A 211,407-nucleotide genomic window follows, 5' to 3' on the forward strand; every position below is an offset into this window, starting at 1 on the left:
AATTTTTCACTTCAGAGTTCTTGCTTATTTTGCGGCACTGTTTCCCATTTGCATCTGAGAACACCAGGGATGTCTGGAAGATATCTTGGGTGTCTTTAGCTAGGTAAACAGCGAGACAGGCTGCAGTTACTCGCAGGTAGTCTGATGTCAGGGAGTTCTGTGTCACTGGTCTTCGACCAGTGCAGGAATAAAATCCAAGGTGGCATCATACCATTTCAGGCAATACAGATCTGTTATGACAGAAGACAAAGTTTGACATTTGGAAATCTCAACCACGCTCATTCCACAATATGTTTCCTAGTGCTGATCTTCCCACATCCTCTGATTTTTCCAGTCTCTCACTAACACTGGGAATAAGAGCATCTGGAAGGCTGTAGTACCCAGCCCATTCCAGTACCGAGCACACTTGGGCATTTAGTATCATAATCTACACGTTAATCTTCAACAACCAAGGTCTTCATTTGTTTTCTCAGTTTTATCCTTGCTGACTCCTAGTTCTGTGTTCTTTGCCATCCCAAGCAATCTCCTTCCTGTATTCTTTCTGGCTCTCATCTCCCCATTTCCTTCCCATCCTCCAGCTTTCCCCCCCCCCCCCATCTGCCTGCTGTAGTAGTAGGCAATGGGGAAGAAGCAAGAACTCCTTTGGCTCAGAGCTCAGGCCAGTACTGAGAACACACCACTGCTGCTGTTACGCTCTGCAGGAGCAAGCCAGGAACTCAGCTTTCATTTTAAGCACTGCCAGTTCTGGGGTTGAGCACGTTTGTTCCTTCTTCAGGGAATTTGGTGTCAGCCCAGAATGCAGCTCAGCATCTATGAACAGCGGTCTCATGTTCACTTTGCAGTGGCCACAGCAGGAGATTCTGAGAATTGGCAAGGCATTTCTGCTAAAAGCTTTCCAACTTATAGAAGTCAGGCCAATATAGATAGCAAGAATGGAAAATTTCAATTCAATAAAGCAGCAGCAGTAGTCATCTGCAAACAGTGACACTTATGTACGAGCAATGCCGCTCACCCCTCTAGCATTACAGAGGGGACAATTTCACTGCCACTTCAGAATGATTTTATGGAAAGAATGGATCTGTTCATTGATCATTTCCCTGCTGTTGTGCACCCAAGGATGCTGCCTGCTGAAAGACCTGTGGCAAGCCAAGGAAGTACCAAAAAGTTCTGATAAAGGAAGAGTGTGTGTGCCCAGCTTCTACTCCTCCCTGGTACAGGGGCGCAGCAGAGTTGTGTCCCAGCTTTTCAAGAGTAGAAAAAGGAAAAATAAAAAAATAGTAATCTCTCAGGTATTGCTGAATTCCTCCCTGGAGCAAAACTTTTATTATCTTCAGTGGAGGCGAGCTTTCACTTTGGACTTCACATACAGATGCAAAACTGCACCTGTGCTCTAGTTATGGCCAGCCCCAGCTCCTTCCAAGAAAGGTGCAAAAATCTGCAACAGCCAGTGCTGGGATGAATGGTCCTAAGGAATTTCCTTAAGTTGTTACTCGATGTTGGTGCTTACTCAGTGCACCAAGCATGAGGATTAATTATAGTCCTCCCAAAAATCATCCAATGGAAACTGAATTTGGGCACTCCCTATAGAGACAGTTGCACAGATTTAATGAAGAATTCACCATCCCTCACCATTTTTGTTCAAGGCTTTCATCGTGCTTAGCTTTACCTGGGTGAGCCACACCTGCTGCTGGTTCTGCTGTGCAATTCAGTGCATTCTTAGTTTCTTTTCATGTCTCTCCTGCTGCCTCCTTTAACAGATGCTAATCTGAAGGGCCAGACTTCTGCACTGGATTTCTGATCCCTCTTGGCACAGGAAGGACCGACTGTAGGATACTGCTGTGTCTCCGAGACCTGAGAGAGACTGGGAATCTCTTTATCCAGTATCACCACATCCTACTGCACTGCAGCAGCTGTCCTTTTGTTTCTTTGTGTGATGGTCGATTTAGACTTGCTGGAAAATGCAGCAAGCAAAAGGAATATGAGATGTATTTTATTAATCAGAAAATTTCATGTATATCAATGAATCAGATCCCATTTCTTACTTGATGTTGTTCAAAGTACCCAGCCATTTGCAAGCACTGCTCCAATTTAGTGCATTTGCTCTGTACAGCTACAGATGATCTTCAGTATCTCAGTCTGAGCAAACAAGATGTGGAAGATGATTAGGATTAGTCTTCTCTGTGCAGCTGCACCAGCCACCATCAAATTTTAGAAAGGCAGAAGTTCTGTAAAGCTAGCAGCCTGCATGACAGGCAGTGTTTAGCCCCTGGGTCTAAGGCATGAGTGCATGTTAATTACATATAATGCTATCTGGTTCTAGTTGTTCAAATATCACTTTGTAAATAGTATGTCACAGGCACCTTGAGACTCGAGAGGTTGCTACCATGTATTTTTTCTTGCCATTTGTGGTACTAAAGAAAATTTCTATTCTGGTTTTTAAATTTTATTATGTAAAAGATGCTTTTTTCCACATTAATGTTCTAATTCCCTTTATTATACAGCTACATAAAAGAGAGTCCTGAATCAGGTTAGCTTCCAGCATGAAATTAAGGCTTGCTGTTTACTTTCAAAGCAATTCATGTGGGGGGCAGCTGGGACTGACTGAATCTTATCTTCTCCACTCAGCTTGTTCTCAATGCGTCATGTATTTTTCAAGGTTCACTGCTGATGCTCCTTATGGCTTAATTTTAAACCATATTTTTCAACATCACTGTTCTTAGCACCTACAAGGCATATCTTGCAATACACAGGACAATATAAAAAGGATTCTTTACCCACACACAAGTGTGCATGTATCAAGGACTTGATAAAATCTGGATGAGCAGCAGCCAGAATTACTTGAAATAAAATCCTAACAGAAGTCTTGATGGGACACTCAAACCTGGTTAATCCAAAACACTTTGCAAACTATTTTTATTCAAATTAAAAAGACTCAGGTAAACAAAGTGATGGTACATACATGTTATAAACCTGGTTAGCAGCTTAACCTTCAGGAGTACAAGATCTAATGAAAAGCCAAGCATGGATTAACCAGGTCCGAAAACATATGCTGAAAAAGAAAAAAAAGTCACCAACATCAACATTTTGAATTTTTACACAAACAGTAAATTTTCTCATGGAAGGGAAGGACTGAGTAAGAGGAAAAAATAATGATTAGTCATCTCTAAGTGGTTTATGAAAATACTGGTCCTAGATTAATCTGTTTTCCACTCTCACAGAAGCCAACCATTTCTCATACATACTTTTATTTTAATATGAAAGTTTTGTTTACGCCAGTACAATGAATGGCAGTGGAAAACAAATGAGGGGTTCAAACACCCACAAAGAGAGAGAAAGAGAAAGACAGACAGACATGTCTTTTTTTTTTTTAACCAGAGTCAGAAAACAGCTTCTTTTGCTGGTTTTGAATTCTAGACTGTAGCCATTATATCCTAAATTTTACTGCAATTGACTGAAATGCCTCCAATATAGAGAGACATGATTTTGAAATAAATAAACAAAGCTTAAAATAATTGATTAGGGCCAGCCCAGTGGCTTAGCGGTAGTGCTCTGCACTGCCTTGCGGAAGGACCCAGGTTTTGTTTGCACTTCCAATCTCTGGCTCCTGGGCCGGAAAGAGCAGTGAAAGTAAGGCTTCAGCTGCCTAGGCAGGAGAGAGCCAGTGCTGCAAGGCTGCTCATCACTGACCTTCAGATAAATTAAACATTTGAGTTATACAGGCTCCAAAGGGAGTCCCATCCAGTCCTCAAAAGAAAATAAATAAAACAATAACTTAACTAAAATTCATCCCAGGTTCTTTGGTGTAATTTTTGTTAATGCTGAGAAGCAGGAGAATCTGGTGGTGTATTAGTACAATCCATGATAGTTCCAAATACCCCAAAACTACGATTTGCTGTCTGATTCGCTTCAACATCCCATTTTTGTGGCTAAAACATGCAAAGCCTATGGTAATTCAAACACAATTTAAGATGATACTGTATATATGGGGACGGTCTAAGACTATTCAGTTTCTACTTTATTAAATAAACTTCGTCATTTACAAAGGCCAGTAAAGAATTTCTGTACCACAGGTGTGCTACTTGCAGAGTTCAAAACTAATTTCCCTATATGCTGATCAGCTTCATTTTCTTCAGATCCATTGCACATCTGACCTAAACTGTCCTTAAGTGCCTGTTTGTAATTACATGGGTTTCTGTTCAATGACTGGAGGATTGCAATAGGTGAGGGAGAGGAATTAGCCAGTAAAATTAAATAACAGTTCATACTTGTATGTGTCACTTTCCTCATCAGTATTAATTTCTTCAGCAAAACAGAACCTAAGATATCCAGTATTTGGAGAAAAATATTTAACCTTCTGCCAAATGTGCTCAAATAAAATTGTTCTATTAGAATAAAAATGTTCTATGTACTAGTAGACTTTAAAACATTTCCACATGATGAACATCTCTAGCAGTAAGATGGAAGTGTATCAGTACGTCAACTCTTTTGGACTGAGTTGCAGTGACCGCATTCCTGCCAACAATTTTTTCAAATTAATATAGCTTTCCCAGTTACTTAATGCAAACTAAAAGTATTAATTCTTTTTCTAAAATTCAATACATGAAAGCATTTACCTTTAAACAAATAACTACAGTCCAAAGTGTTGGTTAGTTACAAGGACAGGTAAGTCTTTCGCAGAAGGCAGTCACAACCCTGAAATTTGGCAAGAAGAGTCTATACCTACCTTACTTAGCTAAAAAAAACAAACACCACCACCCCCCCCAAACCCTCTGAAGGCTACAGTGAAAGTACTCTATTTCTCCAGGGTGCTAGGTATGCTAAACTCACACACACCGTACAGCAGTATTTTACTTCAAAGTTAATTTGTCAAATTTCTCTCAAATTTTGCATTGCAAAACTTTCATTAAGGTGAATCAATACACTTCAAGAAAGCATACAAAAATGTCTTACAATCATTAACAGAATATGTGTGAATTTAAAAACATCACGTTACTTCGCTAACAAAACAACTCAAACTTCCCTTCTGCTCTAACTTACCTTCCAAGACCTGAACCGGTTTGAAGTTCTAAACACCTTTCCCACATGCAGACCGAATTGCTTAGGGAGGAAGCTTCCCCTTCCCACTGCACAGTGTTAGGGATATCACAGAACCCCCAAAGCAGGTCTTAGTAGATGGAATATTTCACCTTCTAAGGGCACACCAGCATATGTATTCTATTACTGTTTCAGATCACAATGGCTTTGGCTACACAATTAAATAACTGGGCAGGATTGGATAATGTGAGCAGTCAAGAAACCCTTGTCCCGTCCACACTAGCACTTCCATAATGGCTGTGGCCCAGTCAGCTGCCTCAGTATTGACTTGAAATGTCATTTTTCCCTAGCATCAATGCACACCTTCCCTTTAGCTTCTTTAAAGAGATCCTCCCTGTTCACATCCAAGCAAGATTTCTGCTGGAAGTGGCTAGCACACACAAGCACATGTACACACATTCTTCTAAGATGTAAACTATGACTAATTTCACATTCCACTGTATCATTACGTAAATACTTTTTCTTTTTTCTTCTTTTATATAAAAACAATGGCATCAGATTCTCAGCAATAAAATATAAGAAAGATGAATCCTTGACTACACTTAACCAATTATGAAATCGCCTTCCAAACAAACATATGCAAAAATCTGTGTATTTGATAAAGTCAACTTAATATAACAAAAAGTGAAATATGCTTATTAAAAGTGTCCTTATATAAAAATGGTCTTGCAATGTACAGTAAAATGCAATACAAATTATTGTTGGTTATCTCTCCCCACCCAGTAACTAAAACAGCTATTGTTCCACAAAACTCCTTGTACACCAGTATCAAAGAAAGAAGCAGTTATGCAACTAAACATTTTCTATGTTGTACGCCTGACGGATATTAAGGGTGTCTCGTAGCATCAAGTCTCGCAGACGCCATAACGCATCAGCCATTGTGGTATGAGCCCCTTTACTTTTCAACCAGTGTGAAGGGAGTCGGCTCTCTTGTTCTTTTGATAAGTGGACATCTCGTCTTCGTGCTGGAAGGCCAAGAAATAGTCCAATTATCTACTGGCTTTGATATTCACAACATTTTTTCTAGAAAAAGGCAAACATAATTCTACAGTATAACTTTTACCCCTAGTATTTAAGCCCTAGTATTTAAGATTTGTACAACATTGATTGAGTTAGCCTGGTGACAACATATATATTCCCAGTCTGTTGATTTGTTTTTAACAGTTACTTGCATGTGTGCATTTTATTAAGTAAACAGCAGATTTAAATATTTTCTGCTTTTATAGAAAATGCTAATGGTTACAAAGAAGTGCTTTCTGTCTGGAAACACCCCACTCAGCATCAAAAGCCTTACCTGCAAGGGTCTGGTCCCACTTGCTAATACTATTTGATTCAGCACTAAGCCCCTCAATATATTTCAGATAGGCTTCAGAATGAAGAAGCCTCTGTGTCTTTGGTGGAGGGGAGACGAACATGGGAGTTGTGGGCTGCTGCATAACTGGCTGACTTGCTGGGCTCTGGCCGGGATACGGAGGAGGTGCCTGCTGTCCCGGCGGGCCAAGGATTCCTATCTGAAATGACACAACGATGGAGAGCTCACATGTGGGGGAACTGGAACTGCAGGGAAGCCGCTCCACATCTGTGCATCAGGTCATCCCCATACAGTGGAGCTTCAAAACAGGTTATGAGCAAAGGCAGAAGGGAATTTCCCTGGAAGCCACCCACTTCAGCCAGGGCTATATGTTGGGGCCACCAAGATGCACAGAGGGAAGAAATGCAAACAAAACATATTCATATTTAACAGACAACACTGCTCATATTTCTAATCTATGTAAACATATTCTGATTACTATCACCATTTCTCCTCTCTCCTGTTACCCTCAATTACTCCTTTTGCTTCCTTTTTATTTCATGTTTTCTCTAATTTGATCTAAACCATGTGGTCTGTGAAGTGCAGGGTTTATCTCTAAAACATCTAATCCAAACTGACCCTGATCCTTGGACAACTGGGATACTTCCACAGAATAAATGGTAGTCACTGTCAGGCAAAAATGGCAGGCACACAAATAAATCACAGTCACAAAGAAGAATTCCCACAATTGTGATTAAGTAGCAGTACTGACAACTCTCAGCACAGATATCCTGTGGTCTGGAAGAATTCAACATCATGACATATACACTTCACTATGTTCTCATTCAAATTCTGGTTTTCTTTACACCCTCTAGCCAAAATCACATTTTGCTTTGATGCAAAAATTCAGTCAATAAAATTGGAAATGTGCTGAACATTTCATCTGTAATAACCACTGAAAACTGAAAAGGAACATCTGATCATCACTGTTATCCAAACTCACAAACTCTGAGCTGCTGATGAATATCTGCTTTGTCAGTTTGTGAAATATGGGAGCAAACAAAATAGTTTTTACCCACTCATCAATGGCTGAGAAAGTGGACAGCATCCTCTCTGCATCACCAAAGCATGCAAAACCTAAATCATCAGCAGTTTAACAATGCATTGAAATGACTTGTCTTAGTTTAGTAGAAAGAAAACAAAACAAAGCACTATCTTGCTTACACTGACAAGTTATCCCACTGGACAAAACCTAATTAGCTGAATAACAATTCAACCAACAAATACAGACATACAGTCTGAGTGTAACATGTTAACTGGTTCTAAATACATCAATGTACATTTGGTTTATATTCTCCTTGGGAAAGGCTCTCAGGATCCCTACCTATCTTAACTGAGATGTTGTTCAAATGCTAATTCAGAGCTTTAGAGCCTCAAAAATCATGCAAAAATGACTCACCTGCTGTCCAAAAGGACTTGCTCCAGGTGCTGGAGTGCCTACCATGGGGGACACGTTTTGGCCTATTACACCTATATTTCAAAATATGAAATAATTAGTCCTATTTCAGAGCAGTGACAAATACCTCTTTGATCTTCTATAGCAAACACTTATACTTTGACATCGTTGCCCACAGTTATTTTAAGCAGATGTAAGACATTCCAATATTCCCCTCTCCCCCAATAAAAAAAACCACTTTAGAAATTCCTGAATGAAGAAAAAAAAAGCCAACATGACAACGACTGAACATTAATATGTGGCTTGTTGGATTAATTCAATTAAAGAAATGCAAAGTGAATAATTTTTGGTTTTCAGATTTTTTTCACGTTACTTAGTGACTGCCTGACTAAATCTTTTCATTTATAATATACACCTTTGGCTTGACAGGATCTTCTTGGAATCCCTTAAGAAAGGAAACGCTGATTTGCTTTAGCAACATTTAACATTTCCTTGTGTTCAGTTTTATGAAATATATTCACAGCAGGAGGAAATCCAAACCACTGCACAAACGCTGTTAGATCTCACTAATATAATATGCAACATGCAGGTTAAGCTTGAATAGTCTTATATATAAGACCAACGAACATTTGAAACAAATTACAAAAAAAATAAAACCTACTAGTTTTTCTCAAACATAGAGGCTTTTCCCTATTGCACAGGGTGCAGCAGATAACACCCATGTCAGTCTTACATACAAAAATTTACAAATTTATAGGAACTGCATAATTCTCATTTATCTTACATAAAGATTTTTTTTTGGGGGGGAAGTTATGCCTGCTGCTGCTTTCCTTTCTGTTTATGCCACCTCTCACATTCATTCATTGCAAAAGCTGCAAACTAACTATGCTCTTCCTGAGGGCTTCATCTGCCTGCAGATTTCTGTATCGGTGATCATGTGCCACTCCATCTTGCACACTAGAGCATATTTCAAGTGCATTTTCCATTTGATGAGAGCCCCCATTTTAAATGCATCTGTACTAACAGCAAGTCAGGAGTTGGGACAAACATTGATAATATAAGTTCTGAAATATGGCATGGATTTATTTTATTTTTTTTTGGTACAAAGCAAGGAGGTCTGGAGGAGGGCACCCTCACCTTTCCAGCACAGAGCATGGCTTCACCCTTAGCCCACCCAGCCCAATTTAGTACCACTTCAGGTGTGGTCCTCCATTCCCAGGTATTATTTTTTCCCTAATCCATATCCTCTCAGTTTTAAACACCATACACACAGCCCACTTCTCCAGCGGGAAGAACTCTTCAAAGAAATGCATCGTCCTGGATTCATCTCCCAAACATTTGTATGTTGCTGATGTGTGCTAAATGTCACTGCCTTGGTGAATCGGAGGCAGGCTCAGACACAGCTGTGTTCCTACTCCCCCTACATGACATTATGGTCAATCTTACACACCAGCGAAGCTGCACACCTAATACAAATGGATTTTTTTAAAAAAGCAAGCAAGCAAACAAACAAAAAAAACCACAAAACAGTTTACATACAGATAAAAGTCTTAACAGAATTTCTGATAAACACAGTTGCAAGTGGGGTAGGGGGAGGCAAATGAGACCACTTTTGTCCACACCTTTTTTAACTGCTGAACATATGGGAAACACATCTTTTAAATAGGCACATGAGTTATCAGAGGTAAAAACTGAAAGAATCAGCAGAAGACAGGATTAGAAGGCAGATGAACATTCCTCCCCATAATAGGGACACGTTAATGGCTTTAACACTGGGAAAAAAGTTTGTTTCATTCAGCCTCACTGTTCATCAAAAGCGTGGCCAAAACACAGCGAATGTGTAGTTAGATATGGTCTCAAAAATCAATTCAAAATTTGGCTGCAATAGTATACTGAGTTCACCTTATCCCCAAATGTTTCCAGTTACTGTTCTATCTATAAGGTTTAATCTCAACACTGTTCTGTAAATAGATGTGTTGGTGCCCCAGTGGCCAAGGGGTCTTACGTGACCAGGTTCATTGAAGTGCAGTCTGACTACCGATAAACATTAACATACTGAAAAAGAGTTTGGTGAGGGACAAGAGCAATAAATTTCATTTATAAGCCCGCTTTAAATAAGAAAAGGAGTGGAAGGATGCTGTTGAAATGATGTGAGGATACGAATAGGCAGACTTCAGCTTTTCAGACCTCTGATTAACTCAAGCAGAATTGTCAAGGTTTTTGGCTGGAGCAAAAATTGTGCCAGATCAGCGTCACATTTCCCCAGTAACCCTCCCCTGCTGGTTTACTGGACATGCTGTTGTGTCAACATTTTGCATCTACCTCATATATTCAGCAGTGCATTGTGGGTGCTGCAGCTAAACAAATCTGCAATGTTCAGAAACAAAAGCTATGACTAAAACAAGCTGCAAGTAATTTCTGTGACAACTGGTTAAACGGTAAGTACATGAAAATGAAATAAGGAGCGAATGAGGATGACATTCTTACCGGGTGGTGGGATGCCTGGGATGCCTGGCATACCTGGCGGAAGTTGGTGGGGCGGGGGCACCCCTGGGTGAAGTGGCTGCATGCTGCCCATGCTAACAATGCCATCAACTGGGCCCTGCAAAGGTGGCAGCACCGGTGGATAGCCACTTATCATGCCTTGAAGGACACAACAAATTTCAAACATGCATCAATAACATGCAATATGATCTACACAGTAAGACATGCACTACCCACAGGAAAAAAAAAAAAGCACCTTTAGTACAGCAAGATGATACTACAATTAGTATCTTGCAAAAATGATACAAATGAAAAATAAAAAAATTATAAACATGAAACACTATACTTCTGATGAATTAGTATCTAGTGTATTTGTATGTTTCTCATAGGGCTAAAATGCTGAATATTCACATACGTTAACACAAGAAATAAATTCAGCCATAATTAAATGTTACTAAGGCAAGCAATTTTAATACAGCTTAAAGCTCTGCCATCTGCATACAGATTACAAACACAACACTACCTACACACACAGCCCTGCTTTGTGGGCTACCTCGGAGAACAAACTCAACTGGAACAAAAATAAAAACCTATATACTTTTCTGCAGTGCATATGCAAAATTAACACACAAAAGCCCTACAACATTTGCATAGTTAAAACCAACGGCAGTAACTGGGGTGACCTTTATTAAAACATCTCCAGTATAAACTATGGAAGTAACTAAAATTTTTAACGTGACAGCACTGGATGTGCTGGGCTGCAGTGGCTTACACTCACAGCACTAGACTGAAGTAAAAGGTCTTAGAAGGAGTACCTGCAGGCCCTCACAGAATTTCACTGACTGTTTTCAAGGTGTCTCTACAGGAAAATCAATGATATGACAAGGATGGTATCGTGCTGCTGCTTATCATTTTAATTTTCTGCATGTGAGGGAAGAAAATTTCGAGCTTATTTTAGTTTCAGCTCAGTTTCATGCTATCCGTGAGGTGAACATAGACAACAGAACTGCACTGTGTTTATTAGGTCCTGCAACATAACTTGCTGACAACTTGCTTGTACCTCATCTGTTTTCTAGGCTTTTTAAATTAAATGGATGCGTTGTCAGGTAACCAAGGAAAGGTATTGGAAAGACAATGAAAAGATGACAGAGGAGAGAAGCAGGTCTAGAGAGATAAGTTCGGAAATGGAAAAAATCGCTGGGGTTTCTATACTCTGTTCCAAGAAATCACCTTCTGAGTCTTTGCCACACTCCCAGTAACTCATAAAAGAAACTTTCAGACAGGGGTTTCTGGAATAAGACTGGCCAAAAACTCACACCAGCTCTGAGTGAAAAAAAAGCTGTCATGAACTCAGTATTGAAACAGACCCAGAAGCTCCAAAATACAACCTAAATTTCTCACTTCCTCAGGAAGAGTTACAAAGGTCAGAAACCTGAAATTCCAAAAGCTTTACATGGAGCAAACAAAGAGACAATAAAGAACTGATCTCCCTCCACAGGACACCTATATTGACACTTATTAAATAGATCTTAGGTACCTATTTCAAGTATCTGGAAGCTCATCTGTGCCTCTTTATTAACATAGTGAAATCTATATTTGTTATGGAAAAAGCAGAAGAAGAAAAACAACAAAAGCACCCCTAGGATGAAATCTAGAAATCCCTAGGCTTTCACTGTAGCTACTGCCTGGTACTTCCAGTACACTCCAAGCTGCAATCACATACATTTATATACACCTCAAAGCTTTAAAACAAACAAAACAAAATAAAACAAAAACCTCCAATGAAACAAGCCCATCTTTATCAATCACGAAAGCTCATTTCTACATTTCCAAATAAAATAATCAAAAACTGGCTGGCTGAATAAAGTTGTCATCAAATCTCCATGAGAAATCAGTTCTTATAGCTCATCACAAGGTTATAATAGCAGCCACTTTCATCCTCCATGTACGAGTTACCACTTTGATTTTAAGCTAGTAAACATGGGCAAACTATTTCCAGCTCCCACAGCTGTGATTTGTGATGCCATTCAAATTCCTTGTTCTCCCATTTTTTACTATAAAAACGCAAGACTAAATAAACTTTCGTAATGCCTGAATTTACAGGAAACTAGAGCGCTGCACACTAAGAGAAACGCATCTGAGAACGTATCCAGATTTCTTGGACCTGTGGGCCATGAAGAAGTTCTCTGAACTAGATAAAAGCAATCAAGTGATGGAGGAGAATGTGAAAGAGGTCTCAACAGAATAAGATACTTCTAAAAGTAAGACTTGCAGAAACTAAAAGATGAAAGAGACTGTTTTTCACATTGGCCAAAAAAATAGAAGGAGTTAAAAAGGTCCACTTGATCATCCACTTTAAGAAAGTATTTCACAATGACAAAGTGAAGAGACTTGAATGTCTAACCGCTGGAATAAGATGATGGTCTTAAATACAGGTTTGCTTTTAAGCAGGCTGCCACAGAAGTAAGTTAGCATGTGTAGTTAGCATGTTTTTTTGAAAAGTTTTAAGAAAGTGTTAGTAATAAGTATTACTGCCCATCAACAACTACCTCCAAAAAACTGGAAGAATGACTCAGTGCCAAAAACCCAAGAACCAAACCAAGAAAACACAACGACAAGAGGATGATGCTTCTACGTGGTCTAGACTGAAGTAGGTTACTCACAAAGATCAGCACTGGAGAACTCCCTCTTGTTTTTTCTTAATATATGCACAGATACATGTATACACACACACAAACACACACCAACTGCAAACACTTCAGAGGAAAATTACCAAGAACAAGTGAGGGGAAAAAAAAAAGAAAAATGCAACTCAGCGTAAACGAATGCTTTGTAATCTGGAGACCATGAACCAAATAAGGAACATGCCTTCAGTTTAAACATCCATGCAGCCTGTTTACTGAAAAGGCATTTAGAGACCATGATGAAAACCGCTTCAGGCTGTCAGCTCTAAATATGGCCACAGGCTGTGATACAGGAAAGAAAATGTCAAAAGAATAAATGGAATGCCTTAAGTTAAAAAAAACAAAACACCAAAACTAAAAAAAAAACCAACAAAACAAAAGAAAGAAACAAAAACCCAACACATCCCAAACCAAAAATCCTCCAAATACTCATTTTTACCTATTTGGCACTATTTTGACCTCGACTGAAGTAATGCAGCTATTTTAATTCAATATGGGGGAAGGAAAACAACCTATCAGGTCATACCTAATTTATTTTCTCATCAATGTATGGCTGAATCCCATACAAGAACCTCCAGTGGACTACATTGTCTTCAGATCTGATCCTGAAAATACTAACTCTGCACATACTCCTTATGAACTCAAGTCATATTACAACTGGTAACAAGCACAACACCAAGCAACAGGGACCTTGGGAAAGAGTTCTCCAAGCTCAGTCTGTTCTGAAATTCACCTGATAAAACTGGCAATGCTGGCATTTTGTATTTCTTCCTGCAATGGCTCAACATCCTAGTCTGCTCTGCTTACCAGTGTCTAACCAGCAATTCTGTAAAGCTTTTGCTTGGATTTAAAACTGGTTTGGATTCTGTTTGCCTCTCACCTTCCTGACAATTAGAAAAAGACGTAGTTTGCCTCCTACTTTACTACTTCCACTGACCCTGCATGCACTAGATGAGTATTTAGCTTACTCCCCTCCTGCCGTAGCAGGGCTAAACAGGGACTCCGCAAAGCAGAGTGAATAAACACGACTGCACAGAAACAGAACAGGACTACTGCACAAGGACGACCCTTTTCCCTGCATTTTCAACAGGCTACTCACTACTGGAGCAAGTAACGTGGGACTACCAGGCTACTGCTGCGGTTATGTATGCTCATTATGAGGAAAGACTGAAGAGGTTGAACTTTTTCTTCCGTAAGAACAAAGTGACCCAAGAGAGTGTTCAGAGTTATGAAGGGGGTTGATATAGTGGATGAGGAAAAAATGGTCATAGCTCCTACATTTTACCTGCAACGGGTGTCAACTGCTGATTGAGCATTCCCATTGGTGTTGGTGGCGGCACCACCCCCATAAGAGCCCCGACAGGAGTGCCTGCCCGGGGGGAGGAATTCTGCTGCTGTGCTGCTCGCTCTCTCTCCTGCTGCTCAGCAACTTTAGCTGCCCGCTCTGTAAAAGTATTTTAGATTTTCAGTTCTGTTTTGTAACCCAGAATTTCAAAATATTATCTGTTCATTAAAAAGGACTAGTCAAACACTGGCATAGTTTAGTCAAATATAAAGTAGAACAGATGAATCTTTTTATACAGCATATGATTTGATTTCATGTGGCTGCACCTGAGACTTTTAGAGAACCTTTAATAAAAAATATTCAACAAAGTTTTATCTCTTTCTAAAAAAATAAATAATAAAATAAAAATTTAAAAAGTCAAAGAACAAATTTGATAATAACACCAGTGTTACCAACATGAAGCAGCAGTCCAGCACTAGGCTTGGTCCGCACTAGGAAAACATAGCAAAACATTCCCTCTTTTGACACCACTGGCTCAGCTAAACCAGTTGCAGCAAAGGCCAGCAGCTCTCACGCAGATCCGCTACCAGCTGTGGGAATTTTAAGCCCGCAGCTGCTGCTACCATACATGTCCTAAAGTAAGATGCAAATAGCAATGCCAGCCGGTCGCCCATTCTTGGGCTCCCCATATATTTCACTACTGATGCAGCTGAAAAGTGATGGCAAAGTTGGGAAGCATTTGCAAAGTTTCCCTAGTGTAGATAGGTCCTTAGTGTTTGGAACATAACAAGCAGCAGTTTGATGAACCAAAAATATTTTTCTCTGCCTCTTTCTGTCATTTTCCCCATTTGGTCCCCTTTGAGCTATTATTTCCTTTTTTTTTTTTCCCCCTGAAGATGTCTAACTCACATTGTGCTGCTCACTGGAGGTCATGTGTGTCCTTTGTATGGTGAATCTGGTCATTATCTCAATCAAGTTTCTCACTGTGACTGCAAGAACAGAAGATCTACTGCAGGGGAATCTGACCAGAGGACAATTTTGTATTAAGGGAAGGGCAAAGGGTCACTGGAAGAAGAAATAAAAAAAACCAAAAACCAAGCAAACAAAGAAGGAGATATACTGAATGCCCACTCAAGGTGCTTCTGGGGCAAGCTGCTAGTCTGTTTACTCTGAAGATTGTATCTGACTGATGCAATGAGGAACAATGAAGAATAAATGAATGCAGCATACATCTCCAGCAAATTTTAATAACAGTGAATGCAGGGCTAGAAGTTCTCTTGCAGTTGGTGGAAGATGAAAACTGCCACTAAAACAGCAATCAAGGTCCTCTGCAAACAAAGGCTAGTTCATCAAGGTAGTTCATCAAGGAGATTAAGTTATGCATCCTGCCAATGTTAATTGTTTTCTATGGTATATAACTTCAACTGTCTATCACAAAATTGACTCCTGTAGAACCTGTTTGTGCAGCTTCTAGCACTAATTCCATACACTGAAAGACCAGCTTCGTTTCCAAAGGCATTTCCTTCCTTCTCTTCACTTCTGTCATTTCAGGTAGCAATGACGACGCACAGAATCTCCTAAATTTACTACAGACAACTCATATGTGAATGAGCACAAAATACACAAGACATTTAAAGGTAGATCCTGAAGTACAAAAATGAGATAATCCTCTTCAGAGCAGAGCAAGTATCTGGGGAAAAGATGAAGCAGCTGTTCTGACTCTCACCTACTTTTGGCCAGCTAAAAAAAAAAAAAAAGGTCAGACAAAAGTAAAAGTTCTCAAGACACACTGATGAATGAGAAATTACTTTGAAGAACCTGACATAGGACAGTACTTGAGTTTTACTTAGTCTCTATCCGCGCCGTGACTGCCATGGAACTAACAGATGAAACAATGCTGCCAAATGGAACTGTAGCAGGTGCCTGAGAAGTTCAGCCTTGAGCATTCACCTTAATACTCAACGCTAAACAATCATTCAGGCCAGGACTTGAGATCAAACAACACTTCCAAACACATCTCAAGAGACAGGACATAGACCTTCTGCTTTGAACAGAGCTCTTCCTTAAAACAGGCCTTTACCTCAATCCCATGCATTATTTTAGTTTAGTTTAGTCTAGTTTAGTTTATTTTGTGGAGTTTTCGCAGTGCAGTTAGCCATGCAGGCATTTCCAACACAGCCTGTTCGTTGCTCAACTTTTGCTAAAAAACCACAACTATTACCCTGCACATATACCAAATGAAATTTTCAGTGGGTCAAAATGGATCTGAAATGCAAACTACTTTTTACCAGAACGCGGAAAGGCACTTTTTCGCTGAGGTGTCAAACCATGCCTGTTCCCTGCTCTTTGGTGCACATCCACACTACAGAGCATGTGAATTTTGACTCGTCACAGTGGAAGGAGAGGAGTTTGTCTCCTTTCACATATGGTAAGCAAACACAGTTTGGATGCTTTGTAACCCCATCCCAACCCCTCAAAAACAAATAAAAGTAAGTCTAGTTCTGGGCAGACACCAAGCCAGAGAAACTGCAGCCCAAAACACAAAAGCTTTGGAAAATTTTAAGTGAGAAAGAAGATTGAAATGGAAGCACTTAGGCAATCATTAACACAGTGATCAGAGACTGTTGCTACCAGTACGTTACAGCTATGTCTTCCTGCAGAAGTGCAGGACATCAAGCTGCTCTAAGCTAGGAAGCGATGACATGCTAGCCATTCTACTGCTTAAGAATTAGAGGCTGTAAGGAGGAACCTGTCAATAAAAAGACACATGTGCACCTAGAAGGGTGTAAAGGAAAACTAAAACAGGAAAAAAGTAAGGCCCTAGTACTTTAACAAGAAGAGCATTACTATTTCCCTTAACAGCATTTGCAAAGAAAACTTGCACTTAGCTGAGTGGTGCTGTATTGCTCTACAAAACTGCAAGGAGGTACTACTGCAAATTTGGAAAGGACTGAGGCAGCTGAGGGTGGAAAGTGATAGCATGCAAACTTCTAGCTTGAAGATAAAATCTGCCTTTAAGTTATGAGTATGCAGAAAACCTACCAAATCTCATTTTTAAAAAAGCAAAATTATAACTTAATTGGGCAATAATTTTCCAGGGTGTTGAAACTTTCTTATCCAAAATAGCATTTTCCACCAATAAAATTGCAACAGTTGCTTAAAAAAATGGGTTTTATATTGGAAGTGTAGCCACGTTATCAACTAGAGTAGTAACTATGGATGTTAAGCCAATGTGTTTGGCTTGGGCAAGGGCCTGCAGTTAAGGATCAACTGTATTTTATTTTAATCAAATAAAAGTTGAAATACAATGGCCAATATCAGTAGGAAAGAAAGAGAGAAAGAGAGAAAGGTCTAAATCACATGCCTATGAAATACTCGTAGGCTTACTTCAGGATATGAAATATCTCAACAAAATCAGTTACAACAGATGATTAATACTGAGACTGAACAATAGGACATGTTTACAGTATCATAACAGATTCTGTATCCTTGATTTTATTCTACCAAAGCTTTTTAGGACTTTAAATACTGTTAATCAAAGAACTTTTTCCCGTTCCACTATAAGCCTTCTTACCTGCTGCTACAGCTCTGAAGAGCTTCTTGTCAGAAATTCCCCCCAGCCCTCCTTTAAGGCAACTTTCACAAACCATTTTTTCCAACTGACTTTCAGCCCAGGGACTTCATGCCCCTTTACTTCTAATTTGTCCCCATCTTCTTGGTCTTTGTTTATTTGGTTATTTGTGGCAAAGACAATTTAAATTATCAGCTGTGTACTACATAACAAACATGCTCTTTGCTCCTCTTCAGTCATCTCTCAATATGAACTTCTCTTTAAGGTATGTCCAGAACACAAACAAAAATATCTTCTTTCATTAAACCCGTCATCTGAATAACAGTGATGAACGTGTTGGGAAAGAAAAAAAGCAGGAAAGTGTTTAACATCTTAGTCTTTATTTACCTTCATATTCTGCTTTCTTTGTTGCTTCCAAGTTTCTCCATTCAGTTCCTACAAGCCTGCTGAGCTCTCCAAAGGAGTAGTCTGGGTGCTGAGCTTTAATCACAGCTCTCATCTCGCTGCTAAATAAGATGTACCCACTCATGTTGATCTTCCTTTTTGATCCCTCCTTCTTGGTGCTGCCCTTAACAGACTTCGGAGTGGACTGTGAGAAAAGTGTACAAGTGACCACAAGTGTACAAAAGAGAAGCTTCTCGACATACAAAATTCAAAGCTGTAAGAAATAGTATTTTACAATATTCCTGCATTTCTCTTGAACGTATTTGCACAAGAGCCATCCAACCTTACAACCCGTGAAGAGAGACTGTATCTACTGATGGATGGCAAGAGCATACACGCACACTTATGAGAAGTACACAGGCACAAAACATTTTTTTCAACCCAACCCTTCCAGACATATTACCACCTTTATAACTGAGGCTTCAACAAAATTCTCAGTAAGACAACACAGAATGCTTACTATTAGCTAAAATCATTCCAAACTGAATGAGAGGACTAAGAAAGGCTGAGTAGCAAAAATAGCAAATAAGTGACTATTTGGAAGGCCAGAAGAGAATAAAAGTAATTACATCACAGATTTCATTCACTATGCTGTTCAGAAGTATTGCCAAGATAAGTTGAGTAAAACTTTTTATTTGCCATTGCACATTTTCGTGAAATGCTTCCCCATTTCCTCCTGGGCCTTTGCAACCCCTAACCTCCCTGGCTCCATTTTCCACTTCTGTCATCCCTAAACGCTCCCTATTTTGCCTGCCAAGCTTTCCTTTCTCTCTAGTGTTCACCTCCCATTACATAAGTAGCCATTTCTCCCTGAAAAACCCAAAGCCCAGTTTTGCTGATCACTCTTTTCCTGCACAACAGGTTCACGTCATATTCTGTATGTTGATGGGTAACAAAAATTCTGCTCCTTTGCTTTTCCCACCATGGATGCTCCTGTTAAGAGTTCCTTGATGTTTCCAGCCATCAAAAAATTAACCTATTCTGACAACCACTGAGATACAACAGCTGGAACCCCCTTTTTGAAGGCTTCTTCCACATATATTTGTAACAGGAGACCATAATTCACCTATACTCTGATCAATAAGGCCCACTAATGTATCATCATACCAAAACCCTCCAAAGGCCCTTCACATATCCTGAACATTACAGATTTCTCACATCTTGAAAAGTGTAATTGTTTCCAAATACCTGGCAGGGAAAAAAAGGAAAGAAAAATATATGCAACTGTTATTCCTATCCTGAAATTCTGGCCACATTACTAACTCCTTCTACTTGAGTCCCATAGGTCAACACTCTTCTCTCAGCTAAAAGCAAAGCTCCAGAGATACCAAGATGCTTAAAAAGTCTTGCTCATCAATTTAAGCCATGCACTGGATAAACTGTGGCATACTTCACTGTATTGTCAAATGGCAATCCACCCTTAATGTTTTCATTATGAACCTAAAGACCACACTTGTCTTTTTGGGAGGAAGTCTTCTAGGTTTGTCTCTAAGATGCAGGAAGTGAAGAAAACTCCACACAAGGTCTGGGATGACACACAGGACATGTACAACTCATCCTGGCTTCTTGGGCAGGTCCACTATGGCAGATGGAGAGTTCTCAACTCAGAAACAGGAAAATATTATGATATATTTGGCCTCTTGCACATCTGCCTTAGATAGCTGCAAGTTGAACAGCTGGTTTTGCCTTTATAGTGCTTGCAACAGTTTCAATAACAATAATCTAATGTAAAAGCCTACGCATCAGTTTAGAAGGGCAAATGACTTTGAGAAACTGTAAGAATTCTGAATTCAGTTCTTCTATTCTCCATTTTTTTACATCTCCAATACAACCATTTTCAAATGAACAGAATCTTTCCCATTTGAATCAGATAACTGCATATTCAGTTTTATATGTGTTAAGAGAAGAAACAAACCAGGACCCCCTTTTATGCCTTTTTCAGCCATACTGCTAAAGCAAAATATGAAGTTGCACTTCTTTTTCTTTTTTAGGTTCGACTTGATTCACAGCAAACTGCAGCAGGAGAGCATCATCCACCTATTTGTCAAGACCCACAACAACACATATTCATGTGTCTTGACTCCTTTAATCCCTTGGTTTAGTAAGAGCTTCTTTGTTATCAGAAGAAAAAAAGTTTAAAAGTTCTGAGGTTTAATAGTTGTTAAATAAAATTCCATACGTTTAGCAGAACATGAAGCAAACACATGCCTTTTACCTAGGAGCTCTGTTTTAAAAGACACTTTTCACTAGGGACATAATAGAACACACCGTCTGAAAAGAAAGTTTATTTCTGTGCTATATGTTAGTTATCTCTCCACCAGAGTGAAATTGTGTTCTGAATGGCAACTCAGACACAACATGCCTCTTCTTTCCAAATCAGCAGTGTGAGGCACCTGCGAGGGCACTTGTGTATCATCATTCACTTTCTTAGCATGCATTGCTGTTGATCCTTTTCAGTTTTCCCAATTTATTTGGGTTTTTTTGTTTTATTTTGGGGTTTGGTTTGTTTCGTTTTTGGGTTTGGAGATTTTGGTGGTAGCGGGTTTTTTTGGGTGTTGTTTTTGTTTTTTACTTCAAGTTCTAGACTTCAGAGTTCACATCTGTCTAACGGTATATACACACATGTTGGATATATCCCTTGAGCCTGACTTCTCACCAGTTACCCTGAAAATTCTGCAAGACTCTCAACCTGGCTTTTAAAATAGATACTACACATTAGCATTTAAAACCTCAAGATAATCTAAGCTATCTATGCAGCTATGTAGAAAGACAGAAAACACAGGAGATCAAAAGACAGCGAATGCTGCAGAAGTTAGTTTAGTTTGAGGACATTTTCAATGTTCAATGACCCCTATTTAAACTGCTTTCAGCAGCTGCCATGCTTAACAATGGTAATATTTTGATTTATAAGAAGTTACCTTCCCCTTCCTAAAGCGTTACATTAGTTGGTTAATGCTGGTAGCATGCTTTCTATTTGTAATACCCTGCAAGAGTTCTCATGCTACTTATGATATTCATCACATTAAAACAACAGCAGTGAGACAACCTTGAAGAGGAAAATGCATTTGGTGGTCTGCCCACATGGCAAAAGTCACAACCAAACCAAGCTAAAGCTTTCAATTTCATCAACTCTATCATGACATCCAAAGATAGTTATTTCTATCCAGGGGTTGTATCCCTCACTCAACTACCAATGAGGTTGTCACTTCAAAATCAATGTAATGCAGCAGAAACCTAGATTGATGGTTACAAAAATGTCTGAAACCCCCTCCTGTTCCCAGCAGGTCGTTCCCATTGCCTCTTTAATGCTGACATTAGCTTGAATGCAGCAATGCGATGAGAAAGATAAGGGATTTCATCCAGTTGCAAACAAACATTTTTTGGTTAGGCTAATTTCCAGTTAAAGCAGTTCCTCACCCTGCTTCAATACTCAGTTACGTAACTACCAGGGCTTCTGTAAGAAACACTGCAAGAGAGGGAAGGGGATCAAAAGCACCCCATTTGGGCAGCAGCAATGACCTATGCCACACCACACACAATTCCTCTTATACTTCCTATCCATTTATCAGCAAATTAATACTAAAGCTTCTAGGACATCCGGGTCTCCTAACTTTTTTAACAAATTCTTACTTCCAAGTAAGAATGGTACCTTAATAGTGAGGAAGTGATTTTTATTTTCCCCCTTTTGAGGACAATCCCCAGCATTTTCTAAAAATGTAGCAAAGCCGTAAGACCCCAAATGCTAGCTTTTTTAAAATTTAAGGAAAAGGTTAAAAATGGGTGTTCGGTAAATTGAGAATTACAAATAAACCCTTACACCCCAACTTTATAGTCAATATAAGGATCTGGTATTTCTGGAAAAGTGTCATAGAAAACCTACTAATCAGAAATACCCTTAACATATCATACAAAAATGTACCGTAGATTTTCCTCAACTGATTTCCTTTAAAAATATTTTAATGGATTTAAATATTATCACCTGGATATCATACTGGATATGCCAGAACTGTTCCATGTAATTTATTCCATAGATTCATAAACTGAAGTATAAACCTCTTCTGTGTATATGATACAATGTTACCGTTTCTTTGTTTATTTGGGTTAGGGAAAGAATGCAGAATATAAGTTTAAAGATTTCTCAAGAAAGATCCTTACCTGTGGTGGAGTATAAGGCATTATATCCAATTCACTAGCTAGTGGGGTCTGAAGCTGAGGCATAGAAGGTGTTTCAGTCATGTCACCTTCCTCTTCTCCCATCTCTTCCATGTCTTCATCACCACCTTCCAACTCAGCAAATTTTGCTTCTAGCTGCTGAATCTTCTTTTCCAGTAGTGGAGATGGTTCCTTCTGAGGAACTATGGGTTTTCTAAAAGGTAGAGGAGGAAAACAAAAAGCAGATGACAAATACACTCACACTTCACAGGAAATAGCATCTATTTTTGAAGAGAAAACCAACTTTTCTTCTTTTATCACTGAACAACATGGAAACAACGGTGACACAGGATGTGCCTGTGCTTTCTTTAAGAACGCTGAGCAGAAATCATTTGGTGTCTATGGACAGTGTTTCATTTCAGTCGCTTGTTTGATGGAGTTTTTAAATTTTATTTTTTTATTTTTCATAAGTTAGAAGGGGATTTCAATGCAGCAAATACTTCATTTCTGCAATAGAAGGCAGTTAACACCACATCTTCCTTAGATTTTACACTTGTACTTAAGTTGGAACTTAATATTTTTATCAATACCGATGTTTGCCAAGTGGAAAGCTATTTGTTACCCATAATGAAGACTTAAGTATTTTAATGACATGTAAGAGAGTTTACCAATCTGATAATGTAATGACTTTTACTAAAGTCAGGAGAAGAAAAGGAAAACATCTACTGGCATTAAGACCATGAAAAGACTGATGCTACCTGGACTTCTTTCCAAAAATGTGATTAGTTAAAATTCATCTTCTCCTACAACTATGACTTTGTATATACATACTGGGTTTGGCTGGGATGGAGTTAGTTTTCTGCATAGTAGCCTGTACAGTGCTGTGTTTCAGATTTGTGACCACAGGAGTATTGATAACTCCATGCTGTAGTTATTGCCGAACAGTGCTGGCACATCATCAAGGCTTTTCCCCCCCCCACCCACTCTGCCCCCCAGCAAGTAGGCCAGGGTGGGCAAGAAGCTGGAGGGGAGACAACCAGGACAGCTAACCCAAACTGACCAAAGGGATATTCCATACCATATGATATTGTGCTCAGTAATAAAAGCTGGGGGAAAAGAGGAAGAAGAGAGGATGTTCAGAGTCATGGCACTTGTCTTTCCAAGTAACCATTACGTGTGCTGAGGCCCTCCTTTCCAGGAAATGGCTAAACATCTGCCTGCTAATGAAAAGTAGTGAATTAATTCCTTATTTTGCTTTGTTTGCATGTGCAGCTTTGCTTCACTTATTAAACTATCTTTATCTTGACCCAGGAGTTTTTCTTCCTTTTGCCCTTCTGATTCTCTCCCCCATCCCACTGTGGAGGAGTGACAGACTAGCTAGTCGGGGACTTAGCTGCCAGCCAGGTTCAGTCCACCAAAATACAAAAGAGTGCTCAGGCAACCCCAACATTCCCATCGCATTTTTACCTAAAATAGTATATTTCATCATCTACCACTTTTGCAGAGAGTGAAAACCTCTTCAGCCCTTTAAATTTCTTCATCTGTTTGTCGCTTTCATTGTAGCGGCTCTCACAAAGAAAAACATCGTTTTCAGAGATTTCTGTTGGTCTGCAGGACAGGAAGTCTTTGAATGACAGAACTGCACACTTTCCTGCAGAAATGAAAGAGCTAGGTAAAAAGGCAGCCACGTTTGCAGACATTTTACAAAAAGTGTAGAAACTCAAGTTTTTGCCAGTCTTCGAACTCTGGAAGATTCCCAGTATTTGGCGCAACTATAAAAATACACCAATCATACCCCTGTTAAATAATACCACTCGAGAGAAACCTACACAAACTTAATGCAGCTTCGGGTTTTTTTAAAGAACAAGAAAACCTGCAAAATAACAAAAATAAATACCTGCAAAATAACAAAACCCTGCGATCACTAGTCTGTTAACTATATGCAGCACAGCATCATAAACACAAAACACAGTATATAGTCATCACCTTATGCAACAAACCAAATCTCAGCTCACTTCTGGACTGACTTTCCACGTTAAACATACTGGAATAATTACATTAATAAGCAAGAATAATGGAGTTTTATGTTCTCTGTCTGCAGACACTTTGATATCATACATGTAATTCCCTTATTGTAAGAAAGCTTCCCTGTTGTGAAAATTCTCACGACAGGTCCCAAAGACAGGAATGCATATTAGAAATGGACTCTGTAATCTCTCTTCCCCCACTCAAAAAACATACTTGTAATCAAGCCTACGCATACCTATGAATAGTTTTAGATTGTATTGGAAAAAGAAAGAAAATGTCCATTGGATTTAAAGTTGTTAATAATTACCCAAAATGCAAGTCATTGGACAGGTCTCCTCCAAGTTACTCAAAAACACTTCCTTCTTGTAGAACATTTTAGTTGGTTCATGTTCAGTTTCTTCAGGATGTATAAAGATTGGACCAAAGAAATATGCAGCTCCATCTCGGACCCACATCTTTTCAATTCTGGAAAGAAAACCAAACCACTAACATAAATGAAATACCATCCCTCCTAAATGAGACAGCTGGACACACTAGGTTGTTCAGGAAGACTGTCAGCAAAAACACAAGTACAAATGAACAGCCTATTCCAACTGTACTACTTTTTTATTAGGTGACTAAACTTCTACCTCAATCTATTAAGAGCTTGTAACATTTACCTTACTTCAGAAGATTGTTCTCCCATCCTCTTTTATACTTTTTGCAACAAGCCCATCTTTTGTCCAAGTTATTTTTATGGACACAAACTGCAGATTAAGACATTGCACCTACCTTCCCACCCGAGGTCGCACTAACCCATGTGATTTTATGAAGACACAGTCCCCAACCTTAAGCCACATATCATTGTAGCAGAGCTGTTCAAAGTAATGGCAACCAGGTTCTCCATTGGACATTTCTACCGGAACATCTTCTTTGTCCTGCAGAAGAATATGCATTTAGAAACTTGTGGAAGAAGGAAAACCAAAGACATAATTAAAAAGATGCCAGGTACAAGTAAAAGACTTCACTCTATGTTGCCAATAATAGGTAAACACTAAACAGAGCTGTACATGCGAGAGTGAGGTGCCTTGAAATTTGTAAATGGAATAGCAAAGCCAAAGATACCCTCCATGAATGTCACAAGCTTTCCTATTTCACAAAGGTGTAAATTGGCCAGAAAAGTAATTTACATGTCCCTTTTTGTTCTACTGCTTCTAAGTTAAGTCGCCAAGCCAAGGTTTGTTAGCTTATTTTGATGGTTTGTTTTAAAGCACAATAACATGCTTAAGAGGCAAGAATTAAGGTTATGGCTAAATTAACCTACTTAGAAATTCAATTATTCAACTCTCGTATACAATAATATGAACACTCCATGTATTGCCTGCAAATTCACACCATTTGCCCTTTTTAATTTCTTACTTTTTAGTCAAAACTTACATTGTGCCTCATTTGACCTTTTAGTCTAGGACTTCAGAAAGCCAATGGAAACAGACTATCTCCCCAAGGTGTGGAAGGAAAATATCCCACAAGTTTGCATTCTCTCAGTAGAAATAATTCCTTCTTTTGTCATGATGTAAATAAATACAATAATATATACTAAATGTCCAATTAAAGCTGACAAGGAGTGTGCTGGGTATTCTGTTCTAAGGTTCCGTTAGAGAACAAAATGTAATGTGGATTTATTTTATGACTTTAAGTTTATTTTTTATGTCTAAATTTATTTTAGATAATTAGAAAAAGCGCACGAGAGAAAAAGAGGGAAAAAACCAACAAACAACCCAAAACACAAACCCTTCATATGATCAAAAGCATTTGTAGAATCCAGCAAATATATAGTTTTAGTCTATTTATATTTTGTTTTTATTTACAAATGTATAACACTTTATAACATAAACATTATATTTATTTATATTATATTGTGTCTGGATGCTGTGAGACGAAAGTCTTGAAGGCTCACATTTTGTCATTCTTTATCTGTCAAATATTATCGATGTTCCACTTGTTATCTTGCATACCTTTTCAAGATGAAGGATACTTTCTTCCACCTTACTGTCCTCCAATGTTTCAGCATGTTTCTCCTCATCTACTTTGTCTGTATTAGCAAACACAGAAGCAACACGGACCACAGGCAGGGGTACATCTCGTGGGACAAATCTTACAGAGCTTACAGGCATAGTCCACAGTTTAATCTTTTTAAAAGATTTTGTCTTTGCAGAATAACGTGATTCACAGACATAGACATCCTCATCTCTGAAGTTTTCAGGACACAATTTAAAATATTCCTGCAGATTGAAGAAAAAAAAGTTGAAATATTTCAGCAACACACACACGCATGACAGACACACAGTGAACTCCCTCTCATATTTCCTGGCTTTTTCTACATTTCTATCAGAAACACTTTCAGACTAACGAAGCCTTTCTGCTGAGTTCTTTTCTTCCAGTTTGACATCCCAGTTACGTTAAAAATTAAGAGCAAACAACAAGGAATCTCACCCTTAGAGAAGAAGGTAAATTCAGTAAGGTTATCATGTGAGAAAAGTTAGGTTTTGTTCATGTCACCAAAACAGTACATTAACAAGTACCAAGATCTGCAGCCCAAAACCACCTTTACAAGATTTCTGAGCTTTGACTTGGAAAGAGGACATGACCACCAAGTTGGGGGGGGCCGAAGAAAGTAAGCTGCTATGTGACTGTGATACCCATTCATGTACTCAGCAGCAGTACCACTTTTTTCTATACAAACACACTGCCTTTTAAAAACTGGCTGAGATAGATATGTTGCAAGCAACCAAAAAATCCTCAGCACAAGGATGATGTGGAATCAATCTTGAGACAGAGGTGAAAGACTCATGCTCTTACCAAGCTATTAAAGTCTTCCTCTCTACCAAACCTAAATCTACATGCTTTTATGGGAACCTTTAAGAAGTTACCTGCAATTTCTCTACCACATGCTATGAAAAATCAGTTAGCTAATTATCTAATAGGCATATGATTCTACAAGCCAACCAGCACCGAGAAACACCAACACCTGGAACTACATACCTCATGAAGCAAATTAAGAGTACAAACAATACACAGGAGCAAGTCCTATTTTATTAAAGTATTAGTAGGATGTCCCTAATAGAATACCTACACCTCTTCAAGAACACAGCATAAAACATATTATTTGCTTAGCAAATTAGTCTGAACAGTCTCTCACCTTAACAAACATGACCACGCATTTGCCTAAAATTTTGCTAACAGGAACTTTATTGTAATAGTCACTTTTAAAAACTTCTTTCTCCAAGAATTTTCGTGTTGCAAGATGAAACGTTTCATTTGGTCGATAAAACCAACAGCCATAGAGCCATTTCTCTCCTAAAAAAAAAAAAGGCAAACCAAAAGACACATCAAAAAAGAGGGAAAAAGAAAGCGAAAATTATGTGAAATGGTATATTCTCTAGAGCATGAGCAAGAAAAAACAACTATAGATGGACTGATTGATTAACCAAACAGCCATGTAGTCATTTATACTGAGAAGTAAACTGTTTTAAAACAGGACAAGATTCCTTAACTTTTTCAGGTAATGGAAAGCAGGTGGCTTAAAAAGCCTGCAAACTGTTTCTTCCCAGGTAAAACCTGACTCAGCAAAATAAAGGAGGAATCAGTTCTGTTGAGTTAGATGACTTCAGGAAACAGTCTGCAACTTAGTTATAAATTTTGACTTTCAGGCCTTCAAATGGCTTCAAAGTCGGTACAACAACTACCTGATCATTTGAAGAACCTTGGATAACTGGTTTCAAGTTTTTAAAGAACTATTTCTTCCATGTTACACTGTGACAAATTCAAATTGTTAACAATGATTTATAAATAAGTTAGAAATATGTATATTTTTCTAAATGAAAGAAAACCTGCAATCTATAGACTGAACCAGAATAAAAAGTGCTATTCACTTTCTCCATCACAGACAAATGAACATAAGAAACACCCAGCTGGCCAAACGTCTATCTACCCAAATACACTGCATCCAACTGAGTGAGCAGGACAGGCTATTAGGAGAACACATCTGATCTTAGCCACTCCCTGTAACTCATTCCACTCCTCCTACAGTCACTGCATTAGGGGTGTTAGAGAGCTATTCTCTTTATCTGACTATTTTTTACTGGTTATTCCCTTTATTATTTGGTTTAGACCTGTTGTTGTACATGGACTTGTCCACCCATTTTTGAACCCGCTGATATAAACTGCTTCCACAAGCTCCTGGGGAAGCCAGGAGGCCCACTACCCACTGTATTGAAAAGCCAAGCACTATCATGTGTTTTAATCTGATTTATTAGTGTCAATGAGTGCCCTCTAACTCTAGTACTGCTGGATTTGTTGAATAGTATTTCTGCATTCACCTTATCTACCTACTTCATGATTTTGCAAACCTTAATTTTATCCTGCCTTATATTTCTCCTCTCCAAATTTAAGAGTCACGACCTTTTTAATCTGTCCTTGTAACACACCCACTCCATCCCTTTAAAAAAAAAAAAAAAAAAAAGCGACAAAATGGCTAACTCCGCTATACCCCACTGTAGTTCTGTGATTGTAGATTCCAGGGTTGCTGAGAGGTCACCATGCTTATCACATACTCTTGTCGTATCTCTAGCCTTCCTTACACTTCAGAGAAGTACCTGCTGCAAACAGAAGGCATCCCTGATGAGAAAATCATTAAATAGTACTTGTTATGGCCTAAGAAATGGAAGATTCAGTTCAATTCTGCAATTTAACAAAGTCAAGTTCTGAAGCCGAGCTGTTCTGTGGAATATTTGCAGTTAAATGTGCCCAACTTTGGTTCAGATTCCTCAGCACAGAAAACCCCCATGTGTTCCTCCATACCTAAATTACAAGAAGCCCATCCCACTTCGAAAAGCTTATTTTCTGGGATGCTTAAATTTGAGGGTAGGTAGAAACGAAAAACAAAAAAGCACGTGCTGATCCAATAACTTTGTACTTGTGATATCCTTTGGAATAAAGCAAATTAGAAACAAGAAAAATACTCACCAGTCCACACATACTTCTGCAAATAAAATAACATCTACACAGGAAAAGCTCAAACTGAAAGTTTTAAATAGTAATAAGAAGTTTCACCATATTGTTTTCCTATAGCAAAGACATCCTTACCAGCTGAATCTTCCCACAGCCTCTCAATACAGACTATGTGAGGTTGCAAGTTGGCTTCAGCAGGCTCCACATACACATAATCTCCTACATGGTACATGCTGTTCTTGAAGCTGCAATCCTGGCTGTAGGTCCGATGCAAGCTTGACAGTCCAGCTGATCCAGAAGAATCTTCACTCTTTTCAGCTTCTTATTTCAAGAAGGGAAAAACAGATGTTACCAATGCTACCTTTTAGAGCTACCAAGATGACCAGGGGACTGAAGCATCTCCCTTATGAGGAAAGGCTGAGAAACTTGTGTTTGTCCAGCCTGGAGAAGAGACAACTGAAGGGGGATTTCATCAATACTTATAAATATCTGAAGGGTGGGTGTCAGGACAATGGGACTGGACTCTTTTCAGTGGTGCCCAATGACAGGACAAGGGACAATGGGCACAAGGTGGAACACAGAAAGCTCCACCTCAATATGAGAAAAAACTTTTTCACTGTGCGGGTGACAGAGCAGTGGAACAGGCTGCCCAGGGATGTTGTGGAGTCTCCTTCCCTGGAGACATTCAAAACCTGCCTGGATGCATTCCTGTGCTCCTGCCCTAGGCGTGCCTGCTCAAGCAGGGGGGGTTGGACAAGATGATCTCTAGGAGTCCCTTCCAACCCTCACCATTCTGTCATTCTGTAATGCCACATTTCCACGTTAGCCAAGATTGCTGATATGAATGCCCTCACCCTTAGCTGAGTGCAAAGTGCCATGTTATACCTGATGCACCCCTCTGTCACTGACTTCCACTGTGAAGCAAGGGTTTAAGCATGTTTTGTGCTGCTAGCCTTTCTGCTACTGGTGCTGCTGAAGGTTGGGTTACCCTTCTTTGGCTGAATTTTATTGAGCTCTCCCAGTTAGTGAAGAGGAACTCAATGACAGCACTGAGCTTAGAAGCCTTCAGAAAGGCATATTTTGCTTTCTTTGGGATTTTCAGGTCTCAAAGGAAGATGGGAAAAGGGCATCACAGCGGTTGTCCCCTTATAACACTGAGTCTGGTTGGAGTAATCAGACTTTACTGCTGCTGACATTAGTGCTATGTGGGAAGATGAACCATGTTAGACAATTCGAGGACTATTTGCTAACAGCTCTGCTCTCATCTGTGGAAAGGAACAATTAGAAAGCTTTATTCATTCCCCTAGACCTGCTCCACGATGACATGTAACAGCCAGGAACCATGAAACACAAAGGACATTCACAGTAGGTTTCTTGACCCTACAAAATAATGCAGGCCCATTTCTTCACACTCACAGTAGCCAAGTAAGAAACACAAAAGGCTTACTTAAATACTATTTCTTTAGCAGTGTTAAAAGCTACATCAGCACGTCAAGAAACCAGTATTTGTCAAAGAAGAAACAACAGTAAATTGGAAGTCATTATTGGCAGCAAGCTATAGTAAAAAACTATTGTTTTCTTTGATAATCTCCTTGAAATAAGACTACTGGTACTCCAATGTGTTCTGATTAAAGAGTTTACATAAGGTTAGTTTCTACCTACATCTCTTTCTTAGAGCCATCTGGCATGGTTGATAAGGATCAAAATAAAATAAATCTCTCATAGCTTTAAAATGCAAGACTCTTGGTGGACAACCAGACTATTAAGGTCCTTTCAATAGGCGAAGTTTCAGCAACAGCAGAGCACGTGTTATATGCATAGGTAGGTTAAAGGCATAGGTTTTTCAATTAATACATTTAAAATTAATGAAAAGAAAGTAGCTACCTCTCTTCTCCTCCTCTCTTTTGAGCTTATCCTCCTCTATTTCTTTGGGCAGCTTTTCCTTCTTTTCCTTTTCTACATCATTGTGAAGATGCTTAGTGGTATAGCTGAGAGCAGGTGACAGAAGAATCTCTCCATTCTTACAAAGTTCATCTCGAATTTTAATAAAGAACTGCTGAAGTTCAACTGCATCCTCGTAGATCTCTGAATCAGTCCTGTACAAAAATACATACAACAGGGCAGAAACATAGTTTGTGCAGAGTCAAACAGAATACTAAACACATACCCAATCAATCACCACATTTAGTGATAAAACTAAAGCTTCGCTCTACCAATAGATTTCTGTGCCTGCCCATAACAAGCAGCAGACAACACTGGCAAGTCATGCTCCTCACATGATAAGACAAATACCACCTGAAAAATATAGCTTTGCTCACCTGTTCATTCTCCTTGCCCTCTCCAGTACCTCAAACATATTCTCCTGGAACAAGTCCAATCTTCTATAGCGATTATTTTCAACATTTTTGCGGATAATATCAAAAGTCAGAGGAGGTTTATTTGGGAAGCTGGGATCAACAGCAGGAATCTCAGCTAAGGAGTCGCTGTAGCATCTGCCCTCATCATCCTGGTGGCTCATCACAGATACAAAAAGGTTATGGATGAGTTCCTGAATTAGCAAAGTGACATTGGGCACATGAGAATCCTCATCTCCTTCTATTTCTCTCCGAGTTTCAAGCAAAACTTTATGCAGGACCAGAGCATCTTTATAAATCAAAGATTCAGGCTCGTTATATGTGCAAGCATTATTGAACATCATTACAAAGTCCTCTACCATGGAATCAATATCCTGGTATTTATTTGCCATCATATGACTTCTGATCTTTTCCATGTCAACAGGCTTTTTAATGGTGACATAATAGTCAGGAAGTTCAGACCGAGATGGCAGCCTCAAGAAGATGGCGCTCAGACGCCTGCCTCGTTTATCCGTGTAATTCTTAACTGCTTCATACACCTCGTTCAATTTCTGTTGCATTGGAGTCATGTATTTAGATTTTTTAGGAGAAATGCCACTTTTTCTACCTAAGCAGAGAAAAAGGAAACAATTTACAAAACAGAGCTTGCATGCTTCTTTGCCCATCTCCTTTCCATTGGAGAATTGCTTATTGAAGAAACACCCCACATTATAGGCAGAAGACTTGTGAGTCTTTCCAAGTTGCAGCTTCCTTTATTTTTCATAATTGCATGAGTATTTTTTTAAGATGTTATTTTTGGCAAACACAGGATCACATGTTTCTACGTGATCCACCTGGTGAAGGTCTCCTCAGATTGAAGCATGGAAAATATCTTTTCCTACCTAATGTTATTAATAACTCCTCTAAATTAAATTTTATCTTACTAGCTCTACATGAATTTCTCTCTACAGTCATTAAAAATCCAGTCACCACAGGGGTTTTGCTACTACTAAAATGAAGTATTCTAAACATTATCAGATTCCTTATGACAGGTTTATGCCAATTTAAAGAGGATTATTACAGGTAAAATGTAAAATAAGGCCTCTCATGGGATTATCAGATTATCTTTTTTGATTAATTCAGAACCTGCACTGTACTGCACAGTCGCTGTCTGTGAAGTCTCTACCACCTGTACCTTACCCAAGAGCTGCACAAGAAGGCTGTGTGCAGTTATTTTCTTTAAGCTTTTCTGTGCAATTTTAACCTTCTCTGTTTGCTAAGTCTGAACACATACTAAGGGGACATAAGATTTGAGTAGTAGCAAATCTAGTTCTTAAGGGCAACAGGTCTAGGAACAGATATTGTTGGAAATTTCGCTTCTTTGTTTTTCAAGGCTTTCAATAATTTTCCAAATAAAGCTCGCATTTCTTTTATCATTCTGTGGAAACCCCAGACATTTGACCAGGGAAATTAAGAGCTTTACTCAGTTTGAGAAGCACCTTACTTGTGAGCAATCCCAGTAGCATACATTAAGTATGCTAATGAAGTGTTACTGAGCACATAATGAAGTATCTAACATTTGGATAACACCACATGACTAAACCAACCTTTTGTAAGTCTTCCCTCTTCATTCTAAATTAGTTTTCTTAGAAAATGCTATATGCAACAATTAAATTCTATTACATGCACATATAAACACACCATTGCTTTCATGATTTTGAAAATATAATTCAACTTTGCATGTCAGTGTAAATTTGCAGATCATGTCTTCAATCCTAAAAGGAAGATCTGTTAGTTTGTATTGTTGCGTTTTCGTAAGTGTTGAAATGAGACATAGGAAGGCACAAGGTTGCCTTACTTAGCTTTAGTTTAGGGGATGCAACATCATCATCTTCAGCTAGAGGTCCAAGTTCTTTCCTTTTTTCTTTAAGGATCTTTTCCAGCATATGGGCATCATTATATACCTATTATCAGTAAAATAACCAAAAAACAATAAAACAAGGTTTACCATGTTTAGACTAGTTTAGAACTAGCCCCTTAGAAACATGTAAATGTTAGTTTGAAAAAGATGAATGCAAAACCAAGTACTTGTTTGAAAAGAAGGACTTATTTCTCAGATGTACACCTTTAACAGATTTATACAGATAAGCAGAACTGATGAACACCATCTAGATCAGGAAGACATAAATCTTAAATAAATTATCCAATTAAGCTGCATTTCTATTCCAAAGACGACAAAACACAAGGTGCAGTTGTCTTATCAAACTCCTCATCAAATCATTCTTCTGAGCAATGAAATCTCTCTTGAACTATTGTGATTCCATCAAGGTACACAGGTACACAGAGCTAGAACAGTCCTCCTGGGTCTTCAAATCCAACCCTGGTGAAAGCAACCTCATCATGAAGTCCTGTACAGTAGCTGATCAAGTTCCTCATTAGAAATAGCTGGAGGTTTCTTACCACCACGCTGTTCCACAACATGCTTGCTGCCTGAGAAACAACACAATATAGAAACACCCTACAATGTACTTTTAAGTGAAAAGCATATTCCCTTCAGACTCCTTTTGCTAGACTAAACAAGTCAGGTCTTCTAGTCTGATCACCCACACTCTCCCACTTCCATGAAACAAAGCCGGTTTCTTTCCACCTAAGACATCCCTCCTCAGAAGTTCTGAGCTCCAAATCACATGCTGATGACCGTTCACTGTGCAAATACCTTCACATGATTAACTGACAATGAATAATGACAATTTAATAACCAGCTTTTTTTTTTTTTTTAAACATACTAGGGAACATTCACCTGACATTCTTTGTAGTGGAGGATCAAGTTTAGCTAACAGGAAATAAGTCTAACCTTCACAACGGAGTATGTTGCATTTCATATTTACAAAACTATAGACGAAGACAGAATTTAAAACACAGTAGAAAGAGTCACATTTCTATTTTAGTTCAATAAACAATTATCATAAATAATATGAATAATAGGCAAAGCTAAACCATCCTAACATAACTTACATGTCTGCAAAGAAACAGAGAGGTTAAGTGTGACTGGAGAATCAAAACACTACCTGGGAGCCTTCCTCATTATAATGCCTTGCATTGCGGAACATGAGCTTCATGTCTTCAATCATGGCTTCTTCCCCTGTGTACTTATCATTGCGGATGTTGTGTTCTATCATTTTCAAGTCCATTGGCTCCAAGATAATTTTATAGTAGTCTGGATAGTCTTTTTTGGATGGCTTAACCATAAACAGATCACAGAGCCGCCTGCCTGTGCCTGGTTCTCGAGCTTCTAGAACTGCATTATATAAGATCTTCATTCTTTGCTTTCGTATATTCTTTTTACTGTTAGGTTAAGGAGAAAAACAAAAAGGAAAAGAATAAATGTCAGGGGCTCTTGGCCCCACTTCCAACACTAACATAAAAATTAGATTCGTCTCTACCATGAGAAAATAACCACAAACACCTAAACACACACACAAGAAGTTCAACATTAAGACACTGTACTAGAAATGCAGGTCCATTTGCTAATAATTGACAGCATCATAACCAGCAGTCTGCTAAATAAACAGGAAACCAACTTTGAGATATGATTTTTCTTTCATTCACCTTGAGTTTAAGTGTTCTATAGAATAAAACAAACAACTAGTTTTCAGAAGTGCAAAGGTCAAAAGGAGCTCTAAGCACTTTCCAGCTGCAGAGAAAACAGATCAGTCAGGACCAGACATCTGAATCCAGAACCTCAATACCTAGTGCAAACAGGGAAAAACCCCTCAGCCAGTATCTTCATTATTACATCTGCTGAATACAGAACATCAAAGACTTGAGCTATTTTATCTCAGAATAATTCTGTGTCTTCTTCAGTACCAGACACAAGACGACTAAGGACATCAGGAATGCAGCAAAAAAAAAAAAAAGGGTCTGCAGCATCTATCAAGCGCAGTCAAATGAAGTTACAAGTTAATAAAGCTCACCAAAACTGCAAACCCGGCTAGAAAATGGCCATATACATGCTGCGTACATGCTACCACCACAAACTTTAGTGTCATCCTATGTGTAACTATTATGGTTGTCTCAAAAAATCTCACAGCACAACCAAGACACAGCTTATCAGGAAAACAGTTATGCCTGGCTCCTTGTACATACACTACATGATTTATAAGCAAATCAGGTAAGGGAGAGGAAACCTGATGTTAATAATGTATAATCTCAGCTCCAATACCATGGCACTCCTAGAAATGCACATTCCACAAAGCACTTTTAAACCAGCTTCCATTTGCAGTTTCTTTAAAACTTATTCAGGTAGTTATAACTCTGACTACATTATCTGTAAAGACAACTACCACCTTCATTTGCAGAACGGGCAAAACATCACTGTTCATCAACTTGCTTGAAACCGAACTGCATCACAGATTTTCCATCATCTGGATCTTTTCCTCCTATATTTAAAACATATCTAATCCAGCACAGCCTCATGCTTTGGATACCTCTTGCTCCTTGGTGAGGTCAGCAAAACAGCATAATGAAAATTAATTTCATAACATGTGAGAAAATTCAAGTTGTATCTTCTATAAGTTAAAAACTTTTTTCTGCATTGTCTTCACTGCTGGATTATCTTCACTGCTGGAAACTTGTTAGTTAGCGGTTCACACTAGCAGATGAGCTATGCCAGAAGAGAGGCATGCTTCCAAATTCCACATTTTAACATTTAGTTCAATATAAGTAGGTAAAGCAAAACCAAAGCAGAAATAAATAGTAAAAGGCCTGCCAGTAGCCAAGATTCAGGTCATGCATCTGATACATAAACAGGGACATTCAAATAACCTTCTTCTGTGTCACTATTATTTTCCTAATGGGAATGAATTTGCCTGGATTATTAGTTTCCTTTTTCTGCAACATTTTGGAATTCCTCTCCATGCTTCACTTCTGCTACCAGCAGCATTTACAATCTTTTACTTCCTATCATTCAGCAAGTGAAATTGACAAGTATTGAACTGATAATGTCAAAAGTATTTTCAGGTTCTCTTCAGGCATGAAAAAAATAAAATAATTTTGATTTCCCTTACCTATGGACACAACTTATTCCGTCTACTGTTCTTAGATGACAAGGCCTGACAGATTTTTTTCTTATAAGCATTTCAGTACTCTCTTGCACAAAGTGATCAAAAGCAATATAGGGTTAAAAGAACACTGATGACAGTTTGACTTGCTTCATTAGGTTAGTAGTTCTCTTTGAATCTGAAGATTGCAAAACTAGCAATTTTTGCAAGTTGTTCCTTCCTGATCTTCATTTGGTACTGTGGTCTGTCTTACCGTTACCCCTACTTTTCTTCTTAGTAACCCTAGACTGTACCACCTCCTAAATCCCTGTTAACATTTTCTCTCTGCAGGTTTTTTAATGAGTGTACATTGTTGCACTTATATGTTACTCTTAAGTGAATCTTTGCTGATGCTTTATTTCATTCCCTTTCTCCCTCCACAACTGCTCTCACTTTGACAAAACAAAGAACTAAAAATACAGGAAGCTGAAGGTCATAAGCAACACCAAAAAAGATGCAGAATTACAGTTTTACACTGGCAGTTGCTACTATTGGAATGATACTATGAAAAGTTGGAATTTATTTCAAATTATACCATGAGGCAGACTAGAGAAACTATCATTTGCTGGAGTGAAATACATCACTAATATTAATTACACAACAGCTATCACTGTTAAAGAATACTTTCCATAAACTAGCATTATTGCTCACTAAAAGAGTATATTTTTAAAAACACTTTTTGTTTACATTACAGTATCCAGAATAATCAACCTATTATACGCAGTTTATCTATTTGTCAAATACCCTCTTTGGCCCAGCCACTGATGGGCAAGTAACAAGAGAGTGTAAATTCAGAAGCGAGAGAGAAGCAGTCCTCTAATGAAGAAAACTCGTCAAGCAGAGTTCAGGTCATGGAAAGAAATGAAAATATTTATGCCAGGAGACTTCATCAAGTAAGAATATTTGTAGAGTAATACTATAAACTTTCAAAAAATTAATTCAACTATAGCATTACCTTTAATTATATTCCGAAATTGCTACCCAACTTAAATAGTCATATATCAGAAGTAATAGAAAAGAAGCAACCATTGCTAACAACCTGTGAAGACAGTCCACACACCAGGCTAAAAAAAAAAACGAAAATAAAAATAAAAACCCTGAAATTCACTGACAAAATTACCTAATTCAGGGTAACTATAGTGTCCATGCCACTTACTGAACTGATGTTGACAACAGCCAACTAATAGGCAGAAAAGGAAAATAAATTCAGCAAATAGTTTTGAATTAATTAGAACCAACACTTAATGAGGTTAAGTTTCAGAACTACAAATCCTTACACAAATGCTAAAAACCATGGCTTAATATTGTCTTTAAAAAATAAAAGGTGTAGTAATGTCATGGTCTGCAGGAACTAGACGTACATACCTTTTCCTCTTTGAACTTCCAGTATCAGATGTAGCAGAAGAAATCATACTGTCCCCATCCTCGATGTCATCTCTCCTTGCAAGCTCCTTCTTCTTTGCCTGAGAAAAGAAGAAATCCCTGAAGCCAAACTCACTGCCGGACATTTCCAGAACAATATTAAACATCAGAACAGATCAGATGCACAAAGAAAAATGCAACTACCGGTTTTGAGAGTAAACCACCATCAAAATATTCCCAGTGATTTATTCATCACAAGTTGGCTGAGACAAAATATCAGTATAATTCTTTTCAACTGTCAAAAAAATTTTTCAGGAATCAATTTGAAAACAATGCCATTTTAGACTGCAGCACTTAACTGGAACTCTTCATGAAATCTGAAGTGCTTTAGCATCTTCCAGTTACCTGCAAACCCTAAAAAAAACCCCACATCAATCTTCTCACAATCTAATTGGGTTAAGAATCATAGTAAGGAATAAAAGTGACGAAAAGAAATCACAAAAGGCAGCAGGTGTGCTGAAGAAAAATCACCCTATGATGCTCTTCGTTCCCATACTTCTCTCTAAGCAAGAGAATATTACTGCAAATACAGGTCTAGTTAAAGATTATTTCCCTAATGAATGCTTTTCTGAAATAAATTAACATGTGAAGTTATATCCTTTTGATTGTTCTACTCCACATACCTGCATAACCTGCTGCATTTTCAGTACTCTCTTATAGATGGCAGAATTGGGAACATTGTAGCGCTTGGCGTTTTCAAACATCAAGTTCAGATCAGCCTCCAACTGATCTAAAGTTTCATATTCATGGTTCTTCAGCTTGGTTCTGCAAAAGAGTGGAATATCCAATTGGTATTTCTCAAGTTTACATTGCAAAACAGTTCTTCAACATCTTCATTATCACAATAGGTCAATATCCAAAGAGCTCTAATTACAGGAATGTGTTTTCTTTTTCTGATGCTGCAGTAGCATCTTGCAGTTGTAACTATTAGGCAAGCATACCTCCTTTTAAAGAATTATTTCAGTAATTCTGAAAGCTGCCCCCTTGAAAGTTGTGCAGAATTAAGTTCTGTTCTCATACTTTGACGAGATGTGGCACAGATGAGGCAGAGGCACAACCTGCTGAGACTATGCCAGTATGCCTCAGGGGCAACCTGTAGGCCCTTGTTATGATGTCAACACAACGGGTTATCTCTGCACAGCCACAAATGCTGTGTTCCCTACACAACATCAGTTCTACTCACCCTCAGTAAGAAACAAAACTGCCCAACACCTCTCATACTAATTCTCTCCATTTTTTGCCTTCTCTTAATGCCACCTGGTTGCTGATTGGTACCACCCATGCAAGTGTACTTCATGTAACAACAGTTAGAATAGGACTAACGACAAAAAAAAAGTAGTTTTTCATATGCTAAACAGATGAATCAGTGCACTTGGCTTGCCAATAACTTAATGCATTTTCTCCTTGCACAAGTGGTGAAAGTTTTAGCCAACTTTTTTAAAGCTTCCAACACCTCATTAAACACAACAGAAAACAGTAATCTACAAGAACAAAAAAAGCTCAAACCCTATCACAACTGCAAAAGACAAGACATTCTCCTTCACACCTCCTTCCTGACCCGCTTGCCTGTCACATCCACTGGTTACACACCACATTTAACCTGCTCACCACCTTTAAACCTAGTCTGGTATCTACAGCATCCAGCTGAATGTGAACCTGCCTAATGGAGCACGAGCACTACCACAAAATAAATATAAATCTTTCAGTCCCAAACCTTACCCATCAATGCTATCTTGTAGCTGAACCAGCAAACAAAGAGTAACAACGTTCAACTTGTGTTAAACGGGACTCTTCACTGGTCAGCCAAGGATGAGGAAGTCATGGTTGGATTAAACATGGCACAGAGCTTGCAGCTGCTATAAAAACTACTGAGAAGTGCACATGTGTCTATAAAGCTGTTGAGATGAAAATACATTTTACAGGAAACATCCAACTAACTACATGTTGCCAGGATGGCAGCTGCATGTGCCTTACTGAAATGTAGCATATTTCTTCTTCATTTCTTCCAGATCTGAAGAACTAGCATGTCCTTAATGACTACGAGAAAAGTAAAAAACAATTTTGGAAAAATACCCTGAAGGTAAGATGTGGAGAAAAGTACTTGTTGCCATTTTCATTTAAAATGAACCATTTTATGTTCATGTACCTTTAAGACGTTAAGACATCAGTATCTTGCCAACCTTTCTGCATTATTTTTTAGATTGTTGGAATAGAAAGGCTTAAAAACCCTGCATTAAAAAAAACCTCATATTTACCAGAACCATCAAAAGCGAGTTTCAATTTTTTTCAAAACAATTATTTGAGAACATTCTAATTTGTCACAGCACATAGGGTAATTAATTAGGTGTGTGTAAACAAGCAGTAATTTCCTTGTTTACTGATGTTATTACAAATGTTTATAAAATAGATTTGAACTTTCAACGGATTAATGAAAACAAAAATGTCTAAAGGCAATTCTGCATCTCAGAAAAAGTATCCAAATCAGCTGAACTACTTAAGATAAGAGCATTAAAAAAAAAATAAATTCAAAAAGCAAGTCCTGTGTAGAAATCAATTACGGAGCAGCATTGGAGAGAAACGCTGACCAACAGACTTTTTTCTCCCCTTGGATGCAGATGGCATCAGCATAATTTGTTTCCAAGTGACAATTCATACTGACAAATTTGCAGAAGTAGGCTGTAAGGATCTAAAAGTGAAGACTAGGACAACTGCCTTAGATCTGAATATTAAATTCTTAAATCACTGCTTTTTACTGATAAACACAACTGCTCAAGGACAAAGAATCCTGCTTCACAAATCATAACCACCAAGCTGGGATAAAGTCCTCTCAAGATCTATTCTGCAGTAAGCAAGTGTGCATGCAACATTCCTGCTTTTCAACTCTTGGCTCAAATTTTGCTTAAATATTAGTAGCATGTAGTTTATAAACACTCTTGGGCAACTGTGGCATGTTTGCTTTCTTTCAGAGAACTAAAACAAGCTTGGAGAGACTAAACAGCAGAAAGAAAAAACACTGTGAAAGTTTCTAGCCTTCCAATTAATTCAATAAGAGTCACAGAATTGCAAGCTCATATTTTGATCACTCCTGCACGAGGTCTGGGTTCAGCATTCTGAAATAACGCAAAGGGCTATATCTAAATTGAAGCATCACTTCTTCAGTTCAAATTGCTTTTCCCTACTATCACTTTGTACTACTCCTCTTTATTTGGAGTTGTTCTATACCCAACTTAAAACTGCATTAATGTCAGCATATGGGGAAGCAAGAAGAGAAAAGCAATGCCCTGAAAGAATCACTGGCAGTCTAGGATTACACTGACTAGAAAACTCAACATCAATGACCATCCTCCTGAGACAGTAAAGCCAATAGACTACTCTATATGCTTATCACATATAAGTTCAGAATCTATGAAGTAACACTGTCAGCACGATACTATAAACTAAATTTACTTATTAGAAACATATCTTGTTCCTGCTCTATCAAATTCTGTATGGGTAGGCGCCAGTTTTATGAAACTGAGAAAAGGGGGAATTTGTCATATCCTCTGAAGCAGAACAAGTTCAAAGAAAGCTGTAGGCAGAACAAGCAAGGAGGTAGTGTTTCCTAGGGAATATATCCTGCATGCAACTATTCTCTTTTTACAAAAAGAGAATTCTAAATTGGTCCTGTACAATTTCATGATATGGTAAAAGAAACTGGTGACTCTTCGTACCAGCAGATGCCAAGCCACCTGACAGAAACAAATCCAGGATTTGCTTTACCTCTCCTCCCAGAAACAGGGAGGTAGGTCATGCAGACCCCAGAACACCATGATCACATGCTGCATCTAAACATATACCGCTTATTCTGCATAGCCCTGGTATCCTGCACTAGCTTAATTTGTGTGCATTTAGGCAGTGACCTACACACATTACAATGCACAAGTCTAATCCTGACACACCAAAAAGCAGAAAAAACATATGAGGTTGCCTTAAATATATCATTCTATGTGCACTGATCCTCTGCTCTCTCGTGACCCTGTAGAAACAAAATCTTTAAGCTGATGGAGAAGGTGAGGACCCCAGTAGCTCGCAAGTGAAAAAAAGCAGCTTGATTATACCTTCCTCCTTTAAATCTTAACCTAGAGCCAGAAAACAAAATGGAACCATTGCCTTCAAAAAGGAAGGATGAGCTGTCATCCAAACTATCTTATCAGGAAATAGAATCTTGCTTCTATCAGTATTTGTTTATCCACAACCAAATAAGCAAGGTGCAGCCCATGTGATTTTAAGCAAACAACCTACATTTACAGTTGAATTCATGGAAGGCCTGACAACAGAAGTAAAAATCAAGACTTAACCCATATGGTTTGGAAAGATAGACAACTTCCAACCACACATATGAAGAATGAAAAATGCGCAGGCATAAAAGTAATCCTGGTCTACCTCTTCAATGCACTTATTGCCAGCAAATGATAGGATGATTAATTAAGAAGGTTATTCATAAAAGTACTTTGAACAGAATTAATTATACTCAAACTCAGCAGAACTCAAGTGTCATGCCTTTTCCGGATTTACGGTATGAAATGCAGTTTCACAATAAATTAAAAAAAAAAATCTCACCAGTCTTGGAAGGAAAGAATTTTAAACATCAATTTATTTTGCAGAGTAAGGCTAAAACTAACCAAATCCATGGCTCTATTCAACATCAAGTCACTGCCAACATACTACAAACTAAACTTTATACACCAGAAACCAAGAGAAATTTCTATGAAATGATTGATGGTGATACAGTTGTACCTGAAAGCAGGAGTAAAACTTGGGAAGAATAATCTTTTAAACCCAATGACCTTTGCAAAACGAGGAAGAAACAGTTTAAAAGGTGGGTTACAGTTTCATAAGGCCACTAAGCCCAAAACAACACTGGCATGACATTTAATTTGGTCAAAATCAGAATAGCAATTAAAAAAAAAAAACAACATACAGCAGACACTCAACTCCCTAAAAAGTCTACTGGAAACTCATCAACCCTTCCAGGCACAACGTCTGAGGCAACTGAAGAGCAGTGAGATACTCTCTCCACAGAATCAAAAGATCTGTCTTATTAGCGCCACACTATGCCTAAAAAACTCCAAGGGAAAAAAATTATCCAAACACATGGCTAAATGCAGTTATCATGTAACTTCTTTTCTCCTGTTCTGAAATTGTGAAGTCCAGAGGCTAGTCCAGCCTCTTTGGGGAAAAATAAACCAATGTAACAAAGAATGCATGCAATAAAGGCGTTTGATAAATTGAGGAATGAAACAACCTTTTTATGAAGTATGTCTAGAACCTTGTTTGCTTGAACCTGTGATTTTATAAAGGCCATACATACAATATGCACTGAAAATACTTGCTAAGGTAGGAAAACTGGTTATACCTACAGAAGATTAAAACTGTACAACATTCAACAAATATTAAACTATATTAAGTGAAAAAAGGAATGAAAGAACTGCTAAGTCTCAGATAAAGTGAAGATTTACAAGGTGTTCTAAATATTACAGACACATAATTTTCTCTGCAGATAATATTTTCCCAGTTGGCTCATTCATAAATTAAGCAAACTGTAACAGTGACATACTATTTTTCCAAAGTCGATGTAATAATAAAATGTTACTGTAAAATTTTTTAATTAAGAACTTAATTTGTATTGGGCTTAAGATAATATTAAGAAAAAAATTCTCTATAAACTACTCAGGCTTTAAACTGGACAGCAGTCTCCATTATTTCAAGATAAGTTCCACTCCGTATTACTAGAAGCGGTTAAGTTATAAGGCAAAATATGTTTGACTAGATCATATTTACTGTAAGTTCAACTCAAATAATTAATAATTAATCCAAAGGCAACAGGAGCCACCACAAATTTCACAGTTTCAAGGGAACCTCAACACACCCCAGTGCAGTGACGTGTAACCTTTAGATTCCCATGTCGCAGACAATTGTTCAACAGGATGCATGTTCATAAGAAAAATGTATTTCAAAACCTCAAATAGTAGATATCACACAAAACCAACCGTGTTTTACACTAGATCCACACACTTTTTAAAATCTCAACTACAATCCCAGACACTAAGGCACTAATCTAAGACACTAAGGCATGCCAAAGAAGATACCAATTTCAGTGCCTGCACACCTACATTGGCCTCACATGTGCATTAGGAGAGAACATCTGCCAGGGGATTCCCTGACCCACTTGCCTGAGGGATTACACTTACTAGCGCTGTAAAATTTAGTAAGGAACACAATTCTTGTAAGCATGCCAGGATCTAGCACTTACCATACCTTACTAAGTACCAGGTAACTGAATGCATTCTGCTGCATTATTTCCCAACTATTCCTCCAGTCATTTATAATTACAGAATGACTTTTTACCAGCAATGTTATATTTGCAGAATAACCTCCATTTTTTGTGGCACTTTCACCACACCTCAAACTCACAGCCTTTACAGCATCATGCCTTTCTTTTCAACTAGGCTATTCTTGTTCTACAGCTCTGAATTTTGTCCTGTTTGAGGCACGGGGCGGGTGTCTCATCAGTGGGTGTATGAACACCTGGTGGGAGGGAGTGAAGAGGGAGCCAGACTCATCTCAGCTGTGCCTAATGACATGGCAAGAGGTAATGGGAACAAATTGAAATTTCATCTGAACAGAAGCAAAAAAAAGAAATTATTATTTTTTTTACTGTGAGGGTCATCAGACACTGGCACTAGTTGCCCAGGGAGGCTGTGGAGGCTCTGTCTGTGGAGATATTCAAAAGCCAACTGGATATAGTCCTGGGCAACCAGCTCTGGGTGACCCTGCTTGAGCCAGGGGTTGGACTGGATGTTCTCCCTTCCAACCTCAGCTATCCTATGTTCTGTAAAGAGCAAGTCAGGAGGAAACTAGCAGAAAACCAAACCCATCAGCAGGATTACCTCCCACATCCAGGAACAGCTCAGGATCAGCACTCAGCTCAAATGACTTAGGTTCATAATATTCATAAACTGATTGAGAGGCTGGGATAGGTATAAAGTACATCTCATTAAAACAAAACATAACCATACTCTCCCTCTAGAAATCATATATTATTTTGTAAGAATTTTCCTGCATTTAACATACACAAATTCCTGAAATATATGACTAGCTCTAAAATTTGCAATGCCCACACATTTCACAGTTCACTCTGCCAGATAGACTTGGTAGCCAGGTGCCAAAGCAAAACACATGAGACAGGAATGCCGGGCTTTACCCAACACCTTCAACTTTCCACTAGGACAATTAACTCTTCTGTCCCCATTTGTGAACAGAAGATATTCTCTTTGTAGGTAAATCTCAAAAAAAAAAAAAGAAAAAAAAAAAAAGAAACCCAAACCAAAACACCCACAAAAAACCCTGAAACCCACGTTCACAAAAAAAACCCCCACAAAACAAAAACACCATACCAACAAACCCCCCACAATAAAAAGCAGACCTCTACCTCAAATGAGTGGCAGTTTTGAATACCTAAAGACACATTTGTAGTACCAGTAAAACCAGGCTAGCTTCATTTTTTCTTAAAGCAGAACAATGAAGTGCACATATGCATGACTTCAAGGCTTTTTCGGTGTAGTAAGAAGTTGAGATTATGTGGTAATTTAAAGAACAGTTGAATTTCACAATTTGCTAAACGAAGCTGGACTATTGTAATACTGTACTTGTGAGCTACAAATATTATTTCTAAAAAGACTGTCCCTTTTTATTTTCTAAGCTCTCAAGCACTAAGTAAATTCTTTTTCTACAGCTCTTCATACATTTGTGTGCAATTTCTGCACTGCTTACATAGCCAGATGCAACCTGCCTACACTGTAAGGAAAGCAGAAACACAGCTGCTTCTCTGTGGCAAATTATTTGTCCTATGACTGATATCAAGTATCTTTTCAATTGAAAGTCTTTCCCAATTAAATTTGTTTATACTTAATTTGTCTGAATATACCAAAGAGTATTGGCTCAAAATGCTCCCTGACAACTACCAATGATTTTTCTCAATTTCACTTTTTTTTTTTCTCCTATCAAGTACATTTTGTGCTTTGTTCAAGACAAGACACTTTCTTTGCCAAGCCAACAGCTGTACTAAGACATAAGAAAAAAAATGCCTCAAAGCCACTGACAGATACATAACCAGTGTGGCAGCTCCATACTTGTTCCCCAGCACATACAAAACACCCTCTGACAGGCGTTTTTCTACCAAAAAAAAAAAAAAAAAAAAAAAAAAAAGAGCGCTTTGTTACCTTCTGATTTAACAAAGGCACTGCTTATTTAATAATGAAACCAAGTCTAGAAGATCATATTATGGTATAACTAAAATTTACAGACCTATGGACCTATGTATTAGAGTGGATTACAAAACACATGAACAGTGTTAGGGTCCAGTCCTCACTCACTAATGCTGGAGGACGAGCATCCTGCTGGCAGGGACTGGAGCCCCAGGTGCCACCGGGCAGGAGGCCAGGGCCACTTGAGGCTGGTCAGTCCCATTAAGGTATATTAATGCACTCAGGACTCTAACATATATCCATCATATGAGCTTAGCTTGCACTGCTAAAGAAAGATTTTGCTCGCTTCTTTTTTCTCAGGTTTTTAATGCAATTACTGCACTCTGGCAGTTGATGAAACTTTCATGGCTCACAGATGATTTATAAATGGTGTACTGCTTTGGTACTTCAGTCCAGACTAGCTACATCATGAATGGAAATAATTATTCTCCACAGTTATACCATGACCTAGACTAAAGGAATGTAATTGCAACAACTTTCTACAATCCACATTGCTGAAGACTATTAATTTAAAAAACATGGCAGTAAGGGTTAACCAAACCATCAGGGTCAAAGAAAGAGAATAATGGGGGGTTCTGCAGAAGCCATCATCTCTGCTGCCCACCTAGCCTTCAGAATTATTGATATGGCAACATTTCAGGCACATTACAAATGAAACTCCATGGAAAACAAACCCAACAGCAGCCATCTATAAGAGATAATCAAAAGACTGATGCAGACTGACTTGAAACAAGAAGGGATCAAATATAAAGGAAAGATGGTACTGCACTGCATTAGGTATTGACAACTTGATCACAAGATAGGATTTCTGGAAAGAAAAAAAACCCTGGAATAGTTTCCCACTAGATGTAGTTTGCATTCTGTTTTCTTACCTGATCTGCTGCAGTGAAATAGGTGCCTTAATTTGCTGATAATAATCAGGATACTTTTTCTTGGAGGGCAAGTGGAAAAAGGGTTCAGATATTAGCTGGCCCTGATTATTTCGGCAACTTCTAACTGTGTCATAAAGCTGATAAAGAGGATTAGAAGTGTCCATAAAGGAAGTAATGCTCTCTGCTTCAGATTCTCCTTCTTCATAACGAGCAGCAGCTGCACAGAGAGAAAGGAAAAATGGAAAACTCATCAGGACAACTCAGAGTGGGTTTTTTGGTTGACTTTTCAAATGGAAAAAACCAGAAGAAAAGGTAGTCCCTCAAATGGTGGGTGTTCAGCCACACTCTGGCAGTCAGATTCATGCCTCAGAAAAGGACATCACAACTATATCTTGTAAGCCTCAAGGTGACCAAAAAAAGGTACTTTATCTAGGCATTGCAATTTCTCTTATCAGATGAGACTTCAGTTCTGTCACTGGTAATACACCCTTACCACTTACAAGTGCTGAGAAGTGTTCATATATGAGACTACATGACAGGACTATTCAACCACACACTACCTATAAAGCAGTTATGTCCTTATTTACCCAGACTATTAACACGAGTACCTGTGCCAAAGACATTTGGATATTGAACTACTGCCGTTCTGCTATCTGACAAGAGCTCACTACAAGAATACAAATTGACAAACCATGTCTGGAACTTTCAAAGGTGCCTAGCCAGTTAAGGAAAATGGCCAAATTAAAAAATAATTTTTGCATATATATATAGATCAAAAAGGTGACTTCAAAACTTCTATAATCCTTTAGACCATATTAATCACAGCTCAATTAAAAAAATCATGAAGTTTAGCAGAAAACACTGACACTACAGCCTGAAGGTTCACCTCTAATATATGCAGCAAAATGAAAGAGAAATATTTTAGAATTATTATGTAATTAGCATAAACACCTCATAATGAAGTATTTAAAATTTTGTAGCAAACTTTTCTAGTTATCTATATAAAGCTTGTATTATGCCTCATGAGCTAAAGAGATCCTATGAAGAACTAACATTTACTGCAGAAAAAATTAGGTGAAACATTACATGAGCAACAGAAACATAAATGGAATTAAAGCATGCTGGTAGTGGAAATACAGGATGGGAAGCAATAAGTGTGTTACTGATAAATGTGGAAGGGTTGGCCAAACGGTGTAATTTACACCTCGCAGACAGGCATAACACAAAATCTGTGTGATTTTGCACATACTAGAGCTAAATTATTCACCCTTTCCCCCCCTCTTATGAGTTACAGTTTGAAGGAAAGCTTGGCAAATGAGACACTGGGTAATTCAGTTGTACAAAAGACAGTTCTCTAACACTCATGCCAAGTTTCCAGCTGGCATTTTCATTATTGCTCAGTGGAGGCTGGCAACGTTTCAAGCTTTCTACCCGAGTTCAGTAAAGGCATATTGAAATGATGACAAAGGCAGGGGACGGTCTGACTGCATAACAACACAGTACTATCATTTTTTTCTCTGCAGTCTGACATTGCTGATCTATGTAAGTGTATGACGTATGAGATCTGCCAGACAAGTTAGATGTAAGCTGAAGCACAAGCAGGTGCCAGTAGATGCACACACACATTATGAAGACACAATTCTCCAAAGTCACTCAAAATTATCCTAATTACATATCTGTAAGCCAATCAGCATCACTTAATGGCCTAGAATCCACTACACAGCAGCCTTCAAAACAGGAGTTAGAATATCTCAGTCAGAAACAAAAGATTGGATGCACCACTATGTTTTCCTGTACCTAACATATCAAACTGAACATGGAGATAAATGCTAACAGCTAAGAGAATGCTATCAGGTAAATTAAGTCTCCAAAATAGACTATGCAGCAGAAGACTGTCTTTGGTTTTGTTTACTCAAACAGATCAGTTCTGAGTGCTCCATCAAAAAGCAAGAAACAATAGAAAAAGCAGAACAACTTGTTTTCATGAAAGAGAAAAGAATAAGAAACTAGTCAAGTATATTACTGTGTTCTGACACGTGGCAGCCAGCAACAAAGTGGTTCAATACCCTAAATAAGAAATGTACTCCCTTTGTATTGAAAGTAGAACACACGGCATCCCCTAAAAATAAAATCTAAGTAGTTTAAACAGGCACTAAGAGGAAAGTGTTTATGTAATATTACAATACAGCTATAAACATTTGCATTATGATGTGTAGGTTCATTGAAAGTGATGTGTCAAACATTATATATTCTTACATATTCAGAAAGTGATACTGTTCTCCTAATATGAAACCCATTACCTTAAGAACTGAAGAAGAATGTATTATTCAGATCAGAAGACAGAAAAATCTGTATTTTGCTATGGAGCAAATAATCTAATGCAAGACTGCAGATTCTTTAACATGCGGAAGCACCAGGTTCCCTATCCCCACCAAGCACAGGCTGGCAGTGGAGAGTAACAGTCAGTCATTTCCCTTTCATGCAGCTGTTACCACAACAACAGTTAGCAGATGGGGGGGGGAACAAACCACCAAATGCAGTAAACCATAACCACAAAATATATGCCATTCAACAGTCCCAAACAAAATGTATTTCCTGCTGTTCATTCCATATCATAGTGACTGTTTCCTTCATTAGAAGGAAAGGGCAGCTTCATAATGGAGTGATGTTAAATTGACTTCACTGCAAAAGGAGGAAGCCATTTAATGTCCAACTGGAACTGAGCTTCATTTTCAGATATAAAGGCATGTATCATATACATATAGTCGTATTCAATGATGAGGCAGAAAAAGAGCAGAGAAAGAGGAGAGTATCTGAATATATACAAAAGAAAACTAGTCTTTACTCAGTAAGTGGTTACCAGGTGTGAAAATAATGCCTGAAAAATATAGTGAAGAGATGCATCATTTCACATCAATACTGAAATAATGTAAACAAAAAATTAAAACAACTGTATATGTACAAAAAAAGCGTGGAAACCTGCTCTGAGATGAATGCAAGGAAGTTACTGAGAATGTAACTATCAAGACAGGCTAAGTTAGAAGACAACCTATAACAATTTATGACCAATACTGAAACATCTGATATAAGCCTATATGCCATCATATATGCATTATAACATAATGTTAAAGCATGCTTATTATGAAACTAAGGATGCTGCACAGAGGCATGCCTTTTTATGTGCTTTTGTTTTAACATAAAACTTCATGCAAGATTTCATGACTGCTAGGTTAGACAAGATATTTCTAAATTAAGTTCTAATATTTATCTATCCTTATACCTCATATAAATTACCTTCACCTTAAAAAAAGTCAAATCTGACAGGTACTTAGAAGACCCAATGGCACAAGAGAGCAAGAGAGAAGAAGCCAGTGTGAGATTTCTCTCAAACAATTGCAGCATTGTAAATCTCTTCTTCTGCAAGGAGCACCCAATGTCTTCTCCAGCGTCTCCTCTTGTGTTTCATATCAGAAGGACTAAAAACAAGCAACAGTTTCCTAAAGCTTGGATTAGTACACCTGGAAACACACACATGCTTGCATGTTGTGAATTTAGTAAGTTTGGCCTACCCTATCTTACCAGCTGTATATTTAGAGGAAACAGGGATTGGATTTTACAGAATTACATGCTGAGCTTGGAAACACTGCAATATATTTTTGTAATAAAGATACTTGAATGTATCGGGAGCTCTACAGTTTTGCTTATTTAAAACATTTATTAAATAAACCGAGACACTGCATTTCAGTTCCTACCAGCCAAAGCTGCATCCTCATCACTTTCTGATCCATACTGCAATGCCATAGTTATTGCTGATAAACGATCCCCTTGGGCTGACCTTTTGTTACTATAAAAAAGAAAAAAATATACAAAATTAAAATGAGAAAAAATCATGCTAACCATTAACAGCCACCCAGCATGTGTAAGTAACCAAGTGAAGTTCATGACTGTTGCCTACGCTATCAGGAATACAGACATGACTATGCAGAAAAGACTAGAGCCCTTAACGAGAGAAACTGATAGTGACCCATGAGTCTGCCTCTATTTTAAGAGGCAGTCCATCAAACCAAAAAACCAGACACACAATCCGAAAGCTAGAGCTCAAGCTGTCTTCTGTCCTATTTTGAATACTTGAACATTTGAATTATTGAGAGAGAAGGGGAATGATAACAAGTCCCTCCCGATTAATAACTTTGTCATTTGATCCTGTTTTATAGGGATTTGTCTACATGGAGGAATTCAGCATGCTGTAAGCTCTATATGCTATCTTCCCTCATTCCCTCATCCCCACTTTAGGCATTTTAGCACACAAAGCACCTGTATGTGAAGCAGCTTCCTCTACTTTCTAGGTGGAATAAATCAGCATCCATGCTGGCTATGGTCTCACAAAAGACTCTTTCCGCATCCCTCTCTTCCTCCCTTTTGTTCCAAACTTGGGGCACAGCATTTCACACCTACACTGTAGGCTATGCCTGACAATCTGCTTTTTTTACTAGGTCAGCTCTTTAGGCACCTCCAGCAACAGGCTCAACCTTGCCCTGTAGCAGCGAACTGAAGACTGGGAAAATGGAGATTGGTTGTTTAAAATGACACCAACTCTGTACAAATGCTCAATACCCTAAAGCTACTGTGTTAAACCATGGTTTCAGAGTATACAATGCAGGGAATTAGTCAGGAGTAGTACTGATTCAAAACAGTAACCCACAGACTGTAGACATGAGACTTCTGCTAGGTACCAAAAAATCTCAACTGATGCCTGAAAGAACAAACCAGAAAGCCTCCAGTAATCCAGTCTACTCAGCAAGTTTGCTATAAATGCATCCCAAATGCAATACTTTCTTTTTACAGGCTTCACTGGTTTCCATCGTCCATCTCTTAATTGTTTAGTCCTCTTATTATTTTAGTTTCCAAATATAATTTTTCTAGGTTTACAACACATTTCCATGTTATTTTTCACCTGTTTTGTAATGAAGCTTAACATATTGCTCTTCAGAACATTTCTAAGGAAATAATTGCATACACAATGTTTCATGACAGGTGTTTTGAAATCTTAAATATAAAATCAAACATGAAAGAGTAATTATGGTGAACTAACTTATTTAATAATATTTAATAGATATTTGACTGAAATATATTTGAATCTGAAATATTGAAGAGCACTCTCAACTAAAAAAATAAAACAACAACAAATAAAACCAAACCCCAAAATTTTAAATTTTAGTATTTCCGTATGATGACGACCCAGTTTTTCCTCCAAGTCCACAATTTACTTACCGATAATATTTGTTAGATGAATTTCTCTCATCACCAACACTGCCTTTACCCTGTGAGGAAGGACCTGTCAGCTTGGAAGCAGTCAAATTTGATGGAGTCCTTAAGGCAGAAGGGACAAGCCAAGGAAAGGGTAAAAAAAGAGGCCCACCTTAGACCCAAGAAAGGATGCAGCAAGGATAAAGCTTTTTACAGAATTACTTTGACAGAGCAGCCAAAAGGTTCAGAGACAGATATAAAATGTTTTAAAGCTAAAAGTAAAGTTAAAACTAAGATACATTTAGTGCCCCAGCATTAATATCGATTTTGTTTATAAAGTCAGAGGAAGGTAACATTTAGATTGAGGATTAATAGCTATGCACACAGCTCAGCCTACAATAGCAGTGGAAGCAGCCAACAAAATGTTCCTTAGCATCCAGATAAAGCTAATCATACAGATCCAATTATATTTTATCAATACGTAACAAAAATCACCGTCAAGTTGCTTGACAGTGCATATTTTCAAGCAACTTTGTCACTTTATTTAAGGGAGGACAGTTAAATGCACCAACAAAGAGCAATTTAGTATGACAAAAGATACAATGAACTCTGAGAAAGAAAAGCATGATTTCTTACACAGAGACAAACAAACATGCCTGTAGAACTTAAGTTAGTAGTTTTATGATGAATTTGAGCCTGATCCATCAGTGACAAAGAAAAACAGATGTAAATTCAGATGAAAAATATAGTAAATTAAATTAACTTATGGCAGTATTTTACCAGAATCATCAATAGGTAAAGGAGATCCCCCTTTGAGAAAATTAAGCAGTTAGGAATTTAAATAAAAAGTAATGATTCTGTGATGCAGATTTAGCAGAAAGAAACAAAAAAAGGAATAACAGTTTGATAAAAAAAGCAACCAGTGAAATGCAGAACAGCAGGTGAAAGGCTTGGTTTTCATGCTACTTTTCTCTCACCCCAAATTTTTTTGCTTTCAGCCCAATATAATTGTAGCCTGCTTCAGGCATTAGAAATATTTTTCCTTTTTGCCAAGTTAGGGAAACAAAGAAGGGAGTTACCAATTATTCTGACATTCCACATACTTCAGGATTTGCAGGTCTATTGAGAACATCTAGAATAAGGTAGCTGAGAAGTGGAAATGGGTTGGCAGTGCAAGAGAGGAATTCAGCTAACAAATATCAGTGTGATTTATCTGTCATCCCTTCTTATGCAAACAGCTTTATTTTGAAGAGAAACAGTTAAGCCTCAAAATTAAACATGACACACACTTGTGACATCCTGAGGTTCACCAATGGCCAATGCAGTGACAAAAATAAAATCACTACTGAAATAGAAAACCTCTATGCCTATATGTAATTCTAGTTATTGGAAAGCAAACATATATGTACATTCAGTGCCTGTAGAATCAAGGTCTTCTGGCACTATACATACTTTTAAGAGGGAAAATTATTTAAAATGTGTGTCAGGAATTACTCCCTAAGAATATTTCTGCTTTTATATTTTTATATGCTCCAACAACGATTCACCCAAACATGGGAAGCTTGCTAATGCTGAACAAATGAACCAGAAAAACCACTACATACATTGAATGTCTCCTATCACCAAATAGTGAAAATCAACCAGGTAACTTCCATTTCTTTCACACATAATAATTCTAGACAGTACTTTTAACACTGACACCATCTACATATTTTTCAGACAACAAAAAAATTTAAACTGCCTTTCAGTAAAGTAAGGGAGTGCTAGTGTTCTCAGTTGTACCATCCAAACCTTTGCAGGAAAGGCCAGCAGTTATCTTCCAGCATCAAATACCAGTAAACAGCTCAAATACATAAAGAGAGCCGACACCTTGTAAAGAGTTTGCTAACTCCTTGGATGACTTGCAAGACATTGCTCTCTTTTCTTTTTTTTTTTTTTTAGGTAAATTACATGGCTCATACTGGCAAATACTATCTAAACCTACTTTTAAGTGTTACTCATAAGTAAAAAGTTTATATGAGAATAAAATTAATTGCATTTCAGGTAAGAAAATCTAAAATGACTGCATCACTTCTCTGTACAACATGGATTTTCACAGGAAGAAAACACTGTTTCCTAAATAAAAGCATTCTGTGAAACACACAGAGCTATCAACAGCATTTTATACCTGTCCACTCCAGACCAAATCTGTTTGATAAGTCCAGATTTTCAGTGTCCTGAGCCTCTTTTCATAGCTAGAAATATGTTTTCAAACAAGAATTTATATAATGTGGACTTCCCACTAAGTATCTATTTTCTGATGTCTTCTTGTTCCTGTGTTTCTGCTCCTACCTAATTAGCTGTAAACTCCTGTTTCAGCTCCAAAAAAAGTTCAAGAATATCCAGCATTTTTGTAAAGCAAAGCACAAAGCAGCACCTTGCTCTTCAGTATTCCTTTTCTTTCTTAACTTGAAAACATGTATGGTAGAAGTTCTCCATAGTCTAAGTTATAAACTACCCACTGACACTATTTTTCACAATCAAGAATAACAAATATTTCACCACAGAAGTATTTCAATAAGAAGTTTCCTTCCAAAAACTATTGTACAGTTCATAGCTTCTAGAACAACAATAAAGCAAGTTTTCAAGCAATTATTTCCCATTATATTCTCCACAGCAAAGTTAAGGGAATGTCTATAGAGATTTTTATTACAAAAAGAACTCAATTTGCAGTACCTGATTCGGAGACTTGACTTGGCCAACTCACTGTGTTCAATTTCAGCCTTTTTCATATTAAATATTTTTTTAATCGCATTTGCATCCTGTCAATTAAAAGAATTTTTTTGTTTAATGTTGAAAATTAAGAATGTGGTATGTCAGGTCTATCTATCTAAAAATCTAAAAAAAATTTTAAAGAGAGGAGTTTTTACACTCAGATATAACATAATTCTGCATCAGAAATGAAGCATAAAACCAAGTCTGCCAGAAATACACCCACAGTGGCCGGTAACAACTGAATAGCTGAGTAGCTTTGAGCTCATTTTTTCTCATATTCTTTAAAAAAAAAATAAAATTTCCACAATTCGCAAACATACACGAATACCACTTCAAACTAGACAGGCAAATGAGTTTCTGTGCCTTTGCAATCAGAGTTACCACCATTACTGAGCTTTACAACACTTGCTCTATCTCATTCTACACCCACGGACTCGACACTCAGAGTAACAGTTCGTGAAACAGAGATTACAAGTTTTGAGTGAGGTTACAAGTGTGAGCAACGTCAGTAGGAACTGAACCGACAATCCAATCAGAAGTGCAACTGGCGAAGTCCAAGAACCACTTAATAATGTTTTACATATATGAGGTCTCACATTACAAAGCCCTTAAAAATCAGGCACACAAAGGAATAATTTACCACAGAAATTCTCTTACTTCCAGAGTACATGGAATCAGCAATGCGATAATTTGTACACAAAATGCTGGTGAACTAAGTATGAAAAATATAGGAGGTGCAAAAATATGTCACAAAAATATGGCTAAAAGGAAGAGGATCTTCAAAAACTATGCAAAGAAGGCATAACTTCAGTTTTCAGGCTGATGATGAAAACCATAAACAGTTCCTGCAATCTGGAAAGAGATAACAACTGAGTACTACCACTATCTCTTGAACCTGTAGTTTCAGACATTTCAACTTCAGTCACAGCTACAGGGACCCTCCATTCCTCCGAAGAAGTCCTATAACTCATATCACAATGTAAAATTTAATTGTAATGTTGGTTTTTTTTTTGTCTTGAGGTATATGACTGTTTCCATACATCCCAGTTATACTAAAAGCAATATAAAAAAGGAAAAGCCACTAATAGCTATTTTTTAAAAAAATGCAAACAGAGTCTTCAGGGCTGTATGTTGAAGATTCATTTAAGGATCAATCAGCACAGAAAGTAGTAAAGAGAATCTGAATTCGAATCGCACTATGAACAACTGAAACTAACCTTGAATACTTGTGATCCAGGCTCATTGTAGGTTTTGGCATTCTTTGCCAGAAGATCGATATCCTTGGCCATTGCATGAATGCTTTTATAAGTTCCATTCTATACAACAAAAACCAGAACTGGTTAAAGTGGCCACCTTCAGACAGCATGAGAACTAAGTAAATAGTGAAAAGCAAAGGGAATTCATATAGAATAAAAGAACATTTATAGAAAAACAAGAACATGTTTATAAAGAGAACAGGCAAGTATCTGGAGAAAAGTCATCGAAAAAGTAACAAAAGTGCTAAGTCTTTATAGTGCTTACAAATGCTAAGTAAAAGATTGAAAAAATACTTATTACATTAGATTATTTTAATGTTGCAGGGTTCTGACAAAACATTATTTTACCTTTATTCTCTAGTTCAATTAGTCTATGTGCTATCCCTCACTATTACACAAAATGCTGGAATTACAGAACAATATTTCAAATTACTGGAGAAGTAGGATGAAAAATGCATCAGTACAAAACATCTGTGTACAGCACTAGAACAAAAGTAGGTGATGATAATGCATGACCAAGCTTCAATACCTCAATGTTTTACATTAGCAGTACTTGCCAAGGAACAAATTCAAACCATTAAACATCAAGGAACCCAGGATATTCAAGGCTCAATGCCATCACTCTACAGTTTACAATGCTTGATCTTCAAATCAGCTAGTTCTGCAGCATTAACCCAGGACAGAACATTAAATCAGCACAGCATTCAGATTTTTAAGTAGCAGGGGAAAAACACATTGCCTTTCCTACCACCATAAACTTCAGCTCCTAACAATTTTAGAATGCTGACTGTTAAACAAGTCTATACTATGGCACATTAATATGTTCATACTGTACCTGTATCCTTTGGGCAATAGTTTTAAGATCTATGGGCTCCTTTATTATTGCATAATAATCTGGATATTGCTGGAAAACAAAAAATAATTTACATATTACTATGAACAGTCAGAAAGCTATTGTTCTAATAGTTCATAGAATGAGCTATTAGATGAATTGCGGAAAAAACAGTGCAAGCGTCATAAATGTAACACTAGGATTCAGTTTGGGTGAGGCAAATCATAAGGCAGATACAAGGAATTATAATTCATCAATAAACTGCCATAAAGGAACAGTTCTGCCTGAAAGCCAAATACGTGGTCTTCAGAGTATTTATTTTGCTGGTTAAAATTGTTACACCACACCCTGAAACAGAACAGTGAAATCAGATGTATTTAAAAAGGTTAAAAACTCTGCACCAAAAACCCCCAATTAACTAAACTGGCAGAACAGGGCACGCCCCAATCTGCAATGAAGGGCTGGGAACAAGTGGGTAGGAGCAAAGGGAAGGAAGCTCTAAAAACAGCTGGAGTTTGCCACTGAGGAGACAGTAACAAAAGAACTGCATCCCAGGTGTGCCCATCATAGTGTATAACATCAGTTATATAAATTCCAGGTTTCCAACTTAGAACACAACCAATATTATTAAAATACTCACCACTTTAGAAGGAAGTTTCTGAAACAGTTCACTTATGAGACGTCCTGATGGGTTTGTGGCAACAGCTACAGCTTCAAGAAGCTGTTCAAGAATTTCCTTCAGGTAACCTGGAGATGACTAATATAAAAAATGAAATCAGAAGAAGTTTTAACAGCAGCCACAGTGGAGTGCTTCAAGTTGCACTCAAATATACAAATTTACTTTTCAAGGACAGAAAAAAATCACCTTTAAAACATGGATGCAACTTTTGAAAACAACATTGTTTATGCATTTAGGTAAAGCACATGAGAAAACTCTAATTTCACATTTACACTGCAGACTGTCAGACATATATTACATATTGTGAGAACAGACTTGGTTGTCAACGTTAATGAAAACATGCATCCCAACATCACAAAAACCAGACGAGACCAAGCTTCCTGTCATTGTATCTGGCTTCTCGAACACTCCAGGAACAGCTGCACTAACTGAATGGAACACATGTTGGAAAATAATGTCACTAGACATGAAGCTTGCTCACATCAAACTTCAATGTTGGCATGATATCAAGCACACATCATATTAGTTTCAACTAAACCAGAGACATGTTTTATCCATATAAGAAAATCTCATAACTCTTTTTGGCTAGGCGAAAGTAAAACACACATGCAATGCTGTGAAATTAATAACTAAGAAGAGAAATACCTTTTGGGGCATAATTTAACTATGAAAAGACTTAATGCTTTTTCACATACGGAGGCCAATCTCCCTCTCAGAGTCAGCTGACATACACAGCCATGGCTTCCTCCAGCTGCAGCTGTCATGCTCACACTTACTAATTCAGAATTTGCGCCTTGATTGTCATGTCCTTCCTCATCTTCGTCTTCCTCTTCAGCGTCACCTTTTTGAACAAATTCATTTTTTGTGCGCAAATACAACTCCCATAATTTGCAGGCAGCTTTATATTCAGGTGAATCAGGCTGCAAAAACAAATCAAACATTCTACTCAAAGTTCCGATCGTTCTTATCTGAAGGTAATTTAGAAATTATTAGTCAAAAAGGTATTAAATGCATTAAATAAGTAATAGAAACACTGGAAAATTCCTGCTTCAGTTGTTCTTACACAGAGATGTTAAGAATAACAATAAGCACTAGAAAACATTACCTCTGTCACTCCAAAGCATCTAAGTCTTTCAGAAAACGTAGCAATTAGATTATTTGGGTTAAGGCTTGGACAAGCCTCTTAAATGAATCTGGAGAAATCATTAGGTTTTCTTGCAGCATAAAACTACTGGTATTTAAAATAGACTAAATATCAATATGCCAGAAATGTGACTTAAGCCAATACTGCTGCCATTGTGCAGCACTTGAAAATTAATTTCTATGGGAGAAGAGTGCCAGTAAATGTGCCAATATCTTTGAAAGCACTGCAATGATTTACACTCTTCCATAACTCAGTATTAACTGTAAAATTCTAAAGAACTTGACACCACGCTACTACCTGGGTACACGTGTAGGTATAGCTTTTGGAAGAGCTAGAAGCATTAGTCAGCAAATTAAGTTTTGTAAATACTGAGCTGGTAGTGGCAGACAAGCATGTGCCTATTAATATTACTACTTAAGAACATTACCCAGAAAAAAGACTGCTTTTCCACTCTGCCATATTTTTCTTTCCCTTTCCTCTGTCATTTAACCTCTATTTCAGGTATGTCACCTTATTACTGCTGATTACGCTCTTCTTCACTCCCTCAACCTCTGACAGCTTGTAACGCAAATGAGAAACCAACATGAGAACTGTTCTTAAGCTTACCTTATTAGGCTTCAGTATGCTCAAGACATTAGACCAGGTGTTAATCACAAGAAACAGATTTAGAGAGTACTCTGTTCCACTAGTCCGTTTCCTTCTATGCTAATGCAAGATGCTCAGAAGTGCCAGACTTGAACCAAAATACTAAAAAAACCCAAAAGATTTCCATCCTAATCTAGCATTGCCAATAAAACACCTGCTGCAATGAAGACCTTGACAATGAATCGGCCATCCCTGTTTTATATGCATCATTGGAATTGCTGTGGGTAAGTTAAAAGATGAAAAAAGAAGAGGTTATGCTTGTGTGCCATACCTTCAACTCACAACTCCATATTTCTCTGGAAATGTCAACATTCCTTCATCCTAGAATGATAGCTACCTATTTCTATTCTACATGCAAGATTTTTACGATATCAGCATAATTTTGAGTCCACTATTATGTCGGCAAAGGCAGCAACATTTTACAAAACTCTAATCATTCTTTCCTGCCATCAAGGCCTCCTCCCTCATTTAGAAACCATGAACTAGCCAACATCAACGGGCAAGTGCCTTGCAAAACTTCAGGAGTACATAATAAATTTGGATATCTTTATACATTTTCTACTGTAACTAGAATGTGCAAATGCATTAATCCATAAATCTGATTGTAGCTTTTTGAAAAACACACACAAATGTAAACAGAACAAACATTACTTTTCTTAATGTCACCTGGTTAAACTGGTTAGGTTATTCAGAAAGCAGTCATTTGGATCAACTCCAAAGATATATGAAAGGTAACATTAACAGTTATCATCTCAGTCACTACATACAGTTACACTGCTTAATGAAAGGCTATGTTAAATACATAAAAAAGTTTAATCCAACTTTTTTCCATAATCCATACAGCAACTGTTACAAAACCATGTTGTGGTTCATACCCAGTCAGCAACTATATACCACACAGCTGCTCGCTAACTCCCCCCACCCCTGTGGGATGGGGAAGAGAATCGGAAGGACCAAAGTAAGAAAAACTCACGGGTTGAGATACTCACCACCCAACGACCGACACTGTTGGCCTCCCAGCCACGATTGCCTCCCCCCCGGCCAACTCCCCCCAGTTAACATACTGGGCATGACATCACATGATATGGAATATCCCTTTGGCCAGTTTGAATCTGCTGTCTTAGCTGTGCCCCCTCCCCTCCCAGCTTCTTGTGCACCCAGAAGAGCATGGGAAGCTAGAAATGTCCTTGAGTAGTACAAGCACTACCCAGCAACAACCAAAACATCGGTGTGTTATCAGCATTGTTTTCATACTAAGTCCAAAGCACAGCACTATGCCAGCTGCAGTGAAGAAAATTAACTCTATCCCAGCTAAAACCATGACAAACCATTAACATCTGAAATAAAACATGTACCCAGCTTGAGGAAATGAACGTGGGGGTTGCACCCTTGATGAAATACATCATCACATACACTCACAATCTATCATCACTGATCATGATAAGCAACGTGCCCTTTTTCATATTCTTAAGTGGCCAGTGGAAGAAAAAGATTCAACAGTCCTACTAAATGTTTCCTGTTATTTATAAACTCTTCCTTTTGGGAAGAAAATACTTTTTTTCTCTATTTCAAACAGTCACACAGCGTGTGTTATAAAATGGGAAGGCTTTGATAATATTTTTCTTAGTCTACATCTCTATTCTTTCTTTCTGTCTCATTTGGAAAACTACATGAAGACCATGCCCACATTATTTTATAGTTTTCCACAGAAAATTTGCTGTAGTAGGACATTTTACAAAGAGACGGTCAACATTATGGAAATATATCCAAATAACTGCAATGTGTGCTGTTCTCTTATGAACAATAAAGGCTAAAATGAAAAGGTTTTTTTGCCAAACGAAGGAAGAACTTGAACATATCTATACTGCTTTTAAAATGAATTTGAGCCCTTCTATGTATTTTCCTCACCTTATAGTAAGCCTTCGCGTTGTTAAAGAGAAGCTGAAAATCAGCAGTCAGCACATTCACATCATCATATTCTTCCATCTTTAGCTTTTGTTGGATTTTCATTAAATCAATTGGCTGAGAAACCACTTCATAATAATCTGGCTGATTTCTGTTGCAACGACAAAAACAGGCATTAACATTCCAAGCAGTAAAACCAAAACCACAGCACTAACGTTTGTACGTGTCTATGACTAAATAAACCAAAGAAAGTTCCAAAACATTTTTGTCACAGGTAAAAGATCTGGACAGTGGTCTATTTGTAGTCTTACTTTATTACACGTTCTGTTACCATCCTCAATTTCTGAGTCTAAGATAAAATTCAGTCTCTTACTTTACCTACTGCATTTTCAAGGGTCACTTCTATTAATCTTGCCAAGATGTGCCCTTAGTATTACGTTCCACCACTTACGTGGAATATTTTATAGTCAAAGACATAGCTGTTTTAGGCAGGTGTCACAAGAAACATTTTAAATTAATCTGTGTATCCTTTTTTGACTGAAAAAGGGCACCAATGCTGGCATGTCTCATTGAATAATTACATCAAATACTTGGATAAAACACTGGTGGGAAACTATGACAAATTTAGCTTAAATTTTTCACAACTATTAATGCTGAAGTACTCCTCAATATCCACTTACTCCTTCATTAAATCTCAGGTTCAAGGCTTAACCAGAACCATGATCTTACCTTCGCTTCGGAGCCCTAATGAAAAGCTCACAAAGGAGCCTGCCCTGTTCATCTTTGTAATCTCTGATGGTGTTGTAAAGTTCATGGCATACAGCAATCTAAAATGCAAGAACAATAAAGTAAAGGAAAAGGAGAAAATTTTAAGGAAGTAACAAATCAAAGCCTGCTTACAATGGGAAAGACAAGCTGTCAGTCCACAACATGCTCTAAAGCAGAGGTGTGAAGAAATTGATGGATCTCATACATTAGAACAATACCTGACAAATATGCCAGGTACTGCAGAATTTTAATTAATTTTTCTGCACATAGGTAGCTTTCTTTCCTTGCTAATTCCAAGTGAAACACCCAAAATGTAAATTAATTCAGTACAATTTTCTCCAAGTTACAGACATCTAAAACAACAACAGGGATTCTTCTGCCCTGCAATTAATTAAAATTAGGCTATTAACTCAAAGGTATAACAGAGGCATTGTACACTTCAGCAATCACTGCCTGTGCCATTCCCCACTTATGTGTGTCTGCATTTGCTATTCAGACACAGCTCTCAACTTCTGCATGTTATGATGTCAGGTCCTTCTCCAACATCCTTCCATCTGCTAAGATCATCAGAAAAAAAAGAAAAGCAGCAAAAGGAAAATGGGAAAAAGAAAGATGAAACTGGGGACACAAGAACAAGCCAAAGCTGAATGAGATCCTAAACAAAGCTTAGCCAAGGCAGCAACAGATTCAGGGCCAGTGTATATGTACTACATACGATCATCCATTTTACAATCCAGCAATTCCCAGACAGGGATACGGTATCCCCAAGAAAAAAAAACTTGTGCAAAATAAGAAGGTACTAACAGGATCTACAGTTGGGAGATTGGAAAGTCTCCTCCTCTTTCTGCTTGGGCCTGGTATATTCGTAGAATGGTGGCTGTCATCAAAGTCTCCTCCACTGACACTGCTGGAAGGCGAGGTAGCTCTTCGCCTCTTGGAACCCATGGAATCCAACTTCTTCTATAATAAAGAGACATGTTCTTAAACTCATGGCATTGCATCCAAACTCTCTGGTAAGAGCTAACTAAGAAGCTAACAATGCATTAAGGTGAGCTACACACATTTGTTATACACTACAGTTCAGTTAAGCCATATATCTAAACACCAGCTTTTTGAAAATCAGCAGGAGAAAAGGGAAATCAAAGTGGTCCTACAGTTTTATAGTCACTGATGACAGCAGCGTCAGAAAGCCTAGGGCTCACAGTGACGAAGATTAATTTAGCAGCTCTTACATTCTCAAACGATGTACATTTTGATACCTCATCTGATGCATGATAACTAAGCAAGAAAGGGAAGAACTGTACAGAGACAAGTGCTAAGTTCTGGTATAAAAGCATGTCGTTCTATGCCAAACCCAAAAAAAACCCAAAACCAACCCCCCAAACAAACAAAAAGCAAAACCACAAACAGAATAAATTATGAACTAAAATTCAAACAGCTACTGAATACCTTGTCTTAGATTCAAGCCAAAAAAAGGTCTGGACCGTTGTGTGACCTACCACTCCCATTTTATGTGTAGGATGAATGGCTCGATCATCAAGTAGTAGAAAAAGCCACCTCCTTTTTTGACCATAGTTTTCAATTTTTCAAGACAGTGACAAATGAATAACCACCATGCAACAACTACGGTGATTTACAGAACAAGTTGTTGGCTCTTTCCCAACTTCTAGTGACAGCATCATAAAAATATCTTTATTTGTAGCTGTCTCAAAGGCTGAAGACTGAATAGATCCACCTGTCCCAGCCTATACCTGTTTTCCAACCAAATTAAGGAATTTCTTCTAGGAAGCACTCAGTTGATTTACAAGGTATGGCAGCACAGCATCACTGCGGTAGTGCATTTATGTTAGAGGCAGAATTAATTTCAACCACACAAATGAGATTAATAAGGCAGGAATAATTAGCAGTTAGGATAAAGAAAAGCAAAAGCCTAAGGCAGAGAAACGGAGAGAATGGTGCACATACAATCAATAATTTACCAGATTTACCAGAGTACAACCAGCACCTCGAAAAGCCAGTCTCCTCATAGTGTCTGATGGCCAAGTACAGATACTGGGAGAAGGTAACACTCTAAGAGTAGCAAATCAGCAATGGTGTTAGTACAGTCAAAACTGGAAGACAAGAAAAAGGAAAGAAGGGGGGAAGAATTGAGAGTAGATATAGATAGATTATTAAATATTAATAATACAGATAATTAAAGAATAAAATCAAAGAATAAATTGAATAATCACAGCGACAGAAAAAAGCAGGAAACAGAAGGTAACTTTTTTTAGCCCAGCAGAAACTCTACAAAGTAATTTTTTACATAGAATGCTAGACATTTCTGTCATTTTTACAGGAAAACCACATTTCTCTAATGTTACAGATTTCACAGCTACTTGCAAGAGAATGATTCATCAAGCAGAGCAGAGAGTAAACATAAGCAATATCTGACCTGAGAGTAAAAAACAGAAAGCAGTAAAACTTGCAGAATGTGACGTAATACAGTGCTTGTATCAACAAGAAAATAATTTTTAAGGTCAATGAACATTTAGTGGACTCTCTAGTGATGATGCACCGCCACCAGTCTTCAGAGTGGATTTTTATCCTCATAAGTAAGCAACATTAAGGATCCAGCCAACAGGTTCACTAAAGATACACCTGTTCCAATTTCTAAGCTGTCTCCCATCTTGGGTTTTGGGTTTGTTTTTTTTTGTTGGTTTTGGTGGTGGTGGTGGTTTTTTGGTTTGTTTGTTTTGTTTTTCTCTCTCTCCAGAAATTCCACGCGAAATGTACAGAACCATTTTATGGCAAAACAATTGCTTCTATTTAGTTCATAAAACTACTGTCTTCAATAAAATCCCAGAGATTGTTTACCTGTTCTGTATTCTGGACATTTTCATAACACACATACAGAGATTCTTTGTGCTTTATTAGCAGGCAATTCATCTCAGGAACGGACAACCAGCCTGTTGCTTTTGGCACTGCCTCCAACTTTTATCTGAGAGCTACAGTGTCAAATGGCTAACACCAAGCGCGTGCTGATGGGGAGGCTGCTAGAAAACAAATTCTTGGTTGTGAAGGAAAAGGCATGAGGGACTACTGGAATGAATCATGCTGGTTCACCCAAGTACTCAAAAGTACATTAGTCCAATCCTATCCTGAAATAAAGATTTGGGGAACCCCCAACCAGCAGCTGCCTGCAAACAGCATATAGGCTTCTCCACATCTGTTATCTGAGGCACGTGCGCTGCGGCTCTCAGCCATATGCAGACACTACTGGACATTTGTATGATCAAGACACCTAGCCATTCTGTACACAGCCTCCAAAAACATTTTTCTCCTTTAATAACTGAGGAAGGTGCAAAACACATACCACAGCCTGAAAAACACTGTGAGTACTCAGTGAGAGAACTGCTTACATAGAACTCCTACCAAATTTAAGGCTCCAAAATGCAAGCTTCCTTCTAGACCTCCATGCTCATAAACACAGATAATCCTACTATGCACAGAAATGTATTCTCTTTCATTCAAGAACACATCTCCTAGCCTTTCTTCTGCAACGTAGCTTCTAGCTCACAAGACTCTCAATAGTTGCACCAGGAATCTCCAATGCTACACACAAGCCACCTCCTGAGCAACAGAAGCTTGGGCGTCTTCTTAACAATTGCTCACATTAGTTATGTGACATTTTAATGGGCATAGACATCTCTATAAGAAACACTTTAACCATTACCAATACACAGGTATACTATACAATATATACACAATGGGTGGAAGATTGACTCTCCTGAAAGCTGTACTACTGATCACCACAAGTATTACCCCGTCTAACCTCACTAAATGAGCAGTTTTTATGTGCATTTGAGATAACACACTTAAACTAAGGAGGTTCTGGCACAGGATTATCTTCTGCCTCCAAGTAAAGGTAAAAGCTGATAGATACCATGGAAAGTATTTTATCAAGATCTCCCACGTTTCAACACAAATACTCAATAAATCATGGTAAATTTAGCAAATGGAACAAGGGAGGGAAACGCAGCCGGAATTTCCCCCCATTACCGACCACGCTGAAACCAGCTGCAGCGTAGGAAAAGAGGGGCGGCAGCGACCAGACACTAGAAAAGGACAAAGTTGGTGAAGAAGCGAGGGGCACAGCACATCGACCGTTTTATCCACGCTGGGACAAGAAACAAAGAGACAAAACCCGTAACTCCCCGCGCCCGGCTCGCACCCTGCCCGGTTCGTGAGGCGCTGGTGTTGGCCGGAGGTTTGGAGAAGACAAAGACAGACACCTTTCCGGGCCCCATCCCGTGCCCTCACGGCCTGACACAACGATGTCCCCTCCCGGCCCCGCTGCCTCCAACAGCGAGCTGGACACGCTCCGCTCCGGAGGCCCCGGGAGCCCTAGGCCTCCCGCCCACCGCACGGCCGCTGTCACCGCTGCGGGCTCGGCCCGGTGACGGGCGACACGGCGGGGTGAGCCAAGGGGGGACTCCAGGGCCGGCAGGGTTGGGACGCCGACACCGAGGGGGCCGCGGCAGGGCCAGGGCCGCTGCCGCCAGCAGAGACGGAGACGGAGGAGGTGACAGGAGAAGGCGGCGGGGCGCGGCGCCCCCGGGCCCGCCGCGGGGCCCGCCGCGGCGGAACTGCTGCGCGGCCGGGCGGCGCTGCCTCCCCGCGGCGGCCACACAAAGGGAAGCAGCGGCCTCCTGGCTTCAGCCCGCCGCTGTCCCGCCCGCGCGACCCCGCGCTGCTCACCCAGCCAGCTCCGCTCCGCCTCCGACAGCCGCGGCCGCACTCGCCCTCCACCGCCCGCCCCGCCACCGCTGCCGCTGCGCCGGTGCCGCCGCCGCTCCGTACCGCCGAGCCCGCCGCTGCCGCAAAGCCCGCCCGGCCGCCAAACGCGCCGAGCCCGCGCGACACCTCCGGCGAGGAAGGGCCGCTTCGCTTTACGGCGGCGCCCGCCGGCGGGAGGAGGGATCGCGGCCTTCCACGTGGGGCGGCAGTCGAGCGCAGCCCGGTGGCGCCATGAAGCGGCCTAGTGAGAGCCGGGCCGGGGCGGCGGGAGCGGGGCACCGGCAGCCGCGGGTGGGGCTGGGCCTCGGGCAGTATCGCTGACGAGCGCTGTGAGGCGAGGGGATGGCGGTGGCGGGCGGTGGAGCGGGAGAATGGCGGCGGCGCGGGGCGGGGGAATCGGACACCCGGGCTTGAGGGAGCGGCGGGGGCGAGCGGCGGCGGGAGCTTGGTCGCTTCCCCGTGAGCGAGGGTTTGTCCCGGGGAGCCGGGACTGGCGGGCCCGGTGCCCCGGGGCTGACGGGCCCGGTGCTTTGCAGAGCTGAAGAAAGCCAGCAAGAGGCTGACCTGCCACAAGCGCTACAAGATCCAGAAGAAGGTGAGTCCCGGCGGGCTGCCCCTGCCCCGCGGAGCGGGGGGAAGAGCTGGGCGAAGGGCCACATGCGGAAAGGAACGTAGGCTTTTTACATCATTACATTTCGCATGATTTTGGGCCTCTAAGTCCAAGTGTAGCTTTACGATGAGACATTATGCAATCGAAACACTTCAATCTAAAGTCAGAAACGTACCATTTTTTACTCTATCTGTAAATAGGAGGGATATAGCCTTTTTTTTTCCTTAGACTGAGAAAATATTCTTGCTTCTGTCTTCAGATCAGAGAACACCACCGAAAAGTCAGGAAGGAGGCCAAAAAACGTGGACGCAAAAAGCCCAAGAAAGATCCTGGTGTTCCCAGTGCTGCACCATTTAGGGAAGAGCTTCTACGGGAAGCAGAGCAAAGAAAGCAGAGGGTAAAATTGTGGTAAAGAGGACAAGAATTAAGACCGTTCCTATCTTCTCAGAAGCTTTGTGTGTGTATGTGCACGTGTGCGTGCCCAGAGGTGCAATCATGGTAGATTGCAAATGGTCCTAGTAGACACATACTTTGGAAAAATAATATATTTACTTCCAGCATTATACAGAGTGTAACAATTTGCCTTTTTATTTTTAACCTTCATTTCATCACTGTGTGTATAAGCATGCTGGAAGGGTCATTTCTAATGTAATCAGAATTGCCTGTGATGCTAAGATACACAGATGTCCCATCAGAATGCTAAAAATTAAGTCTTGTCATTATGTGATTGCAGAGAAAGCACGATCTGCTATCTGCAGTGTGGAGTAATGTGGCAGCACCCTTATCAGTTGTAATGTTGCTGCACAGCTGTTATTTTGGGGTCTAGCTAATGGATGTATTGCCTCTGGTTTTGAGGCAACTGAAGGCAACAGTATTCTTTTCAGGGTAGGATGCAAAAAAAGTTCCCAGTGTCACTTGGACAGACATGACTTCTAAATAAGCTGTCTCAGGAAGTTTGGTCAGAAATAAATAAATGGGGAAAAAGAACAGTCTTCTTACCACTTTCAAATGTGTTTTATCTGGCATGGGTTTTTGTTTACAATCAGCTTGAAGAACTAAAACAAAAGCAGAAGCTGAACAGACAGAAAGAACATGAAAAGAATAGGAAGCTTGAAGCTAAAAAGAATGAAGCCAAAATCAGGGAAAAAGCAGAGGGAAAGGTAGGTGTCTGGTATGATTTTGATTCTTTGAAGCTTATAGAAGGAATAAAAGTCGTCCTGAAACTACATCTTCTTAAGCAGTACGTTCCATGTTACATTTTCATGCTATATATGCACACAAGTATAATACAGTAATTCTCAGTTAAATCATTCCCTTTCATTTTTATTTGCATTCAGGAATCCTCTGGCAAATCTAAAGCAAACACTAGCAAACTGCTGGATAAAAATTCAAAGAAATCATTTTGCAGGGAGCTCAAGAAGGTGAGACGTTTCAACTATTTTTATATAATTTGATGAGAGTCAGCAATGAGACCACTAGTTATTTCCTCGAGCAGCTGCTAGAGAGTATAAAGATTGTTTGTGATAAACTTCAACGGTGAAGTAAGGGATTTTATGACAGAAAATGCAAGGGTTTCAGTCTTGTCTGGTGTGAGCTACTGAGACATCCAGCACTTTGAGGCATTAGACTTCTTGGGCCAATGTCAGTACATACTGAGTGACCAGAGAGCTCTTGTAGTAAGGAGTACGAGTATCTAAGGATTTCTTGCCTTTGGAGGAAAAAGATGAAAATTGCTTCAGCTTTCTGGTTTGTAGTTCAGAAGAAAGGAGCTCAAACAAGAACAGTCTTATGAAACCTCACCAATCATTCTGTGAAATTCAACATTAACTGTTGTAACCACAGCTATTCCAGAGTTGCCATCTGTGAAATGGTCTGTCGTATCTGATCTAAGAATCTTTTTCTAACCTAGGTGATTGAAGCCTCAGATGTGGTTCTAGAGGTTTTAGATGCAAGAGATCCAATGGGTTGCCGGTGTCCTCAACTGGAGCAAGCTGTAACTTGCTCTGGAGGAGACAAAAAGCTGCTTTTGGTTCTGAATAAAATTGGTAAGAAGCACAAGTTTTCTTAAAGTGTTAGTTGGTCACTCTGGGGTTCTGTGGTAGGTGAGCTATGAAGATGATTTTATAGGAATCTGAGATTCCATTGAAGACATAAGATCCAACTCTGAGCTCACTCCCCTACTGAAGGGTAACATTTCCTCCACCTTTTAGCCTAGTGTGCTGAGAAAACACCACTGACAGGTAAATGCACATTAGCCCCTTTCTTTTGCAGTAACCTGTGAGGACTTTGGCCAGTTTCAGCCAATTCTGACAGAAGTTAAAGATCTTAAAATTTTTAACATCTTTCTGAATGTAGGTGAGTAGGCAAAGGTCTCGATGCTGGTCCTCACTGAGGCAGTGGCTGAGTTAAAGATTAGCAAATGAATGCAACAGTAGTATTTGAAATTCGGCTTTGGGAAGTATTTTCTGTCTTCCGTTGCTGTATGGACAAATCCACACAAAAGCAGGTGAAACCAGCTAAAAAGGCTGGAGATCACGGGGAAGAAAAGGAAATACCAAGAGCGACAACAAGAGCAAAGGGAATCCCTCTGCAGTGATGATGGGATAATCCTTCACAGAATATCACTCTCTGTACCATACAAAGTCTCCTAGTGAGACCCCAGTGTTAAAAATGTGATGTAGGGGCCAAAAATGTAATTGTGGTATGTTCTACTTGAGGCAGAAAATAAAGACTAAAACTTGCAACACTGGGTGCCTTTGGGAAACATACCGAGTACTTTTACTAGAGTTTTCAGCCAAGCATTATTTGTCATAAACATACTAAATAAACAAAATACAGCCTGGTTTCTGATTCTACATAGTGATATTTAAGATTCATAGGAGTCAAAGGTCTGTGCTCTTTTTTCCAGATCTAGTGCCAAAGGAGAACTTAGAGAAATGGTTGAATTTTTTGAAGAAGGAGTTTCCAACGGTTGCTTTTAAATCAGCAACACTGATGAAGGACAGGACTATGGTAAGAGCACTGCAGGCTGTCTCATGACTAAGTTGTATGCATTTGCAATCATAATGCATTGAAACATGTTGAAAAACAGGAACTCTTTAAAATTCCTTTTCTCCTTGTCTGATTATACTGCTGTGGTTGATGGATTTGCACTTTGACTAAGCTTTGTGGTACTGTGGGGGAATCCTTGCTGTTAGAGTACATATTGTTATTTGTACCCAGGACGCTGGACTAGAATAAAAGGAAGTCATCTTTTTTTTTTTTTTTTACTGTAAGAAAGACAGTCGGGGAGGAGGATGAGGAACTTTTTATCTCTCTGTAGGATGGTTGCACCAGTTACATCTGAATTGTTTTGTAGGTAAAGTGCTGCAGGCTATACTACTGCATTCATCCTGATTGTGCTCATCAATAAAGGTAGCACCTAACATCTTTGTGAAGAGTATAAAGGGGTTAGCTCCCTATGTCCTAGTCTCAACTCTTTGCAGCTGCTTGTCTGAGTCGTACATGTATCAATACCTTAATGCTTCACACATCTTAACCCTGATAATGGCATAGTGAAATAGACCCTCCTGCAGAATGGTGCAGAAACTGCAACACAGAGAGCAGGCTTTTAAAATCTTCAAAAAAATTGAAGCCTCTTGAGTGAATTTGCAGATTTAAGGATTCAACTATCCGAATGTACATGGGGGTTTTTTTTTTGGTCACACAACAAATCTGCAACACAGCCTGAACTGAAATCACAAACCCTACAAGTCAGTTCACATTCCCTTTTCTCTTAGTTGATGGCTACCTTTTTTACTGTCACTTAACTGATCAGGCAATTTCTTATTAAACTAATTCCTTCTGTTTAGAAGAACAGAGTAACATCCTCTAGTAGAGGATAGGAGTTGGAAACGTTACCGTAGATGATAAAATCTAAGAATACATATTAATCTTCCTAAATAGCTACTGACCTTGGGGGGTTTTTTGCCTTTGAATGCTGTAGCAGGAGCAGTTCACAAAAAGACGGGCTCGTGTTGATTTTTCAAGAACCACTGAATGTTTTGGAAGCAAATGCCTTTTGAAACTTCTTCAGGAGCATGGCAGGACTCAGAACAAAGCCATTCAGGTTGGGGTAGTAGGTAAGCATTTGAAGAGACAGGAGGAGTTTCCTTCTCCCATAAAGCTTTGGTATCCTGTATTGCAAATTGGGTAAAACAACTAACGCAAGACTTTCTTTTAGGCTTTCTAGTAATTTTTCTTACTTTCACATAAGACTCACTATTTTAGTACTTCAGTTGACAGCAATCTATGTTGCACTTACACACATGTAGTCTCTGTGATCTGTGGAAGACACATGGTGCAAGGCCGTAGCTGATTCATCAGCTCAGGAAAATGAGCAGGTTACATACCATGCAGCTTGCACTACCTTCCTCCTGTCTGATAAGATTAGTGGTGTTACATTCAGTGATGTCTTTCACATCCCTTGTATTATCAGTGTGAGAAATGAGGATACAGACTTTGTCTTACTTGTGTAGTGAAGACTTCAGATCCAACTCTGATCTCACACTGAAGATGTACCACAGAAGAAACAGTGCTACATAGGTGCTGAATTTTTTATTTAACTTACAAGGATTTATGTGGTTTTCTTCAGGTTTCCCTAATGTGGGAAAGAGCAGCATAATCAACAGTCTTAAAGGAGTTCGTGCTTGCAATGTTGGCCTAGCAAGAGGTGTTACCAAGTAAGCTGAGTCTGATAAAAGCTGTTCGTTTCCTTGTTTGTTGTTGTGTTCTGATTACCTTGAGTTTGTTGTTTGAGTACAATTTCCGTCCCTTAACAGCAAAGTGTGCCCCTGTGTGCAGTTCTAAATGCACATTTCAGTTTGTCAGGATGAAAGATACTGATCTGTGTGACACAAGCTGTCATGAGGAATACAGCGTAAAAACTTGCCCTTTTTGTACATTTAGATTTCTGTCCAGTGCAAAGCATATGATGAGAAAGCATGGAAACTGACTCTCTATGGAGTACACTCAGTCCAACACTGAGCTTTGTGTCTTGCATCCCTCACCATTACCAGTCCTTTGCTAGTTGATTTATCAACTTACAGTGGATTTCTCTCTGAATAGGTCCATGCAAATTGTGCACATCGATAAACAGACAAAGATGTTAGACAGTCCAAGCATAATTGCAGATCCTTCCAACAGTGCTGTGGCTCTGGCCTTGAGAAATATCATAGACACAGAAGAATCAGGCTCAGCAGGTGTGCTTGAGGGAGCAGATGCCATTCTAAATCACTGCAGTAAACAGCAGGTGAGCTCCATCTTTTTCCAAATCTCTCACTGGATTTGATTTCTCTGTAGGTTTCTTAAGCCATTAATCAAAGTTCATTTCACTTCAGCTAGTTCTGGTAGTTGCACTGCTTTCCCCCAACCACGTATAGCAACTCTGAGTTGACATAATGAGTGGCAAACTTTGGCTATTGTACCCAACACTAAGTGTGATCTTTCATCCTTATAAATGGAAGGCAGGAACAGCATACCAGGATCCTGACAGCCAGAGCCTGTTCTCCGAATAACTTTTCTGGTTTTTAAGAAAACCTGCGTCTAAGATATCTAATCTGATATCTCAGATCTCATCACAGTATCAGAGTGAAAAATGATGATATTCTGACTGCTTCCTATTATTACAGTGAAGACCTCAGATCCAACTCTGATTTCACTCTAGTTTCAAGTAGATTAACCTAAGCCTAATTCCCATTCAGTTCTATGATAATTTTCAAACCAGTGTGCTGTCTCTATATACCCACTAATATGGGTGAATGGCAGATCAGTTTGTTGATGAAGTAGGCATTTTGCTGTGTCATACTTACTTCCACATGCAAGAGAAAAACAGTTCTTCACATACTTGTTTGTCCTCATTATAACTTAATTTTATTTGGTTTTTTTATTCCTAAAACTAAGAGAAAAGTGGGTATCTCTTTCTGAATGCAGCTTTTTCTTTTGCACTAGGTAATGATGCACTATAGTATCCCAGATTTCAGGACCACTGAGGAGTTTTTAACTTTACTTGCTCAGAAAAGGGGTATGCTGAAAAAGGGAGGTGTTCCTGACGTAGAGAATATAGCCAAATTACTACTTTGTGACTGGACAGGGTACGTACGCTATGAATTTTGCCTTATGCTGCTCACCTTTTCCACATCGTTAATCCAACACAGCAGAAGCTCTGAGTCCTAATAAGTACTTAGAAAGGAGGGGCTGCTTCTTACCTTTTTCTTTTTTTCTTTCTCACATTGTACTTTGGTAAAGATTGCTGAACTGGCTAACAGATTTAGAGAATGCCATCCATGGGTAATTTTCTGAAGTAGTGAAGGATACATAGAGTCAAAGCATGTTGCAGATTACTCCATAGCCAATTTGCTGACTTCTGCTATAACTCCGTTAGGGGAATTTGCTTTCCATTCAAATACTGAGTCCATGTAGTCCTCTTCCACAGACAGGAAAGGATATGGCAAACTTATAGTGGTTCCTATATTCTAAGAGTGGGAGCAAATGTAACTTGGTAATCGAGTGTGACTATTTCCCTTGCTCAAGTGGTGCAGCTGGTTTTACAGCTCATGATTTTACAGGCAGATGACTTGTGGTGACAAAGCATGCTACTTCTTTTTCCTCTCTGGAGTGGGCTATCCACTTAATACTCTTATTGACAACTTCAGAGTCAAATTTAAATAGCTATGTTACTGCTGTTAAACAAACAATAATAAATGAGTAGTTAGGTGGAGGAGTTTGAGAGGCTTGTGCACTGGGTTTTATGTTTAACTACAGTGATTGAACTATGTTATCTTTGGTTGTCTTTTAATGCTGATATTTTATTTTCCCAGAGCTAAAATAAGATACCACTCACAACCTCCAGAATCTCACAGACCACCACCGTATCTTACAGAAGACAAAATAACTGAAATGCAAGTGTGCTTTAATTTAAAGAACCTAGAAGAAGAAAACAACAAGACTGTTCAAGGTAGGACTCTTACTGTAATGCACTGCTACCATTAAGAGTGGTAAGTAGTAGTTTTAATGGGAGATTTTGAATGGAAGTCCCCTGGGGCTTATATGACAGCTTTGCCAAAAATGCAATGAATATGAACCTTTTAAAAAAATGGATCCTGATGCAACAGAACAGTGCATTTGTGTGCTGTCTTAATGCAAATTACCCCTGCTAGTTCTTAAATTCTGCTCATCTGACCTGACCTAACCCTTCTAAATAGGAAATAGGGGAGAAGAATGGCAAAGAGCACATAAACACTAGCTAATTAAGCCAATAAAATAGATTTTACTCAGTACAATCTATGCTCCAATCCAAGTCCTTCATCTCCTAGCAGTCTTCTGTCGATGCCTCAGGGAAAGCTAGTCTCAGAGAATTGTCCGATGTTCTACCTGTTTATGTGGGAGTGCGGGTCTTTTCTAGCCCTGACCTAAAATGGCTGTCCTCTCAGGGGGTAGGAATTACCTCTGATACTGTCTAACAGTGACCTAACAGACACTTCCTATGTTTTTCTCAGCTTTAAAATACCCCAGTCCAGCAAGCAGCATCCTTTTCCAGTCAGCTGGTATGACAGATGGGACAATAGAGGAAAATAAAGTGATAGAGGTAGCATCAGAGTGGGAAAACTTGGAAACAAGCAAGGAGGGGAAGGAAGAGGAGGAGGATTTCACGGAAAGTGATGATGACCAAGACGATGTAGAAGAAGAAATGGATATCAAAGAGGTAAATAATGGTTTCATTAGGCTGCTTCTACCTGTTTAGATCCTGACATAAAGTACCCAGTCAGCATCCTGCTGTAAACTGAGAATGTGTAGGCACTCTAGAGCCACCAGGAGTAATCAAAAAGTCCTTCTCTTGGAGGTAAGGGTTGGGGTTTTTGCTCAATTAAGGAAACAGAATTGTTAAGTCAGTTTTAAGGCAGTGTGTTCCTGACCAACTATGCAAGGGGACATCCACACTATTATCAGTCTCTGTTAGATTTCATTTGCACAGGGGACTTCATTAGTGATGTCTGAATAAGCACATATGTCTGACCTCTCTGACCTGCAGGAAAGCGAAGTTCAGGTCATCAGGAAAGCAAAGCTTTTAAAACGACAAACAAATCCTACAAATTCAGAAAAGCAGATAGCAGGTCCGTATGTATTAACAACCCTGTCTTGAAGGACAGTCTCTAATACTGTAGCACTTGCATTGGTTTCACTTAACATGGTTTTCTATTCTCAGAAAGCAAACATTCCAATTCACTGTCATTCAGCTTGGATAAGACAGCAGATGAAGATGATGCCTACGATTTTAATACAGACTATGTGTAATGAATTTTGTGTCAAGACGCAATTGGGAGACTCCTACTACTAGCTTTCAGACAGTCATGAAGACTTGTGTTGCAGCAGAAGTTGGAGGAATGCTGCATACCAGAGCTGCTGCAAAAATTCAGTTATCGCTATGTCAAATAATGTGTGTAATACTGTATCTCCCTTGATTGTTCCAGATTTTATACAAGTCTTGGAAACTGTATTCAGCTTTAAATCCTAAACTTGATTTCCTGTATTAAAAAAAAAAAAAGAAGCCTAAATTTAAAAATTCCCAATAGACAGAGTTAGTCTGTCCACTTTGCAATAACAACGTAAGTAATGATAACAATATGTTTCAAAAGGGTAAACCCTCTGTCTTTTTCTTTGAAAAACAATGGTAAATGTTTAATTCTAGTGATGTTCAAGCAATAAAAGTTTCAGGGTAAGTTTTCATCCTTCCTTCATAAAATCTGAGTGAGGTCAGTAAGTTCTCAGTATACTTATGCAAAACTTGAACTTCCGTATGTAAAGGCTTGCTAGAAAATGCTACTTATTTCAGCTAGACATAAGGTATTTTATCTAAGCACTGCTTTAGATATTCAGAAGTTTCACTGGAAAAGGTAACAGATTATGATATTAAGTAATCTGCCTTCACTGGAGAACAAGCTGCTTGTTCTTACTGTGCTCTTGAACAAAAGACACATTTCCTGTTGCCACCTCTTATACTTGGCAACAACTGGTTAACTGTAAAGCAAAACATTGCCCTGTGCAATAAGGACATGTTCATGCCCTCAGCCAATAGCAGAACTGTTGAAAAGAAACAACAGATAATAAACCACAGAGATCAGCATCCATGACAGAAACTGTAGGCAGTGACTGCAATGAGTCAAGCAGTTGGAAGTCCTTTTAGATTATGAAGCAGTACTAAAACCATATTCATACACATGTATCTTAGGCCATGCAACATGGAGCCTGCTCCTGCATTAACACAAAGCCTTCAGTCTAAAATAGTAAGGACTGTTCACAATCAGTATTACTGAATAAAAGTGACGACTTGAGCTCAATCTTGTATTAAATAAGATAGCTGGCACAATAGCTGCTGGGATAGATCAGCTAAGAATAACCACTACTCATGCTTCACACTACAACTATATAAAAAAAAAACCTATAGAAAAGGCAATGGGCGGCTGGCTGCAGACAGGTACAGGAATCTTGCCTGATGAGTTTAAAGGGCCAGACTGGGAAAGGTGCAGTGGGAAAAATATAGTAGAGCCATGCTCGCTTGAGAGAACTCTGAGGAGCTTAACAACAAAACTAGTCTGCATTTCACAGAGCCTGATCCCCAAAATACACATTTTCCACAATTTTAGAATGAGAGTGCTTTTACAGAGATGAGATAAATTGACTTTAGTTTCAATCACTTGCTACTGTATTTAGACAAAAAGGAAACACTTCCTAGATCAAGGCTAGAATCCTATTGACATTTAACATGTTGACTCAAACCTCAGGTAAAATTAGCTTTTATTTTTGAACAAAGTTTTTTCCACCACTTTACAAAACATGTTTTAGTGTTCACTGGCAGTTAAAACCACTTTGCATAGTGAAATAATTGAAAAAATTCATCTTCAAAAAAAAGATTCAGTTTTGCAGAATTCTGCAAGAAACACATACAGAAATGGTTGGTAGATTTGGTAGATGCACAAAAGGGTTGATGAAACTATTTCACAGGATAAGAAAAAGAAAACCCAAGAAGCTCTTAATTACAGTACACTGCTGTGCAAGATTTGCATGGTGCAAGCACCAGCTGAAGCTGTATCTTGTTCTCAGAAACTGTTTCTTTCTGTAGCTGACAAAATGATCCTCCTCTGTAAGACCTGTAGTAAGCAGCGGAAAGCGCAACAGACAGAAATGAGCTAAGAGAAGTGCTAGTTTGTGGAGATCCTCCCTTGCTTTCTATGGTGCTGCTGGAACAGCATCTTCTGTCACAGAAGTGAAGTGAGTCTCCGTTGGACCTGTGCCTTTCAAAACTGCACTTGCCTTCTGGAGCACAGGATGAAGCACGTATTCAAGGACTGCTCTGTAATATAAGTTGGCTAAGAAAAAGTTCTGCTTGACTCCAGAAGTTTCCTGAGAAAATGCCATCAGTTATTAAAATTGAGTTTGCTACTTTGCTTCATAGGCTTCTGGATGTCTGCGGATCAGGCTGAACTTTCCTGTAGGGTCAGGGACGTACCACTTCTCCCAGACTTCAGCATATGAAGCTGTTCTTCCCCATGGTTTGAAATGTCCGTTCCAGTGGAGCAGCTTGGCAGCTTTCACAAACTGAGGAGAGTACCTTTTCCCAGCACTAGACCCTTTTATTGAAAAAGAAGCATTAGTACCTGAAATAAAGGCAGCAGAAACACCAACATGCAATATTTTAACTTTAAAACAAAGGATTTTAACAAAGGAAACCTTGCCATTTCTGGAGAAAGGAGGTGAAATCAGGGCAAAGTGAAAAACAAAATCAGGTATGACTGAATGCCCCTTTGATCTGTCTCAGTATCTATTTTAGTGTACTGCCTTAACTTCCAAGTCATTAAAACCCCCTTAATACTGAGATGTATTCAGCAGCCTATGTATCATTCATTGGAAACAAACCTAAAAAAGCTCTCCCAGCGTTGGGGTTTTACCAGTAGCAGAACAGATACGAATGTCTGTTCCTCTCAACAATCTCAGAGGAAACACCTAGGACCACTTCAGATACAATATATACGTGGAAAAAGAAAAGGAAAATGAGAAGTAATTTGAGATAAGTCAATTCAATAACTATCACCCTAGCAGTTCAAAGAAGAACATGAAGTATCAGGCCTACAAGCCCCAACGTGGTATTGCAAAGCAGTGTCCCTTAAAGAATAAGGTATAAAATGGGAAGAAAAGATCCATTTGCTGCATCATCAACTAGGTGTACAGCCACAGTCCCGGAAAAACACACTGGGGGAGCAGTGTCACAAATGTTTCATGCATACCGAGATGCCGGACATTCCACATGGGATCAATACTGGAATGCTGCTTGTAAAATACAATTAGCAGTGGAGGTGTTGTGATGCTGCCAGCCAGAGTCCTACTGTAAATTTCCTCTCTGGAAGAGAAGATAAATATAAGTTGGAAAAGGATGTTTGGGTGGCCCTAAATCAGTTGATTTTTCATTTGCAGCAGCATGACAGGAATCCACAGATACATACATAGTCCTTCATTTAACAGTTAAATGCTATGACCATAACCCAGTCCCTGACTGGCTGTCGCCCCCAGCTTGGGGGTACTTACACTACATTAAGTGCCATCCACTTCTCCAATTGCTTAGTGATGTTCTGCAATTTCCATTCTGTCAAATTGGCAACAAAAACTCCTGGATTGAAAGAGCAGGTGTTGGCTTTCATGGCAAGCTTTCGGATGGCTTCTTTTTTGTAATCTAGAAAACCAATGTAATTATACTGGGGGGGAAAAAAAAAAGAGTAGAAATTAGCTTAAAATATGGTCAAATAACTATTTAAAGAAAAATATTGCACAGCTCCCAACAGACAAGCATAATGACTTGAAGTTTTTAAAGAAAATATCCCTTCCTTTAGCACAAGGGAAAGAAAGCTTGAGAGGTCTAACATTTTAAAAACATGATTACATAAACTACATATTTTAAGGAATGCTGCATGTTCTTAATAATAGCATATTATTCATACAGTACCACTCCCAGAAAAAGTACTTTTTATCTCCCTCTGATGTTCCCCACTGGGAATTGCTCTCATTGTAAAGCACAACAAAAATTCAAAGTGTGCCTAAACAGAAACTGCAAGGTGTCATTTTTAACACAAACATCAGAGCAAACTGATTTGGGTAGGGACAATCACACCTTTAGGTTCACCGCATTTGAAAGCCAACCTGCAAGAACATTAAAATCCAGTGCCTGTTTTCAAAGCCTGGGATCTATAGTATTGTTACCACTGATCAGAACAAAATTAACCTGATTGCCTGCTCCACGGACAGCAACTTTGTTAGTGGTTGAGTCACAATCATCTGAAAATGCAGCTGCATGTCCAGGTTTCAATGGAGTGTTGTAAAGTTCAAGAATATCATCTGAGAAATGGAAGTAAGCACAGTTAAAAGCAATCCTGATTAAGTGCTGAGTGACTTTTTGTTCAGTCCATTGCTACAGCACATAAAGCCACACAGTGTAATCCAACTCATTCATATTTACAAAGTTTTTACATCTTTCCTTGAAGTTTTTTGTTACTGTAAGAGATGGCACACTGACTCAGCATAAGGCCAGTGGCAAAAGGCTAAGAAGAGGTCCCATACCTTGCACTATTATATCATCATCCACATAGATGGCCTTCTCTGCATGAGGTACCAAACTGGGCAAGTAGAATCTTGCAAAGGTTAACTGTGAAAACAAGAAAGCAAGAGAAGTGAAGAATTAAATGAAAAATTGTCCAAATAAATGTGAAATTGACTGATACTCCTGGTACTTTTCTATGGCACTAATGTCTAAGACAACCTCTATTAAGGAAGTAAAATAGGCAGCAATATCCTAGAAGTTATTTCAGATAAACATGTTCCATCAATTCCTGATTTCCCAAGAATTTGTGCATTGATAAACTAACTTTTAAACTAGTCTATATTAGAATTTCTTATTTTTCCACATACATCTGTCATATCTCTGAGGTATTGGCATGTGTGACATGCAAGCTGCTGTTCTTCATTGTAGCTAGCAGCAAAAAATTATACTAGGCATGCGTATGTAGATATTCAAATCCATCTCTCACTACCTGGAAATTTATTCTTACTGAAATTTAGGAATTTGATTATAAAAGATTGCTTCTATGCTAATAGATTTGGGTGTGATCTCTAGTTGTGGGTCAAAAGCCAGTATCAAAATATATTATTACTAATAATTGCAAAAAGTAATCAACATCATCCTCACTGGTTTTAAGGTGTCTGCCTTTTGAGGATCCACTTGTACTTTCCCTTCTAAGACACGAGGGTCAAAATCCAAAATTCGGTATCTCAGATTTTTCAGAGCAGTGTTACTTAGCCACAGCCTGCAATCAGGAGAAAGCCACAGATTTTGTTAAATGAGGCAAAATCAAATGAAAAGCAAGAGATCCAACTGACAGTGACATAGATCTTGATCTGGCCACTCGCTTCCCTATCCAGCAAACATACATACAGAATGTAATCCATGTCTAATGTTGGCGGTGTCCTGTATGACTGCAGGGGCATGCCCACTATCAGCATTCTGCACAGTGGTGACACATGAAAGGTATGAGGTTGCTTCTTATTTTATTAGAAGTATATGGTCCTGTTATCACAAGTCCTTCACAAAAAAATATCAGTGTGAACAGATGTGGGTAAAAATAAAAGGATCAAAGGACAATCTAGAAAAATGGACAAACTTCACAGCCAGCATTTGAATTGCTTAGATGAAAAGTAGGAAGTAACTTTTACAACCCCTCCACCAACAAACTCCAGCCCCACTGGTTGGGTATAACCCTACTGAAAAGATGGCTCTTTACCATTAAGACATTAATTAAACATTACCGGAAGGAATTACATTAACGACATTAAACATTGCCAGAAGGAATGACTGTAGGACTCCCCACAGCAGCCTTTTCAAAAAGCTGCAATAAGCAGCAGCAGATAGGACTGCAAACAATTTAGAGGAGTGCAGTTCCAGGGAAAGCCAGCTCTTCCTCTTCTCAGAGATACCTAAGTTTTACAGTATTGTGGGAATCTAATGAAAAGATCATTACCTCAAGTGATCCACAGTATCATTCAAAGTAACAATATGGAAAACCACGTTGGATCTCGTGTGACGGTAAATACTGTTCATGGCTGCAACTGCACCCCCAAGCCTCTCATCTGATGCTGCAATGACCACAGAAATCTCCTTGTCAGTTCTTTCATCTGCCAGCCTCTGGGGAACTGCAGGTATGAAATCTATAGGCTGAAGTCCTAATGGATTTGAATCTGTGGAGTACAAATGGCATCATATACTTGTTTTATGCAGATGAAACACAGAGGTTATTACTATCCTAAAATTCCCAACACCTTCAATTACTTCTACTATGCAAGCAGTTGGATGTCTCATCTGAGGTGTGCGTTACAGTGTGCCAGTATCAAACACTTATAATATAGCTCCAGCTCTTGAGAATCTGAGATGTTAATGAACAGGAAAACACCACACCTACAGACAAACTACACACATTTAACCATACATATTCACACACAGCAAAACAGGGTACTAAAATGAGGCTTAAACTACAGTAGGCCACGCTTACCTTTGGTCCCCTATGCCACATCTATAATCTCAGTCACTTCCCCCTCTCATTTAGCCCAACCACCTTCTAGTCTTCTCCACATCACCCTTCCCCTCTTTTTCTATTCATACTTTCTTTTCCTCTTAGACAGGTACCAATGAAAAAAACAGAAATTCTAAATTAAGTCACTGTTGCAAATGTTTTTCCCGCTGAAGATCAAGGCATTAAGTACAGCCCATGTTTATGCCAGGGAACACAGATCACACTACATCATTTAAGCTGAAACCACAAGAATTTATACTCATATGGTGCAGATAGGAAAATGGGAGATCAGCATTGAAATTTATTACTAGTCCACATCACCTGTAAAAGCCGGCAAATTGTCCACTACCTGCACTTTTTATAACAACACTGGTATGTTTCAGACAATCCAGACTGTTACACACTAGATAATTTTAGGTAATTTGAGGAACATAGCAAACAGGGACTCGGCAGTTTGTAGGCAATGTTCCGCTGTTCACAAAGCTGGGCTTCTGCTTCAGTTTGCCTTTTTCTGATGACAGAGCTCAACAGCTTTAACTTCAACTGATTGCTGGTTAAGGCCTGTCAGACCAACTGCTTGTTGGGAAGCACCTGCACAGCTGCTAGTCAGGAGCAACAGCTCCCAGGAGTGGCAAACTGGGACTTGGCAGTTAATGGGGACACAAAGAGGCTCTGTGGGACCATGTACAGTTCTTAAAAATGAACTCCCAAAAATGAAAAGACTTTGCTAAGTAAACTGAATCATATCTTAATGACTTTTAAAGCCAGAAGAAACCCTTACTCTATCTTGCCTGGCTTTCTGACCAAGAAAAGTCAGAGTACAGCAAGAACAGACAAGCCCACCAAGCTGAAGTTTCTTGGGTATGAGAATAGGAAAAGATCAACTCATAAGATAGTACAAAAATTATATCTTATGCAAATGATTTATCATTGTCATACACATTATTTCAGCAACGTGGTGGCTTCTGTCTGGCCAGAGGATGTGCTTTCCCACCAATCTTAAAAAAAACAAACAAACCAACAAGCAAACAAAAAAACAACCCAACATACCTGACAATTCCCGTTTCAAGAAGTCACTGAGGCCTAGGAAGTTATGATGAAGAACTAGTAAAAATACGACAACAGCCACTATAAGGATGGAAATGTTCACTGAAAAATTAAAAGAAAAAAGTTGATCAATATAACCAGAGAGAAACTGGGAAACTCAGAGAAGTACAAAAGACAGTTTTAAAAAATTAGACACACACATATAGGCATACCTTTCCTTAATGTCATTTTTCTCTTGGTATTTTATTTATTAGCATAAGCTTCCTGCAAACCTGCAAAAGAAAAAATACAGCAGTCACTTCCTACTTCCAGTGCATGCCTACACAACGCATCGCACAGCACCACCAGGAGTGGTGGTACAATGACATATCTAAAGAAGAACTCAGAGATGAAAAGGGAGACATAGAGATCTTCCCACTTAGCTCACTGACAGAAAAAAAAAAAAGCCAAACCCAAACTCCTTCTGCCAATCAAAAGTGATCTGGAAAGAACATGGAAGATTATGTATGGTTTTGATTTTTACTGTTGAACCAATATTTATCTACCTGAACTGGAAGCATCCCAGCAATAAGGCAAATTATTATATATTTCTTTCCATACTTAGCTAACTGCAAGACTTTGGCAGGACACAGCATTTGTAAGATTTTAACAAACAGCACTCCAAAACCATGAAATTCTCTACATAAAATATAACAGAATATCAGCTGAAGTGTCAACACACAAAAAAGATCACAGAAGCATAAACGAAGGTATTGCCGTCGTGTTATTGAAGGGGACGAAAACACACACTCAAAGCAATGACGCAATTCTGGCACGCATTTCAAACACACATATTCATTATTTAACGGTACCAGTGACCATGAGATCAGAACAAGAACGACACATCCTGGAGCATGAAGTAGCTCTCAAGTAACACACAGAAGCACTCGCACCCTAACAACATGCAAAATTCAAGAAACAGAGACAGTTCTATGTTAAAACACTTGCGAAATTTCCAAACTGAGGTACCACAAACTGTGTTGTGACTTTTACACGTGTCAGACATAACCATCTTCTTTCTCCCGTGAGGAAGACACGTTTAAAAGTACAACAAACAAATGCCACGTGCCATGTCTACAGCACTCTGAGGTCGGTCAGGGCACGTAGCCTTAGTTTACAGGAGTACAACGCAACGTCTCTTTAAAATGAAGCATGCTGCAACGCTCCTCGCGCCCTGCGGCAGCGACGCTGCGGGTGCACGCGCATACGTACAACTGCCCCGTAGTTGTATATACACGACAACGACACGTATAAAAGACACCACAACAGCCCGTGCTAAAAGCATTTACAGGTTGGCTTTTTCAGAAATTATTGTCAGTGCAAACACGAAGCCACGCTACAACACCCCGAAGCCCACGCACCGCTGCACCGCCGCAGCTGCGGTTTCTCCGGCGGCACCGTTTGCACACCGTTAGCTAGGCATACGGCTGCTCCCCGCTCCGTTTCACCTCGTCCTCCGCGGCCCAGCACGGTAGTCCCTCGCGCCGCCGCCTCGGCGGGCCTGCCACCCAGCTCCTCCCCCGCGGAGAGCACGGCCCAGAGGGCTCGCGGGAGCCCCGCTCCGAGGCCAGCTGGGCCCAGCCCAGCTCTCCCCAACCAAGACCCCCCCCCGCCCCGCCCACCGGCCACCGCCGCCGCCAACTGCCACCGCGGCAGCGCACCGCCCCGAAAGGCTGCAGGTGGCCACCGCGGTGCCTGATGGCCGCGAGGAGCGAAGGCCGCGCCGCGCCTGCCCTGCTACATTAGCGGGGCTGCGGGAGCTACCAAGGACTTGGCGAGTAGAGCTTGAGCCTCAGGCGGGAAGGTCCGCCCGCAGACTGTCAAATCAGCGTCGATTCCAGGCAGGCGGCGCCGCCGGAGCCTCGCACCTGCTGGCTGAAGGCCACTCAGTCGGGGGTCCTGAGGCTGGAAGCCGCCGTTGCCGTGGAGACAGCGTCTGACCGGCCCGTTACCGATGGCGGCGCAGGGCGAGGAGGGGGCGGGGGCGCCCGAGGGCCAGGCCGAGGCCCGGAGCGGACGCGGTGGCAGCGGCGATGTCGGGGCGGACGCGGCGGCTGAGGTAGCAGGCTGCTACCTCGGGCCGACGGAGGACGGGGCGGAGCGAAAGGGGCGTGTTTCCGGCCAGCTCAGCAGCCGCCTTCCGGTGCTGCGAAGGCGCGGTGGGCGGCGGGTCCCGCTGAGCCGGGCCCCCTCCCCTTCCCGGGGCGGCGAGGACAAGGAGGACGAGCAGGACGAGGACGAGGAACACGAGCGGGACAAGGACTGCGAGGCGCCGCGTGCCGCCGCCATGCTGAACATCTTCCGCTCCATCCCCACGGAGATGGTAGGGCAGCCGCCCCGGCCCTCCTCCACTTGCCGCTGCCGGCGGCATGGCTGCGTGCGGGCTGGGGCGTTCCCTCTCCTCCTGCCCGTGAGGAGCCGCTCCTGGGGCTGCGCTCCGTGTACTTTCGGTTTTCTAGTCTGAAAAGCGAGCTTTAGTGTGCTGGAAAATGAAGGTAACGCACTGCTGTGCCGCAGAAACCTCTCTATGCCTTTCCGCCTGTGCTATATACAGCCAGAAGGCAAAGCGTTTTAATCGAGAGCCACGTTTTCTAAAGCCATGTAAACACAGGTGCTGTACGTGTCGTATCCTCTGAAGTCTGTACTCTCGTTTGAGATGTTACGGCTTTTACACAGTGAGATTAAGCTAACTATAATGGTATTGTGAACTTGCATTACCTATCCTGAACAGGCAGCGCTTGCTTTTATTTTCAGATGATGTGGTCAAGGCTGTAGGAGAGGTGTTAAGTGAATTAAGAGGTTAATTATTTCACAGTTGAAATCCAGACACTGTAAGAAAATTAACTCCAGTCTGGTTTTAAAGTTGAACAAAAAAGCTGAGAACCTGTGGACCGGCTGACTCTAGGCACTAAGCTGGAAAAGTTTAACTGGTAGGTTTGTGTTTTGGGTAACTGACAAATATCTTTCCACAGGACTACAAGGGCCAAAAATTAGCAGAACAGATTTTTCAAGGAATCATTCTTGTCTCTGCTGTAAGTATACTAGAACTATGGGTGATAACATACAGGACTTTATTTTGTTTTCTGATCTTAAAAACAAGGGCTTTTTTCCTGATTGTTTGGCTTAACTGGGTCACCAAAAGCTTTACACAAAATCAGAGGGGCTGTCATGGGTTAAGACTTTTCTTCTTTCAAACTTTACTTTAATTATTGGCCTACGGTTTTGAAGACAAGGTTAGAAAGATGTAAGAGCTGTGCTTTCCAAAAACTGTATTTTTCTACTTATCTTCTCCCCCTTGCCCCCAACTTAATCATGGCATGAGAAATGTTTTTCTTTGTTTGAAGTTTGACTTTTTATGTTAAATTTTTTTTGCAGATAATTGGTTTTGTCTATGGATACATCACTGAACAGTTTGGGTGGACTGTCTACATAGTTATGGCTGGCTTTGCTTTATCATGTTTGGTAAGAATATTTTCTCTCCAAACCAGAAAATACATGCATATTTAACCTGAAATAATAAATAAATTAAGGGGCTGTCAGCACAGACAAATGTTTGCTGTGTAATTCAGATGGTAAATACATTGTTCGATCTGTAGAAGGTGCTTTACAAGCCAGTAAGTGCTTTTTCTTAAATGCTAGTAAGATTTTTAGAGAACACTGTGATTTAATACTGCTACATAACATTGAATTAGTTTTTTGTTTCAATTCAATGTTACTTTTAAGTCAAGCTGCTAGCATTGTTAACAGAAAGGACAGTAAGGCTTTCTGTGGAATAGTAGCTTGTCACACAAATTTTGCAGCTGGCCCATGCCGACTGAGGGGAGAGGCTAAGACGCCAATTACAGAATTACAAGAGTAATTCCTTATTCACACACAGGAGGTGTTCCATTCCAACTGGGGCACAGGGAGTGTGTTTTTACACATGTTCTTATACCTTTCATGTGTTCAGATACAACATAAGTAGTGACTAGTCAAATCAACACACACATAGTACTGTTTTGAAGAAGTGCTTTAATTTTGTGGCATCATCATCCATCTGCTTCCTCCTTGATTTACTTGTCCCCGGAATTGGTCTTGCTACGGTTACTATCTATGACGCCAGGTAATGGGAGGGTGGGTTTCACAGATGTGTTAGTGGGGCTGGGATGCTGGCGGTACCTTGGTAGCCCAGGGGTATCCTTTCTTTCTTCAGGGTGGTGGCTGTTGTCGTCCTTGCAACGCGCTGGGGTCCTTAAGCCATGCTTGCTTAAGCATGACTATGCAGTACACAATGTAGACTATATATATCTTTATAGTATGGAATTGCATGAACTTTCTTGAGACTAATTGGTACAATAGTTAGGGAATGAGCTTTTCCTAACAAGCTGTACAAAACACTTACCTAGCACCTTGATTTACATTTTCTGACTCCGTTCCTTTCCTCCAAGCTAACACTCCCTCCGTGGCCTATGTACCGCCGCAACCCTCTGAAGTGGCTACCAGTCCAAGAGTCAGGAACAGAAGAAAAGAAGCCAGCAGACAGAAAGCCAAAGAGACATGCTAAAAGCTAAAAATGTAGTTTTTCATGCTGTAACTTTGTTAAATTTTGTTAAATGCAGTTCCACTGGGAGATACTTCTTGGCTTAGTGTTTTGGTTTTTTTTCTTACTACTTTGTATACTGCCATGAGTACACCAAGATCTGCAGAGAGCCTGAAGGCTCTCAATTTTGGCTGGAGTTTCAGTGAAGTCACTGGGAAGACAGGTGTTAGGGGGATTAACATCTGAAGCTCACATTTCACTCAAGTATTTTTGTAAAAAGGAACATATCAAATCAAGTCTAGTTAAGCTGTTGCCATAGCCTAAAAGATATACAGCTGGACTCTTACACAAGGTTAGAAATACTTTAGTAGAAGAAGCTCTCAGTAGTGTCAGGTTGTAACAAGTACTGTAGAACAGTACATACCCCACAGTTCTGAAAAACACTAAGAATGGGAGAGTGTAGAGTGCCATTTTTGTTTAAAAAAAAAAAAAAAAAATCTGCCTGGCTAGAGAAAGTAACATCTTGACTCTGTGTAATAGAACAGCTCTTGAAACCTGAGCACCTAGTATGTGAGAGACAGCAGGATCCATGGGTGTTGCACTTGTTTTTTTACTACTGACTGTCATGTTAGTCTCTTTCATAGGTACTAGAGGTTACAATATTTAAGCTAGAGTCAGGGAAAGAGACAACTTGTGCATTTAAAAGTTTATTTTACAAATTCAATTTCCTTTTGACTGCCTTATCCTTTAAAAAGAACACATGCTATTTCTGTAGTGATGATAAATGACAATGCCTGGGCACATGCAGCAACACAATCTAGATGCAAAGCAAGGGAAAAGCTAAGACACCTATTTCTCTAAGTGACCTCAGCTTTGGGCACTTTCATTCCTAAAAGCAATTAGTATTTGTGAGGCAAAGGGATTTCTTCAGCTGGGGCCATGGTAAGCACAGCTGTGTTCCTTTCAAACATTTTCAGACTTATTTTATCCAGTTACCAAATACTTTCCACCACCTTGTGATTGCCTTAGCAATAAGATACAAAAGCAAAGGCTCTACTTAAAAGCAGGACAGCCACCCTTTTTAGCACTTTAACTTGGCAATTTACAGAACCTGGAGGGCTTTTGGTACTACAAAAACTAGTAATTGTTTCTGCCTGCTACATTTAACAACTGTTTGATGTAGTAGCTTATAAGCTATCACACCATAGCCTTGCAATAGATTTTGTTAACCATACTTAGGAAAAGGTTTTTGGTATGGTCATATAGTATCACAAATTCAAATCAAAACTTTTATTTTTTGACATTCCTTTGTATATGAAACTTGGTATCCATCCCTCTTTGCATCTATAAAAGCAAATTTTTAAAGTTACATTAAGAGAATAAAAATTAAACAGCTTCTCTTCTGAGAAAGCAATAGCCTGGTTCACATTTTAACATGAAAAAATATTACTACAAACCATAATATTTTTTCATGTTCACCTCCTTATTCCAGCAGAGGAGGTCAACAGATAAACATGCTTTGTAAGCTGGTCCAATCTATCAAATGAGCTATAAAACAGTCCGTTTTCTCTAAGGAAGAAGTTCTGCTCAGAACTTCACATTGTCTTCAAGAAATTTCAGATGGCGTGCCTTCGCGCTGTAACTTGCATACTTGTCTCCCATGTGCTCCCGCAACTGCAGCTATTTAGAACACACAGAAAACCCCCACAAAATTTACTGACATTGGAAAGAGCAAGAACTACCAAAATATCAAAACCACCCCTACCCCCCTGAAAAAAAAAAACCCAAAGCACTCAGCTGAAAGCAGTACATGAAATCTGACACCAGAGATGGGAGGGAAGAAAAATGGAAGTCTCTTGTCTGAAGGCAAGAGTGTTTGTTCCAAATCCTACTTGACAATTTAAATCAGATCTTCACAGGTTATACTTACCCCTGCAGTATTTTGTTTGTAACCAAGTTTTGAATCAAATGACCTGGAGGTATTGCTCACTTGCCTCTATTAGGAATAGACATTAAACTGTTTCTCACTTTGGACATAAGGGGCATTAGGCAAAGCAACCTGAAGGCAAAAAATTACAGTTCAAAAGAATTTACTGGAGAAATACCAGAACAAAATTATTCACATCCCTTGTATCTTCCACAAATTCTGCCACCATGGTACAATTCTCCAGCTTTCTAAAGCTCCTACGCTTTCTGAAGAATTTGTGGTTGAACATAGTCCACATTCAGAATCAAACTTTTTAAGATTCAAAATGACAATATGGTTAGGCCCTCACCTGCCAATGACTACACAAACACTTTTTGGAATCAAGGTTTGCACTACTATGTCAATATCTAAGAAGTGGGGAAGGAAGAAAGTAAAGACCCTGCTCATTTATTTATCTAGGTTTCTAAAGAAACAATTTTAATATGAAAAACATTCACCTCTCTCTTCACTTCATCGTCTTCTTCCATGATGCTGTACGCCTTCTCAAGAAGTTTCACTCCCAATCCTTGCACCAGATCAGATCTCAGGATTTCAACCATTCTCCTAATCTTGTCAGGAACTGATAATATATCTATTAAAAAAATTAAAATAGATCAATGCAGTAATAATCACTTTCAGTACAGTCAATTTTCATACTCTGTGCAGAATAATACGGGATGACATTGTAAGCGTTACCACAGAACTCCAGCTGGCCGTTTGCATGAAATAACCATTTATCTGAACTGGCTAGCTAGAGCAATCAACAAACATGGTGAATCAGAAGCACTCAGATGCTAACTCTTAAGATACTGGACTGTACGAAGTCAATGCAGACACAGTTTGCACAATTAGGTCCCTGTCACTTCATTTCAGATGGTTCCTGGATACTATATTACAAATATTATTTGAATGAAAAGTATATTCTCTAATATTACACCATGACCCAAATATTTTAATAATTTAAATCACAGCAAATGTAAAAAAAAGTTTAATCACCGTAACACACTAATGGCATCATTTCTGCCGTCTGCCTGTTTGTCTCAACAGCCTTTGAATCTTTTGCGCCTCAGCTGAAGCTGCCAACAGGAGACAGCCATTTTATAAGGGGAGGCCTCCTTTAGGAACTGAACTGAGAACACTAGCTTGCTCTTTTAATCACTGAAATCACCAACACTCCTTTCATAGGATGGATCACCTTCTGAAAATATCTGATCTAATTAAAATGTCTCCGCTTAGAAATGCCCTAGCCTTGTCATCCCAAATGGCAGTAAGTAAATAGCTGGAGGATCTCACTATACAACACTTAAGAGTAAAAAAAAAAAACCACCTGAAATTTGTGCCTTCAACATTCTGTCATACCTGTTTAGAGACAAACTCTTCAATGTATTTTACTTTAGCTATGCAGAATCAACTCACGAGAGTAAAATCCAGTGTCCTCCAATTGCTTTGACTATCACCAGACTAGTTACAAGTAAAATCCTTATCATTTAAAACAACAGGCACCAGAAGGTCTGAGACTTCAGAAGCACACCCTCAGCTTTTTCACTTGTTCTTGTGGCATAGTAAGTGCAGTCATAGCAAATACAATCTTTTCTTGGTTTTTGGAATACATATACACACTTAAGGTCTAAACCAGACTTTATATATGAAGAGTGATTTGAGTCTTGCACCTGTATCCATAGGAAAATTAACCTTGCCCGAATTCTGCAGTGAGGATGAACTTCTATACTCATAGAAGCCTCCACTGTGTTTAACGCTTTGTGTAAAATGTCAGCTTTATCCATAACTCACAAAGCTTTGCAGCCTTACAAATCATATTTCAAAATACTCGGTGCCAACTGTTCATTTTGGAAGCTTCTAAGTATAAGTCACATAGGGAAAAAACATATTGTAGACCAGCTTTCTCTCGTCATTAATAATTACACACATCAATCACATGTTCCCTTTATTGGCAAGTAAACCACAACTAGAGCAGTTTTGCCCACAAAATTATTTAGAAAGATGTTTACTTCTGTAAGCATTGTTGAGACTTGAGAAGAAGTAAGAGTGAATTGTCTTCTGTTGCCCACTAGCAGGTTTTCTTTGGTTATTAACAGTTGACAACCATTCATTTAAAGCAACAACAGAGCAACAGACCTGAAGAAATCTCTTCAAATTTTAATTCCTCTGATTCATCAGGTGATTTTCCATGCAAAATCAAAGTGTCTCGATATTTTCTATGAAGTTTAAACTCTGGGGCTGGAGTCAAGGTTACAGGGTATTCAGAGTTCTCCTTAGAGTCCATTTTCAGCGTCCATGTCATTACCTGCACCAAGTCATTCATTTCATTCATATTGCTTTTTCTAGTAGAGGAGAAATAAGATGTAATTCAGTCACCATTCATAATGCAACTTCCACCTTGCATTCAGAGGACTTTCACAAGTTTAGTGAGGTCCTATTAAATATTCCATGTTAAATTACTTCTTGTGGTACAGTTTTATCGATAGCAACATTATCAGTATTTAATCTAACAGAGGCTCAGAGCCCATTCACCTAGCAACAGTTCAGTCCTACTGGCTACTGCTACATGTGTAGCTAAACGTGTGGTAATGCAACAAATTATTTTCTTTAAAGCTACTTACACTGACAAAATCATAAATAAACTCAGCCTCATTCACAGTACAAAGGAAGCATATTGGCACCTTTGAACTCATGCTTTTAATTCATCCTGACAGTACATGTCCTTTGTCGCTGGAAGACCAGTTTGCTGGGAAGCTACAGCTAACAAAAGACAGAGGTACACAATCACATGTCCCACAAAGTTCAGCATGGAAAATTTATAGTCACAGAGGGACAAAATTTAAATGGAGTTTGTTTTCTTTATGCATCACATACTTCAATCACTCACTACATAGAGATAAAGTATAAAAGCAATTCTTGCCATTTTTTTTTTCATTCCAAGTCAAGGTCCAATATAGCAGTGAAAACTCTTGAACAGTATTAAATACTCACTTCTCCTTGGAATCACCATCAGACTTATCTGTAGAGCTTGTGGAAGAGCTTAACTCATCATCAGACAGGCAATGGGTTACTCTAGTTCTCTAAGTGAAGAGGAAGTAAATGACAAAAATTCTAATAGTCAGAAGTAATTTATCAATACAGCATGAACTACTCCTCTTACATAGAAAAACTCTTTCAACATGCATATTTTTACAGACTCAGCTTGATAATATGTAAAAGGTATAACCTTTGGTTTTAAATATAAGCTGGTACACAGGACATACTTTATTAAATGCTTATTTGACTAGCATTACACCTCAGTTGTGCAGTTTTAACCACTATAAACACTTTACCAAGTGCCTCTATTAAAAACAATGAAATCACGTATGTTTATAATATAGTTGGCTAAGAACTGACAAAGTCATTACCCTTAGCCCATTTATTGGTCTCTAATACACATTTAAAACTAATATTTAAATACAACCATGTGTGTCTGTACAGTCTTGTGTTCAGTGCATAGCACAATGCACAAAAACATCACTAGCATGTGCACATAAAACTGGTGTGCACTAACCTTATGTAATCACAGTTAGTGAACACAGATGAAGCCTTTGCATTTAGATACCAGTTATAAGCACACACACAAGTCGGTAAAATATGCCAAACACCATCCATGCAAGTGCTGGGCTGAGGAAAATAGAGGCTACACTTTGAAATTTCAGAACAAAATTTCTTTACAGTTACTATTCTGCATTTACTGGTATTAATAATGTTCCCCTGATGTTTGCAGAAGATTTTGTCCAATATATGTTTAAGATCTTAAAAAAGACTTCCTGATTAGACAAGGAAGAGAATGTTAACAGAAACTATTCACTTTTTATCTACCAATTGTTCCTTATTACCAGCATATAAATGTATGCACTTAATGTGACTGCAGATTAAAAAAAAAGGTTCAAACACCACTACCAAAGCAAAATTAGATGCACCAGGCTAACAGTAGCGTGTTGTTAGAGAGCCCATAGTAATCAGCAAGAGATTCTTAGTCTTCATCTCTGACAAGTGGAGTGAAAATGTATAGTAAGCCTGGAATTTTAAACGGACCTAGTCAAACAAAAAGGTGGATTAGACATCTGTACTCTACCCCAGGACTTAGAAAGCAACATATTCCCTGCTCAAGCCGGGGGGCTGGACAAGATGACCTCCAGAGGTCCCTTCCAACCCCTACCATTCTGTGATTCTGTAATATAAGAGAACTGTGCACTCTTATTGACCGAGAGTTTCCTCCAGATGCAGAGGGTTTTTTAAAATGTCATTTTCTTCCCAAATTGTGCTTGCATTTAAGTATTTCAAAAGTAGATGACCCCAGTTTACCTGAGAAATACTGGGATCTGATGAGGACTGACCAACTTTAACATGATTTTCCATATGTGATTTCGCACTATTTGACATTCGTCTTGCTTGAATCACTGCAAGAGTAACATTTTCACAATATTTACAACTTAGCTGCACGTATTTTGAATTAGTTTCATGCTCATGCAAGAAAAAGTCTATCACCTGGCAGAAGATAGGCAGGTAGGTATTCTGCTAAGAGAAAACACTGAAGCTTCTATCTGAAAGATGTATACTCTGCGCTTCGTGTACATTTCAAAGACAAGTTGTCACCACTAAACACAATTGAACATAACTGAATAAGAAGCAGAAAAATACAGACATGTTAACAGAAATTTTTATTTAACACAGAACTAGACCCTTAGTGCATCTTTCTGAAGATGTTAGCGAAGAGCAGACAGCAAGTTATAATTTCTTTACAAAGTAATTATCAGCCTACTTCTACACAGAATGTTAACATGCAATCATAAAAATTACCAGAGGGAAACATCTCCTCCTGAGACTGTTTCAGCCTCCTTCGCTCTCTTGCTGACAAGGGCCGCTCCTTCAAAATAAGTTAATTTGATATTAATTAGCAATAATCATGGTGGCTTTTGTCATCTAATCACCTACAAAGCAAAAAAACTTTTCAATGGGCATGGAAGAGCGACCTATTACAATAGACCTTCTGATCATCTAAAAAATGCTTAGTTATTTACTACAAAACCATCTTGGTCAATGACACTAATATACACTCTAGAAAAGGAGCTTCTGACCTCCCTGGTTCAGCAACACAATTTCTCATCCCACACTGACCAGGTGCTTGACAGGACATCCAATAGGTAGGAAGCCTCTGTATATTTCTTTACTCACTGTGCATACATTCAGAGAACAAACTGCTTAGAAAGAATGAGACACCAAAATAAGCTCATGCAGTATTCAGCACTGACCTTTGAAACATCAACTTGACTGGTTTTGGTGCTATTTACAGATTCAGAGACTTCAGCAGCATGCTGCTCTGCACACCTCTGTGTTGTCTTTGTGTTCACATCCAAAGGAAAAGGTAAAGGCTGAGAAGCAGCTGCTCTGGCCTTGAAAGAGAAGGGAGCAAGAATTTTTATCTTTTTTATTAAAAGTTAAAGTACTCTGCAATTCAGAAGACATTCTTGCATGATAAAGCTGGATGCCAGAGGTTTTGGATCCTTCTGTAACCTCCTCATATCTCCCAACTTCATCCCTCCCTCTCCACATGTCTGCTTGCCTCCACTTCCTTTCTCCTCATCTCTACATCCTGTCCCCCTCCTCCCAGACTATTTTTCAGTCAATCCTTTCACAACAATTGTCCCCACCCTCAAAGAGCAAAATAGGGTATTATACTAAAAACAAGTAATGAGTGGCGTTCCTCAGGGGTCGGTATTGGGACCAGAGCTCCTTAACATCTTTGTAGGCAACATGTACAGTGGGATTGAGTGCACCCTCAGCAAGTCTGCCGATGACACCAAGCTGTGAGGAGTGGTCAACATGCTGGAGGGATGGATGCCATCCAGGGGGGACCTTGACTGGCTTGAGAGGTGGGCCCATGTGAACCTCATGAGGTTCAACAAGGCCAAGTGCAAGGTCCTGCACATGGGTCAGGGCAATCCCAAGCACAAATACAGGCTGGGTGGAAAATGGATTGAGAGCAGCCCCGAGGAGAAGGACTTGGCAACGCTGGTTGATGAGAAGCTCAACATGACCCAGCAATATGTGCTTGCAGGCCAGTAAGCCAACCGTGTCCTGGGCTGCATCAAAAGAAGCATGGCCAGCAGGTCGAGGGAGGTGATTCTCTCCCTTGACTCTGCTCTCATGACACCCCACCTGCAGTACTGTGTACAGCTCTGAGGCTCCCAATGTAAGAAGGACATGGAGCTGTTGGAGCGAGTCCAGAGGAGGGCTGCCAAGATAATCAGAGGGTTGGAGCAACTCTCCTATGAAGACTGCGGCAGTTGGGGTTGTTCAGCCTGGAGAAGAGAAGGCTCCAGGGAGACATTATAGCAGCCTTCCAGTACCTGAAGGGGGCCTGCAAGAAAGCTGGAGAGGGACTTTTTCAAGGGCATGTAGTGATAGGACAAGGAGTAATGGCTTTAAACTGAAAGAGGGTAGGTTTAGATTAGATATAAGGAAGAAATTCTTCACTGTGAGGGTGGTGAGGCACTGGAACAGGTTGCCCAGGGAAGCAGTGGATGCCCCATCCCTGGAAGTGTCAAGGCCAGGTTGGATGGGGCTTTGAGCAACCTGGTCTAGTGGAAGGTGTCCCTGCCCATGGCAGGGGGTTGGAACTAGACGATCATTAAGGTCCCTTGCAATTCAAACCATTCTATGATTCTGTGATATGATTCTATAAACCAATCACCCTCTTCTCCATTCTTGTATAGCCGGTGCCTTTCCCCAAAGAAATCTCTCTGCTCAGTGTAGAAGGATTGACAGGAGCCCTACCTTACGTGCATGTGTAAAGGCCAAGCTTTTCTTCTTAGAGTTTGCACTCATATGCTCAGGGCAGCCATTACATATGTCTGTTCTAAAATACCAGTAAATCTACTACCCACTACAAGTGGCCTTATGCGCAACAGCCAGGAAAAGTACTGCTATGTATTTTGCAGTCACAGACAGTGAGAAGTCCTGATGGGAACTGCTAGGAAAGACTGTAGCACAGCAAAGGCAAAGCCCACAGTTCACTGTGTTTCCTTGCGCTCATATGGCACACCCACCCACTTGTGAGGGTTACTGAGATTTTCAGAGATTTACGCAGGCTGCTTCTAAAGGACTTCTTGAGTGTTCTCCATTTTCTTACCAACGAAGTTATATAGTTACACATGAAAGAAGAACAGCATAAAAACACCCCACCATAGGTCACATTTTTAAAGAGTAAAAAATGCAGGAGTCTTAAAGGAAAGAGGAGATTTATTCTTTAAGTATCTGCACCTTTTCTGAACAGACTTCAGCTAGTTCTCTTTTCTTCTGCCGTCGCTGCCGTGAGAGAGAAGGCTCACTGACAGAACTATGAGGGTGCAAGTGGGAGGTAATTTTTTCCTGTGCATCTCCTGAAGCTCCATGACAGACATCATCCTAATAAGTAAAAGGTTTTTTTTAAATGTATACATGCCATTTCCAGATTTACATATACACACTTCTTAAAAAAAATCAACACAGGCCACATTGCTATTTGGACTGCATCCACCTTGACATATCACAGTTACAACCACAATACACTCTTCCTTGACAGACAGTTAGAAAAAATACCTGCTGTACCAGTGTTTTTAAGTTACTAAACCTTCAAAGGACACTTACTTGAATTACAACAGGAACAAACGGTGCTAGCACCTTTTCAGTAGTATCCAAGCTCTACAATAAATAATGATTTATCATTAGAAAAGTATCTATGAAAATCTCATTGTAGACCAAAATGCAATGTAAAGACAATCACCAGCTATTACTTCTCCATCCAAATCAGGACCAACTTGAGATTAGCCAAGCCTATTTAGAATATAGAACAAAGAAGTCACAAAACTATTCTTACCATCTCTTTTCTCAGCTGGAAAATAAAATTATTGTTCCCTGTAAAAACAGAATTTCCATCCTCTAGGTGCAAGCCTAAAACTACTTCACCATGTCGCCTTTTCAAATCTGAAACCAAGGCTCCTAACTACTTAAGCATCTCAGTAATTGCATCAGCAGCATCCTCCTTTGACAGAAGAACATGTGCAGCGGCTCTGTAAACTTTACGAGCTAGCCATTAGGTAAATCAATTTCAGAGGCTATTTCAAGTAAGCATAAATGCATTACCAGGTCAGTTTGCTTTTGCTGTTTTGATACAGGTGGCAGGAGTTTCAAAGCGTCACCATCTTCTTCCATAGCATCAACTGAAGACTGCTTAGACTCAACATTTTTAGCTTTAAGAGCCTGCTTTGCTCTTTGCTGTAGTCCATTGTCCTTCATTGGTGGGCTACTGGATGTTATTTTAGAATTCCCTGGAACATTTAAATTCTTTGCTTTATTATTCTCTGGAATATGCTCGCTGCCACACTTCTCACTTCCATACTTCATCCTTCCAGATGGTAAGATAGCAATATTCACTTTGCTAACTGTAGCTAAGGAGTCTGTCAGGTTATTAAAATCATTGTTTGGTTTTCTTTCCAATTCAACAGCTGGTTTCTCTGAGTGACAAAATTTGGTGGCTTTATATTTGATAATGCAGTCTTCTTCATTCTGAAATTAAAAGGAAAACAAAAAAATTAATTACCTTTTGAGTATTATGCACATATGAAAGAATACTCTCAGCACCAAAGGAAAATCATTAACATACCAGAGTAAACTGCAATGAAATTATGATCAATTACAGACTAAGAGCCTCAAAAAAGCTACAAGCCTCAGTTCTAAAGAGATACAGGCTGCACTTGCAAATGACGTTATTTTAGGCATTGGTTTATACGCATGCAGCGCACCTACTTTTCACCAGGACCATGAAAGAAAAGTTGTACTCCCTTGGCTCTTCCATAAGGGAAGAGACAACAAGTACCAACAGTTTTAAAGATGTACTATACCACACACATTTGGTATTTCAGCACTGAAAGCTTAAACACACAATAGCAGACTCATTACAGAAAATAAAAAACATGCACAAGATTAACCATTACAAAAGATTTGTTCTAACCACTGGAAAGAATTCCAACAATAAGCCATTTTTGGTTGTAACTGTAATTAGTTTTTTCCAGTCAAAAACATATTTTTTAAAGTTATTACCATTCGTCATCAAATATTTGAAACAAAGATTTGACCTCAAATACTCCACAAGTAATTCACAGTGACCCACAGATGAAAAACCAGATGTTGTTTAGTTAGCATCTTAGAGTTAAGACATCGCAATTAGTTTTACTGATCCACAACTGTTTGTTTACTTCCACTCTTGCCTAAACACAATTCCTTCCTTAATATGAATTTTACACATTGCTAGGAATCCAATCTGTGTTCTCACAAATGCTCAAGGCACTTCTTATAAAACTGAGGGTTTTTTTTTCTCTAGAAAAAGCAAGTGGGTTTTGCTTTGGTGGGTTTTTTTAAAAAGAAAAAAAATATATATCTCACAACTTTGTACTTCCTGGCTTGCTCAAAGGAGTGGTTTTGGTGTGAAGCATTCCTGCTATGAGATTCATTCTTTACTGAGACCACAGAACAAGGACCTTTAGGTTTAGAATTCACTGTTTTCTTATGACTTCTGGCTGCTTTCCTGTAAAGAAAATAAAAGTTGTTCATTCAATCACCATCAACAAGACCTTAAGATATTTCTTTAGATTATACTAATTAAAAAAATCAATTCCACTAAACAGCTTACATGGAGAGAGTATAAGATACTGGGCTTTTTCAACAGACTATGCACAACATACTAATTTTCTTCTCATTAAAAGGAGCTTAAAAACACCATTCAGGCTCTGCCAGCAATGTACACTTGTTCCGCATAGCACCGAGATCAGCCCTATCTGGAAGCAGTAAAATAATTGACTAAACCTGACAAAGAAAAATAATTTTATCAGTGAATATCAAAAGGAACTTGGTGTAACAACTATCAGCTGATAAATGGCCTCAAAGAACCATATGGAAATGTGTATATTTCCAATCACTTCCTTGAAAATACTGGTGCTACTTTTTTTTTTTAACTCTCTGAATAAGCTGGGCAATCTTAACCATTGCACAGATTTTTTCTGCATTTGCAGAAGAAACTAGTTTCCATTCTAATTCCCTCCTATTTCTCAAAGAATCTAAAGAAGCTCGTATGTTCATATGCTTTGTAACTGCACACAACAGAACTAATCTTATCCTGCTTTAAAAAACAGGAAATACTGTAAAACAAAGGCTACAGTAACATGAATATTTTGCACAGAATCACTCAAATGAAAGTATCTTACGCCTTTGTGGCTTCCAAAAACAAAGAAATTTGGTTCTTGATGTATGGCTGTCGTAGTATGCTTTTCACACTAGGTCTTTCCTCAGGTTTTTTACTGAGCATAGTTCGTATTATTTCAACTAACTGTGGGCTGTAATCCTTTGGCATGGGTGGCAACTGTAAAAGGAAAGAAAAGGGTGATATTATTTAACATATTTGTCAATAGGGGCTTCTGCTAGATTATTTATGCATGAGAGTTATACTCAGCTACATACTTTGCACAAAAAACAGTCCCACTGTTCATATGCTGAAAGTTACCCAAGTGCTTACCATCAAACAGAATATAGAAATTCTAAGTGTTTTGTCTAAGAACTGTTCATAATTTTTTATTAATATCAGCAGTTAAAGTTCTGTTAACAGGCTTAAACATTTATATAAAATAAATCCACGCTAGCTTCATTACATGCTAAAGCAAGACAGATATTTAAATTAGCTAGTCTTGCCTACCAGGAAAATGGTAGTACATGGATAGTGATTTAATTCTTTGAACAATGTTTAAACCAGAAGCAAATTAAGATAGCAAGTTATCTCAGAACTTTGCAAATGAATCAATACACTCATTACACAAAAGGGTAACAAGAAACTCCAGCAGTATCTACAAATTAATAACTCCCTAGTTCTGATATTACATCATATACGGCCATGGGACACCAGTCTTACAACATATATGATGATGCATGTAATATGCAAAATATTTTTAACTCCATGCAATATTTCTGATTGGAAAAGATCATCCCAAGTTCTAGACAGAAAATCCAAGCACAGATAAAAAAAATTTTAGAAGTTTTACCTTTCCTTCAATAATTCGATAAACCAAAGAGTTCATGTCTTTAGCATTAAAGGCATGTTTCAATGTAGCCATTTCATAAACGCAGCAGCCTAATGCCCAAACATCAGACTGAAAAAAGGGAAAAAAAAAAAAAAAAAGGTTTTGGGAACTTTTTATTGTAGAAGTTTTATGTCCAGACTTAGTCACTTGCTTTCAGAGAGGCCTTTAAAGACAGTAAACTATTTAAGACCAAACTCCACTGCAAACTTTTGGTGTCAGTCTCACTCTTATTTTTCATCTTGATCAACTGAATTATATTCTTCCAAATGTCACCAGATTTTTCTGAAAAGAATTGTAGAAAGTTGCTGTTCATAGGGTTTTTTGTTTGTTTTCAAGTATGACATTGGTTCAAACTGGCAAATGAAAATCTTTTGATTTTTCATGGGAAGAGTTTCCCCTCTGCTCCTGCCCATTATAGACACTTGTATTTATGGTGCGCGTCGTCTGCACCAAGATCTGAACAGGCATACAAAAGTATGCCTGTTTTATTTTGTTATATTTTAAATTCACAGGAACACTGCTTATTTCTCTACTTAAAATTCCTTTTTTTTTTAAATGCTGCTGTTATGCCTACGACAGACTTTTGAGTACAAAGCTTCCTGTCCGTTATATAATAAATTTAGAAAATGCAGCTATCTAACATAGACTGATATTTTTGTTTATATTGGCATGCAGTGATAGGTACAGGCAGCATGCTGAACACCTTGGTTGTGATAACTTTTCACACGCTATGAATTCCCACCTATGCAGCAAACACAGTCTGAGAAAGAAAGATCCTTGCAAATCTCCCTTCTATTTTTTTGTTTGGTCTTTGGGGACATTAAAAAGAGTTGGAATCAATAAGAAATTAAATAGAATAGATAAGATTGTGAATTTCTCAGACAAACAAAATGTTCCCTACTAAGTAGAAACGGCATTTGCATTAACATACTCTACCTTATAATTGTAGGGTTTGTTAGAAAACAGTTCAGGGCTCATGTAGTACGGTGTGCCTATAAGAGTGCTGGCCATGTCGTATTGATTTTCCAACACTCTGGCTATTCCCAGGTCACCCACTTTGATTATATTTGTTCGTGTCAGAAAAACATTTTGAGTTTTAAGATCTCTGTGCAGTATGTGCTTTTCATGTAAATACTGGGGGGAAGAAATAAAAACAGAGTTAAGTAACTACTAATTGGTTCTTCTACACTGAAAAGTAATCACATCACACAAGTCAAAGAGGGAAAATACAAATGCAGAAGAGACACCTACATCACTATCAAAGTCAAGAGTGCCCCTGCTAAAGACTGTTTTAGTGAATTAACATTAAGAATGACTGATACAGGCACAGGCCCCAAACTTGGCACTGCTTTAGCAAAATCTCCCTGTGCAGCTTTAACAAGCCAACAGAAAAAGGGAAATAAAAATATAAAGTTAAGACTCAGATTTCAACTCACTTTGTGCCGCTTCTGTTTCTTGACAATCATTTCTTAGACTTAAGTATAAAATTTCAGCGGAAAATACAATGTGAGCTTTGTGTAAACATGGAAGAAAATTAGTCTTATAATAAACAAGAACAGGCAGTACTGTAGACTTGTGTATGTCTGATCACAACAGGCAACTTCAAGATAGAATTTTCTGTCCCATTTCTTATTTCTTAGTGTTAACTTTTATATCTGGTCTTCATTATTATAACAAATGTCTTTAAAGTTCGATAACCTCCAATTACTAAATTTCAAGAGTGGGATAAAATTTAATAGGAATGATGAATTAGTAGTTTAAATTTACCATTAAAAAACACCAGCAAAATCACAGAACACAAAATGCTTCTGAAATAATCTGCCTTTTTTTTAAACTACTTTTTGTAAATTTAATCTCAATTTTCAAACTAGAGAAGCATTTCAGACTGGAATTGCAAACATCCTGGAGTTTACCAGTGTCTATTGTGATACAGAGGTGTAGACATAAAATACGATAGCAATTTCTTACCTAAAATAGTTCATTTGCCTGCAATGACCTGTGAACACTTTTAATGTGCTAATAGCTTTTGTATTTAGATGCTAACCTAGCCAAACTGGAATTCAAAGCCTGCAGCCTAACTGTGGAATTTTTAAATGCAGAAAGAGCCAAATTAAATTTATATCTGAAGGTGACAAAGTTATTTTACCTGCAGTGCCATGGCAATCTGGACAAACCACTCCACCACCTGATTCTCAGGCAAAAGTTTGCCCTTCTGCTCTTTAAGTTTGTGATACAGATCTCCTCCCTCGCAGAAAGCCATAACAATATATAATAGGCCATCTTCCCCCTGCCAGGACTCTCTGTAGGTGACTATGTTTGGGTGTTTCAACTGGGATAACAACTGTGCCTCTTGTTCTGCTGCTTTCCTCTCTCGGTTGGAAGCATTTTTAAGGTTTAACTTTTTGATGACATACTGTAAAAGAAATCACAAGGTATATCATGAGAGATGAAAGTAACTGCAGAAGCCCTAGGGAATCCCCCAAATCTAAAGGAAATACATTATTTTAAATCTCCACACATTATTCTATATGGAGACTGCAATTTGTCTAGCAGTTATACATCATTTCTACCATTACGCCATAAAAATGGAACAGGTGTGGCTATTCATCTATCTGAATAAAACTCTGCACAGGAATTTTGTGGTGTTTTGCTTTCTTTTGAGTAATGTTCATATTTATCTTTTCTTCACCACTCTCATTTGAAATGTGTCTATCATTCAACTTTTAAGCCTGAAATACCCATCTGTGCATCACAGTTACTCTCAAAACGGGCCATTTCAACAGTAACTTCAAAAATATAATAACATTAAGGAAAGTATGCAGTCACGTGCAAAAAATTACTATGGATGTCTAGGACAGAAGTCATCTGGCTAGACTTATTTTGCTCTTCTCTGCTAGAAAACCAAACCCAACTCCTTTCATTTTATTTTTATAAGTGGACTTCTCCTTTCACTTCTTCAGAAATTAAACATATATTCTTTGTAATCTAAGCCTTGAAACTGATATTTTAACAACTGGTTTGGTCTTCAAATATATGATCTATGTTTGCTGAAGTTGGGAAATGTTATTTTTTGAGTTTCTGGTTTTTTACAAATTCCCCATTGTCATATTCACAAGAAATACCTAATAGAGCTGAATTTCTGAACGCACAAAGTAATGCTGCTGAGCTTTTCAGGTCTGTTCATGCTTTTCTTAAAAATCTTGTACCTGGCAGGAGACCCCCGAGACAGAACTGATGTGGGATTAACTGCTTTGTACAAAAAGTCTACAAAACAGTGAAGCACAGGAGAATAGGAAAAAAGCTTCTGTCAGGAGAAGAAATGTAGCAAGTAGAGATGGAGTTGGAAGGTTGGTACAGTCAGGGGCACACTGAAAAAAATACTTTCTCAAAAACCTGAAAGTAGACATAACTTACTTTTTTTAAAACTTGCCTTAAAGCTACCTGTTGCATTTATGGGTTTCTGCATATGCAGGCTTAAACTTAGTCAAGAAGAAATAAACTATTACAGGGAAGTAGAGACTCTTGGTTATACCAAAAGAGCCACAAGCTCATCCCTAAATTTCTTTTAAAGAATTCTAAACCCATCTTAACACAGAATAAAGTTACATATGAAAGCTATTATTTACTTCCCTAATATGTACTATGTCAAGTGTATTTCTAATGAATTTCAGGTTTTAGCAAAAATATAATTGAAGCTGAAGATGGGACAATAAAATCAATAGCACACGTTCATCATACATAGCATTGATATTTAGGTCTGACCTGGCCCCCTTCCTAATGTAAATTTGTAGTAATCATTTTTAGGGCATCGGCTTTCCACTGAAAAATCATGCCATGGTATACACCTAACCCTGCTCTTATGTGAGAGCTTTTAAATTAAAACATCTAAAAAATTTTTTACTTACTCAATTTCAGTGTCCTTGGCAATTGCTTAGGGTGTCTACTTCCCAGGCTGGCCCTATTAATTTAGTCCAGCACATTTAATTAGTGTTGAGGAATACCACCCCCTGTACACCAAGCGAACCATGTAGAAAACAACAGTGCCTCGTGATTTTGTGTTTCAGAAGTCTGCTGGCTATTAGACAAGCTCCTCAATCCTTACAACCTGTGACGATGCACAGCTCCCAACAGGAATATAACAAAACTAATTGTGTACAGCATCACCTAAGTTTAAAAAAAAATAGAAATGCTCTAACTACTGTGTTCTATATGACAAGCCAACTACAACTGCATCTTCAGACACGGAAACCAAAAGCTTTTAGCTTCATATCAGCACCTGTCTTTAGACGATATACTACCAAAATGCAAAAAGCATGCAGATAGCCTAACTTTAAACCTGGCATTTATTATATTTGGTTTAGTGAGCATGTTATCTGCCAAGATTCCCATGAAGTCTATTGCAATGCTCTTCCGCCTTATTTGATACCAAATTTAAACATTTGGAGCCACTTCACCTTCTCCACAAAAAAAGAGCATTCTGTTAACAGCAAATACACTTAAATAAAATTTAATTTCTTTCACAGAACATGTAGCACCAGGACAAAGCCAAAACAAAAAATCCTGATCATTCTGCTACAGAAGAAAGTTTATAGTTGGCAAAAGTTAAGACACAGTAAACCACATCAAATATTTTAGACAAAATAACAACGATAAGGAAGCAAGGGTCCTGCCAATGTTAATGATCAGCAGCATGACAAAGAGGTGAAATCCAAGGACCTGTATATGGTTGAAAGTCACCTCAATGCACTGTTTACTTTTAGGATGATGAGGTTAGTAACTCTTTGCTGACACTGGACTATGCACTGTGGTGACTGGCCTGGAGGGAACAAGTGCTGCCATCACTGCTACCCAACCCACAGGTTGTAGAGATTCGTCTTTGAATTCCAGCCTCTTCCCTGCCTTCATCCAGAAAGGACACACCTTCCGATCACCACTGGGCACAAACGCTTCTCCCACCATCTCTAGTCAAATCCTGGGCATAAGGCTCACACCCAAGGTTTCTGCAGCACTGCTCTGTGGATGTTATTCATCCCCATCTCTTTATCCTCTTGCATTTTCTATCAAACACATCTGCTTTGGCCAGGCAAGACAGATTATTTCAAACTTCCAACAAAAAGGCAAATTAAAAAATGCTTGCACTTCAACTCCGACATGACCAAAACTTTGCCAGGTACTACCAGAGTCAATACAGCAAACACAAAGCTCGTCTTCCTCCAGCAGAACTGATGCCAGCAAAAGCCAACACCAGAAGCTGTTTTTTCCATCCTTGCTATCATTTTTATCTCCACTACACATGCATGTCCTAAAGAGACTACACAAGCAGTAAGAAGCCAAGAACAACCTTGTTTCGTCTAAGAAGAGCAGGCTGTATTTTCCTGTCACACAAAGGACTACCAAAGCTAGGTTTTCCTCCCCAAAACAAAGCATTATACATTAAAAAAAAAACACAAAAAAGCAGTTTTATTTAAATGAAAAAAGGAAAAAGTGAGGATTTGGGGGTCTTGGTGATTTGGGTTTTGGTTGTGGGGGTTTTTTTGGCGGGGAGGGGGCCTTGAAATTAAGAGGGGAAAAAAAAGAGTCTCCTCCACACCTTTAATGAAAGTCTTCATAGGCAAGGGAAGAAAACTGGGAAAACTGAAATAGCTCGATGTGCAAGCCTAGCTCATGCGGCTGCAGCCGCACCTCAGCACCAGGTCATGGTCACAGCGGCACCCTCACACAAGGCCACAGCCATGCCCGGGCCCCTCGTCAGGGCCGCATGCCAAGGCCGGGCCACAGGTCGCCCCCCGCCCCCAACCAGGCCAGGGCCCCAGCGGCACCCCCTGACCAGGCCAGGCCATGGCCATTCCCCTCACAGTAGCCCACGGCCGGAGCCGTACCCCCGTGCGACCAGCTCCTCGCTACCTGCTTGCTGTCCTGCTGGTGCCGTACCAGGCTCACCTCCCCGTAGCTGCCCTTCCCCACGGCTCGGAGAAAGCAGTAGGCAGCCAGGGGCATCCTCCCGCCGCCCAGGCCCGTTCAGAGCCTGGCGGCAGGCACCCCCGAGGCCCACCCGCCCAGCAGCGCTGCCGCCGCTGCCATAGAGATGTCCACAGCTCCCCACTGCCATAGAGAGTGCGCCGTACCGGCGTGCAGAGCGGACCGCCGCACGTCTCTATGGCGGCCATTTTGGAAGCGGGTGACGCGGCCATGTTAAGAGTGGGCAGGGAGCCTGAGGGAAGTGTGAGGCAGGCAGCGAGTAGTCCCGGTGGGGCAGGCTTTCCCTCTTGCTATGGCCCAAGAAACAAAGCTGTCCCCTCAAAAACAGTGCCTCACGAGGGTCCTTGGCGTGCTGCTCAATGTAACCGATGTGCTGAGCCCCGAGGAAGGTTGGGGATAGGGACACGGTGACAGCCCTGTGGGCAGCCATGGCACAATGCCCCACAGCACCGCAACAGGCCCCACCACCCACCCTGTGGCCTGGGGCATGAGGTGGCCTGGGAGGCCCGGCAGAGCACAGCTGCTCTGCAGAGCCATCCTGTCACTTTGGATGGGGCAGAGATTGGTTTAAAAGCTACAGACTGGTTTAAAAGGAGCTCTTGGACCTATCCTTTTGTGTCCTTCCCATGGCTGTGCACCTCAGAAAGCTGACTGCAGGAAAACCAGAAAACACCCCAAATTCTGTAAACTTGGATATTTTATTATCACTGAGCATTTAACTCCCAGTCCTCCTCCCAGGAAGTGATGAAACCAGTTAAAAATATGAAGAGAGAGTTAACGCTGTCGGAGTAACAAATAAAACAGGCCTTGCAGCAGCCGGCTGAATGGGTATTGATCGTGCAAAATGCAAGACCCTGGGAGCTTGGATCTGTGTTTCAGCCATGAAGATGGATAGGAAAACATGTAATATGAACTTTCTGGAATAGTCAAGACACATGTCAGCCTAAATCAGGTACCTGAGTGATATGCAGGATTATGGGAGGTAGTGTTGAAGAGGAGCATAAATGGGTTTAAGAGACTGAAAGCTCTGTTACAGCTGCAATAAATTTGAGCCAGGGACAGTCTTAAGAAGGTATCAGAAAGATGATGAGTTTCGTTTGGAAAAGAGGTGAGTCTGGAGCAGAGATCAATTTCAGTTGTCTGTACAGAAATGGCTGTTGAATTTGTGTTTGGAGATATTATATAGAAGAGACATTGCTGAAATATTCCATAAATTCTGTAACAGTATTTTATAACAGTATTCTGCAGATTATGCAAAGTCAAAATTCACTATTTGATTTTCCCTGAATGCCTAATGTTTAATCCCACTTTTCACACTGGGTTATTTATTAACACTCGGTAAACAAAGCATTATATATTTATGCATATCATTCAGATTGGAACCTTACTTTTTTTCCAGAATGGAAAACCATCTCTTGCTCTGTATTTTATTATTGATTCCTACCTTTGCATCATCAGACGTTTTGGTAACACATGTCAGAAACATCAAGGTAAGTAATCATCCATGTATGGGGCTCCCATTCTTCATAGATTAACTTTCTGCCATTTATCAGCATTTATCAGAGAGTTCATACAGTGCTGCCACCAAGAGCTTTGTGTTTTCTGTTACCAGTGAACACAAGATCAGACTTGGGACTCAGAATAGTTTACCTCTAATCAGCTTCAGTTTTGAATCAGCTCTGAAGAAGCTTTCCTATTGCTCTTTTAAAAAGCATCACTTTCCTCTGTTTTCCCTGTCATCACCACATAATGGTAAAAAGTGGTCTTATACTTAAATGTGTAAAACAATTGGTGCTGCCAGGGAACTGACTTTAGCACCTGCAAAACAATGGAAAATATCAGTGAAAAGGTGCCTCCAAGAAGCAGAAAAGAGATGTAACATGGCATCCAGATAAATATGTCCACTATCCAAGTGACATGGTAGGATTTTTCTCAGAACATTTGAATGTTAGCATAACATGAAATATATCTCTGTCCCTCAGTGACATGAGGGACATCATATCAAGATGCATCTGACAGGACTCATAGATGACACATCTATGTCCCTCATTCTGTTTTTGACTGGATCTCTAAGACAGTGCTTCCTGATTTTCTGCCTTATTTTCTTCAGTTAAGTTGCCAGCCACTCCTGCTCATCTCAGTAAATTATTTTCCTCTCTTTCAGTAGTTACACACTATGAGAAGTTACAGAGGGCAAATCTCTTTAGGGGGCATCGTAGGTGAGTGAGTAGAACAGGACAAAGCAATTTACAGTCAATTTCTGTTGATTAGGTTATGGTCTTTTCCAAGACTTTTTCTTTGAAAATCAGGATAATAACATACGTAACTTTTAAAGATCAGCCTGAGATTTATTGCTGCAAACTGGAGATGCCATAGATTCTTGTTATTTAACCATTATGTTGCCCAGATATAATGTAGCTTTTTCCTCCTGATTACCATACTACCTGTTGTTCTCTATATGTCTTGCAATACTAAAGCCTTTCTGAATGGAAGATGTCCAAAGCTCTGTGCAATGCTCCATCCATACATGCAGAACACTACAGAAAAGTCAGCTGATTCTCCCAGTTTTGTTGTATACTTTATGCAAATGTAATTTGATTGAAATGGAAGAGATTGCTATGTAGTGTGAAGGTCTCAGTCCCCATCCCTGCCTTGGCTCTTTGAGCAAGTAGTATGCCAGTGAAGAGTGATGAAGCATGGCTGGAAGTCTGGCTGGCTGGTAGCGTTCAAGCTGTCAAAGCTGCTTTTAAAGCCATAGTCAAGTAAACACAATTGGCAGACCTAATTCTGCTGACAATTGAACAAAAATCCAAATCAAAGATCCCTAAGTGCACTTGTACACCTTGTTCCTACGCATGCAGCTGCTAAGGGTAGGAAAGTTTTTTCTAGATTAAAAACTACCCCTAGAACTACATATTCAAAGCAGGGGTGGCAATGATACAGCCTTCCTTTTATAGACCTCTCATTTTGGCAGCAGCAAGACTCCTACATAGGACACAAGGAAGTTTATTTTTCATAGCTTAGCAGCATTATGGTCTCTTCTCTGTGATTTCCAGTTAGCATCACTTGGGATGATGAAATCTTTAATGTTGCTGTAGATTTGGAAATAATTTTCATGCTGTATTTTTCCTATGTAGTACTTAGGGATATATGCAAATACTTCATTCAGTGTTGTGAATTCCCAGAGGTCACTTCAAGCTAACTGTACAGTCTTTGCTGAATCTCTTAGTCATGCTGTATTTTAGTTTCCCAAGCTGTAAAATCAGGGCTTCTTTCAACAAGTACTGTAATGGGAGCCCTCTTTCCCCTCCCTGTTTTCTTGGGAGTTCAAATTGCTTTTTTCCTCTGCTTTTCCTCTCCAATTTCTATAGACTTTTTGCACCTATGTTCTTTGCTGGTGCCACAGCAAAACTGTAAAACAAAAGCAGAACTTATTACTGTTATACAACTGAAAAAAAATGCTAATAATTGGTGCAATTGGGCAAATATATGGAAATACTATAGAAAGATTTTATCAAGTAACTACACAAGGTAAAGCATATTAAAATCTCAGTTTGGTCTAGAATTGCGTAATGTATTTTCTAATGGGACACTATCACTTTCTGCCCACGTAGCTTAAAATGACCTTGATGTTGGTGAGGTCTCTAGCTACATCCAAGCGAATTATTATGAATAATAAAAAAAATAATCACAGAATCACAGAGTCACCTAGTCCACTCCCTGTGCAAATCAGGGTCAGCTAGGGCAGGTAGCCCAGGACAATGTCGAGCTGGGTTTGAGTATCTCCATTGAAGTACAAAGCAACTAATACCTTTCACTGAGAGATTTATCTGTATTTTCTTTCTCAATGAGAATGGCAGAGTACCCCGAAAAATATTTACAGAATCAGAACAGAACTCTTTCAAAACTTCTGTAGGATCCATAATTCTGATACTGTGCACAACAGCAATTCTGTAAAAATTAATTGCAGGTAAAATATCTTTTCATTTAGGAGGTAGTAGTGAGAATTGCAGAATTTGTAATTAAAGAACACATTTTTGTAGGTTTTTTGTATTCTTAAACTGCTTGGTAATTCCACTTTAAGGAAAAGTTTGTACCAAACAAACTGACATTTCAGTGACTTACAGCTTTTCATTTCCCAGGGTCCATACCTCAGTTTGGGTTTCATAAGGGAAAATGGTTAGCTGTAATGACAGTATAGGTATAGGAAAGATAATTTCAGTTTTGGAAAGGAAGGATTTGAATTTGTGTGTATTCTACAAAGGCATGAAAAAAGCCCACATAGGTTTGTGAAACCAGAGGGACATACACACAGAAATCACCTGTATGGCAATAACAGTTTGAAAGATGAACCTAGAGAATCGTACGCAGACTTTTTGGCCAGACTGCTACAGAGGTTGAGAAGCCTCTCCCCCCAAAACCTTGCATTACTGTCGATTTAATATAGTGTCTTGAAAAAAACTTCAAAATAAAAAATAACCCTCTGTTTCTCAATTTCCAACCCATAAAACTCCTAACTGTGAAAGGTAACAAAAACCTTAAATGTACCTGAGATGTGTACCTGACTTGATACTTTATTGTGTCTTTACCCCTCTATTTGGTGGAGCAGGTAAACATGCTTGCACAAAATGTGATCCATGAGGCTCTTAGAGCCAAAAGAGATAAGGTATTTGCAGCTGTGCTTACGGGAATTGAGTTACACAAGCTGTATTTTAACATGATTCAATAAGTATGTTTGAAGCCTGTTCTCTCTTTCTGAAAAGAGTACATGGTATTTTTGTAGAGCTTCTGATATTTGCACCTACTCTGGGAGCAAATATGCCAAAAAAGAGTTCTAACAAACAGCTTTTGGTTTTTTTTCTCTCCACGGAGCCTTTCATAGTGACTGCCTCTCCTCTCTGTAAGCTTGCTGAATTACTATCTTACCTATTCATGTTAGAATGAGAGGCTGTTGGGGTGAAACAGGAAAAATTTAGGAGTAAGTCTGAAAGAGTATAAGGATGGGTGTGCCTGATAGTTTGGACGTGTGTGTGACTGGAAAAAAATGTACAAGCTTGGTTTTTATGCTTTAATACAAACACCTTTTTTCTTCCAAATGAGAATTAGTTTGAAAAGACAAAATATATACCACAGGACCCCAAACTAGGAATTCCCAAGAAAAAGATGTAACCCACAGGACAAGATATTCTGTTTTTACTTTGATGTCATCACTCAGCCAAACTATACTCAAGAATGCTGTATTAAGCAGATCTTAGTATGTTCTTTAGTCTCAATGACATTTAAATATAAATGGCTATGAGCATTCAAGCTGCTTTTCCACTCACTCTCCCCTCATCTCTCAGGCAATCCATTATTGTTTTTCAGCTGAAAGAAGATAACTTCTTCTTGTGTCACTTGAGTAAAATACAAAATCAGGTGAAACCCAAAAGATTCACCAAAACTAGGAATGCTATAAGCAAAATAATTATACCTGCCTCAGATGCCTTACTTGCTCTTCCCTCAAATTTACTTCAGTTTACTAATGAGGGCCTTTCTCAAGCCTTCCTACTCCTGGACAACTTCTTTGGTCTTGGAAGCAGAAGACAATTACATAGGTGCTAAATGATTTATTTCTAAATGCAGCTTTCCTACCTTAGTTATGATTTTTTTCCATGTTTTTCTCTTTACAGAAGCGAAATGCTGATAATGACTTGGTGAGTAAGGCTTGATTTTGTCTGGGCTACTGAGAGAGGTTTATAGTGACAAGAATATTCTTACTGTGTTCACAACATGTTTCTATGAGGCCAGACTGAGCAAATTAATATTTCTGAGTGTGTGACAAGGGGAGTAGCCCAGAGTTGCTTGTTTTAAGCAGTAGGACTAACTAGACAGTAGCTTTCCAAGCTCTGATGGAAACTCTTGGACAAAGAAAGAGAATGAACAAATGATTTTTAACCTTGTTGTATTTGAATAAATAGCAAAGTTGTTTGAAGTCATGTCTGTATATCTAATGGACATCCATTCTATGCTGGTTTTATTTTTACTTTTATTTTATGTTGTAGTTATTTCTAAGGAAGACAGGAGACCTCATCTCTGAGTCTGATTCCACTTGGCATCTGGACTCCACTTCAGCAATGCTTAAATGCTTTGACTGTTTGGAGACCTTCTTAATCAACCAGCCATAGATCAGGTCCACCATAAAACACCCAAGGTTCTTTCCAGTGCTGGTTTTGCTGCAAGAAACAAGACCTTGTTGTGGAGTTGCCTAAGGAGTTAAATCTGTTACCTGTGCTTTCATATAGTCTCCAGCAACTTTATACCTAAGGATTCAAAAAGATAAATATCGTTCTACCCATTTCCTTGTTTAAAAAAGAATGAGCCCCAGTTGTGAGGAAATTTAAAATAATGTAAAATTAATTTGGAGCCATCTGGAATTGTTTAGGTCTATTTTTAAACAAGATGACTACTTATATCCCTGCTCTAGGAGTCATCCACTCAACTGATAATTACAGTCACTAATACAGAGGGGCAGCAGTAAGTTGTGCTCTTTGACTAACCATAATCAAAAGTCACAGTCTCAGTAGAGAAAAAACCCTGATTCTTGTAATGGCAGTATCTTTGCTGTGGTGGTAGTATTTTGTTAAAGAGGCTATAGTTATAACTCATGGAATAGCGCCATGATGGCAATGGGATAGATATCCAAGGAAATACAGCTGTGCTACAGTTCTTATGATTAGGTCTTTCCTGTTTTGCTTTGGACTGATAGAATGTCCTGCCAAGATTTCTTTTCAAAAATACAATTATAGCTGGTTAACAGAGACATCAGTGTAACAGCTGGCTCTTTTTTTTTTTTTTTCATTTCTCAATTTACAGGTTGTCAATGGGATAGAAATCTATAGCATGAAAATTGATAGTAAAATAACTTCCCGATTTGCCCACAATGTCATCACCAGTCAAGCAGTCAATCGTGGAAATGTACATAAAGAAGTCGTCTTTGATGTTGAACTCCCTAAGACAGCCTTCATTACCAACTTTAGCATGTGTGTAATCTTTACAATATTGTTAGAGAAGACTAAAAAATCTGTGCCAACGCAACTGGGAGAAACTGAGCCCAAATGTTTGCTTTTACTTCGCCATTTGATAGATTTCTAAATGCCTCACGGGTAATTTTCTGATACTATTAAGCTAACATGCAAGATACTTGGAGAAAGACAAACATTGGTACATCTATAGAAAAGATGACTAATTTTCAATTATTTATATTAATCCTCATGAACCTTAGGGAATGGGGGATCTTCTCTGGAGATCCAGTCACCTTTTCAGAAATACCACTTACTTACTCTGGTGTTATCAAACACAAAAAGTTCCATTACTTAATTTCCCTGATGGCATTATAGCTTAATTTATCTCTTCATTTAAAAATCATATTTGAATGAAAGGCAGGAAATATAGTTATTCCTTTACATTTGTACATTTAGTTGCAATCATATGCAATTCTCACACCATTATGAGGTTTAATTCAGTTTAAACACGTCCATCTCTTCTAATCACACTATGCCTTTTTATTTTCAGTGAAAAGAAATAGTAGTATTTAGGGCATAACTACTCTTAATGCAAACTAGAACTTTTATTTTAGGATGAGATGAATCCCCTATGAGAAATGCTCGTTTAGTGGTCTAAGGATGAAATGTTCAGCTGTAGACAGCTACATTTGGACAGATGAGTCTCACTGAGAGAGTTGTTTTGACGTTAGATGAGATGAGATTGTCAAGCTGCTGAAGTGTAGGAATATGGCAGATGCAAGTAGTGTTGCTGTCAACCCAGTTTTGATCTAATTCATTTTCAAAGTAAAATTTGGTTTAGATTCTCTTAAGATACTGAGCACAGAGCTCTTCATTCCAGCTAAATTCACCAAAAAGACTAGCTTCAGTGAAAGTCTTCAAATCTTTGCAATATCAGAAAGTGCAAACCAGTCAGTAAAGGGAGAATTGCCAATAGTAGCTTTTCACTTATCAGTGCATTCAGCTAAACTCAGACTTCTTCATCTGCAGGACAATTGATGGTGTCACTTATCCTGGAACTATAAAGGAAAAAGAAGTTGCAAAAAAGCAGTATGAGAAGGCTGTTTCAAAGGGCCAGACTGCTGGTCTTGTCAAGTAAGAATGATGTCTTCTGTGGCTTCCACACCACCATCCTATAGCAAATTGTGAGATTGGAAATACCTTGTTCTGGCGTATTTCTGAAGTTTGTTTTTTACAGGAGCAAAGAACAATCATTAAGTTAGAGTTATTGTGGTGTAAATTATAAAAAGGAAATACAACTTCTGACTACGCAAACAGTATTTGCAGTTACGGAAAAGCTGCTTCTGCAACTTCTCCTGTCTTTGTGTGACCCATTCCTGGGATTAAGCTCACTGGGAAACTTGAATAAATTCTACACTGTTTGAGTATGATTTTAGCAGCAGATCAAAATTCCCATCTTTGTTTTTGAAAATTTCTTTTTGAAAATCATACTCCACCAACCCAAACAATAAATATTGTGAAAGAGGATAAAGGTATTCTTTTTCTTACCCACTTAAATACAGAGCTTCAGGAAGAAAAACAGAAAAATTCACTGTCTCAGTCAACATTGCAGCAGCCAGTGAAGTAACTTTTGAACTCACATATGAGGAACTGCTGAAGCGACAGTTTGGAAAATATGAGATGTTCATCAAAGTAAAACCAAAGCAGCTTGTCAAAGATTTTGAGGTAAATGGCAAACTCTATCAAACTGGGTACTGTAATTTGAGAGATGATGAAATTCTATACAACTGTTGAGAGTGGAGTACCATGGTCAATCCCCTTGGTTCACAGGTAAGCTAAAGGCCCATGGTAATATTTCTAATGAATCACATGGGTAGTCCAGTATGCTTTAGTGCAGGTTTTTATTTGTAAGCCTGACAAATTCGCTCAGCTACTAAGCCTCCAAAAGAAATGATATATGGAAACTGAAAAAAGCTATTACAATGCTTTGGCGTAAAATAGAAGAGTAATAACTTTCATAAATGCCTTTGTAGCGTAAACTACAACTTTCTCTCACCACCATGAAAATACGTAATCTTAAATTACAATGATACATATATTGCATTCTGGAATACTGCAGCTTTTGTGTGCCAAAACATGTCTTTGATCACTCCTATCACCCTTGCTAAGACCTAGCTCTAAGGCAAAATTTTTTTCCATTGTATGCCCAGAAAATGCTGTGTAAAAGTCATTACAAAACTCAGCATCTATGAGAGTTTATGCAGCATAATTTTAAATACACTATGATAGAAGGCATACTGAAATGTACGTCAAAGTTGGGCACAACTCACAGGTAATGGCTGGGTTATATTTTTGAAAGACTTGAGTATTTATTGACATTTTACAAAATTCCAGTGTCTAGCTTTCAAACAAGTTATGTTTCTATTAATGTTGATTTGTTTCTAGCTTTGTTTTTAACTTCTAGGTATAAAAAGGCCTGTTTGGCTCATGGTGTGTCCACACAAGTTGGATTGGTACTGCCATTCTGAATTACAAAATTTATTTTGCTTTTACAAAAATCCCTCTTTCACATCTGTAGTTGCCTACTGATCCTCCTGTAAATGGCTAAATTGATATACTGTGGGGTAATCAATGACAATGAATTTTCAATTAATATTTCAGATTGAAGTAGATATCTTTGAGCCGCAGGGTATCACTGAGCTGGAAGCAGAAGGAACATTCATCACCAATGATCTACAAAATATAATTGAAAAAAAGTTTTCAGACAAAAAGGTATAATGACTGCTGCATTCCATAATTTATTTATTACTGTTCTAATTCTGAAATAATGTCAGTGCAAAAGTGCTGTAGTGGCTAGCAATGGAAGTGAGAGGAAACAAAGAAATAGAAAAAATACAATAAAGGCTTGTCTGTGCAAATGAACTCTGAATTCCCAGCTAGCAAGCTGAAGGCCATCTCCATGCAGGTTGGAAGCCACGTAGCTGTTAGCATGGTACTGTACCCAAACTAGTAGGCCTTGTCCCACAGCAGTAGTTGGAAATCTGGATACTGATAGGACTATTTCTTACAGAAGAACTGAGTCAGTAACAAGTAGTTTCCTCATGTATGGAGGTGGTAGAATTCCCAAGACATAGACAGCCCAACAGCCTTATCAAAAGTGTCATTCAGCGTGGAGGGCTGACCTAAGGAAGAAGGGAAAGTAAACATATGAAGAAAGCTCTAGATAGCAGCCTTCACATATCAGTTACCCATCAATATATAAATACGTATGGATACAAACTAATATGTAACCTGATAAAACAGGTTGTTCTCATGTCTGTGAATATAAATATACTAGTTTTACAAAAACATGAACAACTTTGTGTTCTGTAGAAAATTTTCAGCTATTAAGGTTCAGATCTAATGAAAGCTTTTCTTTTCAGGGGCATATCTCTTTCAAGCCAAGTCTTGATCAGCAGCGAACCTGTGCAAATTGCTCACAGTCTGCCTTGGATGGGGATTTTACTGTAAGATATGATGTGAAGAGAACAACGCCAGATAATTTGCAGGTAAACCTGACAGCTGGAAATTTGGAACTCTTGAACAGCTTAGCTTGCGTAGTAAAGCTCAGGGAGCAGCGAGGGCCAGCTGTTCCCTAAAGGACAAGGAGCTGACAGCACAGGGGCTTCACCAGCCAAGAGCCCACTCCCCACAGTATGTGAGCAAGGCAGACCCAGAGATGGTAGCCAAATTCCACTGAGAGTCCAGGTCATCAGGCGAGTTTATGGCGATGAGGCAGCCCAAGGTCAAGGTGGGAAGTCAGTCTGCAGGATGGGATCCAGATCAGTGTGGTCCATGGACAGGAACAGGTATGGCTGTGACACAGCTGGAGACAGGGATTCTTACAGTGTGGCTCAGGCAGGGAGTAAAGGCCCAGGCTTGCACTTCAGTGAAGCTCCTGGACCCATGGACAGAGATGAGACTAGTCATGGCCATTAAAGCCTATTAGTCCACTTAGGGGCTAGACTCTAAATGAAAGTAATTTCTTCTTTATTAACTTTATAATATACAAAAGTATATTATAATATGCTATATAAAATACAAAGGTGGGTTTTTTTTAGTTTGGTTTTATTTTTTTTTTTACCTTTTATTTTTCAGATTGTCAATGGCTACTTTGTACACTTCTTTGCACCAACAGATCTCCCAAAGTTGCCCAAGAATGTTATTTTTGTAATAGATATTAGTGGCTCAATGTCTGGAAGAGAAATACAACAAGTAAGTTATTATATTACTATAAAGTCCCAATGGAAGAGCCTCTGTTGTGATGAAAGGGACATGGTGGCTTATAGTGCATATGCGCTGCTTAAGCTATACCAAGTGGTTTCAATCTGTGACCTCTCTAATGTTCGGTACCGTAAGTACTAGTTTGAAGCATTACTGTGGAACAAAATTCTATACATGTAGGCTATATTTACTTATAAATATTATTAGTTCAAAACTCTCAATATCAACATTTCCAGAGAGCTCTGTCATGTGTACTGGACAGTTCCAAAATTAAAATGTGCATACAGTATTATGTGCATAATCTATGTTGTTCGTTCTGTCTCCTTGGGGAAGCAGCAGCTCTTTTCATAGTTAGAACTCCTGATTCTAAGCTAATGCTCAGAATTTTCAGGTTTTGGTGCAGCATCAAAATATCAGTGCTTGCTTGCATATGAGCTTCTCCGCCAACTTGTAGCTACCCATTTCCCATCACTTCCAATTTTCCATGCCATCTTACCTCAGTGTAAGCAATGATCTGTGACGGGAGACCTGTTTTCCCTCTCAGCTATGAAGATTTACCAGATGTAATTGCAGCTGGCTGACTTCACTGAAGTTACTCTGAAATAGACGCAGGGACTAGCAAGGACAGAACAAGCTCAGAATTTTTCCATGACACACTGTAAAACTTAAAAATACCCAAATGCTGAGAGATTAATCATGTAAAATCTTTAAGCACCTATTTCATTAAATGTTGAACTATAAGTTTAAATCTCTTTTGTCTTACAGACAAGAGAAGCACTTCTAAAAATCTTAGATGACATTAAAGAAGATGACTTCTTCAATTTCATACTATTTGGTAGTGAAGTACATACCTGGAAAGAAACATTAATCAAGGCAACTCCTGAGAATTTGGATGAAGCAAGGAAGTTTGTTCAGGGCATTGACACTGAAGGCCGTAAGTACTTGACTGGACTTGCCAATAGGTCATTATGTAAGTTAATTTATCAATTTGGTCTGTGGACACAGTGCTACAGCTTTTTTTTTTTTTTTTTTTAATTACTGGTGAGACATTACTAAAGTTGAAATTTACTCAGAACATGACATCTATTTTTCCTTCTGTTTCCAAAGTCCAAGTACTTTTCTATCTAAGCATCTCCCTGCTTGCAAACCCATATCTTTCATTTTCATACTGTTACGAGATCTCATCAGATTCCAGTGAAAATTGAGCATTTATTTTGACTGTCTGTGCCGAAACCAAATTTCTGTGGCTACCTTGCAGTGACAAATTTATATGGTGGTATAATGAGGGGAATAAATATGCTGAATGCTGCTCATGAAGAAAACCTTGTGCCCAAGAGAAGTGCTTCTATAATTATCATGTTAACAGATGGCCAACCAAATGTAGGTAAGTTTGTGTTGGATGGAATAACAGAGTGAATTAACTAACAAAAAAATGCTCAGTTAAAATTGGTCTCAATCTTTGACTTCTGGATGTTTTCATGATTGAAATGCTACTATACTACATCATACTACTAAAATAAGTTTTTGATAATGGCTCCTAAGAAATCTAAACATGACTAGCCACATTTTGTTTTGTGATAATTTTATCTGTTTATGAAGAAAACTCAAACTTTTTCTGGTTTGATGCAGGCATATCAAATACTCAGGACATTCAGGCACATGTAAAAAAAGCCACTGAAGGAAAATATCCCTTATACAATCTTGGCTTTGGCTATGGTGTTGACTACAACTTCTTGGAGAAGATGGCACTGGAGAATAAAGGTTTGGCTCGTCGGATTTATCCTGACTCTGATGCAGCTTTACAGCTTCAGGTATAGTAATCACAACTTAAATTAGATGAGAGATACATTAATTCAGATAACCGTACAGATGTATTTTGAAGTAATCAAAATCTCAAAGGGTAATCTGGTACTAAGGTAATCAAGAGTCTGCTCTAATCGGAATATTAGTTGCCTTTAACTTTCCCCTTCCTTTATATAAGCAGAAAGTAGAACGACAGTAAAAAGGTGATACTGTGGACTATGGAATAGGGTTCAATACTTGGCATAGGGTGACACAAGTTGTGGTTCTGAAGGACACTTTGGTGTGCAGCAAAATTGCTGCAGTCATTATATCTCCCATACCTCACAGATCATGTAGTTGATGTCACGTCAAGGGAAGAGACGGATGACAGAGCATAAAGGCTCTTATATTCTGTCTTTAGGAACTCACTTCCAGCAGGTGTATGGTAAGACCATACTTCTGAAGCATTTAAGAGTTGTATAAGGCATGAGAACAGGTATATAAGCAGTACAGAGTTGACCTATTTTACTTCTCACATTCCAATAGCAGCCATCTGAAAAATTCACCAAAGAATTTAGATACTGGATTTCATTGCAAGATCTGCAAAAATCAAATATCTAGTCTCCTTTGGCTTATGTTGTCCCTTCAGTCTCTGCAGGTAATAGATCTAAAAACTTATTTCTATCAAACGGGGAAGCTTGGGATCCCTCTTGAGTAGCATTAGTGGAACTCATCACCCAGAGCATGTTGTTTTCAGATATTTTTCCTCTGTCTTAGGGAGACTGAAGAGTTTTTATGGCCATTCTCTTTTCTGTTATTTGTAGGTTTGTAGGCTTTGCACTCTGAGATTTAACTGAATATTTAAATATTTCTTCTAAAATGTACTTTCTGTTTTCATTGCTGACATAGAATAATGTTTCTGGGTATGGATCTACCTATAAATTAAAGAAACAATGATAGTTAAATGTTTTCCTTTTATTTTTTTTTATCCTGTAGGGGTTTTATGATGAGGTGTCAAATCCCATGCTTACAGATGTGGAGTTAAACTACCCAGAAAATGAAATATCCGACCTAACTAAAAACAGTTTTAAGCATTTCTATGATGGGTCTGAGATTGTGGTGGCTGGGCGCTTTATAGACCACAACCAAAACAGTTTGACTGTAGATGTGAGAGGTGAAGGCGTAAGTATGGATTTCTTTGACTTAAGTGCCTTGCTACACAAAATGTCAGACAATCACAATCTGGCAATACTCAAAATATTTACTGATATTTCTTTACCTCAGAGACAGGAACGTGTTACTGCATATGTGAGAAACTAAATGCACCAAAGTCATTGCTTTTAAAACTTCAAGTTACTTGCCTAGCTCAGTCAGGTATACTAGGGTCAGTCTGGAACAACTTTGTGCAGTGTGACTGGATTAGCTTTGCTAACAGATATTTTTTATTGTTAGTTTAGTCTCTAAATACCCCACCTGCTTTGTTCAGGAGCCAAATATTCAGTGTTCACAGACACTAGTCTTCATTGGATGAAGAAAACTGATGTATGAGCCAGCTGAATATTTGAAATGCCTTCCTCTTAAAACAGAAGCCTACTTCTAATACAAACCAAGTGATCTAAATACTCTTCAGATCTGCATTCTGTAAAAATATTTGCCCCTGATATTTAAGAAACACAACACAAACATATTATAGATGTTATCATAAATACTGTGAACTGCATATATGCCCCATGCACTGTGGTGGGTATATTAAGTACATTATATGAAATTAGATGTATTTCATAGAATCATAGAATGGTTTGGGTTGGAAGGGACCTTTAGAGGTCATCCAGTCCACTCCCCTGCAGTGAGCAGGGACATCTTCAAATACATCAGGTTGCTCAGAGCCCCATGCAACCTAACCTTGGATGTTTCCAGGGTTGGGGCATCCATAGCCTCTGTGGGCAACCCGTTCCAGTGTTTCACTACCCTCATTGTAAAAATTTCTTCCTTATATCCAGCCTAAAACTACCCTCCTTTAGTTTAAAACCATTGCCCCTTGTCCTGTCACAACAGGCCTTGCTAAAGAGTTTGCCCCCATCTTTCCTATAGTCCCCCTTTAAGTACTGAAACGCCACAATAAGGTCTCCCTGCAGCCTTCTCTTCTGCAGGTCGAACAACCCCAACTCTCTCAGCCTGTCCTCCTAGGAGAGGTGCTCCAGCCCTCGGATCATTTTCGTGGCCCTCCTCTCAACCCTCTCCAACAGTTCCATTTCAAATACAAATAACGTATTATTCGTAAGTTAGCCAGCATATCTGCTTGAACATGTTCCTGTATGAAATCAGTGTCATAATCAACTTCTTTAAATCCTGAGTAACCAAATCCTAATGAACAAAAATGCCATGTGAAGTTGGAAACTGCATTATGTCCTATACCATACACCACTAACCTTCACAGGAGCAATGGAACAAAACCCTGGTACAACAGTGGCAATTTCCTGGGCAAGTGCTGTGTAGGACCAGACAGTTTTTCAATTTAATAGATTTTCTGATGTGAAGGTCTTGATTCTGGGAGATTCTGGAAGTCCCTGGTTACTTATGATACAGAGAAGTTTTCTTATTCCTAACAGGCTAATGATGCCCTATCATATACTACACAACAAGATACTGAGCAAACAGCTAAAGCTTTCCAAGAACAAGAATACATATTTGGAGATTACATTGAAAGGCTCTGGGCTTATCTCACCATTGAACAGCTCCTGGAAAAACGGTAATTATATCTAGAATAACATCTTAGCTATGAACCCATTAAGCCCTCTGTCTGGTGTAACTTCTAGAATGTGAAGCTGAAATTCTCATCACACTGAGGTGCCAGTGGGAAGGCATAAAAAACAGTAAGGAAAATCTCCCAACCTATTCTCTTCCCCAACCTTAGTATTCCTGTTTCAGATTGCAAATTAAACAGTTTTAAATGATTGCAAATATAAAACACAGGTTTTGCCTTTTTCTTGGATAGCCAGGTGTATCAGATGTGCTCTGAGACTATGACAGATATTCCTTATTGATAAATTAGCTGCAGAGAAACAACTTCACTTTAAAGAAAAATATTTAATCCTGAGTTCAATGAGTAATTTAGCAAACACTGATGCTAGGAGTCTCTACCTATATTCAGTATTGCAGCTACAGGAGAAGAAAAGGAGAATCTTACAGCCAAGGCCCTGGATCTCTCACTAAAATACAAGTTTGTAACACCACTGACATCCATGGTGGTAACAAAGCCAGAAGACTTTGACAATCAGGATGGGATTGCCGATAAACCCACTGAAGGTAGACATTTTCACAGTTTTAAGTTATTTGAGAAGCCAAGTGTTCCTTTGATGTTCCCCTGATGAAAGGCTCTCATGTGGGCACAGTTTTAAACATGTATCTGAAAAATCTACTTTCTGAACCTTGCATGTGTATGGTTTATGCAAAATTACTTTTTATTGTAAAGCTCATTTCCATCAAACCATCCTTCATTGCTAAATATAGGCAAAATCCTATAAATCAGGAATAAGTGTTTTTTAAGCTACATATATAAAATATTACATCAAAAACCAAGAAGCATTTCTAATCTAATAATCCAGCTATATTCAGATTAGTTCACATCACCTTCTTTTTTTTTTTTCTACATACTTCAGTTTAGGGGTAGGTGTAGTAACGTCTTTCTGTGTGAAAGGGGAAAATTTGCATGAGATCTTCCTCTTGCAGGATTTATTGGGTTGTAAAAAGAAAATTATTACATCTGTAAAACAGAGTATTCATGCACAGTGCAGAAAGAGAAGCAATTATATTGAAAGTGCACAATTTGTTCTCAACTCCTCTGATACTTTGGCTAATTGTTAACTCCTTGCTCAGTGACACACTGTGCTTTCATATAGTTCAGCCTCTTTGTTTAACCTGTGTGAAACAAAATGACTCATTTCCTATTTAGCAAAGTAAGGCAAATTCTATCTGCTCAGTGCACCACAAAGCCACCCTACCCTCACCTATATGTGTTGTTCAGGCCATCCTCATCTCTCCCTCGTTCAACAGGTCTGACAAACCTCTTGTGAGGCTTTTCAATCTCTTCTGTTAGCATCCATTATTTCCCCAAATGCTTGCTTAGTGCCCCTAAAATTTTCTCCCAGGATCTGTGTGGTCTCTGTGCTGGCTTCTAGATGAAAAACTTTCTCATCTCCTAAATTTGGCATGGTAACTTAAGGCATTTTAGCATAACAGAGATACTTTTTGGAGGTTAGTGGGTTTTTCTTTCAACTGCAGTAAGTCCTGAAACCAATTAATTGCTAAGTACCCTTCAATTCTGAATAATGCTTCAAGCATTCTGCTGATAAAAGTTTCACTTTATTTTTCGTAACCATCATAATGGAATACTGACATAGAACCACTTCATGTTTAATTTAACATTCAAGTCACTATACGGCGTAACAACTTTAAAGTTTACAGCTGGACTCCATAAGATGGAAAAACTTACCCAAACATCTGACAGAAGTGGCATCCACTCAGAGTGATCTTCAGCTCTTTGCTTTCCCTTTCCAGGTACTTTTAGTACAAAGGCCCTTTTCTGAACCTCTTTCCAAGTAAATCCTCTTTGTATATAGAAAGTATAGAGCAGTAATAGGAGAAAATACTCAAAACACTACTGCTGTATAAGAAACGAAAATAATTTCTACATACCCTAGAGTCTAGATTCACAGACAGGATTACTGAATCATCCAGTCAGTATTAACAGGATGATGCAAATGCCTTAAAAACCACAAAAGAGTAAAACTAAGAAGAAACATTTTGCAATATGGAAATGACATAACAATAAAACAATTACTAATAGCACTCTTGTCATATGCAAAATTAATTGCAGTTTTGCTGCCCCCCATAACAGCTTTTTACTTTCAATGTCTTTCTGTTTGATCTACAAATACAGAGTTGTGTTTGATCTACAAATATAGAGTTGTGTCATTGGGAAGACATGGAATTTTAAAATACTGAAGATATCTGGTTGAATTGTCAACAGTTTTAAATTTCTTTTCTTAGAATATGTTTTAACAGGGTCAGAATCCTTCCTGTTTAATCATAAAACTGACACCGTAAATTTCTCTTTTGCTTCCTTTTACTTCTTGCCTGCCCATGGTAACAGCTGAAGGTATGTACATTTCGTATTAAATTTACCTAATATTCTTAACTGTTAGAGATGGATTTCCTGCAACACTTACTTGATCTAGGATGCAATATTTTCATAACATTCTTGGTGAATAAAACAAGACTGTGTTATTAATAGATTAAAACCTTCTCAGCTGGAAAAGTTTGTAAATACCACTTTCAATGTGGTTCCTCCTATCTCTGATAATTGCAGCATCCCACCATCACAAAATTCAGTCCCAGTACAATGAAGTTGCTTTCCAGGGCTAGCACTGTTGACTCCTGCATACCTGTGTGTAGCAGTCTCTCATCCAGAGATGTCTTCATTGATGCTATGCTTGCTGCTTCTTCAGCACAAAGTCCTGTCTTCAGACACCTCTCCATAGCTTCAGGTATAAAAAAAAAGACTAGAAAAATGTGGAAGCAAGTGGGTAAATCTTATTGACTTCCCAGTAGTACAGTTTAGAACAGGATGGCACAGAGGAATCAGAGAAGAGCAGGTTGTTCCAGCCCCTTACAGAGCAAACCCCATGCCTTTGGAGAAGTAACATTTTTGCTGAAAAGTAGGGCATGCTTTCTGCCTGTTCATGACATTTGCTTTGTTGCAGTACTAAAACTGTTTTGAATAAGTTTTTCTTTTTAGGTATTTAGAAATTTGTACACAATTACAAGATTTTGGAGTTGGTTTTGGTGGAAGGAGGGAAGTGGGAGAGATTGCTTTTTATTCTTTCTAGCCTCTAATATAACATTTTGTTTCATTCACAGGACAGGGTCTCATGGGTGTTAATCGGGGTAAGTCATTAGTTTAAGTTTCTGAATGAAGCAGCATCTGTCAAAGGAAATTGATTCAGACAACTGAAATTACTAGAGATAGAAACTGCCTTTTCTGGGTTTACAACTCTATTTTAACAAATACTACCAAATTCTGCTTACTGCTAAGATGTTGTTCACTGCTAAGAACCCACTTAAAGGTTGAACAATACCTGATGAAAAAGTTTCAGCTAAATAGCTTTTAAAGAGTAAATGCCAGTTCATCAAAACACTATTTTTTCCTGAAAGCTGTTTCCCAAGAACAGAGGATGGACTTGAATTTACATCTCCTTTGGAATTATATAAAGCAAGGGACTACGATGTCATCATAGCCATCTCTGGCTAAATTAATATGTTCAGTTACTTATACAAAAAGAAACCGCTTTATTCAAGAAAGAGAGACAGCAACTGACCCTTCAGATTGCTGGTTGGGCAATCCTGGAAATGGGAGAGTTAGATTTAAGTCTTTGCTCTGGAGATTAGTCTCTGCCTCTCTCTCTCAAGCTCTCTGTCTCTGTCTAGTTTTCTGAAGTCTTTACTGAAAAGACTTGCATTCATTCTGGAAGATAAACAAATGTCAAAAACCTCAGAAGTTTTCAATGGGTGATGTTGCATTTCCTTGCTGATAGCTTAATCCTTAAGTGTGAGATATTTGTGTCATATAGCTACATTACTTGGGCCTCGTGGAAACCATGAAAGCAATTTAGACTGTAAGTGAAATCTGTCTCTATCCTGAAGCTTTGCTTGATTCAAAATGGGCACGAACTTTCATTCCATGGACTATGTTCTTTAAAAACGAGGATGGAATTAGCAATTTACCTATCATATTAACTCCCCGACATCTTCCATATACTCTGCAGGTAGTGTGTAAATATTCCATTTTGATGAGCGTTTTTCTAACATTTTTTTTTCTTTAGTCTCTGCAGCCCCACCCCTATCTTACCTATATACAGCACACCCCACATGGTATACAAGTGGTGAGTAGTTTGAGTACTGTCTGCTTAGGAGAACAGAAGAGGGTATTTAAGACTAAATTGCACAAGTCTTATGAGTCTTTTAGATAAGTCCCTTCCACAAAAGCAGCCAATTTTTTATTTCCAAGAGGCTAGTATTCTAATTTGCTTTAAACATCTCTAAATGACTTTTAAATATCAAGTCACTGAGATTATATATGGTCATTTTCTCAGTCCTCCTTCCCATTGCTAGGCTTTGTGTTGGTAACTGCCCATTCTCTATTCAGATTAACTTCCTGCCCTCAGTAATACTTTCATGGCCCTCAGAGATAAGCACTTAGAGGTGGCCATCCTGAACCTACAAATCCATGTGCCAAATTTTGCAGTGGTCAAGAGACACAGGGTGTATGTCATGTGCCTGGGAAAGATGAGGGAAAAAGGACATCCTCCCCTTTGGGGAGGTGGTAGCAGCTTCCTCGGGACCCCACCGCTCCTTTGAAGGATGGGCTGGACTAAGCTGGGCATACAGCTTGTGCAGGGACCAGTTCCTGCGCTTCCCCAGCATCAGCAGTTCCATTGCCACAATGTTAACTCTTCATGCAGAACTTTGAAGCTGTGTATCACGATACAAAATGCCAGTGATTTACCTTTACAGTTGATGGAGATCCACACTTCATTGTATCGGTGCCACAAAAAGAAGATGCCATTTGTTTCAATATCAATGAAAACCCAGGTGCTGTGTTAAAGTTAATAAATGATCCAGTTACAGGTAAGTTGTTAAATTTTTTAAATACAGTAAACCAGGATACTTATAACAAGATGTCTTCTGTTTAAAGGCCATTTCTTTCTTTTATACTTAGCAAAGTTAGTAGGTGTTCCCGTAGCTGTGACAGGGTACCATTACCGTGACTGTTCTCACTTCTTGGAGCAAAATGAACTTTCAGACTTTGTTGGAAAAGCACTGTGAGAGTTGAGAGACATAATTTGTCTCAGTGAGTAGTAGTACCAGTAATAAAATAATCCTTAGGTTGCCATTTCATGGAATACCTGGTAAAAAGAGACCGATATCACACAGGCTATTTGTGCCCATAATGGACTCGTGCTCTCGGAGATATTCAACTTTTCTCAGTAAAGTGATTGTTGTCTTTGTGGAAATCCACAGAACAGCCCCCAGAGCTTTATTCTACTTGGACACAAACATCAACAAGTAATTCTGATCTATTTTTCAACTTCTATTTGTTTCCTTGAGTTGTTAAATTTCGATGAGGCTCCTTGACATCAGTTGATCAGGTCCTATCTGTTAATCAATACTTGATGTTTCCCTTTTACATTAGGCATCACAATCAATGGAGAACTCATTGGTGATAAGAGAGCAAATAGTGATGCAAAGATCCAAAACACATATTTTGGAAAACTTGGCATTGCAAATAAGCACCTGGATTTAAAACTGACAGTAACTCCTGAGAAGATCACAATTCAGAATGGCAATGAAAAAACAGGTTTCACCTGGCTTGACTCAGTCACCTTGCAACAAGAAGGGTAAGGCTTACAGGAAGAATATCAGGCTCCTGTATTACTCGCTACACTTCTTTTACTGTTGATCAATAATATACTTTTAAGATTTGTTGTCTGAATACAAAAGAAACTGATCCAAGTCCTGCTGGATTCTGCTCTCCACTTTGTTGTATAACTGCCGAATGATTATTCATAAACTCCTCTGCTTGGGATAAGTAAGTGAAGAATTTTCACTGATTTTCTGGTACTATGGGTAAGGTAAAACTAGATTTGGTATTGTACTTAATGCAACAGTGTCTTGCAAGTATTTAAAGAGTAACTTTCGACATAGTGTGTAGTCTTTCAAACAAGACATAATAATGTACTGTAAACAATCTCCACTTTAAGAAATGGAAATTGTGATATTTATAGAATAGGTACATTTTGCCCTGTCAGCAGGTATATTTTTCATGAGATTTATCTATTACAGAATCATGTGCACCTGTGCAAAAGGAAATGTAGAAAAGAAATGGGCAGCATCTCCTCCTCCTCATTTACATTTTCATTGTGTACCTGGAACAAAATTACTACCTTCTCAAAGTATGGCACTGCAACAGAAGGAGCACCAAGGCAAAACTGTTACTCATACAGCATGCTTATTTTTTTTATTATGATAGCCAGACTGATGGTATCACTAACACAATCAGAAGCAAATCTGCTTTATCCTAGCACTAACCTAGACAGTTCAGGAGTTGTCTTTGCTGAAAAACAAAAGGAAAAGGTGTCAGGTAGCATCCAAGCAAGGAAGTGATGGTTTTATGAATAACATTTTCATTACTGAGCATGAGGTCCAGTATCTACATATCACTAACTTACCGGTGATTAACTGAGCTGTTATCGGATTAGTTTTGGTAGAAACATCTTGCTGAAAAGTTTAAAGGCTAAACAGCCTTTTACAGTGTAATTTAGTATGAGTCCTGGACTGTCTGTGAGCACACACAGATTCACATGGACCAAACTAGGCAGCAAAACCTGTATTTTAAAAAACACTGAGCAATTTAGAAAGCCACGTTTGTTTGTTGGACAAGTTTCTTCTTCTCAAGTGTCTTCTCATTGCTGTTGACTCTGGGAAGCACAATGCCCTAAGTCAAGTTTTTCTTTTTTCCTCAGTTTAACTTTGATAATTAACAGCAAAAAAAATCTGGTGCTCTCAATGGGCGGTGGTGTCTCATTTGTTGTTGTTTTGCATGAAGTATGGAAGAAACATCCTCTCCACCAAGATTTCCTAGGACTGTATACATTGCAAAGTGATAAACTGTCTGAACAGACCCATGGATTATTAGGTATGAGTTCATTTAGTGTTTTCATGTTTGCCTTTCCTTATGAGGCTACATAATTTGTAGACACACTCCTGTACTTAGCATTTCTGAACTGAGATAGCAGAGGAATCTGAGATGACATTGATTGGCCATATTACGATTTCTGACAAAATATTCTGGGCTCAGACTTTATGCATTACCTTTTCATAAATTCCACTGCTGCTCCTGAAATCACTAGCATCCATTGTCCTCACTGATGTCTTTAAACCTCTTTATCTTGCTAAATCCCACCTACAGATTTTTTTTCTTACTACACTATTTCTCCAGTCTCTTGGATGGTTTGATCTCTCCTTTCATCTTATCACCTTTCTCCTAAGTACAAGCACTCTGAGAAAATACATGCGTTTGCTTGATCAAAATTTGCCAAATCCCCATTAGTGCATCCTTGTAAGAAAAGGAGTTGTTAAGGTATATCTTGATTTACTAGCATGTATTAAAAACACAGAATGCCTTGTATCATCTAAGATTTTCCTCATATTAGCTACATTCTTTATTCTAGTAGAAGGTGAAGTTGGTAATTCAGGGATCAAAGTTTAAACGCCACTAATTCCTGTTTTCTGCCAGTGTAGTGGGTTTGGTGGTATGCAGTCTCTGTTGGAAAATACGCAGATAGCAGCCATTTTCCCTTGCCTTCTAATTTTCACTTACAAAATCGGATAAGGGCAGCAAACATTCATTTTGGGTCAATAAGTTTACTCATTGTGGAAAATTATCAACTGCTGCAAACTTACTCTTCTCAGTCGTGGTATGCACTGTGAGGCCTGAGGAGAGCGAGCCAAGGTACCAGTGGTAGTAGGTGTTAGGTCCATGTGTCCTGGGAGGTGCTGTAACAAAACAGAAAAAGAGCAGAGTAAGGATGGAATGTTATTTATACTTTCCTGCTCCAGTCTCCTCAGGCTAAAGGACTTCACACAGAAGTTATTCTTCTGTAGTATGAATTGCAAGTAGCAAGAAAATTGCAGAAGCCCACGTGACATGTGTACGCCATGTTACAGTTTGCTGATGTATACATCTCATAGCTATTTTCATCACCTTTGACTTTGCATCTGTACTTGACTCTAAATCTAAATCTAAAAATCCATGCTCATTATAGCACTCCAGCAGCATCCTGCACCGGCCCAGACAGGGTAAAAGTGTGCAAAAGCTAATCCTGGTAGGAGTGCAAAAATTCATTAGATGTCAGCCCTGTTCTGAGCATAATCACATCCAAAAATTTCAGAGATCAACACATGCATTATTTTATTAAAAAAAGGTAAAGACTTGGAGAGTGTATAATAAATACAACTGAATAGACAAGACACAGTGAGGATATCTTGAAGGATATTTAGAAGAGGCTAGTTTTACTGTGCACGCAGAAGCTGGAACTTACATCCAGGTGATATGCACAGAATTCTGGTTTATAAAAAGAAAACAATACCATAGGCATATGTCCAAGTGTATACCAAACTTGGTGTTTTCTTATTCATTCAAACCCCTGAGGGGACACAGGAAATAGGTTGGGACTGTAGAAATTCTGGGGTTTCTGTTTGGTTTGTTTCTGGTTTAATGTGTGCAACATGCCTGAAATGGTGATTTTGGCTTCTATTTTCAGGACAGTTTTTCCACCCCATTGACTTCACCATACTTGAAATTCATCCTGGGTCTGATCCCGAGAAACCAGATGCCACAATGCTTGTTAAAAACAATGAACTGACAGTAACAAGGTAAAAAATAATTAAGTCCTTAGCAAAGACTTAGGAAAGATTAACTTGTCAAAGTACAGTTTCTGATTTGATAATCACATGACTGTATTTTCCCTTTCAGGGGCTGGCAGAAGGATTTCAGAAGAGATCCTAAGCACGGCGTTGATATTCCTTGCTGGTTTGTTCATAACAATGGAGCTGGGCTGATAGATGGTGTTCATACAGACTATATTGTTTCCAGTCTGTTTTAAACAGCTACAACTTCCTCCAAATTCACGTGCATACAGAGTATTTGTCTGGAAGAGCAGTATTTTTCAATGTTTAAGAACTATTAAAAATACATAAGCTTACCATGTTTGGCAATGCCAAGCTATGACGGATTCTCACAGTTTTACTGCATATTTGATCAACTCTTAAGTACTGAACAGCTGTTCTGCTCATGTGCACAGATACCACTCATCCCCTGAAATATCCTTGTTTTATTGAATTAATTTACTAGTTTTAAAATTCCACCTTAAAATGTTACTTTGTAAAATGTAACAGAAACATTCTATCCAATTTTAAATCAGTAACTGAGAGTTGGGAGTGATTTAAATAAAAGCATCTGTACTTAATGCCTTGTTCTGTTATTCCGACAGGTATCAATGTTTTCATTCTGGTTTCACAAAGCCCAAGATGCCAGGTACAGTCTGAAATTCAACACTGGAGGACAGCTGACAGACCAGCACATATTTCCAGATAATTCAGTAGTACCTAAAACCCCCTGACCACTGACTGTACCGTGCTGCGGGCTGGTGCAGTGCTGTCACTGGAGTTGACTGTTAGTATCCAGGACTTCTGTAGTTTAGTATTTTAATTTGAACTTAAATTTTGAATGCCCATCATCTTTATAAATTAATGAAATACCACAGTTCAAACACCACTCAGATTTAAGTAATATTAGCTATCTTTTGGACAGTATCTTTTGCGTGTAGGAGCCTTACTGTCTTCCAGTAAAATTCCTCCCTCTGTTCCCATATCAGAACTGATGTATCTATTCCTGAGCAAGAAAGGTCCCATTTATTTATGTATTCATTTTGTACTGGAAGAAATTGTAAGCTATTAGTTCTAAAGCAAAAAATAAGCAGATTTCTTATTTACTTCGAGTTTTCTTTTACTCAAATCAGCCATAGCAAGGCAACTGTGATCTCACGTGGCAAAGTAGAAAATGTCCCTACTGTTATATGAGAGGGAAAGTTGGTGGGTGGGGAAACTAGAGTGCACACATGTATGAGTAAAGAGAGAAAAACACAGCTGACATAAGATGTGATGGTTTAAATTGAAAGAACAAAGTTAGAGGTGAACAAAAATGCAACAGAAAAATCAGAGGAAAAAAATATAGCAAAAGTATACTTACTGTTAAATTTATGGGAGAGACAGGCCTTCTCCAGGAACCAAATCCTTTACTAAAAGCAGTTGTTTTGTAGAAGAAGAAAAAAATATCAGTTCTTGCAGGGAGGGGGGTGTCACAGTGGCTGGATATCTCTGCCCGCTAAGTTCAGACAAAAATGTTGAAAGAAAAGAGTAGTTTCTGCAGAAGTTAATAAGATACTGAAAAAAATGAGGAAGTCAGGAAGAGAAACAGGAAGGAGTGAGAGAAGACCAGAAAACTGAAACTAGTAAGGTTACGTTTACATTGTTCTGAATTTTTGTACTAAGATAATGACTTAGATGGAATATAATAAAGTAATGATCGATTTTGGATCCTGGGACAGGAGCTGTGGGACTGCCCAGCAGGGCTGGTCCCATACTCACTTGCTCCAGTAAAACAAAAAAACCATAGCAGTGGGCAGCTGATCTTGACCTGCCTGGCTGGCAAAGTATAGGCACAAGGCAATACTGGACACAGGCGGAGCCAGAACTTCCCCATTGAATTTATAGGAATGAGGCAAATCTCTGGAGTGGCAGGAGTCTTGTTGGCTGTGACTGAATTCACAGAATCACAGAATCACAGGTTGGAAGGGACCTCAGGGATCATCTAGTCCAACCTTTCTAGGAAAATCACAGGCTAGACAAGGTGGCCCAGCACCCTGTCCAGACGACTCCTGAAGGTGTCCAACGTGGCCGAGTCAACCCCTTCCCTGGGGAGATTATTCCAATCGTTGACTGTCCTCAGTGTGAAAAATTTCCCTCTGGTGTCCAGTCGGAATCTCCCCAAAAGCAACTTGTGTCCATCCCCCTTGTCCTCTCCATGTGAATTGTCAGCCAGAAGATGACCTGAGGGGCTTCAGTCTGCTTTTGCATGGCTTCTGTGGCAGCCTGAGAAACTCCCACTTACACTGGTATAGAAAAATCCCCTTTTTAATATGTAGTTCTTCCAAGATTCCTGCAACGTAGGCGACAACTGCAACTGTAGCTAAAGGTGACAATGAGAGAGAGAAGTAGCAGGCAGATGCTCACAGTTAGATAAAAATATTACTCCTACCACCTTCTGGTACAATGCTGGTTAAAAGATAAGAGTATGAGACACACTGTGTATTCTGCATCAGAATTAAATTACAGAATGCAAAGTATTCATCACCGTGTCTGTCCTCAGCCTCTTCAGCAAGAGAAGGGAGTGTAGGAAATCAGAAGCCCATCAGAACTCACTTCAGGGCTTGGAAAGGTCAGGAAAAAAGTGACCAAACCACAAATTAAGACACAAATCAAGTGGGAAAGAGCGACATGGAACACACTTACAGACGGAAAGTACATGTGCATGAGGGAAGAAGCACTGTGGAAAGGACAAGCAGGTAACCAGGCACACCAGTGACATAGGGCTGCTGGAGAAAACACAGACATCCCTGGGGGTATAGGAGGACTCCATCAGCCCCGGGTGGCTGCCATCCCCTCTGCAGCTCTGGGCCCTGCACCTCAACGCGCTCTAGACAAATTGGATGCAGTCCCGAGGATAGGAGCTGCTTTGCAAAGAAGTTGCAGAAAGAGGGGGAAAAACCCCAGCTATGCAAAAAGTTGCTGTGAGGAAGGCTGACATCTGGTTTTTCTTCCCATCTTTGTAGGATCTGCTTCCTTGCAGCAAGGAAGAATGGCATTAAAAGGGGAATGGGCTGCCTGGGGCGTTTGGGGAGCTTCAGGCGCTGCAGGTTTTAGCAGGTAGGTGAGAAAAGCAGCTCTCAAGAACGGTCTGTGCACACCTGAGCCTTGCTTAAGGCGGAGGGGACTGGGTGAAAGACTCTCTCCAGCCATGCCTTTCCGCTCCCTGTTTCAGTGCTATTTGCTATCCCTGCAGTTAGCAGGCAGGCGGAGGCAGCAACACATAGGCATCCTACAACTGAAAGCAGGGAATTCTTAATTTGTGGTAAGTCCACTGATAAAACTAAGCATCAACAGCATGTAATTCAAATACCAAGTTCATTTAAAATGGAAGTAATCTGCTTTTCAAATTGGTAAGCCTGTTTATGATGTAGCGAAGCAAGCAGTCTGGTGTTTCCAGTTTCCAAACTCCACATTGTCTGTTGTGTAATTTGTCCAGCCAGATCTGCATCTCCAAATCTGTGCCTTGGAAGTACAAGCAACTCACGCAAACATATCTCAGCATCATGTCTACACAATCCTTTTTAAAAACAGGCTTCTAATTACATAGTTTGCTTTATCTTACTGGCTTTGGCAAGAAACTGCTTCTCTTTTAGTACATTGCTTTAAAATAATGAGGTTTTTCCAATTATATGTTATTGGCAGGATAGAAAGCAACTTTTGTTAAATCTTCTACAATGCTGGTGTGTTTATGTGTTCAAAGATACATAGGAGCTGAAATTCTGAAACACAAAATAATTTTGGAATTAAAATTTATGAAAAAAACCCTGAAGACTAAAACTACAACATGCATTCCACGGGCAGAGGCCCCTGTGTGTACATTTCCTCTGAAATGTTACCTCTGTGCACTACGTGGTATTCTGAGTCGTTCATTATTTGTAAAACGTTTTATGAAACTGTGCCCAAAAAGGCTGCTAAATTTCAGGTTGAAACACTGTCTTTTGCAATAAGTCAGAGGTCTGTTTCACAATAAGTCAATGTCTGTTGTGCAGTTGTTTTTAAAACAGCCTTGGAAACTTTGCAACAATGGACGGGACTGCAGCCACCACGGGCTCTGCCTTCGCCGCTCACCTTCCTAGTGCTAATCTCATCAGCTTTGAACATTGTTGCAGAACCATCTCCAAAAGAACCTAATACAGCAAGACTGGGGTGTTTTTCTCAATAAAATAAAACATGAGAGAAACTGGAAACTAATCCTGCTTTACACTTCATACTCTTTACAAAACACATAGTTCAAGAACACTGTCATTTGTAAGTGGATAGAGGGTATACATTTTAGAAATCCATTACTGTTTGCATGACACATTTGCTGGGTTGGGTGATGCAACTACTTATTTTTATTTGGAGACCTAAGTCTGTGTGTCCATATAAAAGTATGAGCTGATAAAATCAATTTTATTTAGTTCATTCACATAATTCTTCAACAGCATAGCCACACTGAGTATTAGAAACCATTTCAAAACAACAACAAGCAAGCACATTCTCATCATGAAAGTATAATTATTTTAAGCTAAAAGATTTGTGACATTTGTATATAGTGACAGCTAAGGCTTTAACTGTGTGGTTTTCTTCATGACAGAAAGTATCAAAACCATTTGGAAGAGCGTCATTTGCAGTTTTCTCTTTCCCAGAATACTCTTTTCTAGGGAGTTACATCTATTGACCAGCAAGGAACAGGACCACTGGTTGACTCAAGCCTGTAATCTTTCTTGTATTGCCTGAAACAAAATCAAAACAAGAAAAAATTGTGATAAAATAACCAAAGGGCAGGCCCAGGATCGACCTTCTGTTTCCAGATAATACCAGGAGTCAGAGGGAATGTGTGCCCCAAGCTGGCACCTCTCTTCTTTGAGAGCTGGAGGTGGTGGTGATGGGGACACAGAGGGACAGCGAGCAGAAGCTGCACGCTCACAGCATTTCTTCCACATCACAGAAACTGGCTAAAAGCAGTTGAAGTGTAACAACTTTTTCTCGTGGTAGGTCCAACTGAGGAAACACCCTCTGTCTACCCATGTAAACAAGGCAGCAGAACCTTACTTTATTTGGCGTTTTTAAAGCAAACCAAAGTCCCAAGGTAAGATTCTCTCTCCCACCCCCCCCCCCTTAAATAGGAGCCTTGAGCCCTGAAGCATCACCTAACAAGAAACTAATTCAGGCTGTTGGGTCAAAACTCACACACAAGCTCCTATTATTTACACCAAAGAGGTGTATTCTTACAGACAAACACTCCCTTCATTTAATTTCTTTTGGTCTCTGGTATTAGCTGATAAAATACATCTCAAAGCATGTACATCACTTGCCCTTTCCCCGTATCTGTTACCTGGTGACTTTGTGCTGAGATCCAGACACACTGAGGAGTCTTTCGTCAGCTCTCAGGTTGATGTTGGAATCGCTCCCAAATTTTGCTTTTGAATAAAATTGACCTAAGCAACAGGCACACAAATTATTTAAAAATACAAAACATCTCAGTATTGCTGTTCATTTAACCCCAACGGCAGCCCTTACAGTAGGAAAGCAGCTGTCTGCCTCAGAAAGAAAAAAAAAAAAGCCAAAAAGGCTCCCTTAGTAAGTTAAGAAAATTCCCATGTTTCAGCTGTGATCTGTTATCCCTAACGCTCCTCCACAGAGAGATTCAGCCTTGCTCTGATGGGTTTTTACCCCTTTTTTTTTTTGGTTTGTTTTCTGTTGTTGTGTGTGGTTTTAGAATATGCAGCCTCTCCATTTGCAAAGTTTTTGAAACAACTTCAACTGTGGACTCATCAAAAGTTGAGATGTTCGGGACCAGCTGGCTTTCATTTTGTAATCCTGATTGTTTACAATTTTATGTCCATTATTTATAGTCCATTATTTGACATCAAATGAATCTGCTGCATAAATTATGTCATTCCACAGCACTGTTGAGGTTAAGCCCAACCATTATTTCAGTCTTATTTTAAAATTTTCTAAACCCATGGTAGTCTATTTAGGCTTGTACCACCAGCGAGCGGAAAAGCATTGTTATATTTCAAGGATAAGACCTCCCCACTTCGCAGAGCAGGGTCTAGATTGCTGTGCAGAAAATGGTGATGTTAGATGTCTGAAAAGACTAAATTAAATGTAAAGTTTCTCTAAAACCCATGGAATTACAGCATTCCTGCTGCCTTGCCTGCCCACTGCTTTTCACGAGAGCTTGTCAGGACCCAGGGAAGTGAAATCTGAATAAAGGCTTATGATGTGACTGAAAAAATCCCCACTATACTCTCATTTCAGGACCTTCATTACAAGATCACCCTCCTTTGCTGCATACATCCATACTGATACATACCCAGAACTCCACTGACTTTGTCAGAAAAATGGTCTGTGTTCAAGAAATACAGCCCGAGGAAATTATCCAGGAACTTCACAAAGGAAATTTTTACTGTGACTGTATCAGACAATGATGCTGTAAGGCTCCTTTCCTTTTCAACTGAGACTCTCAGCCTAGGAAGAAAATTATGATGTTATTTTCAAGAATAATATGAAGAAAGAATATGTATTTAACTATCTGACATTAATTAATTAAAATAATTTCTTTGCTGCCTTTTGTCTCTTTCCAACTGCATTTTTCATTATCTGTTGGCGGTTATTCTTAAGCTAGAAAACATTGAGTAGCATAAATTTCCTCTCTGTGCTGCACAACAGATCTTTCCCATATCCCGCTACATGCAAATACACCAACAGAGAGGAGCTTTTTGCAGGTGAAAATACCTTGTTATCCATAAAGACAAGAAATGCTTGGATGGTAAAAAAATTTTTTTTGTTGTCTTAATGAGAAAAGAGGTAGACTAGATAAAATAATTCAGTCTATTTAATGAACAATTCAGATACTTTTTACTCGGATATTTCACAAGTTTTTTCAGACCCTGCCTTTCTTCTAACCCATTAATTTTATTTTGACCCCAGGTGGGCTTGCAGAATACAAACACCCGCTGTCACTTTTCTCCCTTGCAGCTCAGGTTAGCCAAACCACACCCTCACACGCTGGTGTGCAAAGTGCTGCGGTTGCAAGGGCTCAGATGCTGGTTTGAAGCAGGAGGATCAGTTTGCTTGGCAGATGACACATTCTAGAGAGGCATAAATTCAGCAAGTCCTTGGCTCTGTTTGGATTACAAAACTAATTGAAAGCAGTTGGTTTAGGACTTACCTTATTGTCTAGAACTGCCTATAAGAGAGGGAGTGCTTTGTGTCCTGCCCGCCCCAGATCAGCACAGATCTTCCCAGGGCTTTATTCTGGCAATGCAAAAAAGCTGGTGGAACTAGCTGCATTCAGTTCTTTCTCGTGGTAGTGAAGGATCCTGCTCTAATTAGTCCGACAAATGAAGTCTACATTTAAAGTACCCTTTCTCCAACAGTGGGCATTTAGTTACAGACAAGTATTCGAAAACTTTATGCCTTCCCATAAAACATGTCAGCTGCCCAGATGTGAGTTATTGCTAAAACTAAGGAGAAAGAAAACTTCAGCCTTTGTGGAGCCAGTAAAATGTACAAAAGAGACAGTAAATGTCAAAGCCATCACTTTGCGGTACTTGCTCTGCAGCCAGAGGAATGCAAAGTGCCTGGCGGCAGCTGGCAGAGCAGTGGCGCAGGGGCTGCTACGTGCCGCAGCAGGTCCTCTTCTTTGGAAGATAAATGTTCTGCCTCTGATGTCAAAGCAGAAAGGCAGGCTGGTGGTGCAGTTGTTTTGATTCTCTTACACAGGCATGGAGAATTAAAATCAAACCTTTTTTGTTCTCTGTATTTGAAATGGGGGATCGTGGAGGTACCCTGCTTCTGCCCACATTGAGTGACTCACCAGATAAGGACATTTGGAAGCACTTACTTGAAGAAAATGTAAAAGTGGAGGCATGGATTAAAAGAGTTGTGACCCATGTTTTCAAGTTTGGGAAAGGACAGATTGACTTTTCTTACCCCTGGGCGGTGGAGGTGGCTGACTCTGTCCACAGCAGCCGAGTGCTCTGGTTATTGTGGCTTAATACAATCTCATCCGTGGAGGCATGGATTCGTGCAGGGGGATTCACGTAGGTAATTTCAAACTGCACAAAGCGATTTCTTCTGTCTCCAAGTTTCCCCGTGACAGTGAGTCCTTTATTACATTGACACAAATTTGTCAAGTGACCATGTTTATAAGGTACAAGTGATCATAATAAAACTGCTTCAGCTTTGCTGCTAAAGCAACTTAAGGATCTCAAATCTAGTTTTGGGAGGCACAGGACCTCCCATTTTCAGATCCACGTGCCCCCAAGGCTGCAGTGGCATCACCAGAGTCTGTTTACCCCCGTGTTGGCACCTCCTCTCACAGAGGTGGCTCTGCTCCATAATCAGAGCAGCTGGCAAACGGTGCTTGGGGCCACAACTCCTCTGAGTACAGGACCACAGAAGAACTGCAGCGCATTATAAGCATGCGTCTTTCTGTTAGCATGATGGGACCATGGGGTTTAAGGGCTCTGCATCCTTAGAAACCCCCACAGTCTGGCGGGGAAAAAGCCTCAAGGCCATGGGTGTGATGCCAGGAGGAGAAGATGACGACCCACAACCAGACCTGTGAGAAGTCCCCTCGGCTGTTGCACAGTGAAAGTTAACATTGCCTAATATGCGGGTTGGACTTCTAAAGGTCCCTTCCACCCCAAACTATTCTATCATTCTATGATAATAGAAACAAAAAATTAACCACAGCCTCTCCAGTCACTGCAAGGTAGCAGGTATGATATGGCCCTTCACGAAAAGGGGGGTTATTCCCAAAGACACCAGCTGCTCTCATTGACCAGACTCTCCTTATCCTTGGTATGAGGAGTAATTTGGCTCACTCACCTTGCTCTGGGTCTGACAGCAGGTGGACAGAGGGCTGAGCTTTTCCATCGGTATTTAAACAGATTATTTCATTTTGTTTGGGTAATTGCAAGAGAAGCTGTGGATATTCGTGGGCTGAAAAGCCAGAAGAACAAAATTAGCATGCAAAGAGAAATCTAGCCTGTGCCATTTGGATAGGCACAGCAAAATTACTTTATCAATTTATACAAAAAATATTAATTGTAGCTTTTATAGAATGGAATGATTAAAATCAACACAGTAATAATTATTGAAAAGGACACCCAGACACAGCATCTTGATATGAATGAAAACAACAGATTTCTAGAGCTTATTACGGAAACGAGCCCTTAAAAAAAGCTGAGGCTGAGGTTTTGTTGTACTACATTTCTGTTGGTAGCGATATCCTTGAGCCCGAGAGTCTTCTCATGGGATACGGGGACGTTTTTCTCTTATGTGAAAAGAATCAGCCCTGTTTTGCAAGAAGAGGTAAAGGGTTTTCATAGAGTTGATGCAGCCAGAAAAAACATTATTGTATGAAAAACCGTACATTAAAGTTATATTAATTATTAAAATGAGACTAGTATATGTATTACTTACCAAGAGGTTGTGCTCTCGTTTTGTCTGTTAGCCTGACAACTGAAATCATTAAAATTAGTAAGAAGAGTTTAATGAAACATTTTTCTCTAAGTCGGCTAATTAACTAGGAAGAATACTGCGACAGAAGCCTTTCTGGCAGAGCTCTTCACTGACTTCTACAGAAAGCTTTGCTTAAAACAGTATCTTCCAATGGGGGAAAAAAAAAAAGCACAAAGTCCAGTGCCTGTTTCTCTTAGGATCGACTGTGCCACTGGGGCATCCTCAGCCTGCAGGAGGGTTGAGAGCTGCATGTTCAATGGCCACTACACAGCACTGAACCCAGCACACCCACCCCAGCTCCTCTCACATGCAACTGTGAATAACTACCTACTGACAACAGCTTCTTATTGCTGCCAGATTGGGGCTCAGCGCACCATTGACCTGAAATAAAAGGTTTTTTCCCAATGTTTCATTGGTCTGAGGTTGTGCCTTGCATCTTCCTCCCACCTTTTAAAACAGGGAAACACTCCTGTTTGTTGCCCACTAACTTTTTTTGGACACAGGTGTGAGTGCACGTGTGTGGATTCTATGCAGGCAGCAGCCAGTGCCTTCTCTGCTCTGTGCTGTGGGAGCTTGTGGTGATGCTGAGCTCTGTCTCTGCAGCACCCTGGGATTTCCTCCTTGCAGAACAGGCACTGTCATTGTGCAGGCAACTGTGCCCCACATTGGCTTCACAAAGCAAATGCCATGACTGGTAAATTACTTTTTTTAGACACGTTTCCTTCAGCTTACTAATATATGCTTTTCCAGACCTTTCACATTTATTTTCAGGAGGTATAATCATTTTTTATTTCTGAAAAGGGACCAAGATTGTTTTCAAAAGTTTATAGTTCATTATAAAATATCTGTAGACTGAAACACATATAATAAAACTGAAATTGTCTATCGGGGGGCATCCACAATAAAAATGTATTTATTAAAGTAATGTTGCTATGAAGCTACATGTGAGATGAACTTTATAAAACTATTCTGAATAAAAACAAAGGAGGGGCACTTACCAGCAGGTGATCCACCCCTCAGTCTATAAACATCTGAAGGAAGAAAAGAAAGTATATCTATTTTATTCATAATTGTATTACATAATTTATGGGAGTGTTTCAAACATCAAACCTCTAATTCTCCAGCTGCACCTGTCTTCCTTTCCCAAGGTCACCTGTCTGCAGTAATGAAGACCACAGAACATGAGCACTGATCCCTGGAAAATATTTCCAGCCAAAGGATGGAAATGGACAAAACTATTAAGAACTTGGTGAGGAAGGGATTTGCAAAAAGGGATTTCATTGTCTGCTAGATGCCTGGGGTGTCACCTGCCACGTGCATGGGGACAAGGGAGGGTAGTGGTGGTGCCGGTGCAGCAGAGTTGCTCATCCCTAGTGCGGTGCAAGGGTGAGTGGCTTCTGGTGGAAGGGGGCACCCGGCATGGGAGGCTCTGCAAAGGGACCAACTCCATGCAGAGCTATGGCATCAGCACAGGCTCACAACATGGTCCCTCTGGAGCACTGCAGCCCCAGATAAAAGTGGTTACTGGCAGTTAAAAATCAGATGGCAAACCATGAGAAACTGCAACACCCAAAAGAGCACATCAAAACCTTCCACTGTCCCAGTAGCCCAGCATCCTGTTTGCCCCTTCTCCTCCCCAGCTGCTCCAGCTGTGCTGGTCCTTCATGATAGAAAGAAACGGTCCTCAGTGATGCTCTGGCCAGCACCATCCCCAGATCCAGTGGGCTCATCCCTGTGCCCTTGAGCAGCGGTGCCTGCCTGACCTTCACACTGATGTGACTTCCAGCTTGGCACCTGCTATGGAAACAGGTCATGCTGCAGAGGTGGTCCCAAACTCTTCTCCTCTTGCAGCCAAAGGGATCTTTGAGAGAAGGGCAGCACCAAGCCCTGCATGCCCCCTGAGCAGGGCAGGGCCATCACTGGGCCGTGCTTCTGGTCAGGGAGGTTTCTGATATTAAATTCTCCAATGTCACTTTGAAACAGATAACCTTCAGAGAACGGGGCAGCATTATAATTCCCTCAATACACTTCTGTGGAAGAACTAGAGCAAAACAGGGGCTCTTCACCTATATGCTATTATGACGTATTACCATAACTGAGATTATTGGATTAATAACGTTGTAAGTTTAAAATTCATATTTAAACAGGTCTATTATTTCCAGAAAGAGAGAAAAAAAGATACCTAAATCATCCTTAGGAGCAAGTAGAAAATATCTTGAGCTTAATTTCGTGACAGGTGCTTCGCACATGATAGAAAGAAGGGGAAAACATCATTAGTACTGTTCACTTGAAGAGCTACTTTTCCTCATGAGTAAAGACAATTTTGGCCTTCAAGACTCTCTGAATGGAAGATTTTCTCCCTTGACCCTTTAACCGTATTATCCACCCAAACCCCACACAGTCCTTGGCAGTCATTACTTATGTTTTGCTTCACGTATTTTTCCAAATCTCAGATACTTCCCTCTATAGAACAAACACCACGAGCTCTTTTTTTTTTTTTCCATTAGAGACTACTATGGAAATACGCTACTGGAAAAGAGGAAAACATTTACCTTTAGCTCTTACTGGAAAATTCTTGAGCTTCTCATTATCTAGGGCAAGGAAGAGGGACAGATTAGTGTCATACAGTCAATGCTAAATGACCTTACCCATGTGCAAACCAGAAAATTGGGACAAATGGGTGTTTGATTTCAGGTGATGAGCTTTTTTGGTGTTAAAGGATAGGTAGACAGAGCACATGCAAGTAGCGATGGCATGCTTTCCTCCCCTGCATTCATTTTTCTGCTTTAATGCTACAGAGGAAAATGCAGAATTCCTTTGTGGTGACAGGAACACTGAGTAACAATGGTTACATTACTTTTAGTTAATACTTAAACAAACTGTTTTCCATTTCAATAGTATTGCCCATTTCACCACTTCACCTTTTAAAAAAATACCGTGGTTTCCTTTTTTTTTTGGAAAGGAAGCTAATCCCTGAACTCCTGCCTCTGATGTGGTTCATTACCATGTCACATCACTATAAAATGAACCTATACTGGAGGTCAACAGCAAACCATCAATAACAGCAGCACATTTCAGGGGAGCTGTTCGATGTCCCATTTACCAGCTTCGGTGGGTTTGTTCGCCAGCTCCGACTGCGGCTGGCCAGCAGGTTTGGTGACCACCATGGAAGTGAGGGGTGTAACAAAGCTGTACCGCAGAGACAGCTCTAGAGCTTGCGCCTCCAGGGTTTTCTTGTTCTCTTCTTGTGCTGAAATACTAAAGTCCATGTTAATGGTGAAGAAATAATGTATAGAGACTATAAGCAGGTTGTCTTCAGATTCGGTTTCATATTAGCTGTGTCTTAAGAGTATTTTTTATTATTGAAGGGTGAGTAGTCTTATTGTGATAACTTAGCTGTTCACATGCTTGAAATTATGGAGATGCTTGATTTTTTGCAACACTGCAGCCTATGTATGGTTCAAAGACATAAAAATAATAGATACATGATTTATGAAATATCTTACGGACACACTTATCGTTCTCTTTACTAGATATTGCCATTCACTTATCTACAGGCAATAGTTCTGAATGTGTAAGAACAGCTCAACATGATCCATGCAATTAAAATCTATCTCATATGAAAATATAAAACACTCATGACTTTTCTATGTGTATATACACATATATGTATACATTTAATGATACAGTGCTCTCAGAAACTGAAAGATGCCTCATGTTCCTCATACAATAATGAAGTATTCTTCCAGTATACTATGTTTTTAATACTATATGCAGAAGTATTTCTGTTTCTTTGTGTTTTCCCATCATATAATTTGTGAATAAGGAATTTGTTTTTTAAGAAGGTAGGAACTTTTAATATGAAACATTTTAATAGCTTACGATTTTTCCAGAAGCTGTTGAATGGTTAAGTAAGCCCACAGTTTCTCTATGAAATTTCCAAAGATGTAACTCTGATTTTGAAATACTTGCTCCTTCTCTTTGACATTTGCTTCTTCTTTAAGAGTCAAGTCACTAGTATGCTGAAATGCGAGAAAACTGACCATCAAAAGAACAGTTCCAGACTTCTTTTATAGTCACATTATTAGACTTAAAAGAACATCTTTCGGTACCAAAATGCCCTTTTGTCCTTCAATTTTCTCATTTCTGTTGGAAAATGCAACTCCAAAACACTGAAGAAGCATGTATTTTGGATATATTACTCTGGACTCAAAACAATATTGAAAAAAAGAGGTATTGAAAATGTACTATTTCAACATTTTTGAGATGATTCTAAATCATCTCATTCTAAAAATATCATTCTAAAAATTCTAAATTCTAAAATTCTAAAAATATCATTCTAAAAATACAAACCAGTTTCCTAAAAATGCTTGAAAGGCCAAAATATTATGGTTTTGAAAGGATTAAAATTGCTGTTTGCTTATCTGTGAACATACTTCAAGGTTTTGCTTTTGTAGGAAGTTCAGGAGGGGAAAATTGTTTGAATTCTCAAATATTTTCTAAAATGGGAAAACAGCTGATTGCCCAAATGTAGAGAACATACCTTGCACATAAAAGACTTCTTTAAGTCTCCTATTACACCATAAAATTCAGAAGGGAGACTATTTTTTTCACAGTTGGTAAACAAAACACTTACTGACTGAGCTTTAATTTCTACTGGCAAAAGATCAATATCATTGCTAATTTTTCCAGATACTATAATTTCAGATCCTTCAAAAAACAGCTTGAAATTGTTCTTGGTTAATCCCTCAATGGTATTTTCTGGATACTGCATTTCAATTTTCATTAATATTGGGGTAGCCACCTCTTGATAAAAGCCCTAAAGAACAGCAGAGAGAGAGAGAGTGAACACACACAAATTACTGCAAAATTATGCAAAGCAATATGTTGAATGTCTAAAATCCCCTTAAAAAGAAGGGAGCAAAGCTTTTTCTTCAGCAGTGTAAGGCTGCTGCAAACCTAGAAAGAAAAAAAAGTTTCTTCCCAAGATTCAGCACACCTTCTCCAGTCAGGCTGGCGATGCCATAAAAACTGTATTTCCCATGGTAATTCAAGTACCCAAACAGCATCCCCATTATCACAGTCCCACTCAGTTAGGTGTTTTGTTTTAGCCCTTTTTCACATCTGATTTTTTAAACTTGACTAATTCTGAGGATTAACCTTTCTCTTTCTGGACTGGGGCTGGTGTTAACCAGATCCTGTTTTGGTTGGATGTGCAGAGACTGGGAGAAGTGGCCTCCCAAAAAAGAGAACATCCCAAAAGTTATAACCCTCTCCAGATGGGCAGGAAAGACACAGGCTGGTGGTACTGCAGAGCCAGTTTGCCTGTAGGTGCCTCCAACTACCCACTGATTTTTAGGGAAACCATAACAGTTTCCAATTGTAGTACTTCAAGTGGTTTGAAATTGGACCCAAAACTAGAAGATTTTCCACCACCACCTGCCCTGGACAATTTGTCTTTTTGCAGAGGCACAGAAACCTGTGAGTTTCCAGGTTTGTCCAAATGCAGCTGACTTGAGGAGGACTTCAACTTTGAATCACGTTAGGGTACAAACCCTCAGACACCCCAAAATTGCCTTCCTCCCTCCCCAGAATTAACAGATAAACTCAAAACCAACTCTTCATCTCAGAAAATCTGTGGTTTTGCTGCTAAGACTAGGCATAAGCCATAACTGATAGATGGCTTTTGTGGCATATTCCTTAGAACTGACCTGGAGCTGCAAGGCTGCATCAGCATTCTCATATATACGACGTGCTATTCCCTCATTGCTTAGGGCCATTTTCTCCAGGAACTTATAACTGACATCAAACCCGAAGCCAAGGCAGAAAAGAGCAAATTTCCCATTGATCACTTTCTGAATGTTTTCTTGAATTACTTCCACATTAACCTCACCTGTAATTGAAACAAAAACATACCTTTGTTTGGTGTTTTTTTTCTGAAGTACAAAAAGATAGCAGCAGATTTAATGAAAAAAATCTGCCTAAAGTAATTTAAAAATAATTCAGAATAAAATATTAAAAATATATGGGACAGAATTCCATTAACTGAATTGGAGATGAAAGCACCACTGTGCATTTGGAGTGCCAGAACCTGATTCTCCCCCTTACTAACTTCTACTCATATCTTCACGGCTAACTGCGAAATATTTCACAAGATTATGGGGGCCAAAGGAGGTGTTTAGAACAAAAGGGACACACATTACAACTTAACAGTGCAAGGGATGGAAACACTTGATCAAGCCTTGGGAAGAAAAGTACCATCCATAAAAATTATGTGCATGAATTCAGAGAAGAATGGCTTGGTTAACAGTGTAATGCAGACAAATTGCAAATTAAGTCAGCCATGCTTGTCTCCCAGCCTCTTTGCGTGACAAAGGGAAAAGGTTTTCACACCATCATCTTATCCCATTTGAAGAGCTGCTGATGGCCCTGGGAGGAGAGCTTCTCTACCATCATCCAGGCAGGAACTGTCACTGCCTGTAGCAATATCATGGGAGCAGCCCAGATTTTTCCCTTTCAGCCTGCTTTGCCAAGGAAGGCAGCGTATGCAACAACACTGTGTGTATTCGCCTGGCGCTCCACCCTGGCCTGATTTCTAGCCAACTTGTGGATGTGCAATGTGTTCAGGGATATTTGAGATTCACTGTGGCCATGCTGAGCAGGCAGCACCGTGAGCTGAATTTTATTAAAAAACCCAAACAAACCTAGCCAAAGCAGTAGGGGTCACACGATCTGAAAGGCAGACTGATCATATTGTTGGAGGGCGTACAGCTGAATTAATACTGCTGGCCTTGAAGAAACGCTGGTGCCACACAAAACTTAAACTCCTGTTCAGAACAAGTGATGTTTGTGCCATTGCATTGGGTCTTACTGTTTATTTAGCCCGATATTTCTATCTCAACCTTCTGGTTTGTGCTATCATAGCTGGTCACTAGTTAAGAGTAAGACATGGAAAAGAATACAAAACAAGAGGCATCTTGAAAATATCTCAAGTTCGGGGCAAGGAGTGTGAAGAAATATAAGCAATACCTCTCAGATGGGGCCATACATAATATATATAAAATGTCCATGCTTTGGCTGTAAGTATTTTACTTTCACATTTCAGCTCTGCCTGGAGTATGTCCAACAATTTCCTCGCGTATAGAAACTGGGAAGCCAATGGTATTTAGCAAAACAGTTCCCAGCTGAAGGACATGTAGTCATGGGCAGGCAGGCTCTGCCATCACTTCTTACAGCCCTTGCCAGAACCCTCTCATAATCATCCTCTCTCCGACACAGATCCAGCAATAGCCCAGCCTGCTTATACCAAAGCTCTTCTGAAACACAGACTTTATCTGTCAACATCTGGGATGCAAGTGTAAAGGGGGGGGGGGGGGGGAATCAAGGAGAGAGAGGACTTAGGCTATTATTTACTCACCAGAAGTGGGCTGGCCGTCTGTCAGCAAAATAATCATGGAGACGCTCCGTTCTGGCAGCCTCTCAGCTTTATCCAGCACGCTCACAGCAGTCAGCAGGGCACGATTGATATCTGTGCCTACAATGAGAAAGCAGGCATCACTCACCTAAAAAAGGTTAATCATCTGAAGAAATCGGTGCCCTTCATCTCTGCAGAGGCCCTGCAGAGTTGTTTAAAGTTTTCTGCAGGAAGTAATCTCTCAGAGATAAGGTTTTAGGGGTTTAGGTTACCGGGTTTAATTACAGTGTATTATATTGCAACGGCAATGCTGAAGTATTCTTTTGGGAGCATTTTCCACCCATATGTCATGGGAAATACAAACATGTCTAGAGCTATTAAAAAGTGTTTAAATAACTGTCAGCTGTTAATCTACATTTAAGAAATGTCTCCTAGCCTTATTTGAGAAGTCAAAGGAAAGAGCTGGGCATAGCTGAGCTTTATTGGTGTTAGCGGCTATGATAAGAAAACCTATGTTAATACTAACAGCATAACATTAATGGGAGATATAGCCTTTTAGATGTGCCTACAACTAAATAATAAAACCAAGTGTGCTGTGTGATGCAGCAATTGAAATGCTTCATGCCTATTTTGACTATTTTGTTTCTGTAGTGTGGCTTACATGGGAGTATAACTTTGGATGCATTTTATTTTACAAGGGGACCCTTGATATTAAAAAAAAAAATCAACAGATTGCTGTCAAATGTTGAGAGAGTTGCCACTTTTCTGTAGAAAAAAATCTAATATCGGGAAATCTTCCAGCCCCCTCTGTTATAAAAATCTGAAACAAAACTTTTTGTCATGTATGTTTCTTAGATGCGATGTAACCATTTCCATATCATAATGTAGTCACCAATCTGTCCACTCCCATAACCAGCCTTTCTATCCTTTCTATCGTGGTGTGAATTTTGGGGCTGTCCTGTGCAGGGACACAAGTTGGATTCGATGATCCTTGCGAGTCCCTTCCAACTCAGGACATTCTATGATATGATTCCACGATCCTACTCATCACTCATAAGTACATAAAACTTACTTGCTTTGTGAGCATTGATGGTAGCCCTGTGGCAGTATACAACTAATAAAAATAATATTTTTTTCTAAGCAATAAAAAATATTAGGTGCATGTTTGTGGTTACAAGCACCTCGGTGGTGCCTCGTACCTCCACTAGCAGAAAGAGTTCGCACGAATCCTGCAGCGCTCGCCACGTTCTCTGCAGTGGCTTGCAGCAAAGAGCTCTTCCACTCCACCACTTTGTTGTTAAAAGTGATAAAGCTGAAACGATCTTCTGGGCGGAGGTCTTGCAAAATCTTCAACAGGGCATCCCTTGTCTGTTCCAAGGAGAAAACAATCACTTTGAATATTTCTACTTCTCTACCAGAACTGGGATTGGAATTGGAGTGTACTATGGGGATTTCTCTACAGCACTATTCAAGAGGCAGCCCATGCCCTTGTTTAGTCCTAGGGGTATTTTTCAGCTTGAAACTATCAGAAATGGCCATTTTGCTTAACTTACAGACACAAAAAAACACCTATGGGGGCTGTAGTAGGCTTGCCTGCTCTCTAGCAAAGTTACATCCAGAGGCATCAAAAAAGGTAAAACAGATTAATTCTTTAAACTTCATTAAAGAAAAAAATTAGAAGCAAAATATTCTGCAAAGACAGAGACAGAAAAAGTGCTCTCTGCCTTGATGTTTGATGCCCGTAAGGATAGCCGTATCAGAAAAGTGTTGCTCTTTATGTATGCACAGATTAAAAAAGCTATTATTTTCAAGCATTTCTACATGTCTGAAAATTTTGCTGTGTACAAAACCAGCATGTGTATCAAAAGTGAAATTCACAGTCACTTCCTCAAAAGGCTGGTGTATGTGACTGACACAAACAGAGGTCAGTACTTTGAGGTAAGTTACCTGTTCAATTTTTCTGCCTGCCATGGAGCCACTTCGATCTATAACGAAGACGACATTTTTGGGAAACACTGGCATTTCATGGGGTGCAAAGTAATGCACAAAATACCCATTGGCAATCTGAAATACAGAATGTGAAATAATGTAAATATTACATTTAAATAAATAAATATTGCATCTTAATGTTCTGGCATAGCAAGAAGGGGGGTGCATGCTCAGCATTCTGTTCTTCTAGATTAGCCCAAATCAAAGAACTATTAAAATATATCTCCTAACTGGAAACGATACTATCTGTAGAGAGCAAATTACAAAAGAACAGCGCATATATATATATATATATATATATATATAAAAAATACCCTTCAGTGCCAGATGTATATCTGTATTATCACTGTATATTATGTTACATCTTTATCACCTATAAGCACATCTCTGCTCATTGACTATGGCTGCCATCTTTTAGCACATCCATGTATACTTCATTACTGAAATGGTATGGAAAATAATGTACTTTTTACCTAGGATATGCATTAGTCCATACATATTAAGTTCCTGCTTTCTTTAGCCTATGCCTCAGTTGTTGCAAAACATAAAAGAAAACCAAGCAGTCATTTTAATAATTCTATAAATCACATTTCTCTAAACTTCATTTACAAGAAGCCACAAATACACCTCAGATCAATTAAAATAATAATAATAATTTTGAAAAAAGTATAAAGAGGCATCTATAAAGTAGCCATATAGATTTGGTATTGAAACAAAATTTAAGATTGATTATTTTTTCATGGATGATGCATTCTTGCAATGTGTCTGGTGTCTCTGGGGATTTAGTGAACACTGCTATCAGTTCCTGCTGACCCTGGATTAATGGAAATAGCTTTTCCTATCACTCTTGGTGTTTCAAAGTAAATGTTGCTGTTTTGCTGATTGCACTTCACATTCAAATGTATCTATGATGTGAAAGCATTTTTATTTCTATTTCTTTTTTACCTGTATATCACCTGCAGCGGCACCTCTTTTAACATCATAACGCACAACAAAATCACCATTGAGGAGGGTTTCATCGAGTTCAGGGTTTATCTTCTGTTGTTCTACAGTTGGCTTAAATAAAATATGAGCCTGCAAATCAATCAGAAGAAAAGATTTAAAGCAACGTAACTTAAAGCTGCCACCAGCAGTATCATCTGGCAGCTGCTGCTTTACCTTGGTTTCGTTCTGCACTTTCCTGAGCGCCTCAGTTAACTCGTTTGTCATGAACGTGCTGTCTGTCTCCAAGAAGCATATGCCTTGGGGCTCGAAGATGTGCACATCAATCTGACAGCAGAGAAGACGTCGGTGTCAGCATCTCAAAGGAAACACAGTCGTGACTGAAAGACGCTGCGGTGCTCTCTGCCCAGCCCTCACCAGGCAGCTCACCTGGAATTGCTTCACAAGCTGCTTCGGTCGGACCTTAATCAGCAGCTCAAACTTCCCCAGCTGCCGCTTCAACAGCTCCTCGTACATCAGCTCAAAAGTGACTTTGCTGGTGGCTGCTATGCTGACAGACACACGAAACTGCTCCAGTTTTCTGTCTGTGATTCTGGGGGGAGGAGGGCAGAACAGAGATTTACCTCCTGCGGGGAAGGTTTGCTTGTGGTGGCCAACATCTATGAATTGTCCTAAATAACGGAGAGGGGGCCACATGAAATAAAAAAGAGTAGCAGTAAATCTTACTCATCATAGACAAGATTTTTTTTACATTGCAGGTGGTATTATATACATTACATAAGCATGCCATGGGTGCTGCAAATGCAAGCTGAGAAAAGGAGTGGAAACCTCTGCGTGCCGCAGACTGGGATCAAGCAGAACTGGGACTGAATACATGGGAAGCACAGATTAAATATACCCTGAAAGCATGATGTCTGCTCAAGTGGCATGGTCCTCTGTGCTTGTGGGGAAGCAGACTCAATGACTGAGCATTATCACAGCTCAGCAAGGTGTTCCTGCATGACAGCAAGTCCCAGGGCAACACTAAACAGTGACACCTCCCACTGAAGCCCATTGCAGGAGCAGATAGAAATCATATGTATATGTGTATACACACCATCCCTCCCAACAAGAGCCCAAGGCTGATTTTCACATTTATCCCCACTGAGAGATGGCTGGCTCCAGGTTTTAACTTGCCCCCAGCCAGACGAGAACCTGAGGAAGAGCATTGGAGCAGCCTCCCTCAGGATGGCAACCTACTTCACAAGCCCGGCGCTCTGCCCTCGTGAGACCGCAGCGTCATATTCCTTTTGAGCAGAAGCTTTCTCCTTTATTATTCCTGGGTATACCTTACCGTCAATGGACCTGTTTGGTTTCCATAGAAATTAATTAATATTAGAAGGAAAGCACTGGGAAAAGAAACAAGAGAAATGCTGTACTTTGTGGCCCTCAGGGTATGAGCAGGGGACACTGGCTCCCATATCCCTCCCTGTCCAGGAGGACGCCAGAAGCCACCACCACAACACAGCCCTCCTCCTTGCAGGGTCTCAGAGAGGCTGGAGCAGGAGAAACACCACCACCAGACGTGTTTGTCACCCACCCTGTGCAGCAGGCAGCCTTGCCCTGGCCCTGAGCAGCTTCTTTCTATTTGGCTGCTTACTATGCCCCACAGACCATTTTGTGCAGGACCCTCTGGAGGTAAGCTCTTTGTGCTTTTTGCTCAGCACCTCCTGAGAAGAAAGATGAACCCCTGCCCCAGTCCCTAGAGCTGCCTCCTTCACACCACAGGTAAGGGCTGGTCCTACATGGAGAAGTTGGTGATGAAGGCCGTCTTTGGTAACTCCACTTCAAAGGTTGCCTCTTTGGACTCATTAGCTCGGTTGACAATTTTGCTGGTGATGACTGTGTGAGCAAATCGCGATGTCACCTTGCAGTCCACATGGAGGCTGTAGATTTCAATAGCATGCTAGAAAAAAAATAAACAGGCTGAAACAGAAACACGCAGTTTTTGCTCCTAAGCAGTCCTTACCTTGGTGATGTTATTGGAAAAGTTTGATGAAGGAATGAACTGTTAGGTTTGGATGGAATTGAGGAGGGGGAATTATTCATGACCAGACTGGCCATCTGCTTATTCACATCCCTGCAGCTGTAACCACAGCGCCATGCAAAAGCTGCAGCTGCATCTGCATGTTGTCATTCCACAGAAAGCTTCTGTTGAGCCTTTTTCTGTGGTCTTCTCTCCTTGAGGTACTCTGAAGCAGCTGCTGTGTCACCCCAATACATCGCCTAAGATTAACCTCAGAAAAATCAGGTGCCTCTTTAAGCGCTTGACCCATGGAAAGTGACCTGCTAGCTTTTTGAAGTGACTAGTGACTATTTATTTGCCCTCCCAGCAGTTCACTTTGCTGTACATCTTTCAGCTTGGTGCCTTGTGTCACATACAAGGCAGGTTTGAAACCCCGCATGGGCCTCCAACCCCTCTCTGCTTGCACAAGGCAGGGGATGCCCTTTGAGCGCTTCTGTTTCTCCTGGTCTGGTGCTTCTAGGGCCCCCACTGCTCAAGGCAGGAGGGCAACATCCTGGAGCTACCCAGGAACACCCCACAGGGTGGCTGGACTGGGAATTGCCTGGAGCACCTGCTTCTGTAGATACCCTCTTTTTGCATTTGGGATGTCTGTTTTAAAGGCCTTACCTCTGTTTCAGTAGTGACACTAAGAAGGGTTGATCTGGACATCACCAGCCTCACAATAGTCCAACAGTTTATTAAAATAAAAAAGCTCAGCACCAAAGCAGATCATCGCACCTCTATTTTTACTTTTCCTGCCTCACAAATCTTTTGAATGGCTAATTGATCGTTAGTTATTTTGATAATTGACCTATCTCCTATACTTTGCTCTCCAATTAATAGCATCCACTGGCCTCTTCTTGGTTAGGGCGCTGGCCAAAATTCAGAAGTTTAGTCAAGCTAAACATTGCCATTCAATACAAAGCTGTGACTGCAGATTTGTGCTCAGGCATCAGGGCAGGAGGTGCCACAGCCAACACCATGTGAGTAATGGATGGCTGTTTCCTTTTTCATTACACGTTGCCAGAGCATGCTTCATCTCCTGATGCCTACTGATAATTCAGCACAATGGGATAAAACCCAGAAATATTCACCAAGAGAACAATTTCCTGATCCTGCCAGTTTGGGCGTCTCTCACTGCCCATTCCTCCCTGCTGCCCACCCCCAGCTGGAGCCCTTCCTGCCCATGCTGGGGATGTCTCCCCCAGAAGCGTCTCTTCCCAAAGGCCTTCCAAGTATCCCCAAGCACCTCTGCTTACCTTTGCTGCCTGCCATGCCCAAACCTACCTGTGGCCTGTTCAGAGGGGAGGTTTTGCCATGACTTGAGCCCTGAGCCTCGAGTTGTGGCTCATTGGGGCAGCACAGGCACATGGTGGCCATCGCTGCCCATGGAGCATCATTCCGGCACAGGAGGAGCTTGCCCTGTGTAAAACTTACCCTGTGCAAAATCCACCCTGCTGCCATGTGCTGAAGGGATGCTGCAGGAATGAGGGGACAGGGACCTGCATCCCCTGCACTCGTCCAGCCCCAGCAGCATTTTAGGCTGTGACCAGCCCAACCCAGCACGCAGCAGTGTGCAGCAGGGTGAGGGGCACGGCTGTGCCCTTAGTGAAAGGGGCGGGAGAGGACCAACCCCGGGTCTGTACCTGAAAGCAGGGGGAGTGACTTGCGGCTGCTCTCCGAGGATCGCAGGCCCGTACACCACATCCACAGCTTCTTGCAGAGTCCTTGGCTGCCCCTGCAGCAGCCACAAGACCTGCCCCTGCCTCCCAGAAACCTGCCTGCTTTTCAATTGCGTTTCACACTTTTCTCAATAGGCACAATGGAAATAAAACCCCTCTAACATAAGGTTTTCTCAATTTCTCTAATATAGCTATTTTTAAAATAAGACCAGCTGCATGCACACTGAGATGATAAAACAGTTTGCTCCTCCAGACAGTACAACTAACTGCCTACTCCCCTCTTTTCCAATCTGTATAAATTATTAAATGTCTGTCAGAAATCTCCTGGCACTGACAGTCCTCATTTGGTCCTGCTACAACGGCACTGTGTCAAGATCCAAACCTCATCTAGCGGTCGAGGGAGACCCATTGATCCCTCAAATTTGATATTTTACACCCCTGGGGGAGTATGATCAGACACATCTGCAAGTGCTCTACTGCCACATTTATACTATAACAGCCCAAACAACCAACCAAAAAAGCCTTAAAAGGACCCAAAGCACTGAAATCATGACACAATATACCTAGGTTCCGCAGGTGCTGGTTACCAGAGGAGTTACCTGCATTACCTGGCTGACTACCACGCTATCACCAGATCACCAAATGAGCAAACAAGATACCGTTAAAAAAAAAAAAAAAAAAAAAGAAAAGAGCAAATACCTTTTGAGCAATAGTTTCTGCTAATACTATGAGTAAGGAAAAGACCATCAATGTGAGCAGCCTTCTCTCCTCCATTTTGGAAAGACCAGATTTTCAAATGAAAACTTGGTTTATCTTAATCAGTTAATGAGTAACTTGTACTTGGGGATATTATGTAGACTTTGAAGAGACCCAGAAACTTAATATTTACATGTTAAACATAGGTAAAACTTGAACTTGGTTAACGTTTATTTTTCCAACAGATCTTTGCTGTTAAACATTAGAATTTTAATGTTTCATAATGCATACAGTTAAGAAATCCTTATGTTTTCTTTTTAAACTTAGATATCACTGTGGCACGTGAAATCCCACAGGCAGATGAACTGGTCTGTGCAACAAGCTTCATTTTTGGATGCATGAATCTCTACCACATCCAACAATAATAATTTGAAAGGGCATATCCTTAGTGTTATCTCAAGCACTTCAGAGATTTGGAGATTGCTAAGACATGCAATGCTCATGTGAGATTTTACAACTGGTGACTTCTTCAAACCTTGTGCCTCCCTGCCCAACCGGCCCATGAGAGGTACGGAATGGCCCTCTTAAATCATCCCTTTTTGCTTCTTCTGACAAGCCATAATACTTGTTTTTCAAATAGCAAAGTCAGCTGTGGCCTGTCATTAGCTAAACAGTAAAAGTAATCAGACCTTTCCTAGACTCCCTAGAGAGAGGGGCGCTAAGTCAGTGCCTGTATGTACACATACGTAAGTGTACAAAGAAAACATAAACCACCCAAAAAAAAGCACAACAGCAGCCATGCATGGGAGTACATCTGGCCTTGTCCGGCCCTAACACAGCTGCAACATATCCAGCTGGGGATTCTGTAAAGTTGCCCTTAAACCACATGCTCAGTGGGGCTGTTTGCACAAAAGCTTAGTGCTGGGAGAGTTCTGCACCTAAATTTACCTGTAAACTGAGTGGGATGACTCTTTTCAGCTCCTATTTTATAATAAAATCTTCATCCAACAGGGACTTCGAGCAGTTCCTATGAAGTTTTTGTTGGTCAAGGGTTGGCTTGTAGCTCTGGAAAAAGAAATTATCTTAAAAGTCCAATTTTATACACAAATAATTACAGACAGTGTTATACTAACACAATTCCTAAAACTCGTGCTCACTCATGTGGTGTTTAGGTAGTCTCCTAATGCAAGACAGCTTGCATGACTATTTGAAAGATATTTCTCCATCCGAGTAGTTGTAATGTCTGCCTTTTCTAGAAGGCAATTTAAACACATTGTAGGGAAATAATTGGGGTTTTAGGCAGTGGGGTTAACAGGCCCTGGGCAGAACCCATTTCAAATGTTCATCTCCTCAGCTCTACAACTGAGGAAACCAAGGTGAGAAATGGGGGTCAGGGAGCAAACTGTCACAAGCCATTCCAATGCCACATGTCTGGGGCTTGCTTGTTTTATTGGAAAGCTTTCAGCAGGCTTCATTTTTTCATGCATTCCCAGTGCAAGAAAATAAAATGTTTGAAATCTTGAAAATATCAACAGGACAGGGAAATTATCATCCCCCAGGGTTGTAGTTCAGAGGATGTCTTAGGCATATGCAGCTGCTGTGTCAGCACCCGGTTCCTGTATGCATTTATATGAACACATGCATGCAGGTATGTTAACACGCAACCAGCCGGTGCTGTGGGGAGATGCAATCGGGGAAGACTGCCTCTCCCCTCAGCCCTGAGCAGATGAAGGCTGAATGCTGCCCTCCTACCATGATTTCCCTGCCTGTCTGCCCTGTGCTTCCAGCTCCAGGATGGCAAACAGCCCTTTCTCAACCAGACCTGCAGCCTGTCCACACAAAAACTCTTTTGCTTTTTGCCAACATTTTCCCCCTTATAACTCTATGGTAGGTGATGCCATTAGTTGTCCTAAATTAATACAAAGATCCTGTGGAAGTACATGCACCTGTGTTTGCTTGATTGTTACTTTACAGACAAAGTGTCCAGGTGGAGAGCATGCTTCCAGTGGCCTTGGATTTGCAAGGAAACACTAATGCAGGGCTCAGTAATTTATTACTTCAACAGACATTTACAAGTTCACCGTAAAGAGCCTGTTGAGCACAACCTGGTGTTCCAAGGCTGTGCTTTAAGTAACTTTTTAAAAAATAAACTTCACTTCTTCCAGACAGTTTATACTACTTGCAAATACTCTATTGCTTATAGCAGGACATGTAAATATGTATTTTAACAGAGAAAAAATAAAGCTGTTAAACATTTTATTAACTTCTACAACTTGTGTAATGCTTTAATCCGTTAAAATAGACAGGATTATACACTTAGCGGCCTAAGATCCCCAAGAGTAAAAGCTTTAGCTTTAATTAAATGAGGTTGCAGTTGGTTTTCTAATACCTACATGTAACACTGCACAGACATTAAAGAGCTGCTTTAACTGCACAGATTTAGGCTGAGTGGTTGGCTTTGCCCTGCTCCTGGGTGCACAGAGCCAGTCAGCACCCGGGGAAGCCAGGAAATCCCTTCCACATCCCTTTGTGCCTTGCTGAAGCAGTGACAGGAAATTCGCGTGCTCAGCCGTGCCCTCAGACTTGAGCACTTTGCCCCATTTCTGCACAAACCGCCAACAACAGCCATCCCTGCTGATGTCCAGTGCTCATTGCTGCTGGTGCACCAGGCACCAATCCTGCAGCACCCAGTGCTTCTTATCCTGAGGAACGAACATGCTGTGTAATAACTTCAGGTCACCTTGGAAGTAGGATATAAAATCCACCATCATAACAGGAAATAATTTTCTGTGCAAAATGATGTAAAAACTCAAACCCTGGGGCTTTGTTCAGACACTTTTCTTTCACTGTTCCTCATTGTGAAAATGAGGAAAAAAAACCGAAGAAAACACATTTTCCATGATTGGATTTATTAGACTCACGCAGATGAAGAGGACAAAAATTTCTCCAGGCAGCTGTATATTTGTTCCTCTTACCTACAGGTATCTCCCATCCTGCAGCAGCATCCAGTAACTTTTCCAGCACAGCAGCAAGGCTGGGGACAGGGGAAGATTCCTGCAATTCATACAGGAGGCATTGCTGTTACAGATGGGGAATGACTTTGTCCCAGGGATATGCTTTTACCTCCAATGCATTATTTTTTCAGATGAGGTCCATCTTAGAAGACAGAAAAAGAAAAAAAGATCCCTGGTTCTGAGCACTTATTGTCACACTGGGAAGCACCACAAATAACTGAACCTGAGGACACCCTGGAAATAAAGCTGTTAGCAAAATCCCAAGTTTCTGGCAGATGACTTACCTTGCTTTCCTGCTGCATCTGCGCTATGCTAAATCAGCACCAGCATACCCCCAAGGCCAGGTCTGAAATACCCTCTCCTGCTACCCAGTCTAGCAAATTTGCAGAATTCAGTCACTTGTATTGTACAAAAGAAAGCGTCAACATTTTGCCCTACTTGTTTCTCTCCATCGTTTTTCTAATTATAAAGCAACCTCCTGCTAATTTCTTGTTACAGATTAAGGAGAGTTTGTTATCACAGAATCATAGAATTGTTAAGGTTGGAAAAGACCCTTAAGATCATCGAGTCCAACCGCTAACCTGTCACTGCCAAGTCCACCACTAAACCATATCCTCAAGCACCACGTCTACCCTTCTTTTAAATACCTCCAGGGACAGAGACTCCACCACCTCCCTGAGCAGCCTGTTCCAATGCCTGACACTCTTCCAGTAAAGACATTTTGCCTAATATCCAACCTAAACTTCCCCTGGCGCAGCTTGAGGCCATTTCCTCTTGTCCTATCACTTGTTACTAGGGAGAAGAGACCGACCCCCACTTCGCTACAGCCTCCTTTCAGGTAGTTGTAGAGAGCAATAAGGTCTCCCCTCAGCCTCCTCTTCTCCAGGCTAAACAACTCCAGTTCCCTCAGCTGCTCCTCATAAGACTTGTTCTCTAGACTCTTCACCAACTTTGTTGCCCTTCTCTGGACACGCTCCAGCACCTCAATGTCTTTCTTGTAGTGAGGGGCCCAAAACTGAACACAGTACTACAGGTGCGGCCTCACCAGCGCCAAGTACAGGGGCACGATCACTTCCCTGCTCCTGCTGGCCACACTATTCCTGATACAAGCCAGGATGCTGTTGGCCTTCTTGGCCACCTGAGCACACTGCTGGCTACATGTTCAGGCAGCTGTCAACCAACACCCCCAGATCGTTCTCTGCCAGGCAGCTCTCCAGCCACTCCTCCCCAAGCCTTTAGTGTTGCATGGGGTTGTTGTTAAACCTGATGTAGGGACAGCTCCAGCTTTAGCAGGGTGGGAAGTTTTTTCTCCACTGTGTTTTGTTTTGGTTTTATCTTCAAAGCTCTGGAAGGGGTCTTTCTCAGAGGAAAATGCTGTGCTGAGTTACCTGTGAGGAACCTGGGCCCCATGGAGGAATAGCATCCAGCAGAGAGAGGAGGCAGCGTCTTGGCTGCAAATAATAATCTTTGAAAGTGAAAAAAATAGGGCAATGCACCAGCAATATCTTTAATTTTTTAAGGAAACCTCTCCCTTAAACCCAAAGGATTTGCTGCTGCCTTATGCACAGCCCATTCTGCAGCCTGTCTGGGAACTTTGTGGCCATTGGCACATTTTATCCGTCAAGTGGTTGGGACAAAAAAGGCAAATATTATATTCTTCACGGAGCAGAGAGACCTTCAATATCACTCTCACTTCTTTATTAAGTCTAGCCTGTGCAAAATTAAATTCCTTAAATAAGGGTGGCACCTACCTTGCTGTCCCTGGACACGGTGCCAGGGACTCGGATGTGAGAGAAGCACAGCAGCTGCCAACAAAGCAGAGGATCATCCATGTTTGTGCATAAAGATCCAGCTGAAGGGAAATACTAAAATTTATAACCTTGGGGAAAAAAAGGTTTCATGTTTAATGCAGCAAATCAAGATGTAAACAGGGCTGCAAAAAATCAGCTTCCACTCAGAGTGGGTTTGCTATTGCAGAGAGACCCTCGGGTCATTCTTCTCTTCAATCAGGTGGGACATGGCACCTGTGCGGCTGGTCTGTCACCCTACTTCTCACTTGATCCAACAGAGCCCCGAGGTTGTGAGGAAAAAGCCACTGGGGAATGGGCTGGAAGCCCTCCCTCAGTGCTGGGGCACACTGTCAGCACAGCACCTTGCTTCCTGGCAGAGCCACTCACGGGGCATCCATGACGCTGCTGTGCTGGGGGCTGTGAGGGGGGAGGTATGAGGGGAGGGCCATGAAGAGGGACCTGCTGCCCTGTGGCACACTCCAGCCTGAGGGGTCTGTGCAGTCAGCACAGACTTGGGTGAAGTCTCCAGGTTTCTGTGAGGCCCCTTCGACCAGCCCTTCCTCAGCTCCCTCTTGGCGAGAAATTGCACTGACACTAAAGCTGTATCATCTGAATGTTTATTCTTTGCATTTGACAGACTAGATCATAGCTTGCAATGCCAAAGTGTCCACAGAATTAATCTAAGCTTAAATTGAAATTAGTCACCACAGTGTGCCAAGCTGTGTCCAACAACCTTCTTTTAATAAACCATTATAGCAAGCACTCTTCAATACATAGAAAGCAAGCATGTAATACAAATTAACATGGAAGTTCATACCCTTTGACATGAGTCTATTCCCTACCTAATAACTTACAGCAGAAATTAGCTGCTTAGGTTTACAGTGACTTTAGTTTAAGGGGCAAAGATTTGGGAAAAATGTTATGACAGTCATGTGGGTAAGAGACATCCAGCTCCGCCGTCAGCCAAAGACGCTCTTGGCCGGCCCTTCTTTCGGTTTCTCAAAGACTGTTTCACCCCCTGTCCGATCTTGGCTGAATATGGATGGTGCTGCAGAACCCATTTGTTCTTGGAAAAGAAAACCGGGAGAGGCAATCAGTGAGGTAGCACACCAAATTTTGGGAGTAAAACTAGAGCTGCTGAAATACATTATACACATTTGATAAATATTTCATCCACCCATCAACTTCCCAAACCTTAAAGCACAGCACTCCCATCCCAAGCACAGGGCAGCTAACAGCACCTGTAGGTGGTCACTGCCATCGACTGGCCCCAAATCCCTGCAGATGCTTTAGAAGCTTGGAAACTACTGAGGTCCAGGCTATTATACTGAAAGGGGTTAAAATTCACCATTTTTTCTTATATTCCCCCACTGGTGGTGGAAAAGCAACACAAAACCAGAGTACCAGGGGTGTTCAGTGCAAGCAGTCACTCTATTCTCTCTCACCTTCTGCCCTTTATTCCCCCCCCCCCCCCCAATTCTGCTTCATCTCAAACACATCAAATTCATCCGAGAGGCCAGAAATCCCCTAACCCATGACCAAGACTCCAATCTTCAGCTTGGGCAGTCATTGACATTGGCTACGGGCCCAGGGCTTGGTTTGAACCCTGGTTCAGAAGGCAAAGTCAGGGTTCTCCCTCCTGCTTTGTCCAGACAGAGAGAACAATCACTCCAGGCAGAGCCCTGTTGGCACCTCTTGGTGCTGTCAAGATGACAGATGCAAAATCCCAACACAGCCAGGGAAGGGTCAGCGAGCATACTGCTGGCTGCTGTTCCAGAGGTAACCCCCTTTCACCTGTAAAGAGCAATGAAGTAGATGTTTTATTTTGGAAGACTGCTTAGTTGTTTCCATCAAGGAGGCTTACCACACTGCTTCATCACTTGGTAGGTTTTGGATTTAATTTCCCGGTTTTTTGAAAGGTTTCCCCTGGCTCCTTTGAGGTCTTCTTCTTTAATGGGAGGACGCTTCTTTTTCACAGGGGCTGGCTAAGACACAAATGTATTGCCCACACATCAGTATTTCATGTTCAGAAGCACAGGGAACAAAGCTGCCTTAACATACAGAGGTTTTCATTACAATATCCCAGTTATTTCAATTCTGAGACTCCACACTCAGCTACTCCAGATCTTTGCACAACCATGATTTCACTGCCTTCCCAAAAATCTGTTGCCACTACTACTGTTTGGTTCTGAAATTGTCTTCTGATTGTGCAGCCTTTGAAAGAAACAGAAAGAAATCTTTGAAAGATTGCTTTTTTATTTTTCTTTTTAATTTACTTTTAAGTTTTCTCTGTCCAGCCCTGTCTGGCCCTTTCTGCAAGTATAGACAGGTAATTTAAGAATCTGTCCGATGTTTGGGATGGAAAAAAACCTATTCATTACTAAACTGTGCTTGTGCCTCAGTCTACTTGCTACTTCTTTAGGAAATTGGTCAGAGAGATTTTGAAATCTTATTTAGTTGGAATGGACTTAATACTACCCATAGTTATTGATCTTAAATTTAGGGAACAAAAGTATCTGAGCACTCAACAGGGTTGTCTACAAGTGTGTGCTGAACACACCTGAAACACTGGACTCGGAACCCAAAGAAGGAAATCTAATGTAGAAACAGATGCATCATCAGGTGGTGCACTGGAACATCCAAGAATTAATCTGTTTACAGTTTATCTTGCTAAAAGAAAGTCAGGATATCATAGGATCATATCAGCCTATCCTTACCTTTAAATCGGCTCTTCAAAGTCAGACACAACATCAATCAGCAGCAGTTGGCACCACTAACATTCCCTCTTCAGTTTACTATTTCAAGGACCAGTTGCCAAGGTCCCACCAGGCAGACCTCACGGCAGGGTGTAGGGGCACAAGAGATGTGATTAAAAAGACCCAGACACTCCAACTTTACCAGATTTGCACACTGAACCAGAAATGAGAAACTTATCATCCAATTGCTACATACATGGGCCTTCTGATACTTGGGTTTTGGCAGAGGTGGAGCCCACTTCTACTTTTCTAGGTCACTGCCTGTAAAGCTAAAAACAGTTGTGGAGGGAAACAAATCCCTCAAGGCCTGCGAATAGCTGGAGTAGCAGACACAGCTCATGCATGCCTAGCACTGAGCAGGGGCAGGCTGGCTGCACTGGAGCCTTTGGCACGTTTCCTGCTGGCTGTAAATTCCTGGGAACGCTCAGAATAGCTTGCTGTCAATCCATATGCATGTGTTGTGGGAAACAAAACACTCACGAGACCTCTGGAGAAAACACACTATGAGAAGCCAAAGCAAGCAAGGGGAATAGGGTGGTAGCAAAACCTTCAAAATTCACGACAGCTTTTGTTCAGTTAGCTGGTTAACCAAACATCCTTACTGCCAGGGTTTCATCTGTCCATCTGTAATGAAAATTGGCATGTGATGGGAATGGTCCCACATGCCCCATGGCCAACACAGGCAATCAGTACAGACCTGTGTTGGCTACAACACAGAAAGGGGGAAAAAACCCCCTTATTTTATTAACAGGAATATGAAACCTGCTAATGTCCTTCCCCTGTTTTCGGCAAGGGACAATAACTGTGAGGCCTCTTTCCACCAAGAGAAGGGATGTGTCTTGGGGATGGGGTAAGGAAAGAGGCACTTGAGATGCACTAGGATTTTCTAGCAGGACAGCTGCTGTGGATTAGCTGGACCCCACCTAAAAAGTGAAAAGGCTGCACAGAAAGGTTACCATGAGCCATAGAAGTGAGCCCTGGACCTGCCAGCACCAGTAGCTGCCAGTGTCGCAACAACACACTGTCAATTGCTCCCAACACAAGTGCATTTGTAAGCAGGGTTTGCCAGGAGCCATTCCCAGCTGGCACAGCAGTGCAGCCTGTGCTTTATCTACTCCTGTCACAAGTCAAAAACTGTTGTTTTACAAGACATATGACTGGGTTTTTTAAAGTCTCCTCTTCTTTGGAGTAAAAAAATAGGCTGATCTGAGTTGCTCTATGTGGTTGAAAGACTGTGCTCTTCTACCGTCCCCATTTTCTTAGCCTCCATCCCACCCACCATGTAAAACTCTTGTGCTGGGCAGAGCTCTGCCATGCACAGGTAGCTTGTGCTGACAACATAACACTTATGTGAAAACATCAAAATTTCTCAGCTAATTTTAAGATTGCTTTGAACCACCAATTACTGGGGAACACAGTAAAGACAAGCCATCAGTTACAAAATGAAAAGTGTGTAATACAAAATTTCAGTCTCAAATATTGTATCCTAACAGTTGCAATTTTCTGTCATGCACGTTAATGTGTTAAGGTTTACACAGGAGCACACTTCATTGTAGCCACGTCCTTTCAAAACTACTGCCAAAATTTCAGATCATTGTCTGAGAAAGCATGTTGGAAAAGCAGAAATCACTCCTTCTGTGAAACACCCCAACCAGAGCAGTGGCAATGTTTTTCCCTTTCTACAGAAATAAAAGTATTTATGGTAAAACAGAACACTTTAAAACTAAATTAACCAACCATGGAGAGGGCAGCTGCTTTCCTTTATCGTCAAATAATCCCTCCTAACAACTTATGTGATAAAATATATAAACAGAGCATTTAAATCAAAACATAATCAAACAAGTCTCATAGAGCAGAAAAGCCGAATTCAGTGGTTAATGAGAACAGCTTGCTAATAAGCTATTCCAAGCAAACCATCTAAAACTCTAACACGGGTGCCCCACTCTAACAAAAGCCAGCCTCAAACAAATCTCCCTGTACCTGTGACATAACTGCAGTGCTCACTCGACTGTAATCCCTTCCAAGGTCGTTCCCCGGCTTTGATTAAATCCAGCCTGTGCGCTCTGCAAACGCCTGTTTTTTTCCTCGACTTATATAGAGCATCTAACATGAAGTCATTAGCTGGTCATTTTCCCAAACCAGAACCCAGGATGATTCAGGCTGACAGAGCCTGTTGTTCAAACGTTTATTCTTAGCCATGACTAGGGTTTGCAGTATTTACTGTGCCCTGTGCCTGGGGACGGATGGAGTTGGGGACTGACAAGAGCAGACAGCTGTCACAGTGGGACCGTGGGGAAGCCCGATCCACTACAAAACAACTTCCCAGGAAGTCCACTGGGGCTTTATTTATAACTTGAAAAGGCAAAACTCTTACAGGCACAAAATTGACTCTGAATTCTCTCGAATGGGAAAAAAAAAAGTCTGTGTTTCTTTTCCAGTATAGTAAAATATGCATTCTCTAAAGATTATATAAACCTAACATCCAAAGCATGACATTGTTCCCTAAATCACTTTTGCACAGAGATCTTTAACAGAAGAGTATTTTGTGTGTATTGGAGAGCTAATAAAACAGGATATGGTTTTACCCTTACAGTTCTATTGCTGAGCTTGCTCTGATGCTGGCTCTTACACAAATGAGAGTGTAAAATCACTGTCTACTTACAGCGGTATTAGTAAATTTAATCATTTCACCTGTCATCTGTATAGGAGTACCTTACCTCGACATGAATAAATAGTGTTCCCCACTGTACCTGCTGACAGTAGTAAAACCTCTTCCAGAACTTAAGATTTGTTCTCTAAAAAATTTTTTAATTAAGAGGAAAAAAAAAACCTCTAAGCATGAACTCTAATTTTTATTACCAGGAGAGGGTTGGGTGGGGGTTTGTTTCCCTCGTTTTTGTTTTTTCACATTAATTCTTTGCATCATGCAAAAAAAATCAGCTTCTGTGACCGCACTCAACACCTACAAAGAACCAAGACCCCAGCCAGGTATGTTAATGTGCAAAAGGCAGATGTGGCAGACTTGCAAACCTCTTACTAGAAACAGACTGTTGTAGTAATAGAAATATGCCCCGGCCTTCTCTCAAGCTCCGCCTGTTTTGTTCATGCTACAGAGAAGCATGGGAGGTAAAATAAAATTGCTATTTTTCATTATGGAAACATTACATCAATACCACAGCTCTAGTGCCATACGATCAGGACTATGGGATTTGTTGGTTGTGAACCAGACCTCCAGGTGCCCATTTTGACTTTAAGCTGAACTCTTTCCAGGCCTAAGATGATGCTTTCCTTTACATGACTATTGGGGGACTTATTTGTAGGTTAAGCAGCAGCTTGGATGTTATATCCTTAGCCATTCCTTATGTTGAATTTCTATTTTAAACACACAATTTACTAAACTAGAGGAAATGTTTCTGCAGAACAGCAGTACCTGTAATAAAGCAGAAGAAAAAAACACCGACTTTAGGAAAACCTTTAGGAAAATTTTTTCTGTTGTACAAAGTACAGCTCTCCTATGTTTCTATGCAGCCCTGTAAGCATCACCATTCTGGTGGTACATATTACAACAGGAAAATAACATTCTGCATGTTTAAAGCAAATATTTAGAATTCAAGACCCTTTTTTCAAGACCCTAATTGCTACTACGTATTCCTTACTCAAAAGCAAAAGAGTTATGCTCTCATGGCCATTTAATTTATACAAAAAAAATCAAAACACCTTCCACTTGCATGTCACTTGGGGGCAGGAGATGAGGCGCTCCAGAGGTAGGCAGCGTATCCTGAGTTTCTTAGACATCCCCCACAGCCTGCACAATTCTGTTCTCTTCATACATTTCCTAGACCAAGGCTGAACAAAAACCAAACCACCATTTCCTCTTACAGGTCATGGGCTAGTTTTTCCTTACAAAAAAAAAAAAAAAAATCTACCTAAATCCACAGTTGCTTACATTTCAGAGTAGAAATGTTCCTGTTCACCTGGCTGAGGTCCTGAAATCTGTTAGACAAGACGTGAATGACAATGAAACAAGATAGGCTCATTTATTTAGCAGGGGCTATTAGAAACGCAAATTAACCCTCTTTCATCTTCCCCTACAATACGGAGTGTGGAAGAGTCCTTTGCTGAGGAACGGTTGCAGCTAAAATATGGCTATCACCATCAAGAATTCAGTGAACGTACACACGTCTGGTCACTGTGATCTCTAGGGGACACAGATCTTAAAGACTCGACTTCTCCAGGAAACTGCTATCATACCTCAGTGGACTGACAGGCTTGATAGGTTGAAGATTATTCTCTGAATTCCCTTTAAAGATGCAGTGGGTATGGGGTTTCTTGTGCATAGTAGGTGGGAAGTAATGAAAGTAATGGGCAGACATTATAGAGGACTTAGAGGTAGTAGTGGATCAATATTGTGCAGGTCCAGCCCAGCAGAAGACATTAAACTGCTGCCACCAAGACAGGAAAGGATGACAGCAACAGGAGCTTACCAAGAACAGGATTTCTGCTCTATTCTGGCATAAAGATATCAACCTCTCACCATTTGCAGCCTAACAAAAAAACCAAACCCAAACCAAAAACCAAAACAACAAACCCCCAAACCAAACTGACCAAGCAAACAAACCTGCCCCCCCCCCCCCCCCCCCCCCCCCCCCCAAAAAAAACCCCAACAATTACCTGCACTTCATCACATTACACCTTACAGTGAGCCAGCTCTCATCCTACATGGTCCTTCTCGTTTGTCCAGCCCTCTGGAAAATTCATGGTAGATACCTTGCCGTACCTCCAGGGAACCTGGAGAGTCAAGATGGCAGGGAATAAATCCAAGAGGAGCTTGCAAGGATTCCTACAGTCGTAAACAAAATTTGCTACTTAAGAACAGCGGTCCCTCCAACTCAAATGGGACTTGCTATTAAAGTAAATGAATATATTGAAATTAATACCAACATGAGAGAGCAAAAAGCTGCAGTTCTGAAGTTAAACTCCAGCAGCAAAACTTGCTTCACATAATGGTGCATTATAAACATTGAAACACACACTTTTAAACAGAACAAGTATAAAACAAGTGTACAAATCTGTAATAAGTCAAACTTTATTGTAAACCATTATACAATGTAATTACATTAGATACCCTTAGAAGTTTAAGGTAACACCACTGATTAAACAATAGTCCAAACAGAGGGCAGCAGAATACAGCTGTTGGTTTTGCTCGCATAGGCTATACTCTGAATTCACTTACAGACAAACCCAACATTCAGTTTGAGATGGATACCCACGCAAGACAAAAACACACCTACAAAATAGTCCCTTTTTTAAAGACACTGCAGTTTTACTTTGTAAAACCATAGCAGTCATTTTCAGTACTTGAGCTGGAAGCTTTACCTAAAAAAGTTTGCACGCCTATGCTGTAGGTCTACTCTGACTTGATGTGGCTGAATTTATTCGCTTTCATTACTGGCTTCTCCTGTAAAAGCACAGCAAAGTTTGCAAACGTGTTAGTCAAGCACAGTGGCAGAAATTCCTTGTGATGCTCAGCTGTCAGCAGATCATGACAGCCCTTGCCTCCCTCCTCAGGCACAGCTGGAAGCAGAGCAGACACCTGCTGGAGGGGATCACTTTGCATTGCTCTAATTTGCAACTCAATTTCTGAGTTTTTCCCTGAAGAAAAGCTATAGTACATTTTAGTTAGCAACGTTAACATACAGCATTTACCTAAAGTAAGACAAGGGGACCTGAACATTTTAAAGCCAGAACTTGAAAATCACTTACTAGACAAAGCCAGTGTTTTAAATTTATGCAGATTATTCACAGGTCAGATACCAGAAACAATTAACAGATCTCCACTGATACTTCTGCCTCTCTTCTGTGAGTTACCATCCCTTTCTCTTACTTTGGCATATACAACATAGCTTATTTTCATTAAGCAGAATCACTTTTTTAAGCACAACCCGAATTAAACCTTTGTTATGAGTTGGCATAAAGAATATTTATCATGTAAAAATTTAGAGTGCCAATTTGAGGATAATGCAAACGTTGTCATGTTGTAATATTATTACTGGATCAACTCTTTATGGAAAATTTATTTCAGACTGTACTGCCAATACATTTCAATGAACAGTAAGACACAGTGAAGCACTAGGCACATACTGCCTCCTCACACATACAAGCTCACAGACAACAGCACTTGTCCTACTTGTGCCTATTGCAAGAATTCCAATTTTCATCTTAGAAAGAGAACTAACAATTTTACATTTTCCGTCTCTTTCACATGATAACAAAGAATGAATAGAAAAAAATTTTGTTATTTGGCTAAGACTGAATAAAATTTTTATCTTAGTGGAGAAAGTTAGAGCTGGTTTTCCCCTCTGAAGATACGTTCCTCCTCTTCCTACTGTGGTATTTAATACACTTCTGTCTCTTTGGCTCATAGTGCTTTACTACATCATCTTGCTAGGCATACCAAAATCTCAAACCAAGTGACATTTAAGCACTTAAGACAGGAAAAATTAGGCATTTATATACCTTTGCTATAACCATCTTCAAGAAACTGCTCCATAGTGCTTTACACGGTTTTGTACTTGGTCAGTAAGTTTGAGGTCTGCTAAAAATCAATGTTTTACATGATTAAGGCCATAATTTTATACTGACACCTCACTGACTAAACACTAGACTAGAAATAGAAATAATTTTGATAATTTAAGTAACTGGAGAAAAGGAGGGAAAAGGAAGATAAAATGAAAGCTTGTACAGTTAAATTTGTGTGCGCTGCTCAGTTATCTCTGATGGTTGATGAGGATAGTGATGGATGTGCAGTGGTATGTAGCACATGTTGAATAGCTTTATTTCACTATCTGAAATAGAACAAATCCTACGCTAAAAAATAAATGCTGACACTTGTGACAAGAGCCAGTTGTAGCTCTTAAATCCTTTTGGAAGTGAGCTGTATGAGACCATTCAGTTGATGAAAATTAATTCCTTGAAGTACTGTGCTTTTGGAGATACGTGCCCACCCAGTGGTAAATAGTCAAGAGAAGATGCAAGTCACACAATCAATGAAAAAACACAACCCCAAAACCTAAAACTGAGGCAACACTGATTAGGGATTCCCCCCCCCCCCCCAATTTCAGAAAAGCTCAGTTTAACTTCCACTGTTATTAGTTTCTAGATTTAGTCTAAAAGAAACACTAGTACTTAAACTTATTGCAGTTATTGCATTTCAGTGCACAGTAATAGAGGTCAGTGGCTCAACTAAACTCACAAACGTTCGGTTTGGTAAAATGTCTCTTCTAACCAGCTGGACATGCCAAGGTGTACCTGAAGACTCAGAACATTGTGTTCACCTCAGCAGCCAAGCAGTGAAAAGGAATGCTGGAATAGTGAAAATAAATACGGGAGCGCACAGTTCAGTATTTACTAAGGCCCAAGAACCCCATTTAAGTGGCCTGGATAATAAATCACATTAAGACCTAGTAAATCTATAAAAAAATGTAAAAATACCTTAAAAAGTTCGGAGCAGTTTTCCAATGAAACTGTTTGGTTTAAGGCTTGGAACATTTCTGATGTCCAGATACCACAACAGATTTGCAATTAAGGTCTGTTGTCACCTCTTTAACACATTGCCTTGTCCTGCACAATGTTTAACTAAGGAAGGAAAGCTGTTGGAAACAATCATTTAGAAAATATGCAAAGCAAAGGGTTGTCACTGAAAACACGTATGCTAGGTTTCAGATCAGCACACGTTGTCAATTATCAGAAGACAAGACACTGAAAATCACAAAAATTCTGTAGTAACAACTGTGTTATACCTATTGGTTTTGCTTTGTTTTTAAATACGAAAGGATAACCAGACTTAATGGAAATTAAAGAGGAGATTTTTTTTTTTAATCACATTAAATAGAAGATTGTTTTTCCAAGAAAAAACAAGGGGCAGAATTATTTGCAACATTGTAGCACAACTGCTTCAATCAGATCACGGTCCTGTACCACAGGCCCTATATGAGGAAAAGTGTAAGAAATGTTCCGTTTCTTTTGGGTCATTTGAGAGGTATGCACAAGAGACTTGCAGAAACAGAATTAGAGTCATCCATAGATAATTATTTCACAATAACATATCACAACAGGTCTTTGCTATACACTAAAGTGCACATTTGTCGAATATGCAAACACCACCTCCTATTAAAAAAGGTATTTTCAAATTATGTGGTCAAAAGCAGACTTAGGACTGCATTTTTAGTGATATTTGGTGACTTCAGCAGCGACAGAGAGCTTCTTCCCTTTGCAATCCCTTTGTCTTAAACCAGGACACAAGGATAAATAAGATTTTAACTACGAATCTTTTGACCTGTTCTGCACAAAAAAGGGAACTGCACCCTTTTCTCTGACAACGAGAATCTTTAAATACAACTGTATGAAAATATAACTTAAATATAAAATAGTCAAATAGATTTGAGGAGACTTGGAAAAAATCTTTGTTCCACCTATTAGTTCCATAGGTACCCGGTAGCAAGTAAACATTTGTACTTAAAAAAATAATGTTAAGTTACAGCTTGTAACCATAATCTATTCTGCTCTAGGAATTATGCTGCAAAAGCCATTTTTAGTAATAAAACACACTCCTTTAACTTAGTTGATTCCTTTTTGAGAACATCTTAAACTGTATCATCAGTAACAACAGTGAAAGATTGCTGTATCTGTTTTCTATGATCTTCTCTGAAATGTCAGATACAAATCCCCTCAGTGACTCATCCTTAACAGCACTTTTTCACACATGATGAAAAGACATTCTTGCATAATTGGTCAGTGTGTCTGTAGTGCAACTGAACTGGAAGTCTTCCAACCATTTGCATCCTGTTGGTAGACCTTGCTTTTAAGTCAGTTTGTATGAAACTGGAGATGCAATTGCAACATTAAAACCCACTGACTGAAGTTTTGCCATAAAACCTGCAAATACACAGGCCAGGGAATGTGTCATACAGGCAGACCAAAACGATGCTTCTTTTTCTTAATGGGCTTTAAGTTGGTCAGTCTACGCAGGTCCTCTTCAGCTTCTGATTCTTCCATCTCATCATCTGCTGAAATAAGGATCTAAAAACAAATTACGACTTCTGAGTAACATGGACCAAAGTCATACTCTTTTTTCATTCTACTTCCAATCTTTTACTTTTATTATGCTTGCAAAAACCCTTATTTGCTCAAGAAAAAGCTTACAGAACGTCACTTGGATTTACTGCCAGTGCTATCAAACATCCTCTCTGGAACCTCCAGTACATTTCGAAGAAGGATGCATGCGTATTAATCTCTACTACAATCACTGACTCTAAGCCCAAAGAAGTGATTCCAGCACCTTCAGAACAGTGGGTGTGGCATGCTGTTAAAACGAGAGCGAGCACATAAGCTCTCTATCCACACTGGTAATATGGCGGACATTTCACTAAAGAAAATCCCATACATATGGTACTGTCTATAATGCAGAAAAGTTACATTAACTAACTCAAGCTAAAACAATTTACTTTCAAAGATACCACCCATTCTTCAGGTGAACTGAAAACTGCCTGCTTAATATAATTTAGAATAAAATTATGCTAAAGCAAGGATGTACACACTTCTCCAAAATCAGGCCAGTTGTCTCTACCATCTTTCTCTCACTTTAAGCTATTAAACTCTTTTTGAATTAAAATTGTCTATTAGTTTTGTATTCTGTGTGGGGTTTTTTTAGAAGCATTTGTAACAGTTCACCTGTGATATTTAAATATATTATGTGTTCCTGCCCATCTGAAAGGAAATTAACTATCATGAGTGGTGCAAAAATGCCATTTTTCTTAACTGTGTTTCAACTGCCAATGCTAGGAACTACTGTTAGAGGCACATGCAATGAAAATCAAAACTAAGTTGGCAGTATTACAATTAAATCAATGGCATGAGTGATTAACTGGATTGATATTGCATTAATTGCAATAATTAACTCTACATACTTACCTCTGACTCTGATTCTTCATGTGATGCTGCTCTCCTGTATCGGACTTTACTTCCGTTTCTTGAATCTTGTCCTGCTTCCTTTTCTTCAAGTTTAGCTTTTGTCTTCCCTTTCTTCATAAGAAAATTATCTACTACCCAGAACATTAATGCCTGTTGAAGAGAAGTGGGAAGGGACAGTTCAGTTTTCCTCAGAGTAGTGTATGTTCATTTGGTCAGTATTTGGACAGAATTAGGAAAACGGCAATAATTCTGCGGTGACCAAACAGGTAAAATCTTTTATAGGCACACAGTCACATGCCTTATTACACACTGCACGAATGCTCTACAACATAACTACTTTATTCCCTTGTAGAAGAGAAGTAGCTGCTATTCAGAGTGATAATACAGTAACTCTTCATGTACAAATGTGAGCGGTTTAAGCAGACATCTTGGTGCAACAGACTTTTGTTTCTCAAAGGATAAAATTCATGGTTGAACAAATTAATGAAAGGAAAAAAAAAATCACCAGCAGTTATTAAATGCAAGGGCACCCACTATCTCTGGCTCTAGTCCCTAGCTCCCAGATTACTGAAAGAGTATACTTTGGGAAGGATGATTGCACACTTGCCCTTTTCCTCTGCTCCACCATAGGCCAGCCACTATTAGCTACGGTCAGACATAGGATACTTCACAGTACAGCTATCCTTAGACCAACGTTTCCTAAAGCAAATTTCATTGTTATTTTATAATCTCTGTGTCAATATTTCAGTATTACATTCAATCTACTGAAGTCATCAGCCCAAAGAGGTCTATGAGGCATTTCTGCACTTCTCCCAAGCCTGGTGACTTAGCTCGATATGGATTTCAGCTTTGTAAAATCTACATATCCAGACATTTTTTAAAACCCTTCCTCTTTAAAAATTAAACTTAAGCACCAAGGTACACTGTGCTTTAAGGACTAATGTTAATTAACACATGGCAGAAAGATACCCAAGTAAACATCTCACAGAAGCACACAAGTTGTACTAACATTAACAAAGAAGGGAACTATCAGCATGACGATAGCCAGCTCCAACTGGGGGTTCTCTATAGGATTCAATAAAACTACCTGTGAAAAGAAAAGGATTAAGTTCAGATCATGGCAGCATGTGCACATAACTGGATTATTAAGTGCAATTGTTCATGTACTAGATAACACTACAGAAATAGTTCATATGATCCAAAAAAGGACAGCTTTGTAGAAGAGGAAAGTACTTAGGACAACTTATAAATTACTACAGATACGTAAGCGGGGCTGGCAAGAAACTCATCTCTGTCCTTTTTGTTTACAGTCTGAAGTGCTGTGTTAGAATCATCTTGAACATTTTAGAGCTCCGTGCTCCCCAGGAACATGCTTTAAGTTCCATCTTTATGAAATTTAAACAGACCACAGTTTCACAAAATACACAGTAAGAAGACAGAGTTCCCAAAGTAGTCAAAAGCATAGAATAGGGACTAACTGGTTTTAACGGGCTATAACACCTTGCACCATCACTTTATTACATTGCACAGATTCTGTCAAAATAAGTATTTATACAGTCACTAGCAATGGCTTCACTAAGCCATTGCAAGTTACTAAAAATTCTACAGTTTGGATCTATCAACAAGGTCAGGCAAAGAAAATTCTTAAATACTATGAAAAGCAATACATAACAGCTTCAAGTAAGGGTTAAAGAATTGAGAAAAGGAAGAACCACTTAGTAGCTTCAAGAGCACTCAGAAAAGGAGATAGAATAATTTATATTTGCATTATATAAAAGCCCTCCAAAATACGATAGGATATTCCTGGCAATGGATGCCAGAAAGCCTAATTAGCAGTATATTAATCAAGCTAAAAGATCATACCACTACTAGAGTTAAACAGCATTGACTGCAGACCAGTTACGATGCTTGAGACAAACCAATAAACACGATTAGAAGTCTACTGCTTTACAGGTTCCACCTGAAATTAATTTGTTTGCAAAATGCTGTAAAAATACAAACCTCTTTCCACTGAGGTATAAGAAGCACTATAATGATGATGGTTTTCTCAAATGTCATTATCATTATGTACAGAGCACACTGGCCCACCCAAGCACTGCACCGCACTGGGTCACCTGCAAGGAAGAAGAGGGGTTCAATATATGTATAGGGTTGATTTTTCTTCACAGTAAACATTTTGGAAAAGCAGTATTAGAAGCAGCAGGGCAGCAACATCCTCTTAAAGTGCCTTCTCCGATTTCCTTAATGCTGCTCCTTCCCCTCCTTCAGCCTCACCCCAACTTTCAAAAATACCAGTTATAAACTGAATACAACAGGACTTTACCTGTTTCAGCAGCACCTGGTTATATGCTCACTGTTTTACATAATCTAATCAAAGCAAGAGATGTAGTTGCATTACATTTGTTTCTCATCAAATTGTTATTTTTGACACTCTGTCATGAAGTATTGAGCTTCTTAAAAGGGAAAGCTTAAGGGAAACATAGCTGGGGAAAACCAGCTTTCCTTTCAGTCTAAGTAGAAACATAATGATCTCTGCCATTCTCCCTTAAACATATTTTTGCTGTCTACAAAGTTAGTTACCATAACTAACCAATCATAACTGAAGCAACAGAACTATTATACTCTAAGAAAGCAAAGAGAGAAAAAAGGAAAAAAAAGGGAGAGAGAGGACTGGTATGCCTAACAAGCTTTGCAGGTGAGCTTAAAGCAGCACTTCACTGGAAACCAAAAGGAAGCTTTGGAGGGGGGTGTTAGCTCTTTAGTCTTCACCAGAGTCTTCTGCAACATCTTCAAAGGCAGCTTAAAACTTTTAGCCTGGGGGTTAATAATGGGCAATGGAAATTCAGATGCCTTTATGTACTTTTAATGCATAATGGATAGTTGCTACTTCCTTTTCTGAAATATTTCTGAAAGGTTTTCTGTATTAATACTTGGTAATAGCTTTAAGACTTATTGTTTGCTGCTTAAATGCTACAAAGAGAAACTGATAAATTAGTCTGCAGTCCAAAACAAAGAAAACTTCCTAAACAGGTTTTACAGTAGGAGCTAGCGATCCACACTCAGTAGTCCAAGACAAAAATGGTTAAAATGCTCAATTTTTACAATTATATACTGCAGTTTATGGATTCTGTTGTAAAAAAAAGTTAGAAAATTCAAGGGGAAACACCGGTAATTCAAAGTTGAGCAACCATGATTTTTCTGAAGATACAAGGCCCCAATTAAATTTGAGAATTAAATTTTAGAATTTCTATACTCCACATTATTAGCATTCTCAAGTTTTCTTCATTAACTACCAAATATAGAAAAAACCAATCTAGATTTAGCTAAAGATTTACCACTGAAACTTTACCAGTTTATTCTAAGCTCTTTTCCAATCTGTATTTAATACCTAAAAGCAAAGACAGCTATAGCAATTTTGCATCTATTCCAACTTTGCCAGATGAGATTTTTTATGTCCAAAGATTGTGAAACTCTGTATTAAAGTGTTGTGCACTATCACCAATGAACATTTTGTTCCATTATGTTTTTGTGGGGAGGGGTGCTGCTTTTGGTGGGTGGTTTTTTTTTTTTGGGGGTACATGACTGAAATTAGAAGTTGTATATATTAAATTCTACTTGACGATTTTTGTGTGTCCTCCAGCATCTACAAAATTATCTCTCAGCTCTAATTACAAGTGGGGAGAACAGGGATGCTGTCTACTTTGACTTTACTAAGATTCTGACAGTCTCCTAGTAGCATCCTTGTAGAAAAGTTGGGGAGATATAGACTGGATGGGTGGACATGCAGTTCTGACATAAAGGAAAAAAGCTTTCACAATGAGAGTGGTTAAGCACTAGAGTAGGTTGTAAAGATCAGACCTTGGATAAATTAAAAACTGGTCTGGACCATGCCCTGAACTACTCTCTAACTTTCAAGTTAACCCTGCTTTGAGCAAGAGGTTGAAATTCAAAATTCCAACCTCTGGAAATCCTTTCCAACAAATTTTTTTCTACAATTTTATAAGCTATACAATTCAAATGAAAAAAGTAGTTTAATAATATCACCACAGCCAGGAGGTGTTCCCAAGAATATTTGGGACATTTGTATATTTAAGGATTCAGTACACAAACTCAAATTAGAACTTTAATGTTGAAGCTATTAAGCTCTAATTTAATTTCTAAAGTCTCTGACGTGCTCTCTTGAATTCTGATTTTATACCTGTCATGTATAAATTACATGTCTAGAATAAACTGGCAAATCAGTACATACCTTGTTCCTACAAGAAGAGCACGTTAAGACTGAAACTGAAAAAGTTTAAATCCTTAGTGATGACAACTGTAGTAGCATTTTTTGAAAATGCTGGGCAATGAAAAACTCGTCCATACTAGTCTATACTACTTTCATCAGCCACTTTGTAGAAACACATTTATAGACAGCTCTTGAATAAAATACCTGCAATTCCTCTAGCCTGTAACTTCTCCGTTCTTCAAATCCTGAGAAATTTTCTTAAGATGCCAACTCACAGAACAACTCCCAAATACATTTTCAAAAGTTTTAAAGTGCAACTACCCTATAAGTAAGTTGCTCTGCAAATTGCAAATGAAGAGCTAGAGGAAAAAGATGCATCAAATACAGTTTCTAAGCTTTGCCATCTGAGAAGCAAAGACAAGCAAAGAGACCACGGCACAATTTAGTTGCCAATAGAGTTAATTGTCACCAAGAGGGATTTAGTCACCTGTTTTCTGCTTGCAGCAGCTAAAGTAGCCTAAGGCAGGAAGGGAAGGAGAATGCAGGGGACATTCTTTTCGGTACAGATCATAACTGCTCCTCTTTACACACAAATGTATTAACTGATCTGCACTTCTCTTAAAACCCAGCTGCTGAGGTAATGAATCTGAAAATATGCAATATGAAGATAAATCTAATAAACTTAAATTCTGACATAAAAAAGCCCTTGAGGAAGCATCATGATACTTTTTTCATACATCAGCGTGCTCTGCTGTTTTTCTGTACAAACAGTAACTCTTTACGAATGCTAGTATTTTGGTATCCACTCTTTCCTTGAAGCTTTTATGCTTAAAAACTATCCTCCATATGAAGAAGAGGCTTTTAAAAACACCAGGACACCGCTATATTTGTGACAGCTTCAAGTAGTGAATCACCAGGGATCAAGTAATAGAGCTAAGAAGGGAAATGAGCTCACAGTGAGAATTAACTTGAGACAAATGATTATTTAGGCTCTAGAAACACAAACATCATCGCTCAATCACATGACACTTTTTTTTGGGGGGGGGGCAGACTCTTTGTTTTCCCACACTTGCAAACAAACTCACACTGATCTCAAAGCTCAAGACTTGACTTTGCTACTACAGATAAAACGCCAAAAATCTCTGATACCTTTCAACAAGCAGACACCTCACCACCCATGTATGCTAAACATCCATATTTAACTTCAAAATACTAAGTCTAAGCACACTTGCAACCCCACAGGACTGCATTTTAGTCCCCTCTTCTACTCAATTATTTTAAAGAATCTTATGAAAAATAATACAAGAGTTTTCTTGGGGCCAAAGTGAAAATTTTTAAACAAAATGGTGATATGAGGGTTTTCACTTCAGAAACAGTAGTACTTAACAGAGGAGGGCAGCAAACAATCCAACGCAACTTGTCCTTTTTAGACAGATTTCTTACGCAGGGTATAACCTTACTGCACAGCCTTTACTAATAACTTCCCATGTGATATCTAGTTCTCTTTATACCAGAAGCCTTTCCCACACAATTAATGGAAACACTGATTTACAATGTGCTTTTTAATAGTCCTTACGATAGTTTGGTTAAAAAAACAAACCTGCTAAGCTCAGGACGGCACATTAATGAAGATATAGAAAAGTCACAAATAAAATGATTTCATATTGGAAAGAACAACTACGTAAAGAGGACTTACATAATTCCATACATGGCTTTTATATACACACACACAGAAGAAATACTTGCTTATCAAGTTTAGGCATTTCAGATCTCCTAACTCAAAATGACAACGGGTCAGTCGCAGACCACATCTGAGCAACACACATGTAACAAGTTCATTTGTTGATTTTAAGAGCTTAGTCACAGAAGCCTCCTAACTAAAATAAAACCACGTTCATTTTGGAAGTCAATAAGACACATTTCATGAGAGTGAATATAACACCCCACATCATCTCAACCGCATAGACCGCTTATCCTTAAAAGGACATTAAAACAGGAGAGGAGAACAGATTACAAAAGAAAAACCAGACAGCTATTAGGAAGAAATAAAATCTAGTATTTGACATAATTACAAGTACCTACCTATAGCCATAACAGATACACGAAGTGGTTTTTCTCTGAGTGGAAACCCAATTTTATATTTAAAATAAGCATTATATAAACCTGTTCAAACATCTTTAAATGGCTTCAAGCCAAAGCAACAGAAAGAAGGACTTTGGGCAATAGGTCTCAAAGCTCAGTCAGAAGGTGTAGCTCTGCAATGTCTCAGCTCTTTCCCTGCCCTTTTCCCTTCCCTGGGCACTGGTGCTTACCTAATCCCTTAGACACCCAAGTCTGAGGACTGATCTCGAGGAACTATTTATTCTTCTACATATGGTGAATTTTCTGATGGTTTAGCTCTCTGACTCAGTTCCCTGAAGAGTCAGATATGTACCAGTGCAAGGAAAAGAGTGGAAATATTGCACCATGGCATGTGGGAAAAAAGCAGATAAACAGGGTCGTCACAGTGCTGATTTAAACAGCTTAAACAGTCATAAACTGTACCCCAGTAGATACACATTAAATCTACATAAATCTGACAAAAAAAATGCCCTAATGGTACAGGCAGTTATTTCTCCTAAGATAGATGCTTGTCATCATCTCTATTTTAAACCTCTGACATTAAAGCAAATAGCAATTAATGCTCTCTGATTTAATTATAAACTTCCCAAGCTTTTAAGTACTTCAACGTGGTAAAGCCTTTATTTATTCTTATTTCTGTTTTTAATGATCCTAAGTGGCTGACAAAGAAACACACAACCCCAGAAAAACTACGAGTGACAATTATGAAATTGCTATGAAAGCTTTTACTTTGTTAGGCAAACATTATTTTAACTTTTTTTTTCCAAGCCATAGATTTTTCTTGTTTGGTTTTGTCTCTGATGAAGAGCCATAGCTCTCTTATAAGGCAACCTCTGCCCACATTCCTATCTCAAGAAGCTTCAAATGTAAATTTTTAGCATCTATACAGAACTTCCATTCCCAACCAGCCAGACCAAGCAATATGAAAAAATAACAGGTTGAACAGAACTAAATGTTGATGTTGAGTACGTATGATACACAGCTGCATGTGCAAATCCACGATTTCTGCAGATAAGTGGACTTCTGTGGCTAACATAATGGAAGATAAAACAACTTCACATGAAAGTGATTCCACTAGTCCATCCCTTGGCCTGTAGGAGAGACATACACATTCTTCATAAATGATACAAGCCCTACATGCAGGAGTTCAAGTGATCATTATTTGAGGACAAGCACAAGCCTTCTTGCTATTCTCTTCACTGAAGGTATGTGGCTGTTTACTCTAAAGAGGGCTGGCAGAGGTCTTAGCCCAGATCTTCAGACAATGGCATGTTGTTAGGTGAAAGCTTTAATAGGAAATGACCTTCCAGCTATCATTTATTTAAAAGCATTTCAGAGTAAATTTATCATGCTGTTATTTTTTACCATGAGATTAGCCAATATCTTAATTTGTTCAATCACTTCCAAAAAATACATCTTCAAGCAGTTGTTCCAAACTCACTAAATGCTTAGAGACTTGTTGAGCTTTCTGACACAGAAGGTGCATGCTGAGATACAGAACTTAAAAAGAATCCTTGTGAAAAGAGAAATATTACAGTGACCACTATAATAATTGTATAATGATTTTAAGACGACTTAACCACTAGCTGATATATTTGGAGATTCTATCCTGAAAATCATTTCAGTGCAAGAACAGAAGCGTTTACCATATTCGCCGAAGCGAAGGGACTCCCACTGCTGCCATTCCACAATGCTGCTGACTGCACGTATACCAATGTAGATTAACAGCATTCCTAATGTGGCATCTAACAAGAAGTTGATAAGGTACCTGAAAGGAAAAATGTAAAAGAAAACAAGGAGCAAGGGTCCATTTTCTATAAGATCAATGTATTTTAACACCACGATTGATAAAAGATCTATGTATATATATTGAGAAACCAGAGCATTGAGAATAATCATTCACCCACTTCTGTAATTACACAGCCTAAAATTTAAATAGTTTCAGATGAGTCTCAATATTTTGTTTCTGTCCTTAAAGTTAAGCTCCAACTTCTATTTTTCGTGAACTCTGGTGTGTGCATATGCATACTATATAAACTCCAGTATTCATTTTACTCCTTTAAATTAAAAACAGATTTCCTTTTTACCATTGCTCAGTTCATTTTGCATGAAAAATCTGCATTTGAATAAAACCAAAGGAATAAAAGGAAAAGGAATAAAAAGAGAAGTTATCTTAAAGACACCTGAAGGAAGGAATTTAAAGGTAAAAATCCCAACCCAAACCACTTTCATTCCGAGGGGGAAAGACACCACAACTAGACAGTTTTTCTTGCTCAAGGGAGCCCCCTCCAAGCCCCAACAAGGAGCAACAAGCAGTGTAATACCATGCCTAGAGAGTACAGTCACTATCTAGGCCAAATTTCAACTTAGTCAGCATTAGGAAGACAAGCGATTTACTTTCTTGCACTTCAGTTCTTGTCCAATAAACAGTCGAAATAATCAGAAACAAGCCTTCCCAGAAAAAAAAACCAAACCAAACTACCCCTCAATGTACACACAACTCTTGCCCTACTAATTTTACTGTTTCAAGAAGAGCTTCTGGCATCTTACCTATGCTTCAAGAAACTAAAGATTATTATGCATTTCAAATTCTTAGGTTCAGTAAATGATGCAGCTGAAATTCAGAGGATTTTGTCAGCCAGTTTGGTTTATTTACTATCACCAATTTTAGCTGAACAAAAGAGCGGCTGAGAAAGAGCCAGCTATAAGACACACAGCAAATCCCTGTTACTGAGGTTCTTATTTGATAATTCCAAATACTTAATGTAAACTCTACAGTATTTAGGAAATTACCTATGGGGATAAAAATAGCAAATCAGACACCTGTGGGCTTCTGCTGGCTGTGGAGACAAATCCATGTGGACAAAACAGCAGACAGTGGAAAGCAACTATGTGCATTCAAAACAGTAAAGGAGGAGCTGTTCTGACCCTCAAAACGCCATTCAAGAGCAGCTCAAAAATAAAAATGAAGAGGACTTGTCTTGCTTTAGCCAAGACTTACCCATAAACTTTCTAAAAAAATAGTTATTTTCTAATAATTGTGTGTCAAACCAGAGTTTTAATGAACTTATTAGACAAACATTAAAATCAAAGTTTAGAGTTTGGCAGAGGAAACTCAGCAATTACAAGTCTACACAAGTCATTTAAAGGCCACAAGGGGCTGCTGTAAGTCTATAGCAGGAATGCAGCCATCAGGAGCAGGGAGGAGAGATGTGCCAACACCTATTTTGCATCAAATTACGTCTCACAGCACAGGCCAGCTATGCCTGATATTCCCAAGCACCTCAGGCTCACTCATCCCGTGATGCACTGCATTAACCCTGCTCACATGTAACTGGCGCACCGGCACAAACCACAAAACATCACTGCCACTACCAGCTAAATGCATTTGGCTGAGAGTTCAGTGAGTAAAGGGCTGGGTTTTGTACAAACTTCTCTGTGTACTGCATACAACCAGCTGAGTACCCTGCACTACAGAACAGTGCTGTTTGCTTTTTCTATTTAAAATTCTTTGGACAACAAGCCATCTGTCATTGTTTCAACAGATGTTTTATCAGCTTTGATACTATCACACACCTGCTTGAATTACAGCACTACATTCCCAAACTTACAAACGGCAACTTCCAACTGTAGTTCCTTCCAAGCTTTGAACCACAATGTTTTCTGAAACTACGTTTTCTGGTTTTGTTCTGAAACTAATCCACAAACTACAAAAAAGGAAAGAACAGAAAACGATCCATGTTTGATTTTACTGAGTAAAATGATTAAAGTCAGCGAGAAACTTTGCTTTTACTCACTAATTTTGACCCACTTGCACACTTAAGATATGCTCTTCCCAAGAAAGGACAAGTGCCTTTGGTTGATAAAACATGCTTTTTTAAATTTTGCTAACCAGGAGGACCTGCATCCTTGTCTGAGAAATTATACAGCACCACACTAATTTTTTTACCCTGGGTACAGTGAACAACAGTTCTCTACCTCACCCTTTCTTGTTTTGTTATGTTACCCTTACATGAAAAGTGGTATTTGAAAATAGTTACGTAGGCTATATTAAAACATGTAGAAGAGAATACACGTTAGCAAACCTTTTATTGTGAAAATTCAGTACACAGCACAAATTTATTTTTAATTTTAAAATACTGTAATAAACTGTTGAGCCTTAGCTTTAAACACTGAAAGCTTTACACATGCTTTGGTTAGCTTACTTGAATATACACTTTAATATATAAAAATTGAATTAAAGCAATTTGCACTGGCCAGTTTTTAAATCTATCAGGAAATTCTTAAATCAGTAAGCAAGGAAAATCCTACAATAATGCCTGGTATTATTGAAACTGTTGTAATTATAACTTAAAACTTTACAGTTAGTGTGTTAGAATAAACGCATTTTCCCTACCAAAATGCTTTGTGGTGGGAAGAGAAAAGCAGTCTTTTACCTGCATATTTACAGCATGTAGTAACACAACAGAAACTGAGGAGGAATAAGGGAAATAAAGCAGGCTTGTGAAGCAACACAAGCATATTCCTTGAGTTGTGTAGCTCCTTTGTTTAGTGAAGGACAACAGTGAGCAGATGCCATTGAAGGAACTGGATTGGTTTTAAAGGGTAAATTACTAAGCTTTTAAAAGTAATTTCACAGCCTCTATTACCAGGAATGTGTAAGCTTCTTTGAGCACACGCCCTATCAAGACCAACCCCAAACAATTACTATTTGCTTCAGGAGCTCCTGTAAAGAGCCTGACGGGTTCTTAAGTCATAAAACCTTCAGGTTTAATATACTACAGTGAAATGCTTATCTACTTAGTCGCACTGCTCCAAGTGTGACATTGCAAAATTAATTTTTGTACTAACTGCATGGGCACTGAGCAAGATGCCCTGCTTTTAACAAAATGAAAATAATACTGCAGCAGCTAATGTAGGTTTTAGAAGAAGATACAAGCATGAATGATTTTTGCTAAATATCCCTGAAAGCAACCTGACTTTATATTAAAGCCTTGCTGCACTGAACAGTGCAGTTGGAGGTCAGTGTAAACAACTTTATTTTAATTTCCTTTGGTCCCCAGCACTGCCTTCAGTAAACAGCCTCATATTAGAATCTGCATCCTAAGTCCTCATTCATTACCTGGAGAGGGCGAAGTAGTAAGAGTTTACCCTCAGTCTAAAATATCTATATACAGACCAGAAAAAGCTTTCACAGGTCCTGCTAGCCATAAACTAGAAGAACAGAACTCTGATCCTTGATTAACTAAGCTTAACCCACAGGTTTTTGGAAGTGTATGACTCTTAACATGAAAATTGGTTTCTAGGCTATATCTTGCATTACCATCTGTGTACACCATCAAACTCAACAGCAGACCTTCCACAAAGACCAATTATTCTGAAATTAAACACTCACAGTGAACAAGGGTCTTCTTCCGTAAGGTCTGATAAGTAGACATTTGCGAAGTGGATGAACAACATCCCTATGGCTTGCTTGGAAGTATCTAAAAACCTGTATAGAATAAAAAGAGTTTTTAAGACATGCAAAACCATTTACAGCACAGTTGGACATTCCAAATTTATTTTAATTAAAATTCCATCTCAATTATTAAATTTTTTTTCTTCAAATGAGAACACCAGAATGATAAAGTGTCATGGTATTTAGTTTATTTAACAACGCTCCATTTTAAATTCTGCCCCTTTTTTTTCTTGAATATTGCTAACAAACCAAATCATACTAACTTGAAACCTTACCACTGTAAATTTAATGTCTAGGGATATCCTCTTGGTATAATATGCATTACCCAAGAGCTAATCCTCAATAAACCTAGCTAAGTCTTTAATAAACTCCTGTAAGCAATAAGCATCACAGCCTCACTAGATATTTCAGTCCTTTTATGTTTATGCATTTTTAGCAAGTTTATGGCACAGACAAAAATAAAATCATCATCATGTGCTTGTTGGTGAACAATTTAATAGCTGGGTAGTGATTCCTTTATCTATAGTATTTTGCTAAAATGCCAACATATTTTTCACCTGAAAGCATGAAGTGGTCTCACTGAGTTATATCTAAAGTACAACAGCTTAGACCACACTGTAAAAGAATAACAAACTTGAAAGCATTATCTCCAAAGCAGATGACAGAGTTACAGAGAAAAGAGTTCGCTACTTACAGGGAAAATATGAAAACAAACCAACCAACCACCACTTAGGTGCTGATTCAGTATTGACTCCAGCCCTTACCTTTCTTTTATCATCAACCTTTGCACAAACCCAAAACTTCCAATGAATATTTTATTAAATGTTAAATATAGGATTCATGTCAAAAGTATTCTGTTGGCAAGAGTGTGTTCTTTATACAGACCAACACCCATTTTGCCTGTGTTTCGATGTCTAAAAAGATCCAAACACCCAAACAGATCCTAACAACATTTTATGCCCTGACAATTTTGTCTTAAACTTTATTTTCTTGCATTCATTGGATGACATAAAGCAGAGTTTTGGAGATGAGGCAGGAAGCCAGTGAGTTACTTATCTAATCAGTACACCATACTATAAATAACAATACTCAAGCCCCAGAACAAGATTCTTTGCTTAAAATTAAAGGCTATCAACACACTACTTAGAATTTCAGGCTGAGGTAGACTATTGTACACAAAGATTTTGCATTTGTGTTTTTTTTTTCTTTTTTCTTCAATAAAACAAAGGTCAGGATTAGATATGAAAAGCAGCATTGTATGAGATGAATTTAAACCACTGAAGTCTTCAGCAACTGGAATGACAGTTTAACATTTACACCAGTCTCAGAACTAGTACAGGTTATGTTGGTATTGCTATAATCGAACAACTTTTAAAAAGTACTAAAAACAAATATACTTTTTATTCCTTGTATTCTTTTATGGCTTATATATGTATATCTTTTACCATACTGTTTTCTATCTTATACATAGTAGGACAGTTACAGAACATGGAATTTTCTTTAAGCCCATCTGAGAACTTCTTGTAAGCTTATGTAAGTTTGTAGATGTTCAGATGCATTTTAGGGCAGCTGTAAGGTTCCTTCTTCAGAAGGAAGCAAAACTTTTGGATTTGTGTCTAAATGCACATCTTTGTAGAGATTCCTGGAAGTGTTTTGTCAGAAAGAACTAGCAGGGAAACTCACAGAAGAGAACATTTTTGTCGACTCATATTTTGGTAACTTTTGGTTCTCCACTGTCAGTCAGCAATTTCTTGCCACCCCTTCTTTTTTTTTTTTCAATCATGATATGCAGACAACCAGTCTTTCCATTTCTAAAAGGTGCAAGAAAAAAAAATTTAAGAATTAAACATGCAGAAACGTACCATATCTTCCAGGGACGTCTTTCATGCTTTGGTTCTCTGAAGCGCTTTACTAAGAAGAAAAAAAAATTGAAGACAATCAGCAACTCCCAAACCAACAAAAATACGGAAAAGTAAAAGCAAATAATCTTGCAATAATGTTACATTCTTTGATAAATTAGATCTTATGCAACTGCGTTTCACTTTATCAATCTCTAAGGATACATTCTTAAAGAAAATGGCTCCCCTCTGTCACCTTCAAGTTTCTACAGATCCATCGTCTGATTGCCAATATCTCTCACATGGAAAAATACTCTATTACCGACCACTATTTCATTGGCCTTAGCTTTTATGACCGCCCATCCAGAAAATCTCATTTCCGATAGTAAAGCAGGTATTAGAAAGAGTCACTTCTTTCGCTCACTGGAGGCCAAAAGTCAAATTGGAAAGCATTCTTGCAATATAGGGGCAATCTATAATATCAGAAATAAATCAAGTGAATTAGTAACAGGACAAATATATTCTCTTACAAAGTGTCAAATTAAGACTTTTGTGGGCAAACTGAATTGCAAGCAGGACAGATTTTTTTAGTCAGATAATCCCTTCATAAAAGGTTGTTACTTGTTAATATATTAAAAACTAAAAAAAAAAATCCAGTATTAGAATTAACACCAACTATACAAAGGCAAAAAGAAAATTTACTATTTCAATCTTGATACAGTTTATAATACAAACTGTTTGGCTATCTGATAGAAAGCTCCTCTACACACCCACAAAGGAGGGGGAGCTCAAATCACACCCTGTAGGGCTACTGCCAGGTACATCCCAGGAGCCATCAGCCCATCCCAGGTCTATCCCCACAAGCCTGGAGGAGCAGAAGCCCAAAGGCAGATGAGGGAACACAAATGACAGACTCGGAGGAAGGGATGGCTGCCCCAGGAAAGTCCCAGCCCCACTGGCCAGGGGTGACACTCATCCTGGGGAACCAGCTCCAGAGCACCTTTGGGTGGGAGATGGTCAGTGCATCAGGGTACAGGACAGGTATAGGAGGCACAAGAAGAACATTTTGGGACTGCACAAGACTTACTACGGGTTGTTTAGGGGAAGAACCAAAGGCAGGGAAAGGGAAGGATCTAGATTCATGGAGGAACAAGTATGGGGAAATAGAGGGACAAGGGGATAAAGAAGTCATACATAAACAGCGGCTGGTGTATACATTCGTATTGTCTGATCTGAAGTTTATCCTGTCTTCTTAGGAAATTCCATTTCTAAATCTTTCTGGGCAAGAAAACCATTTTTCCTTCTGGGAACACATGCTCAGCCCTGCCACAGGTTGGAACAGGGGCAGGGAGCCACAGCAGCCTCCCCTCTACTGAAAACCTGGCTTAAATCCATAGGACAGATTTATTTTGTTACAGCTGCAAGATAGTAATTCTTTATATATCCCAAAGATAACTGGGTAACGGAAAACTTTTCCACTAAGGATGGGTTTTATATATGGGTTTTACGTCCTTCTTCTGTCCAAGGCTCAGTGTCACCCACCAGTTCCTTCAACATAAATCTTGAAAAATAATTATTTAGGCTCTTATTTCAGGAATTCTCTCTTAAAAAAAAAAAATTAAGTCCTGATTCCCCTCCTCCCCTTCAACTTGCAGAGATTCCATCTTAAAAAGCAAAAACCTGACCTAGCATATATAGGTCAGGCAAAATATCGACAGATATTGCTAATACCTATTCCTCCAGATATTAGCAATGAATTTAAGTTTCAAACAGGATGTTGTTTATAAGTTATGCTTCCCTAGCTTAGAAGGCTTTAGAAAACATTTTGGTTTATAAACCATTCAATTTTTTCACAATTCAGATGGTTTTCTCCAAAGCCAACTGACATCATACAATACATGATTAATTACCTGAATGCCTTAAAAAAAAGCCAAAGCCCCAACATATAAAAAAATTCACCCCGAAGGGCAGCATTTGCAGGGAGCACCAGGCTAACAGCTTGCCATGTCACTGTGTGTCCTGTTGCTGCTTCTGACAGCAGAGAGAGAAGCTGTGTTTCACTCCCATATAATACAACCATTAGAAATTAAAAAGTGACAGGAGGAAAAGACAGTACATTTACACCAAAGATAAAGCTGTACTAGCAACATTGGCCAGCAGTTTTCTCTGTGAACAGCATGTCATAAATCTAAAACTCCTGTTAAAAATGAGCAACACCCAGCTATGTTAACCAGTTTGCTGCTTAAGACAAGTCCTTCCCAGTTACATTATGGATTACTTTAATTAGTGCCATTTTTGAACACCAGGAAGCCACAAAGCATCACAAAATAAATGCAAGAAACAGAAGTTGCAGCTTACTGTGGAGTTTGTGCAAGATGCTTTTCTGCAGACAAAAACTGAAATTAAACTGGTAAGATGTACACACTTCAGGGGTGGGAAATTCCAAGCTTAGGATTTTGTCTGTTATTACTATGAAGAAGTTGTATAAACCTACAGATTAATTTATTTCTCTATTAACAAAAAAATAATTTTGGAAGAGGATATTCAAAACCAATTCAACTACACCATTTCAAACTTTATCCATATTGAGAAAAAGACTTCAGAAGGTCCATGTTCCTCTGGTCAATTCTGAAAACATTTCATTTGAGCTAACATTAAACAGAAGAGTTAACTTTGAAAGCCTCTACAGATGTCTTTCAGGAATGTATTAAATAGCTGATCTCACCACAGACTTCTACCCCTCCCCCCCTTTAGGAGTTGCTACCTGATGATATACTTGAAAGCCCAGTATAAAACAGGGTTGTTTTCTCAGCCTAGTTTCTTGTAGCTCCATGCCCGCAAACCTCAGGTATTTCCAACATGCACAGATATTGCAAGGTATTTTCAAGATACCCCTGATGCAGTATCTGGGTTACACTGCCCACCCAGCCAAATATACTGTCATATCAGACTGGTTCAAGTCGAGAACAACTTAACTTCTCCTTCAGCAAGAGAAAGTGTTTTTTGTATGCCTGTACACAGCTGGGGCCTCCACAGCAAGTAAACTGAGCAGAAAACCAACAGGCTGTAGATAATCACACTGGTAAGCTCAGGGTCCATAGCATGTTTGCTATTAATAAATTAGTTTTGCAACCAAAAGCCAGCACACATTTTCAAATAAAGATTATGTAAATTTTTAAAGCATCTATCAAATTGGGGAGGAGAAAGCAGTTCTTCCACTTGCCCTCCCCCCAGATATGTCATGATCATAGATGGTCTCAGCCCCACTCAGTTTCTCTTGACATTCTACACTGCCTCAGCATAAACTCTGAGATGTGCACTAGTGCGTGTGTCAGCTGACAGATGGATCTCGATCTGCCAGCTTGTCACTGTGAGGAGGTGGTACCGCTCCATATGCTTCAATTCGGAGTGTTATACTCGCACTAGCAAGAATTCACTGTATTTAATATTAATTAACTAATAATGTTCAGAATTTCATGCTGAATTATAAATGGAGAAAGGAGTGCTGCTTGTTTATACATTCAATGCCAGATTTTTTTCAGGAAAGGAAATAAAAGCACTTCTGCCAACAAGCATGTAAGCTGCCAGATGGACAGAAAACAGATAAGCATATAAGGGAGAGTACTGCTAATGCAAAATTCAAGTTCATTAAATTGTCTTCCCGTTTCATTGAAATTCTAGAAATAATTAATGCCAGACTACTATAGAAGGGTTTCTAACAGTTACTTTAACATAGGAGTTTTGCAATCAGTATCACAGAAAACTGAAGACTCATAGGAAAGAATATAGGCCATCTGTAAGAACAGAGACAAGAAATAAAGTAAAACCTCTCCCGTCAACATGAAAAGTAGCACATGAATCTGTACTTGGAATCCAGCCTTTCCTTCTCTCCCTCCTTCACCTCCTCAAGAAGTCCCACGGGAAATATCCTGCTGATGTGAAGCAACTTCAATATGGGTTCAAGAACTCCAAGTTTCCAGATGGCTGCTCCTATAGCAGCACAAAACTGGCCCAACTGAAATGTCTGAAATATTTCTACATATCACGTATTATTGCGTTTCTTAGACACACTCTGGCAGTTCACAATACGAACCTTTCTGGTCCCAGTAAAGATCTAAGATTTCTCTAGCTCATTAATTTGAAATTCAAAAAAAGGGAAAATAAGCTAAAGAATATTCAACCTGCTTGATGTCCTCTGCAGCTATATATTACAGTAACACTGCTCACTGAGAAGAGAATTGGGAGTTTCCACTGTATTTACAGTGCTTCTCAAAACTTTTTCGAAAATAGGTCAAAGATAAAGCATGTGACAAAATGTTTCATTTCATAAACATCCCACACACTTCTGTCATCAGACCTCAGCAAAGTGACAGCTGAGCTAGCCAAACAGAAGAAGAAAACCAAAAGGAGAAAAGGTTAGCAAGGATAAGACCACATCTGCATGTCACACATGCAAACCTGCTCACGTGCGTGGGCAGTTTCAGTGAGGACAGAATCAGACCTTTCACACGGATGCTCAGGCAATGGGCAAGAGGAAACAGCCACAAGTTGCAGGCTGGGAAATTCCAGCATGACAGAAGTAAAAAATTTCCAATGAGAGCAATTAACTCTGTAACAAGTTGTCCAGAGAGTGTGCAGTGACTTCAGCCTCACAGACCTTGAAAATTAACCGGGATGATGCTCCGAGCACCAGCTCCAGCCAGACACAGGCTGGCCCTGCTGGAGCAGGAGGTGGAAGCAGGTGACATTTGGGGTCCCTTCTGACAAAGTTGGTCTGTAAGTCTAAAAAACATCCTTTTGTGAAACAACACTTAAAAGCTCCAAGATTTGAGCCAATTACCAAAGGACCAAAGTATGGCTAACTAAAAATCATACACTCACACCTGTGCATATGTACGCACAGAACTGTGAAAAATCTGCTGCAGTTTGAGCTTCTGTACAGTGTTATATCACGAAAATGTTGAATCTCCTCCAGCAGGTTGGCTTTGCTGGGCTTCCTGAATAACATCTTGCAACCAGACAGATCCCCCAGCGCAGCGCTCATGGTGCAAGACTGTTGTGATCTGCAGGGTTACTTTTATTATTATTTCACACCATTTCCAACATTCAAAGACAAGTATTACAGGTTTCCAGTAGAACGCTGTTTTGCTAACTATGTATGGAGCAACAGCTGAAGAGTTAAAGCAAGCATCAGCATCCAAACACAGAACTGAATGCAGAATTTCATATGGCTACTCTCAGACAACTGAACTATTTTCAGAACATTTGGTTATCAGGAGAACATATGCGTCATAAATTTGATCCTGCAATTTCTAACCCTGTAAAAAACTTGTGAAGTCAACTACATATGCAGGTCAGATTTCAATTTTTTAAACTTCTGTTTAGGCAGACTGTCAAAAACACTGTTCTGCTTATTAGTATCAACACTTTTCCCACCAACAGCGGGGACCATGTCTGTTATGAGTAAGAACACGCACACTACTAATTCCTGAAAACTCACACCATCACCATGGAATGACAACTATCGGTAAATTTTGTATTACCTGTGGTCTTTATCATACGCTTGAACTTACCTCCCAAAGCTTTTAAGAGGCTTGTCTTACAGTTTCACTTTATCTCGCCCATTATTTTCTTGGTAGCAGCAAAGAGGGAATAAGAAATTTCAGATTTCCCCAGAACCGAATTTTTCTTTTTTAAATTAACTTTGCAAGAAACAATATTCCCAACAAGAACAGGCTAAATCAATGCCTTACAAAAGAGCATACAAATGCGTAAACCATATATCACATGATTGCCAAAAGCTTTTGTGGCACTTAAGAGCTCAGCATCTCCCTATATTCATAGTTTATAAAAAAAGGAACACAGCAGGTGCATGTGTTTAAAGAGAGGTAGTAAACATGATAGCAAAGAATGACCAAAAGAAGCAGTGTTTTTGGCTTGCTGCTCATTTCCCCAGACGAAAAAAAGAAAATGCACTATGTTCTTGATAATTCAATTTTTGCCCTACTGCAATTCTTCCTTCTCTTCCTATGCCCCATTAACTACAACTGAGATGCTCAAATACAGGATACCCTGAAAGCCTGCTGCTTGTTTCTCTACATAAGAACCCCCAAATTCTTGATAATATTTTTGCTTAATGACCTAGACTTGTCACCACTCTTGGACACCAATTATACTAAAGCAAAAATTATACTGGACAAGAGCAACTGATTCCAGCTACATCCAGTGTTATAGTTGTATTGGAGAAAGATACCAGGAACCATGGTTTCTTCGTGATGAAGAAACTTATGGAATAGCTTACTCGCAGGAAAACTTTGTTCTAGTCACTGTTAAAGACTGACATACTATGAAATGCATAAGCTCACTGGCTTTGATCCCCTGCAAAAAGTATTTTTAAAACTTCTGTAAGACAGAAAACAGTATTAGCCAAGCAAGTACCCAGCCTATTTTCTTAATTCCACTGCATCCCTGGCCTCAATGGTTCTGTAGAGATACATATGTAATTAAGACCTTGTCCATTAGAGATAGTCACCAAGTGATAAATGTTACAGAAACACTGGACACAAAGTTTAATGACCCAGCTAGTTAGTTATTCACAGACATTGTAAGACTAACAATTCAGTGTCTGGATAGCCACATGGTATCTGCAAAACTGCACGTCTTATGCCTGTACCTTCATTCCAATGGCAGCAGTTAGAATAACATTGGGGCTACAGGTTTTAGGTAGCAAAAACTTTGTGACAGTTAAACAGGCCTGACTGGCACTCTTAAGTGAGTGAACAGAGAAAAAGGGACTTTGTTCTACTGCAAAGTTAGATGTGCTAGTACTGAGCCGTCTAGTTTCGGCTGTGAAAATATTCTTCATAGTAGCTAGCATTGGGCTGTTTTGGATTTGTGCTAAAAATAGTGTTGGTAATGTGGAGATGTTTTAGTTGCTGCTAAGTAGAGCTTACGCTAGTCCAGGACTTTTTCAGCTTCCCGTGCTCTGCCAGGTGCACAAGAAGCTGGGAGGGGACATGGCTGGGACAGCTGACCCCAACTGACCCAAGGGATAGTCCATACCAGATGATGTCATGCTCAGCATATAAAGCTGGGGGAAGAAGGAAGGGGGGATGTTCAGAGTGGTGGCGTTTGTCTTCCCAAGTAACTGTTATGCATGCTGGAGCCCTGCTTTCCTGGGGATGGCTGAACACCTACCTGCTGATGGGAAGGAGCTCATGAATTCCTTGTTTTGCTTTGCTGGCGCGTGCGGCTTTTGTTTTACCTGTTAAACCGTCTTCATCTCAACCCATGAGCTTTCTCACTTTTACTCTACTGATGCTCTCCCCCGTCCCACTGGGGGGAGTGAGCGAGCAAGCGGCTGTGGTGCTTGGTTGCTGACTGGGGCTAAACCATGACACAAGCATCAGCCAAGCCCAGCTATCTCATGACCAGGGCTCTTTTGTCTCAACATAGATGACATACGATGATGGTAAAAAGATGGGCCAACACTGGATTTCACATAATTTATCAAATGGACAGCACTGCTTGCTGGATAAACACTGGAGAATTAGTTACTGGAAGTCACCTCTGTAAAAACATTTACTCCCCACCTGCTTCCATACTCATCTAAAAGCCTACCTGTAAATTTTGCCCCTACATAGGTTTTTGTGGTAGCTAAGGGAATGGCTATTACAAACTGAAGCTCTCCTGCACACTGCAGGGGAAGAGAGGCCAAATCGTTACCAGAAAAATAAAAAACCCCAACCCTGCCTGCTCCCCCCAGCCCCCAAACCTGCTACCTGAACTTTGGAATAAAACAGACAATGTTACTTCTTCAGGAAGGGCAACCAAATATATTATATGAGGTTGGTGACTGCCACATACAACTCTAAGACAATTTCACCAAGGCTGATCTCATGCATCCTGGTAGCACATAACAGTGTGGATCTGACAGAAGCATTAACTTGGCTGTCAGTAAAGGAACCAAATGTGCCTTAGTAGAGCATTCAGCCCAGACATACCACATCAATAGCCATTGTAATTGACCTTTTTTCCTTTTTACTTTTTTAAAGGTAGCACTTACTTTTAAAATAGCTAAACTAACTTAGCCAAAGAATTAGACACAAGTTCTCACTCTCAATTGCTAACCTATTTGCCCTCTCCCCAGAGAGAGCAGCACTCTAGAAGTCAGAAAATGCACTATGTAAACAAAAGTATTCAGCCCTTTACTTCCTGAAAGACATGACAACACTACAGCAATACCGAAAATAAAGGATTGCAAGTAACTGCTTTATGAACTCTAAGGTAAACAGCACAAGTAGCTTAGGAAATATTTATCCAAATATTGAAGTTGTAAGACCAGATTTGATCTTAGAGACAGGCATTTGTTATTTCGTGTTCAGTATACGTAGCACTGTTAGGTCAAGCTGTGCTCTATTTGAAAGGTCATAGTAAATCAGTTTCCCAGCGCTTTGAGACAGAAGCATACACTACTGTTTCCTCCACAGGTATGAGATGGTTGAAGCAAAGCAAATCTAAGCCTCCAGTACTAAAAGTGCCCATAAAATTGGCTTTAGAAGTTTAATACACAGCCCTCTTGCAAACACTTTTACACCCTGAACCAGGTGTTATTAAACATCTACAAAAAAAAAAAAGGTTGGTTGCTAGAGAAACAGACAGCCCATTCCTACCATGCAATATATACACCCAGTGAGAGCTGAAAAATACAGTCTGCTGTGTTCAAGTGGATTTTTTTTTCTATTAAAAGAACAACCATTTGGGAAACATGAATTATTTAGTACAAAACAAACAGAAGCAATCCACATTAATGTGCACTAAACAGCAATTTATGATTCACAACAACATTTTCACATACAGCATTCAAAAGATAACTCAATAATACATGAAGCTTTCCTAATGTTATCAGTATGACAACAGATATCAATGAACTTCAAGTCATCTGAGCCAGTTGTTTTAAACCAGCTCTTGGGAACTGCCAGAGCACAGCCACGAACTCACTCATCATTCATTAAAATATTAATTAAGCCAGTAACCATAGCAGTTTTAAAAGCAGAAAGCAAACCCAAAATGTAAGTTCAGATATACCCAAAAAGAACATAAAAGGAAAACTGTGTTTCTATTTGTAGATGATAAACAGCAAATATATTAAATCAAGGAGGCCAAAAGTAGACTTACACTATATGTTTAGAGTCCATTTAAATTCTGAATAGCTTTGCTTACCAGATTCATTTTTCCTAGACTGCTGAAACCATTGAAGCATTGAATTGCAAGCAAGACATATTTCATGTAACACCAACTGCTTTAAAGAGAACAAAAAATACGCAACCTACTTTCATTTATTCTCTTTACACGAAAGGAGAGTCAGCAGCCAATTATGTAGACTTCTTTGATATAATGTATATAGCAACCAGGCATTTACTGCATAAATTAAATTTCTGAAGTCAAGATGAAAACACGTAATAATTTCCACATGCATGAGCATTCTTCTTAATGATAAAGCTTCATACCTCTTGACGTTCGTGTAGGTTTCATAAAAAGCTTCACAACACCAAAATGTAATGCCAGCACTAAAAACATACAGCCATAAGAAAGCTCAAGTTTTTAAGATCAGATGGAGGAGGGGGGTTCTTTTTTTTTCCCCTGGTTTAATTTGAAAGCTCCTTAGACTATTTCATCTTCTAACTATACAATTACCTTGCAATGAAAGCTTTCAAACCCTATGCATATAAACTAACATATGCTGCTTGTCACACCATCAGGCTCAAAACAAGAAAGGTATGCTGGAAGAAGTTGCATAGTAGCTCGTATTTTCCAGCACAAGTAAGAAATTAAGAGCATTATTCTAAAAAGGAATTAAAATTTTAGAGCATAACATCTTAAAAAAATTGTTAGAGACAGGATGCGTTGTATGTGGTATTAGTTGTGAATAGTTGTTTGTAATTTTAAAGTAATTTTTGTTCCATGAGGAAGGAAAAAAAAATAAATCTATTTTTGACAAACAGGAAAAAAAACCCTAGAGTAGGACAACAAAAAGCAAGCAAAGGTTGTTTCTGCAAGGTACTGTCAAAAATTGATAAGATGAATCCTATAATATTTGGCCAAGTTCTAAGCATTCAATCCCAGGACAATGATTTCTTAAGTTTTATCCGTTACCACACTGATGTCAGTCCTATAAAACTTCCTGTTAAAATTGAAACACTTAAAAATTCAGGAACTCCTTTCTCTAGTTCACCTCTCATCAACAATTTCTTGTTAATTCCATTGGTTTATCTCTTTCAGCAGTGCTCCACTTGAACAGGAGTAGTATACAAATAAACTTCTTACCATAAACCTTCACACCCTGAGCACCTTGCAGCTTACAGGCCAGCTGCAGTCCAACTCCTCCTGAGCTCTGTTTAATGCCTGGCAACTAGATAAAACAAGGAAATACAGTACTGTGTTCCTCTTCTCTCAGGTGAGCCAACACACATTCATCGCTACAGGAGAAGGAATGGTTGATCTTAGAATCTGGGGTAGCCAAAAATGTGACAGAAATTAAGATGACCAAACTCAAAATATTCTAAATTACAAAAACATTTTATTATTTGAAAAAAGCAACCTCCAGAGAAAAAAACATCACGAACAATAGGAAAAAACAAGTTTAGTACCTTCCTTTAGATGATTTTTCCCTAATGTAGCTCAGTACTCCTGTGAACTAACTTAGACCTGGAACTATGATCCTGAACTGTGGATGTGAACAATGAGGAATTTGAACTGTGAATCCATTTTAGCACGTTTTCATCCTCAACATTCATTACATATGACAACATATGTATGAGGTTATGACAACAAATATATAAAAAACCCTGCGTGATTCAGGGTCAGCGGTATAAAAACAGGTCTTCACTATCCTGAGCAACAGTGCACACAAGTCTCATTATTCCTGATTAAATTCTAAAATCCCATATCACACCACCTGGAAAGGCAGACTCATGCAAGCTCCAAGCTTATATTCAGTCTGCCAGTGAGATTTAACATATTAAGGTTCGTAGGGAAAACATTTTGCTGTGATCAAGAAATCTTTGAGAATGTAAAGCATTTCCTACCAGCAGGCATGAGAAAGCAGACCTGATTTTTCATTTCATCAAAAAATCCACACAGATAAGAGCTTGTTAAATACCAGTTTAAGAACATAAACTTCATTAACCATGAAATTAATATCACTGCAGAATGCAAAAATACACACTGTGTATTTGTACAAATCAGCTCCTGACAAGTTTAATTACAAAACACTAGTCAAGAACACATTCATTATGCAGTTTAGTTAAACAACAGTCTAGCTAACTGTCCAGAAGTTAATTCTAATTAAACACAGCTTCAGAGTTTCTGGATAATTTATCCTTTTAATAGTTTCCAGATGTCAACATAACTTACCCTTTTTCCTAAACATTTCATAACATAAATGACATGCGTAATTATACTTAGAACAATCTTATTATCTGGAGGACAATTATATCCAGCAATCAGCTGAGTAATAAGAAAATGTAATACACTCTGAGCCAACAAGACAAAGAAGGGCATCAGACAACCGTTAATGGAAAGTGCAACTTACAGATTACAGATTATTTGTCTAAATTGATACCGTATTTTTTGTTTTAACTTTTGTTGGCATGGCATTTCAAGAACAGCTGCTGCATTTAGTGACACTAAAATATTAATGACCTGACACCCAATAAAGTGCTATTACAATCTATAGTCAACAAAGAATCAGACATCTAGCATGCAGTTTTAATCAAAACATGGGAATGTAGTTTAAGCAGAACTAAACATTATGAAAACATGTTTCTCCTACAGTCAGTAAATGCAGAGGCACATACCTAACCATGCTACAAAACAAGACTGGTCATCTGTTTTCAAAATAGGAAACAATTCCAAAATTATTACTCTTCAATTAATTTCAGGTTATTTGCTTTACTTAAAAAACGATCAGCTGAGTAGTTCCCAACACTATTACTTGCTTTTATACAACATGAAGTTTGTCAGCAAGATTTGCCTTTTTCTGCAGAGCTCGCAATGTACAGAATTTATCCCAACTACTTACTTTATATACTAAAGAGTACTACAATATTAGCATGGTAAAATAAAGCAATTTACTTAGCTAATTTATGTGGCTACATTTTTTTCCCTGTTACAGCTCCCAGTACATCTCCCATTTTTGTCTCAAACACGGATAAGGATGTCACAGACACTCTGAAAGGACTGATGATTTATTTACAGCAAACAAAAAACAGCCATGTAACATAGATGCAAGTGACACCTCACCATCTGGGGATAACAAAACGCTTGATCATTGTAAGGCATAATTTACTTGGCTGTGACCAAAGTGACCTCACAAGGCTTTTATGAGTCCTGCAGCCACTTAACCTGCAGAATAGTAGCTGTTGTCTGGCACACCCCACTAGGATACCGACTGTTAACAATTACCACGGATTGGGCCCAAAGAAGCAAGAGGTTCAAACACCTTCCTTCCATTACCATCACCCCATCCTGTTTCCTCCTTGGCCTCCAGCCAGATGGGAGGGGATTGCATCACTCCTTCACATCAGCAGCCAGCCAGCCAAACCTGCAGGCTGACTGTCAAGTAAGCATATTGTTTACTTTACATATGCCATGCTGAACTAAAAACCAACTCCGAATCTGGGCAAGCTCCCTGGGCAGGGTGAGGCTGGATGAGGGTTGGCTGGCAGCCCTGCCCGCAGCCAAGGGCGCCCAGCACCCAGCGCCCGCAGGCTCAGCAGAGCTGTCCAGGGTCCTCCCGGGTCTTGCCCTGCAGGGGCCTTGCAGCCCAGCCACCCACCTGATTTCCTGTGAAAAAGTCCTGCCACTTCCATGTTATGGATTTTTTTTCTCCCACCTCCTTTTTTTAAAAGTTTACTCTCCCTTCGCTCCCTCCCCAGGATCTTGCCTTTTAACATAGTTCGACAGCATATCTTACTAGCCTTCCTTTACCCTAAGAGGGATTCATCCCCATTGCTGTGACACCTGGAAGTGGTCCTTAAAGCCATTCCAGACTGCCTAACACTAGGTAATCCCCAAATACGCACTGAAATGCAAGCTCTGCATATAGCTGGCAATTCACCAGGAACTTGCACTTGTGAAGAGTTCTAGGAAAAAGAACGAAGTGCATTTGACAAAGTGTGATCCAGTGTGTAAATACAGTACTGCTCATATATTCATAAATATGAAATATACTATTTGTGATTTGAAACATCTGTATGAGACAAGTTTTAAAATCAGTTGCACAAAGAACATTTTCCAAGGTGATCCTCAGCAATTAACTTGAATACGTACTGTGTCACTCAGAGTGAATACATGCCTGTATGGGATACGATCAAGTCGGGATAATATAAAATCTTTTTAAATAATGTCTTGATTAATAAAACACCTTGCTAGCATGCCACTGCCCTACACCTTAGGAAACTGCCATGTAGAATAAAATTGTTATTGTTACTCAGAAGCCTGTATTTCACTGTTGACATTACGGGGTATCAAAGTCAATCCCCACCATTTTCTCATTTTTCCAATCTCCTGAAGCAGACAGAAAATTGTTAAGGAAAACAACTGAAAAAATCATATGCTTTAGTTCTTTTGTATCTAACAGTTCTTGTTTATCTGACTTTTCCCCTTTTTTTTTTTTTTTGAAAGGACACTTGAATTACTTTTAATTCCTTCTCAAGTCCCTGCCCTCCAGAACATTATTCTCCATAACAATACTCCCCCTACCTTGATGAAAATACATAATCATTCCTCTGAAAAGTGTATTCTACTAAACTACCTACAAAGATAGCTTATTATATAAAGAAGCATCTATTCCTGGCATGGCTTATCAGGTAGGAAAACCTTGCTGTAAAGTAAACAGATGTCAAAGCTGTAGTTATTAAGGTACTTCCTTCAAGATGCTGGAAGCAAAGAGAGGACCTTAAAAACCAGAAACAATTCTTATAAAAGATACTGTATTTTTTTTTTTTCAGCTCTGACCCTCAACAGCAAACCCACCTACTCACTTATTTGTGTACCTGTACACAATAATTTCACTTTTGTTAACACAGAACGTTTCACCCTTCTCAGTGCGAGTACAGACACAAAGGGTAACAAAGCCATGAAAAGTGACAGTTGATATACTTTGGCCTCCTTAAAAACATATTGATGTTTTCCCTACAGACAGACAGAAACCTTCTACCTGCAGAGGAACAAATTTAAATAATTTAAATATTTAATTTGTCAATATGACTCTCATCTGATTTCTCAGCCATTCCTAAGTATCCTGAAACAAATGCAGCCATGCTCTGATAGGCTCAATCTTCAGACAAACAAGCTTATATATAAAGTACGTATTCAAGATCATAGAATCATTAAGGTTGGAAAAGAACTCTAGGATCATCAAGTCCAACACCACCATGCCTCCTAAACCATGTCCTGAAGTGCCATGTCTGCATGTTTTTTGAACGCCTCCAGGGATGGTGACTCCACCACCTCTCTGGGCAGCCTGTTCCAATGCCTGTCAGTAAAAACATTTTTCCTAATATCCAATCTAAACCTCCCCTGATGCAGCTTGAGGCTGTTTCCTCTCGTTCTGTCACTAGTAACTTGGGAGGAGAGACCAACACCCACCTTTCAGGTAGTTGTAGAGAGCAAAGATGAAGTACTTTAAACAGTTTGTGTCAGACAGGGTAAAGGCATGGGCAATGGGTTTTTCCCCATACCTTTCTGCAGGTTTGGCTAATGATTCATTACCAATAAAAGCCTAACCAGGGAATGCTCAGAAGATGCTTGGGGCTACCTACAAAACACATCATAACACACACCAACATTTTAAATCAGCTTTGTGGTATCAGTAACTAAAAAAATTATTGCAACAAAAAAAAACCCCAACAACCCAACTAAGAGGCAAACTAGTAATTTTAAATCAAGATCCCCATGAAATAAGATGCAAGCTTGTAATGGCCAACTTCTAAAAAATATTATCTTTGGCTTACTGACCTGAAGCATAACCATATGTTTCTTCCATCAAGAGAAATGCTTTAAGACTTCCTGTTGTGAAGTGACTTGGCTTAAATAAAGTAGGGTAGAAAATAATGCATGCTGAAGCAGGAGGGACAAAAGCAAAATTAAGCAACAGACTGTAAAAAGAGCAGGCTATCAATTAGCACTCAGAATCCAAAGGGCTGCCAGTCCGAGCAGGGTTGCCAGAAAGAGGAGGTTTATAATCAGTTAGTTTGCTTTGATAGGGAGTTAGAGCCTGTGGTTAGGAGAGAAGCAACAGAATTTATTCAGCCCAACTTCAGTACAACTTTTGATGAAGTGTCTGGGTGAAACTGCTTTCAATTCACCTCTCGCAGCAGGGAGCTGAACTCCGAGCAATTAAGATTAATTCACAGTGATTAACGACAACACAATAGTGGGTTCCGATAGCATTAAGTATATTTGCTGCTGATTCAGACAACAGGAGAAGAGCCCACTTCTCTAGTTGTGAACAATGCTCTGCACAGAGAGCAGGAGGATAGGATCCAGGGGGCCTTGAACAACTTACACCAATAAAAACAAACGCAAACTTCTACTCTTTGGCAAAGGGGGTAAGGGATTCTCTTGTATAAGCCCAGGATAGATGGTAACTAGCTAAACTATCTTCTACGAGAAAAAAAATAGGGGTTTACAACAGGTTGTATATTTGAATCTGAAGATAACAGAACAAAGTCAATCCTTTAAAAGGCTACAGTGAGGTAAGATGGTAGGTTAAACTGTTCTTAATTCCTTGTGCCACAGAACAAAGGGACAAGAGCTACAAAGAAAACTTCAGGTTTAATTTCAAATGATCATTTCGTCAGCTCAAAGAGAGAAATTTTCTGCCTCTGTCACTTCTTGGTTGTGCAAATTTAGTAATGAGGGGACACACAAGGTAGGCTGGTAATATGTTTGGGGTGAAAAACTTTCTTTGAAGTACTAGAAAATAGTCGCAGCAACACAGTTTTCATGCTCCCTCTTTTCAGGGAGTCACCACATCTTCAACAAATTACAAACCTAACGCTTAACTACATTTTAGCCCTTGAAAGATGAAGTTTAACTGATGTCATTGGCAGGTCAGTTGATAGCTTAACTTTACAGCAACTGGAGAGGTGCACACACAAGAAGGTGGCAAACTACAGTGTCAGATCTTGAGCAATTTTGCTTTAATGATACTCCTTCAGTCATTTGTAGATGACCATCTACTAATAAGGCACAGAAAAGGTCCTCTTCCTACAGTTAGTTACTACGATCAGAAAAACAAAAAAATTTATTTGTTTCACTGAATGGGAGCACAGTAAGACTTATCTAGAAAAGGGCAAGTCTGGGTCATCCTTTGATTTAGCCACTTACCAAAAGTTCTTATTCTTTACATGTCAAATCAAATATTTTTCAAAGGAAAACAGCTACTGTACATGAAGAACAATTGTACAACATATGTTCATTGATGTCACTTTCATCTGGGTTTTTGTTTTTTTTTTTTTTTTTTTTTTTTGCAGAGTCCTGCACCATTAATCACAACCAAAGAATTAGAGTATCTCCTTCTACAGCTCCCTTTCAATAAAGTGTTACTTGCCCTTTATAAGTTAAGTTACATTTAAGTACTAGCCAGTCACGTGTCTTCAGTTCTCTGACTTTTTAGGGAGGAGAGCTGGAGAAGCGATATAGCCACATACAGAGAATGAATGCTGCTCAAAAGGGAGCCCCACCTCTGGCCCAACAGTGATGCTAATTCTCAAGCTGTCCTTGCCTACAGCCACTTCCCTCTTCCTCAGCACCACCCCCTCTGTTGTGCCAGACAGCTGGAGGACCAGAGCAAGGAAATGCTCCAGCTTAAAATTAACCATGTCTCCCTGTTTATTTTTCTTGCTGTATCAGTTCTGTGATCCGGCTCCACAAGTTGTCTCATCCCTTCTGCCACATCAGCTCAGGGACAGGAACAACCATGTATGTGTTGAGGCGACTGCTGAGAAGAGGTTGTGCTCTCCCTCCCGTTCTCAGCCACAAGTTCCTGCTTCTCTGTTACATCAGACCTGTCACGTGGATCACAAAAAGTCCTACTTGTTGAGGTAACTTTTAAAGGTCTTGGAACATACAAGATGTTTTTGCATATGATATAAAAAAGGACAGAAAAAAATCAGACAAAACTAGAAGACAGAACAGAACCATTGCCTCCAGCATAGCACAGCACTAACCGAGAGACAATTGCTCCTTTACCAGTGTAACTGGTCCACATGGTGGGGCCGGCTTCTCCTCCAGCTAGGTGAGAGGCCCAAAATAAAGTGGAAGAGAAGGTGGCTGTCAAAACTGGGACAAACATACCTATCCTTCTGCTTTTAAATGTAAGTACTTGTAAGCATGACAAGTTGCTTCTTTTTTGCTCCAGTCTCGTTTGGAAACGGATTCCTTTTCTCACCAGTACCATTGCAAAGACTGGCTACCTTCCTTTCGCTCCCTTCTTCCACAATTTCAAGCACTTCACTGATACTCTCCTTCTCATAGTTCATGGTTTAAACATATCTAACCAAAGTTAGGAAGGGCAGCTAACAACCAGGCCTTCATTTTCCTAGCCCACACTGTTTGTATTTACTTTTTCTTGTCTTCACTAAATGTTCCAGTGTTACTGTAAAATGCATCAAGATAAGCGATGCCATTTCCTGAAAAAAGATACTATCCTGACAAAGAAGATGTAGGTCTTAATCTTTTGATGCACAATCCATAAAAATAATCTATTTGTATCTCTTAATTCCAAACACAACACTGTGTATGTGTCATCTTCTTAAAGAGAGATACTTTTGTTCGGAAACTGCTAAAACTCCTAATTATGAGGATATGATCTGACTGACCAAATGTTGCACCAGTGACTACTGCTGCCATTCCCTAACATAATGACTGCTACATGCATAGCTTTTATAAGAGCAATGCAATTATTAACTGACTGAAACACTAAAGCATGCAAATATAGCACATTACCAGGCTTTTGACTAAACCATAATAGCATGAGGCTAGCATGAGAGGGCATCAGTTCAGTGCTAATGTAAACAGGATCTTGGTCTGTAGATCAGCCAAACTGTAAAATGCTTGTAGTCGATGTTCCCTTTTCCCTCCCCCACATTTTGGTAACAGCGATTTCCATAGGTCAGCCGAGTGATGGCTCTGGGCTTGTTTTTCACTCTCCAGCAGACAGGACGCTAACCACAGCATGGGGTAGGGAGAAAAATCTACAACTGTTGCACATTGTCGTGAGTCCGTCGAAGCAGGCAAGGCTGGAGTCACTACGGCCTCCAGCCCTTCTTGTCTTTCCACCAGAATCAAATGAGCAGCGTAAAGAGTTACTGCTCATCAGCGGAGCCGCTGTGAACAGCCACATGAGCTCACCACCTGCTCCAGCTCCAGGATACAGCACAGACTCCAAGCAGGCGCAGCACAGTGTGTTACGATTTTAAAAAACGTTTCTGTCTTTGCTGTTGATGCTACGACAAGGTGCACTTGCAGTAAAACTGATACAGTCTAACGCTTTTTTTTTGTATGTGCTGAACCGCAGCGATTCCGCGCGCACCGCCGCGTCTTGCCGGTTGTATTCAAAGCAGGACACGTGCCCGCCCCCAAAGTGATAAGTTATACCAGCGCGTGTGCACGTAGCAGGAAAGCAAACTTCAGAAAGTGCAGCTGCCTGAAGCGCTTGAAAGACAGTCTCTCAGGAACGACGCTGTTCGTGTCAAGCGCCTGCCCTCGCAGCCTGCCGGCTGCTCCCCGGGCAGCACGGCCGGTGTTGAGGCCCCACTCCGGCCCGGCAGGGGCACAGCGGAGCGGCCTCCCCGGGTCGCCTCACGGCCCCGCTCCGGCTCACCGGGCACACGAAGCCCCGGCCACGCTCACCCCTCCCCGCGGTACTTCACGGCGCGGCTCTCGCAGCGCGGCGCTCCTCCCGAGGCGGCCTCGGGACGCGGCCCCGAGGTGGCGGCCCCGTGAGCCGAGCCGAGCCGAGCCCCCCCCCCCCCCGCCCCGCCGAGGAAGAGACCCCCCGGCCGCGGCCCGCTCACGGCCCGGCGGCGGCCAGGCCCGGCGGCCGCGGCCCGCCCCCGCCGCCACTCACGCATGAGGGTGCTGAAGGCCACGACGCCCAGGAGCCCCTGCAGGAAGATGCCGAAGGTGTCCATGAGGGCCCCGTTCTCGCAGCCGCGGTCTCCAGGCCCCGCCGCCGCCCCCCCGCCCGGCTGCGAGGGGTCGTCAGTGAGGCCGAGGCTGCCGTTGGGCGGCGGCGGCGCCCCCATGGCGAGGCCCGGCCAGCGCCCCCCTCAGCGGCGCATGGCGGCAGCGGCGTCGCGACCGGCGGGCGAGGCCGCGCCCCCCGCCCCGCTTCCTGTGCCGAGCCGCCCGCCCCGCCGCGTCACCGCCCGCACCGCTCTCCAATTGGCCGCGTCCGGGCCCGCCCCGCCCACCGTGGAGCGGGGCGGTGCCCGGGCTCCGCTGACCGGCGTCCGGCCCTCGGGGCGCTGGCGGGCGAAGAAGGCCGGGGGTAGCGCGAGCGGCAGGCGCCTGCAGCCCGGAGAGCGACCGCATCGGGGCTACGTCGCCGGCAGCGTGGCGGCAACGTGCCTCTCTGCTCCGCTCTGGTAAGAGCGGCTTGCAGTGCTGTGTCCAGCTCTGGAACCCTCAGCACAGGAAGGACATGGACCTGTTGGAGCAGGTCCAGAGGAGGGCCACAAAAATGATCCGAGGGCTGGAGCACCTCTCCTAGGAGGACAGGCTGAGAGAGTTGGGGTTGTTCGGCCTGCAGAAGAGAAGGCTGCAGGGAGACCTTATTGCGGCGTTTCAGTACTTAAAGGGGGACTATAGGAAAGGTGGGGGCAAACTCTTTAGCAAGGCCTGTTGTGACAGGACAAGGGGCAATGGTTTTAAACTAAAGGAGGGTAGTTTTAGGCTGGATGTAAGGAAGAAATTTTTACAATGAGGGTAGTGAAACACTGGAACGGGTTGCCCACAGAGGCTATGGATGCCCCAACCCTGGAAACATCCAAGGCTAGGTTGCATGGGGCTCTGAGCAACCTGATGTATTTGAAGATGTCCCTGCTCACTGCAGGGGAGTGGACTGGATGACCTCTAAAGGTCCCTTCCAACCCAAACCATTCTATGATTCTATGACTCTACTTGCTATTTGGCTCCAGCATCCAAAGGGATTTATAAATTGCTCTGTGGCCCCAACAGCCAAAACCGTGGGTCGGAACTGCACCCGTCCGAGGTCTTGCTTACCCAATAGCTATAGCTCAGACCCACAGGCCAGGCAAGTTTGACATCAAACTAGAAAGAAAAAATTACAACCTATATTCTTTAGCAAAAATGTTTGTTCTTTTAAAAGGGCAACCAATGGCACAATGGAGAAAACCTAACACATCAGCTTTTTTGTTTAGAAGATGTAGCTGTTGAGCTGTGAGTCTGATCCCATCGCAACATACCTGCTCCATCACAAGGTAGAACTGCACTCAAGTTTAGGTTCTTATTTTCAGTGTGGGATCAGCCTAGGTCAAATTGCAGCTTTGAGCTGCATCAAATAAGCAAATAAGAGTTATCTAAAAGAAAAGGCAACGGCCAGAATCAGTTACTTGTTCTCCCCCTTGCATGCAGAGATCACAGCCATCAGCACTGTACCTCAAATGTGGCCCAGGAATGGTTTTAAAGCTTTCACAGCTGCTGCTGAATATTAGATGTTCCACGCACATACCTGACCTGAACGCTTATACTGGGTACAGATTTACCTAATGCTTTTTACACACAAAATTTATGTTTCAGATATGAATCTGGAAACATAACTTGAAGGGCTTATGCCTTGTGTTACTGCATATTCCATGCTTTAAAATAGATCATTCCCCAAAAATACCTCTTTCAAGGGTTTTTTCAGCCCCTCACGATTCCTATAAGCCCTTCTGAAACCTGTGGCAGACAAGAAGATACTGCGTCCTGATACATGTTTACTCACAAGCCTTCAGATTCCTCTCAAGTAGACAGGGCTCTGTGAAGGCAAGTAAAAGATTTACATATTTATAGATGTTTAAAGACAGTGTCAGGCAAATCGGTTTCATCCCACTCCTATGTGTTTTCTGCACCCAGTACAAAATCAGCTCAAGACAACTGAAGCACAGCCAAGAAACGAGTGCCAAGGATCACATGAGTACAATCTGTTGGAACGCCAAGTAAGGAAACAAGGACTTTGCAAGGCTGACCTGTTTCTGAAACATCCTGTAGACTTCATGTTATTCAGAGAAAGCAAAGCCAGTTCTTTTTAAAACATCGACTTGATGTGATAGTGTAAACCTTTACAAAACCATCCAGAAGAAGCAGCAGCATCTGCAAAGTTTGCTTCCAATTGTACCAAGCAGCTCCTTATGTTCAAGGAAAGTAATAAAAGAAAGTTACTCTGATTTGTAGGTTCTGATCTCAACTTCTGTATATTAGCCTCAGCACTCTGTGAAACACAAAATCTGTTACCTTGGAAGAAGGCTTAGAGAAATGATTCCTGCATTTGAGGGAACCATATACAACCCGATCAAGCTCTTAACATGAGGCTTGTGCAAGTGGTATTTCTGTGGTCTGTATTTATGCCTTTACCTTTTATGCACGTAATGGAACTTGCTATACGTTTTTCCCCACACTTTGGTAAGATGGAAAACTGTTCATGGTAAGCAGCAGAATTTATCATTATATTGACACCAAAGCCATCAGTAACAGTTTAAGTATCTTTTTTAAATTTTCTTACAACCACTTAAAACTGTCATATACCACAAACTTATGTACATTATTTACAGACAAAACAAACAAAATATCAATCCAAAATATTTTTTAAAAAATCCTCTGATTAAATTGTTACACCTGCTCAAACAATGGTGGGACTTAATAGGCATATTTTCTTGTGCATGTTTCTCTTCCATGTAGTACTTCAGTCTCACTGCATATATATATATTTTTTTTTTTTTTAAAGTTAAAGATAAAACAACAAGCAGAAGGGACACAACACAATATGCATTTAAATCTTTGTTTAAGAACAAGCAGCTAATTAAAAAAGGCAAAATACAGGAAAAGTGCATCAGTTCCAATGAGTTAGTATCAGAAAGAGGCCCACGGGTGGAGAGCAGGTACCCCTTAGGGTAAAGTCTCATTAGAAGACCTCTGATTGTCTACAAAGATTATTTAAAATTTATTTTCAACAGAAATGAAAAAAAAATAGCCATGAAAGAGGAGAGGAGAAACATGACGCCTCCAGATTTTTTTCCCCCCATGAGGTTTCTTGGAAACTGGTGCTCAACAACTTCCAGAGTAGGCAGGAATTCATTTGTGCCCGGACCTCGTTGTTCATTCACACAACTTGAGTGAGCCGTCCCCGTGTCTCAAGCAGAAGGCCTGTTCCTCTTGAACTCTGCAAGGCTGGAGGACTTCCACAGGCTCTGTGCCCATGTTTGTGCTAAGTCAGTTAGACCTACTGTCTCTGAATTTTGTCAGCGCAAGACCTGCTCGCTTCCACAGCTTAAAGCTAAGCCAAACACTGCTGGCTTTGCACCTAACAGAATAACTTTGTCTTCTCATCAAAAAGTCCATATATATGTCTGGTCCATTTCAGAACAACAGATGTGACGCTAGAAATGACCATGGAGACAAAGTGTCACTAACCTTAACTCATTTTGCTATGTTTCACAGAGATTATTTTTCTTTTTTTTTTTTGTGTTAGAAAAACACATAACAATAAAAGAGGCGTCTTGCATCTGGTGTTCCCAAGTCACATTCTAATTCTTCACCCAAAAGGCTGCCTTTGAAAACATGGCTACATGCATGTTTGGGGAAGGTTGGCAGCACTCTGAAATGTGGGTTCAGCACACAATCCCTTTAAAATGGAGCCTTCAGCCAACATTTGAAGTCTCCTGACAGAGCCTATGTCTTTGTGCTTAGTTACTTTTAGGCCATTTGAGTTCACAGTAGGCTGTAACCAGTCTGCCACTATGTGAAAGGCCTGGTTAAGGAGTAGCTTTGTATAGGATCATCGTATTTTTGGCTTTCTGGTAAGGCTATTTCATTTCGCAACTTCTCTAACAACAGATTTGGTCCAAAGGTATCCAGTCTCCAATTTGAGCTTGATAGTTTCAAAGCCTATTCCATTACATTCAAAAATCTCACAAGCCACTTTGCCTTTTGCTAGCAACATACCAAGCCTTTGTACTTCATACAGAAGAATGGAGTGCTCAGTCTAATCAACTGTAAATATATTTACACTTCTGTGGACCTAGCAGCTAAATACTCCTTCCCTCCTTTAAAACATCATTGGAATCAAGAACAAACACTAGGAAATTCTAAAACATAACAAAATACTGCTGAAAGTTATGACAAGAGAAAGTAATCTTAACAACCACTCCCAAACTCCGTATGTACTGTTTCCATTAATCCCAGGAGAGACTGCAAACACTCCTGGAGTTCTATACAACACACAAATGAACCTGCCTTTTATTTAATTCCTCAAAGAGCAACTTTCAGATATGCTTAGCATTAGATAAAAGTAGTCTTCATTCACCAAGATCAGTGCTGTACCTCTCCTCTTCTGGAAGGACTGCTTTTGATTTAGGATGGACTGCAAGCTGCTCATGCTTTGGGGGATAATTCTACCACATTAACCTTCCATGACATTTTTGAAGGTCTAACAGTTCTCTATTATGGATTCCTTGTGTTGGTGCAGAAAGCACACTACAATAATTCAACAAAATCTTTCTGGCTAACAAGGCTAAGCTTAGCACACAGTATGAGTGCCATATGGAGGCACCACCAGGTTTCTAAAGCTATGATGTGCAAAACCAAGGCTCTACAATGGATATGAAAACAAGACAAGCAAGAATACAAATCCTCAATGGGTCAGCC

General features: G+C 39.7%; 8 protein-coding genes and 4 non-coding genes across 35 annotated transcripts; 7 read left to right on the forward strand and 5 right to left on the reverse strand.

The window, feature by feature from the left end:
- Positions 1-2,885: 2,885 nt before the first annotated feature.
- Positions 2,886-67,617, reverse strand: PBRM1 (polybromo 1). Of its 12 annotated transcripts, XM_075096331.1 has the most exons (32): positions 67,481-67,617; positions 64,729-64,851; positions 63,545-63,700; positions 62,702-62,799; positions 61,976-62,123; positions 59,055-59,198; positions 58,240-58,356; positions 57,603-57,671; positions 56,729-56,827; positions 55,473-55,558; positions 52,782-52,880; positions 51,263-51,354; positions 47,511-47,727; positions 38,956-39,097; positions 38,276-38,373; positions 34,880-35,156; positions 33,670-33,775; positions 31,797-32,439; positions 31,363-31,574; positions 29,614-29,799; positions 27,668-27,825; positions 26,484-26,750; positions 25,261-25,406; positions 24,797-24,954; positions 23,929-24,112; positions 22,465-22,675; positions 18,253-18,454; positions 14,295-14,453; positions 10,329-10,484; positions 7,845-7,915; positions 6,389-6,605; positions 2,886-6,059 (listed from the first exon to the last, which is right to left on the reverse strand). In XM_075096331.1, the coding sequence occupies exons 2-32, from the start codon at positions 64,765-64,767 to the stop codon at positions 5,887-5,889; spliced, it is 5,130 nt and encodes a 1,709-aa protein (XP_074952432.1). In that variant the 5' UTR covers positions 64,768-64,851; positions 67,481-67,617; the 3' UTR covers positions 2,886-5,886. The 12 variants fall into 12 exon arrangements, with proteins under 12 accessions (XP_074952432.1, XP_074952435.1, XP_074952439.1 ...); XM_075096334.1 differs by lacking the exon at positions 52,782-52,880; XM_075096338.1 differs by lacking the exon at positions 14,295-14,453.
- Positions 67,618-67,644: 27 nt separating this feature from the next.
- GNL3 (G protein nucleolar 3) lies at positions 67,645-76,816 on the forward strand. 3 transcript variants are annotated; one of them, XM_075096349.1, is made up of 16 exons: positions 67,645-67,763; positions 68,056-68,114; positions 68,389-68,526; positions 69,176-69,289; positions 69,467-69,550; positions 70,039-70,174; positions 70,401-70,484; positions 71,038-71,141; positions 72,115-72,250; positions 72,763-72,850; positions 73,236-73,419; positions 74,118-74,260; positions 74,987-75,123; positions 75,665-75,870; positions 76,198-76,279; positions 76,372-76,816. In XM_075096349.1, the coding sequence occupies exons 1-16, from the start codon at positions 67,751-67,753 to the stop codon at positions 76,458-76,460; spliced, it is 1,797 nt and encodes a 598-aa protein (XP_074952450.1). In that variant the 5' UTR covers positions 67,645-67,750; the 3' UTR covers positions 76,461-76,816. The 3 variants fall into 3 exon arrangements, with proteins under 3 accessions (XP_074952450.1, XP_074952451.1, XP_074952452.1); XM_075096350.1 differs by lacking the exon at positions 70,401-70,484; XM_075096351.1 differs by lacking the exon at positions 69,176-69,289.
- LOC142059465 (small nucleolar RNA SNORD19) lies at positions 70,234-70,309 on the forward strand. The gene has a single exon (XR_012661364.1). It is a non-coding gene; the product is annotated as a small nucleolar RNA SNORD19 (small nucleolar RNA).
- On the forward strand, positions 72,610-72,683 carry LOC142059466 (small nucleolar RNA SNORD19). Its single transcript, XR_012661365.1, has one exon. It is a non-coding gene; the product is annotated as a small nucleolar RNA SNORD19 (small nucleolar RNA).
- On the forward strand, positions 73,087-73,164 carry LOC142059470 (small nucleolar RNA SNORD69). The gene has a single exon (XR_012661368.1). It is a non-coding gene; the product is annotated as a small nucleolar RNA SNORD69 (small nucleolar RNA).
- LOC142059467 (small nucleolar RNA SNORD19) lies at positions 73,760-73,835 on the forward strand. Its single transcript, XR_012661366.1, has one exon. It is a non-coding gene; the product is annotated as a small nucleolar RNA SNORD19 (small nucleolar RNA).
- Positions 76,817-77,943: 1,127 nt separating the features above from the next.
- On the reverse strand, positions 77,944-85,863 carry GLT8D1 (glycosyltransferase 8 domain containing 1). Of its 4 annotated transcripts, none has more exons than XM_075096354.1 (10): positions 85,729-85,863; positions 84,034-84,093; positions 83,825-83,923; positions 82,226-82,442; positions 81,397-81,514; positions 80,772-80,856; positions 80,437-80,549; positions 79,746-79,912; positions 79,448-79,560; positions 77,944-78,793 (listed from the first exon to the last, which is right to left on the reverse strand). In XM_075096354.1, the coding sequence occupies exons 2-10, from the start codon at positions 84,047-84,049 to the stop codon at positions 78,603-78,605; spliced, it is 1,119 nt and encodes a 372-aa protein (XP_074952455.1). In that variant the 5' UTR covers positions 84,050-84,093; positions 85,729-85,863; the 3' UTR covers positions 77,944-78,602. The 4 variants fall into 4 exon arrangements, with proteins under 4 accessions (XP_074952455.1, XP_074952456.1, XP_074952457.1 ...); XM_075096355.1 differs by having other exon boundaries at positions 85,625-85,756; XM_075096356.1 differs by lacking the exon at positions 85,729-85,863 and adding an exon at positions 85,222-85,476.
- Positions 85,864-85,931: 68 nt separating this feature from the next.
- On the forward strand, positions 85,932-88,473 carry SPCS1 (signal peptidase complex subunit 1). Its single transcript, XM_075096359.1, has 4 exons — positions 85,932-86,183; positions 86,833-86,892; positions 87,236-87,322; positions 88,288-88,473. Exons 1-4 carry the CDS (start codon positions 86,148-86,150, stop codon positions 88,408-88,410), a joined length of 306 nt encoding a protein of 101 aa, XP_074952460.1. The 5' UTR covers positions 85,932-86,147; the 3' UTR covers positions 88,411-88,473.
- A 387-nt stretch (positions 88,474-88,860) lies between these two features.
- On the reverse strand, positions 88,861-107,611 carry NEK4 (NIMA related kinase 4). Of its 4 annotated transcripts, none has more exons than XM_075096344.1 (16): positions 107,403-107,611; positions 103,645-103,911; positions 102,435-102,632; positions 101,460-101,567; positions 100,632-100,786; positions 99,814-99,955; positions 98,515-98,937; positions 98,020-98,073; positions 97,654-97,797; positions 95,643-95,783; positions 95,191-95,257; positions 94,696-94,790; positions 93,337-93,425; positions 92,482-92,687; positions 90,804-90,937; positions 88,861-90,059 (listed from the first exon to the last, which is right to left on the reverse strand). In XM_075096344.1, the coding sequence occupies exons 1-16, from the start codon at positions 107,493-107,495 to the stop codon at positions 89,967-89,969; spliced, it is 2,409 nt and encodes an 802-aa protein (XP_074952445.1). In that variant the 5' UTR covers positions 107,496-107,611; the 3' UTR covers positions 88,861-89,966. The 4 variants fall into 4 exon arrangements, with proteins under 4 accessions (XP_074952445.1, XP_074952446.1, XP_074952447.1 ...); XM_075096345.1 differs by having other exon boundaries at positions 107,439-107,607; XM_075096346.1 differs by lacking the exon at positions 103,645-103,911.
- Positions 107,612-108,856: 1,245 nt separating this feature from the next.
- On the forward strand, positions 108,857-132,609 carry LOC142058711 (inter-alpha-trypsin inhibitor heavy chain H3-like). Its single transcript, XM_075096360.1, has 21 exons — positions 108,857-108,967; positions 113,147-113,170; positions 114,330-114,496; positions 115,508-115,612; positions 116,041-116,203; positions 117,140-117,250; positions 117,901-118,026; positions 118,616-118,732; positions 119,507-119,675; positions 120,000-120,125; positions 120,371-120,552; positions 121,520-121,705; positions 123,133-123,272; positions 123,675-123,829; positions 126,443-126,469; positions 127,405-127,464; positions 128,096-128,209; positions 128,775-128,979; positions 130,105-130,277; positions 131,905-132,016; positions 132,117-132,609. The coding sequence occupies exons 1-21, from the start codon at positions 108,878-108,880 to the stop codon at positions 132,244-132,246; spliced, it is 2,682 nt and encodes an 893-aa protein (XP_074952461.1). The 5' UTR covers positions 108,857-108,877; the 3' UTR covers positions 132,247-132,609.
- Positions 132,610-136,443: 3,834 nt separating this feature from the next.
- On the reverse strand, positions 136,444-156,409 carry LOC142058701 (inter-alpha-trypsin inhibitor heavy chain H4-like). Of its 2 annotated transcripts, XM_075096323.1 has the most exons (22): positions 156,300-156,409; positions 153,659-153,819; positions 153,114-153,218; positions 152,304-152,466; positions 152,091-152,201; positions 151,878-152,006; positions 150,891-151,007; positions 150,143-150,311; positions 148,947-149,063; positions 147,241-147,422; positions 146,166-146,348; positions 145,412-145,551; positions 144,633-144,787; positions 144,082-144,120; positions 143,712-143,768; positions 142,528-142,560; positions 141,491-141,529; positions 140,894-141,007; positions 139,994-140,168; positions 138,372-138,526; positions 137,388-137,490; positions 136,444-136,785 (listed from the first exon to the last, which is right to left on the reverse strand). In XM_075096323.1, exons 1-22 carry the CDS (start codon positions 156,372-156,374, stop codon positions 136,710-136,712), a joined length of 2,598 nt encoding a protein of 865 aa, XP_074952424.1. In that variant the 5' UTR covers positions 156,375-156,409; the 3' UTR covers positions 136,444-136,709. The 2 variants fall into 2 exon arrangements, with proteins under 2 accessions (XP_074952424.1, XP_074952425.1); XM_075096324.1 differs by lacking the exons at positions 136,444-136,785; positions 137,388-137,490 and adding an exon at positions 139,058-139,182 and having other exon boundaries at positions 138,437-138,526.
- Positions 156,410-161,701: 5,292 nt separating this feature from the next.
- Positions 161,702-206,891, reverse strand: LOC142058702 (store-operated calcium entry regulator STIMATE-like). 4 transcript variants are annotated; one of them, XR_012661085.1, is made up of 12 exons: positions 206,609-206,888; positions 187,495-187,543; positions 185,570-185,665; positions 181,821-181,942; positions 175,827-175,939; positions 174,835-174,912; positions 173,826-173,975; positions 171,348-172,934; positions 170,373-170,451; positions 168,528-168,644; positions 162,793-167,849; positions 161,702-162,166 (listed from the first exon to the last, which is right to left on the reverse strand). XR_012661085.1 is itself a non-coding variant. In XM_075096325.1 (11 exons), exons 1-11 carry the CDS (start codon positions 206,784-206,786, stop codon positions 162,060-162,062), a joined length of 1,137 nt encoding a protein of 378 aa, XP_074952426.1. In that variant the 5' UTR covers positions 206,787-206,891; the 3' UTR covers positions 161,702-162,059. The 4 variants fall into 4 exon arrangements, 1 of the variants encoding a protein (XP_074952426.1); XR_012661084.1 differs by having other exon boundaries at positions 162,793-163,085; positions 170,373-172,934; XR_012661083.1 differs by having other exon boundaries at positions 170,373-172,934.
- Positions 206,892-211,407: the final 4,516 nt, after the last annotated feature.

This window comes from Phalacrocorax aristotelis, chromosome 6, assembly GCF_949628215.1.
Source record: "Phalacrocorax aristotelis chromosome 6, bGulAri2.1, whole genome shotgun sequence".
Classification (NCBI taxonomy): Eukaryota; Metazoa; Chordata; class Aves; order Suliformes; family Phalacrocoracidae; genus Phalacrocorax; species Phalacrocorax aristotelis.

What these genes read in the sequence shown, in the direction of transcription:
- SPCS1 (XM_075096359.1), top strand. Translation starts at nt 86,148, where the DNA reads ATGCTGAACATCTTCCGCTCCATCCCCACGGAGATG. An exon ending in GCTCCATCCCCACGGAGATG is followed by an intron (nt 86,184 to 86,832) that starts GTAGGGCAGCCG and finishes ATCTTTCCACAG; the next exon opens with GACTACAAGGGCCAAAAATT. An exon ending in GAATCATTCTTGTCTCTGCT is followed by an intron (nt 86,893 to 87,235) that starts GTAAGTATACTA and finishes TTTTTTTTGCAG; the next exon opens with ATAATTGGTTTTGTCTATGG.
- GNL3 (XM_075096349.1), top strand. An exon ending in TGATGAAGGACAGGACTATG is followed by an intron (nt 71,142 to 72,114) that starts GTAAGAGCACTG and finishes TGAATGCTGTAG; the next exon opens with CAGGAGCAGTTCACAAAAAG. An exon ending in CTAGCAAGAGGTGTTACCAA is followed by an intron (nt 72,851 to 73,235) that starts GTAAGCTGAGTC and finishes CTCTCTGAATAG; the next exon opens with GTCCATGCAAATTGTGCACA.
- GLT8D1 (XM_075096354.1), bottom strand. An exon ending in AGGCAGACACCTTAAAACCA is followed by an intron (nt 80,857 to 81,396) that starts GTGAGGATGATG and finishes TTGTTTTCACAG; the next exon opens with TTAACCTTTGCAAGATTCTA. An exon ending in GTGGAATGTCCGGCATCTCG is followed by an intron (nt 78,794 to 79,447) that starts GTATGCATGAAA and finishes TTTCAATAAAAG; the next exon opens with GGTCTAGTGCTGGGAAAAGG.
- LOC142058702 (XM_075096325.1), bottom strand. Translation starts at nt 206,786, where the DNA reads ATGGGGGCGCCGCCGCCGCCCAACGGCAGCCTCGGCCTCACTGACGAC. An exon ending in AGACGTCCCTGGAAGATATG is followed by an intron (nt 185,666 to 187,494) that starts GTACGTTTCTGC and finishes TATTCTATACAG; the next exon opens with GTTTTTAGATACTTCCAAGC. An exon ending in TAGTTCCCTTCTTTGTTAAT is followed by an intron (nt 173,976 to 174,834) that starts GTTAGTACAACT and finishes TCTCTTCAACAG; the next exon opens with GCATTAATGTTCTGGGTAGT.
- NEK4 (XM_075096344.1), bottom strand. Translation starts at nt 107,495, where the DNA reads ATGCCCCTGGCTGCCTACTGCTTTCTCCGAGCCGTGGGGAAGGGCAGC. An exon ending in ACAAACCCTACAATTATAAG is followed by an intron (nt 101,568 to 102,434) that starts GTAGAGTATGTT and finishes CCCTTTTTTCAG; the next exon opens with TCTGATGTTTGGGCATTAGG. An exon ending in GGAGGAGATGTTTCCCTCTG is followed by an intron (nt 94,791 to 95,190) that starts GTAATTTTTATG and finishes TTACTCTTGCAG; the next exon opens with TGATTCAAGCAAGACGAATG.
- LOC142058711 (XM_075096360.1), top strand. Translation starts at nt 108,878, where the DNA reads ATGGAAAACCATCTCTTGCTCTGTATTTTATTATTGATTCCTACCTTT. An exon ending in TTCATTACCAACTTTAGCAT is followed by an intron (nt 114,497 to 115,507) that starts GTGTGTAATCTT and finishes CTTCATCTGCAG; the next exon opens with GACAATTGATGGTGTCACTT. An exon ending in AATGAACTGACAGTAACAAG is followed by an intron (nt 132,017 to 132,116) that starts GTAAAAAATAAT and finishes TTTCCCTTTCAG; the next exon opens with GGGCTGGCAGAAGGATTTCA.
- PBRM1 (XM_075096331.1), bottom strand. Translation starts at nt 64,767, where the DNA reads ATGAGGAGACTGGCTTTTCGAGGTGCTGGTTGTACTCTG. An exon ending in AAGAGAGGAGGAGAAGAGAG is followed by an intron (nt 29,800 to 31,362) that starts GTAGCTACTTTC and finishes TCTTGAAATAAG; the next exon opens with AAGCTGAAAAGAGTGAAGAT. An exon ending in GCAGTTGACACCCGTTGCAG is followed by an intron (nt 10,485 to 14,294) that starts GTAAAATGTAGG and finishes GTGTCCTTCAAG; the next exon opens with GCATGATAAGTGGCTATCCA.
- LOC142058701 (XM_075096323.1), bottom strand. Translation starts at nt 156,374, where the DNA reads ATGGAGGAGAGAAGGCTGCTCACATTGATGGTCTTTTCCTTACTCATA. An exon ending in AACTCTTTCTGCTAGTGGAG is followed by an intron (nt 149,064 to 150,142) that starts GTACGAGGCACC and finishes TTCTCATTGTAG; the next exon opens with GCACAGATATCAATCGTGCC. An exon ending in TTTTCCAGTAAGAGCTAAAG is followed by an intron (nt 143,769 to 144,081) that starts GTAAATGTTTTC and finishes TCATGTGCGAAG; the next exon opens with CACCTGTCACGAAATTAAGC.